The following is a 284304-nucleotide window of genomic DNA, read 5'->3' on the forward strand; positions in this document are numbered from 1 at the left end:
CCAGGCACAGGCGTGTCCTGGCAGAGGACACCCCGTTAAAGCCATTCATGGCACCCCGATATATGGGTGATCCCCAACCGCTCAGCGGCTGGTGGGGATGGCGGAGCCTGAAACCACCGAGGGGCACCCGCTGGGGGCTTAATCACTCTTCTTGCGTGGGAAAGGAAGAAGAGAAGAATAAAAAGGGGGGGGGAAAAAACCCAACCCCAACCCCAAATACGGTGTGTTTCGGCGCCTCAAGCGAAGGGAGCGAGGCGGCTCCCTCCCGCCGCCGGGATGACCCTGCCCGGGGCTGGGGGCCGGAGCCGGGCGGGCTCCTGGGGACCCCCGGGGAAGCGGCCGGGGAGGGAAAGGAAAAATAGGTATAAAAGAAGACCTTTTTTTTTAAAAAAAAAAAAAAAAAAAAAAAATCGACGCAGGCAGCGAGGCAAAGCGCTGCTCCCCCCGCCCGAGCCCGGCGGGGAGAGGGACCGGGAGGGCGCTGGGCGGCGCGGGGCCGAGCCTGGCTGAGCCCAGCCCAGCTGAGCCCAGCCCAGCCGCCCCATACCTGAGCGGGGCGCGACGGAGGCGGAACAGCGCTGCCTCCTCCTCCTCCTCCTCCTGCCCCCCCCGCCGCGCCGCTCCCTTCCCTTCCCCGCGCCCCGGCCGGCGGCGGGTGTAAAGGTCGGTCGGTCTGTCCGTCCGTCCGTCCGTCCGGCGGTCGGTCGGTCGGTCCGGCGGCGCCGCTCGCTGCCTGCCGGCCCCATGCCCCGCGCCTAGCGCCGCCCGCCCCGGCCATGTCCACCGCGCAGCTCTACACCAAGGTGAGCGGGGCGGGGGCGTGTGTGTGTGTGTCGTCCTTGTATTTTAGGGGGGGGTTGTTTCCCAGTCGTGGAGGGGACCCGCAACTTTCCCCCCTCCGGGACGGCGCCCGCAGGTGCCCGGGGAGCGGCGGGGACCCCCCTCCCCGCCCCGCCGGCGCATCGCCTCCCCCCGCGGGTACCGGTCTCTCCCACCCCCCCCCCGGGGGGTGAGCGGCACCTCCCGGGATTTCAGCCGCCCGGGCGAACGACGTGGCCGGTTTTCTGCAGGGAAGGGTGGAACTTCGCCCGTGGGTCGGGGTTGGGGCGGCCTCGTCCTTCGTGGGGTCCGTCACCGGAGCGGGCGAACAGGCGGCTAAAAGACGCTCGGCTTCCCCAAACCCTCGTAGAGTGATTTTGTTTCCTCGTGTTCCTAAAACACGAGGGTGGAGGGAGAGGGGAAAAAACCAGTCCTTTACACCTGCCGTAAGTAACCGAAATGCTCCTAAGGTGCCCAGTTTCCTTTTCGTTCTGCAACTCCCGAATATAATCCCTCGGCGGGGGTACGACCAAACGCACCCGCTTCCTCATGGCAGCCGGGGAAGGTAACATGGCTGATGGCCTCGCAGGGTGCTACGCACCGCCAGGCCGGCGCTCGGTGTGCCAGCGGGGTGGCAGCCAGCCGCCCTCCCCGTCGCTTCCCAGAGAGAAACCCAGATTTGCTCCTAAAAAGTGGCCGTTGTGACAGTGGGAAGCTCGGGTGCTGATTTTTAAGCCGAGCCTGGGATCTAGACAAGAGATCGCTTTTTTTTCCCCTTCTCTTTTTCTTTTTTTATTATTATTTTGTGGCTGTGGGATACTCGGGCAGGATGCAGGGCATCCTCGGCCAAAGCGGGCTGGGGATGCACCCCGTGTGGTTTGGGGGTTTCCGCCCCCTTCCCAGTGAGAGGTTTGTGTCCGGAGAGATCTTTGCTGATTGACTTGGCCTGATGAAAGAGCTCCTCGCACACAACGGGAGATCCGCCCGGTACGGAGCGATAACTGATGGGGAGGGAGCCCTCTCCCTGCGCTCCACATCTTCCCGAGGCTACCCGGGAGTGCTGCGGGGCAGCCAGGATCCAGGGAATATGCTTAGTGAAAGCCATCAATAACGCTAGGCAGGGGCTCATCGAGAAAAGTGCTTGGCTTCAGAACGGTTTTTGCTGAAAGACTGTAAAGTGCCAGCATCATCTACTGTAATAATGGGAATTTTAGCGTTTTAAATTCTTCCTGTGACCGTGGTCAGCGTGGAGACGTTGCCAGATTGGCACCAGCCCTCTCAAGGAACCGCTTTTTGTCTCCGTGCCAGTCTCCTGGGCTTAACTTTGCTGCAGATTTCTGCTTTTGTAACTCATTTTGCGGACAGCTTTTATGTAATATTGGGGGTTGCCACTTATTTTTTTTGGCTGTTGATATCAAATGGATGCAGGATGAAGTGTGAATCTGGCTGCTCCTCCTTTGAACCTATGTGAATTTAAGAAGCCCTGCTGGATTGAGCAGGGCTGTCTGTGAGCGGGCTGACCTCCATCCTTCTCAGGAGCGCTTCAAAAGCTAAGTCTCAGGATTGGAAAACCTTTTTCCCTTGGAAAATCTGAAGGGGAGCACAAGGAAAGCTGTGGCTGAACTGCTCCGACGTGCCGACCGCAGCATCTCGTCGGGCGAGTGCACGGATGTGATGGCAAGCATCCCCGGGGAGGAGGGAGCTGTGTTATCCGTATCTATGGGCTGGTTATAACAACCAGATTAATTGATTCTGAACTTGATGATCAGGTAATTAACCTGTGTCGTGTTTTTAAGCTAACTTGATTAAGTTTATGCTCCTGTTCGTCTGTTGAATGGGTGTAAGATGCCTGTGGGGCATTGCTTGTGATCCCGTCGCTGTCCAGGGAGTTGTCGATGAGGCACTCGGGAAGTGATGGGGATTTGGTGACAATCTGTGCGTGTCATTAATTTTTAATTTATTTTTAGTAACAACAAAGATTCTTGATGAGAGCTGGTGCTTCAGTGCTGGCCCTTCTGCTGGTGTCTGTCTGTCTTGTGGGGACGTTTTAGGGACACAGCTGGTGTGGTAGGTGCTGGGGCCACCGATGGTGCCTTGAACCCCTATGGGTCATCTGTGGGGCTGAGCGCTGGCGCTGCAGTGGAATTTAGGACTGTCCTGCTGGGTCGTCTTCTGCACGGGGCGTCTGTGCCGGCTCTGGGCTTTGAAGCAGCAGGAAAATGTTTCCCGTGACTTTGAGTATGTAAGAAAAAGAGCAAAGAAGGCTTTAAAAACCACGACGAACCCAACAGCCTTAAGACGCTGAGCCTGAGGGTGCGAGTTGCTGATGGAGGTCTCCAAGATGAAGCAGATGCGTTGGTCTCTAGCCTGCTCTTGGAAAGCATTGAGGAGGGTCCTGGTGCTCGCTTGGACATCACCTCTGTGCGGATGCGGGCATTCGGCCCCGTGGCCTGTAGCTCCGCTGGGCTCGTATACGGTAGAGGCCTCCGAGAGCGTGGTGGAGAGAAGACAACCTGCTGCGGAGGGCTGCCCTGCCCTGAGCAGTTGGGGGTTGATGCACCCTCTGTGCATGGCTGCCAGAAGATGCGTTAATGGAGGAACATGGGAGGGATCAGAGGAAACAAGGGGTAAGAGCACAGGATAGCTTCGGTGGGGTGTTAGGGTTCAGGAGATGACTTTCCAGGCACAGATGTGGGGCCTCCTGGATAACCTTGTCGGCAGGGTGGGGATGAGGCTTTTTGAGGGATGATGCGGAGGGAGGGAAGGCGGATGATCCTCCTCACTGGAATCAATACAGCTGTCTTGCTAAAAGCCTATCGATCTGATGCGCAGTGTTGCATTAGCACAGCCACAACGGTACCTCCCTCGGAGTCCTTCCTCCTCCTGATTGAACCAGGATGAGAGAAACTGCTGGGGAGCTGCTTCGGAGCAGCTGAGTGGGACTTCTCAGGTCCTCCCACCTCTCCTTCCTGCTGGGCTGTAATGGGAGCTGCTACGTGTTGTGTAGAGAGCCCTTAACTTCCACTTGATGCTTGTGGAAGATCTCCTGGGACCTTGTGGGACACACAGTATTTTCTTGGTGTTTAAGTTCATGCTTGTTAAGCCATGCTGATGAAATTTGCTGTGTTAGACTCAGTGCTGTCCTGAGGAGCACTTAAACTGGGGAGGAACCCATCCTGGAAACACCAGCAGCTGTCAGTTGATGGTGGAGGCCCTCTCCAGGTGATGTCTCACCTGTGCCCCTTTAAGAGCAGGGATGACTGGTGTTTAATAGCCCCCGTCAAACAAGATAATTAACAGCTTTGCCTAATTATGAGCATGTGAGTAGTTCCAAAACTGCATCAACCTTCAAGCACGTAGGACTCCACTTGGGTAAATAGTTATGGGGAGACCATTATAATACTCTTCTCACTCCTGATGCAGCACCTGGGGACTTTGGGATTATCTGGCTGTGGATTTTATTTTGTTGCAGAAACAAACATGAATTTAGTGCGACTTGCATCCTAGCAGAAGAGGAGCTGTGTGGTAAAGGGTGAAGACCTGGTCCTGGAGCCCCTGGCACCAGCGCGTGCAAGAGGAGCAGGGGAGGCAGGGGCATCGAGGACTCCCGCTTGCAAAAAACCTCTTCCAGGTGGAGAACTGGTGGAACTTTGCTTAACCTGCGTATCGCCCAGTTACCCTGGGCAAACACCTTTCTAAGGCTGCCTGGGGCCGGTCCTGCTCCTGCCGCGTCCCCGGGGTTCCTGCTGGAGAGTGGTAGTGGTGGGACGTCCCCAGCCGCAGCGCTGCCCAGCCCAACTGGTTGCAGCTGGGCAGGGGAGTTGCTCAAACCCTATTTAGCTGAAGCAGGAGGCAGAGGCAGCCCCCTGCAAGGCTCTTTCCTTCCTCTCCAGCCAGAGCCCTCCAAAGTAAACCTGTTGCTGATGCAGCTAAACTGCAGGTAAGGGAACCGCAGTCCGATCCCCGTAAGCCTGTGCAGATGCCAGCATTGCTCTCTAATGAGATAACAGGGACGCTCCGCTCCTCTCCTCTGAGCTGGGTGCTGTGCAGGATGGCGGGAGGGCATCGCTCCTGGAGGATGCCACCTCCAGCAACGGTTTGATTTGCAGCGTTAAACTGGAGATCGGACTTGTTTGCGTGGCTAGCCTTCGTTATTGTAAGGTGCCACTCTTCATATTACTAAAACAAATATAATTGCTTTTGCTTCTGGATGTTCTGCTCTCTTTAAGGTACTTCTTAAAATACGTTAATTGTTAATTTAAGCGTAGCCTCTAAACCTCATGCAAAATAGTGCTTCTGCCAGGCTAGGGAATAAGCTGTGCCTTTCTGCTCCTGGGGTGTTGTGCAGCTTGAGATACGCTCTTCAGAAGGTTTGCAGGCTCTGGATGAGTAAGAAACCAGGGTATTTATTTCTTTTTTTTAATTTTTTTTTTCTCCCATTGTGCAAAGTGACTGTTATTTGCCAAGTGTTTTTTAATAGACAGTAGAACTTAATGCATTAAAAAAGCCTCTTCTCATGGCCGGTGTTGGGTATAGAAAACTCTCTGGTTTTCACTTAAAGTTGTTGTATTAAATAAAGTAGCTGGAATGAATTGGTGGTTTCTGACCCTGGGGAGAGACTTTTCAAAAGCGAATAAATATCGCCAGTGTGATCACACACTGATTGAGTCAATGAATTGGCATGAACCTTCTGGCATAAAACCTTTCTGAAAATGATTTATCCTTCAAGGCTCGGGGAGGATTCACCTTTAGCGGGGGCCTGTGTGCTGGTTTGGGGTTGAGGAGCAGCTGGGAAGGAGAGAGAAGATTTTCTGTGTATCGCGTAGAAAAAAGTTCTGGGAATGAGTGTGGGGGACGGAAAGTTTGGGGTTCAGTCCCAGGACATCCACGGGACCTCTGCTGCAGAGCTCCTGAACTCCTGCCTCCGCCGTTTGCAGCTGCTGTTAGGAAAAGCAGGTTATACTTGAAGGTTTTGGATTTTTTTCTTTTCTTCTTTATTTTAGATTATGAGAACATGTCTGTGTTGTGCCACAAAGGGCAGGGACAGCTCGGAGGCCATGCTGGGATTTTTATTTAAAGCTCCGTCTTGCTGAAGGAGCCGGACCCGTTGGCATCCCCGGTCTCCTCCCGATCCTGCTTCGTTATTAGCTGCAGTCGCGGAGAGAAAATCATTGACATGTAAAATGTGATTGCTCCAGCCGGCTCTCTGCAGCTGGGGACCATGCCAAGGGCACGGCCACCTCTGCAGCAGCTCGGGGACCTCCTCGGCTTCCCTGGGACGGCTCGGAGGGGATGAAAGCAGAGCCAAACTTGGGTGTTTAAATACCATTCAGTCCACTGGTTATATGGCCGTGAGCAGGTGCAAGGAAGGTGAGAGATGGGCGCCGGTGGCTTGGCGGGCAGGAGATGGCTGGAGTTTGCCCCGCGCTCTGCCAGCGCTGTGTGGATGCACGTCCCGCCGCAGGGCATACCGTGCCGGGAGCTTTGCGCTGCAAAAATAACTGTGTTTTCTGCTCGTTGTGCATTTAACAGCACCTGTGCTGGGGTTAGACGAGAGCCACTGAGCTAAGTGATACAGAGCTCAGCGCAGGTGCTGGGGCACAGCCCTGGGAATGACTCCAGCAGGGCTTAATTTGCTTGATTCCTGCTTTATGCCCTCTTGCTGGTTGGGATTAGTCAACTCGCCTTTTTTAAAAATTATTTTTAAGAATTCCTGCCCTCGTACTGTTTTAAGGGTGTGAAATTTGGGTGTGTGGGGGGGAATCCCAATGCACACAAGCCCAGGTTGCAGCAATTTGCTGGGTTAACTAGGTGAAGGACGGAAACCTGGGGACGGCAGCAGGTCCGGAGCCCGAGGCAGCGCGTGGCTTGTGCCGGTCTTGTGGGGTGGGGTGGGATGGGATGGGATGAGTCGAGTCGGTCCTACCCTTTTCTGCCCTGAGGAAGGAGTTTAACCGAGGGTATTTGTCACAGGCAGCCTGGCTGCTGTTGAAGAATGTATTTACAAGGGAGGATTTTTTGCTTTGTTATTCTTCTCTGCTGCCAATAACCAGGTGTAGAAAATAATGACCCTGAACGTGAATGCGTGCATCCTTTCTGATGACCAAGAAAGAAGGCTATGTATGTTTGTATCTGTATTTTTATATATATATATGTATGTTTGAGGCTGATCTCCATTTGCTGTAGTGCAATGCAGTTCTAGGCACGTTGGACTTTTAATTTACATGCCGATTAGTTTGTAGCTCTGGCCAAAAAAGTAGTGTACCCTTACTGTGGTAGTTGCCTGGGAAGGAAACCACAGGAGTAGCCTAACTGTAGTGTGAAGGTGGACTTTGGACCTTCTGAGTTAGTCGGTGGTGTAATAAATAGCAGGTAGCATAGGTGAAGCCCTGAGTTGGGTTTTTTGTGGTGTTATTGTCGCTCTTTGACCCGTTCTGCAAACAGAGGCATTTCGTGGCGGTTAAAGGAATATCAGCATGAACTACAATTTGGGCCAGGAAAATGACTGCTTTTATTGCAGCAAAACCTCAAGCTTTGGCAGACACCCGAGGTGTTTGCAAAACATCTTAGTGAAGAATTTGCTATTTAGCAAAACTGAAGAAATTCCCCGTGAGCTTTCTGTGTCTTGAGTTGGTTGTGTAAAGCAATTGCCCTCGTGTGCCTCTGGCCTGCTGTAAGACACGTTTTGTGGGGTTGGGATTCGGCTTAGCCTGGTCCTCCAGAAATGAAGAGAGACCTGTCCAGAGGTGGTAGCAGGGCTGGGAAGGACCAGGGGCTGGTGGGTGATGGGTTTCACGTGGTCTTCCTCACTTGAATGCTCTTTAACTTGATGCCCAGGTCATGGTAAACTCATCAGTTTTACTAACGAGGCTATTAAGGATTTGGTATTTATGCTCTTTGCCTTTCCTGCAGTATCTAGAGGGTTTGGAGAGGAACATCCCTACAGGGAAGAGCCTGCAGCCTGGAAATGTGCCCTTTTCTCCTGCTGTGCTCTCTCCTTTTGTCCTTGATTTGTCCGTGTCCAAAGTCTTCTCCAGCCAACTGAAACCTGTGGGTCATGGGAATGGGTTAAACGTGTCAAAGGCTGGACTATAGGACTACAAGAACTGTAAGCAACATAGATCTAGAAACCCTTACTATAAGGGATATAAGCCCTTAATTGCAGGATATGGCCCCAAACCTGCAGCTTGGTGCAGGGTGGCGGGATGGTGGTGCAGCTCCTCCAGCAGCGTGTCCTCCCGACCCGCCGTGCCACCGTCCTTCACCACTTTTAACCAAATCCCATTTGATTTTTTAAAAAATTATTTATTTATTTTTCTCCTCCACAGGTAGTTTTTTTAGTACTGCCTTTTAGTTCCCTGTGCTTGTCCGTATGAAGCCGGTGGTGCTGTTAGGACATTCAGACCCTGCTCTGGCAATTACAGCAGATCTCAATGACGCCGTGTAACGCATCTTGCTGCCCTCCCCAACTCTATTTATGGTGCAGGGCAGGTTGTAGGATACGGTGGCCATCTCTTCCTTAATGCACGGCCATCGCCGCCTCCTTCAGTCTCATGTTCCCACATGGGCATTGGTGGTGGTACCGGTGGGGTGGTTTTGTGTTGTCTGGGTGCTCGGTGTTGGTGTGCTCCAGGTGTTTGGTGCTTACGTGGCTTGGCTTCTCAATAGATGTGTGCCGTGTCCACCTGTCCATGCTGCCTGTTGGGTGTTCCTGTTGGCTCTCATTCATCCTTCTGCCCGCAAATCTCTGCCGTGTGCCTCTGGCTTAGCTCTTCCCTGAGAAAAAGTATTTTCCGTGCTTAAGGTTGACCAAGCCTTTCAGCTCGTGACCGCTTCCCATCCTGCTGACCCATGGGCAGCCCCACGGGGCTGGTGGGCTCCACAGAGGGACGCGTTTCCCTCGGTGACTCCACCGAGGTGCAGAGCCAGCCCTTAAATCCAGCTAATCCATACCTTCACCCTTCCTGTGAGTCATCGCCCGAGCTGCCTTAGGATAGTCCCGCTGAGGTGCGAGGTGCTGGTAGGATGTGCTTAACCACCATTTACAGGGCTGTTGGGAGCAGGATGCGTTGTGGGTGAATCGCGGCCACTCCTTATCAAAATGACACGTTGCATCTCGGGGATGTGTCCTGGCGAGTCATCGCTCTTCAAAGGAAAAAAAGATCCTTAATGTATTTAAAGATGGCTTTTAAAAATCACGGGGGATGGTGATGGGAATGTCTGCTTTCTTCTGAAAGCCCTGAAGGGATGATTTCAGGTGGCTCAGGCAAACCTCCAGCTGCCAAATCCCCAAGCAGGCTGGAAATGAGCAGGCAGCCGGGGCCGCTGACATGTGTCTTAGCAAATGAGTGTTGAAAACTGTTTTTTAAAAAAAAAAAAAAAAATCTGATCCCTGTGCCTGCTGTGAAGCCCGTCCGTGGTGCTATGTCCCAAGCGAGCAGAAAGTCGGTGTAAGCACATCTCAAGGCAGCGAGTGGATGCAAAGATACTGAGATGATGGAAGCTATAATTTTCAGTCTAATTAAGCTGAGTAACTCCCTTGTGGATTTATCTTCTTAATTACTTTGAGCTCTGATAACATGGGTGCTGCGGGTATCGCTGTTTTTTGGGCAGTGAGTGTGATGTCCAGCTGGGGTGGAGGAGCGGTACCCACCAAATGCTGTGGGGATGGTGCGGGTCTCAGTCAAGGACGCTTGGTCTCCTAGTGGGGTGGGGATGGAGAGCTGGAGGTGGCTTTCACGTGGCAGCACTGGACTATTGTGGTCTTCGATTGGTCCCACATCTCCTGGTAGGACCATGTGTCCTGTTTTAGAGGCAAGGTGGAGGTGTAGGAGAAGGTGGTCCTGCTCCAGACCCACACAGACCTCAGCGAGAGGTAGATGTGTGAATACTGGTGCGGCTCTCGCCAGCCTTTCCCACGGTCGTGGAGTGCCTATTTCTTGCCTAGCTGATGCCCGCTTTCAACACCACGTTCAGTGGTAAGAAGTAAAATAATGAAGGCAAGGAAAGACCAAGTGCCACTCATCCAGCGCTTGGTCGGTGTCTCGTGTCACCGTGCTGTCCCCTTGCTTTCCTGTCTCCACCTGACCTTGTAAGAAATCACTTCTCTGCTGGGATAGACCGTGAACACCTGCACTGCCGTCTTGTAGTTAACGGTACCAATGAGGTGTGTTTTGGCTGAAGCAAGACCTTTAACATCGCTAAAAAGCTCTTCTGGAAGCTATGTCTGCACGGGGTGTGAACATCTCACCCGGGGGCTGGTGGAGAGCTGCCCTCGGGGGTGTCTGCAGGGGCTTCCCTACTCCGAATATTGGGTGGTTTTGTTTTTTTTTTCCCTCCAGACTCTGGTGTTGCAGAGATGCAGTTTGCTTTTCCTCTCCCGTCTGGCCGTGGCAGCTGAAGTGCAGCTGGGGACACGTTGTTCGTGGCTGGATGGCTTTCAGGGGACCGAGGTCCCTGTGTGAAGGACTCTGCTTTTGAGCTGAACCTGCCCTCGGCTCTCCCGCAGCGCGTGTTTTATGGCCCTGGGTGTTATAAAGACCCTGGCCAGAGAGATAGGAAGGTCGTGGCTAGCTTATGCAGAGCCTAGAAATACCAGGTTTGAAATCTCTTGCTCTGCATTCCTCCTCCTTGTTTTCTTTTTTCTTTTCCTTTCTAAAGCCTTTGGTTTTGTTTGGACCCTGCCCCAGCGAGGTAATAACTTGTTCTTCCCTGTGCAGAGTGGTGAGATAAATGCTGATACTTTGTCTGCCCTGCCACGGAGGATGGAGGCTGAGCTCTTAAATAAAATACTCCCTTTTTAAAAAAAAAAAAAGAGAAAAACCTAGGTGTCTTAAGCATGCAGACCTGAATTGTAGAAAAATAATGATGCTCAAGGTTAAAGGGCTGGTGCTTTGGGTGCAACTGGTGGCAGGAACGGCTGTGGATTTCAGCCTTGCGGTGCTGCTGCTGCCGCCCTGGGGGTCATTTGTGCCGCCCAGCCCCTCGCCCGCTCGCCGGGAGCTGCTTTGAAGCCTCGTGGGCTCTTGCCGTACCAAAATAAACTCGGAGTCGAGGCTGTCAGAGCTAATCTTCATCCTTTCGCGCTTTGCCCTCCCCACTGCTGTTTCGGTGAGCGATGGCTGTGCTTGCACCCGCTTATTTTAGGGAAATCCCTCCCTGGCGTGGGAGCGCGGGGCCCACCCCCGTGATGCCAGGTGGACACGAGCAGTGCTGCCCAGCTTTGAGAAACCTGAAATATCCATTTGCTTGACCATCAAGGTGGGTCTGAATCATCTTTAGGAACAAAACTTGCTTGAATTTGCCTTTCAACACCCAATGCTCCGTGCTGGAGAAGATGGGACGGCTGAGGCTGCTTCAGGCTGCGCGACCCCTTGCAGCCCCCAAAGAGCGAGCTGCGAGCGGGCTTCTCCTCCCCAAGCGCTGCTTCACTGGCGTTTGCGTCCCAAAGTCCAGCACCGAGCAGAAAAACCACCGCCCTCACCCAAATGCAGCCTCCCTGGGGCCTCTCTTTTCGTCCAAGGAACGGTGTGGTGCAGAAATCCATATTTCTTTTTTAAAAAAAGTCTACTCTCAGAAGTAGAATATTCTATTTGACAATGCCAAAAAGTCTGTAGACTCTCCAAGATTTCACTGTTTTCTTTTTTTTTAATATTGTTTTTATTTACTTTTTATTTTTTGACTGAAGAAGGTGCTGTCTCCCGGCAGTCTTTGCTCTGGTACAAAGTTTCAGCACTGGAAGGTCACGTGAAGTAAATCGGCAGAATGCAAACTCTGCTGTTACTTGCTAAACTTTGCCCAGACCTCATCTAATCACCGACCCGATAAGTACTTAGGAGTTCCAACTCCTCCTGCAAGGAGGGAGCTCAGCCCCGGCCCCAGTCCCCGGGGCAGTGCTCGTCCCAGCTGGGCATCCTCGGGGAGTCCTGGCATCCTTCTGCTCCAAAGGGTGATATTTTTGAACCCTTTGGATATAAATCATGCCTGAGCGATGACTTGCTGTTGTATCCCAACTTTAAATGGTATTTTCTTTTTTTGAGTAGCAGGTTTACTGTTTTTTTTTTTTCCTCCTTTTTCTTTTTTAGTCTCGGATGACTCTGCTTTAATATTCAGTCATTTGCGAGGTATTACCCAAATTTAGGCTGTCGCTAATCTCTGACACGATGGTTTTCGGTGTCCCCGTGCGAAGAGCAGACTGGATGTTGCGGCTGATAGAAAATCCCCAGGACTTTAGTGTGCAGAAGCATTTTTAACTATCGGACCGCGCAGTTCATAAGTGAGTGAGGTTTCATCCTTTTAGCAACTCTGAAGTCGGTTTCTTGTCTCTCCACGTTCAGTACTAAAGGCTGAATGTTTCTAAAGGAAAAACCTTCCAACAAAACAATTTCATTTTCCTCGGTGATGTTTTGGGGACAATCTGTTGGCGACTATTTTATCCGGCGTGCCATCTCTCGGCTTATAAGCCTCTTTGATGTGGCTCATTCAGGGGAAAAATGGCATTACACACTACCTCAATCACTCAGATGTCAGAGGGGATATCGCATTCGACTAATCAGGGGAAATTTGGGAAGATTGAGTAACGCCAGGAGACATGACCCACTTTCAGATAAACGCTTTTCAGACAATAAAGATTGAGCTATGTGGTGGGGGAGGGAGAAACATTCACAGGGTAGAAATAATTAATTATTATTTATAATTTTTAAATTTTATTTTATTGTGCTGACCCTTTCCCAGGTTCAGGATGGGTTTTCTTTCTTTTTCTGTGGGTGGTGTTTTGGTTTTGGTGGTGTTTTGTGTGGGTTTTTTTGTTTGGTGGTTTGGTTTTGTTTTTTTGTTTTGTTTTTTTTTTTTTAGAGTAAGAAAATGCTGGCACTAACTGGTTTTCAACAAATCTGCCTTATCCAGAGATGACCGTCCCCGGGCTGCGGATGCCCGTCACCTTTGGGATGCTCCCTTGGGCACAGGGGGTGGCTGATGGGTGTTGTGATGGAGGGTGTTGGGGAGCTGTGGTCCAGCGCGATGGGGCTCTGGTCCAGCTGCTGGCGACCAGCGTTGGCTGGTTGTGGGGGTGGGGAACCTGATGTGGGAGTTTGTCTTGAGCGTCCCAGCTCAGGAAGGCATCCACCTGATGAAATGCCTCTTAAGCGCATAAGGACAGAAGAATATTAATCGTAAAGCCGGGTTTCTGCGTTTTCTTCGTACCACAAACCTTATATGCGATTCATCCCTATTCCTGTGTTATTGGGGGCTTCTGGCCAAAACAGCAACCGAAATTGCAGAGGGGTAGCACTGTGATGTTGTAAAACTGTGAGAAAGCCAAACCTGATGCTTGAATTTGTCTTTGGAGAAAAAAATTATATACTACAACAAAAGCAAGCGTTCTTCAAGTAGTAACTACATAATTTTCAGTGCTGCAAGTTCTGTCAAGCAACTTGTTGTGGCTGTTTCTTTGTGCAAGGTTTTGTCTTTGCAGCCACGTGAGCTGAGCAAAACCAACTTAGTCTCCTTAAAACTTCTTATAACCCCTTATTAAAAATAGCTTTGTAATCCTTCCAGAGTATAGCAACAAAACTTCTCTCTTAATTTCACGTTGGAGCTAAACTCTGGCTGTATCTTGAAATTTGCCGTGCTGGTGTGAGTGTCCAACGTGATGGAGCAATGTCAGAACCCACCTGACAGCGGAAAGATGCGCTGCGCTGCACGGGCAAGCGTTTTGGGGGAAAAAACCTCCATCCTAGGGATGTGCTGGAACTGCTGCTGGTTTCTGGAAGGGGATCCAAGTTTTCAACCTTCTCTTGCTATTTTTGAAAACAACCTTTTGAATGATCATTCAGCTGTAGGTGATTTTTAATGGTCTATTTTTGCCTGCAGCCATGGACGTCGTTGCTGTGTCTTCCACAGGAAAAAAAACCAAACAACCCAACGCTCTTGTTTTCTAAGTAGTTCCCTGAATTTTGTTCTTTTAAGAGCCAAGTTATAATAGGCTTCAAGTATCTTTACCAAGCAGGTTAGCACTTTCCCCAGGTTAAAGTCTTGCTGCTTCTGCCTTTGAGCTTTGAAGCCAGTAGACTGACAATTTTTTGGGGTGCATCTCTGTTGGTAAACGCTGCTTTTACATGCTGTTACAGTGATAGCTGGGAGATACGTAGCTCTGGCGCTTGTCTAAATAAATCCATTTCCTTTGCACGTACCTCTGGGTGTTTGGTGAATTGGTCACTGGCATGTTCATGGGGGCTCTGAACTCCGGATTATGGTTGTGCCCCATGAAATAAAGTGGAATTTCTGAAGCATTAACAGCGGATGTTGAAACCCTGGTCGAAGTCATGCCTGATGCTGAGAGCTCGTGTGATCTTTGGGTGACTCAGGAGTGATGGTACCCGGTCGGGCAGGAAGGTGGTCTTGCTGCTTCTGGAAGCACTGGTGATGCTGGTGCCTGCCTGCTCGCTCTCACGTGCCTGGGAAGGAGCTGGAAAGTTGGGAAGAGCTGAAATATATCTGGGATCTGGACAAACCTGTCCCACAATCAAGCTAAATTTCAATGTAGTTAATTTGTCTGGGAGGGAAGAGGCTGTTGTGGAAGGACTTGGCTCTGCTGCTCCTGCTCACACAAAACGTATGTAATTGAGCAAGTCGGGACAGAGCAAAATGCAGTGGCCAAGGCCTGAAAGAGCTAGCCCAGCCACTGGACGTGCTGGAGATGAATGCAGGTCTGAACCATGGCTGATAATTTGAAAGCTGAATAGCTTTAGAAACACCCCGAGAGATGGAAGAGGCCCTGGCTGCATCTGCCTTACCTGTTTTAACCCCATAAATGGCGCTGACCCTTGTCTCTTACAGGTTTTGTACATAATTTATGTCTGCTTTAAAAGCTGGCTCTGCGTTAACACAGTTGTTCAGTGGCCATGATTCAGGTTTGGAGAAGTCTCTTGGGAGTCGCAGCATCCATCCAAGGGATTCATGTTAGATGGTTGAGTTGGGTTGTATTAAGGATGTTTAAGTTGTTTTATGGAAGCAGGCCAGTTAAAAATGGGGGCTTGGCTTTTTTTCATCCTTAATTTCCAGGCAGAGCTTAAGAAAAGCTGAAGCCACCAGAGAAGCATGTGTAGATCTTGTGCTCCGATAATAAACCTGCAGCGAGGGGGTGGATAGGGTCTCCTTCATCCCATAAACATTTTCTTGGTTGCACTGGATGTGGGCAGCCAAGGCCGGTGTGAAAATATGGTAGTGGCCTTTAGCCGCTAAGCCAGCCTTGAATATTTGTGGGGGTGGAGTGACAGGTGAAATCTTCCTCCGTCCCTTCAGTTACCAGATGCTGCTGGTGATGTCCTGTAGCTGCCTGCCGCAGCAGTGTCCTTCCCACCAGGCATGAGCCTCGCTGAGGGCTTCTCCCGTCCACGAGGATGCTGTGAGCCTCCCAAATTAAAGCCCTGAGCTCCCCTGGACGGGGTTAGCGGTTGCTGTCCTCTCTGCTTCTGTTTCACATTGCTTCCACATGCTCACAAAACTTCGCACTTTGGGGGATTTAAACAGTTGCTGGGGATGTTGCTTGCATTTGATTTCCGCAGATGAGCGTGTGATGCTGGGGATAAATTTACTGTAGCAATAAAGCACACATTAGGAGCGATAATAAAATTAACTGTGGTAGTCTGTCTAGTTACTGGAGCATCCCCTACCCTTTCATTTCATGACGGGGAGGAGATTTGCAATGTGTTTTCCCCAGTGTCAGTGCAAAATGAGATGTGGGCTTTCTCCCGTGCATGCAAATCCTGAAGGGAGTTCAGAAGTGTCGTTGGAGCAGGGAAATCCCAGCTCATGAGCTTTCCCAGCCGGCGTTTCTGGCTGGAAACAGGCAGCGGGGATGCTGAGGTTTGCTGGTTTCCTTTCAAACGAAGCCCAGCCTTTTGACAGTGCTTTGCTGGTAGCCGGTGGAGGGGAAACCTCCTCTGAGAGCAGGCTAAAATACCTTTTAAACAGGTTAAACTGCTTTCCTATGAAAAGAGCTGTTGTGAAAACTAGTCCCTTGGGGTTTCTCACCGGGACATCAGCACTGGCAGCCAAAACAAACTCGGTTTGTGGCCGTGCTGTGCCCATCGGTGACAGCCACGTTGTCCCCTGCTCCTGCATTGCTGTGGCCATCGGTGCTATCTTTGCAGACCTTGCCAAGACTTGCGCAGCGTTGTGTTTCGGCTGAGGTGGCTTCTCCAAAATGCATTGGGCTGGAGCTCAGATCCACGTTCCCGTGGCTGGAAATGCCAGCAACGGAGGGAGCGTGGAAATATGGGGACTTCTGCACCACCTCCGTAGGGAAATGATTGAAAGCATCAAGGAAAATCAACAGGAGGTGACCAGCAGGTCCCCTGGGCATTGGGCCAGGCTGGTTCTGCTCTGCAGGGTTGCTTGGCGTGTGGCTTTCCAGCGTGGTGCAGTTAACGCCGGCGACATCCTTTAGCTTTGCATCTGGAAGGGACCCCGTTTTGCAAATACAATACCGGGAGGACAGGGGAGAGTTGGGGAAAGCAAATATTTGCATTTCTCCTGTTGAGTCCATCTCGCTGATGCTCTGATAGGACCCGCTCATCTCTCGTTCGATTCTCTGCTCTTACTAAAGTATTTCTGAATGTACCATTTGTTTACAGAAAGTGGGTCTTATCTCCACCGTAGCTGGGAATAGGGAGGCTGCGCTTTGGCAGTAGCTTTAATAATGCTCCGATAAGAGCTTGCCGCCGTCCTTGCAGGGAGAGCCGGCTTATCGGGGAGTGGCAGGGTGAGAGGTGCCGCGGGGAGGAGGAAAACTGAAACGGCGGCAAAGACTGGTTGGTGTTTGGCATGCTGCTTGGCTGTGGGTGGAGGAGGTGAAGAGGGTGGGCATGGTCTTAAATTTGGAAAACACCTATGCACTGCTCATCTCGGGATATTGAGGAAAAGAGGCAAGGGTATGACTTTTTTTTTTGATCAAAATGGAATCTTGGTGACTATTGTATTTATCAAGTCATTGGTTTGAGGTTATGGTATTCCTTAAACATCCCATACCTAAGTTTACTATATTTTACTGTCATGAATTATATTCCAATAATTATGGTGCCTTGAGACTTGCATCTGATATGCTGAAGTTTCCAGGGAAATAGGTATCGGCGATACCTTTGTGGTTTTAGGGGAAGAGGGAGTTGGCCCAAGTGGAGAAGCTGGGGATGTGATGGAAACCTCTTTCATCTGTTCAGCTGAGCTTTGGATAACTCTGCGGTTTTCCCATGTGCTTTGGCTTCCTGGTGCTGCCTCAGTGAGGCCACTGTTCCCCGTGATTGTCCGCGAGGTCTGCTTGCCCTCCTGAGGTGGTCTGAAAAGCTGAAAGCTTAAATTATGGCTCTTCTGACCTGGTAAGCTGATGAAAAATTGACTCCAAATTCTAATTCCTACTCTTGTGGCTTCATTTTATAAATATATATCTATATATATTTAAAATAAAAATAACCTTTTTCTCAGAATTCCTACTTAAGGACTGCCCTGAGTTTTATCAGAAATTCCACGTTAAATACCTATTGCTTGAGTAAAGGCTTATAATTGTGCTCAAAGTGCAGTAATACTCGCGTTGTTTCTGATGTCACCTAGGAAAGCATGACTTCCATGTGATGCAAGCGGTAGAAAAGAAGCGACCCTTGTCTCCCCAGCCACACCCAGCCGGGTGGGGGAACCCTTTCCAGTTCCTCCAGCCAGTTTTAACATGTATGGAGAATAACTGAAGTTCAGATTGTGAATTTGGGTTTAATCCCGTGGTTGTGCTTGATCCTTGTTCGCAACGAACAGAACTTCGCTTCTCGGTAGGTCGGGTGATGGGATCACGGCACGGGATGCTTCTACAGGCAAGAGGTGCCTGTGGTTGTATGTCTGAAAAAACTGGCTTGATTTGGGTCAGTAAGTTAGAAAGCACCTTTAACTGTCCAAGTTGAAGGTTAAAGTACATGGAACCTTTGCAGTCATGGTGTGAAGCAGGGTTAAGGTTGCTCTGGGAGTTTTCACTCTGCATTTCTTAAGCTCTGGGAATTCAGCTCTGTGGGTCATGTTTGGCTTGGGGATAACAGCAGCATCATCTCTTTGAATTACTAATTGACTGTCATTATCCAGAAATCGAGTCATCATTTATGCTTGGCATACGTGGAAGAGCACCGTCTGTTGGCCCCTCTAAAAAGGACCTGTATGTCATTTATTTATGGGCACCAAAAATGTATCATGCCTTGATGGGATCTCTCCTGAGCCCAGTGCTGGCCGTGCTGCCGATGCCATGGGGCTGTGGTCCCTTGCCTGGTGCCATCGTGTGCCTGTGCCCTTGGCTTTCAAATGACACCGAGTCCCCTGCAGAGGGGAGGCCCTGCAAGGCCATCTCCTGCGCTGGCATTTGCTTAATGCTCCAGAGCTCGTGCAGCATTTAGCACCAGGTAGGTGGGGGAACAGAGCTTCAAAACTCGAGTTTTAGGCAGTTGAAGAAAACTCCTACTAAGAATATACCCAAGAGATTTCTTAGGCTGGGGAAAAAAACATTGCAGCCCACTGCATTGTGTTTCGTGCCCTGAACGTTGCTTGAGGTTTTATTTAGGTTGGTATGACTGCTTCTGACTCAATCATTGAACATCTGCATTTATGCTGAGACCTTTTATGGGACGAGGAGCCTCCGTCCAGCAAATCTTTCACTTCTGTCCAAATTTTGAACATGGCATGCTCTTGAAGATGCTGGTGGGCACCTCACCAGCCACGGCTTAACAAGAAACGCCTGCGAAGAACATAACATTGAGTGATTTCTGTAAATTTAATGTTGCTGTTGAGGAGGAGGTGGATGAGCGTGATCTCTTTTCTTGCAACCTGTTGAGTTGACAGCCATTTGGCTTGTAGCAGCTTGTTTTCCCATTAGCTGCTGGGAGGGAGCTGGTGTGGACGCACCACGCTGTGAAAGGCAATGGGATTTCAAAGACTAATTGCTATGGAACTTGAAATGAGTCCTATTAAGCAGCTATTGTCAAGGCAGGGATGCTAAAGACTTTGGAAACAGTTCCTAAAATACAAATTTGGACTCATTGCGTGCCAGCTATTAGGCAGAGGAGTCTCTGCTGATCTACACGTGAGGTTTGAGAAGGCTGGGGAGGGGGTTTGGGGGCCGTGGCGGTGAGGAGGAGCGTGCCTTGCCCCCCACAACTGCCTGACTTCCCACCGCATGTGGGCAGCCTCGACACGCCGTGCAATTTGGCATTTCCCAGGACAGACACATTGATGTGTGCTTCGCAGGTTGGGTGGCTATAAACGATGGCCAGACGCGGTGATCCAAACAGGGATTATTATTATTATTATTATTATTATTTTTAATTTCTTAAGAAAGCACCTAAAAATACTTTTTTGAAAGTTTGCAGCACAGACTGTGATTTCCCCATAGTGTGGGACAGGGGAAAAGACCTTCTAGCCCAAGGGGGAGATGAAAGGACGGGCAACTGGAAGAAAGAGCAGCTATGAAGGGACATGTGTTGCTTCAGCATCTCTCTGCTTTTTGTAGATCCTATCCCCTTCTGAGCAGGGTCCTCAATCACTGCTGCACGTGTGGATGTGCACTACAACCACTAATTCCCCCTTCGATGCCTTTGGAGGTCCCGCAGGTCAAACCCGTGATGTGAGCAATTCTGTGGGTTATCTGGGGCTTCATGTGCACCAGTTTACCCACGGTGGTGGCTGAAGGTAGCTGCACAACTTCAGGTGTCCCCATCCAGCCGCCAGCCCGTGGGTTTGCAGGAACTTGGGTCTTGGGACTGAATATTTTGTCAGAAAGGGCAGAAACTTTTGGGCTTGTACATTATGAGCTGGGAACTGGCAGCACGGTTTGCAAAAGCTTTGCTTTCACAGCAAAATAAACTGAAATGAACATAATGTTTCTTCAATTTAACTTTTTTCCCTTGTTTTATTTATCTACCTAGCAAAGCATGAAGTCATTCCCTAGAGGAGGGAAAAAAGTCGCAATGCAATGTTTGGTAGAGATGGATTTGAGTTATGGTTTTGCCCTAACTGGAGTGAGCCCCTCTCCGTCTCTCAGGGGTTGTCTTCATGCACCCTTAAACCACTATAACTTCGGGGTCTATTTTAATTTGTTTTGCTGCTTTTCTAATTAATAATCCCTTTTTTCCCCACGTTGGGTGGTAAGAGTAGGTTTAACTAGTTTTGTGTGAAACAGGTTGTAGTTCTTAAGCTGCGCTGGTGGGACCCGGTGGCTTCAAGGCAAGCGGCATCGGCTGAAGCGTGACCATAAAACGCGTGTTCTTCCCAAAGGGAAATGCATCCCTTGGATGGGAACTGAGTTTCCCGGTCTTGGAGCAAAACTCCTCGGGCCTGAGCTGGGGGATGTGTAAGTGGGATGGAAATCCTGTAGCTGGGATGTCCCTGGGATGATGCGATGCTGCTGGCGATGTTGGGAAGAGCCGGAGCTGAGCCTTGCCTTCATTGAAACTCTGCACCCGCTGCCTGTGCCCAGAGGTAGTGTGGAACCCCTTGGGAGGAATAAAGCAACGCTCCCGTAACATGGGGAGGGATGTTTAAATGAGTGAATAAATCTCCTGTTGGGGTATAGATGTTGTCCTGTGTGTCCATCCAAGAGACGCAACAGAGTGGCTTTGCTGTGGGGATGGGGAAGGAAGAAGTAGCACCTGGTGGCTGTGACAGCTTCTTTTTTAATTCATTTTTATTTTCTCCTTCTGTTTGGAGTGTTTTGCTGTGTTGGACACTTCGATGTTTCATGGGAGCTGTGTTTGATCTGCGTGGGAGCGTGTGTTTGTGTGCTGCTGGGGCCTCTGCCGTTCTGAGGGGAAGAGAGAACCCCTAACGCACGGGGGACATTGCCAAATCGGGGGAGAAATTCAAACCAGAAGGTGAAGGCTAGAAAAATGCATTTGGCGGTGTGGTTATTTTTATATTTTTATTTTATTTTAAGTGGGTGCAATTGCCCTTCTTGCAACCCTTCCTCTACTTGGGCAGTCGTCTGCACTTTGATCTCCTTCATTGAGCCCTTCCTGCAGAACACAACGCTCTTTTGCTAGCGGCATCGCCTCCCAAATCTCCTCCTGCGATTCAAAATTCAGGGGTTGATGGAGATGGTCTTTTCCTCCATCCTTCCTTGTTTAAGGTTTCGTCTCCCCTACATTTTTTAGAGGAAATTGTATATGGGATTTAGGGGATGGTTTTCCAGGGAGCTGCTGTTTGATTGAGAGAGAGAGAGAGAGAGAGAGAGATATTATATATATATATATATATATATATATTTTTTTTTTATATATATATATATATATATATATATATATATAAAAGAGGCTGCAGGATATCAGTGCTGGAAAATCTGGAAAGCCAAAATCTCAGTATTTTAGCTGGACAGCTGAAATAAGGAAAGAAGGAGGAAAATGTTAGCCTACTGCCTAGCCATACCGTACCTTCCATTTTATATATTAAAAAGGAAACCACCTTTTGTTTGAGTTTCCTTGGAGATGTGTTTTGAACCGATTTCAGCTTAGCGATTGCAAAATTTTGCTTATTGTCTTTGTCTCACTGGGGAGAAGAGACAAAATATATACATTAATATAGAGTAACGCATCATAGCAGTGCGCATCCGAGGTCTGGCACGTGGACAGTCCTGGGAGAAGTGGAGCCGGGCACAAGTCATGTTCCCAAAGACCTGGAAATTACTGCAATGAAATGAAAGTGCAAGAGCAGTCCTTCCCTCCAGGAGACCCTTTCTTTGCCCCCCCATTCCTAAGCAAATGGGGGTGTATGACTATTTGTTCACCGCTTCAAATATTCTGATTAAACTTATTTATTCCAGCTTTGCCTCTTGACCACTGGTGCCATTCTCTAGGTGTCTAATGTCTCTTTGCTAACAAACCTTACTGCTGGAATTTTAAAATTATAACCAGTAAAACTTTGCTTCTTAAATCCTTGGAAATCAATTTGTTTTCCTTCAGTTGCTTAGCAATGAAAAAGATGCAAAGGTGGCCCAGGGGCCTTTCCAGCACACCCCTCTGGTTAGAAAGGGCTGAAGAAATGCCCCATAAATATAACTATAGGTCAAAAGCCCTTTGAATTAAGCATGCGTGAAGTGATGCTCCAAGAGGGTTTTTAACGCATGAGTTCTGGAGAGGTGAGGGATAATTGTACGGGTTGATTAATCCAATTATTTCTTTGTAATAAGGTTGAAAATCCAGTCTGGTGGAGAGGTTGCTCTGCAATTAAAGGTAGATTTCGGTGGTGCTGTTTGGGCGTGGCAGTGCCCGGTGGGGAGGATGGCTGAGCGCTCGAGGGACGGGCGAGGGGCAAGCTGGCGTCTACCCTGAATTTCGGAAGATGCTTGGGACACTGAATGCCACGTGTGTTACAGCAATTACAGCCTAGAAGCGGCTGCTGCTTTTAACTTTTCCAGCTGAAATTCCTGGTGTCCCCACGGCTGTGTCCCGTGGCCAGGGCTGCCCTGCCCTGTGCTGCTGAGCCCGGCTCCTCCCAGGATCATTTTAATATAAAATCATTTAATGGAGAGCGGTCACTGCACTGGGGAAGGAATATGCTTATGAGTTTCCCCAAAGCATCACGAGGCTATGTTATAGAGGGCTGTGAAAACCTGGGATGAAAGGCCATTTTTAACTACTTAATTAAAACCCAAAGGCCATTTTTTAACTACTTTTATTAATAATCAAATGTATATGGTGTATATTGAGCATGTTTTGGATCCAGCCTACGTTCATCGAGGTGCTTACGTGGAGTTCAGATGGAAAATGGGACTGCGAAGACAAGATTACACCATAGCACTGCTCAAGGTTTTGATTAATTGAGAATTAGGTGAGAGAAGGGTAATTAATGCCAATCACAGGGATTTGCAGAAAGTAGCCTGGAAGGATTTAACTTTTGTAATATGACAGGCTGTTTCATAAAAGTCATGCTATGGAGACACTTGACCCCTGCATGGGGTTTTTAATTAAAAAAGCCAAAAACAAAGCTTATAAAACCCTAGTAACCCTTACTGGAATAAAAAAAACTGGCTGCATGGCTGAGTTAGGCCTGTGGCAGACAGGGTGTCATCCTGATTCCACTTAGACGCCGGGTCAAGGATTTTTTCCTAGATCCTGTGCAATGTGGCAATTTTTTAATCAATGACTTGGAAGAAGAGGTAACGAGCACTGGAGGAGCTGGGTCAGGTGGGTGGTGCTGGAGTGTGGCTGTGAGCATCCCATGGGTGCTGGACCCAGGGGGAGATGCCTGGGGGAGGGGGTGTTGAGCCCCCTGCTCCAAACTGCTGCTGCCCTGGTGGCTGCAGCTCTTCCAAGGAGGAGCTGCAAGTCAAGTGCATGATTGTCTGGGTTGGCTTTAGCACCAGACTTTTTGTGCTTCCCCAGGGACTCTGCAGTGATTTAAGGGGGTTTGCAGAGCACCCCTCTTTCCGGCAGCGTGGCAGAGACTGGATGGTGATGGTAAGCGTCTTGTAGAGCAAATGGTGAGCATCCTGTAGAGTTGAGCCAGGGCCGACAGAAGAGAAATTTGGTGCTTGCTGTGGCTCGTTGGGATGGTGTTCCCCTACTCCTGGTGCTTGATGGGACAGGACCTGGAGCAAGGTCTCCCACCCAGCAGACCAGTGGCTGGTGTTTCTTAGAATCATAGAATCATTAAGGTTGGAAAAGACCTCTAAGATCATCGAGTCCAACCGCCGACCCAACACCACCATGCCCACTAAACCATGTCCCTAAGTGCTGCATCTACTTGTCTTTTAAATACCTCCAGGGATGGGGACTCCACCACTTCCCTGGGCAGCCTGTGCCAATGTTTAACCACTCTTTCGGTAAAGACATTTTTGGTGCAGCTCTCTAATGCTGGTGAACATTAAGTTTTGGAGGGGCTTTGCCAGGGTTTGTAGCAGATCCTCCAGTGGAGCACGTGCTTTAAATCCAGGCTTAGGCATCCAGAGGGGCAGCCCTGCCTTGTACCCCGTGATTTCACTGGGCTCCTGGCTGCATCCTCGCAGCAGGCAGCAGCCTGCCTGTCCTGCTGCCAGCTCTCAGCCTTCGCTGGTGCTGCTTCAGAGCAACCAAAGGCAAAGGGCTCCTGTGCTCAACCTGATGCGAGGCTGGAAAGCCGCTGCGGCAGAAGGAGACGGGCAGCGAGACCCCGAGTGCTGCAGTCTCCAATTAAACAGGCACAACCCTCCTCCTGTAACATCTTGGGCTGCTGTGAGATGGTTCATTAGCGGTGATGCAGGTGATAATGCACATCCCCTGTGGGTGAAGTCTTGTTGACCCTGGCAGAGAGGTTTGGTTTTGTTGTTTCTTAAAGAGTAGAGGAGCAAAGTAAAAATACAAGGGTTGCTGCGCTGCCCAGAGCAAATCCCGGTCTCGCAGCCTACAAGGGGATTGCTCCCCAGCCCAGGAGGGACTGCTTTTCCCCCCAAATTAAGACAGAATGGTTTGTTTGCACTGTCCCAAAGCACCTGGGCCTCTACCTGGTTTTGCAGCATCTCATGGCTTACTGCAAGAGGGATTTTGCATTTCAGCCCATTGCTGTGGTGAGAGCGGGGTTGCATGTGCGCCCGAGACCTTGGCACTGAACCTGTCAGTCTTCATTAAGCCTGCAGTAACGAGCGTTGCTGAGACGCTGCGGAAGAAATGGTAGGGGAGAGGATGGAAAAACATGAGTTGGCTGTTAGTTACATGTGAGACTATTGATTAGTCCTGGAAATCATCCTGGAAATCACATTTAATTAAAGCAAACCCTTCAGGATGAAAATACTGGGGGTACACTTGGTGTCAGGGCTCGCCTGCAGCCCCGCTCTGCTCAGTGCCAGTTTTACCTGCTGTCGGTGAGATGAGGCCGGTGCAATGATGAACCGAAGCCTTTTAAACCCCCCTTCATTTGAAATGCTGCTAACGAGCCGGTGGATAAATGCTGCAGATGCTGCTTGTCCGAGCAGCTGAGTACTGCTCAGCTGCTGTGATGCTTTATGCAAAGCATCGTCTGAATTAATTTGGGCAGGGGAATAAAATTCAGCAAAGAGAAATAGAGCAGATTTAGTGCTGGTGGGAGACGTGGAGCCATCCATCAGTGTGACAGCTCTTTGGGGAGGTGGGAAGAAAATATCCCCGTACTTAGGAGGCATCAGCAAAGCACGTGCTTTGCTAGCTCAAATCCAGCGACCCCTGCAGCGCTCTGGGATGAAGAGGGATGCTCCCCAAAATTTAGGAGCCTTGCCTTGATGGGGGCATGCTCTGAGTATGCGCTTCTGCATTTTCCCTGGGTCCGTGTCTGCGCTGGTAGCACAAGGAGGATGGGGAATACAAGGCATGGTGTAGATTATGCTCATCTGCCTTGGCTCGGCTGTTTGGGTTTGCGCGTTTTTATCAGCCCTGGGAAACTCACAAATTGCTCGTTCTCATGTTGAGGAATTAGAGATGCTTCTGCAGCGTCCTGCTGTCTTTCCCTTTGCATTTAATACTCCCAGCAAGTTAACGTTTGCTTTCTGTAGCTCAAAATGATGTTTTTTGTGTTTTTTAACAAGTAAAACACAACATTTTATTTTTTTTTTTGCCCTACCCCTTGAGCATGATATTGGGGTCGTGTGTGTCCCTTGCTGTGTGTTGAAACGTTTGCCAGTCACGACCTCTCCTTTCAGCCTTTTTGGGTTTTTATGGTGAGGAAGAAGTGGGTCTTTCCCTATTAGAGGTCCTTGCTGCAGGGGGATGCTCTCGGCCCTGGCTGGGGATGCTGGGCCCTTGCGCGGTGTCACAACATTGGGTACTGGTGCTGCAGAAATCAGGCAGTGGAGAGGTGTGCAGCACCGGAGCATCCCCGCCTGCTCTGTACTGAGCGGTGAAACCCGCTGCCATCCCCTCCTGACCCTTGTGAGGGGTTTGCTGGCCGGTGGTACCCGGCAGCAAACGGAGAAGCTGGGCTGGGGTGAGATGCAGGGGTCAGCGGGTCCCAGAGTCACGGCACAGCTTGGGGAGCTCTGACCTAAATATGGGCTTTGCTTGTCTGTCAGGCAGGGGAGAAATCACTCCTGGGATGAAAAATCTCATTTGGAGGATGGGAAAGGGTGGATTACGGTTTGCCATCTGCCCTGATGTTCAATATTGTAAATAATAAAAAAGTTAATGATCCACAAATCCCTTAACAGAGACGTTTTTGCCCCGCTGCCGAAACACCTCGCCTGTGCCTTGCTGCATCACGGGCGAAGCAGATGTTTCTCCTGAGTCACTGCCAAGTGGGGGCAGCGGGGATTTTTAAGGCTGCAAGGCACGCAGGAGAGCCCTGGAGCCGGTGCCTTTCCATGCCCTCCTGCTGACAGCACCCAGCGAGCGGCTCTTCCCAGCGCCGACAAGCGCGGTGGTTGGCACAAGCACATTTAGCACAGCTAAATAACGTCATAAATAACTACCTGTTAATCATGGGGACGTGGGATCCTGCTGTGGTAGGCATAATGCCAGTGGATGGGCAAAAATACAGCGGTGACCTGAGTTCAGGCCAGGACTGCACGCCCAGTGCAAATTAATGAGGAGAAGTTCGTTTGCTTTAGTGCAGAGCTGGAAGGGGATGCTGTTAGCATCCATGCACGGTGGCTGCAAGGAGAGTCCTCTGGTTTTTTTTTTCCACTGCAAGAGCCTCTTTAAATTATCTCTGTGGAGTTATCTTTGATAGTGGCTTAAAAAAAAAAAACAAACAAAAAAAACCAAGGAAAAGAAAAATGACATCCAAACCCTGAGTTGTGCCGTCTGCTGTGACCTCTTTTAATTTAAGGTAGAGCTTGTATTTTTCTCTTTTTACTTGGGAAAAGCAAAGTTTGGGAAAACTTTAATTTTAGTAATAGGTGGCTTGTGAGAGCCGAAGAGTAGTTATTGGACTTCTGAAGTAAGCTGCTTAACCATTCACATGCTGTATATATAAATGTAAATATTCTTGGGGAGCCAGGACTGAAGCTCATGCTGTTTTTACTTTCATATGTGTTCTTGTCCTCTTCGAGAGCATCCAGTAATACTGGACCACGTTATTTCTTTGAACAACATAGAATGAGGTTGGCAATAAGCCCACTGCCAAGGGGGAAAAGTAGAAGCGTGCTTGCTTTACGAAGAAAAACGTACAGATACTTGTCCCAATCTCCACCTCGTTCTTAGCTGACATTTGTGTGTTCACCTTTGGTTTTTCCAAGGTGCACATCACTGTCTCTGGTTTCTACTGAAGTCCTTTCATAAGTTTTTTCTTAACCCATGTGGAAGGAGCTTGGTCATGAGATACTATGTCTTAATCTTCGTTACTGAATCCCTAATTGCTAGGCGGTCGATGCTATTGTATCACCGGTATTATAGGTTTTCTGCCGTGCCCTCCCTCTGGCTGCAGTGCCGTTGGAAGGATGCCCCTGGAAAAGTGCCCTTCACCCAGGAGCAATGAAAACTTCCCAGGGTCGGCTGAGAGTATTGCCATTCCTGAAATAACTCGGGGGATTAAAAACCAATAATAATAAAGATGGATTTGCTGACTTCCAGATTGCCACGAAGACTGTTGCAACCACCAAACAGCCCAGACTAATAAAAAAAAAAGCTTAAAAATTAGCCATCTCAGTTTAATTTAATGGAAAATTACACTCTTTTCTTAATTTAAAGGAAGATTATACTCTGTCCACACTGTCAGTGTAACTTCTCCTGTGCAGACCAGCGTCCCTTCCCGCTGCGCTGGAGCATCCACCGAGCACGTGGCCAGGAGTTTGAGGATGATTTGCTGGGAGTGCCTTTGGCTGGCACGGGGGGCTTTCAGACAGCAAAACAAAAACCTGCCTCTTCTAATTTAATGTTGGTTTTAATCTGCATCCGTAGCGGTAGCCTGCTAAAATCTAAATCAAATTGGGAGGTGGAGATTGAATTTATTAAGCTTCTGCTTAATCTGGGTGGAATAATGCAAGAGGCTCCGAGAGCACCGAATCACTTTGGTTTATTGGGAATCTGGTTTAAAAAAACAAAACAGATTTTTTTTTTAAAATTTTTTTCTTGAGAGGCTGAGCACGCGGAGCTATTTCCGATTAATGCTAACACCTTGCTCAAAGGCGTCCTTGAGGGTTAAAGAAACGCTTTTCTTTCTGCCCTCCTGGATGGAGACACTGGAGTGTCAGAAGGTGAAGTGATCTGCCCAGGGTGTGTCTCCTGAGCCTGAAGTCAGGCTAATCCTCCGGTCCCAGTGCTTTGAGATAGACCCGCCTGCCCTTTCCCTTCATAGCAAGCTCCTCCAGAAGATCAAGAGGTTATTGAAGCTAGCGAAGCCCGGACACGGCATATAAAGTGGAATAATTATGCTAGAGGTGAGATTATGGAAGTAGAGGTTCACAGAGATGTTCTCCTCCTGCCCAGGTGGGTACCTGCCTGGGGGGCATGGTTTTGGTGACCTGGTAGCTCTCAAAAATGTCTTTACTGAAAGAGTGGTGAAACATTGGACCAGGCTGCCCAGGGAAGTGGTTGAGTCCCCATCCCTGGAGGTATTTAAAAGACGAGTAGATGAGGCGCTTAGGGACATGGTTTAGTGGGCATGGTGGTGTTGGGTCAACAGTTGGACTTGATGATCTTGGAGGTCTTTTCCAACCTTAATGACTCTGATCTATACAAATTTAATTGGCAAACGTACGGCGTGTGAAGCCTCTTTGGAGGGAGCGGGTTGCAGAAGTTGGAGGCGAGGAAGGCAGGCGATGTGAGCATGGTGCTCCAGCGTGCCCCCACCATGGGCTGCCTCCAAGCCTCGGTGGGTTTTAATTAAAGCTCGCCTTGTAAAGATCTAAGAATGACAAAGTGCTTTTATTTCAGTGCTGTATGGTTTGACATACTTGGGATTTATGGGTGAAAGGGAAGGGTTGGATGTGGGTTTGTGTAGCAGCCTGCCCTGCCTGGAGGGCCGAGCACTTGCATCTCTGCTGGAGCGCAGCAAGGAGGGGAGGACAGTGAAAATGCACAACAAAAAAAACAGTGGTCCCCTTTTTGGACGTGTGTGTGCATACACGCACGAGAGGACAGCATTATAGATGCTTGGGGAAATGCATTCATAACAGCCTATTTTAACAGCCCGCAGCTATTTAGCAGGATGGGAAGCGCTCGGTGCGGGGAGTGCTTGCGCTGGAGCAGCAATCGCATTCGGGATCTCCCAGCCAGGGAACGAGTTACCCCCAGGGCTCCTGAGACCTTGCAAACACCCATGCCTTACTGCCTCCTGTGCTGTGGAATCCCTTGCGTACATGTGTATGCACAAGAGTCTTGGAGAATCGGGTTTATTATTAAAATTCTGTAGTTTTGTGGTTGAGATGGCTGATGGGACGTGAAATCTTTTACCACCAGGTTGTAAGTCCATCCCTGGGTGGTGGATGCTGAGAGCTGCTACCCTCCGACAGTGGTTCCCATGTCTCACCCAGGCATTGGATGGCTCCTGGCCATGGTTGGTGATGAATTGCCGAGAGGTGAAGACTTACTGCTGCTGGAGATGGACCCAAATTTCATCCACCAAAGCGTGCGCAAGCACCACCGTGGTTTTTGGCTTGCTTTGGGCTCAGCGTGCCCTTCTCTGCACCTGTCTGTCCAGGCAGGTCCATGGCTCAGCCCAGTCCCGTGTGCAGGTGGAGAATTTGCAGGACTCCAGCCAAGACCAGCAACATCTTGTTTTTGAGGCTGCCTTGAGCCGGGTACATCCTGATCCCTGGCTATTTTGGGCATTTCTACAGTGTGTTTGATCTCTCTTCTGCCAGGAGAGAGCTGGCACCAGATGAAACCGCGGCGGTGGGGATGAAAAGGCAGGCAAGGCATTTTTCAGGAGCTGCAGCAATGGTCTGTAGAGCCCTTCCTGTAGTGTTGGAGCCTGGAGAAACTGGGGCGAGGTGCAGGGGATGAGGAAAGCTGAGTGATGCATCGCCAGCTGCATCTACTCCTTGTTTCATGGTCTGACCAAAGATGGGGCTCCTGGCCGTGCTGCAGGGATGTTGCATCTCTTGCAGTGCTGCTTGCTGGAGGGGACAGGGGAAATTGGGCTGGGGGTCCCAAACTGGCCCCTTCCCCATGGCAGCCTCCCTTCCTCGTGGCAGGGAAAGCGCTGAGGGCTTGTGGGGTGCTAGAGGTGGTGTGCTGGGAAAAGTCTCCTTATTTATTTTATTTTTTTTTTCCCCTCCCTGATAAAACTGCTGTTCTGGCAATATATTTGTTTAGCTCCATTAACATCCAAGGGTTCCCGCTGCTGTAGCTATTGAGCAACTCTAAAAATAATCGTAAAAATCTATTGCTCTTCAGCTGCAGAGCAGGCTGTTAGACGGCTGCTGCTGCTTTAACTCTTGGGTCACTCCGAGCGTTGTTTGACCGTTGTGTGCCAGGGGTTTGGTTTTAAGACGAGGGACAAAGCCATCTTTGGTGCTCCAGTGCTGGTGTCGCTTGGATTTGCTGTGGTTTCCCCCAGCACCTTGTGTTTTGTGTAAGAATAAGTTTACATAGATCTTATTTCAATCAACAGGAAGAGTTGGGTCGGGGACATGCCCCCAAAAATGCCAATAAAGAAGTGATCATTGAAGGGTTCCTGTTGACTCTATGTTGGCTGGCCGAGTCCAGGATCAGGCTGGCTTTACGGGACTGTGTCTAGCAAATAAAGCCTGACTCAAGGTGACCCCTTGCAAGGATGGAGCAATTGTGGGTTCCTTGTTCTCAGGACCTTGCCCTGGCAGCCCCACGAGCAGGGAAACTGGTGCCTGCTCTGGCAAAAAGAAAGGTGGATGTGTAGAGGGTGAGGGAAATCCGTGCATGGAGGTTGCAGCGTTACTGCTGGGTCTGCAATGCGTTTGTCCCAACTCCTGAGAGCAAGTACTGGAGGTCTCAGCGCAGCAGCAGTTACTTACTCAGCACGGGGGGGGGATGCTTTTATGCAGTCTGGGCAGAGTATTTATCTCTGAATCATAAAAGCAAATTAAATCTCATTAGCAGGAGGTGGCGTGGCTCTGAGTAATGCCATAATCTCATTACACGTGAGCCGTGCTGCTCGCTCTTGGATTTTGTCCCTTCATGGACGCTTTGGCTGGGCTGTACGGGTCCACCTTTGGGATTTCCTCTCGGAGGCTTAAGGGTGGCCTGGACTTCGGAGATGCTAAAAAGGTTAAATGTTGCATCTAACCATTTTTCGGGAGCCTTGAAGCCTGTTTGCAGGTTCGCCTCCAACCGAAGAAGTTGGCTTTGGTGTCTTCTGTTGTCTGCTTAGCTCTATGGCAGTGGGTTTGGGTTCGGGCTTGCTCTGTGGGGAGGAACCTGTCGTCTTGTGCAGAAGAAATATGCTTTGGTGTACGGTCTGCTGGGGGGGAATTGCGTTATTTCATAAAAGCTTCTAGAAGGCTGGGGTTTTTTGGTGTTTTTTTTTTTTCCTAGGGAAATTAAATTTCACATTTACGTTGAGTTTGTACCCCGCTTTGTTAGACTGGTAACAAGCCAGTGTACACCTCGTCCAGGAGAAGCCTGATTGAAAGTCTGATTGAAAATCAGACTTCTGGTCTATAATTTATCTCAAAACCTAAAATTAGAATTTTTTTTTTTGACTGAAGTAAATGGTTTAGCTGCCCTGACTTTACAATGTGTGTGGGATTGTATCCATGGTGAATTAATTTATTTCTGATTTAATTTCCTGAGATTTCCTTGTGTTTAAGCTTTTTCTTTCTTCCCCCTTCCCCCCCCAGTACACTAGGGTTTGGATTCCTGACCCTGATGAAGTTTGGAGATCGGCAGAAATTATCAAGGATTACAAAGAGGGAGATAAAAGCCTTCATCTGAAACTTGAAGATGAAACTGTAAGCTTTTAAACATTGTTATTCTTTTCAGTAATTTAAAGCTTTGAATTAATGTGTGAAGAAGCCTGGGCCATCTCATATTTTTTTAGAAAGTATTTTTAAATGTGTTTTATTGCCTTAGCGCTTCCAGCTTTTCCCTGCCCGCTCCCTCCCCAGACACTCGTGTTAAAGTAGGTTGCGAGAAAAGCCCTTGACCCCTCTCGTCTCTTTTCATCCTCTGGCAAAGTTGTAATAGTCTGTGATATGAGAATGAGGGGTTTTTTTTATAGCAGCAGTATGTTAGAAGTATCAGTTTATGGTTTTTGCTGCTGAACAAATTGGAAAGAGCGCGGCTGGTGGCATCTACTCAAACTTGGGTACCGATGGAAAAATTGCATAGAGCACAGAAATGACTGCTGTGCAACAGCTTTCTCCATGCCTTAGTTTTTCTCTTTAAGTATAGTCTTATGTAAAACCCTTTTTTCTCCCTTTTTTTTTTTTTAATAAAAAAGCTCTAAAAGACAAAAATGAGAAACTCCTTTAAATGTAGGTGTTTTTTAGCAAGTGCCGCTTTCAAATGCACCAACAGTCTAGGCTCACAGCATGTGTGCAGCCGGCGAGAAATCATTCCCAAAGCAGGACGGAGGCTGGGGAAGAGCAACTGCTTTCTGTCCCGCACAAAAAGCTCATGAGGTGGGATGTCACGTAACAGCGGGGGATTGCAGATGCAGTTAACAGGGGCATTTGCATCAGCTGCAAAATTTGGGTTGTTTATGGGAAGGGAGCAGCCATGCTACCTGCCCGCCATGAGGTGCATTTCCCACACGCGGTGCCTGGTGTAGCAGGAAGAATAAATACATTTTTTTCATGAAGAATTCCACTTAAATAAGCTTTCTTCACTGAGCAGATGGGGTTTCCTTAATTGTCTAGAGGGTGATCTGCTCTGTTGCTAAAAGAGTTAATAGAGGCCACTTTATCCAAATTGAAAATGCTCCGAGAAGGGTGAGTAATTCACGTCCCCTGCCAGCCGACCATTTCCATACTGCGGGGAATATTTTCACCCTATTACTTAATGGGAAGATGGAGAAGAGGAATGAGACACGCTTGATTAGGCTGTTCATCAAAACAATTCTTCTTTCAGAGCAGCGCAAGTGCGGGCCGTTTGCAGTACGTGAATGTGCCAGGTTTGCAAAGAAAGTGATTCATGTTGAAATCCGCACCCGGTGCATGGTGCTGTTGGCTCTGCCAGGGTTGGCCCCGGCTGCGCTCGTTGTCCTCCCCGATTTGCTCTTCCAGCATAGGGCAGCTTTCTGAGGGGGGTGAAGGACAGATGATGCTACTCCTGGAGATGCTTTTTCCCTCTGTGGTGATACATCTGGATGAGGAGGTGCTCGGATGCCACCTCACTGTCCCTTGGAAGCACCAGGCATGTCCTTGTAGGACCAGGGGTCACTGCCTCTTGCTTCTTGGTGGGCTCCCTGCCCAGTAGCCCTGTGGTTGGACCTCCTGGATTCACCATCCTGTGTCTATCATTCTCTATTTCAAGTCCTATCAGTCATCCTTTGAGCATATCTTTTCTCTAATGACCTGATGCTTCATGCTCATGATGCAAGCACGATGCTCACGTTGGGTGCGTTCCTGCCATTCCATGCATCTGCTTGTCCCTGCCTCCCGGTGGTATCTGATGCCAGGCACCCGATGCCAGGTGGGAATGCCCCTTGTTGCAGGTATTGCTGAGCGCTGCAAACTCCAGGTGTCTTTTCTGGTTGAGATCTTCAGTAGTTTTAGTACTTGGAGGCGGAGGGGAAGAAATATAATTTCTTGCTCTTTAATCTGGGTATTTTCCTGGAAACCAAAGGGGTTAAGAAGTCCTGCAAGGTCTAGCCTTTTTGTACAGCTGAGTTTAGGGTCAGCAACGTTAAAGTACAAGGAGATTAAAGGATTACTAGGTGTTGTAGATGGTAGCTTAATAAGCATGTCACTGTCATGGTGAAACACAGGAACATCTCATTTTGGGGTTGTGCAAGAGCGCGCTGCTTACTGTGGGTGCTCCCACAGACCCCTGTTTGATGCTCTTCTGTATGAAACCCCGCCTGGACCCAAGTCACGTTGGGCTGAAAAGCTTTAGCGAAGGGGAACAGCACGCATCTACGTCAGATGGAGATACTGAGCATACATATCTTCAGGGGTTTTGAAGCTGTGGAAAGCCTTTTGTTCCTGACAGCTAACGTGCATTACCCAACTGTTTAGTGCTTCTCTTTTGTCCTTGTGCTTTCAGTGAATTTTCATGGATTTTTGTGGTTTCTGGCTGTACTCTGTATGCAAGGGTACTCCTTCTGAATGAAGAGCTGATTTTTAAATATCGCAAGGGATCCCTGGTGTGTTTGCCATTAAGATGTGAGACTGAGTGCAAGCTGTTGAAAATTGGCATTGGCAACGTGGAATTGGAGTATAAAACAAGCCTGAGGTTGTCGGATGTGCTGTGTGAGCCTGTCCTTGTGCACTTGGGTCAGCTTTTCTTGTGCTGTTTGCGCGGGCAGCGATCCAGTGCCGGTGCAATGGTAGTGGTGCCCTTTTGCTTGTGAACTGGGATTCCTGCCTTCTGCTGGGAGCTGAGCATCGGGACCCCTTCCTGAGACACCCTGTGGGAAGCAACATCACAGGCGATTTTTCTTCCTCCACTGTAAAGGAAAAAAAATTACACTTTTTCTGTAGTTGGTGGCTCTGCTGTTCATTTGGGGATGAGTCAAAAATAGTTAGCATATGGGCAGCCGTATGCTTCAACGGCATAACCTGGCTCTTCAGATATTGAAGCAGCAGGGACTCCGTGGTTCTCCACGTCCTTCTCTGCTTGAAGGGGTGTAAGGTTTTGAGTATAAAAGTAACTTGAATTAAAGATGAGTTGAGAAATCACTCTGATGGGAAGAACATGGTCTAGTTTGAAATAAGGCTGCTTTTCAAAGAGCATGAAGAAGCTTAGATCAGCTGAAGCTGTGGTTTTCTGTATGGTACCTGTTACTGCTCAGAGCTGGCTAAAGGCTATTTGCCCTAAGGCTGGCCTGAAAACAACTCGGGTATGCTCAGGTTGGTGCTTGTGGACCATCAGTGTCCACCAGGACCATCTGTTGGCCAGCTCAAAGCCATTTACCAAGGGGGTGACCTGTCACCTGGTAGCGTGTCATCCAGCTCCCTATAGCATTTAGCATAAAGGGGCTTTCATTTAATTTAGGGTAGGATGTGTAAGTATTTTATAGTATCAGGGTGGAGTTATGCTTGGATAAGTTACAAGACATCGAAGGAGCTGTTGGTTTTTGTGTTCTCATGTTCCTCATGTGTGTGTCTTCAGCTCTACGAATATCCTGTTGACCTCCAAGGAAATGAGCTGCCTTTCCTACGCAATCCGGATATCCTGGTGGGAGAGAATGACCTGACGGCCCTGAGCTACCTGCACGAGCCCGCGGTCCTCCACAACCTCAAAGTCAGGTTCCTCGAGTCCAACCACATCTACACATACTGTGGTGAGTGTCCAGGCCACATGTTCAGCTCCTGGAAAGCAGTGGGTTAGAGCATGTCCCCATAGAAACCCCTTGAGACCACAAGCCCAGAGGCTGTGGCATGAGGAAGGTCCAGGGGCTGTGAATTTGGGGCGGGAGGGAGACACGGGTGTGTGCCAACAAACTTTAGGTTGCAAAACCAGAGGTGGTTTTTGAGGGTTGGTGAACTTCCCGAGCTCGTGGTCTATGTGTGCAACTCTTGGTGGGAATGTCTTGTCAGATGAGTTTGAGGCCAACTTTGCGTGTGCTTGACAGTCTGTGGGGAAAAAAATAGGACCTAGCGAACCACTGGAGAACAGCAGTGCGCCAGAAAGATGCAATCCGACTGAGAAATGTCCGTAGCGGGTTTTCCTCCTGAAAGACTGCAAAAAAACCCAAACCCCTTGCTGCACTGTTTTTTTCCTTCCTTTTCTTAATGACTTTGGGGGTCATGGAACTATTAAATTCAAAGCAGAAGGGGAGGGCAGGTGTGAACTTAGGTTTGTCATTCCCGGGAAGGGTGGCCTGCCAAAACCATTCAAGACAGCAGTTACATGTGAATGGATGGCAACAAACTGCAACCTAAAAACAAAGGAAGAAGGCAGTTCAGCCATTTTTTATTAGGTTACGTTGGAGAATATTGAACGATGAACCCTTTTGCTGGCACTCAGGATGACCTTGCTAGCAGTGATGCAGAGTAACGATTTTTGAAGTGATTACAGTGAAATGCATGGGACTAGCTGTGTGGCAGGGTTAAGGCTGGTATGTCCAGCCGTGATTAAGTGTTGCAACTTTTGCTGAGGAAATCCTTGGCAGGAGCAGACTCTTCTTTAGAGTAATGCCCTTGAAATACGTTGGCCTTAGCAGCTGGTAACAGTGGTGACTTTGCTTTAAATATTTAATGATGTGTAATGTTAGACTATTGGCATAACTTGCAGCCTTTTGCAGCTGCATATGTGCTCCCTGTCAGATGCAAGCTTTCTTTCATCCAAAATCAGTGAGGTTCCATTAGTGCAGCCTCTCATGAAGGTTTATAATAAACTTGAGCACAGCATCGCGCTAATGAAGATGCATGGGTTTAGGCTTGGCTGTTTGGGCTTAGCAAGCGTAGGTCTAGCTACAAAGCGCTGTGTGGGTGCAACGTACCCTGTGCTCTAGTTACAAAGTGGTTTAGGAGGAGAGAAAAGCGCTTTTCTGGCAGCCGGTGCTGAGGCAACTACTGCCGTTCAGCTCGGTGTGCATCGTGGCTGCAGGCGTGTTTTCGGCGACTAAGGGAAAGAGATGCGTGACCCTACCAGAACCGAGATGCAAACAAATAGGAGCAGGGCACGATGAGGTGAAGCTGTTGGGTTAATATCCTGCGGAGGCAGGTAACATGACTTAGCTGACCTTTGCCTTTCGTTGTGGCTTAAGTCACCGTATCCTGGTGTTTGCTGCAGGCTGAGAGTTCCTGTGCTTTGCTGTAATTTGAGCGTGCCCGAGCCCTGAATCGGCCGGCTGGGAGCACAGCACCCACTCCCACCAACCACGTGCTCTCCGGAGCTCCTTACAATAACAATTTAAACCTGCAAAACCTGAAGGTACTTCGAAGGTGGAACTTGTGCTTCAGTTTTGCAGGGTGCAGACCAGCTCCCTCGAGCACGTGCAGGTAGCACCATGCGTGGCTTTGCCTCTCATTAATTCCTGGGCTCTCTGCCTCCTCCGGGCAGGCACGGTGTTCCTAGAGCTGGAGAGGAAAGAGACATTAAAGCTTTAATGCAGGCTCTGGCATTCCTTTCCTGTGATTTATGCATTTCATTTTGATTTGAGTACATTCTTTGTTATGAGCTTTTACTCAGAATTTAAGCCAGGGGAAAATCCGGGATATTTGTTTGGGTCTAGCAGAGCTTTGGTCGCATAGGAATTGCTTTTCTGAAGTGATGGCTCAGGCACTGTTTAGCTGCTCTTCTCACTCTTCCTGCAAAGTCTGGCTTCACACAATGAAGATTATTACATATTTGCTTTTCTCACCAGTTTGGTATGCCTCCTCTGTAGCTGTACGGGAGCTTATTGCCTTGCTATCAAAGCATAGCACTTGGAAGGAGATGCTGAGATAAGAATTCGGAGTCCTTCCCCATTCCCTTCTCCTCCTCTTTTTTTCTCCAAGCATCGTATTTAAAAAAAATTGATTGAAACAACTAGCACAAGCCCCGAAAAGCCTGAATTACTAACTCTGCTTGGTTTGTAACGTATCTGTCTATTTATCTGTTCTAAGGTATTGTACTTGTTGCCATCAATCCATATGAGCAGCTGCCAATCTACGAACAAGATGTCATCTACGCGTACAGTGGCCAAAACATGGGGGATATGGATCCTCACATCTTTGCGGTGGCAGAGGAAGCCTATAAGCAGATGGCCAGGTGAGTGGGCGCTCAGTCAACAGGGTCGGATCGAACTGTCGGATCAAAAGCGGGCAAATATCCAATTAAATATTGTAAGTATGCAATTAAAGTGAAGTCATGGAAAAGAGTGTGAAACTCCCAGATTTTCATCTCTGCTGAGAATATGGTGTCTTCTATCATGCCTTTATATCCCTGAGCTGGTATGGTATCTCCCCATCATGGTGGCCGTCTTCACCCACGAGTGCTGTAGCTCTGTCCCTCTTCTGTGAGATGCAAGACGCGGTTCCTGCGGCAGCCTCCCTTGTGTGGTGCCGAACTGCTTCACACTGAAATCTCTTTGAGGTCAGGTATTTAGGCTGCACCTCGAATACTGTGTTCAGTTTTGGGCCCCTCACTACAAGAAGGACGTCGAGGTGCTGGAGCGTGTCCAGAGAAGGGCAATGAAGCTGGTGAGGGGTCTGGAGAACAAGTCTGATGAGGAGCAACTGAGGGAAGTGGGGTTGTTTAGCCTGGAGAAAAGGAGGCTGAGGGGAGACCTCATCGCTCTCTACAACTACCTGCAAGGAGGTTGTAGCGGGGTGGGAGTCGGTCTCTTCTCCCAAGTAACAAGCGATAGGACGAGAGGAAATGGCCTCAAGTTGCACCAGGGGAGGTTTAGATTGGACATGAGAAAAATTTCTTTACTGAAAGAGTGGTGAAACATTGGAAGAGGCTGCCCAGGGAAGTGGTTGAGTCCCCATCCCTGGAGGTATTTAAAAGACTTGTAGACATGGTGCTTAGGGACATGGTTTAGTGGGCATGGTGGTGTTGGGTTGATGGTTGGACTCGATGATCTTAGAGGTCTCTTCCAACCTTAATGATTCTATGATTCTGTTTCTAATTAATTCTGCTTACCGACTTGACCCCGTTATCGGCTGCTGAGACTGCCGGGCAGGCTGGGCTAATGGGGATTTCGATGGTCCCCAGGAGCTCACGGGTTCGGTGCAACTGTGATTCAGATGGCGATCCTTTTCCTGCTGCTGCTTGGATGAGTTTCCTGGAAGAAATTCAAACCACTCTGCAAATGTCATGTTTAATAGCTTGGAGGAAACGGCATTTCAGATAATTTGGTGAGATAATCAGACTAAGCCCAGAAGCTAATGTTGGTCCTCTTCATTGAGACACTGATTTTGAGTTAGAAGTTAACTCTGGTGAATACCTGGAGGTATTTGTGGGTCCTTCAAAGCAGTGTCTTCACCAGATGAATGTGGTGTGAGTTTTACTTTATTTCTGTGTTTGCTGTGTTGCTGAGGACAGATGCAGGATTTTATTCTTACCAGGTAAGCCATGATCTAAAAGAAAATTTAAGAGGAAGCTGGAAGTTGTTGCACCGGGGATCATTTTATTATAGTTGTCTGGACCCGCACAGTGTGTTTAGATTTGTTTGTGAGTTAGCTGTGATTTTTATACAGCCCTGGCTTTTAATAACAAGAGTAAGCACTGAACCGTTTACCAAGGGTTTCGGCCTGTTTTCTGCTGTGCCTCGGCTGTAAGTGGTGAGTTAGGATGTGTTTCTGATCAAAGATGAGCCAGAGTTCAATCCGTAAACGCATCTGGAGGAGCACTGCCATGGGCGGAGATCTGATGGGTTGTACCCAAGCTGACTCCAACCTGCAGTTCAGACCTTCTGCAAGTGCTTGTGCTTTGGGCAGAACCACTTTGGGAAGAACTTAGAAATTTGGGGAGCTGTCTAGCAAAAGAGGAAGGCTTAGGACTGTGTCCTTGTTACATGAATCCAGGCTGAGCAGCAAGCTGCATGGTTCTTTGTAGAAGATGTCAGGGTTTGCTGACCCACTGGACAGGATGCATGGATTTTCCTGGGGCCGTGTCTAAAATATAAGGCAACTGCTTGCTTTTCTGCTGAAGTCTGCGCTAGGGAAGACTTGGTGGTTTCCTGCATCCCTGCGTATTTTGTAGGCAGTGGGCTAACTGATAGCTCTAGCCAGAGATGCTCAACTCTGTTCTCCTCATCATCAGAGTAAATCTACCTCTGGCAGCCACCTATAATTGATAACTGCTGTCTCTGGATGGTTAGGACTGCTCTGTTTGCAAGGGGACACGGCAATAACCACCTTCAAAGCTCTTAAGCAAGACTCTTGCTGTTCAGACAGCACCAGAGCAGCACTGTCTTGGGCTGGTATTACGGTAATTGCAGGCTTGGGTACACAGAGGGATTCAAATGGGGCTGAGAGGAGATTATAACGTGGATTATAGGAATCTGCCTGGTTATTTGAAATGTGCCTCAAAATGTAGCGCGCTATATTTTAAATCTGAAAGCTTCTGGGTGGACGTTGTGTTCTCCGCAGTTTGACCCGGGCTTTTCCCTCCGCCGTGCTGCAGGGAGAGCGGTGGAGCTGCTTGAGCACGGCACATGGATGGCGTGTCTCATGGGTGATGGATGTAGTGTTTTGGAGAGAACCTCTTTTTGATTTTTTTAAGTGAATTGCTGACTCTGAGAGATGCCTCCTGTCTGAAGCTCTGCTTTAGGCAACGGGGGTGCCACGTGAGCGTGGTGGGACACGGGTACTTGGGCAGCTCAGCCGTCAGGATGGAGGTCCGTGAGCGTGTTAAACCTAAACTGGTGCAAAACCATCGCTTGTTTTGCAGTGTCTTAGCTTGTTTAAAAACAATTGCATTATGGCTGGTGCATCCTATAGACCAGGAATAAAACTGAAACCTGCAATCTCAGAAGGTCAAACTTGCAATGTGACTGAGAGCAGGAAACCGGTCTCTGGCCAGCCGTCTGGGTTGGTTTCTTTGTTTATCTATAGAAGCGTGTGCTTGTGTATGTGTATGCATATATAGCCTTACATCTTTTTTAAAAAATGAAGTTATTAATTCTAAAACCAAATTAAATGAAAATCACATCGTCGAAAAGTGAAAATAACAATGCAGATGTGCATTTTGTTTGAATTTCTCTGGTTTTCTTTCAACGAGAGTGCCCTCAATGTGAGTAAGAAAATCAAAACGGGTAAAACAAGCTTTCTCCGTGGAAGATAGCTTGGAAACAGCTGATGTTGTTTGCAACATCACCGAGCAAAAAGGTGCTGAGTGAATAATTTGCTGGAGCCACCGAGCAGTCGTTGCTGCGTGAGCTTGTCCGGTGTTTGGTGGCGTGTCATCTCCAAGTTTTGCAGTGAGCGGCTTCTTCATTTTCATGCTTTTATATGTGTCCATGGGATAACTTTCACGCAGTTTGTGTGGCAGAGCAGAACTTGATTAGCTGACTCTCAGCAAACTGCTTCCTTGGGATCAGACACCGCACTGGGGTAGTAAACCTTTCCAAAAAAACCCCAAAAAAGCATGGCTGAAATGGCGCTTCAGATGTTTTTGGGGCCACGGGCAAATAGCGCAAACTTGGAGCGAGTGTGTGAGCGGGCCGGTGGTGCCAGCTTCTCCCTTGCTGTGGGGTTTCAAGGTGCAGTGGTCCTCTGAGGGCAAACTTTTTGTCCTTTTCATGAAGATCTGGATAAGGAAGGCTGCCAGGTGTGTTGTGCCCTGTTTCTATAGGGCAAACAGAGCAAGGACGTAATCAGGAACCATGAAGTCACCTTGAATAGCTCTTCTCCAGTGCAGAAGGCAAGGTCATATGTATATATAAAAATAAATATACACACATATCTAATATATATTATATAAAATATATAAAATGCATAATATATGTATGTAATAAGTAGATATATATGCATATTTTAGCTTTATTAGTGGCCCAGAGCACACTGGGAAGACACTGTGGAGGTGACTGAATGGGATTCATGGATGGCAAGGAAAAAGGGCACAAAATCTAAGATTTTCTGTTAAATGAGAGAAATTGGAGGCAATTAGATTTTTAATTCTCGGAGCTTCTAGTATACTATTGCTATGTAGAGACAGGGTGCTGGGGCAGAACTTAAAAGACATTTGCTGGCGTACAAGTGTTAGCGAAGTTGTCCTGTGCTTTCTTGCCTGCCTTGAGCTGGTAGTGTCCGTGAGATGGGACTGGAGGCACCTTCACAGGTAGCTGTAAAGCTCTGCTGGGTCCTGTGTCTAGTGTCGCCCTGTCATCAGGAAATGTCAATTTAAAAGGAAAAAAAAGGAGGGGGGAGGAAGGAAAAAAATGTGGGTGGGCTGGGCAAAGGGCTGCAGAGGGTATATAACAATATCTGATCCCTTTTTTTGAGACAAAATAGTTCACAAAGCATCTGAACACTTATTGTGATGAGGGCATGTGTTAAAACTCCCCTTTAAATGAAAGCTTTTCCCAAAGAGGACGCTTTGCAGAGAGTTGCTTTGCGGCACTTGCATGTAAAACAGCTTGAAAAAAGGCAAGTGATTAAAATTCATATGTGACAGCCTCTAATTTTTCCGGTGACCAGCCCTTTAGAAACTCCCTGCTTACCCAGTGTGAGACTAAGCGCACTCCGTTCATTGAAACAACATTATTTGAGGCAAAATACACAGCATGGAGTTAATTTGCTCCAAGTGCTGCTTCCGAAGGTGGTGGAGTCAAGCGTTGGGGTGGTGGAAGGGTGGGTTGTTTAGTGATTGCTAATAGCTGAGTCTGCATGGTTCAAAGCAATTTGTGCTTTGGGAACATATATTATCTGCAGGGCAATGCAACTATCTCCTCCTCTGGTCTTGCTCTCTACCGTCCTGATACTACCTAGCGAGGTGCGTTGGATGTTGGTGCCTTTTACACCTCTGGGTGCTGCAGAAGGCATTTGCGCTCCTGAAAGCGCAGTAAAAGCTTTGGGGGAACATCCAGGATCCCTCGGAGAGCCAGCACAGCTGCCAGTGCCCTGGCTGATTGCTTCTTGCTTTTCTTAGATGAACAAAAGATCCCTTGTGTGTGCCCAAATCCTGGCGGTGGCTCTGATTTCCTTGTGTGTCATCGCTTTGGGCAGAAGCCTGGAGTTCAGCAAAAATTCCCCTTGAAACTTTTTTCTGCTGAAGTCAGCCCGACCAGCAGCTTTCCACGCATGAGCAGGGGTTGTTTCTCACTACTCGCCCTGACCCACGTTCCTCTCGATGACTACGTCCCATCAGTTGTTGCCAGCTCCATGGAGGTGACCGAAGTTTGCACGATGACAGTGCAACACCAGCTTCCCATTCCCAGCCTTTGAGGGCTTTAGTTAAAGGTTAGATCTTCCCCTTCATGTCTGCAGCCCCGTTTTTCTTCTCCCCAGCTATCCTCGGCCAGCTCGGCTTGATGGTGCGGTCACTGTGTTGTCTCCAGATGCTGAGCTATTAGGAGAGTCGCTGCGGTGTGCTACGGTAGTGAATATATTTGTGTGGCTTTTCTGTCTTTGGCCCTTATCTCTTCCTTTTGTACCAGTTGGGTTGACTCTGGGCACAGGCCAGGACTTGCTAGTCCAAGTAAGGTTTCTTAATGCCTTTTTTAAAAAAATCATGCATTATACTTAATAAAATGCAAAATTGTACACTATCACTAGGTGGTAGAGGTATGTGGTGTGACTAGCGTTGCTGTGGGCGATGGGGCAGGAGAATGGGCCCCCCAAAGGCTGTCAAACGTCTTTCAAAAGTGGGGGGGCAAGTAGTGAGGTGGTCTTTGCTCGAATCGTAAATCAAACGGCGAAAGCATCGTAAACCCCTTGCTGTATATTCTGTGTGTTTTCCAGTTAGCACATCTGGATCTTGCCACGATAGCAACATTATATCACATATGTGGACCTCTTAATTAGCACGACATGTCAGCTAATAATCACAAAATAAGTGCAATGTTCAAATCTTAAGGTGGAAAAGATCTCGGGTGATAAAGGACTTGCAAGAGCCTCCCAAGAAGTGTGTGGACTGGGTGAAGTGCCGTGCTCTTTATTCACTTGTGCATCCGTTGGGCTGATGCTTTCACAGATGCATGATGTCTGCATGTGGTCAGACAAAAATATCCTGATCGGATCCATGTATAGCTCTGCTAAATTGGAAACGCAGAACACTTTAACATTCTCCTGCCAGGAGCATGAAGGGGCTCTGCAGACCTTAACTGACCCTTGCAACGTCGGTGGGAAAACAAGTGTTCTGGTGACCTGTTGGTTAGACTGGAGTTTCCTCCTTCCCAGCGCGAGGATCTCCTAGCAGTGGTGTTGATAGTTCTCGCAGAAGAAATAAAATAAGAAATGCAGGAGTGATTTGGTGAACGAGTTCAGCTTCTGCGTATCTGGGCTGCTCAAATGCAGCTCAGATGCTCTCACCTGCAGCTCAGTTGGGTACAGGATAACCCCCGGTGTCAGCAATTCAAACCAGGGTCAGCATCTACTATGTGATTCCTAAATTATAAGTTATATGGAAGTAGTGTGTCTTCATCTTCCACCCCGCTGCCAGCGTGCTGTTTCTGGCACTAAATGCTCAAACACCTGGACTGCGGACGGGTAACTCTATTTAGTAGTGGCTTTCCGTTTTTGTTGGAAGTTAATGCACCCAAGTCTTGCATCGCACTGTCAAAAGCATATGTCAAAGTGTACAAATCGCTGCCTGCCTACACCAGCAGGCAACACGGATGATCTGTGTCTTGCAGAGATACAGGTGCCGGTGGGGCTGTGCGTGGCCACGACCTCTTTCTTTTCTGCTGTGGGGTGCAATGCTGGAGCTGGAAAAGAGCAGAAATTGCAGCATTGACCCTGCCCATAACCTAATAGAGGCGGGATGGGGTACAGGCACGGTGGGGGTTGTTCTTTGATAGCACTTCAAATTTCAAGCTTTACAAGAGGATTTAAAACCATACAACGAGAGAGCGGGTAGGAGTTAAAAGAGAGATTAACCCCCGACAGAGATGCAAGAGGAATCAGACTGGCACAATAAATAAGGCTGGATGCTGCGTTAGATTAAAGGCGGGGAAGGGTTTAGGTCTCCTGGTGAATGAGGCTGGGTTTGCAGCGAGCTGCGAGGCCGATCTGTGCTGCAGCTCAGCAGGGCTTTGTGGCAGGTACCATCTCAAAACTAAAGCTCTGGTGTAAAAAAAAAAAAAGGGTCAGAAGAAAAAACACTCAATAGCTTTGAATTTAGGAAGGGGAGAAACCAAGGGGGATCTCTTCTGTTTAGAGTTAAAAATGGGATAGGGAGGAAGGGAGAAGGTTTTGGAAGAGCTATCCCATAAACATGCCGGTGCTGGTGTTAGGCCTCAGGGTTTGCAAAAGCAGCTGGATGCAACTTCTCCAGAGGTGATACAAAGAAAAGAAAAAATGGGAGAGACTCCGGGTAACGTTTCCCAAGGACTGGAGGAGAGACCCTCCAGTCTTACTTGCCCTGCTATGGGAGAGGACAGAGCTGCTCTGAGGATAAGTGGCCAACTAAATGATCTTTTTTTTTTTTTTTTTTTTTTAGTTTCTTCTTTTTTGGCAATTTGGAATGAGAATGGTGCTATTTGCTAGCAACTTTAATCATAAAAGAGACATCCCTTGTAGAAAAATCATAAATACTCGTAATAGGACAGCACTGGCATGGGAGAGCTTAATGCACAGAAAGGTCAGTGCCTGACTAAGAGTAATGATTGCGTGTGTGAAATATCACCGACTTGGAAGGAGTCGTAATGGGCTACATCAGACAGGTAATTACTGCTGCCATGCAGGAGAACTGTTTGAGCTCTGAGGTGTGAAAGCTGCAACACCAAATATCATTAAACATTCAAAACGGTGTTTACGAGCATTGTGGTTACATCGGAGCGCAAAGGCTTGCGATTGCCCTTGCCCACCTCCCAGCCACCGTTTGCTATCCCGCATCCTCACTGAAGTTCTGGAGACCTCAGGATGGAGAACTCTGAGTGCGTGCCCAAAAGTCAACGGTCCCATTGATTTCTGAAAATCTCCTTCTGGGGTTTTCCTAACGTATATCAACTGTAATTAATTAGATGGTAGCGTAGGAGTCTTACAAGCATCGGTGGCTGATGATAGTCGAGGTGATGAAGGACCTTCTTTCTAGGACTGCCATGGGGTGGAATAACAACTGGCTTGTCCTCCTGGTGCCTGCAGAGCTGAACTGCTGGGGGCATCATGCAAGCTTAGGGAGCAGAAAGCCGGCGTGATTCTTGCCCCCACGTGATCCTTTTTGGGAGGATGCACTGCGAAGCCTCCTCCATCTGCAGGGCTCCGCAGGGGCTAGCTGCTGCTTGCGGGTGGCTCGGGTCGGAGCCGGGGATGCTCTGTGGTGCGATCCCAGCGCAGAAAAGAGCATCAGGGTGCCAGAGAGCTAATAAAATTGGCCGGGTGCGTGTTTAGCTCTCGTTAGAAACAGCACACAAAAGAATCACTGACCTCGTTTTAGTGTGGCCGAGGAGCTTGTGTTCTTCCCCAATGGGGTATGCAAAGCATAAACCCTGGGAGAAAGCCATCCTTCCTGCCTGACCTCAGGAACTGGTGGAAGGATGGGAGACAGCTCAGCATTTTGCAGAAACTTTTTGAGTACGCAGGATTTTCTTTGCTATTGAGGGGGCATTTCCAGCCGGCTGCACAAGGCAGTCCAGGGAGAAAGTACCTTAATGAGCCGGGACCAGTGGGACTCCCACCGCTCTCACAGGAGGAGTAACTGGTTTGCTGGAGCATCGCATAAAAGCGCTCTGACCTCTGCAAAGACATCTTAACTTGCACTGTGGTATTTGATCTCAGCATTAGAAACATGAGATTGATATGCGAGTTAAACGGTGTTGTGCAGAGGGAAGGTAACGCTTTGCGCTGCTGGTGACTGCCGCAGAAGATAAGGTTAATTTGCACGTTGCCTGTTCTTTGGGCGTCGTGCTGCATGCTCATCCTTTCCCATTCAGGGCCAAACTGGTACTTTTAGGCTTTTTCCCAGCAACTGAGAGATTCAAGCCCATGTTTTCGCTCTGGCTTCTTGCTGAAACCCAGGTGCGTGTGAGCAAATTGGCTCCGAAGCCGCGCCGGATGGACCCCGAGGAGTACATCATGCCCGATGCATCTTCTCGAGTAAGACCCTGGATGGGTTGTGCATGATCTAACATCCCCCAGGGACACCTGCAACAGCTGAGTGACATTACACCAGGCTTGGGCGTTGCTGAAATGGGATATTGCTGTTTTCTTTCTCTGGTTTGTTGCATTAAGGTGCAACGTTACCTTTGCAGTTGCGATGGTACCAGGATGGGGAAGGGCTACAGCAGCTCTGGGGCTGTTCTGGCCAAAATGTATTTTGGAGCCATGGTGTGGCCCATGTTGGGTGTAGGTTGTTGGTGAAAAAAATTAGTTATTCTCCCCCATCAGTATAAGCCACTGTATAAAAAGAGTTATACCTCCAAAAAAAAAAAAAGAAGAAAAAAAAGAAGTTGTATAGGGTAATCCATGCTATTTATGAAAGATACAGTGTAAAAAAGACCCAGATGAATATGTAGCACTTGAAAAGCTATCCTTATGTTGCTGCTGCCTTCAGCAGCTGCAGCATAAAACATGCATTTGCGGCAGATGTTTGATAGTGCAAACAGAAAGCATGCCCTTAAACACTCTTGTTTGACCGGACGCTAAATAATATCTTCTTGGGTTTCTCTGAGGGGAAAAGTCCGAGTGCCCCAAAGTTGTGTTTTCATATTTGCGTTGACCAGGCGTTGTATTCTAAAAACCCAAATTAAAGCCAACGAGTAAAACAAGTTGCTGCTCCAAATTCCAGGTATCCCACTGAAATGGGAACGATTCCTGGCTTCGGAGGCTGTTTCAGAGGCGGCTCTTCTCTGCATTACAATGCTGCAACACTGATTTTTATCTTCACAGTGTGCAACTTCTGTTTATTCATTTGAAGGCAGTTAGACCGTCTCAGTTTTTCATCGCTGTCGTTAGCACTTGGGGGGGTGCGATCCAATGGTAATTAAATTATTGCATTTTTATATATCGCTAACAATGCAGTGCAATAGCTACGCTCATTTTTAGCCAATAGTCAATTTTAGTCAATACAGGAGTAGATTAGAGCCTGTTGTGCATCGGGGCTTTATGGGTGTTCTCGTTGTGGTCAGGCTAAATGCAAACTGCAGTACTTAAATGATTTTTAATCTTCAGATTGCTTTATGAACACTAATCCTCTGAGCATTCTGAAAGAAGTAGGTTAAATATGATTTCCACGGTGGAAATGCAGAGAGATTCATTGACTAGTTCCACGACAGAGAGAATTAGTGTCGGATCTGGGATTAGAGCTGGAGTGACCCCTGATAATTATTCACAGGGTCTGGCTCTGCCTTCGTTTGCTTCGGATATTTTTCCCTCTCGGAGGAGCTGTGTTTTTAGTGCAACTGGTTTTGCTCTCACTGCGGAGATCAAGATGAAGTTGAGCAGTTTGCTTAAGCTGCTGGTGCCAGTGAAGGTTTTCTGAAGAGATGACTATGAAAACAAGTCCTATAATTTCTAGGTCCCTTCTCACGGCTTTAGATTGCTGCTTTAAAGAAAGCTGACTTTGGAAAAATTCTGACTGTGATTTAGGTCTGGAGAACATTTGGGGCATATTTGTCTTCAAATACTCCTGCTTTCCAGCAGTGTTGGTGAAGGCTAAGGATCTTGGGTGTGCTGACATGTCCCCTATCTCTTCTTGACAGACGGGGGTGGTGGGAACCATCACTGTCCTTGGGTTCAAACCCTTTGCTATTGCCGTGGCTTGACCATCCCCTTTCCTGCAGTGAGGAGTTTCCAGGGATGTTCAGCCCTGACTTTTCCCATCAATTTACCTGGTTTTCATATGTTACAATGACGAATGACATTCCCAGGCTGAGAACTGCATACGGAAACACTGAGCAGTGTCTCACCTCTGATTGCTCCGATTCAACCAAAATGGGTGCAGCTCTTAGCACCGTGAGAGCTGTGTCCAGCTGGGCGGGCTTGAAGTTTGGACATTTCTACACACCTTTCCTAGGCTGTTTGGAGGCAGCTCCAACGGTAGCGGTATTCTCTGCATTGCTGCAGGTGAAGGACTGACTGCTTAAATAAGCTGGGAAATCGGTTTCCTCAATGCAAAGGCTGGTAATTAGTCCTAATCAGAGCAGGTATCTGTTTGAAGTTCCCTTTCTCTTCGTAGACAACTGACTTTTTTTTTTTTGCCTTGGGCAGCACCTTTAGATGTTGCCTTAATAAAAAACCTGGTATCTACTAGACTTTCAGACTAGACATAAGGAAGAAATGTTTTACGCTGAGGGTGGTGAAGCACTGGCCCAGGTTGCCCAGAGAGGTGGTGGATGCCCCATCCCTGGAAACATTCCAGGTCAGGCTGGACGGGGCTCTGAGCATCCTGGTCTAGTTGAAGATGTCCCTGCCCACGGCGGGGGGGTTGGACTAGATGGCCTTTAGAGGTCCCTTCCAACCCAAACCATTCTATGGTTCTATGATATTTTTCACATATTGTGAAAACTCCAGTGACTGCCTTATTTGTTTTGCTGGGCTGGACGCCTCGTCCATCTCTTCCTTTGTGGGTGGACAAGGGTGAGAGTCTTGATGGGTATTGCTCATAACATGACAAATCTCTGCAAAAGACGACGTGTTACTCACCTGCATAGCAGCTTATGAACAGGTATTACTGCTTGAAGAGGGGGCGTTGAAATAGCGAAGTGAAGCAAAACATTCAGATTGCACAGACAGATGGCAGTCCATGGGCTGTATCAGATGCCACCAACACTTGCAGCCCTCAACTTTGGAGGTGCTGTTGCCCCTCGCATTGAAGGAATGATCCTGGACTTTGTTCTGGTTGGACTTCTGCGCCTTGATGGTTTTGTAAGCGTCTCTGACGGATGGAGGCTGTAGCTGAGATCATGGTATTAGTTCTTCAGGCTGTGGGTCATCTTGGAAAGCTGCGTTAAGTGAAGAAACAAAAGTACTGCAGACCCATGGGGGTGAAGCTTAGGGAGTGGCATCTTTAAGTGCCTCATACCTAGTTTTGAGCTGTAGCAGTGGTACGTGGTGGGAACAGCATCTTCTGCCATCGTTGAAGCTTAATCCCCATTGCGCACCCCGCGTTGCTGGACGACCGCGAGCGTGTTGTGTGCTGGCATGTGTGCATCGCGTGAGCTGTTTGCTACGGGGAGAAGAGCACTGATGCACGTCGTAGCAGCATACCAAGCCGTGGCGGCAGCCCTGAGGTGCACAGGAGCCACGTAAGCCCCAGGAGGAGGTGTGACAGCATTGCCATGCTGCAGCAGAGCTGGTATTCACCCATAACATTTCATTTTATCCAGGCTTTATTTCCATAATAATTTTCTTCTGTGCTGATGCTGCCAAAATTGACTGTATTTCAAGCAGCCGTGTTGCATACCGCACCTGCACAATGCCCAAACATTTCAGTATTTTTTATTCCACGCTGAATACAAACAAGTCCTGCCTGGTTTTAACCATTTCTGCTCATTGAGCAGACTCTCTGCTACTAGCCGCTCTGTGGGGCTCATCTATCTTTCCCTGCTGGCACCCAGCAGTTGGTTAACTTGTACACCGAAGAAGGGAAAGTCTCTGTAGCCTTTGTTCCTGAAGGCTTTTATTCCTGAGGTTGGAAAAGAAATGTCTGAACATGCATTTTCCACCAAAAAAACCAACAAAAGAAGAGACATGTTACTGCAAACACAGGAGCTTGAGTGGCCTTGCTGTCTTGCTTGGAAGCCAGCAGCTTTCTTTTTATTTTATTAATATAATACAACTCCAGAAGTTTTCTTGTGCCACGGAGAACCCGCCTGGCCCGTTTCATGTAGCAGCACATCAGCCGTTAGGGCAAATTCTTGAGAAACTCTGGAAAAGTGTGACCTGGCAGAGCAGCTCCAAGAGCAGTAAATGGTGTTGGCTGTGGTTTTTATCGCTAGGTTCAGTGCCTTTTTGAAAATGATGGTACTTGTTAAAAAGACAAGCCAGAGGGGCAAAAAAAAACCACCTGGGATGCAACATAAAAGGCAGTTTGTGATGGGACCTGAAGCCCGTGGAGACTGTGGGTCTGGAGAGCTCCTTGGACGGGCTCCCCGGTGGGTTGGTCTCTGCCTCCTCCAGCAAGGCACACCCCAATAGCTGATATGGAGAAGTTATGAAAGAGGTCAAAATTGTTAATGAGAGATCTTAATTATGAATCTTAGATAGAAAAGAAAAAAGAGGATACAAAATATGACCTTGTGGCAGTGCTGACTGGATGCCAAGTAAGGCGTAATTCCTCTTCTTTGAGCTTTATTGGCTTCATTCAACTGAAGAGTCTCTCCCAGACTGGTGTAGTTTTCGTCTTCTGGCTTAAAGAAAAAAGAGGAGGGGAAATGTTTCCTGAAATGTGCCGTTTGGGCAGTAGCTGTTGCACTGAAAATGGTAAGAAGCAGTAATTCTCAACTTTTACGCAAGTGCAGCTCTAAGCCGAGCCACTTTTGCGTTTGCAGAGCATCTTTCGCAGGGCCAGCACTTGCTGGCAGAGATCTCGGTTGTTGCCTCTTTCTTCTGCTTCTCCCTCGCCTCTGATGAAGGATAGTCTGTTCATCCGCGCTTGCAGCCCATGTCAAAACCTCTGTCTGCCCCTTTTTTTGTAGCTGACATGACTTTTATGTGTTGCATCCTATTGACGGCCAATGTGGGACGTTCGCTGCTGGAGCTCAGCAAGCAGTTGTCCACGAAGATGACCAAAGCAGACGTGAAACTTCCAACCTACTTTAACTGGAGATAAACAGTGATAAATCACTGCCATCACCTGTCCTGAGAACTGCTGCTATGGGCTTATCCAGCATACTTTTATTTTTGGTGCTTACTCTTCCTTCCTCACTTTGGAGCTGGCATTGGGTTCATGTGTCTGGTGGCTCGTGCTACGAAAAGAGCTTTATCGCACACCCATGGAAGTCTAAAGGTGCGAGACCGGTGTGTTGGCAGCCCCGTGCCCGGATCCTGCTAGCTGACTGCCTGCGGGAGAGTCACGGTGGCTTTGCCAAGAGGTGCGGAAGGCATGCAGCCATGACTTAGCGAGTCCTCGGTGAGATGTGCAGGCTGTCCCCACCCGGCATGAGTCACCGGGAACACCGGCTCCGTGTTTTCGGTTGCCTGGGTGAGGTTGTGCTCAGTTCAGGGCTGGTTTTTCTGCATTAACTGCCTGATAGCTGGAGTGGTTGGAGGTTCCTCCTGCCGTCGTGCTGGTGGATGCCCAGGAGAGGCGGTGGAGCTGGCCAGGGGATGGATTAAGATGTACTTGATGAATTGATCCCTGAAAAATATAAACATGGCTGGAAATTAGCTCGCGAGTCCTCTCCTGCTGGAAGTGTTGGAAAGTTGTGGTTTGCACCAAAATGTTACATGTTTGACTTGACTGAGGTTTTTTCCAAACCAATTATCTTGACCCTAGAAGGAATTAAGAGGTACGTGCCTGACAGTGGAGGAAAGTAATGGCGTGGTGTTTCAGTATGTTTGTATTTTTGTTGAAAGTGTAAGAGTGGTGTATGGCAGTCATTTAGCCTCTGTTCTTCTCTCTCGCTGGTATAAACTTAAACCGAGTATCTGAAATTGAAATGTATTTTTATGGTGTTTCCTGATGTCAAGAGAACTGCAAGGTGTAAATTTATTGTTGCACTCGTCTATAGGATTTTGTGTGCCTGCATTCAGCTGTGATTCATGAAAGCTGGGCAGAGTCCAGGAAGCTGAATTTGATCTTACTTAAAAACACATTCAATTACATACTTGCAGCTTACCCCGATAGCTTTGGTATTTTGGGAGCTTATATCAAATCCTGCAGTGAAAATTCTCTCCTTCCCAAAGTCTGCGGCCAAATTGCAGGGGTGCTGGGTTCGCCGTGTGCTAATGATGCCCCGGGGAGTGGATCCCACTGCAGCAGAGGCACTTGCTCCGGTGCTGGCAGATCTTTGCCTAGAGGGATGTGGTTCTCCTGAAAATGAGCTCCTTTTCCTGCCTTGGCCCTTTCTCTGCCTTGCAGCTCAAGCACATTAAACTGATTGGGACGTATCTAGTGGGTACCATGTTGTGCACCCGTGGTGGGAAGAAATGGGTATTTTAATATAGCTGTGATGACTTGTGCAAGTTTTTTTGTGTCAATGATTAATTTTGCAAGTAGAAAAAGGCATTTGGATGAGTCTTGTGCTCCGTGCAAGGCTCAAAAGCTACATGAGGTGATGCACCCTGAACTTCCCCGTGAAAAGTCCTGTGCCCTTGGAGGTATCTGGTGGTCCGCCCTAGCTCTGATGGCATCAGCAGCCCAGAGAGGCAGAGCTGCTCCTACGACCCGGCACCAGCCCAGGAACCGGGGCAGTGGCATCTGCTCCCGTGACGGCTGGAGAAGGGTTTGCATCAGCCCCTCGGTGCCAGGATAATGCTTCCCACTCCTGCAAAGCTTTTTCATACGTGCAGGTAAAAAGGTCTGGTGTGTATTTGCTTGAATTTTGTTATCCTGGTGCTGGTACAGCTGTATCCTTTTGTAAGCAAATTTGGTGTGTGCTTGGAAGAGGGTAGGGCTGCCTGATCCTTCTGTTAATGAGCGAGACCTTCTTAAAAACGACTTTGTTTTGCAAAGCTTCAGGAGCTGAACAAACTTTACTTGGTGATGTCTACCAGGAATTGCTTTTGAACTCTTTATCCTCTTTTTCTTACCCCTTGGTCCCAGAAGTACCTCTGCGCTTTGGAGCAGTGACTTCCAATTTGGCAGGATTTGGGGATGAATAGATGGTACGAGTCCGATGTCAGAGACGTGCTTTGTATTATCGTTGTCAAAGTTTTAACCAGATGTTGGGATGTGTGTGAAAATACTGATGTTCATATAATTGCATAGCGAATCAAATGACTCCTGCTATTTCCTAACCTTAGGGTGCTTGATTTCACAACTTCGGTATTTTTAACATATTTTGAGCGTAGGGGAACCTTTCTGGGTATCTATGTTTTAATAGTTCAGCAATAGGCTGCTCGAGCAAGTTTCCTAAGTAATTGCCCATGTTTTGTTGAGCAAAATCTCAAATACTTGAGTGAAGGCGTTGGGGGGAAAAATTAAATATATGATATTAGAAGCTGATATTCAGCCAATGCCCGTTAATAGTTCTCCAGACAAATGTCAAGCAGCAGAGGTTTGTTATTGCGGCATATAAGGAATGGGCTTCCCAACGCTGGGCTACGTGCTCCGGGGGTGAAGAAAGCAGCAGCGCTTCATGTAGGGGTTCATCTCCTGCTGTCTCTGCAGGCCCTTGGAGATGTTCTGGAGATGTTCAGTGTGTCCTTTACGTTTTAGCTGAGATGTATCACAATTGTGTATTATTCACTGTTACTTTGGTAGAGTCCAGAATAAATCCAGCATCCATAGCGTAGGTGGTAGCGAGGCGAGGGAGATGGAGACATGTGAGGATGGAAGATTGTTGCGTGATGTGAACAAGCTATTAACAAGAAAATGGATTAACTTACAAAAGCTTTTCTTCTCTGCCTCAACAGGGATGAGAAGAACCAGTCCATCATCGTGAGCGGGGAGTCGGGTGCTGGAAAGACGGTCTCTGCCAAATACGCCATGAGATTCTTCGCAACCGTCGGTGGTTCTGCCAGCGAGACCAACATCGAAGCCAAAGTCCTCGCGTCGAGCCCAATTATGGAGGTAAAAGCTGCATCGTTTCCTTTGTCCTGCTTGCAATGATCACTGTGTCTCTCCAGACGTCACCAAACCAGCGAGAGCTGTCGGGGCTTGTGAGCCAGACCTGATTTGCAGCCTCACGGCAGCCCTGAGCTGGTCTGAAAATACAGAAATATGCTGATAGCCTCTATTTAGCCCACCTCAACTGCTCCTCTGTTTGATGGTCTTGAAGCTGAGCCCGTGCATCCCCGGCACGGCTCCAGGAGCTGGGCTTTGGTCGGCGCTCCGGAGCGGAGAGCCTGAGCAGTGTTGCTGGCACCATTAGTATTTTATCATCTTCCTCCTCCTCTTGCCACTGCATGGTACCTCCTAATCTTCTTTAATTGTATAGGCATGAAATAGATTAAGTAATCCCTTTCTCTTCTATCTAAGGTATTTCAGTGCAGTTTTATTTTTGTTAATTTTCTGTTGCTATCAATCATATAGGGGAATAACAAGCCCCATTATAGGGAAATCCCTGCTCTAACAGAAAAAAATTTCCTTTTACAAATGTAAAAGAAAGGGAAAGCTGCTTTGTTTCATTGCGCCATGACCAGATGGTGAAAATAAATGTCTGAGTGCCTAAATCCCATTTTCCAAACAGATTTTGGAGTCCGAGTAACTTCACTTGCAAAATATCGAAGTCAGTGTGAAGACAAGATTTGGGCTTTTCTAAAGTCAGTTAAGCGCTTCGGGCTTGTGTGACTTTTTTCTTTATAAAGGCAGGAGCTAGCAGTGCTGCTGTAGTGGAGCGTAGCCCTGTCCTGCGCTTAACCTGTCCTTTGCTTAACCTTAGGCTTGGCTTAACCTGCAGGGAGGCTTCCCACCGCAGTGCCTTATGGCCAAATTGTCTAACAGACACGGAGGTGGTGGCTGACCCCGGATGAAAACCAACCCCAGCCCAAGAGACAGCACGCACGGTCTAGCATCGTGCTGCCCGATGTGGGGTTGGAAGCTGGAATGACAAAATAAGTGACGGTGCGGATGAGCAGTAACAAAAGCTGCGCGGGCAGAGGATGCGTGGTGATCTGCCGCAGTGGGGGCTTCATGCTGGTTTACTCCTTTCCTCACCCATCTCCTGTGCCTCTCTGAAACGCAGCTGCGATACCTGGGAACACTTAAGAGCATCCAAGGAAAAATTCATAGTGCATGCTCTTCTTCTATATGACCCCACAATTTTATTGCTCTAATTTTCTTGCCTGTGTTCAGTTCTGGATGTAATTTCGAAGTGCTGGGGCCAGGGAACCTGTCTGTCTTTGTTGGAAATTGATGAGAACGTTGCCCACGCAAGCAGTAAAAGAAAACTGCCTGGTTTGCGAAAAAACCCGAAGTTAAAGTGTGAAGATGGAGTAGAGGGATGTGCGTGTCATGAAACAGTCCTTAGCGCTGAGGTGCGCCGCATTTGACGTGCGGGATGTATGTCCCTGCTGGGAGATGAGGCAGGTCTCTCTGATTTATAGACAAGGAATCGAAGCACATGAGATAAGATGGTGATGGTATTCTGGATGCTCGATTCGGCGTGCAAAATATCTAGTTGTAGTGTTTGTTGTAGCAGTTTGTGAACTCCTTATTTTCTGGGGAACGGGCACAGGGCTCTGGGCAGAAATGGGGTGTGTGCGCTCTGCCCTGCTGCTTTTATGTATGGTCTGGGGTGCGTGCTGGAGGGTTGGAGGTGGGAAGTGGGGGCTGTGGGTCTGGGAGCGCCGTCAGCGATGGAGACGGGTGAGCTGTGGTAAGGGGGTAAATAAATGGGCTTTGGGGGAAGGAGGTGCGTTAGCTAGCAGAGGGGTTGGGTTGGTGGTGAATGGATGGGGCAGGGAGCAGGCAGGGCTTGCTGAGGTGGACTGCAAGGAGAGCCTGGGAAAGGCAGCCAGCCTTCGAGAGGTGCCCGGGGGCTCTTTCCTGTACACGTCCATTCCCTTCTGGAGCTTCTCCTATTGCTTGAGGCTCATCATCTCAGGACAGGGGAATGGTGGTAGAAAATAAGGCGGGTGTAGCCATGAATGGGAATATTGACTTTCTTCAGCCTTCTTGTATCACCGCGAGTTGCTGCTTTGGTTGCTTGGTGCATTTACGTGTTTGCAGTGCTGCACCCCTGATGTTTGTACGTGGGCTGGATTCTCTCCTCTCCCTTCTGCCGCTGCCTGTGGCAGCGTTACCTGCCCGGGAGGTGACAGGTAGGTTCTGGAGGGGCACGGAGGGGCTCTGGCCATGTCACCAAATCCATGGACCGAGGCGCAAACATCTGGAGATGGATTGCAGCTCGTTCCCTCCCTCTTGCGGGGCTTCATCTCCCGTGTCCCCTCCGGGAAAGCTGCTAATGTTGACTGTTTGTGAATAAAGGTGGGGGCATCCTATAAGACAAAACAGGAGTGCTGTGGCTGTTGGGTTGTAGTAATCTAATTACTGTACAAATACTCATTTCTGTTTATATGCAGTTTTCTTCCATAAAAATTCTGGAGACGCCACCTTTTCAGCGAAGAGTCCTCCCCAGAGTCACGTTGTTGCTCTGCCTTCTGCATCTGGGAAGGGGTTTTCCTCAAAACCTCCCATGACTGTTTATGTAACGCTGATTGCAAATTTAGATGTTTAAATAATTTTAAAAATTAAATTAAAAATGAATGTTTAATTTTGTTTCGTGCAGGCGATTGGAAATGCTAAAACAACAAGGAATGACAACAGTAGTCGCTTTGGGAAATACATTCAGATCGGCTTTGATAAAAGATACCACATCATTGGTGCCAACATGAGGACGTATCTGTTGGAAAAATCGCGAGTTGTATTCCAGGTGAGGGGCTGTGCTGTTTTTTCTTCTTTTCTGTCTTTTGGGTGCTGTACACTTGCTGTAAATTTGGAATTTAATAGTCTAGGTTTTTTCTTTGGATTAAAAAGATCGCTTTAAAAGTAGCTTTTTTTGGTGGACATGACTTCCAGACATTTCTTTCAGGCTCAGTCTTTTGCAGTTGTTATTGATGATCCTGTCGTGGTTTAATCTCAATCGGCAACTAAGCACCACGCAGCCGCTCGCTCACTCCCCCCCACCCGGTGGGATGGGGGAGAGAATTGGAAGAGCACAAGTGAGAAAAAACTCATGGGTTGAGATAAAAAACAGTTTAATAATTGAAATAAAATGATAATAATAATAATATGATAATAATAATAATACACAAAGCAAGTGATACACAGTGCCATTGCTCACCACCTGCCGACCGATGCCCAGCCAGTCCCCGAGCAGCGGCCCCCCCGGCCAGCTTTCCCCAGTTTATGTACTGAGCATGACGTCCCATGGTATGGAATGTCCCTCTGGCCAGTTTGGCTGTGCCCCCTCCCAGCTTCTTGTGCACCTCCAGCCTTCTCAGTCGGTAGAGCACGGGAAGCTGAAAAGTCCTTGACTAGTGTAAGCACTGCTCAGCAACAACTAAACCATCGGTGCGTTATCAACTTTGTTCTCATCCTAAATCCAAAACACTGTACCAGCTACTAGAAAGGAAATTAACTCTATCCCTACCGAAACCAGGACAGATCCCAACTTGATGACCTCGTTCTGGAGGAATATGTACCTGGGAGACTCGTTAGTTGGCCTCTGGTTGTTCCCTCCATCTGCCCCAGGCTGGAGCCATGAGGAGGGACCGCTGTTCCCAGCCTGGCTACTGGGCAGGCATGGAAAGCCTTTCTCTGGGCAGCTGCTGAGATTTTTTTACTGAACCTCATAAAAAGCCAGGAAGAATAAATTGCAGGCAGCAGTCTTCAGTTTTGAAGATGGAGGAGAGGCAGGAGAAGAGCTGAGGAGGCTGATGTCTCTGCTGCGGCACCTCCCATGGGTTTCTTGTGCAGGGCTCAGGACAAGCTTTCTTGGTTTGTGCTTGAGATCTAGCTCAGAAGCACCTGCAAAACTTTTGTCCTTACACAAAAAAAAAAATAACCCAACTACAAAAAGCCCCAAAACAACCAACCTTGGGAAGCCACGAGCGCAGGCCACCTCTTTTTACGTTGTTGTCAGTTTGCAACGTGGTGCTTGCTAGCTAACTTAGCCCAGTTATCCCAGAGAGGGATAAGGCGTGGAAGGTAATATAAAGTTATTTATTTCCTTTGCAAGATGGGCAATGTACTTTGGTCAGAGCAAGGCTTGGCACCTCCTTTCTCCCAGGTGGCAAAAGGTCCCCGTCGTCTTGGTGGCACTGAGGGGTTCTTGACGGTGGGAAGCAAGGGATGGGGTCAGGGTGGCCCTGGGCTCAGCGGGCACCGGGCTGAGGGTGGGAGCACTGCTGTAACCTCTTTGTGCCTCTGGTAACTCGGCGTTTTCCCTGTAGGCAGAGGATGAGCGCAACTACCACATCTTCTATCAGCTTTGTGCCTCGGCGAGTCTTCCAGAATTCAAAGACCTTGGACTAAGTACGTACTTCCACCTCTCTGTGCACCAGCAGCTGCTGCCTAGGTGTGATGGCAACAGGAAAACATGGTGGGGTTAGAAATGCAGGTCATTGATGAGGTCACGTGTGCCTGTTCAGTGGGAGGAGGTAAAGGGAGATGAGCTTGAAGGGCTGCTTCTCCCCAGTGGTGCAGAGGTTTGCTCGTGCCATCTCCAGGGAATGTGGCACCTTGGATGAGACACCAGCCCTCGTCGCCTCCGCTGTGTAGCAGCTTGCCGCATAAAGCGCATGAAGTTTGTGATGCGCTGGTCGGTGCTGTCGGGCTCCTGCAAGCGCTGCTGGTGGGTCGGAGCTGTTGCTGGAAGTTAGCCATGGCGGAAGAAGCCTGTGTATGTTGTAGAAACTGCATGCAGAACCACAGTGAACCACGTGCCGTGGTAGATGCCAGCTGATGCAGGGAGGTCGTATGCGTAAAGATCTCTCTTTTGAATTAAATGTGAATGTGGGTTGATCTGGCCAGACTCTTGGCAGGAACAGATGTGTCCTTTGAATACATTTTATTTTTTCAATGGTTAACTCCTGGGATGTATCCCGAGTTGGGTTTTTTCCCAGGATTTGCAGCAAAACCTCTGTAAGATGCCTGAATAAGAGGTTTCTCACTTGCAGCAGGGGGTGCAGAGATGTGGTGTAATTCATTTTTGATCTCGAATATTTGCTGTTGCGTAAAGAGAGAAGTGAGGCTTAAAACATGCTTTTAAGGATTTAAAACGGTGAGGAAGGCAGGTTGTGATCCCAATGCAGAGCATCTTGCTGCTGCAGAGTCTCACAGAGGTTTCCATCATGGCTACAGAGGAGCGGCAGATCAAGAGAGAGGCTTTCAGTTTCTGGGTAATTCTGGGCTTGTGTTAATGACTTTTTGGGTCATTGTAGGCACGATGGCCACACTTACCGAGTGCTGGTGCTGAAATGGAAGCACTCCTGTTCTTGTCCTCTTGTCACCAGTAAACGTCGGTGCATTACCCAACTGTAGTCCATACTCTGCCCAGTGACTCCAAACCAGGCAACCACATCCATTAATTTTCTAAGGCATAAGATAACTTCTGAGACTGTCTAGGCGTAACCTTAATGTCTGTCCCAGGACACCTGGGTGGGAGGTGAAGGTTTTGCATGATTCACTGTGCACCAGCCCTAGTGTGAAACGTAGGTCAAGGCTTGTGATGGACCTGGGGCTCCTTTTGGTCTCTAAGGGTCCCAAAATAATGTCCCTCTGACAGTGGCTTCCCAGCTACCGTCAAAGAGCCTGTGTTTGGTCCTGTTGCATGCTCACATGACCCCAGAGCACATCTCTCTTGAGCACTTTCAGGAGTTTCTACCATGGGGTTACACGCTTCATTTTTGCAAAGATACCTTGAGTAATGATGTTGTCCGCTGGCATCTTAAAATTCAGAAATAAATTATTTCAACCCAGTCTGGGAGACAAGTTGATATGGGAAACCCTTCAGCTATGAAACCACCTTTCTCTTGGGAACGTGTGGATCAGAGGAAATCTCGGTCCTTTTCAACACGGCTCTCCAAAAGCATCGTCTGTATTTGTGGTGACTGGTAACACTAAAGGCTGAGAGCTCCCTGCTTCTCCGGGTGCATCGTCCAGGACGTCTTTGTGCTGTTTGTGACTGTGGCTCTCGACTTCAGTGTCTCAAGGGAGAATGCGTAATGGCAACAGCTGGCGGCATAGGAGGCGGTGGGTGCCAGGGCCGTTAGCCCCACAAGGAAGCCGCCTTGGGTCGTTTCCACTCAAAATTTTATGTTGTCAGCGCGTGTCAGTCTCCAGCTGCGCTTTTCCGTGGTGCTTGTGCGTTTGCTGTATCAGAGGGTGCGCGGGTATCCATACAGCCTGCTGCTTGTGCATTCGGGTAAAATGCGACAACGGAAAAAGAAGTGATTCTCTCCAAAATTAAAGGTGTGTGTCTTTTGGTGTTTCCTGCACTGTCACCTCGCAATAGCTTAAAAATACCTCCCTGAAATGTTTTGATAGCTGGCAGATGCGGCGCTGCTCGCGCATTCGGTGGGGATGGCTTCTGGGGGACAGGGACGTGGGTGCCGTGAGCTGCTTTTGTTGGGGTGAACCAGGCTCGGCCTTGACCTGTTGAATTGCTAGTGCTGGGCAGCTTTCTGTGAGTGCAGGTGTGCACAATTCACTTATTTTCCTTTCTTTCAAGGGATTTTTTTTCATTACCAGCTTTGCATCAGATTTACTAGCCTGTATCTCAAGATGACTAGTCAAAACTCAAACTTATTTCCTCATGTAAGCTGTACCTTACCTACCCGTCAACCTTTTCTTCCCAAGGCTTATACAAAACAAGGAGTATCTTGATGTAAAAATCCACCTTTTATTAGACAGAAAGCAGGATGTATTTTTTTCCATATCAAAAGTAGGAGCTGTTGCTTCTCCTTTGGGTCTTGCACATACAAAGAATTGTTGTTACTCTCTTTTATATCGCAAAACGCTGGAAAACAAAGAGAGTCTCTAAACTTACGCGAGCCCAGCAGAGCAAACCAGTAAGTGTTGGCTCTTCAGTCAGAGCGATCCTAAAGGCTTGATTTTAAACTAGAAAGAAAATACTTGACTTAAAATGCGGGAGTCGGTGTGCAGCGCAGTGCCTTTCGAAGCGTGGCGTCTAACTTAACGATGCCTGGGGCAATGGTGCAAAGCAGGAATGTGTTTTATTTGTTTGCAGTGGATCAAAGGGTTTCTGTGGTTACTGAAATCATTGCACCCGTATTGAAATATAAATATTGGAGTCAGTTATACCAGAGATGACTCGAGGTAGAAATGGATCCCAACGTGGATGGTTAAAATTGGAGGCTGATGGGGGATGGGGGTTTCTCCTTTGAGGTGTGTTCCGTGGCGCGTGGTGGTAGGGATGTGGTGCTGCGTCCATAGTTAGGGGTTTTCCCAGCAAGGTGGGGCAATCTGGCTGGAGACGGTGTAGCTGAGCGGTGCCCTAACTGACCGGTGCCGTAATCTGCTCTCTGCGTGGCGCAGTGGGTGCCAAACATCCCGGTCCCATCAACTACCGCCAGCCCTGGATGCATCTTGCAGGACGACATGCAGCAACATCGAGCTGTTAATGCGATATGCTCCGTCCACGGGCTGGGTGAGCTCCTGCTGTGCTGGGGGGACCGGGATGGACGTCGACTCTCTGACCCTAATCAGCATTTTCTGCCCCTTGTTCCTGATGCTCCGGCAACGAGCAGAGTTACCGAAACCTCTGGGTCCCAGGGCTTTGTATGCCAAAAAGAATTAAATGTTTTTCTTACAGCCTGAAAGTACAGCTAATGCAAAAGCCTGTGGGGGGGCTGGGAAGGGCTGAGGACCTTCTGGTGGCAATGTGAGTCAAAAAAAAGTGCAATTTGCAGTGATTTTAAAGGTTACCAGCAGGCTGGTGTGGAACGCACAGTAGGCTGTTTTTCTCATTATTTTCATGATACTTGGGAAATATGTTTGAGTTTTAAGGATCTTTCTGAGCTTTTCTCCTCCTACCCGGTTTGAAACGAGTTGAAGCTGGTGCTGAGAACCAATTCTGGGTGGGATGGGGAGGCTGTCCACCTCCTGGGTTCCCCCAGCCCTCCTCCGGGCCAAGCCTGCTCCTGCACTGCCAGGACTCAGCCTGGCAGCCTTGGGCACGTATCTTAATGGTTCTGGCCTCAAATAAGCCCTTGTTTTAAGGAAGGGTGGTTGCACGTGAAGCTTTTTAAAGTGAGTATAAATCCTGCGATCTCTTCTTGTTGTATCTGCATTTGAAATGCCTCTCGGTCTCCGTAGGATTTAGCTTTGCTTCGTCCTGAAATAACTTTGCTAAAGCGCAGATGCTTAAACGGTGTAATGCTGGCACTGCGAGCGTTTCTCCATTCCCTTTGCTCCCTGGGTTTAAGGCATTATGTGGGAAAGGTGTTAAAATGTCTGAATTGGTCATGGGTATGTAAAACAGGATTAAAAAAAATTGAAAATAGTAACCTCGGTATTTGAAGTAATATGCACCTGTGCAATAGAGCAGTTATTTGAATCCCAAATATACCAGAGCTCTGCCCCGGCTGAACTTGCTTTGCGTGGGGAAGGGGTTTCATCACTGCAAGAAGTAGTTACAGTCACTTATCAAGGTTCTACTTCATCCATTTCTAAGTAAACCATGGTTTAAAGGAGACGGGTGCCCTTCAGAGATGGGCAGGATCGGGGGACGGGGAGCATCCCAGTGCACACTCTGGAAAGCTACTGCTTGCTGATGCATTTCTTCCGTTTCTTCTCTCCTAGCATGTGCCGAAGACTTTTTCTACACTTCTCAGGGAGGTGACACGTCTATCGATGGCGTGGATGATGCTGATGACTTTGAGAAAACCAGGCACGCCTTCACCCTGCTTGGTAAGGGGTTGCTCTGCTTGGAGGCTTCCAAGCAGAAGTCTCTTGGAAATGTTTTTCAGTATTTTGCCTGAATTAAATGGCTGTCCTGTAACACTAAGAGGTATAAATCCATCTTCCTATTGACCTACTTGGCTTTACCTTGTTCTTTAGTATGAGCTGCAGAAGTGTTTCTTACAGCTATCTGCAAAGCAGCAGTGAAATGGAGGACACCGAATTTAAGAGAAACCAAAATAAACCATCCTGGAGTCAAAGCTGTGCTGCAGCTTTGACTTGCTATTTTTTTACCCTATTTACAAGCAGGAAAAGAGCTATTACTCTGCAGTTCAATCTGTATTTGGGTTGAGGGTGATGTCACTTCTCGGACCATCGCAACCACCCGTGCACGCTACGGTTACACGGTGCCATAGCCTGCCTGCAGCAGCGACTGTTTGAAAAGAAAAACAATTTTTGCAGGGGAAAACTTTCCCAGAGTTTATTAATAGTTATCTGAAACCAAGTTTTTAAATCCCGGTAAGTCTCGGTGCCTCTCCATTGCATTGCATGTGTTGGGAGAGGAGCTCGTGATGCAGTTGGCAGCCAGCTGTGAAATCCCCCCGAGCAGCTGTATCGCAGCCACCGCGCTGTGCCGGCAGCGAGCGTGGGGACTCATTTCAGGTGTTAGAACTGTAAACATTTCCCCCATATTTGTCCTCTTTGTGTTTTAGATGGGCTCGATCTCTTTTTCTTTGGGGCGACAGCGGAGTCTTGTCTTTACCCTCCTCTTGTCCGTCTTGTGTGAATTCTAACTGTTAACTGCTCAAAAAAATATGACTCCACTGGTTTCTCCAAACTTGCCCATGGGACTGTAATCCCCAGGGAACTCTCTCCCCATCCCCTCGCCGCGTGTAGTCTCTCTTTGGTCCCCTTCTCTGCCTCCCCAAGCAGACCCCCTGTCTCCTTGCTGGTCCCTGTGAAGAAGCACTGCGCGAGCTTCTTCCCCCGCTGCCAATTTGATGATGTTTTCCTGTTCTTCACATGCTTCCTCTGGCTCTGCCTTTTCTCATTTTCCTTCAGTGTTGCCCAGCTCTGTCTGCTTCTGTTCAGGGCCTGGTGAAATTGCTACTACGCTTTCTAGTCTTGCATTTTTATGTGTAACAAGAAGTCAGATTTATCTGCAAATCCCCACCCTAGCCCCGCTTAACTCTAATTAAGAGTGCCAGGTAACAGCAGAGCATTGCTCCTTTTCGTAACCTTGAAATATTTTTCACTGTGCTGATAACAGAAAAGTCCCGAGAGAGAGAAAGGGAAGCTCTTGATAATTCAAAAACCAGCAGGTGATGTCTCAGACCTTGGGTGGATAATTAGGACACCAGCACTGAACACAGAAGGGGCACAGAAAACCCAGTTGGGATGTAAAAATGCAGGAATTGGCAAGAAAGCTGTGTGCAGGCTGCTGCTGAGCAAAGCTCCTGCTGGGAATGCCTGCAAAAGCCTGCCAGAAAAATATATAAAGCAATAACATCTTACACCCCCAGCGAAGACCCACAACGTGTAGCTCCTGTTGGGACACTGGGGACCGTGAGACAGAGCTTCACGTCACCTCCCTGGTGACTTGCTGTAGCACCAGTCTGGAGGCGTTGTGCATCATGTGCACGGCTTTAATTTCCTCTTCCGTTTGTGGGACACTGGCAGTAAGTTGTAATTTCTGTGCTTCAGGTGTCAGTGAGATCTCACTGTTGGACTACGTTCGCAGAGAAGCAACTCCTTGCTCTATAAAAGCCGCAGAGCCCCTGTAGCTCTGATCCTGTTTGATCATTGTGGAGTAGCATCCTTGGTTTCGTGCACATTCACGATAGTATTGAACCCATCTGTGACGAAATTGCTTTGATGCAATCATTAGGGGTAAAGAAATAACATGAGGAGCTCCTCTCGCCGTCTCAGCTGTCATTTTTGAGCGATGACTTCACTGAGAGTTTGTGGTGAGTTTACTGGGAGAGGTCTGATAACTCTGAAAACCAACCGCCCGGGAAGGAAATCAAACACCGCAAGCGTTTTCAAATAAACTGAAAATTGCAGCTTGTCTTCTGTTGTGAAAATCAGCTATCAATTGTTCCCGTAGGAGTGAAGGAGTCTCATCAGATGACCATTTTTAGGATAATTGCTGCCATTCTGCACCTAGGGAACTTGGAAATCCAAGCGGAACGAGACGGCGATGCCTGTAGCATATCGGTAGGTCACCAGCAGGAGTGGGGCACGTGGGGAGCTTTGTATGCTCATAAATTGGGCCACGTTGGATGTGTTGAGTTTCGCAGCAGTATCCTTTGGTAGAAAGCCCTTTTCCTCCTGGTTTTCTCTGCTTTTTTTGAAAACGCATCATAATTCCCTGGTTGCTTTGTTTTTCCTGGAAGGTAGTGCATTATTTCTCCTCTCTAGCCAGCCCATAAGCAAGATGATTCGAAGGTCGCTTACCACCTTAAGCCCCAACCCATCTTTAACTCTTCCTGCTTTCTTAAAAGGCTCGGTGCGCAGAGTATTGGGGGAACGGTGACTCCCACCAGCAGAAGGTGTGATGCTCTACAACCGCTTTGCTACAGGCAAAGCCGTGAGGCTGCTGCTTGTAATGTGGCCATCCAGTATTCGAAGGAGCACTGCACAGTTAATTAGCAACAATAAATAAGACTAAAGATGCCTTAGTGGTGGTTTTTCTGCTTCTGTGTTTGTTCAGGGAAGGGAAAAAAGTGATTATATGGAAAATACTGTCCTGTCAATTATCGTTGCATCCCAGACTGGGTCGTTTGTTTCTAATTAAAGTATTAAAATGGGTTCTGCACACACTTTTAGTGGTACCCTTGAGATAACTTTGCGTGCAATTAGTTGGATGCTGGGGGTAATTTGCTTGATATTTGGCAACATGGATATGTAAAAGTGGTCTGCTCTGACAATGTTGAGTTCTGTAATGGAGTTCATGTTGTTTAATTACCTTCAGATGTAATTGCATGGTATTAAATCAACCCTGCTATGACTTTGAATCCATGGTCAAAAAGGTATCAGAGCAGAAAAGCATCCTAGAGGTCTTTTAAAATGCATTTTTCCTTCCATCCCCAAACCCAGCCAGCTTCTATACAAGCACATATCTAACTGGTAACAATTTACTACTTTTAGATATGTATTATTACACTGAGGAAAGGGAAATTGATTGCTCATTGTCAAAAAGGCAGTGCCCGCTATCTTTAGCGTAATAGACTCAGAACTGCCTTGTCTTAGTTTGAGGGGGGAAAAAATACTACGCACTAGAGAAAATGAAGTTCACGTTTCATTTTATTGATTATGCAAAACACAACCCCTTCTGGTAATGCCTGTTTTGCAACTTTGTTATTCAAAATGGGGTTAGTTTGGTGTAATGGCATACCCTAAGCTTTAACTTGAGGCTTAATCAAGGTTGCTCTGAAGGAGCGTGTAGCTGCAGCTCAAGGAGGAGTAAAGCGGAGAGTGCTCTTTCCTGTTGGCAGTCACTGTGGAAATCTGCTCTTCACGAGAATCGAGATCTGAAGGATAGCCAGAGCAAAGCCATAGGGTGTGCCACCGTTCAGAGCTCCGCGTGAGCCGTTTCATCCGTCTCCATGAAGACTAGCACAACTGGATGAGTGTTTATTGCCTTTGTTTCCTGTCAACTGCAGAGAAACGCAATATTTCCCTAGATAGTTATGAAATGCTGCTAATTTCTTGCACTGATCTGGGAACCCGGTGTTAAAACTCCAGTTTTGGAGTGTCACTAACCTGCTGACTTTGCTTCTCGTTACCCCCAGAGCGAGGATGAGCACTTGAACAACTTCTGTGGCTTGCTGGGCGTTGAGCACAGCCAGATGCAGCACTGGCTTTGCCACTGCAAGCTCGTTACCACGGCCGAGACCTACGTGAAGAACATGTCCGTGCAGCAAGTGGTGAATGCCAGGAACGCTCTGGCCAAGCACATCTACGCCCAGCTCTTCAACTGGATCGTGCAGCACATCAACAAGGCCCTGCACACCACCGTCAAGCAGCACTCCTTCATCGGCGTGCTCGATATCTACGGGTAGGCATGCTTTCTGCTTCTAAGGCTGTTAAATTAGTCCTTTCTAATTTGTCTCCCCCTTCTGGCCATGCACGCTCGACCTTGGCTTGTGGCAGGGTGTGGGAATAATAGAAAGGGATGCCAAAAAGCGCAGTCATGGTGTGTGGTTTGCAGTTTTGAGCCTCCTTTAGATTGTGCAACCCTGACCCCCAAACAGCAGATGGAGATCTGCTTGAGCGCTGGCTTTTGGGAGTTACCTTCTATGCTGTTCCCATTTGGGATTTCTGTCCTGCATGCTGTTTAAAGCATCAAGCTTAAAGATGAGCTTAGGGGTAAGAGTAGATGTGGAGACCAAAGAAGACTGCGTTGGCTCTGCCTGGGGTTGCTGCGGGGTTTGAGGTAACTACTTTGCCTCTTCAGCTGTGAAATCGCTGCTGCAGGGCCCTTGTGCAGCGAGAGCTTTCGGAGGACTTTGGGAACCTGTGGCGGGGCAGGGGGGTAAGGTGCAAAAAGCTGTGGCATAACTGAAGGTAAGGCTTGCAGCCTGCAACCTCAGGGGCAATGAGCTGCTTTAAATTTGGACTGGGTACCGGTTACTGTGTGGTCTGTCATCCTGGCACTTGAGCGCTGGTAGAAGAGGGATGAGAGAGTTGTATATGAAGAGTTCATTTTAGCTGAAGTGCTGCAAAGAAGCAGAAGATGGAGGAGAAAGGGAGGGGGTTATGTCAGTTGTGGGGTGGAAAAGGAAAGAAGTCTTCTGGGTTTGCTGTTTTCCCCTCCCCTCTTTCAACACCATCCCTTTTTGGTCTCTTTGGGGAGCAAGGACAAGGGAGAAGTGGGACAGCAGTGACCTGCTGTGCTCCCTGTAAAATATTAAGGTACTTGGTTGCTCCTGTTTCGGAGGGGAAGGTGGGATGGCCAAGTTGTAGCTGCTCCAGGAACCAGTCCCTGACCCAGTGCAGTCGCCGTGCTTGCTCAATCCCAAATCTCATGTAAGGGCAGACTCCTCGTAAGGTCTGTCAGATCTAGGTGAACCTGAAGTTCAGAATGAAATCCTGCCAAAGTGGTTCTGGGTCAGCTGCAGAAAGCTTTTATGGCTATTAAACCTACACAGTTACTGGAATTGGATCTTGTGTATAAAACCTCCTGTGGGGTTTCTACAGCTACTGATATTTGGGATGTTGATTTTAACATCCGCTGGACAGCCACGGCAGCAGAAAGGATGCCAGAAGTCAGTGCTGGAGCATCGGCGTAGCCCACTGCCTGCTCAGCTCCATCGGCGGCTGCTGCCACGTGGCAAGGTTTACAGGAACACTTGTACAAGCGTGCTAAGAGTACAGTCCTCTTTGGTTTGGGATTTTAATGGCATGGTTTGAGATGGTGAGTTTGCTGTCAGAGGTTTGCAAGTGTCTGAACTCTCCTTGGTATATAGCGCAGGACCTGGAAGATCTTAAATAACCAGATGGGATTGGCACAGTGTGGTTCGAAGACTGTATGAGATGGAAAAGCTGTTTCCCATCAGTGTCCCTACAAATAGAGATTTCTGCAGGCTGGAATACGATAAATGAAGCTTTGAGATGGAGCTTTGTGGGTGATAGTGGGTCAATGCAGAAAGCTGAACATCTGAGTTGCAAAATCAGACGTCGTCTTTCAGAAATCTGCATAAAAGGAGACTTGAGGATAATGCTCATGAAAGATTAAGATGGGCTTGAAAACCTGTTAGTGTGGAAGAAAAACCTCCCTTAGCTGTAGGTCTCCCGTGTGTCACGTCCAGCGCGTGGGCCAGCTGATGCTTTTACAGCACTGGTGTCACCGCAGAGTACAGCAGATTTTTTTTTTTTTCCCACAGGGACCTGCAGGTCCTATCAAAAGAGGCAGGTTTGCAGGGGACGAGCGTCCGCAATCCGGGCCATAAAACTTGCGTGAGTCCGGTCTCCTAAAGAGACCGTAAATCCCTTTCAGAAGGGGGTATTGCTGTCTAAACGCTGAGTAATTAACAATGCAGGGACTTCAGGTGCTCGCAACCCAATTCTCTGCAGTCCTTGAAAGTGGTTTGGTTCTCTAAACTCAGGTTATTTGGGAGTTTTAATGCATTCTGCCAAATATTGGAATTTTTTTTTTTTTCCCAAATGTCTGTTGGTTTTCCTTTTCCTCTGGGAGAGGGATTAAGCTTGAAAGGCAGGGAGCCTGCACGCAGCCTCCACCGCACGTCCCTGACATCCCGAGAGCACCTCTGTCCCGGCGCTCCTGGGGGAGAACTGTCCCCATGGGTGGGGTTTCTAGGGATGGGGTCCAAACCGAGGGTGCAGGGGCTGTGGGGTTTTGTTTCCTAATTCTCCAATGCTCGACCCCGCGTCCTTAATCCTCTGTTAGTATTGGGGTGAGAGGGTGCAGCATTAAAAACCTTTATGTATTTATTCAAAGTGCGTCATTTGCTATAGTAGCGATACCGCAGTCCATCTGAAGAGTGGATTCATGTGGCATTCCTGGACTTGGCGGGGACGGCTTGTTTTCCCTCTGTTTGCCGTGTGAAGTCTGAACACCCAGGCGGCCAGCTGTGTATGCTGGACTTCATGAACTTTAAATGTTTTAGTATAAAACCCGGTGCTGCAGCGGATTTAGGAGATACCAGTCGTGCAGCAGAACAGGGAACAGGAGAAAAGCCAAAATGCAGCGTTTGTTCCCCAATGTCCGCTCGCAAGAGCTGTCCCCAAGCCGGGATGTGCCTTCCCGGGAGCCACGGTGATGGGCCGGAGTGGTGAATGCGATTTTTTTTTTTTTTTTTTTTTTTTTTTTGCACCAGGATATAGGCACTGAAATGAATAGAAGCAAAACAGCCATTGGTTTGCTTTTCCCATTAGGGTGTCGTCTTAGTGCAGTCACTTCGTGCGGGCAGGAACTCCTGGCGAGGACTCACGTGGAGCTGGCGACCGAACTGCTCCGTCAGTTAGCAAATTGGGTCGGCAGAGTCCCTTAATTAGCGACTTTTTGAAATCTCCCTTGGAGTTGATGTTGTACAGCTGCTCTGCCCCTGGCCAGCACTCGCTGAGAGGTTCATAAATCACATCTGGTGTCTCTGAAGTGGAAAAAGAGTTTCCACTCCGATATCTTTTCCTCTTGTACCCCTGCTCTCGTTGTGTTTTTCCACCTAGCTCGCCGTGCTTCTCCGTCTCCATTTCAGTTAAATCTTTTCGTGCCCCACTGCTCTGGTCATGAACCTGCAGGAGTTGGTATTTCCAAGGAGTCCTGGGAAAGTCACGTCCCTTTTTAGTTGCAAGAGCTGACGGTGCTGATCCGCTTGGTGCAACGGCCATGCAACCAAGATCAAGCACGTCAGGAGCTTTTCAAGGACATGTTCATCGCTGAGGCTCTGGCCACGTGTTTAATACAAACATTCGTTGGTCCCAGGCACCAGATTTTGTTGCATTAAAGATTGCAAAGCTCAGTTCCTGGGATGGGGAGGGATTGAGCATCCTCTGCTCGGCATGGGCTGCACTGGCTCTGGGGCAACGCCAGCCCGGGGGGCAGGCAGGGAGAGAACTGGTCCTGGGTTTCCTCGAGGGCTGTGGGGCTGATAAAACCACAAAAGCGGCTCCTTTCTCCCATTTTCCTTTTCCATTGCCTTTTCCTGAGGGCTGAGGCATTTTCTATGGTAATTTCTATTACCACCTGGCAATACCTGGGAAATGAGTGCATCACGTGGATGACAGCCAGGTGGTCCTCAGAAAGTACTAGAAATGCTGATTTTTTTTTTTTTTTTTTTTTTCTTTTTGAGAAAAAGAAAAAGGGCTTCATTTGTTTAGTGCTTTAAGACTGTTCTACCAGCTCCTACGGCACCTATTACCCAAGTGATTATTTCACCGCGCATTTATCATTACGGCAGCTTATTCATTAAGCACAGGGAGCTTTGCCACTTCTTCCCGTAGTTTAATCCTTACAGTCATGTGTCAAAGACTTCTTTTCTCCCTCCTCCAACTGTGCCTTAAAAATAGAAATATAAATAACACAATTCCCCGTGGTAGCTGAAAAATATCCTTTTGTTTTGTTTTTAAGAGCAAGCCTGGCTCCCTCCGCCTGTCCCTGGGCGCCGTGTGCTTCAGCCCCGACCGCCCTGGGGGCTCCGCTGGCTTTCTCCTCCTTGCCTGTAGTTTGTGTTATTAAAACAGCCTATTTTTTCTTTTCTAATTGTGACTAGGAAGCCAGTTTTGAGCTCGGTTTGGAGTTGGCCAGTGGCCCGTGGAGGGGTGGGATAATGTTTCTGCCAGGGGAGCTTCTGAAGCGCTGATGAAGAGGGGGATCACCGAGACCAACACCAAACTCCCTCTAAAGAACATGTTGGAATTGGAGCTGAAACCGTTTCTCCCTCTGCCTCCAAGAACTCGCTCACGTGTATCTCATTTTTGTGCTATCAGGGATGCAATACAGAGGCTATAATTATGAATTTAATACCTTCTTTTTCCGCTCTATTGAATTGCATTAAAAATACCGTGTTGGGTCTTTTAAGGCAGCAGCTACTGTTTCTCCATCCACCTTTGCAGTGAATATACTTGGACTTAATATTTCATAATATTTTTTCCCCCGAGAGAGGCTGTTACATTTCTCGTCTCAGACAGCACTCCTGGCTGATGGGCAGGAAGCTACAGTCGTACCGAATATCTCATTCATGCGTAGTAGAAGAGACCTTCTGAATCCCTTGAGCTGTGGCAAGGAAAGATAGACTTTTCGGGGAATGAGGAATAAAGTGTAGATCTGGGATAGGGGGAATGCGAGGAGACGGTTGAATAACTGGTGTTCCCCGTCACGCAGATGACACCGTTGCAGAGAAAAGTAGATTTTTGAGACGAAGCAACGCTTAATGCTGATTTATTCATTGCTTTGCAGGTTTGAAACTTTTGAAGTGAATAGCTTTGAACAGTTTTGTATCAACTATGCCAATGAAAAGCTCCAGCAGCAGTTCAACTCGGTAAGGTCAGCTTGGAAACGTTCCATAAAACTTAGCAGAAAACGTATCAAGGCGGGATTATTGTATGTCTGGCTTCTGCTTAATGGCATTTACCTGCAGCCTGGCCAGATCGCATGGCCAGCATGAATGTAGTCCTTGGGATACCATCTCTCCCGAGCAATGGTTGTGCATTGCAGTTGCACTAATTATTCCTATCAAGTTGAAAATGTTGCGTGGTTGATTGATAAGCTTGATACTGGAAGCGGGCTTGCAGACGGTTAATGCAAAGGTTCACTGGTGGTTTTGAATAAGTAGGAAGTTTGCCGATTTTTTTTGTTTTTTGGGCGTAGTTTCAATCCTAAACCGAAACCTGGATGGTCTTGGGCCGAGTGCTGATTTCCAGTGTGAGGCAAAGCATGGGTGGAAACCTGCCCATTAAGTGTGGCTTAAACCTCTGCAACGAAAGCTCTGTATTAAATAGCAGGACTGGACACGCTCCCCATTTTTCACTTGGACGTGCCTCATAAAAATCTGAGATTCTTCTATTTTATTAGATACAAGCGCTTGCCTGCACTGGAAATGAAACCAGTAAGGGCTCGTCTTCTGCTTTTGTTGTAAGCAGGGCAAAAATTACTGAGAGTTTCAGGATACGAGGGAAAACTTGTTAAATTTGAGCAGCTGAGTACTGCGGAGTAGTTTGGCACTTTGAGACCGTATCATATGCGTGGACGTGAACAGTTGCAGCATATCTAACGTATCAGATCAGTGCTGCTAAAAATGAGAAGTAAATTATGGATTGTATTTGCACTATTCATATCTTTCTTAGTATGTCCAGCTATCACTTCTGAAGCTTATAAATTCAAACTCTGAGATGACATGTTTGAAGAGATTTTTAAAAGCTACCTTTGAAGAAAAAAGTGCATTTGAAAATCATTTTTTAATATGCTTAGAGTATCTCAGAAATAGCCAGAGAATAATTTATCTGCTTGGGCAGAGGTCTGAGATATATAAGCCATGCAAAGATTTTTTTTTTTTTTTTAAATAAAAATCTACAGTAGAAGTGTTCTTGAGTCAGTTAGATACTGCTGCTGCTATCTCTTCTAGGATGATGGGTGCTCTTTGTGAAGCTCTGCTCACAGATGGGGGCACACGTGCTCAGCCCTGGCTTGGCTCCCAGCTTGTGAACCTGCTGCAGGTCACTAGTTTAATCAGCAGAGCACTAAAGGGGAGAGGGATTTTTCTCAGCCCGAGAGATATATATGTCATTGTCATTTCAATATATGGCTTCCACCTAGATGTAGTGACAGCTTCAGTCACTTTCTAGTGAAAGTCATTTAAAGCCTTTTTTTTTTTTTTCCTGCCCCATGGTTTCCTAGTGTAAAGCTTTTATTTTCCTTGCCAGAAGTGAGATCGCGTAAATAGCAGAGCCCGTACCAAGCTGTACGTGAGGACACCTAAAACTTCTACGGCTTCTGGATGTGCTGAGGGCATACTCTATTCCAGTGGGGATGAGTGGGTGAACGGGGAAGGGGCTGGCGCTGTGCTGGCTGGGGTCACGGTCAGTAACTCTGCTGTTTTTCCACTCTCAGCACGTGTTTAAGCTGGAACAAGAAGAGTACATGAAGGAGGGAATCCCTTGGACTCTCATAGACTTCTACGATAACCAGCCCTGCATAGACCTTATAGAGGCGAAACTTGGTATCTTGGACCTACTGGATGAAGAGTGCAAGGTAAAGAGGGCCACCTACCTTCTCGCTGGCTTTTTTACTTTTATAAAAGGTTAAAGAATGGGCTTTAACCTGTGGTAGCTTGCAAGAGGGCTCCTTTCATATGCATTGCTGGGGTGCTCACGGCTAGGGTAGGCTGTTGGCATTTGCTTTGCTTTAGGACCATTCAGAACCTCCTCGGCAGATGTTTGCTACCAACTTGGGTACCTGGTCTCACCATGTATTGCCAGAGCTCATGTTTCTGGCATGGCTGTGCATAGGGATAGCCATTGCTTGCAACTTTCTTCAATGTTATCCAGAAGCTGGAGTTCCTCCCTGTCTCAAGCCTTATTTTGTCCCAAGGGAAACCTCAGTCCTCTTGCGATAGCTATTTAGGGTAAAGTCGATTGCATTTAGCGTACAGACTTCAGATGCTGGAATTTGTGCTTCGGTGGCACTTGGCATATAGAAAAAAGCGTGTCTGGGAGGGTCTCCTGTTTGGTTAACCTTGCAGCGTCAAGAGACATCAGCCACATGATGAGGATTTGCTGAAGTCGACGCCAAGCTCTGGCTGACTTCAGGCAGGCCTGGATTTCACACAAGTTTTGCAGAAGACCAAAATTGCATGTCCTTTCTGCTCCTTTGAGATGGAGAAGCAGGAGCCAGGGATGACCTGTAGAAGTGTCTTCGGTTGCGTAGGCTTCTTGTTTAGCCATTCCTTCAGCATTCTTCTGTTGAGGTTTGGAATTGTGTCTTCCCTCAGCTTTTCTGAGTTTTGGGTTTGTGGTTGGTTGGTTTGGTTTTTTATAAACCAAGCTTGTAATGTTGGGAGAGTAGTTTGCTATCTTTTATCATCTGTCTCTCATAACAGCCTAAATTAAATCTTGCTTAAAAAGTTGAGTAGAAATGCCAGAACGGCAACCCTTCATGAGAATCCATAAGAAAGGTTGGCCTCCTTGCTCACTCCCTGTTCAGTCATGAATTATCAAATATATGTAGGAACAAGAAATGTAAGATGGGAGATTTTCTTGGGAAGTTGGGGTGCCTGTTCTGAAGATCTTTGGCGTGAAGAGTAGGTGGAAAGTCCAGAGTCCTTAGGTATGGTCATCTCAACAGGAGAGCTCCGAGTGATGCTGTGATGAAAAGGGCTCCTACGCTGGGCAGAGCGGCTCGTATTCCTTCCAATTCTGGTGTCTGCACAGCAATGATGATGAGGGGAAATACTGGAGAGAGTGTGGTCAGATCAAGGCTGTAAAACATTGTGATACTGAGGATAAAGAAACTTGAGCGCTGCACATGAGTGGTTGTAAGTGACAGTCAGTGGGAGGGTTTTCAGACGCTTTGATACAAAAAAAATCCCTAGCATGCAATAGCTGGAAGTTGAAGTTAGACAGATTCAACCGTGAAATAAGCCTTTTTTAATGCTGAGAACGGCCTGGTGGAAGGGGATGGTGACTGCCTTCCTGCTGGATGTGGCTGCCTTGTGGATCCTCGGACTGGTTTTGCTGTGATGTGATCAACAAGTTGTCTTTGGGAAGAGTTTCCATGGAGACTTGGATATATTCTGTGCCAGGAAATGTCTTACTGATTCTGGAAGGGCTTTGAGGGTTTTGGAACGAGGGCAGGGAAGGGTGAGGCAAGGGGTGGTGGGACAACTGAAGCAGGGAAGGGGCCCTTCATTAGAATAGTCAAAGCGATGAGAAGGACACAATTAATTCTCGTTGGCTCTGTAGGTATGGGACAGATCCAGTGGCCCGAGGGCAGGAGTGTCACGTTGCATCAGAGGGAAAGGTTTTGGATCCGTTATTTAGACTAGTGTCCCTGTTGGGATTTAAGGAGATGTATGACTTGTCTGGAAGCGAGGTGACCTGTCAAGTGGTTGCTCTCCTCCATGTGACAGGGCTGCCTTCCCAGGCACGACGAGGCTGTCCCAACCTGCACGTCCTATGAGCTCAGCCCTCATCTGGGGTACAGACGCTCCGGCTATCTCTTTGTGATGAGCCGGAGTTGGGGCTTTGCCCTTTTCAAATCTGGTCTTGGGAAGACTCCTTAAAAATGAGAAAAAATTAAACTTAATTCGATGCCCTTAAAACAGCATTTTAGCCAGTGCTGGCTCAGAAGGAGGTCAGATTATTTGCTTGATATTCAGCACCATTTCATTTGGTCTCTGCGCTATTAAGCCTGTTAAATTCCTCAGGCTTGAACCGTCTCCTGGGTGTTGTGAAGACCGTAAGGAAAGCTTCCCTCGTGCCATATTGGCTGATAACGCCCTTTGCTCCTCTCTGAAGCGCCTGGCACTGGCTGCTGCTGGTGACATTGCATTAGATGGAGCAATTCCTATGCAACAGCAGGAATATGGCCCACTTTGCTGTAGATCTGCCTGGTACTACTTTTTCCATCCGTGCTTTTTTTGACCAAAAAAATGAAACATGAGCTCTATTCCCCCCCACAACAAATGCCAATTATCTGGGTATTTACCTGTCAGTGGGGAATGCTGTCATTAGTCACAGGCCCTTATTATGGGCCCTCTAATCGGCTCTTTTATAATAACCTGCAAGCGTTCTCCAGCTTTATGAAAATCTCAGCAAAGCCTGTCAAGTGAAAGCACCGGTTTATGGATGAAAACCTTCACCCCCGCATCACCAGCAGCAACGTTTCACCTCTCGGGGAGATCCAGCTGCAGCAGGTGTTGGGACCACAATAGGGTAATTGCAAGTCATCTCGTTAGCACGTACAACAGCGGATAAATATACTCTGGGACTTGAAATGGCATCGAGGGGGTCCTGGCAACATAATGAAACTTTAGTGCAAATGCGGAGCGTTTGTCGCTAACATTCTCGCTTTACAGTATGGATTTTTTTTTTTTTTTTTAATCTTTAATGTGAGGTTGGGGAGGGGGTGGTTGAGTACATGTTGAAGCAGTTCAGCTAACGAAGGTCGTAGACCTTTGGTGCGTAATAAGAGTCTTGTCGCCATTTAGAGAAGAAGGGGACCAGACAGGGTTGAAATGGGGAATCGGCAAGAAAGAGAGGGCTCTCGAATTGAGACTGGAGTTTTAAGGACTAAACCTGTCTCATAAAAGCAAATGATAAAACCCCTAGCCCTGAAAAAAGAGGGCTTTAGGATATGTTTGGTTTTGGGGTATTTTTAAACAGCTTTGAGGTCTTAGGAATTGGAAGCTGTTGTAGAATTATTAAGGTTGGAGGGGGCTTCTGGAGGTCATTTGGTCCAACCTCCAGTTATGTCCCTGGTCTGCCCAGGAAGCCTTATGATCTCCACAGGACTGTGACCTTATGTCCTCTGCTAAGTGACCTCGGAGTCCTCAAAGAGCCTTTTCCCCATTTCCAGCACTGGAGCATCACCTGCCTGGATCTGGAGTTTTAGGACCTCTTTATTTTGCTTTGGCCTAAAAAGATGTCAGAGGAACAGGAAGATTTTATGTCCCATGCACATAAATGGCCTTGGCCAGAAACCAAGGCCACCGCGACAGGCGCAACACTGAAGTGCTGTGGCACAAACTGATGAGCCTGATGAAGAGAAGGGAAAGGGGAGAAGGGCACCCAGGAGAACCTCCCTGCTGGTGAGCTGTGAAATGTGGAGGGAGTCACCATAAAGCCAACAGTGGTGGTGGGAAATAATCTGGGATAAGAGCAGAGCCCTTGAGGAGAGCAAGGAGACCACTGTAGAGCCCATCAGAAGAGACAGCCTTCCCTTCTTAATGCCTGTCTTCTGCAAATCCAGTTGTGGGAAGTTGGGAGGGCATGTGGAAGACTTGCTTGGATGTCTGGGATGGCTTTAGGGTGTGGCTGGCCTTGTTGTAGAGGGAATGACTTTGGCAGAGGGGACAGCAGACTTCCTAGGAAGACTTTGAAGGCTCCGTCCCTTTGTGGAGGGAACACCTGAAGAGCAACTTCAGTGCTCTGGAGAGGAGGAGCCAGTTGGGGTTGATTCTTCAAGGGACTTAAATTATCCTCAGAGGAAATTGAAATTCTCTAAGAAATGCAGTGATGTCTCTTTATCAAAGCTGGATGAGGTGTCCTAATTCTCAGGCTGAAACTGCTTGCTCTGTGTGAGTGCTGCATATCTTCCACACGCTTCCCAAGTGTCATTCAGGAGTACAGTCAAGTAGCTGTGGATATCCAGGTTTCTCCGTAAGGTGTCCTGCTGCCTGGCTGCTTTCTTCCTTTTGCCTATGCTCTTGGGATGGGAGTGGGAATGGAAAAATTAATGAAAAAAATTTTCCGTTAGCATGAAGTGCATCTGAAAGGGTTTGATCGAGAACAGGCTGGTTGGAAGGGTTGATATGTTAATCATGGCGTTGTTGTCCAAGGTTTATTATGGATCTTAGTGAAATTCTTTCTGCTGAGGAGCAATGTGACCCTGAGGCTGCCAAAGGGGGATGTGTCTAACCAAACCCAAGAGCTCCCTCATGTTCCCAAACTCTCTCGTGGATGCGTTGTGTGTCTTATGGCATGTTGCCATCGTGTTATTCTGTTAATGTGCCAAATGCATTTTCTAACGCTGTTCAAAAGATGCTCTTTAACCTTTCCTGTGTCCTTCTGTCAAGTGCCAGAAACACTGAAGTCTGCTGCTGGCAGACCAGTTTTCAATCCCGCTTGTCTCTGTGCATCTCTGTGAACTTGGGTATCTGAGCAAATGTGTTTTCCTTGTCTGGATTTGTTAGTTTTTTGAACATCAGAAATCAGCACATCGCCTTCCTGTGCCGCACGTGGTCGTGTCCGGGGGGATTTCTGCTCCACGAGCAGATACGCGGAGGTTGGACCTCTGGGCTTTCCTTTTGGGCAGACCACCTAATATGAATAATCAGAATAACCTCGCCGACGTCACACTGTCAGCTTTTATGACTTTAAAGTTGGGCACATCACTTGCAGTGGAACGTGCCTCTGGAGCACGGAGGGAAGCCCAGGTTCTTTTCAGGCTTTAATATATATTGGAGTGATGAGGAGAAAAGAAATAAAACCCTCTGTGTTTTCAGAGGGTTGACTTTTAGATCATTAGGTTTGAATGGACCTTCATTGCTTATCCAGTTAATCATCCTTCTGTTGGAGGTGATGGTGGAGGGAGTCTCACCCTTTAGTCCAAACAGCTCCAAACATCTCCTCGGCTGTCCGGTCGTTGTGGTGGGTTCTTGAGCCTGGGATGCTTCTGATACAAAAGCGGTGGACTTGAGCCTAGGGGCTGACCCTGGCTGCGCTGGATAGGTTTGATTTCGGTTGCAGTAGCTCCTGGCAGCTCCGAGGACGGTGTATGGAGATGGGAGGTGACCCTGGCTGGGATTACGCTGCCTGACCAATTTTATGCAGAGTGATGGGCGGAGGGACAGTGAGGACAGACGAGCAGAAGCAATGACCTTGTGAAATTACTGGTCTAAGGTTTTTCCGGTTTAGAGATTTCCATACATTACTTGGAAGGCAGTCGACTTTCCTCTTCCCCGTCCCCTAAAAACGTCTTGCACTGATGAGATAGTCTCTAAATAACTTTCTCACTGGCTCTAAAGGCCTTAAACTGCTAAGCCAATACGAAAAGCTGTTCTAATAGTACAGATAACGGCCCTGCTAGTTTTTATCTCCAGGAGTTGGTCCCTATCAGGTGCTTCTCAGGCAGCTAAAAATACCCAGGCTTCGCAATGATGAGCAGGGAGTGGGGCGGGCACAGCGAAACCCTCTTTCTGGGAGGCAGGAGCGATGCCTTTGAAGTTCGACTCTGAGATAAGCAGGTTTTTCAGCAAAGTGGATGGCCCGAAAGAGAGCTGGTGCAGGATAAATCTGCCCTCTGCGGCATCAGGAGGCTCAGGTGGCTGCAGTGCTTCTGCTCTGCACCCGCAGCTCGGTCCTGAACAGGAGAGACCTAATGATCGGTCCAGAGAGAATGTTTTCATCAGTTATATTTCATATTTATATGTAAAAAAGAAACCCACCTGCATTTATATAACTCCATAGTTGAAATATGCATGTCTATCTTGCATAAATAAAATATGTATATAACTGCATAAATAAATGCCTTTTAATATTTATATATAATCTGTGTTATTTCTGTGTGTATCCATAATTGGCTACGCTTACAATGGTAAAATACAAAATACTTCTGGGGTAGCACGGCTTGCGTGAGTGGCTGCTGCATTTAATTCAGCCGCTTCTTCCAGTTAACGGGGATGGGCCAGGAGCTGCTCGTCCCTGTGTCCAGAACCCTTCTGGCGTGTTTTGGCTTGCTGTTTCAAAGGCTGTTTCAGAGCAGCATAAAGAAATATTCATCATCTGTCTCAAGTTTTCCTTCTTACTGTTTGCTGCCCCTGTTTCCTCTGTCACTTTTCATAGAAAGGTCTGTGTAAAGACCTGACGGATGATCCAGAGCTTTCCCTGACGCTGCACAATTCTTTTGTGGTTTCTAGGCTTTGTCCCGTCTAACTTTAAATATCACCTAACACTTTTCTTCTGACTTTTCTCTTTTTCTAACCTAAATAATCCGGTCAGCCATTTTTTTGTTAAAAATTTATGTGTGTGTACGTATGTGCAACCATTGCCGTCCTGTTGGCAGTGATGGAGGGTCCACCAGCCCACGCCTTTCCCATCCCTGCCGGGCAGGCAGGAGGGATGGGGATGAACCCCATCAGCTGTGGTCCCCGGCCCTCGAGTGCAACAACTTCACTCCTTGTTTCCTTTGATTTTCCAGAATTTTGCTTTGTGACAAACTTGTTGCGCTGGAGAAGTATAAAATAACAAATACTTACAGCCATCCTGCTTTCCTCAAATGTCCTTATGTTTTTTGGAAAGCTTTGGGGGTTTTGGCTGGTTAGCAGAGAGGGACCTAAACATACCCTAAAAAATTGAGCCTTTATGGGAATTGTAACCATGAGGGTATCAGAAGTTACAATATATTGTCATATGCTGCTATACAGCTATATGTGCTTACAAAGGAATAAAACAAAACCAGTATTTTTTTCCCTGATCTTGGCAATATATCACATTAACTTAAGCCTACGATGATTTAGTGGGTAAAAATTGCAGGTGCTGGGTCGGAAGGTGAGCTCAACCCCTCCTTGTAACTGCTGATTTGTGAAAAGTAGCCCATTCCCTTGCTGCACAGGTAGCGCTGTGAGGTTTTTTTTCAGTCGTTGCAGTTGTTTAGGATTTCTCCATTCTCTGCCCCATCCTACCAAAGCAGTATCTTGGGCAACGCTTGATATCTTGGTGTACCATGGCCGAATCCTTTCAAGGGCAGGTCCACGTAAGACTTGCACCCTGATTTCGGTGGAAATAGGATGCAGAAGGAGGGTTCGGCATCCAGGAGATTCATGGCACCAGCGGGTTGGATGCGTGGGAGGGGGACACCGGGAATCGTTCGACTGCAGTAGGACAGGTATACGGGTCTGAAGTCTCAACCCTGTGTGCGATTGGGGTTAATGCATCCTGTGTTTGGGATCCAAGTGACCCCACCCCAAGCCTGCTGAGAGGCAGAGGTTTCTTAAGAACTATCATTCTATTGCTATTTTAATATTTTAAAATTATCATTTTATTGTCGTTATTATTTTAAATTAAATAGAACCTCTTGATTGTTGTCTCAGGTGGCGGTATGTGAAACTATTTGGTCACCAAAAACTGCATTAAAAAAGTAACGTTGGTGCCTGTGCAATTACTGTAACTTAAGTGCAAAAATACTTCTTCAATTAATTTTTTTTTTTTTCCTGCAAGTTCTGGCTGTTGGAGCAGAACAAGCGTTTGGGTGTTTTTCATTGGAAATGAAATCTTAGTGTGTTTGTCAAGAATACACTCGAAAATAAAATAGCACACGCTCCCAGAACTGGGAGTTGGACTTTTTCTCAAATATTCCTGTAGCCCATGTGGATTACAGGAAGCCCACAAGGAGGGTTCCTCCGAAACCTCCCCCAACCTCCTTTGTATGCCTGACCATGACTTTTTGGGCCGTTTTCTCCCCATCCAGGTTCCCAAAGGCACTGACCAGAACTGGGCGCAGAAGCTGTACGACCGGCACGCCAGCAGCCAGCACTTCCAGAAGCCTCGCATGTCCAACACCTCCTTCATCATCCTGCACTTCGCCGATAAGGTAACCGGGCGCCCGTTGCGTGCGCTGGGACTTGAACGCAGGAATGGGAAACGCGTGGAGGGGAAAAAAGAGCCGCATGAAGGAAAATTAGTTCATAGCGCCGGTGAGCTGCTTTTCGGTGATAGGGGTGCCTGATTGGCGGTAATCTCGGTTTGGTGCTCAAATCTAGATCAGCTGGGAGGACTTCAGCCTCCGAACTATTGCACTAAGCTTTAAATAGTTGCGCTTTCTAGAGGAGAGAAAAATTTCTCAAAGCTGTGGCAAAATGAATTTCTGTAAGGGCAGCTTGACTGAAAATGTACTGGAAAAGGGAATTATTTTTGAAGAGCAGGAGCTGCGAGCATCAGCAAGGCACAGTGGGGAGGAGTGCGTGAGAGGTGACCCTGGGCTGATCCCACCCTTCTGAGGGAGAAGATGCCAACTGTGGGACGCTAAATCCCAGTGTCTGGTGCTGTAGGGTCTTGTCCATGGGCTGCAGCTTCATTGAAACCCTGATGTGACAGGCGTCACTCACAGCAAAGAAGAATCTTAAAAGCTTGCAGTTATCCAAAACACACATTTGTTAGAAAGGAAAACGTAATGCCAACCTGGGGACGTGTCTGAGGAGCCAGGCAACGTGCAGGTGCTGTGATCCCATACAGGCGCTTCTCCTAACCAGGTTTGCCCTGGGTGCAAGCGGCACTTTTCATGCCAAAGGTTGATACTCACCTTTTCTTAGGCTCATGATTTTGCACATGTATCCCTCACAAATTATATTCCTTTGCAAGCTTTGCCTTTTGTGATCAGTTATTTCAGCCAACTTCAGATATAGAAAATAAAATTTTCATCTGTCCTCTCAAAAGCCTTCCTTTGCACCTCGACTCTCTGCCACAAGAGACCTGCAAGACAAGAGACGTAGTCAGGAGATCTTTTGAGGTTTATTGATTAGTTTACAAGGAGTTCAGGAGAGAACAAAATAGCATGTAGAGGAACTGATGATCCTTGCATTTTTTACCCCTGGTTTCCATGGAAGTGCGGTTGGGTCCCATACAGAGCAGTTCAATGACTGAGAAACACTGTAGGTTTGTGTTAAGGATTTTGCTTTCATTCAGATTCACTTTCTTTGATAAAAAGTGACCTTGAAATTTCAGTTGTTGCCCCCACTTCTCCCTCTCAGGTTTTTAAGGTGAGTTCCAACAGTTAGGGGAGCGGTGGGACGCAGCACCTTGTCCCTGTGCGGTTGGACTTTACCCTTTGGGTTTCTTCCTTTGCCTCCTGCTAGGTGGAGTACCAGAGTGAGGGATTTCTGGAGAAGAACAGGGACACCGTGTACGAGGAACAGATCAACATCCTGAAAGCCAGCAAGGTAAAAGCAGCGAGGCGGGAGATAATCAGCACCGCTGCTTTCCAAAGTGTGAGCTTCATGCTTGCGTTCCTGGTCGTGTATGCAAAAATGGTTGGAGGCACCTACATGAACAGCAGCAAAAAAGGCAAATAAATGGGGTGTGGAGGGAGGGAATAAGGGAGGGGAGAGGAGGGACGAGGCTGCTGGGGGCTATAGTTGCACCCAGGTGTGGATGTGCGTGGTCCTCTGCTGTCCTCCACCCTGGTGTCGGTGTCCTGTTGAGGTGCATCAGAAAAATCCTTTCAAACCTGCTGATCCTCTTCTTTTTTTGGTCACGAGCAAAAACTAGGAACAGCCAGTTATGGGGCAGTGTAAATCCCACTTAAACTCTTGCTCACAGCTTCCCACCCATCACCCGGCACCGAAGGTGTTGTCAAAAGCGTGTGGAGCCACAGGTGATCCTGGGATTAAAAGCCAGGTCAGCAGTGTGGTTTGTATATTGTGGGTAGCGTTGCTGACCGTACCACCCTTCTGTATGAAAATGGCTGTTCCCCTTAGCTGTAGTCCATCATACTTGGCCTTGCAACTTTTAATGACTTTAATAATTACTATGCAAAAACTAGGGTTAATATACAATGCTGGAAATCTAACGCAAACTCTGAGACATTCCAGCTGCCGTAGAGCTATTTTACACTGCTGCCAATATGTAACATTAGCAAATTAACACATGTTGATGATCACACTTGCTTTCGCTCCTGTATGACAAGGTTTTGTGCCATGTACCTTTCCTCTCCTGAGTATTGTAAGAACGACTTGTCAGCACCTCATAGCATCAGTGCCAACAGAGGCGTATTGACTGACCTCGGATACCAAGTCTCCTGGTAAAGAGCTTTTTGGCACCTGTGGTTTAAAGTCTCCGTTAGTCCTGAGGGCTGTGAACTCGGTGGGCTGTTGGAAGGAGAAAAGCAGTAGCTGTGGGGCTCTGCAGGCTTCGGCGTGGGTTGTGCCTGCGGTAAATGAGCACTTGTCAAGTGGGCTTCGAGTTGGAGACTTCCCACTTGCATGTGTGAACTGAGCTGGCTTTATACAGGCTCTTCTCCATGAGCATGCATCTGCACTTGGGTGGGTTGGGCTAAAAGTGTTAATGATGCAGACTTTTAGGGCGTTTCAAGTTCTTGTTGTTTAAAACCAGACCAAAAATTCCCCCTGCAACCTTGAGTCTTTCATTGTCAATTAATGAGCTGAGACTGAACTACCTTAACCCTTCCAGGGGCAGCTCTCTTATTAAGAAGTTAGTATGAAAATCCAGCCCTGCAAAGGGGGATTTTTTTGAAAAAAAAAAAAAAAGCTTTTTTTTGCAAAAAAATTGATGCTGTTGCATCGCCTCCTCTTCTCTCTCTCTCTCGTATATAAGGACCATAATATAACATCAGAGTGGGCTGGGCTTTGGTTTAATAGCAACTGGTTTGCTTGGCCTTAAAACATGGAGTTTCTTAAGCCATTAATGTGCGTGCCTCAGGACCAAAGATTTGGGCTTACTTGGCCTGGAAACTAAGCTAATGCTCCTTGGGATCAGGCGTTAGGACCTTGTGAACTCACGGTGGTGGCTCTGTAGGAGACACCCAAATCTGCATTTGTGATCCGGCTTAAAAATGCAACATCGAGCAGCCAAAGTTGAGACTGTATGCCTCTGGGGCACCATTGTTTCCACCAGACTTTGTGTGGTGTAGGGAAGGAATATACCTGCTCTTCTCCAAACCACTTCAAAGCCTCCTCCAGCACGGGCCAGCTTGTTAACTTGCATTTATTTTTTTGCATTACAAATTTTGAATCCCCCCTGCATATTGCAAGCAGATGTGTCGCGTATCCAGATGTCTCCTCTTTGTGCTACCCTCCCTTAGGTTTACGGCTGGGTGTGACCTTCCGAATGCCACCCTAAATAAGGAGCGTGATGAGGGGGAAGGGAGGAAGTGTTATTTTTAGGAGCCTTTTAAGCAGGAGTTGGCTCTTGCCAAAGTAAGAGAGATGAGAATGGGCAATTAATTGAGTGTTGTCAGTGGCTTGCCCTCCGTCTAAGCAATGAAATCACATGAAGATGGCAAGCTGTGCAATTTTCTCATCCGTGGGGGTAGTTGCGAGTCTAATGTGAAACTGGGCTTTAATAATGCCCAAATCAAGATCTCTGTGTGTTTGGGAAGCTCACGGCTTTTGCAGGGTAAGAACTGGGCATAATTAGAGCTTATTAGAAATGCCAGGTAACCTGCAGGAATAATTGATGCTGTACGATGAATTATTTAGCCAGTGCTGAACTTGCTGTTGGAGGTAGTGCTGCAGGACTGGCGGTGTCTGATAGGGATTTCTGTTTGACTTCTCCCCGTAGCCACTGCGGAGTAGGTGCAGAGGAGAGCATTGGGGTAGTGTGTTGTAGAGTGGGGAGGATGGTGCCACCTGCAACTCATTCCTTAAAAAAAGAAATTAAAAAAAAAAAAGTGGAAGTGGGTTTATTAACAGCATCACCTCCTCTTCTCTCTCTCTCGTATATAAGGACCGTAATATAACGTCAGAGTGGGCTGGGCTTTGGTTTAATAGCAACTGGTTTGCTTGGCCTTAAAACATGGAGTTTCTTAAGCCATTAATGTGCGTGCCTCAGGACCAAAGATTTGGGCTTACTTGGCCTGGAAACTAAGCTAACGCTCCTTGGGATCAGGCGTTAGGACCTTGTGAATTCACGGTGGTGGCTCTGTAGGAGACACCCAAATCTGCATTTGTGATCCGGCTTAAAACACTCTCAAATGCGCTTGGTTCTGAGAATCTTTGGGTGATAGCTTGATGAACTTCTGCCTTTGAGCCGTTTCTTTAACGATGTGGGAGCGGTGGCTGTCGTCAGCCCGTGCCGATGCTGTGCTGTCCCGGGAGGAAGAGCGGCGCTTCCGTTGGCAGGAACATCCTCCCCTCCTCCTGCAAAGCCTCCAAAACCTGATCTTCCGCTCTTCTTTCGCTAACCCCGTTGGCCGGCAGATTCAGTTTTCCTGATTTATTTTTTGTTTGTTTGTTTTGTTTTCCTTTCACCTGCCATGTGACCTCTACAGGTATAAACAAATAATTATTTTTTTTTTTTCTTTTGCTGTAAAAAGCAACCTGGTTTCTCTGAACTGAAAAGAGCAGCAGTGGCAATGCTGAGTCTGCCACTCAAATGTGCTAATTTGACTAAAACTTAAATTTGTGCTGCAAAAGGCTCTGCCGCGAGGACTTTGTCCTGTACTCAGGCCTGCGTACAGTATTCACTACATTCCTCTTTGTATTCCCACTAAGGCGATACACGAGGCAAGGGGGGGAGCGCTGTCAATTTAACACGGCAAGGACTTAAGCACCTCTCCGTCGGCAAGTGCATCGCTGATGAAGTGCTCCCACCAAGGCAGAATTGCCTTCTGCTAATTAGAATGCAACTACGGCCATCAACAAGATGGTGAAAGAGACTTTCTAAAGTGGCTAATTAGTTTTGTTAGCGCTGGTCAGCTAAAACAGTTGAGAGTTGATGTTCTTTGAATTAAGGAAACTGATTTGAATACCGATCGAAAGCGTACGGGCATGCTGTTAAGATATTATATTCCCGTTCTCTATAATTACAAATAATGCACCAATGGTTTTGACTCTGCCAACTGGGAAGGAGGGATCTGTCCTTCTCGCTTACCCCCCCAGCATCCGTGGAATAGGTCCTGGGCTGCTAAAGGTGATGCCTAGTTTTGCATTACGCAAGCTGAAAGCTCACCTCTGAGATTCTTGTTGAGCGTTTGTGCAGGAGCAAGTACTCCTGTTATTAATAGCAAGCGGACAGAGGGGTCGATGGCACTCCCAGCTGTGCATTGAGAAGATATTTTGAAACCTGAAATTACAGCCGGGGGTTTTACCGCATTGTCAAGCACGAGATAGTAAAGTGGAGCCTGTGTTGGATGTCTTCCAGCACCAAGCACGTGCCACCCAAACATCCCGTGTTTGCAGGAGGCAAAGTAGCCGAGACAGTGCCATGTCATCAAAGTACAACAGCTGTCAGGATGTCTTTTTTTGGGATAGAGGGTTAGGCAAAGAAAGCGCGAGCCTTTATTCTGGTAGGAGTTGAGTGAGCTGCAGAGATAAAAATAAAAGCTGTGAGTATGAAGCAGATCCTTAGCAGGTGCTGTCTTGGAGCCTGCAAGCAATTTGCTAATGCAATGCAAACAGTTTCCTTTCTGTGTTGGTATTTAGGCTGCTGTGCTAGTAAGCTGCGCGAACAGCCTGCGGGACCGGGGCTGGAAATATTCCTGTCTCAGTCCAGGGATGTGGCAGAGACCCAAGGCAGCCCTTTACGGCACGGGGCTGCCCGTTAATGTCCATTTATGAAGTTGCAAACCCCTGCACTCTTCTTGGGATCTTACTGGAAATACACCCAAGCTCAGGTTTCGGAGGAGCCTGGGGTGGAGGGAAGAGCGCTGTGCAGTGCACCGCTGCCTCGTGTCAGTGTTTTCATGTGGACATGTCGGGCACGGCGTGCCACGGACAAGGGAAGCGTGATGCTGGTGCCCTCTGCCACAGATGCTCCAGAGCGGGTGTTGCTGGTGGTCTGCGTGCTGCTGGGGTGGCATCACGGGTGCTTTGGCAGCATCACCGGGCTGGAGCCCAGCTCAGCTTGGTGATAAGTGAAATCCCGCCTGGTGACAGTGGTTTTTCTTACATTTAAGAATTTACTGTTTGAATGTAAGCACAGCTGTAGCGGAAACCGGCGTGGGTGCGTAGCTGGATTTGAGACGTGAAAATTTAACAGCTCTGCTAAACAGACCAGATTTATTGTGACTTACTTAGTATTCAAGTTCCCCAGCCTAATGCAAATTTGAAGATCCTGCCCCTTAAAAAAAAAATAGCATTAACTGCATTAGCCAGCTCACCTGTTCTCCCATTTATGAAGCGGAAACGTTGCTGCCGGCTTGTCAGAAACCCCAGACTTCAGGGATCTGAGGAGCTAAATGTGGTGCTTTCAGGGCTGCAGAATGGCGGTCCTGCTGTCGCCTTGCTCGTTCACGCTGAAATGCAGGTAATTAGTGAGGAAGTGCTGGTGTCTCTTAATTCTTCGGAAAAGCAGGGGTGCCTCTAGGGCTGTGGTGGGAGTGGGCTCATGTGGAGTCCTCACGTGGAGACGCCGTTCCTGAGGGACACGCTGTGTGGGCAGCATCCTTGCTGCCATCAGGACTGAATGAGTAGCTCGAAACGAAGCCTGGGAGCAAGAGTCACTTCACGTTCAGGAGGTTTTGTGCCTTGGACATGTCAGTGATGCAGCCTTTCAGCTAGCCATCCTCTTTTTTTCACTTGTTTAATTTAACGTGCACATTTCAAGGTTTGATGAACTACAAAACAGAATGGCCAATGGTTCTGCTGGCGTGGTTTATGTAGGCAACGCTTCTTGATTTCACTTTATTGCCCTTTTTTCCCTTCCTGCTTTAAGATGGTGTCACGGTTTAATGCTCCAGGACAGATGGGGGAAAAAAAATGACCGGAGCAATGCGACTTGGGTGGGTTCATTCAGCAAAGAGCAGGGCCAGAGGTGCTCAGATGCCATCTTTTGTTTTAGTATCAGATGGTAGCAGACTTATTCCAAGATGAGAAGGATGCTGCACCCACCACTTCCATGGGAAAGGGAACATCCAAAATCAGCGTCCGTTCTGCCAGACCGGTGATCAAAGCTGCCAATAAGGAGCACAAGAAAACGGTGGGGCACCAGGTAACGTACAATATGAGCGGGTCGGTCGACGGCAGGGCGGTGGGGCAGGTGAATCCGGATACATTTTTACGGTTCAGATCTTGTTTCTTCAGTTTGAAGCGGAGATAAATAAAAAGCTGTTGGAGGGGGAAGTGAGGAGACCTTCCCGTGACCCGTGTTGAGGATGGGAACAGTTTGGCTGTTGCATTTTGGACACCTTCTAGCAGTGTCTCTGGAAGAGCAGGCTCGAGTAGTCTTGACTGGAAGGAGTTGAGACATGGTCTAAGGAGGGTGGAGGCCACTCTGGGATTCACTGGACTGTATCCCAATGTACTATGGTGCTCTTAAATTGAAGCAACTTGAGAAAAAGAGCATTTTTTCCCTTGTGTTGGACAGTCAAGCAGTGCAACAGGGGCCCAGAGGGGTTGTGCTTTCTCCACCTCTGGAGATTTTCAAGACCCAAGTGGGTAAAGCCCTGAGCAAACACTTATTGCTGTTGTACATCATTGAGCTGGAAGCCCTCAACCCACCAGTGTCGTCTTTGAATTGCTTCTGTATGTGCGGGGCTGATGGGGAGGTTCACGCTATGTCACATCCAGAGGCTGGCACCGCAGGTGGCTTCTTGCAACGCCTGCCAACTTGCGTGCATGGTACAGCACCTTCATCCCTCCTCAAAACGAGTGGTTTTGTCTTTCAGTTCCGCAACTCGCTGCATTTGCTCATGGAGACTCTGAACGCCACCACCCCGCACTACGTGCGCTGCATCAAGCCGAACGACGAGAAGCTCCCCTTTAAGTAAGTGGGCTTTCAGATGAGCAAATGTGATCAGCATTATAGCAACAGTGTCCTCTTGCTGAAGAGATTGCCCCTCTTGACATGTTGTTCCTGTAACTGGAAGGTCCCCGTAGTTTGCTGGAGTCGCTTCTCTTGGGTTTCATTATGTGGTTTTTGTGCCCCTGAAATGAAGACTAATGCAGGTCCTAGTAATCCGTAGATATGCTCTGCTAATACTGAGCATCCTCGCTTTGCAATAATAGGGTCTTTGTACAACTTCATCTTAGAATTTCTTTGATTTAAATAGTTATAGTACTAAACAGTGAAAAGTAGCAGAGAAAGAAATGAAAAAGTGGAGATAAGTAGTGTGCTTGCAGAACGGCTTGTAAAATGAACAAAAACATCTTGGTGCTTCCAAAATAAATGTGGAAAAAGTAAAGACGTGACTTCTATCAACTTCAGGCAGGCTTCCAGGTGAGTGAACAGCTGAAGCTGTTCTTGAAGCCAGTCTTGATCTTCCTCGGTAGTTCAGAGGTGTATCGCAAGCTGTGAATGTTGCGAGCAAATAGCTGTTAGCCTTGTTTGACCTCTTAAATAAGGTATTTGTGCCCAACTTTGTTTCCTGTAACTCCAAAAAAGGTTGGCCATTAGTATACAGGGACCTCACAGGTCTTGTTGTGATGTCTTCTAAAGGCCCTGGCATAAACTGCAGGCGGTGACATTTAATAAGGCAGTGTTAGAATTGTGACCTGTAAGCGGGGAGGCATTGCCCTCCAGCTGATCCAATGTAGTCTGAGTGTTCCCGGTGAGCACGGTGCCACCTCGGAGCGCAGAGACGGCTCCAAACAGCATCCTGCAAAGGAGGACGAAGCATCCATAAACAGGCTCAGCCTTGGTTGTGATATGCTGGTGGCTATGTATGCACCAGAAGGCTTCCCCAGCTTGGCTCTTCTCCCCCTGCAAACAGCAAAGTGAACGGTATTGATGGTTAGAAGACGTTCAGGAGCTGGCTTATATTTAACTGATTCATTAGATAATTAGTTGTCAGCTCTGGAGAAGGCTATGTTGGCTGTCTGTGCTGGGACGGCAGTTTCTGTGGTCTGTTTTATCTATTTCACGTACCATTTTGTAGGTACTGGAGGTGTTCGGGGCCTCGATCTCGTTGCCTTTTGCAGAGATTGTCCATTGAAATGAATTTCAGGATTACACTTTTTGTTTGATTGCTTTCTTTAAATAAAGCACGAAAGTATTTTCTAACTTTCTGCAGTGGGAGTGTGGTAGATGCTCTGCATGGTGAAATGGCTTCACCTTTCCAAAGAGCGTTTCCAAGACTCCATGTCCCTGCTCGGCTCTACTTTCAGCTCATCCATCTTCACTTCTTTGCCTTTAACTTTGCAATTCAGTTTTTCACGTGATGCTCAGGATGCAGTTAATATCGTTTTATAATCGTGCAAGCTCCTGATTGTCAAGGTGCAGTAATTATCTAAACGAACTCAGTTGTACTTCTAAGATGTTAGGGGTAGCAAATACCAGGAGGATAATTCTGCATGTGTCTGCTCGCAGTCCGAGTGATGACTCGGTCCGATGTGATGCTCCCCATCTGGCGAATGTCAGAGTTGTCAAAGCTGGGGATCTTGGGAACAGAGGGCAAAAGAAAAATAGACACAAGAACAGTTCTGGAAGAGCAGCGTGCAGGTGTCTGCAGTCGGCAGCATTGCAGGAGTCACCATGGGCTGGAAATGACGGGAGGGTGCTTTGGGTTGGTGTGGTGGTGTTACAACCCCATCTACAAGCCAGAAAGCACTGGTTCAGGTGTCTTGTACCGGGGGTTCTTCTGCAAGAGATCATCTCCCTCCTCACCCATCATGGATTGCTTAATTGAAATTGTGATCTGGGAGTCTTGGTCAATGTTGATCTTGCTGCCACCAGCTTGAGGAATTTGTATCCGTAGCGTGGCTCAGATAAAGTCTATTTGCTTATATGTAAAACTCGGGTCTGGTGAATTGGGATGGCTGTAAAGGAGTCTGCGTTTCAGAGGCACTTGTGCTGAAAAATACACAGTGCCAGGAGGCATCAGTGAGATGAAACATCAGTGGCACTGCCCTGGGTTAGCATTGAAGTGGTATCTCGTAGCATGCAGAACACTCGGTGTTACCTTCGTTGATTGGTAAAAAAACACGGACCTTTTTCTCTTCCTAAAACGTAACATTTTTCAGCTCACAAGAACATTACGTTTTTGCTAAAATGAGATGTTTAGCCTGGAGAAGAGAAGGGACCTAATAGCAGCCTTCCAGTACTTACAGGCGTTACCAAGAGGACGAAGCCATGCTCTTCACAGCAGTGCGTGGTGGGAGGACAGGAGTCAATGGCCACAAATTGACATGAGAGGTTCAGACGGGAGATCAGGAAACATTTTTAAGGATAAGGAAACAGCCTACCAGTGGAGCAGGCTTCCTAGAGAGGTTGTGCAACCTCCATCTTTGGAGGTTTTCAGCCCTTGACTGGATAAAGCCCTGAGCTATGGGTCTGCCCCCGCAGCTGCCCCAGCTTTTGAACGTAGGAGGTTGGACTAGAGGCCTTCTAAGGTCTCTTGCAACCTGCATTATTCTCATTCATGCTTTATATCTTGGTGCAAATGTAAGGTTTGTTTCTTTGGGAGGTAAGGGGTGTCAGACTTCCAGCCTGGAGGGAGCGTTGGCGCCATGCAGTGATATTTGCTGCATCTGACTGCAGGCTGCGTTTGAGGTTGATCCCTCATGGAGAAGACTTCAAAGAGAGAGGTGTGAGGGGAATACCTGACTTCAGCTTGTACCTTTGACAATTTTCCTTCCAAATTCTGTTTCAGGCAGAATTTGTGATCTCTTACTTGAGTTTCCAGGCCAAAAGCAACCTGCTAGGTGCTTCCACCTGCCATGGCAAGTAAGAGGAGTCCGTAATAATGTGTATCGTCCCACTTTTAAACTCTTTATTTCAGCCTCAGCCCGTAGCTGGAGTTGTCGCTAGAGAGGGTCCTGGCTTTCCATGCTGATAAATCACTGCAGCCACTCTGGTTACTGCATTTCACCCCCCCCGAGCAGGGCTTGGCCGCGTTGCAGAAAGCTCCCCCCGTGTACACCATACATTGCCCTGGGATCTTCCGGGACTGAAGCTTCCCTGTCCATCTGCCGGTCCTGTTTATTATTTATTGTTATGGAAATTGTACCCTTGTGGATTCTTCCTCGAAGTGAGTGACAGCCAAGACTGACTTTCCACCCTGCATCGTGTTTGCTGTGTTGTAGTGAATAACTTGCTGTAGACTTGACAGGTCCAGGGAATTTAAAAATGCACAAAGTAGCAGGGGCTTATTTCTTATGCTGCTTTTGCACAGCGGAGGCGAAGCAGAATTATTCATGCACTCTTGACCTGCAGGTATAAATACTTTGGGCTTTCAGGAAGGTACAAGCAGGTACCTGAGAAGGTTTCGTTCCTCAGCCTTGTTCTGGAAACCTAATGCAGCTATGGACATCCACATCGTCCAAGTCCAAGCCTGATCCGGTGACCTCTGCCAGGGTCCAACGTCTTGAGCTGGGACCTCTTTGTACGTTCGGTGTCAGGGGCGGAAGGAGGGAGAAGCGGTGGGGGACGCTGGTACCTGCGCTCTGTGCAAAGATAGACCGATCTGAAAGCGGGCTCATGCCAGGAGCGAGAGAGAGCACTGCCCAAGTGTTCAGCTGGAAGGTGGCACAGAGTTTTTCAGCACAAATTGCTGATGGAAATGAGATGCCAGTGGTGAGGGGTAATGCCTGCTAGAAAGAGGAGGGCAGACAGCTGAGAGCCAGAAATACCTTGAATTTCCACGTGACACCTACCAAAGCCCTTAGTCTGTGTCCTGGTTTCAGCTGGGACAGAGTTAGTTTCCTTCCTAGTAGCTGGTACAGTGCTGTGTTTTGGATTTAGGATGAGAACAGTGTTGATAACGCACCGATGTTTTAGTTGTTGCTGAGCAGTGCTTACACTAGTCAAGGACTTTTCAGCTTCCCGTGCTCTACCGACTGAGCAGGCTGGAGGTGCACAAGAAGCTGGGAGGGGGCACAGCCAGGACAGCTGACCCCAGCTGGCCAAAGGGACATTCCATACCATGGGACGTCACGCTCAGTACATAAACTGGGGAAAGCTGGCCAGGGGGGCCGCTGCTCGGGGACTGGCTGGGCATCGGTCGGCGGGTGGTGAGCAATTGTACTGTGCATCACTTGCTTTGTGTAGTATTATTATTATTATATTATTATTACTACATTATTATTATTGTTATTATTTTATTTCAATTATTAAACTGTTTTTATCTCAACCCACGAGTTGTTCTCACTTCTACTCTTCCAATTCTCTCCCCCATCCCACTGGGGGGAGAGTGAGCGAGCGGCTGGGTGGGGCTCAGTTGCCGACCGAGGTTAAACCACGACAGTCTGGAACATGAGCACCACCGTTCTTGGTAAACTCAATGGTCTGCAAACCTGTGGGACCCGTTAATTACTCGGTTTTGGTATGGAATTTAATATATCAGATTTATTTTGCTGTTGAATTGGATTTCTTTCTGGAAAGATGTTGTTGCCCTTATAGCTGCAAAAATAATACCGTCTGGTTCAGCAGGCAGCTTGTGATGGGGTAGCCTGTTCCTTTCTTTACTGTAGTTGTGTTGCTTTACATAGCTGGGTAGGTTATGGCTGTAGGGACTAATTGCACCAGATTGTCATTGTGTCCCAAGAGTACCGCTTGGCATCGACAGTAGGGCAATAGCAAGGTCCGTTGCACTTGAAAAGCACAACGTCTTGTGACAGGGAGGGAAAACGTGTGACATCTGTGCAGCCTGTTCCCAAAGCGAGGCATGGGATTTGTGGTTATACTGAGGTTTGCAAGGGAATGGCTGTGGACAAAAGCTATCCATGGATGTACGGTTTTCTTCAGTCTCTATGCTAATGACGAGAGCAGAGCTCTTGTCCATAAATCGGAAGCTGATTCCTGTCCCCAGAAGAGTCGCTGTCGGGTGGGTTGATGATGTGGGTTCCTTCTCGCTGTGTTAATCTCTATCCTAAATGTAATTGCAGATTTGATCCGAAGAGAGCGGTGCAGCAGCTGAGAGCTTGTGGAGTGCTGGAGACCATCCGCATCAGTGCAGCTGGCTTCCCGTCCAGGTACTGTGCTGGGAATTTGCCGTGGTGGTGTGCTGCTGGCGTGCTTTACTCAGCAAGTTCGTTATCTGGGGCAAGGGAGGGAGAAGAAAACACCAGCGTTTGCAGGGCAAACAGGGTTTATTTAGGTTGGTTTATATCCAGGCTAGATTTTCCCCTTTTTATATATTTTTTTGATTTATTTTGCAAAACCCCCATGAGCTCCTGGGTTCCTCAGATCGAAGAGATTCATTATCAAGCGATGAGCTGCAAAATGAGGCTGCTGGAGGGTGTGTTGTGTCGTGTCCAGCATTTCGGCTGGTGCTTTCAGTTTGGTCCTGAGAAGTAATTTGATGTGATGAAATCTCTGAAAATGCTGGTGCGTGGCAGATAAAGGAATCCAGCTTTGATCCCATATGGAGGCGGACAGCCAGTAACAAAATAATGTCTCTATATCCTCTGCATCGAGCTTGCCTGGGAGCAAGTGTTGCCCTGCCCATCCCTGCTTGCCTGAAGCTCCCCATACAGAAGCTCCTTGCACTGTACGGTTTGCTTTCCTTTTTTTTTTTCTTTCTGGCTTCAGACACCTGCTGCAATAGTAATTTCAGCCAAAAAAATTTTGATTATACTTGCAGAGAAAGAAAATAAGGGTTGTAAATTATTATTGCAGGCTTTCACACCGCACATCCAAAGCATACTAGGCTTCAAACTCTTGCATCGTAAAAGGAAAGGTTATGGGTGGTGTGGCTCTTGCTGATTGTGATACAGAATTCAAAAGAGGTGTTTAGGGCCTAATAAATCAGAAAACATAAACTATAAATAAGCCCTGAAGATGACAAGGGCGAATAATTTTAAAAATGCATCAATTGCATTTTAGTGCCAGGCAGCTTTGTGTTAATGTCAGCATAGCCATCAGCCTTTTTATATGGAACAAAGGAGTTATAAATACGCTCAGTAAAGAGTCGGCTAAGTGTGATGTTGAACACCACGAGAAACTCCCTGTCCCGGTTTTTGGGGAGGAGCGTGCTGCCTATCAGTTACTCTCATCTCCTGCAAAGCTGCAAAGAGCCTCTGACAATTGATGGCAGCTTCCATGCGTCGACGTGAGAAGGCTCTGCTGCGCTCTGCCCGCCTAAAACCTCTGTTGGCTAGTGACCTCCATGGGCAGGCAAAAACCGGTGATGGGGATCTCCCTGGCCAGCTGAGCTCAGCTCCTTAAGAAGGGGAAAAAAGAAAAAAAAGAAAAAAAAAAAAAGAAAAAAAAAAAAAGAAAAAAAAAAAAAGAAAAAAAAAAAAGTTCATAGAAACCAATTTCTCTCTCCTCTGCCAGCGTGGAAGGGTGGCAGAGAGGCGAATGGAGATTCGGGTCCTCCTGTTGGGGGTCTGGCCCTGTTAGAAGACCCAGCACCACCTTTGGCTCCCATCTCTGAAGTCTTCAAGGCGTTTGTGGAAGTAGCTGTTAAAAAGTTGCTCCTAAATTACATGATCTCTAAGCCACAGGGGAAAATTAAAAACCAGCCCGTGAGTCGGGTCTTTTATTACCTTCTTTGTTAAAGTAGCTGCAGGGCCAAATCCGTCTGTCTGTCCTCTTGCACTGAAAGCCCTAGAGCAGTGAAACAGCTGTGGTTTCATTTGGAAGAGGCCACAGAAAGGCGGTTTTATGCTCATTAAGCAAGTGGTCATGCTCCCCAGTGTAGTGGGTGCTCCTGGCTCTGCAGCTGTGGGTCCCGGGGAGGTTTGGGGAGCTCTGACTTGAGGGCTGCCCGTGGGTTTTGCTGCTGGTCTTAGCATAGCTGCAGGGATACCCTGTTCCTCTCCATTCATAGTTTTCCTGACGTAGCATTATTCTGCGGGAATATGTAATCTTATTCTGTGGGAAATGTAATAGATGTTTTAGTTCTTCCTGAGTTTTTATATCCATGAGACCTGCCTCAGTTTTCATCCCAGCGAGCGCTGGTTATTCCTCCGTATTTCCTTACAGCATTTTTCCATCTCTGCTCACTTAACTCTGCGGTTTAGACCCTACGGCGCTAAAATCGACGTATCATTAGTAACTGGGGAGGGGGAACAGAGGGGAGAAACCGCTGCAGCACCTGGAGACCAGCCAAGATCTATTTACAGCAAATAATTGACCGGTGCGAAGACCGCTCCATCCTGAAAAACGCAAAAGCGATGCTTTCAGCTCTGCTTGCATGCTTTTGGTTATGAGGTCTTTTTTCCCAGGACACTAAGAATACAAAACTCTTCCATCACTGCAGCTTGTCAGCGTTTGTTCTTCCTCCAGGGGGAAAAAAAAAAGGGTACAAATAGCTATTTCAGCCTTTCAGAGTGACCGCCTCCAGTTCAGTGTTTGGGATGCTTCAAGGACAGATTTTTGTTTATTTTAACGTTTCTAGAAGATAATTGTATACAGGAACAACTCTGCACTAAATAAGATACCCAGTTTGGGTTTTGGTAGTTCTTCACCCTCCTTGGTCATAAAATTCCAGTTTTGAAAAGCCAGACCCAGGAGCTGTGCAACGACATTGAAAGCTTGTGAATAATCTGTATATTTGAATTGGGTTTATAAGCCAGCGTGGCAAAAGCTGCTTCTACAGGATCTTATTCTGTGGGAAATGTAATAGGCATTTTAGTTCTTTCTGAGTTTTTACATCCCTGAGACCTGTCTCAGTTTTCATCCCAGCGAGCATTGGTTATTCCTCCGTATTTCTTTGTATTTTGAGATAAGTTGGTTTATAACGGTTGATTAAGGATTGCCCAAAAAGGAGGGTCGTTGCTTTAAATTTAAACCCTGTGTGAAGGCTATAAATTTAAACCACTTAAAATAATCATGCAAAACTTGATTTCTTGTGAGTTTTGTTTCACTTGGGTGTAAGCAATTTACCTTTTAGAGCAAGAGGGAATTTTCAAAATGTTTTCTCTCGAGAGTTTTATTACAGAAACAGGAGAAAACATTTATTTTCACCCTGTAGTATTTAGATCTGAATATTTTCCAGCATACTGTCACAAGAGTAACTTCTGAGAGTGATGTGGCTTTGGGTCAGAGATTTCTGGGTAAAGCCACCTTCCGCCGTGTTATTTCACGCCTCTCCATCGCGGTTACTTTATGGGTTGAAGAATTGAATGTTTTGAGGCTTCGGTAATTTTTTTTTACCTGGTTCCTTTTAAAAAAAAAAAAAAATTAATATAGTTTTCAGTGTTCTTCAACCCATGTAAGACATGATGTATTCCCACTGAAAGACGAAGCCTCGCGCTCCCCACTTTGGGTACGCCTGGCTTTATTTTATCATTTCCATGGTACGCTGCACTCTGCCGCTCTCTCGAGTAAATTGAAAATGTATAATTTGGTTTGAAATGTTACGCAGCAGTTAAGGAATGTATTTGTTAGTATGTACGTAAATGGCTGTGATGAATGGACTGTCTTAGATGTGTAGATAGTAAATCTATCATCAACTTCCGCCGGTAAAGCATGGAAGATGTCTCTGTACGATAAAACCATTCATCTTCTTTATAGAAACTGGCTACATAAAGATTAGCCTGTAGAGAATGAATTGGTGCAGATCTCCATTAATAACAAAATACTCTTTAAAACAAGTTTTTAACTTGCATTTTGTCAAAACTCTGCATTTTTCTTCTTGCTGGTTCTGGTGGTTTCCAGTCAGTGGTACAACAGCAGCGGTCTCCCGCCGTGCAGTCGCTCCGAATAACGTTGTCGTTGCAGTCTCTCCAAAATACTCTTATTGTAGTTGTTATGTATGACGTTTTTTGTTTAAGTATTTGGGGCATTTGGCTGCTGCTTCTGGTCGCTGGAGCTGACTGTCAGATGCAGCATCTTTTGTATCAGTTCAGTGTGAAATCACAGCTGCTAAACTCTATAAACATTAAACATTCATAATTGAAACGTATCATGGGCATCCTTGGATATAAAATCGTTTTTTTTATAACGTGCCTTTAGCTGTCTTGCAGTCATTTCAAGGAAACAAAACTTATAAATGACTTTGGCTACCAGCAGTTCTGTTTGCCCGCTCCCCCCACTCCCAACAAAAGTAATATGTAAATAGAGGGCTTTTTCCTCTCTTTCTGCTCTTTGAATATATTCCAGATAATTTCAAGCCATGCCAGCCTGCATGTTTTAGAGGAAATTGAAAGGCAAATCTGTTTTGCTGCAGTAAACAAGGCAAGAGAAATTTTCTCCCTGAACCAGAGTTTCTAAAATAATTTCACGTCAAATCTTGGCTCAAATATTCAACCTGTGTGCCCCCAAACAGGCTTCGGCTCCTATAGAAAGATCAATATAGTCCAGCTCCTTACTTTTTAAAAACACTGATCCCTTCAGGGGACGGTACCACGTGGTGCTGGCAGGATTTCTTACATGAAGCCGGGTTTGCTCAGCGGACGGTCGCTGGGATGGTCTTGGGTGACGGGGGGCGATGAATTTATTTATCCTTAATGGAAAGATTTTTGCATTCAGTAATTTTAGGCCACTGAAAGAAACCATATTATGGTTAAGTCATAAAAGCTTCAAGCTCTTACTGTACTCCTCCTTTCCGCCCTTCGTTCAGTGCTGCTGAAATAGCATTGCTGTAATCACCCTAAAACAATAGGTTGGAGATATTTTGGGCAATTGCTGACTGCTTGGTTGGAGAGACGCTTTTCAGAGGCTTCCTCAGGAGTCAGAATTTCAGCCCCGGTTTCTTAGCCGAGCCCTCCCTTTAATTGCGAGGTTATAATAAATCCAGCTGGCTCTGCAGCACGAGGGCTGCTCTCGGGTTCGTAGCCCTGTGATTTCGGGCAGGAGCAGCGCCTTTGCCTTGCACCCGGTTGTAGTTTTGTGTAAAGCATCCAAATTGTGTCTTTTAAACCACAGATACAAGGCTTAATCTGTGGCGTGTGTTATGGCTTATTCCCTCTGTCTAATTCCTGTAGATGACAAAGAAATTGCTGGGTGGACCAAGTCTCCTGCTCCTGGCCAAGCCCTTGAGCATCCTCCTTGCTGCTCAAGCCCAAGGAGGGTGGTTTTATCACAGGCATAAGTTATTGTCCTGTGTCCTTCCCTTCCTTTTTATTGTCTCTTCCCTTTAGTGACCTGTGCTGACCTCAAAGCAAAATTTTGATGTTTGAGGTTGGTTGTGCTTGATCTCAGCTCCGAGATTTTTTTTTTTTTTTTTTTTTTCCTCCCCCTTGGGAAATTTTGAGTAGTATCTGGCCAGTCCTTCGTGCCTCCTCCTCCCTCTTTCTCAGTTGTGCAGGTACAAAAATCCTCCTGGTTACAGCTCTTCACCTACGCCACCTGTCTGGATCTTATAACTTGATAATTATAAGGAATTGTATTTATTTAGTGGTCCTTGGTGGTTTCCAGCTCCTAGCAATGAGGCGTGCCCATGTTGCGTGGCAGCATCCTGAAAACCCGAGGTCTGCTTTGAATTTAATACCTGCCAACAAGTTGAACTGAGGTATAATGTTCCCATAATCTGTCCTGACCTGCTAAGCTGTGGGGTAGCATGGCACGTCTTTTGTCTCGTGCTGGCAATCGCTTTGTGGTCTAGCCGGGAGGGAAATAAGTTTTGGTTTTTGTTTTTTTTTTTTTCCTTTTCTCTGCTGAAGATGCAGATGTTGAACCTAAAAAAAAGACAGACACGTATGTGCAGAAGACTGAAAAACAAACAAACAATCAAAAAAACCCACAACAACATGTATGAACCAAAGCATTGAGCTTCAGTATTTCTGCACCAGAGAGATCTCGCTTGTAGGGATGGGGCATCATGTTTGTTTCTCTCGAAGCGCGTAGTTGTAAGGTAATTTTATACCGCTTTGAACCTGAAGTGGTTTAACCAGGCATGTTACATTAAACCTGAGTGCTTTAATCGTTCCTTTCTCTTGGGGGGATCCTGTAACAGCACCTATGAACCCCTGCAGCTTCCTTTTGTTTGTGAACTGGGACTGCAAATATTCCAGTGAAACTCCTGATGGACCAGCTGAGCCCCGGCATGGCAGAGCTTTTGTCTTGATATTCTGTGGACAATAATACAAGCAGTGTGGTCTCAGGACTGTCATCTCCTGCTAAATCAGCGAGGATGGTGAGAGTGGCCTTGCTGCAGCAAGGGTTGAAGCGGTGTTGTGCCGTGGAGGCGCGGCGTTTGGCTGTGAACCTCCGGGACATGTGGGTAGAGGACTCGGTTGCCACCAGCCCAGCAAAACACCCCGACAGCAATCAGTGAGCGTATTCCCTGCCACTTCCAATGTCTCATGTGAGACTTAATCCTAGAAAGTGAGTTATCGATGTTAAAGATGGACTCAAACGGAAGCAAGTGGAAATCAGTTTTTTACCACCACGCAAAACTAGAGCGACAGGCTCTGAAGAAGGACCCTCTGTGTAGTGACTTATGATCTATTTTTAAGGAATTTCTGCAGGTGTCTGACTCTCTTGTTTGAAAGCAGCTGTGGGATCTCTGTCTTGGTGCGGGAAGATGATGGATTTTGCTGCTGTCTGCCCAGCTTGGACCCGTGCCCTCAGTTACGCGTGTTGCCTCTTCGCCATCTGCTCTTTGCCGGAGGAGCCCGGGTGGCACCTGCAGGATGACTTCTTCCTCCGAATAGCAGCAGTTAATAATATCAGCCCCTAAACTGACTCTGGCAGGTTAATGGGAATACTCTGTCCTGCTCTTTTCTCCCCGCCCCCCCCCAAGCTCTCCCTGGCTTGAGTAATACCTGAGCCAGGCAGGAGGTCTCCAACGTCGCGTGCTTGGCTGCATGCCTCGGGGGCACTGCGTGCTCTGCTTCTCCTATCGGGTTTGATTTGGAGCTGCGTAAAGCCTCAGACGTGCTTAAAATGAAACCGGGTTTTATTTGCACAAAGCAAAAGGATTAAGGTGCAGGTACAAAATGGGAAATGTAATTATAAAATGAAGGCGTTTAGAAAGCAAAGATGAAGCACGTTTAAGCTTAAACTGTACATGACACGAGCTCGTAGTCTTGCATAATCTTTGTGTTCAATTTTGCTGTGCCTCGCCCCAGAGAGAGCTCCCCATAGCAGGTATCTTATTTTTTTCTTTTTAGTGATAATCCAGTACTTTTGGTCATTTGAGGGTGGGCGGCCTTGGCTGTCCAGCCCCAGGACTAGCCCATGTGGATAAGGATGAAACGTTCACTAAATCTGGCTACTCCAGAGATACTCTGAGCTTCTGAGCATGGGAAATCCTGTTGTCACAATTTCCTTCTTGCTCCTGTCTTCAGGAGCCCTCCGTCTTACCTTTTGCTTCGGGAACAACGTTAAGGACTCTCTCTAGTTGTTGCCATTCCCATAGCCTTTGCAAAAGGTGTCCAGGGTGCAATGTGTCCACGCGGGAATTGCGTGGCAATTCGCAGTCCTTAGCAGTCCATTTTGTTTATTTGTTTGTTTGCTCCCTTCCGTTCTCATTGTAAACGTTTTCTTCTACTGTGTTCTTTTAATTAGAGTATTGCTTTTAATCAGTCTGGCTTTCCTCCCCTGCTGCATTTTCTGAACTGATGTGAAACTGTGTTGGTCGTGTATTTTGAAATAAGGGTTATGTTTCTGGTATGCCTATCTTGCTAAATATCCTGGCTTCCAGCCTTCAAGAAGTTTCATTAGAGATGAAGTATTTCATAGAGACGGCAGCCTTGAGCGTGGGAGGTGCGGTGTGATGTCTCACCCAGCCCCACCGCTGCGAACGGGCCAAGTGTAAGGGACCCGTCACAAGCATCGCTCTGGCCCTCTGCAATTTATTTTGCCTTTCTTCCCCCCTCTCTTAATCTCTGGAAGTGGAAAAATAGGAAGAGTTGGGTGTAACAACACAAAAATAAAGGCATGCGTGGGGCTGCGGGGCTGAGGAGAAGAGGTTTCTGTATGGCTGCTATTCATACAGTGCGTGTGTCCTCATTTTGGTGCTCCTGTGCTCTGCCAGAACATCCGTGCGGGTGAGGGTCAGGCTCGCAGATGGTTTCATTGGGTGAGGGCAGAAATCATAAACCTCTGCAATTCTCTCCCATCTTCCTTTGATGGTTGTTACGCGTATTTTTTTTGAAATAACGATGGCCGTACTTGACAGTGCTGGAAATGCCTAGTGCTTTAATTAAAAACTCGGGTTTTGAGGGGTCCATAACTCACTCTGTTAATTTGGAGAAGGCTGAAACTTGGCAGATGCTGAACCAATTCCAGGATCCAGTCTGGAGGCTCTACATCTAACAGCGGCGGCAGGAGATGATATTTCCTAGCAGTAAGATACAGTGCTTTAATTCCTTCTGCGTGTTTGGAAACTTCACTGCTGGTGACAGTGAGGCATCTTCCAAGTGGCTGCTTAGTCAAGAGTCCAAAGATTTTGTGTTTGTTTTAAGGGTCTCGGCCACAGACCTCAACATGGAGCGATTATTGAATTAATCGATTCAAATTAATACTCAACAGAGTTTGGAAAAGGAAAATAAGGAAGAGTTTCTATTTGAGTCATTCTTTATCATCTCATCAAGATTGCTTTTTAAATTTTTTTTGGCCAAATCAGGAGATCCATGATCTCTTCAAAATTAGCGTATCCTTTCTGAAGGGAACAGCATTGTTGCATTTGCCTGGTAAAATGCAGCAGCTTGGGAAAAGCACATCAGGAGGAGTGAAAACAAAGTGATCCATGGCCTTTCTTTTCCAGGCTAGAAGTGCACTGATAAGGTCATTCGGTGGTAGGGGAGGGCTGAGACTGGGTGTCAGGTTTGGGGTGACCTAGCTCCTTTCAGGTGGCTTCAAAACGTGCTGAGGGTGGCGGTGAGAGATCCCTCGGTAGATTTCGTATTTTGACTCATCTGTGACTCCAAATGCTTTATTTTAAGGAAATAATGCCCAGCATGCAGACTGATCCTGTGTATGCTTTGCTTTCAGATGGTCCTACCACGACTTTTTCAATAGGTATCGTGTTCTTATGAAAAAGAGAGACCTCTCTAAGAATGACAAGAAGCAGATCTGTCAGACCCTGTTGGAAGACCTCATTAAGGTGAGCTGGGACCAAATCTTTGGCAATGATTTTTACAGCACGGAAGCTCGTGGCTTTGATATGATCTGAACTGCTCTTCCCGCTCCTACGTCACCTGCTGCTCGTGCAGGCGCTTATTCAGCCTAGGCAGCCAAAATGAGATAGTCTCGCAAGGAGGTAGCGAGAGCAAGCGTGACATGGGATCTCTTGATTGCAGTCAAGCTGAACATACCATTTCAGTGCTGGTGAAGTCCAGAGTTTCTTATCGCCGACCGTACATGAACAACTGGCCATCTCCAGAAAGCTCCATCCCTCCAAGCCCTCCTGCATTTTGGCTAGCCATAGCTGGAGCACGTTTTAGAGGTCCAGCTTTGGATACTGTGTGTACAACATCATGAACCTTAGCCAAAGTCGGTTCCGACACCCCATCGTTAAATTTCTCTTTGCACAAATGAGTAAGAGAAAAATGCAGTAATTGCCCTATCTTGGTGTGTGGGAGACTTTTAATGGCCACTAATACGTAGAAAAAGCATCCTATAGATTGGGACTTTTTCCCCTTATACGTATAAGCAAATAAGAAGTCTTTGCCACCCCCCCCTCACCAAAACCTTACTACTCGCTCATGTGCTTTATTTTTAAATTGCAAGTGTGCACGCAAAGGCTTCTTCCTGTTGTCTTGCTGTTGAGGAGCCCAGAAGGTGCACAGCATCTTAGCCAGGTTTTAATTTTTGATCCTTGTTTTCCTTGCGGGATTTTGAGGAATTTACTCAATTGGGTTCCTCTCTGCAAAAGCTGTTCTCCTTATGCACCAAGCGTTTGTCTTAGCTGCAGAGCCATTTGCGGTGCATGTATGACTTTGCAGATGTATGTATGACTTTGCAGATGTAAGCCTCAATCTTTTTGAGAAAGAAATCTTTTCTTGAAGTCCTCTGGTGTTGCATTGCTCTACTGAACTTGAAAAAACCCAACAAAAAACCCAAAACAACCAAAAAAACCCAACCAACCAAAAAACATTCAAAATTTTTATAAATATATGCAACTTAAGACTGAATCCTAGTGCTGCATTCCTCAATGGGTATATAGAAGCTCAGGTAGTTTGGAGTCTAATAATATCTTCATCACCCAGTTAAGAAGAGATGTGGGCTGAGCTGATAAATTTGATTCAAAGTGGGTTTTTTTAATCTGTATCTACTGAGCAACATAGACTAAAAAAAAAAAAAATGTTTGCCTTAATTAAATTTAGTTTCCTTTATGCTTTTGAAAAGGATCCAGACAAGTTCCAGTTTGGACGTACCAAGATCTTTTTCCGTGCAGGCCAGGTGGCATATCTGGAGAAACTGCGAGCAGATAAGTTCAGAGCTGCCACAATCATGATTCAGAAGACGGTGCGGGGCTGGCTGCAGAGGGTCAAGTACAAAAGGCTGAGACAAGCTGCAATCGTCATCCAGCGCTACACGCGTGGGCGCCTGGCGCGGAGGTGGGTCCTAGGAAGCCCTCTGAGGAAGGGCTAGCTGGGAGGTCAAGTGGAAAACCACTTCTGGGCATCTGTATTCTCAATCCGTTCCATCTTGTAGACCTTATGCTTGAGGGTTTCACAGGAGAAACGTGGAAAATGCTCTGCATGGGGATGTTACCTTTGAGCCCTGTGAAAACAAGACCCGTTTTGTGCACATCGGTACCGCTATGGTGCAAGTTTCTGTGCTAAAGTCAGGACTTATTCCTGGCCCCTCTCCAGCTTTATTCGGGGGCAAGAGATCAAAATTTTTGTCTCAATTTGATTTCACAGCTGTATTGATTTAATTTCTAGGTGCCGGGCCAGGGTTAGAGCATAGGCAGCTAGGCTGTAATGAGATGACTAAAGTACTCTCAGATATTTAGGTGAAAGTGTTTCGCAGAACTAATATTTTTCTGGGACTACCTCTGGCAAAGGGCGTTTGGATCAGCCAGTGAGCACTTTGCTAGTTGGTATGCGCTCCTCTTCTGCAGAGACCAGATTTGTGCCTCCCTGGTATCCAAGGGGAGTTCTCAGAATTGATTTGCTGTATCCTTTGTAATGAGAAAAATCACTCCAAATCACTGGCAATGGGGCTATTTACAGTACAGAAGAAAAGAGCTCAATGTTTAACTCTCTGCGTGCAGGAACCTCAAGCTTCCTCGTGTCGATGGCTCGCTGTGGGATTTCTGTAGATAACGCTGCACTGGAGAGTAGGCTGCTGGTAGCAGATGTGGGGTGGGTGTGAGGGAGCAGTAGAGCAACGTAGTAGCATCCCAACACACGGGTTGCCTTGCTTCTTGTGCCCCGTATTCACATCAAACGCTGCCGTTCTGCATCTGGCCAAGCTGGCTTCAGGCACTTTGCAGATAGGAACAAGGAGTAGATTTGGGTCCTTTCAGCCTTGTTTCCCTTCTTGTTTTCTGCTTAGAGAAGCTGTGGTGCGTTAGCTATGTTGTTTGGTTTTGAGCAGCAATGTTCTCCCTGGCCCCCAGTTAACATCTGCCCGTCAGAAGTGCTGCTACCTAATCTGCAGCCCAATTAACTCTGCACGTGGGCAAACATGAGATGCTGCCTGTCTGCTACAAGGCTCCTGCACAGTTACTTCACTCCTGATTGCTGGATGAATGTCGATTTTCTGTCAATTATTGAAGCAACCAAAGGCGAAGAGCTTCCATGTTCCTTCCAAGGATTTCCTCTAAATCGTACTGTATTTTGGAAGAACGTTAGAGATGCTAACTGAATTTGTGGTATTATTTGCTCTTGTGGGAAGGGATTGGCCTCTTGGAGAATCCAGGGATGAGAGGTCTCAAATGAGCAAAGCTGGGCAGTTTGGTGACTCTTATTTAAAACTGAGCACAGATTTTTCTTGTCCCCAGAGGTGCATGTACTTCTCTAGGCTCGTGGCTGCAGGCCCCTCTCAGCGGTCTTACAGCTCACTTGAAGACAAGGCAAATGAGACCTAAGCAATAAGAGGAAGGTTAAGAAAAAGGGGGAGTTGGTGATTAACTTTATCCTCTCCGGTGGGCTCTCCATGCACACCTATGGCCTTGGACTCTATATCTGCCTTTGCATCAGCCAACCATCCCCTTAAGGAGGAGAGGAGGAATCCCTGGTGATGTCAGAGTGACGGGGTATGAGCTAAAAGAGAGGCTGGAAGCAGACGCTGCAGTGTTTCTTCAGCATGATTTTTCAGTTTACCTCTTTGTGCTGATTTCATAGGGATGGATGTCATCTGAATAACTGCTTTCTCCTCTTTTTGGAAACGGACCATCCCTTGTCCTTTTTAATAAGCTCTGGTTCAAGGGGTCCTAATGAGAAACCGTTGGCCTTGATAAAGAGAATATATGAGTCAATCCAATATGGCCCTTTTAGTTTTGACATGCTTTTCACAAAATAAAGTGGATTAACTATCTATATAATGCTTCATGCTGAGAGCAATAAACGAATCATAAATTCAGCAAAACAAGCTAATTATCAAATTAAATGGAGGTTTTATGGGCATTTATTAACCTGCATAACAGCAAATTCAATGTGAATTCAGTTGGGGAATGGGAGCAACATGGTATGGAGTTGACCACATCCCTCATTATTTACTCTGTGAATTGCTTGGGGCTCTGCTCATGAATGTTGCCAAACCAGTGCACACCAGTTTAAATGTCAAATCAATTTGCAGCCGTTTTCACTGAGTCGGTAGATACCCCGCGCGACGCTTGCTTTTCACAGTTAGGGAAGTGATGGAGCCAACCTGGGCGTTGATTGGCTCAAGTACGTAAGGCAGAGAGTTCAAACCGAGGGAAAAGCTGGAAAATACTTGTTTTTACTGCTGTTTAGGAATAATGAGGTGTGTTGATCCCTGGTTCCAGTGCTCCTGGGTGCCATGAACGCTGTCTGATTGCCTACGTGTTCCCGTTATTCTAAATGAGATATGCTATCAGCTGCTCTTTTCTTAGCCCTACTGCTGGGATGGTCTTTCTTGAATACCGTCAACCTACTTTTGGATGAAAGGTTTTTCTCTCTGCCCAGTTTAAAACTTATTATGACAACAAAAATGGGGGGAGTTCAGTTTTACTGCTAACCTTTTTCCTGTGCTTTTCAGGCTTGCCGAGCACCTGAGGAGGACGAGAGCTGCCATCATCTTCCAGAAGCAGTACCGAATGCTGAGGATCTTCCGAGCTTTCCAGAGAGTCCGCAGTGCGACCATCACCATTCAGGCTTTTGCTCGGGGCATGTTTGTCAGGAGGATTTATCACAAGGTACAACTCCACAGAGTGTCTTTGTATTAGAAAAGAGTAGGAAGAGCCTTTATATTTACCTCCGCTGGCATAGCACAACGATGTATTTATTGTGGCCATTTTGATGTTTTATGAAGCCGACTGCCTCTGGTGTTTCTGGAGAGCGCACGGTGACGGCGAGCATTGCCATTTTAAGCTGTGCAAGCAAAAATGATTTTGGCAGCAGCACCTCAGCAGAGCCGCTAAATGAAGTTAGTCGTTCGGATGCCAGAAGGCATTGTGGAAATCTGGAAATGTCATTTGATCTAACCCATACTCTGCAAAAACCTCCCCGGCAAACTGAATTTGTGTCTGAGCCGTGCTGCAGGTGCCATTTCCAGTATGGTAGGAAGACCGGTAGGGTCTGTTATGGAAGGCATCAAGTCATTTATTGATATAAATCCCTCTAATTAGTTCTCTCCATTAGCTTTCTGTGTTAAACCGGGAGCTGAAAGCAAGGAAGTAAAGGTTTGATAACAGCAAGTGATACAGTGAGAAATTGTCTGTCAGGAAACTGAGAACAGCTTTGGGGAATCTTCTGTCCACTCTTCAGATCCAGCCTTACTTTGGTAGTCACCTAAACTTATGCCTAACGGGTGGTCATGGGGGTACTCTAAGAAGTCAGAGGCTCGATGAGCCAGGAAGGGGAGAGCCTGCTCCTGGAGATGACAGAGGTTACCTGGACACCTGGTGACCCACCAGAGAGATCAGGGATGTCCTCCGAAACAGAGCAGCTGGATGCTGGTGATCAGGAATTTGTGCTGCCACTGCTTTTTCAGCATCTATTTTTTAAATCGGAAGCCTCTGCAGGGGGAGGCAGCTGGTCCAGCATTTAAACTCTCTGAGATTCAAGACAACCCAAATCTTAACAAGGTGTAGAAGTTGGCTGAAGGTAAGGCCTCTCAAATCTGAACATTCTTAATCTCTGGAACACCTGGATATAGGTGTTGGTTCAAGTGCATGCTCAGCAACAGATGCAGGGCTGCAGGTGATGCTCCATGGGGTCAGGGCATGCCCAGTGCCCACCAAGACTTTGCTGTAAGGCTGGAATAGGTCCCTAAGGTAATGTAGTAGGGTTTCTTCTAGCTCTTTGGGCACCCCCAGCTTTCTCCATCAGTAAGAGTGCCAAGGCTGGAGACGTACAAAGCTCATTTTAGCATAACTCCTACTGCATCCTAAGTTCACACAATCCCTTTATTCCGAATGAAAATTTGCAAGTCCAAAGGAAGCCTTAGGGTGAAACAGAAGATTTGTGAGAAGCTGAATATGGTACTGTGTCTGATACAACTTATCCCAAACTGATAACAGCAAAGTGTCTTGTAATCTTTAAATTCTCCTGGTATTTCTTTCCTCATAATACTGCAGCATAGATCAACATAAGAAAGTTATTAACGACATGCTGGTTGTATGTATAATATGTTGGCCTTCAGTTTTAGAGGAAGGAATTGAACTGCCACGTACTGAAAAGATTGCTGTAAATTTTGGGGGAGAAATCCAATGCAAAAGTGCCAAAAGTTTCATAAAACCAGATATAGGTTTGTAAAAATTGAATCCTACAAGAGAACTGGCTGCAGACTGTAGTGAGAGGACTCCAGGGTTTTATTTGAAGGATATCTATAGGATAAGAAATCCCACCAGGACAGCATTTATCTGCAGTATAAATTATCATAATGCAGGGGTGGAACACACAAAAAAAAAAAAATCTAAAAACCTGTTCTGGTGTGAGTTATATCTGATGTTGAAGGGACAGTAAGTTTATTGCTAAGTGTTAGTGTGTCTGTTAATGGCTATTTATTCTGCTAGCTATGGATCTTGTGGATGTGAGTACTGTCCCGAGGTGGAATGTATGTTCTATTCCATGAAGTATGTCAGCCCAGATGTCTCCTGTCCCCATTGAGTCTCCTAGTCACCAACTCAGGACCATAGCCCCTCTTGCTTCACTGGCCATGGCAGGGGGGTTGGACTAGACGACCTTTAGAGGTCCCTTCCAACCCAAACCATTCTGTGATTCTATGTTGCCTCTTTTAGAGAGCAGCACGGTTCCTAAGAGAGGACTGGATGTGCCCTGCCTGCATCAGTTGAGTTGCAGTGACCAGAGAAACACCCCAGGAGGAGGGGGTTGAAGTACCCCATCCCGTCTATAAAAGAGGATGCAAAATAACAGCCTCTCTCTCCAGCCGTGTCACCCCCTGTACCTACCAGGACACTCCTGCTTGGAGGAGAAGCCCTTTCGAAGGCAGATTGGGAAGTGTTGAGTGCCATGCTGCAGCCAAACCAAGGCTGCTGCTACCTTTTGTGGGTGACTTCTCCCTTGATTGTCTTGTTTCTGCCCATGTTTTGTAGATCCTTGCGGAGCACAAAGCCACCATCCTCCAGAAGTTTGCCCGTGGCTGGCTGGCCCGCACTCGCTTCCGCCGGGTCAGGGGTGCCACCATCGTCCTGCAGTGCTACTACCGGCGCATGAAGGCCAGGCAGGAGCTGAAGGCGCTGAAGATCGAGGCCCGCTCAGCACAGCACCTGAAGAAGCTCAACATTGGCATGGAGAACAAGGTGGTCCAGCTTCAAAGGAAGATCGATGAGCAGGTACGTCCTGAGCAGTGCTGGGACAAGTGTGGTCCTGTTTCTGCTTTGCCTCTCATGCTGTCCTTTCTGGGAAGGTTTTTATCTTTCCATGACATCTGGAAAGGATGTCATGGTGGTAGCAGCCTTCTGCTACTGCTGGCCAGACACTTGTAAGGGTGGGACACCACCATGGAAGTGCAGATGCACTTGGATCTTGGGTCTCCACCTTGCTGTCTCAAGAGCTTGCTCAGTAAGCTGCAAAAGCTGTGCCATAATTGTTGTGAGAACTGCCCAGATGGACTTGGAGGAGGAAGATAAAATGACAATTCTGAAAGCTGTTGCTTGAAAACCCAAGCCCGCTCCACGTGAGATCCCTACATCAAACAGCCTTTGGCCATTGCACTTTCTGCTTCACAAGCACTAAGGATGCAGAGCCTCTGCCACAGTCTGCTATACTGAACCGTATGACTTGTGAGTCACGTTACCTGGAGGGTAATAGGTAAATTGGGTAAATACTCGCTTTGCAAAGTAGTTTTGGGCATGTTTGTGTTGCTGGATGTAACAACTGTTCGGAAGTAAGAGCCATGGTGAGAGGTGAGATGGCGCGATGTAAGTGACAGATGCCTGTGTGGATGGCTTGATGGTCTTACTTGTGACTACTTGATCACAGAGAGGTCTTCATCAAATGCCACGTGTCATTAATGAGCTGCAAAATAGTTGTTTGATGACACAGGTAGAAGGAGGGTTTTCCCACCTACTAACGTGAGTGTGCAAGTTACTCTGATAAATACTATCTCTGTTGCTTCCAATGCTCTATGAGGACTTCAGGGAGGAGTATAAGAAATACTGAGTTAGACCCAGTTGTGTCCACTAATTTCAATGGGGAAATTTGTATCCACCTGTATCCTTAAGCTGTCCTTTTACAGGCAGGAGAAACACTCTCTTTAAGTCAGGATACTTACTTATTTGTAGTACCAGTTGTTAGTAATTGCAGTTTATCATTCTGTTTGGGATGTTGTCAGGAACCTTTATACATCACACACAGCTTCCTCGCAGCCTTAAATCTCTCCCGTCCCTGCATGACACGAGAGGCCCTGCCATGAAGAAGATGAGAAATGACTCTGCGTTGGCTCAGATACTGCAGAGTCAAGACGCCCGGGGATTTGCATTACTGCTGGCCGCTTCCATCGCTGTATTTATTGGCTGCAAAGCGTGCACCGCAGTACAGTCTGACTCTTAAACCGTGGTGTTTAATTTTAAAATGCCTTCTTGCATACTTAGATTTTGCAGACAAACCATAGCTTAGGAACGGAAAACCTTAGGCATAAGGTTTTCTATATATCTATATATCAGAAACCTGTTTGATATGGCCCTTCCTCTGGAGGGTATTTGGTGGAATTAATGAGGACGAGTCATTTCAGGTCCATGTATTTGGGCTGAACTCATGCAGTGAGCATGAACGTCTGCATTAGGTCTGCTGAGCCGCTGGACTTGGCGGTGGAACAGCAGTATTAACTTTTTATTTTTTTTTTTTAAATTCCTCGCCATTTACTGCTAGGAGAAGTGTGGGGGTGGAACAATAAAAAAAAAACCAATCTTTGGTTAATGTTGGCTTTCCTGTTGTGGATTATGAAAGCAGCAGAAAGGTCTACTTTAGGGAAGGAGACATGGAAATCCTTTAAGTAAGCAGAAATAATGGTCTGGAGCTCGTCTTGATCTCCCACGGGCTCTGTGCAGACCGTTTTGAAAGAGTTACTTCGCTTTCTGTGTAACTTTTGTAGGAAAGAATTGCTGCTCTGTATTACTTGTGGTAGTCTGTCCAGTGAGCTAATTTTAACCATCATTTCAGGACTGACAGGTTTCCCTGGGACGCTTTGGATGTGCTAATGAGCACCATTCCAGTGGACTTTCTTTTTAGCGCACTGGATTTTTTCTGGCAGCAGTGAGTTTGTTGCATCGTATTTTCCCTGAAGTATCTTGATTTCAGTCCTTGCCGACCTCTAAATATGACCTTTTAAAATGCCAATTAACTTAAAAAAAAAAAATAATTGCAGGTAACCTAGAGAGCTGCAGTTGTATAGTTTTCTGACTAGCCGTGGAAGAAAATGTTTCTATTTCTGCTACTTTAGCTCATGCATGAAGAGATGCAATACTCTGTGTGCCCCTGAGGAAGAGAAGATCTTTCTTTGAAAACATTAAAACCTATTATTTTATGTCAGCTTCAGCTCACACGCTCTAGCATTCATAACTGGGCCTATTTAATTCAGTTTCTAAATCAGGTGAGGGATTTTTTGCACACAGAAGAGTTTTAAGTCCGTTTTGCTGTGCAATATCCGCGCTGGACCATTTTTTTCTATCCACATTGAACCACTTTCTTCTTTTTTTTTTTTTTTTTTGGTTCTTTTCAGTGAGTTCTTTTTTTAAATGCGTATGTTGTAGCTGCCTGAGACACTTTTAGGGCTGTTACCTAATTTAGAGTTATGCGTTCATGCAGCCAGTATTTAGACTCGTAGTGAGCTCCCTGCACTGTCTCTGCAAGCGGCAGCATCTCTGTGGGCATTTACTGTGAATAAAACTGGTTTGGGTAACAGTAGCGATGAAGTTGTCGTCTCTGCCATTGGTAGGAAAATAAACTCTGGATTGGTTCACAGAGCCTGGGCTGAAACCGGGACTGTCAGAGCTCTGCTGGGCTGGATAATGGTTTAAAATAAAGCAAGTTCAAGTTTAACGGGGTCTGTTGAGCAATCTCCGATTGCAGTGGGGACCAGCCTTTCGCTATGGGACGGTAAATATTCTTTCATGTCTCTAGTAGCTAACAACAAGAGAAAGCATTCCTGGGCATTTATTTTCTGTCTGGCTTGAAGTCTCAGCTGGCTGGTCTGTAAAATTGTATACATACACCTGGGGACACAAAGCCATAAAAGGTTGTGTGTCGGAGAATGAGCAGAGGCTGGGAGAGCCTTTACAGGTGGGGGAAGCAGCAGCGATTTGTGAACCGGAGTGATTATTGCCGTTCTCCGTAGGCAAAGCTTTTCTCTCCCCAGGTATCTCTTTGGGAATGGCTTCGGTCATGCAGAAATGTTAATTCCTTAATACTACGCGAACGCTGAATTTTGATGTTCACTAATAATTCGTCACAAGAGGGCAAAGGAAAAGATGTCCATGTCCCTTGTTTTTCCATTTGAGACGTGTGTTAATCTTGCTTCGGAGGGCTGAGACTGCAGCGAGAGAAGGGTGCTTTGGGAGGTCACCTAGAGAGGGGCCAAAAGGATGATCAGAGCGATGGTAAAAGAAACGATCCTACGAGCCACGTTGGGAATCTGAAAGAGACTAATCCGAAGTATGGGTGGGGATTTCAGTATCCACCAGCTCACCATGCATTTGTACAGAGGTCTGTCGGGTCTAGAAGAACCTGTGTAGACCTAGAAGATAAAATTCTCTACTTTCATGTTTGTTTTTTTTTTTTCTTTTCCAGGCTGTAAGGTTTTTTGAAAGCTCTGTTGTACAGGAGCTAATGGGAGCCTTTGACCCTATTACAGACATTGATCATACTTCTTTGCGTTGAGGGTTTTTTTTCTTTCTTGCTTACTTGACTCTGGTGAACATCTTAGAGGAAGGAATTGCATCTCAGGATCTGTGACTTTGTACCTTTACTGCTTATCCTGACCAGTCAAAAATTGTATATCAGGACTTCCCTAGTCCATTGACTTTTTTAAATGATACATTTGTGTCTTTTTAAGATTTTTGTCTTCTGGCTTGTTCACATCAAGCTTTCCTTAGCCTCTATGTGAACAAAAAAACTTCTGGATGGAAGGGGCAGTTTCTTATGAGCTGATGTGACTCTGTTGGTGACCAAAGCTCTGAGAAACAGCAAAAGGCTAAGTTGCCAAGATTACCAGGACACTCATCTGGTCTGGACAGCAATCTCTTGCCAAATATTTCCCAGCAAGACCAGGAAAGACCAAAACTGATATTTCTGATACTCAAGTGAAATATCCACCTAAGTCCCATTTAAGAAAGGAAAGCTTTCTGGATCTTTTGTACAGTGAGTGATATGAACCCAGATCTTGAAAGCTGTATTGAAAGCTTTCAAAAAGGAAACTTTAAAGACCGGATACATTTTAAATTTCAAAATGGTTCTTTTGCTTTCATGATTATCTACCTAACGTTAGCAAAGCTACGTGGTAGGCTCTTTACTGAAGCTCTTGGTCTGTTGTGAATTCATTGTCGTTTCTGGGGCTGGCTAATAATGATGTTTTATCAGTCACAATGTAGTTCCCATTGACTTTGATTTGAACCACAGAAATCAAAGCTGCTGAATTTTCAGGTCTCAAAACATGGGAGCAAATCATTGCTAAGTGCTTTAAAAGAGAAAATCTGAGCAAATAAAAAGGCGATTGAGCTGGCACGTGACTTAAAGCTGGGGTTTAAGGAGCTCTTTGTGCTCAAGGCTGCAATTATGCTACAGTGCATTTTCACCCCAGGCTCCTGCAGGCATAGGAGTCAGGAATAGGAGGATAAACCGCAAACCCAATATTGCAAACCAAAAAAATTGCAAGCCGATTGCATTAAGCAGTGTCGTTTGGAAGCTGTAATAAAAGTGTAGGTTTTTTGGTTTGGTTGCCAGTGCTATCGCATGTTGTTTGCCATTGCCGTTCAACTGTAACATCAATTTAACAAATGCTTGTATAATCGTTACCAAAATATTATTGAGCTCTTTGTCACAGTTTTGAAATTGTTTTTAGCTTTACGAGCTTTATTAGCATATGCATGGGAATGTTTGTTACTGGAAGTTTGTTACCCACCATGCTCAAGGATTTTTGACGGTTACTTTTGTAGTGCATCAGTGCATGCACTGATCTTGCTTATGGTCTTATTTTCTTCTTTTGGGGATGTTGGCTGCAGAACAAGGAATACAAACTTCTGAACGAGCAGCTCTCTACGCTCACATCTGCCCACTCCTCCGAGGTGGAAAAGCTGAAGAAGGAACTGGTGCAATATCAGCAGAGCCATCAGGGTGATGGCAACCAGCTTGTCAGCTTGCAAGAAGAGATGGAGCACCTCCGGCTGGAGCTTGAAAAAGCTCATGGTGAGAGGAAGGTCGTGGAAGACAGCTACGTTAAGGAGAAAGACCTACTGAGAAAGGTACGTGTATTTGTCATGTCTGTTGTGTAGGTGGTCATGCTGGTGAAAGCTCACACTTCACAAGTCTGAAGGGGAAAGACTTAATTTCTATTCTTTAATTCTAATTTTTTTTCTTTTTGTCATTGAATGCCCCTAGAATTTGCCTTTTAACCAGGTCATGGGGCAGCAAGGGTAGGGGGACATCCCTGCAGGAGCAGCGACTGCCTCATGTCAGGAGGGTGCCTGTTGCACTGCCAACCACGAAGAAACTCCCCAAACCCAGACCCGTCTGAAATAAGGGCACTTAACCGCGGATATGCCAGAGCTTCGTGTATATACAGTGATTCCTCATGGCGCGCAGTGCAAAATATTGAAGAAGGCTGTCGTAGATGCTGTAACTGTTAGGAAGATGTCCTTACTCAGCCCAGCTGGGTGTGGGACGTGAGGGCTGGGTTTCTGCCATGCACTCCGTGGCCCTTGCAGCTGGTCGTAGTGGCTGGTGGTGTACCTACGTGCAGAGTATGACCTGTGTGAGGACCAACTCGTCCCGCCCACGCAGAGGCACTGCTCCAAACCAGCTAGGCTGGTTGTTACAAGCCTCTATAGGGTTTGGAGCTGTGATGTGGATTAAACTTTTTTATTTTCTTCCCCTCCTTCATGCAAACTGCTAAGCTTTCTGGATCTCTTGAGGTGAAGGTGGCCCAACGCTGCCACCATTGTACAAGAAAGCGCTCTAGTGGGAGAAAGAGACTTCAGGATGTAGAGGGTTTTTTTGCAAATAGTAAAAATGGACATTTTACACTGAATTTCTTTGGTCAGGTTCATTCTGAATAACCTTCACACTCATAACCTAAGGCACTAAGGTACGGGTTCAGTTTCCTGCTGCGAATGCTCAGGTTAAATCCTTGATCTATCTTTCTTCTGCACTGGTGGTTGAAGTGGTTTCTTTGATCCCACTATTGGAAAGATCACAGGGCTTTTCTACTCAATGCGCTGCGTAGAGAAAGCTATTTTGCGGCTGTTCCTCTAGAATAGCGCTTTTTGTGTGACAACCTGAAGATGAGTCGCTTTTGGAGATAAAAAAGAGGTCTGGGATTAGCTGCGTTTTAATTATGGTGAAAGAGTGCCCAGATGGGGGGCTCTTCTAGGGCACTTCACTCAGCAGCATCTGCCCTGGCCACCCTCCCCCTGTGGGTAGGCCCTCAGACGGTGGGTTTGGGTGAGAAGCTGTGGGGACTGTGTGGTCAGGATAACTTAATCTGAACAACTAGCAGAGCTGAAATGCATTTTCGGGTGTGCTTCTCAAAGGGGCATTCAGCCTGTATGTGTGTTTGTCTCTTGGCTGGACCAAGAGCTGTCAGAAAAGCAGTCACTCCGCTCTCTGCACATGTACTGCACCCCCACAGGAACGTACGGAGTCAGTGATTTCCTCTTCTCCAGCACCAAATTAGAAGATCCTTTTTGGCACAGGGCTCAGTTCATTAGCTGGCTGCAGTACAGGCTTTTGGAGCCTGAAAGGATGCTTTATTTCGAAGGCGATGCAGCTGCGGAAAAACTGCTTCTCTTTGTTCTTGATTGCAAATCCCCTTTGAGCACTCAGAAGAAAGGTTGATTTAATGACCAAAGAAATGCTTTCAAAAAGCATGAAAACAAAGCAAAAGCTTTCCCTTGTTGTAGAATTGCCTGCAGCAGAGCAAATACTATGTACTTTACCATGATAATAAATGGTTTAATTATAAACCAGAGCATTTCTGTGGAGCAGTGCAGGCTCCCGTTTCTGACATTAGCTTTCAATTGCTCCCTTCGGTTCCTCATCAGTGGGAAGACGGAGAAGACCCGTTTCCTGCCTGGAAATGTTAATTTAGCCAAAACGCTTCCTGAGAAAAATTCTGATAGAGATTTTTGAGTAGTTCTAATAACTACCAAAAGCGTGGGGAGTGTTGTGAAATGGAATTCAGGTGTGAGAAGCACTTTTCGCCTTCAATAGCAAGACCGTGGTGGTGGTGGGATGCATTCGCTCTGGAGATGATACCCAAAGTCATCAGACACTTCTGAGTGAGACTGAGGCGACAGCCTTAATTTTATCAACTTGAGCTGGGGCTGCAGCTTCTGCAAATCCATATTAGTTATGATTTTGTTACTGAAAAAAGGTCCTTTAATCTCTTCCTTGTAGCTTTTCTCTCCAGCTCCTTAATTTTAGAATAGCTCTTCTTATTCCATTTTGTGATAAAGTTTAAAACATCAGATCTGGGTGAGTATCAACAGCTCTTCCTAGGGCTTTTGGTAGCACCTAATCTTCTCACTTGGTGAGCTAGGATGATTCAAAGCCTGGACAGGGCTTTTATTAGGAAAATCCTAAATGCCGTCATCCTTTCCTCACAAGATTAGGGGAGGACCGGAGCCGGATCTCATGAGCAGGGGGTTCCAGTGTAACACTTAAATAAGGGCCGAAGCCATCACGAATGCTCGCTGCTCAACGTCTTCCATAGAAATCCTTCAAAGCGGGCGCTCTTGCATTTGAAGCACCTTCAAAGATGTTTCCTATAGAAAGACGAGCACGAGGTACAAAAGGTACCAGCGTGGGTACCAGAGATGGAGCTTGTGCTGCTTGGCCGTTGTGTGACCTGCTCTGCTTGCCTCTACCTGTGTTTAATGGACTGGTTGGGTTTCTGTAATCGCAAATGTTGAATTCCAGCTTGTTTCTATTTCGTATGGAAACAGGAATGCGATAAACAAGCTCAATCGCTTAAGATGTATCTTAAAAATACCTATATCCAATCTGGATTGGAAATTTTTCAACCTGGGAATAATTGTTGCGGATTCTACCAAGTCTTTCAGTTCTAAAATATCCCCCCAGCGCAGTTGAAAATACTCCAAATTTTTGTCTAGTTTTGTTTTCCAACCTTCATAGCTTTGTTTTCTTGGCAGAAGAGTTCATTATCAGCACCCATTAAAGAGCACTAGTGAAATAATCCCGTCACCCCTAATCTTTTCCCTGATGGGATAAACGAGTCGAGTTCCTTGCTCTCATTGCAGCGCAGGTTTTCCTTCCCTTCTATCACTCTTGTGGCTCTTCTCCAATTTTTTTAAGAATTCTTCCGAACTTGAAGACGCTAGTGCTGATCTAATGGCTGCACGTCTGCTATGATATTTGTTTGAAGTGATGTACGAATGAAGGAATGTAGTTGGTTTTGGTACAGAATATTAAAATCATGGCCCAGTTCAGACCATTTAAAACACCAGTAGCTCTGCATACCTTAAATTGTGTTTTCTTCACTTTCTAGTTGGATTTCCAGTGTCCAACTTTCCTACTATATATAGAGATGCAGGAGATCATAGTCTCATGCAGACAACTGGAGTAAATGAACGGACTGGAGAGCGAGGGGGTAGTGGGATCTTCCAGTTTTTGTGCACGGGACATGACTGCTTCAGTCGTGACTTACAGTAAAATATTCGTCGTGCTTTTACCCTCGCCATTAGGATGTGTCTGGCATACGCAGTATTTGATAAAATACCGTTGATTTGAGGATGCTTGTGTGGAAGACTGAAGTCTGTGCTAGGAATGCATGCCAGCTGGGCTGCCTGTAAATTTTATCGAGTGGTGACAGCAAAACTATTATTCCTGGGCACTGAAAACTTTTATTATGGTGTGTACAGTGGTGTTTATCTTTGGCATCTTGAGATCCTTCTGCTGCGTGCAGCTGTCTTCTAAGCTACAGGGATGCGATGGAGCAGGCATAGAGAATGACATTACGCTGGGATGACGTGTCAGTTTGTTCTCCTACCTGACAGCAGGAGAATCGTCCTGCTTAACCATAGCAGCATATTTCATTTGATAATGTGACGGGTTTGTGTTTTGAGATAACGCTGTTGAATGCATCAAAATTCCTGAGGATGAACAAAATTACAGGATAGGTTGCCGTCAGTGTCAGTCCAGCCTTACTGTTGTGACAAGTGGCCTTGCCTCCCTTCATTTTTAATAACGAGGTAGTTAAAAAAAAAAAAAACAAACCACTGTTTTGCAGGATTTAGTTTCTGTTTTCATTGACTTTTGCTAGGCAATTCTTGGTGTTAATTGCTATATATGCTCCTGTTGTATTACCCAAGGCCCTGGTACACACTGTGCATCACTGTACTAGCGGTTCCGCAGTAGCGTGAAGCATTGAAGTGACTATAATCTTATTACATGAAGCGGGTACAAGACACATGAAGTTAAAAAAGCCTGAACTATTTAGTATTAGTCTTCCACGGTGCTCGCATTAACTGTGTCCATCTTAACTACTTCAGTGCCACATTGCCCGAAACAATCAGCAGATTTTTTTGCCCCCAACAGCAGTCAGTGCTATGACTTGGAGGTAGCAGTGAAGCCCGTTGAGATGTGGAAATAAACCTCTGATTTGATGACCTGATCACTTGTAGGAGTTTCACTCCTGCAGATTGTGGCCGCCAAGTCCAGCTGCTCAGTATTTTGTAAGATTCTGCTAAAAACATTAATTTGAGGGAGGAATGCACTCGGGAAAAGAAAAGTTAGTCTCTGCTGTTGCAGTGCGGTTCTCCTACGCTTCAACTCCCGATGTGCAAAGGATAACTGGCAAAGCGCAAGGGGGATAGGTCTTTTAAACAGCAAAGAAAGCCCGAACAAAGCTCCCTGTCTCCAGCCAGGTGAAATGTAATCCCTCTGCAGAGGCTCTGACCTGCAGCAAGCAGTAATTCTCTGCCTTGTTTCGTAGCGCATATCCGACTTGGAAGAAGAAAATGCTCTCCTGAAGCAGGAAAAAGAGGAGCTTAACAGCAGGATCCTGTGTCAATCTAAAGGTAAGAAAAAAAATGCTTATATCGTCGTAATGCCTTCACTAAACGAGGAGCTTAACTGTTCTCCCCTCAAACTTGTTTTTCCTGCGTGCTTTTCCTACCTTGAAAAGTGCAAATCTTCCTGCACCCCTTTCCTGGATGTTTTTGTTGTTGTTTTTGCTGTGCAGATAGGTTTGTTCATGCTGTCCTGCTGGTGGATGGCAAGATAGAGGCTGGTTTATTTGGTGCAATATAGAATAAAGGACCCAAAAGGGCTTTTTAAGTTCAGTTACATTGCAGCGCTTACTCCAGGCGAGGCTCCTGGGGTGGAGGATAGAGAATAACGACGTCCCAGAAGTGATGAATATAAAGGATCCAGGGAACAGCAGAGTTAACAACATTGAGCTGTGACAAAGGAGTTCTCTAATGTGACACGAGTCTGTGTTTTTTAAAGCAGAGACATAGATGGTGAGACGTACCTAGAGGAAAGCGATCTGGGAAAATCCCAAGCCACGAAAGAAACTCTCATGCGTGTATTGAGCTTTTTTATTTTTTATCATCCTTTTCAGCTTTGATTTTGTGGCAGGATTTACAAAGAGCATCATGTATCATTCTGTGGATTATCTATCAATGCTTCCTGGTACTCATGAAGTACCTCTTGCTCTCAGCCTGATACAAACTACAGGAATGAAAATAACACGTTAAAAAGAAACTTGCTGCAAATATTTCTTCATCTGTTACGGAATGCTCTCGGAGCATCGAAGCTTGGGGAAAGCAAGTGGAGGGGGTTTGTTTGGCGTTCACCCATTTTGAAACACCCCCCCATTTTAAAATACCCCCATTTTAATCCCTGCTCGTTGCAGGGGGGTTGGATTAGATGACCTTTAAAGGTCCCTTCCAACCCAAACCATTCTGTGATTCTAAAAGGACACGTGGACTATATTTGCCTGGTTTCTCAAAAAGGGGAGGGACCAGTTTTGCTTCCAAAAGGGAGTTTTTAACAAAATAAAAAAAGAATTTATTTGCATATAAAATACTTTCAACCTCCGCAGTCTTACCATGGTAAATGGTTGATGGTGACATGAGAAAGAGATGCTGCTGTTGATTTGCTCCTATGCCCAGTCTGGTGGTGGGAAGCAGGCGGGAGAAGTCTTTAAATGCAGCGAGTACCATGTTCACTTCTTAAATATGAATGTATTTCCATACTGTGCTGGTCTTTTCTTAAGTGGGTTTCTGGCTGGCCCATGGGAGCTGGAGCTGGCACAGCTGAGTTAAGCATAATAGATCTGATGGTTTGTAGGTGCTGGAGATTTTTCTTTAACTCAGATGGCAGAGGATTCTGCTGTCCAAGCAGAAAAACTCAAGCTGTTCCAAATGGCAAGGAGACATAGATTATAACAGTCTCCAAATATTAGAGAATGCTTATATGTATTTTAAAGGTTCTTGGCAGAGAGCATTTTGTTAATTAGTCATTGTTATTGCACATATTTACAAGAAGTTCACTTCAGAGATGAAGATCATAATTTCTTTTTTTTTTTTTCTTCCTTATTTTAAAGATGAATTTGCACAAAACACAGTTGAGGAAAATATTCAGATGAAGAAAGAGCTGGAAGAAGAGAGGTCTCGTTATCAGAACCTGGTAAAAGAGTTTTCGAGGCTGGAGCAGAGATATGACAACTTGCGGGATGAAATGGCTATTATAAAGGTAATGAAAGTTAAATTATCCCCATTCTGTTGTATCCTGGACATGATGTTGGTGGCTGGATAACGTGGCTCACTCATCCCCAAAATTCGTAATAGAACTGTTATTATCATGCAGTTTGTGCTTGATGTTTCTCAGACTGAACTTCTACACTGAAGCCATGTGCCTTGGAAAAGGAGCCGGATCTTTCACGCTTCTCTGCATAGAGATAATCTGTGAATCTCAGCAAAAGCTGGTTCATGCTTCTTGTTTTGCTTTTTGTTTCCGTGATGTTCATGTGTAGGTGTTGGATTAAAAAACAAAACCCAAAAAAACCTCAACAACACGGCTTCGGAATTTCAAAAGCCAAGGTTTTTAGCTTCACCTTTGCTAAAGTCTTAGGAGAACTGTTGAAAATTAGATAATAATTAGAGTCCTGCTGGATTAGGTGGAAGGTCAAGCGTTTAAAGGGAGCCCCAGAGGGTGCTGTGAACAGCATAATCTTGAGCTCAGATTTGCATGTTTGTACTTAACAGGCATCTGGTGTCACGAACAGCCTTTAATTCATGCAGACTTTTTCAACCGAGCTTCTGTATCAGTTCACATTTTAAAGTATTCCCTTGGGTTAATACGAATATTATGGTAGGGCATAAGAACTAGAAAATGGAATTCACTATAAGGTGACGGTCAAGCCTTTTGTAAAGGTAACCTTAATATATAGACAGTTATTTGCTCTAAGAAACAATGCTTCGTGAGGAATCCTTCCTTAAACACTGAACGTATTATGTATCTGCACCTCTCCTTGGCAGCAAGCACCGGGGCACAGAAGAAACCCATCCAACCAGAGCAGTTTGGAGTCTGATTCCAATTATCCATCCATATCAACCTCTGAGATAGGAGACACCGAGGATGTAATACAGCAAGTGGAGGTACAGTAAACCGGGCGGGCTCGGGGGGAGGAGGAGAGCCCTGCTCTGCAGGGATGATTGACGTCGGTCTTGGAGCACACAGGAGGAATGCAGGTTGGACTGTAAGGTGTGATGGATGAAATTGATTTCGCGCTACAGAAATACATCGTTAATTTGGTGAGAGGGATTGCAGGGTTGCGGTGCTACGGCAAATGCTTACTTCTTTGTGGCATCAGGCTTAAATAGGGCTCTAAAAATAATAAACTCTTGTCTTTTGGCCATACCAGCTTAAAGACTGATGAAAATTCATCAAAGCGGTCAGCGTTGTTATATGTAGTTATTCCTAGCACCGATGGCAATGACTCTATAGCGATCCTTCTCCGCAAGGATACCAGAGTTCATTACCCCCTTGCCCCGAGTGTTTTCATTCCAATGCATCTTCACGGATGCTTTGCTGGCCAGCACAGCCCCTGTAATCAACGGTCTCTTAATGCAGAAAAGAACAGCATAAATTATTCCCTGGCTATCAAGAATTGCATGGAAAAGGGAAATGTGTTTTGCTTACATTTGCTAGAACAGGCTGCTTTTCAAACTCCACTTTCATGACTCAAGAGCATGTGTGGATGATGAATGTTCCTAGGATCTGCCACCCCACTGGCAGGCCCATGTTTTGTGTCCCACGTAGCACGCCTGCAGAAACCCCCACTTCCCTTTGCCAGCTGCTGCGTTACATTGCTTTAATATTTTGGAACTGCTCTGAGAGCACTTGCTGAAGTCAAAGTGATCAGTATTGGTCATGCTCTAATACAAAATATTCCAGGTGAAGCCAGTTAAAAAACAACTAATAAATAGTTGGCTAGAAGGGACTCAGTAGGGCGTTTTTAATGTTCTTAGCTGTGGCCCCAATCAGCCTGCTTCTCTGTTGGGCTGTTAAACGTTCAACGACTTATTAAAATGAGCCAACTCTTTATTGACATTAAAAATAGGTGCTTAAAATGGGGGTTTGGTCTTTGAAAGTATGTGCCTTTCTTGGGATGCTCCTGTTATCAGCCGTGGCTGGGCTCGGTGCTGATGTACAGTCAGGGCATATCTGGCACAGCGTGTGGTTATAAAACTTGACTGAGGTCTTCTCCTTTTTCTACTCCCCTGTTCTTCTCCAGGAGGTCGGGACGGAGAAAGCCGCCATGGACATGACCCTCTTCCTAAAGCTACAGAAGCGAGTGAGGGAGCTCGAGCAGGAGAGGAAGAAGCTGCAAACCCAGCTGGAGAAAAAGGAGCAAGAGAGCAAGAAATCCCAGGTAAGAGATGGCTTTTCATTGATACTGATATTTCATGTTGGTAACTGGCTTTCCTTGGTTACCTGAGGACGTGCGATATAGGAATTGAGGTTTGAGAGCGACAAGCTCAAACTAAGAGGCAGCAAATCCAGCTGGGAAATGGAGAGAAACCTTTTTTGGCAGCTAAGGATAATTGGACAGAACTGATTTTTTTTTTTTTTTGTAATAAACTGGTTATAACAGATTTAGGACAGTATCTTAAGTATCTTGAAAGCAATGAAATGTAGAATCAATTTTAGTGATTTATTTATTATTCTGCCTGCACTGATCCTGTTTCCTTCTCTTTTGAGAAATTTGAAGTGTGGACTGAGTTTTGTTAGCGAAGGTCAGAATGAGGAAGGGGAACGTGAGGGTAGGAAGGCTCTGCAGAGGGACCTGGACAGGCTGGATCGATGGGCCCAGGCCAACTGTATGAGGTTCAACAAGGACAAGTGCCGGGTCCTGCACTTCGGCCACAACAACCCCATGCAGCGCTACAGGCTTGGGGAAGAGTGGCTGGAAAGCTGCCTGTTGGAAAAGGCCCTGGGGGTGCTGGTCGACAGCCGGCTGAACATGAGCCGGCAGTGTGCCCAGGCGGCCAAGAAGGCCAATGGCATCCTGGCCTGTATCAGAAATAGTGTGGCCAGCAGGAGTAGGGAAGTGATCGTGCCCCTGTACTCGGCCCTGGTGAGGCCGCACCTCGAATACTGTGTTCAGTTTTGGGCCCCTCACTACAAGAAGGACGTCGAGGTGCTGGAGCGTGTCCAGAGAAGGGCAACGAGGCTGGTGAGGGGTCTGGAGAACAAGTCTGATGAGGAGCGGCTGAGGGAACTGGGGTTGTTTAGCCTGGAGAAGAGGAGGCTGAGGGGAGACCTCATTGCTCTCTACAACTACCTGAAAGGAGGTTGTAGCGAGGTGGGGTCGGTCTCTTCTCCCAAGTAACAAGCGATAGGACGAGAGGAAATGGCCTCAAGTTGCGCCAGGGGAGGGTTAGATTGGACGTGAGGAAAAATGTCTTTACTGAAAGAGTGGTGAAACATTGGACCAGGCTGCCCAGGGAAGTGGCGGAGTCCCCATCCCTGGAGGTGTTTAAAAGACGTGTAGATGTGGTGCTCAGGGACATGGTTTAGTGGTGGACTTGGCAGTGCTGGGTTAACGGTTGGACTCGGTGATCTTAAAGGTCTTTTCCAACCTTAGTGATTCTATTTGGAGGATTGCAGATAGATGTGATGCTGCAGCCTTACGGACACAGATACCACCTTTTGGCTGGATCAAACCTAGAGGCATGTCAGTGCTCGGGAGCCGTGAAGAGAAAGGCCCTGGTATACCCCACATCTCCACATGTCTTTCGGTTGATTTGGGTTATTCAAGTGCTTCTTTGCAGTCCTGGCTTCCCCCCATCCAGCGGTGTGTGGTGTGCACTTCACAGATGTGTCAGTCAGGCTTGTGTCCTCAGTTTGGTATTGTTATAATCTGTATGGTTTGGGTTCCACACCCCACACCCCCCCCCAGTAATGGTCATATAGGAATGTAGCTTAAAAAATGGTATAGCAGATAGCTATAGCTATCAGAAATAGCAAGATAGCTGTTAGAAGAAGGGGTTCTTCCTTTCTGTTGCAAGGCAGGGATATTCCTTTGATATATTCTTTCTTCCTTGTGCAAAAAACATCTTCCTACACTCTGGGTTGTTTGCTTGGAATTTAAAAAAAAAAAAAAAAAAAAAAAAAATCAAGATTACTGACAGCATAGTGGCAACTTAAGGAACAGGAGTCCATCCAGACTTGCAACTGGAATCTGAAAATACAGCTCTCTAGTTGCCAATGAGCTGATGTTTAGCACGAGGGGCTTTTAATAGCAGATGCCTTGTATACATTTTACCCTGCCATCTGTAACTGAGGCTTTGTGGCTTGTTCAGAGGCCAGAGCGTGGGAGACGATGCATGCCATGAAACAGCAGCGCTGCGTGTATGGTGTCGTGAAGCACCAAAGATGCTCATATATATAATGCTAAGCAAATGCCGTCACTCTTGTCCTGGTTTCGGCAGGGATAGAGTTAATTTCCTTTCTAGTTGCCGACTGAGGTTAAACCACAACAACTCTTGATTTCATAATTGAAATTTCTGGGGCTGTTGTTACTTTGTTTGGGAATTATTTTGTTTATTTCTCTCTGGCGAGATCTATGTGTCTGTTGACAAATGCAATAAGAGACTCAACAAAATCATCAACAGTAATTATTTACTTGCTTCACCAGATATTCTTACTGATCACCTCTAGCAATTTGCAGGAAACACACGAAATAGAAAACTTCCCCAGCCTCTCATCCTTGCTGCAGAGGCAGATTAAAAGCCTGCTTCCCAACCCCTGTGTTGAAGATTGTTCCCCTAATGACTGTCATTGTTCAAAAGCTGCAGTGAGCCGCAGTTGTCAAGATATTAATGAGAGATTAAACCCTTTTCTCCTGAAGCGGCCCCTGCCCCACTACATGCTGCTGGGACTCCATCTAATGGCAATTAATAACATTATTATGGTTGAGCTGCGGCAGGGCTGGCTGTTGATGGAGGCGTGCCTAACCATCCTGTGCCATGTGCCAGTTCCTCTCCTGCTTTTAAATATTAATTTATCTCTTTAATCCACGCAGGTAATTGAAACGAAGACTGAAGTGACTTTGGACCATGAAGATTTTGCATACAACAGTCTGAAGGTGAGTGATGAGCTCCTACTTAGTGCTGTAACCTATTGCATGGCTCCAACAGCCCAAACAAATTGTCTGAACGAGGTAATAACCCAAAATCTCCTGTAAATCGGTTCTGACTATTGGAGATAGCAGTTTGGAAGCTGTAGCTCTCCATCAGCTCCTGGGCCTGGGGTGGGCTCACAGATATTTCTCTCTGAGGCAACATCTGTTCTGCTCTGATCTACCTGTTTGAGTCATCCATGGCGGTTACAAGCCCATTTACAGTGAAGGGTGCTTTTTCCCACATATTCCCGCTGGGACTTTCTTGGGTTTCCTTTGACCTGACAGCGCAGGTCTCAGCAGTTTGCCCTGCAGTAGGTGTGAATTCTTACGGCTGAAGCCCAACGTGTTTCTTGTTCCAGGCTCCAAGTCTGCTACTTGTCATCTTTCCTTGTGTTCCCAAGGTGCCAGTCAAGTCAACCAAATAAATCTGCTGCATGGATTCTAGTAATAGCCTCCATCTCCCAGCAGCAGTGCTGGTTGACCATAGTCGTCGTGTGTCTTCCCAGCTATTGCCCTACCCTGCAATTCGTCCTGTCCCTAAGCTCTAAATCCTTTCAGTTCCACTTCCATCATTTTCTCCCTATGACATACAGAGTGACTGAAACTTGCTAGGCTCCTATTGCGGCTTGTGTGGGTTGTGTCCTCCTGCTCTAACTGTACCCAAATACTTCTGGTCTTGACTGTTAGGCCAATTCTTCTGTCCTGCTCATCCTCAGAAAACCAGTTTCTGGGAGGAGCTTTGTAAGGGGTGGGGTTTTGCTTGTTTTGTTTTTTGGTAGTGCAGACCTACATTTCAGATGCTCCTTCTCCCTGTCCCCTTAACAAATATTGCAATACAACTGAGAAATCCAGAGGAACATATGTTACCCAGGGTAACATCATACTAAACCATCTGACGGTAGGCATACTTATTTTTGCTGTCTGCATCATCTCCTCAGAAGGATGCAAAAAAGCAGAAATTAGAGGTGGAAAGGATGTGTGGTCAACCCTCACTAAGAGCATACCTCTAGCAGTAGCTTTTTCTGGCACTTAGTCCATCCAATTTTTCGTCTCCAAGCGCGATATTCTTGTTGCACTTGCTAGACAAGCTGTTTGTGATTGAGAATCATAGAATCATAGAATCATTGAGGTTGGAAAAGACCTCTAAGATCATTGAGTCCAACCGTCAACCCAACACCACCATGCCCACTAAACCATGTCCCTAAGTGCCTCATCTACACGTCTTTTAAATACCTCCAGGGATGGGGACTCCACCACTTCCCTGGGCAGCCTGTTCCAATAATAATCAGAGAAAAACCCTGCTGATGAGTTTCATTAGTACCTCTGCACAGCCCGTTGGAGTAGAAGCGTGGCAGGAGCTTTAACCAACTGGAAGACACTTGGGCAATGATCTCAAACGTGGCTATGGAAGTTTTAAGTTTCTTGACCTTGTAAAGCAAAGTGAAGTTGCCGTTTGGAAGGGGAAAACCCAGCAGATAAGAACCGTCACCTTCTTAAATGGCTTCTGCAGTTCTGACTTCTGTGTGAATTCACACATTGTGTTTTCTTCAAGTTTTAACCCAGGAAGTTCAGAATGGAAATATTAATTTTGGATTTTCCTACTTTCTACGTTCCTAACATACTCACGTAGGACTATGTATGTATCTAACAAACCTTAATAACTCTCTATTAATACCATTTCATAGGAATAGGTAGCACATGTTACAAAAAAGCAGGGTTCTTTCACCTTTAGCCTAAAACAGGTGGAAAATGAACTTGCAAGGAAACACATCTCAGGCTTAGATCTTAGTGGCGTTGCACTGCAAGAGGTTCTCTTTAAGGATCTCCAGCACAAGGTTCTTGCTGGAGTTGCAGGAAAATGAGCTGAGGGTTGCAACAAGGGACAACCAGGTCTACGAGCTTGCTTTTAACGCAGTCCAGACCTGCACAGACCAGCTGTAGCACAAGATATTTTGGGTACTGGCATGTTGGGTGACTGTCAGTCTAGGAAGAGCTGAGGTCCCTGTGAAAAGCAAGGAGGAATTGCTTCAAATGCCATAGCGAGAGGCAACCCCCAGTCCTAAAGGAAAGGATTTTGCGTTCCCTATAGGTGGGTTGGCCTGAGAGGAACCACTGAAAAAGAGAGACAAATACAGCTCGCTGGTGTTTTCCCCACCTCTGAATGTAGGACACTGCCTGAAGTCTCCATCTGCAATGAAAGAGTGACTTACTACTGATTTTGAGTGCTGCTTTTCCCTCCTTCCCCGATGACAGCTGCTTCTGTGACTATAACAAAGCTCTTCCTCTCTTCTCTCTATTTCTCCTGCTAATTTGTATCTCAAATATTTATGCTATCTCTGGCTCCTTCAAGAGTCATGTGTAATTAGATTTTTTTTTTAATTTTTTTTTTCCTTTTTGCCAGCTTAAAAAGTCTTTCTCTTGGGCAACGAGGCTGAGGTGTCTAAAAGCTTACACGTAGCAAACTCTTCCTGCGGATGCTCTTGCACGGTCCATGAGATACCAGCTTATGGAGGAGGAAGGGATCTCGTCTTTGATGCACCACTGATGCACTATCTTTTGGGAACTGAGACTCCTTAGCCAGTTTAGAAAGGTTTCAGAAGGTTTTAGAAGGGTGGCTGCAGTGTCTTTTCAGAAACCAGTATATTTCCCTGAAATGAATATGAATTTTGACCTAGGTGAGGTGTGAAGACTGTGACTGATGTAGCTGAACAGCTCATCGTGGTGTAGGGGTGTTGCGCTGGATGGGGGAAGAGATGCTTGGATAAGGTCATGAATGACCCAGGGTATGGTTTGGATAAATATGAGTATAAATATATAAATACAATAAACAGTAAAAATGTAAATATAGTTGTAAGTATATGCATTATTTTAAAATAATGCATACAAATATCAGTTTGGGTAAATGTAATAAATAGTTATTGCTGAAGAGCAGGTTTTGTTGGGGGTTAAGGATGTTTCTGGGTCTTGTTCAGTACTTTGTGACCTAAGTCTTCACTTTTAGGTCCCATTCAAGATGTTTTTGACATGCACAGCCCCTCGAGTGGGAGAATACAAGGCGTGAGTGTTAGTGGGTGGCTGGGCAGGCTTGGGTTTTGTAGCCAGCGCATGGTCTGCCACTTCATACGTGTCTGCTGTCAGCCAGCTTCGTGTCTCAGTGGGGTTGTCCTGTACTGTCACGGCACCTACGATGGCAGGGGTTTGCCTTTGGGATTAGCTTTTGGTGGGGAGCCTGTTCTTGGTGCAGATTTTGATGGAGGGCAGCGAGTGAGGCACAGTCCTTTCTTCGAGAGGCTCATTTGGATAAGGGTTGGCTGTTTCTTTTTGTAATGCTGCAAAGAAATGTGAGAAACCTGAGCTAACACTGATCTGTTTACAGCAGGCATAAATTATGTGTCCTTTGTAACGGATAAATAGAGTTTTCAGTAGATGCTGTCCCAAAATATGCCCAGCAAGGTGTTTGGTTAGCCGTGATGCAGGGCTGGAGGGATGTGTAACATCTCCCTGGTGGGAGATATGTCCCTGAGTCACGCCTGTATGACAAAAAGTTCCCCAGTGAAAAATGTATTTTCCGGCTTGTTTTTTCACGCTGGGAAAGTGGGAGCGGGAATGAAAGCACCAAGGAGTCCTTGCCCTGACTTTGTGTTCCTAGCAGGAGCACAATGCATAATTGGATTTCTTGCTCTTCACATAGCTGGCACGTTGGTTTCATTCCTTAGACTTGGAAGCTCATCACAAAATGAGCTTCTAGAGGATTTTATTTTCTTTTCCTCTCGAGTACCAGAAATAGAAGAAAGCGCAAAATCCCGGCATGGCAATGCTAACCTCTGATTTACACAGGCTCATACTCCACCCAGCACTGCTATATAAGCCCCTTCCTAAAGAGCAAGGCTATTTCCGTCACCGTTAGTGCTTGGGTACCCCTTTCACACCTCCATAGTGCTGTACACGTGGGACAAGTGTGAGTTCAAGTCCGGGATGTTCTGACTGTAGAACTTGTCAAATAAATTAGCACTGTTGGACTATGCAGAAGAAAGGGCATTTCTCACAGCGCAAGTAGAAATCTCTCTTTCCACATTCAGAGCATTTTATTTTAGCTTCTGTTCTGCCATCACTGGTGCTGGTGGAAAAAGGGTGTACGGGCCGGGGATGATAGGTGTCTCACCCATGTCTATAGATATTTTAACATGGCTCCATGCCTGAAATCTACCAAGAAGGGAGTAGGGAATTAATTTAATTGTAAACTCTGAAAGGAGTCCAGGGCACGGGCTCTTGGAGCAGCGTTGTTGGTTATCACGTTCTTTCCTGATCCTTCCTGGCTTCGTTTCTAACCAGAGCACAGCTTGGTACAACCAGTCCCTGGAGTTACTAGTGTGGCTGTGACCCGTTTTTTTTAAAAAAAAAAAAAGAGGAGGAGGAGGAAGGAAAGGAGGGGGTCTTATCCAGCAAATAACAAAAATCACAGAACAGCCATTTGCGTAGAAAAGCAATTAATCACTTTCTTTTTACCCTTCTGCCTCTGAGCATGATCAGAAAAGAGTGGAGAGCGAGTCGATGCTTTAGCCACGCGGCAAGAAGAGTTAAACCCAGTTTGGTACAGATTCCCCACCACACGCGTGCTTTTCAAACTCTTGTTTTAACAAACAGTTATGGAAAAGCCAGTGGCTCATACGCTCCCTCTGCTGAGCTGTGGCTAATGTGGATGTGGAGGAATTGCTGGATCCAAATGCATTTCTTACCCTCTTTTTTTTTTTAATGACAGATGGTTTAAAGTACCTGACTATGCTCCGTTACTGATGGTGTTTGTTCAGCTAGGAGTATGTCTAGATGCCAGATCAACTATTCTGTTCACACCTCTGCTGTGATAATGCGTGCTTTTTATAATTTGTAAGGATTTATAATTATAACGCCCCTATAGAAACGAGGTTTACACAGCTGTGCTAGCTACACGCTGTATAAACTGTATAAATTGCCCTCATCCGTCCAGGCATTTTCGGATTCATTAGCTCGCCTCAGCCGAAGCTGATAATGAAGCAGATATCCCATAGATAAGAGGAATCGTGCAAGAAAGCTGTGGGAAGGGTCAAAGGGCAGTGGGGGGAGAGAAGCACCTGGATCTCAGTGGGTCAAGAGCTTGTGCTATTGTAGACGCTAGAGAATCTACATGGTTGGGGGTCGGTCCCTAGGAAAGAGCTGACCCCACATCAGTCAGACACCAGGCTTTGTCAGCTCACTTGCAGATGTCTCGGTTTTTGCCACGCGGTAGTTGGGTGCGGATCCTGTTGGGTTTTGGCGTTGTCCGAGAGGCCTGGGTGCATGGGGACAGGAGGGGAGCGGTCCTGGGTGCCACCATGCAGCAACTGGTGATGGAGGATCCGGTGCAAAGAGAAGGCGGGTTGCTGGGATTCGGGCTGTGAGCAGGACCCCAGGAGTCTGGCTCCCTCCCCATCTGTGACCTATAGCGAGGACTGCACCATCCGCAGGAGCAAAGCTGCTCTTGACCCAGCTGGGATGCTCCAGGTGGGTTTTGGGTGCTGGCAAAGAGCTGCCAGATGTGGTGTTACCACCTGCAAACAAAGCTTCGCGGTGAAATAACTGAAATAAAGGCTGTCTTAGCTGCCGGAGTTTTATTCTTCTGTCTTCTACTGTCATGCAAAAGCAAATAAGCCCTTCAGTTGTCTCGGCAAAGACGGTGATTGATGCTCATGCATCGTTATTCAGGAGAAGCAGTTGGCATCAAACCTGTACAGTATTGCCCCTGCCTGTCAAATGCCAGCAGCTGACGAGATGTCAGGGCAAGAAAATCCTCCAACTGCAAACGTTGCACCGCAGTAGGGGAACTGCAAAATGTATGAGAAAAGAAGCTGTAGTGGGAATTCACGCAGCCGTAGCTCACCTAACGGGATGTCTGCCATGATGAAGGGGTCATGTAAATTGGCATCTTCCAATGATCATCATCTAATGAATATGAAAAATGAGCTAAACATTGTGGGGTTTGTGGTGATTTCTTGATTGAGAAGGAAAAGGGGTGGAGAAGAAACAAATGTGTTTGGCTTCTCTAAAGGCTTGCTCTTGTGTCTAAAAATAGTGTCAACAAATAAAAAAAATCTCCCGTGTCACCCTGTAGTGTTGTTATTAAATGGTAACAGGCTACTGATTACAACAAAAATCTTTTCTAAGCCACACATGGCTGGACGGGCAGCAACATCCAGATCCTGGCATGAATTGATCGTTTGGCCGCGATCATCGGTAATTAAGTTACCTTAGAGGTGTCTCAGAAAAGGGTGAGGCACTGCAAGACAGTTTATCTAAACTGGTTAATGGCTTGGTATTTTCCAGAGGCAAGAGCTAGAGTCGGAGAACAAGAAGCTGAAAAATGAACTTAATGAGCTGAGGAAGGCTATCGCAGACCGAGCAACCCAGAACAACTCGTCCAACGATATTCAGGACAGTTATAACCTCTTACTGAATCAGCTGAAATCGGCCAACGAGGAGTTGGAAGTGCGGAAGGAAGAGGTGCTCATTCTGAGGACGCAGATTATGAAGGCAGCCCAGCAAAAAGAGACAGGCAAAAACATGGTAATTGAGACGGTAATGGATTTTCTTTCCCTTTTCCCGTTCTGTTCCTGAAAATCCACTGCCTGCTTGAGCGATGCCATTTTTGCTTTGGTACACCTCTGGGTGGCAGAATGGAGCGGGGAGGTTATAGGAGGTTCTGCAGGGTTATAGGAGGTTCTGCCTCTGGCTAAGATATAGTCCATGACACCGTTTCAGACAGCCCAGGACTATATGTCCCGTGGTGGTCTGTACTGCTGTAAGGTGCTTGACCCCAGACCTGATGAGGTCTAGCCAGCCCACACCAAGGAACAACTTCTCCAGCCCTGCACCAAGGTGTGGTGGTCTGAGATGGTTCCCGGGGGTGTTTTGTGACAACTGGCTTATTCTGCGAGGAAACGGGGTGGGGGAAAAGAGCTTCTGGACCAGCTTCTGCTCACTTGATGCTGGTGCAGCTGTAATGTGTTTCTACTGGTGCGTAGGCAAGAAGAGAGCCTGTCCCGTCACAGTTGTTTGAGGGCTTTTTGTTTAGACCCTGTTCTGATGGAAGAGTATGTTTTCTGAAAACTCTCACTTGGGCTTTTTAATTCACTGCCTTATCATTCCTCGAGGTTTGGGGTACGTTTTGTATTTCAGACCACACACCCCCCTTATCTCCCTCCCAGGTTCATGCATCCTCTTTCTGTCTCCTAATCTCTGCTGCTGTCTGTTTGCACGCGTATGAATTCATAGAAACTCTCTAGTCTGATGGATGCCCCGAGGAAGCTCTGTTAAGGATGGTTGGGAGTTGTTTGGTATTGGGAACTTTGAAAGACAGGAGGAGATGTGCAGGATGTCATGCTGCTGTGTTTTGCATGGTTGAATTTAGGAAAGCATCACCACCAACGCCAGCTGGCCGAACAGTGACAAGCACATTGATCAGGAGGACGCGATTGAAGCCTATCAGGGGATGTGTGAGACGAACCGGTAAGTGTGGCCCAAATTTTTCCAGCAGCAGGAGGGGCTGACCGAAATGTGAAAGATGGGATCCAGACCAAAATTAACAACATGGTTTAGAGAGTTACCAGCTTCTGGATTGTGTTCTGGACCTTGGGTCAAGGATGGACCATAAAGATGGGACCAAAGGTGCAGGTCTTGTAATGGGTGAGGAGCCCTCATCTTTGGGGCAGTGTGTCCCCAAGGGAGGGGAGATACTGGGCAGGTAGAAAAGCCAACGTGGAGAAGTGAGCAAAACTGGATTTTTACTTTGCTTCCAGTACATAAACAGTAGCAAGACTAGGATTTGGGATATATTTGAGAGTTACTTATTTCAAGTAAGTCCTCGTGCTATGCTGGGAAGACGGCACCGTTCCCCTCTCGTTTTCCCAGAGGCAAAAGCCCGTGATGGTGAACTGAGCTAACAAACACACGCTGTGTTCTCTGGCAACACCCACATTATTGGTTTTCTTGCATCTAAACTGAGAGTCAGGAACATTCGTTTGATTACAGGTTTCCCATAGCAAGGGTTAATATCGTGAACGCGTCTGTCCTTATAGTAACAATGGGCTTATATTGCGAGGCATTAAATCAGTCCTTGCAGCTATCCAGGAGGACATCAAATAAAAAAGGAGTATCTTGCAAGGAGACAAAATTGCATGGATTAAACAGCAAGATAATATGTAAAGTAAATATTTATTTTATTGCAAGGAAATTGAACGTTCATCTTTTTCTCTTGACAAATGGAGATGTTTGAGGCTTTTTTCCTAAATAATTTGTATTCAGCAAGGTAGTCAGAAGACCTAACCATTGTGGATTAATGGCTTTTAATAAGATAGCATACTTTGGCACTTTGTAAACTGGTTGCAGAAGGTTGTTAGCAGTCCAGGCTGAGAAAGACCGTGACTTAATTAGGATTTTATTCATACCTGTATGAATATGAGCAAACCCACACCGTCTTTGAATGCAGTATGAAAAATTGTGAAGAGTTGCTTAACGCTTTCAGAACTGGATGGCCAAAAAGGTGCAAAGGGAAATCCATGTGCCTGGATTGATGTGCATAAATTCAATGTATATATAGTTGTGCGGTCAGCTTTGGTCATCATGACTGTGCTGTATGCTTCCCAAATTCCTGCCATAGTATGGGCTGGATTTTCTGACTTTGCGTCTATTTTACTTATTGGAAAAGCCCTAGGAGAACCTGTGGAGATCTCTCCAGTTACCCTGTGTGAGTACAAAGATGGGCTTGCTGGAAGGGCTGGGTTCCACATGCATTGCATTTAAACATAGCTTCAAACCCTGATGGCTAGACTGAGGCTCTGCCCACACTAGTGCTGCCAGCTTTCACTTCGGCCCAGGGACCTGGAGGAGTGGGGATTGTTGGGGTCCAGGACTCTCATGATACTGGTTTCTCCCCTGGGCATCGCATCTGGCTGGATCAGGACCAGCGTTTGGTTTTCAATTTGTTGCCATTGAATATTTGCTTTCCTGAAGTGAACTTGCTGATGAAATTTCTGCCCCTCCTGCAGTAGAGGTGATGAGATTGATTTAAACATCACCTTTTTGTCAATAAATCAGTGGAGCTCAGTGTGCTGCCTACTGCAAGGTGTGTTTTTTTGGTCACTTAATGAATTATGTGGATTTTCTCTTACTTCCTTCCAACTTTCTCCTGGAGTTGTGGACGCTAGTATGGGATGCAAAATCCCATTGTCAGGCACAGAGTTAATTACTCCCTAACCTGCGTTTTCCCGTGTGCGTGTGTAGGGATGGGTAGTTTGTGTTCAGGTGTTGGTGAAGGAATTGGAGTCAAAACAAGAGTTGGTGCTTTCATAGGGCACGCGTCTGACCAGGTTGTATCATGGGTCCCCAATAGTAATCGATATCTGGCCATCCTGGAGTGCGCGTTGTCCACTTTCACTCAGCCTGTCGGGAGACTCCAGTCCTCCTTCAGCCGTTGTGGTTTCCAGACTTAATAACTTCTGCAGTGAGGATGGAATCACACACAAAAATCATCAAAAATGCTGCAATGATCTAATTTTCTACGAGAATACAAATCTCTTTCCTTGCCATTGCACATTGAAGAAGTTAAGTTGCAATTTAAGAAGTTCGTGCGATCAGGCCTTGGTGGTTTTTGGCCTCTTGAGATTTGGGAGGGGAAATCTGCAGTCTCCAGGCTCGGTTTCCTCTCTTGGCGACCTCTCATATGAAGCTTGGCTGGAGCTTGGCTCTTGTACTACAGTAGCAGCAGCTCTACGTACTATCACCCTGATTTTCTGCGGTGATTTATCCAATGGCTCGTTAATCACCACCAGCTTCCCCACTACATGGTTCCCTATGCATTTGTTCGTATATTGGGTTGGTTTATAAACTGTAGGCTGGAGTCGATGGCAATAAAACAGATGAAAACAAACGCTCGGGGAGCATGAATTATTGTATTTGTAGATATAAATTAACATTCCCTCTCCCCAGCTCAAATTTGCATTCATACTTCAGCAGCTCTATACCCAAGTGAGTCAGCATGAGAAATAAAACTGCTTTCCCTTTCTAATTTTGATCAATAAATATTTTAATGGAAAGCTTTTCCGGTGGGATTGCAATTCTGAAGTGGGATTAATAAGCAAGAGCCACTTTTTCTCCCACCTGCGCCGCAGGGAGGGACTCCCATTTCTCTTTACCCTGATACCTCTCATTCTGTTGGCTGTTTCTAACCGAGGCGGATGCTCTTCCATCGGTCCAGTCTGACCGATGTGGTAAAGCCGTGGTCCACCCTTGGATCACTATTAGCTTGAAGTCATCATGTCTTAGCTATTTAGGCTGAGGATGGAGCATGGCTTTATTTTGGTGGGAGGCAGACATTTTATTCGCTCTATGTCTGTGTGATCCAGGACTTTTAAATACAGCAGGAGGAAAACAGGAAAATCTTCCAGGTGCTGCTAACCCTGCCCACATAGCGATTCTCTTTCTCCACGCTGCTCTCGAGGGAAAGCCCTTTGATGCCAGGTCAAGGGGAAGTTTGAATTAAAAGCAGCCCCTTATAAATGCAGTGAACTCAGCTTTTTTTTTTTTTTTTTCCCCTTCTCTTGCTGACTTTGCTAAAGGGAAAAGCATCAAGTTAGTTTCCAGCTAATTTTCTGCTTCAATAACTGAATGTAAAGCTAAGTGGGCTCTGTGTTCCCTGCTTCAGTTCTTGGGATCTTTCTTTCAAGCCTGTTTGATCTTGGTAGAAGCGTAGAGCCAACAAAAGACCGGGTGATGATGTTAGAGATTAATAACCTGGCAGCTCAAAGCAGATCGGGCTTAGTCTTTGAAATTAACTTCTGTGATAACTTCCAAGTGATTTCTGTAGAGTACGTGGCTTTTTTTGTTGTTGTTGGTGGTTTTTTTTCTGCTGGGTAAGTCCCACCTGCAGCTGCAGTGCAAAGTGAAGGGCTGACGCTGGTTTCATGTGGAGGATGCTGTTGCGGCTGGAAAAGGCCATCACATGGAAAGCGTTCATATCTCTGCTTACCACTCTCCAATGTGTCTCTTCTTATCACTGCTTCCCACTCTGTCATATATCTAATCTGTGATGTGCATTAGTTTTCCATTTAATTAAAAAAAAAAAAAGGCATATCTGTCTTTGAAAATGAAATGCCTCTTCTTTATTACGAGATGATAATTATCTGAAGATGCTAAAATTAACATCTCTGGGGTTTGGTACACGTGCACCTCCTTTAAGCTACTTGGAGGCGGGGAGGGAGGTGTTTGGGCAGGAGTTTCTCTCCCTTTCATGAAGGCAGTTTGCCAGCTGCAGGTCGCCAGCTGCTCCCCTAGACCCGTGCCTCAAAGATAAGGATAAAGGAGAAATGAGGTTTTGTGAATCATGTCCTTTCAACTCATTTCAGGCTTGCTTGAGAGAAGGCTTTACCCTGCATTTTAGGAAATTATTTTGGCACATACTAATTAATCTAATTAGCTAGAAAGGACCCCTATTGACTTTTAATGTCTTGGTCAATGTGAACTTCTGGGAGAAAGGAGGCTCAGTGATTTCTGAGTCAGTGCCGTGCTGATGAACATGGGCTGAATGCTTATTTCCCAGGGCAGTTTTATCTTAGTATGACGGCACCCCCTTGAGCTGCTTTCCTCGTTTACCACAATGCATATGATGAAAAAAGGAAGGAAAGCTATTTTTCAAAGGACGTTATCCAGGCAAATGCATCTCTTAAAAATGCTGCTCATCGTGCGAGATTTCCCAGGTTACTGATGTGTAATAAATAGTGAGGATCCTTCTTGTTTGGTTTTTTTTTTCTTGGATTTCAGTGCCTAAGTACGTGTTCTGTTAAGATTATCTGAATGAAAGAAAAAAAGACCTTACTAACAAATTGACCCAAATCAGACCGATAAACCTCCCTGTATCTACCACCCTACAGACCCTTTTGGAAGCCTGCTATATATGTGTAAAAACAAGGTTTTAATCTAAACTCATATATACAGCTTTAACAGATGAATTTTCCAAACGTTAATGCCAGAAATGTTTGCTACTTTTGAGAAATGCCATGCTCGTACGCCAGGATGGAAGGGATGTCCAAGCTGTCTGCAGCGGTGAGACACCTCTTGAGTCCTTTCGTGGTAGTGCTGCAAGGGCACAGTCCGCGCTGCTTTCCTCGCGTGAAAATTTGCTACAGAAAGCTTGTGCTTTTCCACTTAAACATGCAGAGCTTTCCTTGCCAGGGAATGGCATCTGCTACACCTCTTTTCAAAACAGGAGTTGCATATTGGCTTGGTTCTTTTTTTCTCTGAAAGTTTAATGATATATTAGGTGATTTTTTTGTTGTTGTTGTTTCTTTCTTTATTATTATTCATTTTTATTATTATTTATTATTTTATTTTTATTTTATTTTATTATTATTATTTCCAAAAAGAAAACCTGTTTTCTGACTCACGTTGAAGCCAAGTAAAATCTTGCTGTAGCAAATGTTCCTGGTCAGGTTGACCAGCTTACATCACTCATTTGTAATGTGTTCAACACCTCATTAAAAAAGATAAATTAGTTTCCTGCCTTTTATAACTTAAAAAAAAAAAAAAACAAAACCAACCAAAACCTGTTAAAAGGAAACTTTTAGCGTTAAAGTGAGATGAGGCTTTTCTGGGCATTTTTCTGCCTGGATGGATACAGAGGAGACTTGATCTCATATGGATGTAAGGAAACAAACATCTAAGGGGTGTTTGGACCGAAGGTTGCTCTGAGGAAAGGCTGATGTGTTTGACTTGATGATTGAGGAGACCCTCGGCTGAAGTAGAAGGAAGAGAATTTATTTTAGACCAGTGGAAGTTGCTGCAGAAGGAAGGAAATGGAGAAACTTGTCTTAAAAATGTCGTCTTAGTGAGATGTGCCAGAGGGCAGAAGGTCTGGAAGAGGAGTGAGCTGTTTCAAGCTATCAGTATGCAATAGTGGGGTCGGGTTGTGTTTCCACTGTGGGTTGGAAGTGCATGCGGGCTGTTCCAGCTCAAAAAGAGTTAATTTTTTTTGGGGGGGAAGCAAGGAAGCCCGTTGGGAGCTGCTAAGGATTACTCTGTGCTTTTTGTTTTACCCCGTGTTTGGACAGCTCTTCCTTACCCCTCGTGCCGACTTCTGCTCTCCCATTTATCCCTCATGGTCCTTGTTTCTCTTCCCTGGTTTTTAAGCATAAGGTTTTAAGGAGGATTTGAGCTAGCGGGTGTGGCGTGGGCTTGCCAGCTTTTCCTTGCAACCGTATGGGAAACAGTTTAGCCATACAGAAACAAAAACTCAGGCTCCGACCTCCAGGAGTTGGGCTTTTTGGTAAAAACAGTAACATCTCAGGAATGACGATAACCTGCCAGGAGGTTGGACTGGGTGATCTGCGACGATCCCTTCTGACCTGAATGATTTTTGGGTTCCTGTGTTGGCTGTGGTGGGTCGGGGAGGAAAGGGCTTCATGAGGATGCGTTTCGCAGCTGGGGAGGGAGGAGAAGCTCCACTAGCCAGGGGTGTTGCACGGGGCATGACCAGGGCATGGTTCTCCTTCACCATGGTGGAAAAGGAAATACAATGTAATGAAAGTGTGCTTTAAAAAATAAAATAAAATTAAATTAATAAGGGTTCTGCACCTTTTCCCCTTCTATTGCAATTGACCTTTTGTCTTTCTCTGTCCTCTTGTTTCCTTTTTCTGTCCTTTGTTTCTAGCAAGACTGAGGACTGGGGGTATCTCAATGAAGATGGAGAGCTCGGCTTGGCTTATCAAGGTTTAAAGCAAGTTGCCAGGTCAAACGCTTTCTGTTTTCCCCACTGCTGCTTCTCCCCTCTCTCCCTTTTGCTTGCCGTTTTGTTTCTTTCTCTTCCTCTGCTGTTGTCCTGTTGTCTTCTATGGGACCTGTGGTCCTCTCTGGGAGGAGCCGGAGGTAGGATGTCCAAACTGAAGGAATTGAGACCCTCCTCTAATTTTCAGAGGAGCCGTTGCGATTTTAATTGGGCATTGCTGATGGCGGCTGTTGTCACTAATGCCTGAGCTGTGATTCAGTAAGAATTATGTTACGTTAATGGGAAATTGTGTGATAAAGGCGTTGGGAAGCTGTAATCTCCAGGAAGCAAAAAAAAAAAACCAAAAAAAAACCAAAACCCCAACATTTTAGATGGGTTTTCTCCAAATTGCACTAAGATATAGCACCTCCCTAAAGCATTTTCTCCCGACCCTTGACATGTCAGCAGTGGAGTCCCTGTGCTTGTACTGCAATGCCGTCTGCTTTGCATGCTCCCGGAGACTGTGCGCTCCCATCCATGCGTTGCCTATAGGTATAAGGAGGAAGGTGCGTGGTGGACACAGTGCCATCCTTCCACAGCTCTCCCCATGTCCTGGTCTGGTGGGCAAATATCCCAGCGGGACACATCAGGGGAGTACCTGTAACCTCCGTATCTCCTGGGGATGCCGGTGATTCTGTAACGACCTCTCATCTCCAAGCTAATGAACATTTAGAAACACAAATGGAGATTAAAGCAAGGCAGAAGGACTCCTGGAGTCTTCTGGTTCAACCTGGTGCTTGGAAGAGCTGATAATTAAATGTTAATCAGCCTGTGCTCTCCTTGCAGGGTGGTTATGAGGCTCCAATACATATGATTTTTATAAAAGATGTGGAATGAGCTGATTAAGGACACTATAGAGAGGAAAAGTTAAAACAACCTTTTGTTATAAAGTAGTCTACAGCAGTCACATCTAGAGAGATCAGAGTAAAACCAGACAGTAACAGGAAAAATACCGGGGATGATTCATTTGTTTTTCAAAGCAATGTAGGAACCCAAGTTCGTAGAAGGATCATGTTTTTCTGAGGGCGGCTCACGGTTAATCCGAACCCACGTGAAGAAATAAAATGAAAATTAAGTACTTAATACTTATTTCATGGTGGGCCTGTATTTTCCAAGCCTATTAAGAACATAACTCCTGACAACATGATTACAAGGCTGCGTGCGTTATTGCCCGTGTTTCTATAGTTGGAAAATATCCTTTTCTATCTTTTGCTGGAAAATGGGAGTAGAGATTGGGTTGTTTAGATCTTCTAAAAACAACAACAAAAAAAACCCCACACTGGAGAATAATTAATGCTTTTCATCCAGAAATCTTCCATAGAAAGCATATGTTCTTTTATACAATCCTTACAAAAAAAAAGCCCCAACAACAACAAAAAAAACCCCCATGCTTAATTGTTCCTGCAGGGAAACCATTCACAGATGTCAATCTCCATTAATTTCCCAGTGGACCCGAATGAGTTGTAGCTTTTTCCCCACTGGCACAGCTCCTTGTCTGTGCATGTCCTGGGCAAATGCTAAGCTATCGACACCAGAGTCTTCCTCAACTTTGAGGACTGCCGTTTGCATCCGATGCCAGGGGAGCCAAAGCCCCTGAGCCAGGTGTGTGGCTGTCCATAGCTCTGCCCAGGAGAGCACATCCATGAGCTACAGCAAGGGCACGGGCTTGGTTATCCCCATGGGTTGTTCCTCTTCTTTGCCACCATCACCCTGTGTAGTCTGGGACTAATACTTTGTGGTTTCTGGCTTGATGCCCCTTCCTCAGAGTCCTCGTACCTTCTGGAGTCACTTATTTCGGTCTTCTTGAAAGGAAGGGACTAACTCAAGGACTAACGAGGAGATTTCCATTTAGCAGAGGGTAGGCAATGCCCTTAAAAATCAATTATTGTGTCACTTGCCAGGTTTGTCAGCATCCCCATCAGCAAGGGTGCGTACAGGAGGGCAGTTAACATCTCAGTGGTGACTCACTCTTCCACTGGATTAACGAAGGCGTTCTGGTTTAGCAAATGGCTGGATAATGCATTAACTAAATGCCTTACTAGCCCTTTAGCTCAGCATTTCCCTCCCTGAAGTTGTCCTTGTGCACAGGCTCAGGGCAGGGCTGGAAGGAGATCTGGTGTAGGGGGAAAGCGGGGTAGGAGAGGGTGGCAGGAAAAAGTTGGGTACCCACCTAAAAGTGGGAGAAGGGCTGGTTTTGGTGACTTCTGTTGGCTGTGTATCATGGCGTTAGTATTTGTATGTCGTGGAGTACAAGGAAACGAGTCTCTCCCCCCGCTGAAGAGTCCTGGTGAAGTCAGCAGCAATGGTGAAAGCAGGAACTGATCAAGATGACAGAAAATTGCCTTGTGCGTAGTTTTCTGCAGGTAGTTTATGAAAGAAAATGGAGATATAAATGAATATTCTTCTTTTTAAGCAAAGGTAAATAGCAGCTCTACAAACAACCAGGAGCGAAGGGTTTCAGCTTCTGCCTTTCTTGAAACTCCCAGCAATAGCAAGCGAAGCCTGTGGCGGTCCGACTGAACGGAGCCATTTGCAAGACATACAGTTTGGTTTTCAAGAGTAAGATCTGATGTTTGAAAAGGGGTGAGCAGAAGAACAAATGCCCTTCAGGCTGAGCGTTTGAAAAACCCGCAGGTGTTGATCTTGCACCGCTTTCTTGCCGTGCATTTGCTTTTTGCTAATGGGAAGAGTGAAGGAACCCAAATTTGTGATACAGCTGCAGAAACAAGAGAGCTCTTGGATTTTTATTTTTTTCCCTCTTCCCTTTTATTTAAAAAAAAAACAACCCAAACTTTTGTTCTCATGTCTCTAATATCAAAAGTATTTAACCTGCAGTATAACAAATGACAGACTAATGTGGCAATAATAGCTGTAGCAGCCCTTTGTGTGTGTCAGTTTTATAGAGAGGTTGACCGGGAACATCTCCCAAGTTGGCTGACTTTGAAGGATCTAAACTCAAACAGTGGTTACTGCCACGATGCCAAGATCCCCAGGCTGATCGGTGGGGTCCTTTTCTCAGGTTACTGGAAGCACAGCTCCAAGATCAGAGAAGAGAGCATGAGGAGGAGGTAGAAGCTCTGAAAAACCAGGTGGATGCAATGAAAGAAGAGATGGAGAAACAGCAGCAGGCTTTCTTGCAGACCCTGCAACTGTCTCCGGAGGCCCAGGTGGAGTTTGGACTTCAGCAAGAAATTACACGTCTCACCAATGAAAATCTGGTAAGAGGCCGTACTGAAAACACAGCCTAAGGAAGAGGGGGGAAAAAAAAAACCAAAACAAAACAGGTTGAGAGAAAGGAGATGGGAAGTGTTGAAGGAGAGGAGAAGGCACTGGGGCGTCTCTTCCGCCCCTTCTAAACTCTCTGCAAGATCCTTCAGCATCTCCCACTAGTGCATTTGGGAGCACTGGTACTTGGCCTTGAACTGTCGTTCAGTGGCTGTACGACTCTTGTGACTCCCTAGGTACTTTATTTTTTAATTTTTTTTTTTTTTTTTTTAAGCCTGCCTACCTAGTGGCACTGCCTGCCAAATGAGATCGCTGAAGTCGCTGGGGACCCCTATACTCTGTAATTACACACAAAGATAACACAGTCCTTTCTTTTTACCTGCATTTATTGGGAGTGTGGGGGGCAGTTGCCGCTCTGAAAAGCTGGCCTGGCTGATTGTAAATTTTCCCCTTCTCACCTCCTGTATCTGTGTTGCGAGGTCTGGAGTGAACGCTGGCCCCTCCTAAGTTCAGGTGAGGGCTCCTTGCCTTTCTCAACAGCTCCTCGTATCTAAGCAGTGTTGGAACTGTTTAAATGTGATTAACAGCCAGGAGTAAAAATGCTTTGGGTGGTGTGTTGTGAGTTTTGCCTGCTGCAGGCTACTTCTAGAAAAAGCAGGCGCGCAGCATCCACAGTCTTTGCGGTGTAGATAAGGGTCTCTCTGAGCAATCCAGAAATAACACAGCTGCTCTTGTACCAAGGTGCTCACACCGTGCAGTAGTGGTACGTAGACCAGGTTGACGAGTGACTCCAGCCTCAAACTCACCCCAGATGAGTTGTTCTTGGGTTTAATTTTTTTTTTTTTTAACTCAATGCATCTTCTGTTTTTCAGGATCTTAAAGAATTGCTAGAGAAGTTGGAAAAGAATGAAAAGAAGCTGAAGAAGCAGCTGAAGATTTACATGAAGAAGGTCCAAGATTTTGAAGGTGACTTGGCTGTTGGTAGATGTTGGGGTGGGGGAACAGCGCTCTGGTTTCACTCCTTTAGCTAGCCTTGGAGAGCTGCAGGCTTTTCTCTTTTTCTTTCTGTTAAAGTAAGACTTGGCTCATTCTGGCACACTGGAATAGCACTGAGCTCATCGTTGGCGTGACAGCAGGGAACCGAAAGTCCAAATGAAGCTCCTGGGTCATGCTTAGGCTGCCTTTTGAGCAAGTACAGCCGCGCTGCTGTAGCTTTAGCTTGTTAACGTGGCTGAACGTGGTAAACTTGGAAGAGGGTCCATGAAGTGATGGAGGGCGAGTGCTTGCTGGAGGTGTTGGTCTGACGCGTGGTGTACCAGGGTTCGGAGGGTATTTAAGAAACGTTTTTGCTTTCGTTGCTGTCAATGCTGTGACCCAAGCAGAGATATGGAGAGACCAGTGGCTAGCAGGCAACTGCTCTCTTCTGGCAATTTCAAGGGGGATTAAAACACATATGTGCATTCTGCTTTATCAGAAAACACTTCAATTGTGACATCTGCGTTGTATAGAAGGAGCTTCCCGTTCTCTGGAGATGCCGTGATTAATCACGTAACCTTGTTCTCTCTAACCTAATTTCTGAAAACTAGGCATTAAGTGAAATTAAGCTGAATAACTGGAGGGTTTCCATGGCTAGCACAGCTGGTCTCTCTGTCAGTGTGATCTGCATGCAGCAGGCTGCTGTTTACTGCAGTACTTGCACGCTGGTCTCTTCTGTTTTATCAAACTTCTATGGAAGCACGATGCTCAGTGGTGTGCCACCGCGGTTCTTCAGCTTTACAGCCAGCCAGAAGATGTGACGCTTAGGTATTTTTTCATTGCCTGGCTATTTTTTTCCCCCTCTGTGAAAATGATACGCTAAAAAGCTTCCCGTAGGGTGACTACCCGTCTAGCCTGTGGTTCCTTGGAAAATAAAAAATGACTTAATCTTTTCCTCTTTAGGTCTAACTTTTGCACTCTCTTTCATTCAGAGTCAGAACTACTGCTGCCCGGTAATTCAAGACCTGGTTCTTTATATTTTTATAAGTCTGTCGAAGTTGATGACATTATTGGAAACTTAATATAAAACGCTTTGACCTGGTGTCTGCTCTAAGGCCAATGGAGGACGTGAACAGTTCTCGATCACCAGACACCACCTCTCATGCTCTTTTCTCTTCACAGCATCCCAAGCCACGGTACCGGCGGAGAGGAGGCGGCATGAGCGTAACATGCAAGTTGCTGTCCAGAGAAAGGAGAAAGATTTTCAGGGCATGTTGGAATATTATAAAGAAGATGAGCCACTCCTCATCCGAAACCTCATTACAGGTGAGGAGCTTGCTCTGCTCTTGTGCCTGGCTCCTTCTTCTCTTGCCTGGGAGAGTTTGTAAACTTGAGATCTCGAGATAGACACATAGATCTTCTCAAATTAATTCCTCCTGGGGCTGCACGTTTATGATGAACGGCAGTTTTGGTAGGTAAAGCAGCGCAGCACTAAGCAGATAGACCAGCATGGATATAACTCCTTAGAGCGAGGAAAAAATGGAAAATGCAAAAAGGAGGCTGCAGTTTTTAGAGCAGGCGGTAACTTGCTGAGCTCGATACGATGTGGTAATAGATGGGGAGGGGATAGCAAGGGATAGACCCCGGGGATTTTGCACAGCAATGGAACAAAGGTAGTTTGATTTATGGGATAATAACAGATAATAAACTTGTGAGCTTTCTTACGCTGGAAGGTCTGATCAGAATTGCCGCCAGCATCCCCTTATTCAATGCTGTTAGAGAAGTCATGCTTCCCTGGCTAAGTGTTAGTATTTACCACCACCCTCTAACCCCAGCAGAGTCTAGCGAGGATCTAAAAAGAGCAGTGCTAGCCCATTGCTGTGGTCACTGAAGTTCCCCTAATCAGACACGCTCTTTCTTTAGAGGCTGCAAATTCCCGCAGCTACTATTAGGATTCAGTATCTCGAGGGAAAGAGTGATTCACTGAGTCGTGAATTCAGAGGAGGGGGTTATAACCTGTGGGAGGTATTCCTGAAAGCTTCAGGGAGCTTTTCTAAGGTTAGTTGTGTGCTGCTTGAGTAGGCTTTTACATGGCAAAGAAGATCTAGTGCCACCTGTGCGCATCTGTGCATCCCTAAATTGTAATGGCATAGTGTCACAAACTTCAGCGCAGACTCTGCTACCCTCCCAAGCCCTGGTGCCGTGGCTTTTTGGCTTTGGCTGGCTCCAGCAGGTCCGTCTGTCCTGCAGTTGGACCTCTGGTTGTGTGTCCATGCTGCAGAGAGGGATGCAAGTTGCCAAAATCTCAGCTTTCCCTGGGCTGGGGGGAGAGGGGTTTGCCTGGGTATGTCTCCAGCTCTGGTATTCCCTGTTTCACCTGGCACTTGGTGAATTTTGAGAGGATTTTTAAAAAAAAAAACAAAAACAAAACCAAACAACAAACCTTCTAGATCTCAAGCCCCAGGCAGTGTCTGCTACTGTTCCCTGCCTTCCCGCCTACATCCTCTACATGTGCATCAGACACGCGGATTACATCAACGATGACCAGAAAGTGCACTCCTTGCTTACGTCCACCATCAACGGCATTAAGAAAGTGCTGAAAGTAGGTGTCTGTTTTCTCTTGTCGTGGGATTGAGATGGTGTAAGATGGTTATAACCATGTCAAAGCTTGTGATATTCAGCACTCCTAGTGATTTTCAAACCCAATCGCTCTTTATAGCTTCCCCTTTTTAGAAGAACGAAGAGAATTATGATCTTAGCAATAAATTTGTTTGCATTTACAGATTTAAAAAAAAAAAAATGTTTGCAGGGAACAAATGGCTAATACTGCCCATCTGCAGAGAGCGAGCTTCCCGATCTAGGTGGGGAAAGTCGAAATCACTTTGTCGTGCTATGCCAGCTTCCCCCACCAAAGGAGGGGTCTCACATGTTCTAATTTTGCTCCTCCAGAAACACAACGATGACTTTCAGATGACATCGTTTTGGCTGGCGAATACGTGTCGCCTCCTGCACTGTTTAAAGCAGTACAGCGGAGACGCGGTAAGAAACTCGTTGCTGATCTTGACTATGTTGGCATTCCTCCAGGAAGGGTCTTCAGGTCTCCTGGGTCTGGTGGCTTCCCTCTGGCTACGACACGGGGTCGTCTCTGACTTTCCTCCTTTGTTTATTTGGATAGAAGACAGCTCCTAATAGAGGTTCATGGGGCATTGCACTGAGACAAGACATTTGAGAGCTGAAACCAGGACCCCTACAACATAACATGCAACGTTATCTGACTAATACCCGGAATATTTTGAATTTCGTAGCCAACCATGCACTTTGATTTGTCTGAACAGGGGGTTTCCTTCTGGTAGGCTGTTTTGAAGGTTGTTTCCCTGGTTTTAGTAGGTCCCGCGGCTTTTCATTAACCAAGATTTTTAGACAGGGGAAAACTGTTCCAAATCTTGCAATTTTATTCTGAATGTTTCTACTGATTTTTTTTTTTCCTGTTCAACTAGTTCAAAATAACCGCACTTTGAGAGAGCAAATACGCGTAATCATAATGTAAGATTTTGGAAGGAAATCCTCTCATTTCTTGCCACCTCAGTAATATTTCATAAGTTGAAATAAGTTTTATTATAGCCGATCCCTTCCGACAAAATCAGATCATCACAGTCCTCTTAGTACATTACACGCTGCCATCCTTATAGCCTTATGTTCTGGGTATTAAAATAGTCAACAGAGCCAAATTATGTCATTTCTCATTTAGTCTTGATTTGCATTAGATATATTGAGCAATCAAGCTTTAAGAATAAATAAGAAAAATTTCATGGAATCAGATTAACTATTCAGGTCATTCGCAAGATAATGACTGGTGTGTAAAACCTCAGTGTTGGACTTCCAAGACTTAAATTAAAAGGAAAAATCGTTTAGATAATACTAATAATTATGCTCCTGTTTGCCCTCTTCTGCCTGGATAACAACATTACATTTAGAGAAAATCTTCTCTAGAAAACCAGCAGGGTAAGAAAAAAAAACCCAACCGAAACTTAAATTTCACATTCTTTGCCATGATTTACTGTGTTAAATGAACCAGCTATTTACTAATTCAGTTGATAATTCGGTGCAAAAAACAGAGGGGAAAAACCATTCTGAGCAGTTTCCAAAATACTGTTATCTCTAGTTTGAAATCCAGCCTATTTTTAAGAAAGCAAGTTTAAAAGAAAAAACCCAACCTAACAGCAACCTTGCAGTGCAAAGAGCATGACACGTTCTCATTAGTCAAGAAAAATGAGAAATTCTGAAGTCAACTCACATTGTACATGTTGTATTTTTGCATTTTGCTAGTCAGCACGCAACAAAAAGAGTTACATAGTTCTCATTTTGACACCAGATTGGTAGGACCATATGAACAGGCAATTAAAGCATCTGTGTTAATTACAAAATTAAGGGCACCTTTGCTTCTGCCAGCAAAACTGGCATTAATGTCTGAGCCCAGAACTCAGGGCTACAGCGTCCACTTACAGGATCAGAGGCCAGCTGCTGCTTCAGCAAAAGGCAGGGAATAAATTCAGTTACTTGGAGAGATTTCTGAACTTCGGATCAGTTTAAAACGCCGTCCGAGCATATAGCGTGTGGTTATCATAACTTTTTTTTTTCCATTTTCTAGTAGCTTAATCTCAAAATATTTGGTTTCCCATAAAGAATTGCAACTCACAGGGATAAACGAATAGCTAAAAGAAGTTTTTCAGGGGCCGAAATGTCATTTTCTAGTTCATATATATATTGCAGTTAATACAAATGTTGCTCCTTGCTAAAGCTAAAATGAAAAACTTACTGCTTAGTGATGCTGTTCTGCAAAAAGCAGCCCTCCAGTAGTAATTTATGAGCAAATGCCTGAGTAAATCAACAGTGATTTATGAGTCTTGATCTTTTCTATAATAGACTAAAAACATACTTGGTAACGTATCTGGATATACTGTACTCAAAGGTTGTTTGTTGGTTTTTTTTTTAATACAATGATTTTACTGGACTATAAATAGGTGGAATAATGAAACCAGGTGTTTTGATCTCCTTCTGTTCAGGGTTTCATGACACAAAACACGCCTAAGCAGAACGAGCACTGTCTGAAGAACTTCGACCTGACCGAGTACCGCCAGGTGCTGAGCCACCTCTCCATCCAGATCTACCAGCAGCTCATTAAGATAGCAGAGGGCATACTCCAACCCATGATCGGTAAGTTCACAGCACATCAGCTTTGAGGAGGGTTTGGTTTTGGGGTTTTTTTTTCTGTAATTATGTACTCTGAGTGTTTTTCAGACCTTTGTACGGTGCTAGCATGACTTCTCCCCAAAGGAAAAGCCCGCGGTTGGTAGAGAGGCACATGTTGCAAAAAAAGGCTTGGTTTGGAGCAGGTCCTCGTGTTAACAGTGACCTGGAGTTAGGGAGGCAGACCTAGATGGGTTTTTCTTTTCCCCCATGATAGAAACTAATAGGGATGAGGGTTTTTTTTCCCCCCGTGATAGAAGATCTCTCCTTCCTTTCTGTTGGGGAGGTACTGACAGAGGTGAGGTGGTGCTGGTGGGTCCGTAGGAACAGCGTTGCCCTCCAGACCAGGTTCATGGTTAAGCTTTTTGTGGGTGGAAATGCACATTATGAGGGAGGGGAGAATTGGGAAGAGGAACAAGAGACTAGTAAAGACCTTGTTTTGCAAGGGTGAGTCAGTATGAGAAGACTTACCTCCTCAGCTAAAGCTGTCCTCTTTGCTAAGCTAATTGAGGGGCTGTTCTCAGTGCTTTATATTTTTTGGCTGCTGGTGTTTTCCTTGAGCTCCCAGCCTGGGCTCCTCTGTATCTGGGACTTTCCCTTTACCCTTCAAATGTCACTGCACAAATTCTGGCTGTATCCGACGGCACCACCTCCTACCATCGCTGCACGTACCTCCTGCTCCTTGCAGAAAGTTGTCCTGTTCCTCTATCAGTTAGTCAGGCTGTAAGAATTTTCTTTCTTTTAATCTATCTTCATTTCTCCCAATCCTTTGAGCCAATTAATCACTTTAACTGCAGAATTTAAGGCTCTGTGATGGGTATAGAGGGAGAATTGATTACAGCTCAAAGGAGAGGTGTTCCCAGTTTCTGCAGCATGGTAAGTGATTTCTGTGTAGTAACACCGAGTGGGAAAAGAAGCGTGATCTTATAGATATTCTATATGCATCAACTATTTCATATTCTCAGAATAGACTAGCAATTCATGGATCTGTCCTACTTTTCAGACCTCCCAGCATCCATCGCGTTGCATCACTTTGACACTGCTGCATGTTTATGGCCACCCATGAAGGAGCATTTCTTACCTCCAGTGACTAATAGGTGGATGCGGGCTTTTTTTAGCTGATTTTTTCCCCCTTTTTCAGTGTCTGCAGTGCTGGAAAATGAGAGCATCCAGGGGCTTTCTGGTGTCAAACCGATGGGCTACAGGAACCGCTCCTCCAGCATGGCTGATGGGGACAGCTCCTACAGCTTAGACGCAATCATTCGCCAGCTGAACACATTCTACAGCATCATGTATGACCAGGGTCTGGACCCAGAGATCGTGCAGCAGGTCTTCAAGCAGCTCTTCTACATGATCAACGCCGTCGCCCTGAACAACCTCCTGCTGAGGAAGGATGTCTGCTCGTGGAGCACGGGCATGCAGCTAAGGTGGGACACAGGCTTGGGGCGGGGATGTACCTGCTTAAGGCATTTTTGTTAATTTTATAAGGTGGTGGAAAATAGGAAAATAAAATGCAGTGGTGTAAGGGAGGGGAGACACTGTTTGGATTCAGCAGGAGACCGATGCAGTGGCAGTTCAAACTAACCCCCATTGAGTAATGCCCGTGCAATGCAGTTTGCTGTGCCGCTTGTGAATTAAATGCGTGTTACGGTAATTATCTCTGGGGTGGGCTTTCCCCAGCCTTGCCTCACCCAGCCTGAGCAGGGAAGGCTGCACAGCCCAAAGACTACACCAGGCGATGTAGGATGGATTTACATACTGGGATGGAGAAGTCTCCGTGGTTCCCTCCCGCTGCCGTGTCTGCTGGTTTTAACGTTAACAAGTGTTGCAGCGTCAAAGGCGCCGATTCTGCAGGTGGATCTTAAAGCTGTTGCTGTGTGAAGTGCCTCTGGCCTCCCGCGAGCTGCAGGCAAGCGGCAGCACGGACATCTGCTGGGCTGGGATCAGGGGCCTGCGTGCCCCATCGCTGTCATAGCATAGTGTTGTAATAAGGATTGAAATTTGAAAGGACAGCTAGTGCAAACTTGCCAGAAAGGGGTCATGAATATTCATCAGCTCTGGCATAAATCTATCGGCTTACTTCTCCGTGTAAATGGTTTAAACCTCCCTTTTGCTACTCTCTCCCCTTCCCATGGTGGATCCTTTGCATGTTCCCCGTGAGCCTGGGAGCGGGCACAGGCAAAGGCATTTTTTGCGTAGGTATTTTCAAAGGTACTTGGGTACCTTGCAGGATTTTGTTAGCATTTAAAAGCTTGCCTAAAAGCCTAATTTTAACTGACTTTTAAAACTCGAACTTATCTGCTGTGGAAAAGCACATTCCTTGTGCTGTTCAGCTGTTACACGGCTCATCTATTTCTAAGGTACATAGAGTATAAATTTTGCTTTGAGTTGTTGAGTATCAAGCTTTGGTCCGGTTGTCTCTTGCCATGTGTATCACAAATATGCATCACAAAAAGCCACATCTACCAGCACTGCAACATACCTTGAGTCTCGTAGAGGATTTTTGAGATGCTACGTCTTATCTCTCGGCTCACGTCTCGTCTTGGCTGCTTACCCAGGTTTAACATAAGCCAGCTGGAGGAATGGCTGCGTGGGAAGAACCTGCAGCAGAGTGGAGCGGCACAAACTTTGGAGCCCTTGATTCAGGCGGCACAGCTGCTGCAGCTGAAAAAGAAAACCTCGGAAGATGCCGAGGCCATCTGCTCCTTGTGCACATCGCTCACGACACAGCAGGTAGGGAGCAGGGCAGAGATTTGCACCAGAGGGTGCTGATAATTAAAGGAGTGGGAAAGGGTGGTCTCCCGGTGCCAGCTCTTCACTGCCCAGACTCAGCGTGCCATTCCCACGGTGGGGACAACTTGTCCTTTTCAGGACTGACGTTTGGCATTGACCCCTGTCAGAGGTGGTCATCGCGGCAGCTCCTCTCTTACGGTGCTGCTGGTGGCGCTGGAGCTCCAGCAGAAATGTTCACAGATGAAACCCAGCCCTGAGGAGTTGGTGGTATAAGTCAGACACTTGGGATTTTAAACCCACCTGTTGTCTTTTGCCAGGGTCTAACCTGGCTAGGTCTGCAGGATGCCCAGCAAGGACTCATATTTGGGGCAGGAGGTTGAGAACTGCCCACCTAGGCTGGCTGGATCCGACCTGAAACTTTGAGACTCCACTCCAGGAGGATGTAAACTCATGTTCTTTGCTGCTGGATTGCCTGGCCTTAATTTGATAATGTCGTAGCAAGGGAGAAGCGAGAGGTGTGAGCTGATCTCCAGTGATTCTTGGGGATCCTTTCTCCTGTATCTCCATCTCCCCTTCTATAACGTGTTCTTGAGGGGTGGTAGGGGAGGAGCAGGAGTTGAGGTAGCATGAGGAGAAGCGTTGTAGAGGCGACATCAGAAGTAGTGGGAAGCGGTCACCCGTGTCACCATGTGCCAACCGAGTGGAGTCCCTGTATAAATCTGATGTTCAAGTCTATTCCCAATTTACAAATGTTGCCGTAAGTGACTTTGACAGGTCCGCAGATGCTTACCATACCTTACAGCAGGCAAAGGAACAGCAGGATGATACTTGCGCTACTTCTGCTTCTCAGTAGCGTCATAGGAGACTTGTAATGGCCATATCAAGACAAAATGTTAGTGGTGCTTTGCATTCTGGAAAAATTTGGCTTCTCATGACCGTCTGTAATCCTATTTTGTTTTCGACAGATTGTAAAGATACTTAATCTCTACACTCCTGTGAATGAGTTTGAAGAACGTGTGACAGTAGCTTTCATACGAGACATACAGGTAAATTAAAGGGCTGTAAAGTGGAGGGGATAGTCATGACTTAATACAGATGTCATTAGTACTAACTCGGGCATTTTGTAATAGGCATGCTGCTGCATGTCGTCCTGAACTTAGCGCTCTGCGTGTGCACACGCTTACTTGCAACGTACAGCTGCAGGGATAACCAGGCCGTTAATCACAAAGAGCAGTAAGCACCTAAGCTCCCAGCTCAGCTAACGCAACGCTCTTTAGTAGCAACGCGACTCAGAAGCAAGGTTGCAGGAGTCAGCGAAGCATCGGTGAAACGGAGTTACTTCTGAGATACAAGGCAGAAGTTGGCAACTAAAGGAAAAATAAATAAATGAAAACCAAACTTCTTTTAACGCTCGCAAGGAGGAGGCAGGAAATGGAAACAGAAACGTGTTCAACTACTCCTAGAATATGCCTCCATCACCGAGCGGCTGAATCGAAAGTGGTGTGCTGGTATCCTGCAGTGCTGCTTTTGCTGTGCAAGGGGGTCGTGTTGTTTCCAAGTCCTGTGTCTTGCTTCGTGGTCATGTAGAAAATGTAGCCAGGTTCTTCTGAAGCGGTGTTTTCTATAGTCTGTGTAGATGTTCCTGTAAATATTTGCTCAGAGGAAGGCTGCTGCAATAGAGAACAAAATAGTTCTCACTGTTTTTTGCAATATCTCTAAAATTGTGTACATTCTCAAGCCGTTGATGATGACAAACATGACAAATGCAAAGAAAAGGCAACAACTGATACTAAATTTGTTTTCTTCTCCCACACCTCATAGACGCACTTGCAAGAGCGAAATGACCCTCCGCAGCTGCTGTTAGACTTCAAGCACATGTTCCCAGTTTTGTTTCCGTTCAACCCATCCTCCATAACCATGGACTCGATTCATCTCCCTGCTTCTCTCAACTTGGGATTTCTCAATAAAGTCTGAAGAAAATATAATTAAGCCCACCTCTCCTACCCAGAGACCTCCACCGAAGAAAGAAAAGTCACGAAAGGAATTTAAGGAGCTCTTTAAATATGGACCAAACAGGTTCCTGGAAGAACCAATACACAGTAATAAATTGATGCTAAATTATACAGTAAAAAAGAGACTGATCTGTATGTGATTTTTTTTTTGGGGGGTAATTTGCAGCTCAGAATAAGGATACTTGAAATGTAGATTTATTTTTTACTGCTTGATTTTATGTTGACATAGTTCAAAGCCCATAATCGTCTCCAAAAGCCACTAACAAAAAAGAGTGGTGAGTGGGAGACAGCTTACTTTGATCTTCATAGGTGTCTATGAAGAAATGACGGTTAAATCAAAAACAAAATCTGAGACAGTTACGCTGCCTTGAAGGACATGTAATCTGTCGAACAGCTAGGTGGGTTTGTATGTGTTAATAACGGGACATGCAGTTCTGCCTCTTGTTCTTGCTAGTAACTGTCACGATAGTGAGTTCAGAAAGTAAATTGCAGAAGGTGCAATGTGTGTTTATCACACCGGTTAAGGTAACGGGCTTGGACGCCGCTTGTTTCCACCAACGTGCAATTTGTCACAAATTCTATGTTTGAGAAAAGCTGTTGCTCCTCCCAACGACATCCAGTGCATCTGCTTCATGGGAATTCAAATACGTTGGCAGTTTGGATTTTCTTCCATTACGAAATTTACATCGGTGGCTTGCAAAGGATTCGTCCTAGTGAAATAATCTCGAGACAAGGGACTGCCTTAGGCCTCCTGCTTCTAGTGTGGACGAGCGTCATCCCGATCCCTGCTCTTGGCTTTCCCTGTGCTCTTAAAAGCCAAAAACTTTCATGCAGTGGCTGTCGAGGTTCTCGGACCTCTTACACGGCCCGTATCAGAATCTCATGCATGGATAAGGCATGCTAAGGCAACCCAGTTTAATATTTGGGTCCGCAGTCCTACTTACGTTCAGTGGGTTAGTCCTAGCCATAGCGGTCCGTGGACAAATTCTGTTCACTTCAATAGCCATCCGAAATTTTACCAGTCGTGCAAATACAGGGCTTAGATAAATGAAGAATACTTTAAAAAAGAAAAAAAAAAGTTTTAAAACAAAAGGGAATTGGATGATAAGCAATGGAATGTTTTAACATAAAAAAAAATTGTAAGATAGCGTGTTAGTAATGTAAGCCATTTCTTTAAGAGTGAACGCAAACTCTTTGTCTACAACAACCTTAAACGAGTAATTGCAATCGGTTCAAATTCTGTATGGATTTTTTTTTTTTTTACCTGACTTACAAATTAAAACAAACCAACCCTCTGACCTCACCAGGTAGATGTTGAAAGGGGCCAGCTGCTTACAAAAGCAGTCATTGATTTTTCTCAGCCACTCTCCTTGCTGCGGAAGGGAAAAGGTGGGTTCCCGAGGCTGAGTGATGCTGTACAGCGATGCTGACGGTGACCGGTCTGCAAACTGTTCAGTGGCGATGCTTCTGCCGTAGCTCGGCGTGCCAAAACGCAGCGAGGATGAGGATGTTTGGCAGCAGCGAAAGCCCCGCTCATCCTAGCGCTGTGAGCATTTTGGCCTTTCCACTTCCACGATGGTCTTGTCCAAGCAGATCTGAACTTACCCGCTTTTGCGGTTGCGGTTCCTGAAGTCTCAGCAATTCTACGATGATTAAGAGCTTTCAAAAAAACCCCTCTCTGCGTCTGGCTACTTTTAGTTGGCGTAAATCATACCCAAACAGCAAATTAATGATCAGGTACCCTGTCTGCTCAGAGGATTAAAATAGAATGTGAAGTCTCTTAAAGATACACTAAATCCCGCCATGCTGCGGTCACCTTTTTAGATAAGGAGTGTGTTTTGATTTAAACATCATGTATATAATCTATGTATATACAAACTGTAAGAGTCCTGTATGTACTATATATGTATATTACTATCCAAAAGCACATTTTTAAAGAAGTCGTCGAGTGCTGTGAAGAATTATGTTGGTCTATGCCGGTGGGTGAATACCTTGTTTCAAATGGACTACGGTTTAGTACGGCTGTCACCAGTGAAGGACAGACTGAAGGCCATTCCCTAGGGAGAAGTTACCTTTTCCTCTAACCATCACCCAACTAATTACAGAAGAAAATTTATTGCTTGTACAGTACCAGCACTACCTCCAAGCTACGGTCCTTGAGCATCTGCATCTACTGCGTATATTCAGTAGTGCCTTCATCTCCCCTTCGTATACAATAAGGATACCACCACCATTTTGCTGTCTGTGCCCAGCAAGCCCGTGCTCTTCTGTCGCTCATCTGCAATATTTTTATTTATTGTACCTACCTCTTTTCACCTTTTGCAAATGAATGTTTTTGCAGTGCTCTGAATTTAATTTTTTAATTGCCTCTCATTCCTTTTTTCCACACTATAGTAGTCATCGCAGTTTAAAAATAAAAAACATAATTCGAAGCAGAATTCAGTCCTTCTCTAAGGCGGTTTTAACACAGAGCTACTTCTCAGAATTCACCTTAGGCCAGCAGTTTCCTCTCAGGCTCTTCAGGTCTCTACCTCTCTCTGATGGAAATTATTCGGAGTACAATTCCCGACAGATTGATTAAACCAATGCTTATCGTTCAGACTAAATGACAGGTTGCTGCAGAATCCTCTTCCGCAACGATTTTGTTGCTGATCAGAGTTATAAAATGTGGTTAATGGTCTTCTAGGGGATAATGGTCTTTCACTGGCATTTTCAGGATCGTGATTTATATGTACAACACAGAGACTTTCTTAAAAACTCTTGGTACGTATAGATGGGAACTGGGATTTAATGTCTCGATCTGTGATAATGTAGTTTATCCATTAAAATCCATCTGGAAGAGGACTCTGTATGAAATATCTTTAATATATGTTATCTTTTCTGTTAGTAATTTTTTAAATTTGTTTTTAAATGTTCATTTTGTTAAATTGCTATGCTCGAGCACACCTGTCTTTCCTCAGATTGGCACTTCTTTATTTAAAAAGCAAATTTAACACAAAGCATGGCTTTGAGAAAGCTGGCTGTTTTCCAGATCTGTCTTTATTTTTAAATATTGATTATTAAGTTGAGCGTTTTCCCACTGTGTGCCTTTAGCTGTTACTAAGGTAACTGACTTCTCAACCGCTGTTTCTCTGAAACAAGCGTTAAAACGTGGGAATATTTTTATTGTTCTGTCATAAAAGGTTGTCTGTGGATTTATAAGTCTGCTTAGAAAATCTCACTCTGAGGAGGTCTGCAAAAATGCTTTTGAAGTTCCTAGGAGCAAAACCAATCCTGACCCACACTGATTTTTGCACGTATAATGTATCTCAGAAAAGCGCTATTGGGAATCAAAAAAAAAAAACCAAACAAAACCCAAAAATGAAACCCCCAAAAAACCAAACCACACCAACCACCACCACTGTGAAACCAACGCTTCAAACGCGAGTTCAGGCGTGTGCTGTCTGACCTACGAAAAGCATCCAGAACTACGTACATGCTTCATTTTCACCAAAAACTTGCTTTGATTTTTTTTTTTTTCTCCTTTTTTGGCATTTTGTAGCTGAGGTTGCTTATCTTTCGGCTGGTAAAGCTGTTGTAGTAGTTGACTGTAGAAAAGAATATTAGACTTCAAGACTGAGTTTATGCAATCCTACATCATAAACGCTTTTTTGCTCATACAACTTATTCCGCTGTATCTAAAAGGACTTCTTGTATGAGTGAAACAGCGACAAAACGTTGGCGTGTTGCAGAGTTTAAGCACACGCCGTGGCTGCCTCTCCTGATCCTGCAACTTAAACGCTGAAATCACAACGCTACCTAGAGTCTCTGCAAGATAAGACCCTCCATTTGTGTGATTTGCAAAAGATACAAGTGACAAAGATGCACTTGAAACAGGTCGTTTTCCTCAATTTTCAAGGGTAAATGAACAAAACTGTGCAAACTTGTTCTTTCAGACCATATTTAACTGAAAAATTAGCATTTTGCCACTGCATATAAATATAACCTAATTGAAATGAATTGCATGAACTGCCATGAACCTTTTTCCTCCAACTTTATTGAGTCACATATATTGCACTCATAAATTGATATTTTTTTTTCCCCTGAAAAGTTCTAACAATGTAGATGTTGAGTAAAACAATCCAGAGGACATATTCCCCAGTGAGTATACAACTTACTTCAAAATGTAAATGCCAGTGGACAAAAATTTTCAAATTAAGTTGAAATTAGAAAAAAAACCAAACAAATTATCAAAAAATGTGCTACTACAGTGCAATGTCTAGTTTGTTTGGGGGTTTTGGGGGGGGTGAAGTCTCATTACCTTAACAAGCAGAAGGTATAGCTGCTCTCAAAGAAGTTGAATGATATACAGGAGTGAATACTGTCGATGAAATACTACTGCTTATAAAATATTTTTCCATTTTGAACAACTCTGTAAACTACATCTTTGTTTATAGGAAAATGCTTGTAATAGTCACTGTAATATTCTGCTGTGGATAAAAAAAATTGTGAAATAAACACTTTTGAAGAAATCGTGACTTTTGGTCAAAAATGGGAATGTAAAAAATACACCTTTCAATATTTACTTCTATATATTGGAAACACTTCTATTTTAAAATTACAAAGTACTTTACAAACACAAATGAACAGTCTCAAAGCTTTTACTTAAGACTTTGAAAGGTTTAGAAGTTATAACTTAATTTCAGAGGTGCTTAAATATTGTGAGCTGATTAGAAAGAGTTGGGGTTGTCCAGCCTGGAGAAGAGGTGGCTTGGGGGAGACCTTATTGTGGCCTTTCAGTACTTACAGGGGGCTTATAAGAAAGATGGGGACAGACTTTTTAGCCGGGCCTGTTGCGACAGGACAAGGGGGAATGGCTTTAAACTAAAAGAGGGGAGATTCAGACTAGATAGAAGGAAGAAACGTTTTACGCTGAGGGTGGTGAAGCACTGGCCCAGGTTGCCCAGAGAGGGGGTGGATGCCCCATCCCTGGAAACATTCCAGGTCAGGTTGGACGGGGCTCTGAGCAACCTGATCTAGTTGAAGATGTCCCTGCTCGTTGCAAGGAGTTGGACTAGATGGCCTTTAGAGGTCCCTTCCAAGCCAAACCATTCTGTGATTCTATGATCTTACGGCCTTGCAGGCCATCGCAAATGAACAGAGAAGAGGAGACGCAGTGCCAGCCCCTGTGCACGTGCTTAAATGAGATAAGTCAAGTCAATGGCAGGGAGAGAAAATATAGTAAAACCCTCTGCTTTTTTTAAAGACAAAGTTGCATGTCATTGTACATTCACTCATCTCTAGATTCAGGAAATCATTGGAGTTACGTAGGGAAAGCAGTTGAAAGATTTTTTTTTTTTTAATCAAAAATGGGATTGTTCACAGGAAAACATTTTTTCTTCTAGAAAATTCATAAAACTTAAATTGCGTCAATGAAGACATACGACAATTTGTATTTGTACACGAAATATTTTTACTGATCCTCCCATCTTCTGCCTGACAGCCTGAACGGTTCCACTAAAGTTTTTTTACGCACGTAAACCATACCTCGACATGAATTTTCAACCACCAGAACTTTGACAGGTCTTTTTTGTGGATCCCCAACCCACAGCCGGGAGGTTGCAACGGACAGGGGACGCGGAGAAGACCAGGAGGCAAGTCCTACTCTTCTCCCTGCAGGTCCAGAAAGGATAAAGCTTGGAAATAGGGGCAGCGCTGGGCCAGCTACGGACTGCGAAGCGGCTCAGGGCTGCGAACCTCCACTGAGGCGCTCAGAGGGGCGACTTCGCCCCGTGAGGGAGGGGAGCCGCCCTCAGGGCTCCCCGGGGCCGGCCCTGTCCGCCGCCCGCGGGTCTCAGGTGCCTTCCCCAGCACAAGCTTCCTCACCGGTCCCGCGGAACTCGGCTTGCGCAGTGGCTACTCATCACGGACCGCGGTGGGGCGGCGCCGGGCCGGGCCGGGCCGGGCCGCGCCGGGCCGGGGCGGAGGAGGCTCGGTTCGCCCGCCGCCGCTCGGGGCCTACCTCCGCCGCGGCCGCCGTTGCCGGGGCAACGCCGCGGGGTCCGCGGGGTCCGCGCCGCCCGCTCGCCGTTTCCTCCTCCGTCGCCGATTCGCCAAAGCCCGCGCCGCCCTTTCCAGGCGCGGGACGGGACGGGGGGGACGGCGAGGAGGGAGAAATCAAATCAAGTAGAAGTGAAATAAAAAAAAAGAAATTTTAAATAAATTAAAAAGTGCCTCCTGCGCGTGCCTGCGCCCTCCGCCCCCAGCGTGGCGAATGTGCGGGGGGTCAGGCGCAGGCGAGGGGGCGGGCCGGGCCGGGCCGGGCGCGGCAGACGGCGGAGGGGTGCGGAGCGGCGCGGCGCGGCTATGGCGCTCCTGCGGGGTGAGGCTCCTGTCAGCCCGCGGCGGGGCGGGCGGCTCCCTGCCACCGTGTGCGGGATAGGGGGTCCCTGACTCTTCGGCGGGAGTGGCGCGGCCGCCGGTCCCTGAGGGGGAGCGGGGCCCGGCCTGGCTCCGTGAAGGCGGGCCGGTCTGGCGGGGAGGCTGGGCCGGGTCTGAGGCGAAGGCGACCGGCCGTGCCGCGGCTGTCCGGGCTGTCCTGCCTGGGGTGGCGGGATCGGGCCTCGCCGGGGCAGGCCCAGCCCTGGCCGGAAGGGCGGCCCGGTTGTAGGGGCCCGTAACGCGGGCGGCAGCTCGCGTTGTTCGTCAGAAAATCCAAAATGGAGCCTCTGAAGCCGTTCCTGTCCCTCGGGGGGGGGGGAAGGTTCCTCCCCGCTGTCTCGTCCATGCTGTGTCAGCATCCGTGCGAGACACAGCTGGAAATAAATGCGACCTTTCAAAAAACACTGAACCGTGTTAGGCGCAGAGGGCGGAGAAGGGGTGCGCGGCGTCGGTCGCAAGCCTCTGTTTTGAGCAAACCTGCAAACCCTTTGCACAACAGAATATCCTGCGTTTGACTTTCTGCAGTGCTTAGGCCAGTTATGGTACAAACCAACCTATAGCAAAGGGTGCGTCTGTATGCCCAATAACTGGCCACGTCTGTGTGCGGTGACTAGAAGTGACGCTCGAAGTGTCAGTGACTGAAAGTTGATTTTGTCACATCCAGCCCCTGCCTGTGTTAGCATAACAGGGCGGGATAAACTCTGTAAGTGCCAACAGTTCCTCAAAGTGTTTTGCGTAAAGAAGTACTTTATGCTCAGCCTGGTTTAAATTTTGTGTTTCTTAAAATGAGATAAATATGCCCTTTAATACCTGATCTTGTTTGAAAACAAAATTGAGATTTATTGAAATAGGGCTTTTTATCTATTTGACAGTGCTTTGCTACTTGACAGACTGTACCTAAATAATAACGTATGTATAAGTCATGGTTTGAGGTTTCAGTGCTGAAAGCCTGTCTAGTCAGTGTTGCAGTAATTCTGTATTGCTCTGCTGAAATGGGTAATACAGAGAGAAGCTTTGCCCATACTTGTTTGGTGTTAGTTTTCTATGCCTGTTTCAGAATCTTCTCTAATCTCTTGCAACAATATTTTTCATACACTGTTCTTGCTCCTTATTTTTTTTGGAGGTTAATGATTGGTTTTTAGGCCTTCAAAATATGATCTGACAAATATTTTCATACCAAGTGCATTTGAGAAATGTTGGAGGGTTAGAGAATGTTTCAGGCCTATAATAGCAGAACCCCATTTAGCAGCAAGTGGTTAACAAAAACAGATTAAAAGATGTTTTGAATTGAGTATTTGATAAGGATTCTTTGCTTTCTAGCCCCAAAAGTTTCCAGATCCCTATGCATTAGGTAGTATTCTGCTCTCATTCAGTGTTTATCACCTTGGAAAATTGCAGAGACTCTGGAAGTCTTGTCATGGTAATGTAGAACATTAACGGGGACTTAGGAAGAGCTGACAAAGGCCGCAGAGTCCTTTCTCACTCAGGACTTCAGCCACCCCTTGTCACCCCTCCTGAAGTTTTGTGGAGGGAGTAGCGTTTGTAGATGTCTCTCCAATCAAGCAAAATTAGGCAGGCTCTGGAGTAATATACCCTTAGGGGTATGGCTCTGTGGTCAGTTTAATTCAGCATAACTCAATGCAGGTTGTGCTGCTGCTGCTTCTTCCCTTACTGGTTCAATCCAACCTTCTCTCTTAGTCTGGAATTACTGTTCTGTTGAGCAGCCAGAAGGTGAACTGTGTCACAGAACTGATCCAAATGAAAATTAGCCCCTCATTTTCTGCCGACTCTGGGTTAGTCTTCAGCTACTGCAGTTGTGTGATCTGGTCTCGTTTACGCTTTGGCCCCAGGCAGCAGTGAGCAGCCTCTGTGAAAGAGAGAGATGTTGTTATTATTGTGAAAGGAAGGTTTAAGGGCAAAGTTCCATCCTCGCCCCTGGACTGTTTATTTGTAAGGCAACAGAGTCTATGTGATTCAGCAAATAATGTGGATAACCAACAACCTGGCCAAAAGGGAGGAGAGCTAGTTCTTTTAAGCAGGTCCCTGAGCTGGTCTGCAGCAAAGCCTTGCAACCAGCTGTGCTGGCACGATTTTGGAGGAGACAGAGGGACAGGAATCAGTGGGCAGGAGGAGTGCTGGCAAGATGAGTGTCAAGGCCTGCTTTGCAGCCGGGAAGATAAGCTTAGGAACATGAGATCATCCTTAAAAGAGCTAAGGGTCTTTTTTTTTACAAGCGTTGTTAGCATTTAATGAAGACTCAAACTTAACATTCAATAAATTATTGTTAATACAATACATTTTGGATAGTTAAATGAAAACTGCTGGTGTAAATTTAAATCTGTCACCTGAATACTTAGAAAGTCCAGGAACTACTCCTGGAGTGACTGTGTTGAACACACCCATTTTCCATAAACATAAATCAGTTAAAGCATCCTCACCTTTGTTAAAAAAATTGTAGGGGTTCACATGTTGTGTCTGTTAGTAGTTTTCAGCTTTTTTCGAAAAAATATGTACAACCAGAGTAAAAACTTTTCAGTCAATGGATTAAGAATTGTTTTGGATTAAATTGAATTACTTGCTGGTATCAGCTGAATGATGATTAAATGAAGAGTGAAAAACAATGACGAATATAGCATATACTACGTGTATACAAGGGGTTAGTTCCAAGCATTTGGCGGAACTTTGGTACTTTTCAGCCTCTGAATATACAGAGACCTCGAGAGAGAGATATTTTTAGTGGCTGTGGTGTTCCCTCTACACTTAAAAACCTCAAGAGTGGGCTTTTTGGATGTATAATAGTTAGCAGCTATTTATTCCTTTGAGGAAATAAATTCTGCTTCTCAGTTTTTGAAGAGTTACTGTGTCAGCACTACATTTTAAGGGAGCAGCAGTAGTGTGCTTAGCAAAGACTTCTTTCTAAGGTCTTCTGGGTACCCCAGAAAGAAGCCCAGGGGCAGCATCAGGGTGTGAGGGTGTTACTCTGTTCTGCTGTCTTCATGGTTTTGAAAGCCACGTTGGTTTTAGCATTCCTCCCTGTCCTTGAAGCTGCAATTCATGCTTAGTCTACTTGGTATTTCCCAGATGATCTTCTGAGCATATGCATTGCCTGTTTCAGATCCCAACATTGCATTCAAGTCCTTGTCAGTGGAGCAAGCTTGACCTTCACCAGTTTGGAAAGCCCTTTTCTGTAAATCACCTGGTCTGGGATCCAAGTACATGAGAGACAGAGGAGCACCCTCCCTCTGACAAACCAGCCAAAGAGTATGGATCGCACGGCCTTTAACAGAAGGCTTGAAAACAGTGTTCATGAGCAGCTTAATGAACAGGCATTTTCATTTGCCTTCATTCTTACATCTGAATATATCCTTCTAGTGTTCCTTAAAATAACTGTGGAGGCTTCATGGCAGCTGTAGAAAAGGGGTGTGTGAGCTCTGTTGTTCAACTGGGGGAAAGTTCACAGGCTGCCTCCTGCGTGTTTCTCACGCAGAAGCAGAGCGCCGCTGTGACGAGCAGTCAGTAGATGTTCGGTTCGGTTCAGAGACAGCTTCTCCCAAGCTGAAATTCATATAGACTACTTCTGGCCAATGCACTTGTACGCATGCGCTTGCACACGCTCTCTGTTGAAAACTGGATTTTCTTCTCAGAAACTGGAAGACCGATGCTAGTGCAGTTTAGATGGCCTGTGTAATTCTGGAAATACCGTGAAGTTTTTGATTAGGGAATGTTTTTCCTCTTAAGTTAAAGGAATCAAAGATAAAATGCATATAAAAAGGTTTTTTGGTTTGCTTTATTGTTTTGGTTTTTTTTAATTCTTTGTGAAAACTGTTTCAGAGTATAAGCCACAAATCTGCTGATTTTTCTAGGATGAGGGAATGGCCTCTTTGTTTCTTAAAAGAACTGTTCCTCATCTGATTATTTCACAGGTGTCCACTGTGGGATTTCATGAATGTTACTTTCACGCTTTTAGTACACTAGCACTGATGTCTGATGTGGTGTGGCAGCCTCCTTTGTCTGCCCAGTATCCAAATTATCTGTTTTTTTTCAAGCCTCTTTGTGGAAAAGAGGTATTTCTGGAATCTTCCCAGCTTTTCTTTCTGATCATTAATTCTGCATACCTTCCCAGTCTAAAGTATTGCTGTATCGTATGGCTTATTTATCTTGAACTGCGTGGCTTCACATTGTCTATATTTATTTACAAAGCCTCTTGTGAATTTAGGGTGTTATTCAGTTGAGGCTGACTTGGTGATTTTCTGTTTGTTAGACTCTGCACATCTGGATAATTCTTGCTTCTGTTGCAGGTGTATTCATTGTTGCGGCGAAGCGAACTCCTTTCGGGACCTATGGAGGTTTGCTGAAGGACTTCACAGCCACCGATCTGACAGAACACGCTGCTCGAGCTGCACTGGCTGCTGGCAAGGTCTCTCCTGAGATCATTGACAGTGTCATTGTCGGCAGTGTCATGCAGGTTGGTAGCATGGAAGATTTGCTGGTCAGTGATTATTTCAGTCGTCTCCTTCAGTGTGGTCCTATAGATAGCTACCTCTGCTTTGCAGCCAAGAATAAACCAAAGGGGTGGAAATGGAATGGGTAAGTAGCGATTATAGTGTAGTGTTTCCTGTTCACGTTTAAGGGATGTACCCTGCATGATTTGTGATATTATTGGGAGCAAGGCTTAGCTTTCTTTTTTTGGTACCAAAGGTAGTTTAAAGTAGGACAAGCTGATTTAAAAATGCGGATTCATTGAGCGGTTAGTTGGTAATCCCTGGCACATTTTTCCTATTTTAATGACTTGAGCTGTGGAACTCAAATGATCAGTGAGTTTTCACTGAAATAGATAAATCCCTTTCTTTTTGGAGACTGTAACTGATTTGAGCCCACTTCCCTTGAGTTTTCTAAATAGAATTTTTTTGAGTGAACATGAGTTTACTTTGAGCTGAAGGGATACATGCCGTGGATTTGGACAATCATAGCTTTTCCAAAGAGCTTGTGGTGTAGATCCTATTGTATGCAGGGCACCAGCATTGCAAAACTGCAATTATCCACGTATCTAGATTAGGGTCTTTGTTTTAGGCAAGACAGCAAAGAGCATTTCTGGTTGGTTTTGGTTTGTATTCTGACTTCACCATTATTAAGGTTAAGCAGCCTTATTTTGCATTGAGTGTTTCAAGGGTGCAGAAGAAAAATACCTGAGAACTTTCATAAGTGAACAAACGTGCAGTATTCTTTCTTAAGGATTTTCAGCCAAAAGAGTAGCTTTTGGTTATTCAGTCCCCTACAGCTACCATCTCAGCTTCTTTTATTCAACTTTTTAGGTTTTGTAAGAACTGTTTGTGGCCTAAGAAAAAAAATTGCAGCATCCAAATCTCCTGTAATGCTTTCACAGAAAAATAGCTTTCTCCTAATAAAAAAAAGGTCTTTTCATGTTGAAATTACATTTCTTTTCCTTTGCATCATATTTCCCCATCCCAATAGATTTTCTTTTTTTAGTTCTGGATTCCTTTTAAATATTATATGATTAAGTTTAAATAACTATGAATGTATGACCATTTTAAACTCCCCTTCTTCAGCAGAAGTGGCTTGACTAATTTTTTTTTTTCCCCTGAACTTGCATTGGCAGGTAGCATTGTGCACAGAGCTTTGTCTTTATAATACATATTAGCTTAGGGCATGATCCCCAAGAGCATGAGTGTTCTCTCTGTTTGGAAAAGGTCCATTACAAACCTATAGCAGTGCTGTTACAATTTTTTATTCTGTACCTGCACTCGCCATCATCTGCTGACTCAGTAGTTGAAATGCAAAAGCCTCATTATTTTTGTTTCATCTCATGTTGGAGCCTGGTTTATGGAAGGAGTGGGTTCTGAAGCAGGCTGCTCTGTGTGCACTACTTTGCTTTTCAAGTATAAGTCTGATATAACCATCTTTGAAAAGTTTTGGAGGAATGAGATTTCAATGTTAGAACAGGCCAGTGTCCAATTAGAACATCACAGTTACAAAATTTCACAAAGTGGATATGAAGCAGCAATGGCATCTCCGCATTTTCCACACTGTCTGTTTTTTGGGGGCCTCCCCCTGTTAGTCTGAGCAATTTTAGTTTACCTTGAAACAAGTGCTGCTTGCCAGTCAGAATCTGGTCTTATGTCAGTCTGTTGTGTGTATGCTGCTTTGAAAATAAGGGAAAACATAAGACTATTAAGTTGCTGACTTCAGTCTTAACATCTGTAGTCCCGTTTTTGGCCTGATGTCTAGCCTTTACGACACGGAGTTTCTTTAAAACGCGTATTAAGACATTGGTCCTTTTTGATCATATAGGATGGTGTGGTTTTGAAGTGAAGCAAAGTTATGACTTCAGATTTCTGTTGAACACACGCATATCAGTGATGCAATTACACCATTCTGACTTCCCATCAAGTCTTTTACTTTCCAAAGAAACTAGAGTGTAACAAAACCCCCTGTTTGTTCTGTCTGCAGAGCTCCGCAGATGCGATTTATATTGCAAGACATGTTGGTTTACGTGTGGGAATTCCTGTCCCAGTTCCAGCCCTCACTGTCAACAGACTTTGTGGCTCTGGTTTCCAATCCATTGCCAGTGGATGTCAGGTACAAAGCTCTTTCTTTCTGTATTAGTTGTAACCTTCATCAGACTGTTAACATGAGAGAAGAGACGGGTGTAGAAATGTGTACTTCGTGTTTGGGATGAGTCTTATCATGGATTTTTAGCCACCGCTGGTAGGGACTTCCTATTGCCCTGCATGGTTTTGTGCAAGAGTTCAGCCTCCACAGTGCCATATTTTGTGGTTGGTTTTAAAAATCATCATTGTAGCTATTTTGAGTTTCATCTAAGGAATGCAGCAAGTGTTAGCCGGTGAAATAGAGCTCAGCTGTGCAATAGTTGCATTCTGTGATCCTGTTTGTATGAATTGGAATTACTGGGCATCAGAACCACAACAGGACGCTTTCATCTTTTGATCATTGTTTATATTCTCACCTAGCTAGCTAGCTAAGCAGCAACTTGTGCTTTTTAAGTGTCTTTTTTTTCAAAGATCTGAACCCTCTCATGGGTTAGATCATTTATAGCGTCATTTCTTCTAAAATAGAATAAAATCACCTTCTCTTTGAGTGGTTGGCCAAAACCACTGAGTAAGATGGTACAGTGATATTTATTTCATTTGTTCATAGAGATCAGTGGTCTACGACTAGCAGTGGTCTAGACTTTACAAAATTAAAGGGTATTTTATGAATATTTGAGCAAGCACATAGTTGTGGTTTTTTTTTTTTTTAAAGAAGTTCCCATTGGCTAGAGAATTATTTTAGGTCTGATCCTCTAGAGGAAAAATTGTGGAAGACAATGTCGAGTTAAGGTTACATGTTTACAATAATATCCATGTAACTGTTTTTTCTAGTGCTTTCTGCAAAGGCTATACACACGTTAGCCTACACTGAAAAAATCTGGTGGAGAATTTGACCACTTACATTGAAAGTATGGTTGCGAGGTCTTTTCCAAAGATGGCATTTCATCAATGCAGCTAACGTTTCTGTATTTCCCTGGCACACAACAAAGCTGTGGATTCTATTCTGAGCTTCTTAAATGTGCACAAAGTTTTTGGTAACCATAGGGTGCATCTCAGCACATATTACTGCAAATCAGTCGTAGTAATTATTGACTAGTCATCTGAAATGCATATCAAGATAATTTCATCTGCTTCCATTCCAGTACACAAATAACCTTAACTGTCCGAGTGAATCATTTTAAGGAAGCAGAATTTTTGAGTGGTCTGATGGTGCGTTTAGGAATTGGGACTTTTAGGTTCTGTGCGATTTGTCAGTGATGAATTAGTGCGTTTTGGGGGTTTCTTTTGGCAGCCTACCTGGCTAATGTTTTCTAAAATGATGTCCCCTTTTTTTTAGAATCGTAAGGTCTAGTTTCAGGCTTTGAGGTTTAATTTGTGTTCCTTTTGAGAAGATTAGGAGCTCCAAAAAAAAAAAAGTTCAACCATCTGTGAACCTAACCACACAAGCATGCAGATGCGTAATGGCTTTGTCCATCAGTCCTGTCACATGCGTGCACCCATATTCTCTTCCTCCCTCATTGATATAATCATTCCTTGCTGAAAGGAAGAAGAAGGAACACGTAATGAAAGAGGCAGACCCCAATCTTAATAGAAGGGTAAACCCTTCATAAATATACACATGGCTAAGCATGAATTCATTCTCTGTGTGTGGCTTTGTAGGTGACGGGGTCTTTTTCTAAAACAGTTGTTATTGTCTTACAAAACCAGCAAACTAAATCCTAGATCTGTTTTGTTTTTCTGTTAACAGGAAATTTGCCTTAATGACTCAGAAGTTGTTCTGTGTGGCGGAGCTGAAAATATGAGTCAGGCTCCTTATGCAGTTCGAAACATTCGATTTGGAACCAGATTAGGAGCAGAACTCAAGGTCTAGTACTTTTTTTTTACTTTTTCTGTTTCCCTGTGAATAAAGTCATGTTTACACAGCAACGTAAAGTATTGGGCCTGTAGACGCTATATCCTTGCTAATGAAATTACTGGAGATTAGATCCTGATTTAGTTGTCCAAAGCATTTATTCAGTCATTATGAAAACAGTAGGTTCAGGCAATTTTGTTAAGCATGCCAGTTTTCTAACTTTTCCAAAACTATCTTTGAACTCCTGTTCCATGTTAAACATATCAATAAACTCTTAGACACAAAACTTAGTTCACTTGGTACCTCCCATCAAAGTACTGTATATAATATAAAAAATTTTCTGATGTCAGAGGCAGTGAAATAGAGGCATACACAGTTTAGGTGAAGCTAGTAAGGCTAGCAATGGGTAGATAGACTGGTAAAAGACATGTATACCTCCAAGTTGTAAGCATTTTAAAAATGGTAAATTGAAAATAAATCCATTGACAGAGAAATTATTTTTACATTATCTCCTGAAGATATATCCTTAGTGAATACTGTAGGAAATTTGGAGCAGGATCCAGTTCTGCTCTGATGATTACCATTTATTCAGTGGGTCATAACCAACATCAAAATGCTAAATTGGGGTATTTCAGTGTTTCAGCCCTTTGGTTTTTTCTACGCTGTTTTTCCATTATGACGATGGTGAACATGAGGTATGCTTGACTCTGTTCTGTGAATCTGGTGCGGCACTGTTGACTGAGCCTCAGTACCTACGGGGAACACCTTCACAGGGTTGCTGATGACACTGAGTCTCCGTAGGTGCCACTGGGTTCTTACCATGAAGATAGTTGAATTGTACAGTTGCAGGTGAATGAGTGATTTATCTTGCGGAACTTTACTGGTGACAGAGAGGTGACAAAACCCATCTGGACTGCCTTTATCAGGTTAAGTGAAGTTAGACTTGCGTATTTTCTCACCTGAGATGTTTTACCCACAGAAACCTTTGACTCAAGTAAGGTTATTTTACTTGGCAGTAGAGAGAGAGCCGAAGAATCAGTAGGCTGCTATGCCTTTTCAGTTCCTCACCTGTCCTTCTTGGTAACCAGAAAGACAGGTGTGTTTTCTCACAGGTCTCTAATAAATAATTCATGAAGCAGTGAAATATGTTGAAATGCTAAGAACCATAGGCTTTTCCCAAACCTCTCAGGGCCACATATGAGCGGAAAGAACCACACTAGAGCACAACGTAGATTAACTAAAATAACACACAAGAACTTGCATACTGTTTTGCAGTGTGTTTGTTCTAATTTAAATAAAGTATCTGTAGGTAACCTGAGTTAATTTTACAAAGAGACGTTAGTTTCCAAGTGGCTGCTGAATAATTAGAAACTGTCAATAATAAATGTTAATATTGCAGTGCTTTATAATTTTCTTTTCATAATGTTCCATGCAGTTGGAAGACACACTGTGGGAAGGTCTAACAGATACGCATGTTAAAATACCTATGGCAGTTACAGCTGAAAATCTGGCTGCAAAATACAACATCACGCGAGAGGACTGTGACCGATACGCATTCAAAACGCAACAGAGATGCAAAGCTGGTTAGTAAATTTAGGAATGGAAGCGTTTATATGATACCAGTTTCAAATCTAGTCAGTTTTTAGCATCGATTCAAAGTATTTTTAAGTTTTGTGTAGCTCATGCATCTTGGTGTAATTTGTCTTTTGATTTGCAGATACTGTAATTCATGCTTTTGTTTGCCCTGTGATACAAGTAGCCCACTCCCTAGGGGGTTTGACTTTGAATATACCGAGTCAGGTGTTGTGCCTATCAGCAGGTTAAGTAAGGAGCCCCTTTCCACTGGCTTGCTGCGTCTTCCTAGTGGACATTCAGTAGCCATTCAGGCCTGTCACGTGTCACCTCCTGCCTGAACAGGATCCATGTTCATGAATGTAGCTTGCTGGCGCGCCTTTTGGTGGGGTGCCTTGCCTTTGTCTTCCCTGCAGCAGAGCAGCGTTGCCCCAGGCATGCCTGACTCCTCTCCTTTCTTTCCGCTTCACTGCAGAGCAGTCCTCTCCCACAGCGACCCACATCCTTCTTGCATGCCAGCATGTGCTATAACTGATCTAAATCCTTTTTCTTCCTTTTGCAAATCATATGCTAGTCTACAACCCTTGGACAGTTAGAGAAGATGGAATCTGAAGAGGGGATATTTGTTCAGGACCTGCATTTAAACTGTTCTCTGGCTGGTTTACATGCCAAAGCCATAATTCAGAGGCATTGGGTTACTGTGAAATTGATTGATAATGTCAACAGGATGGTAGGCCAAAAGCCAGTAGAATGTGTAGTGGTCGTCCTGGGGCTTCAACATACATTGCAATCCAAAAGTGAACATAAGAAGCAAAGATCTCAGCATACTTTTAGATTCTAATGATGGTGCTTTTTAACAGCTGCTGCTCTCGAAGGAAGATTTTGTGTTTTTTTTTCAGTGGGTGTAGCAGTGCTTTTTGTAACTTTTCTCGGTTGTGTGTTACCTTCCCTGCTGATCTTGTTAGCTAACTCCTGTCATTCCTGGAGCCTTTTTTAGAAACTGCACCCCTGAAGAGGCTTTTGCTTCTTTCTTGTTTTCTAGGATTTTGCTTTGCTGTTTTTATTTCTGCTTGTTATGACCAGCTCATCTTACTCCACACTAAAGAGAGAGTCCTGGGGCTAATCAGGAAAGAAAAAGATGTTGTAGAATTTACTGAGAAAGTTCAGAGGTAGCTAAAAAACATCAGCTCTGGCAATTTCAGTGTCTTAGTTTTAAATCCCTTAGGGTTGCATTTGTGGAATGATTTGAAGTGGCTGGGAGTCTTGGTTCAGTTTTGGGAGATGGGAGTTGTTTTGTTTTTAAATCAAATATGTTCAGATCAACGTTGTGGACACAAAAGGTAGCATTTAGTTGTCTGAATATTGGCGTCTAATGTCATCTTAGGTGGTGTGGCCAGATGCTCTTACAGGCATCTTAGATACCTACAATGCCTTGAATTGTCTCAGGTTGTTTAGGCAGCTGAATCGCGTTCTAAGATTGTGACTTGACTGTGAGATGCTGTGGAGGAGCAGCTCGAACAGGATTGTAATTGTTAAACAATAGCTCATGTTGGTTATCAACAGAGAAAATGTGGCTCAGGATTTTTTTCACATTCCTCTCTGAGTGAGATTTACAGCTTCTTGGCCCTCTGATAAGTGACAGAGCTGTAGAATAAAGCAACAATACAGGGGGATGTGTACCAAAAGTAAATCTAGTGGTTAAAAAAAAAAGAGTTCAGTTATTTAAAGCTGAAATAACACTTTAATATTTGAGACTTTCTTTGGAGAAGTTTGAGAACGTACTTGTAGAGTTTTTGCCCAGTTTCTAAAAAAACAAACAATAAAACACCAACCAGCCTATGTAAACAAAAAAAAAGCGTAAACAGTACTGTCCCTGAGCTCTTCGTTAAAATAGAGCAAAAGTTGTGTGCACATGAAAATAGGATTATTGGTCATGCTGCGCAATCATCTTGATATTTTTATCAGAGTCCTTTTATTTTCCTTTTTGTGGTTGCAGCTCATGATGCTGGTTACTTTAATGCTGAGATGGCACCAATTGAAGTGAAAACAAAAAAGGGGAAAGAAAGTATGCAAAAGGACGAGCACCCAAAACCCCAGACCACTCTGGAACAATTGGCAAAACTCCCGTCTATCTTTAAAAAGGATGGAACGGTGACTGCTGGGAATGCTTCAGTGAGTACGTCAAAGCCTTGGGTTGTGAAAGTGTCACCTCTAAGGTTCTCCAGCTTTATTGTCACTGTATTTATGTCTCACTGAGCCACCTTTGGCTGTCAGCGGTGTCTCCTGACGAAAATGATTTCTAATTCTGTAATTGAATGCCCCTGGTTGACTGTTCCAGCCCCAAGATGGCAGGGGATCCTTCAGTCTGCTCCTATGTCCTAAAAATTTGGTTCTGTGGCTTGTCACTGTTCTTTTAGTGAGGCATTGACTCGCTCATCAGCCTTGGATTATGCAGTTGATAACCTGCAGCGGCTGTGTAGAATTAGCCATTCTCCTTTCTTTTGGGGGCAATGATTACTGAACATTTGCTTTACAAATCATGTATTGTATTAGTGGGCATGCTGCTGCTGCTCATCTTTGTACCACAATTAGTATCCTCTCTAGTCCAAACCACATTTTACTCTTACCCAGAGTAGACTGGGTGCTTAGCAGCATGTCATTACGGACTGTTCCTCTTACAGTCATTATCTTAATCAATTGATTAATGTTCTTTGGGCCAGAAGGACCACTGTGATCATAAAATCTGAATTCCTGCCTAAAATAGATCATAGCCACAGTAAGTATGGGTGTCTGTAAAGTATCTTTTATAATTAATAGTACATACATTATCCAATATTAATAGTGTTCTTGCAAGTCTACAGAATGATGTTTCCAGTGTAAGGGAGACTTTAAGTGGCAAAAGTGTATTTTACTTTTCTAAAACATTGAAATTAATTTAACATCTATATTTAACTTTCTTTCACAGGCCACAGAACAGTGAAAGATTGTGGTTTGTTGTTTTGAATGAACACTAATACAATTGTCTGTTAAGTGTTAATAATAGTGTCTTGGACTCAAGCTTTTTTTGAGGGGCATATTTAGTTTAAAGTGTGGGGTTGTTTTGTTTGTATTTTCTCCACTAAGAATGCTTTTCTCTCTTACTGCAAGGGGGTGTGTGATGGAGCTGGTGCAGTTATCGTTGCCAGTGAATCAGCACTTAAAAAGCACAGTCTTACTCCTCTGGCAAGAGTAGTAGCCTATCACTCAGCTGGCTGTGACCCTTCCATAATGGGCATTGGTAAGTTGCAATAAAGCGCATTATTTTACAGCATCAAGCAGCATTAAAATATTCTTGCGTTGGGCATTCTAAAGGAAAGAAAGGGAGGCTGCAGTGGTGAGTCTGCTGGCTCTGAAGACATTTGTGTGGCTTACTGCAGCGAGACTGTCCGTTCCACTGCTTCAGTCCATCCCTCTCATGCAGAGAGACTGACTTACCCCTCAGTTTGGCTGAAGGGGGATGTCTGGTGCCTGACCTATAGCATTAGCACTGAACTATAGTCCCCCAGACACCTTTTTTCTTTTTTTTTTTCATTTTTACTCTCTCTGTTAGTAAGTCAAGAAAATAGGCACTCTCTCAATTTTTTTAAAGCCAGTTTTCTCCTGAAATTCATTTTAGTTTCCTGTAAGCTTTAAATCCCATTATTAAATGTGTAAGTGTGAGTTGTCTTCCTCACCTCTTGCTGACGGAGTATTGGCTATGTGTACCCCTTTCAGCAGTTACTCAGTTGCTCAAGCTAAGATCGGATTCCAGGATACACATCCGTTCAGGTGTTATTTTGGCAAACCAACTACTTCTCTTTTTTGTTAGTCCCGTATTTTATGCTTCCTAATCAAGTAGCTGTTAACGCAAACAAACCCTCAAAGCCAATCCAGACATCCCAGGATTTTTCCCTTCTGTTTAGTTTGTAGACAGCATTGTATCCCAGCATCGCTTTTCCTTTCTGCCATTCTGTTCAGAGAGGTCATTATTGACTGCTTCCATGTGTCAGTAGAAATGCAAATGAATCATTGTCGGATTTCTTTTCTTGATCGGACTATCTGACTAACGCAGCCTTCAAAGCAAATGTAGAGGGAGGGTTTCTTTCGCTAGACTTCATGCTGTCATTGTGCTTTCTAAATTAGCCCTTTCTTTCTAGGTCAGGCAACTCTTTTAGCTTGTTTAAAAACTTCATAAATCATACGGAGAAACAGTTAGTATCCCAACTCCTTAACACCACAGCTTGTCCCCAGCAACTCAAAAAGACCAGATGAGATTCATCGACATGACAGCAACAGGTCTGAGAACAGGAGCTCAGACTGAGCAACTGCCCTTTCACATACTGGTAGTGATAGGGAGTCCTGCCTCACAATGTCTAGTGAGAAAATTCATTATTTAAAAAAAAAAGAGAGAGAGAGGGGGAAAAAGTCTCCTTGGCTGTCATTAATGGTCTTTGCATTGTCCACATGAGACCCTCCCATTACTCTCACACGTAACGGGCATACTAAAATCCGTCCGTAATGAGATGCATTTAGAGTCTAGTATTAAGCCGCCTGAGGCTTTCTAATAATCCATTGAACTTTGAACTGGGCCCTTCTTTTAATTTTTCTGTCTCTTCAGTCATTTACTTATTTTTATGTTTTTTATTCTTTGAGCTACGAGTTTTCAGCACCATTTTTTGGTAGTGAGATAGCGTTTAGGATTGTTAACATTTTAGGATTGGGTTTTTTTGTCTAATGATCAGCTGCCATCTAACATCTCAGTATCTTTGTCCTACAAGCACGTACCTAATTAGCCCTTTCAAATTCTCTTTGAGTGTCTCTTTCCTTAGGTAGCTGTGCTTTGAGATTAATCTCCGCTAGTGGATTATACTAGATCGCAGATGTCAGCTTTCTTCCAGAGAACAGATTTATTGCCAAACTCTGTAATATTCTCAAAAACAATCTTACTGTCTTCAATTGGCTGGGACCTGGGTCCAAGGGTACATTTTATTCTTAGGTTTTTTGACTAGAAGATTCTCAGGTAAATTAGTTATAAGTACTGTTGTTTTAATATAAACACGTGACCAGCAAACTCTAGAACAGCCTGCCTTTTTCTTTTTTGTATACCTGGAGGCTGCAAGTTGTGAGGAAAGAATAAGCTGAACTAAGAGTACTGGGAAGGAGAATGCCTCAAAACTGTCGTGAAGTTGTTTTATTTGGCTGGGGACTGTCAGTTCTCTTGACTTGAAAGCTACGCGTGTGTTTACCAACATAGCTGTGCACTGTGTGACACTCCTAACTTCCCCTGGCAGTGTGTTGAGAAGGCTGCCAAACAGTTTTGAGATTTAGGAGTTCTCTTACCACCTAATAAAGCAGGTGAGTGGCATATCAGAATTCATTGGCTGCACAGAGGCTCATGGGAGGGGAGCTGATGAGGCTTTACGAAGCTATCCTATGTATAACATGTTTATAAGCCTTTATTTATTTATTTATTTATTTAACTAACTGTGCATACAATTTCCAAATAGGCCCTGTACCTGCAATTACCGAGGTTCTGAAGAAAGCAGGATTGACCCTGAAAGACATGGATTTGGTAGAGGTAAGGAGTTTTAACATGAACAGTGAGGTTACTCCTGATCTTTTTAGCAGAAACATTCCACTCGTGTAGCCCGTCATCACAAGGTAGGTGTTTCCGCATGCCTGGAGCCCACCTGACTCACCTCGCCTGCCTGACCTCTATCCATCTAGTTTCTACCACACAGTTGCACAGTCATTACAAAAATCTCAGGCACGTGGAAATTGAAAACGGTGTGATAGCATTCCATGGAAAAAAATATCCTCATGTGACATGAGGTTTTACTCTGTTGGCTGGACTGTTAATGTTTTAAGTTAGTCACGCTTCTCCATTTGTGAAGAAGGCCATTTTTTGTCAGAGCAATAGGCTCTTCATGAACACATTGCATCAGAATATACCACGCCTTTTTTTTATAAAATATACTACATACTTGCTTTGTATCACATGTGCCAGAAGGATTAGAATTTCCATTGGGTTGGCCTGACAATTTGTATGTTGTCTGAGTACGCTTTTAGAAACACAATGTTTTTCTCAATCAAAATGACCTGGAGAAGAAGCACACCTCATTTAATCTTGTGTGCAGACATTCTGCTGAAAGCTTGTGTGGAAAGTCGGACACGAACAGTTGTATTGTTTCTCTGATGTTTTAGGTGAATGAGGCATTTGCACCTCAGTATCTAGCTGTCGAAAAAGTTTTGGGCCTTGACCCTGAAAAAACCAATGTCAACGGAGGTGCCATCGCTATAGGTCATCCTTTGGGTGCTTCAGGATCACGGATCACAGCTCATCTGGTTCATGAATTAAGGTATGTACGTAGCCGATAGCTGCTGGTAGTGAATGCAATGCTTGATGTATTTACACCTGCAAAAGATTTTTAGTATGGATACTGTGTGATTAAAATCTTTCAGTCTGCTGACTTAAAACTCTCCACACTGAAGCGTGCCGCTTTCCGTACAAATTTGTTACCTTTGTGCTGTAGTCCAGGTCCTGCAGCTTACCTCTTATTCCATTCTGTTGTCATTACAGGATTTTTTGCTTCCTCTAGATCTGATCCAAGCCCGCAGTAGTCAGTGGGAAGGTTTCCTTTATTGAAATGGCCTTTGAGCAAAGTCTGTTCTTTTCTTAACAGCGTCCATTTAAAAGGCTTTGTCATCACCACCTTTCTCCTTTGGTCCATTTTCAGAAATTTTGACTCTTTTGGCTTGCTTGATATGCTTAGCACCATTTTAATCTGAATTTTCTTTTTTCTTCTCCCTCCCCTCAGGGCAGAGATCACTGTATCTTTTTGCTTGTACTTGCAACACTATATTAGTGTTCAGCCATAAAGCCTCAGTTAATTTGCACCTTGCAGAAAACTTTTTCTTGGAGTGTGGCGGTAGAAAACTCAGCTTTTACAAACTACCTTGGCAATAAAATTCTATTTTACTTATGCCATTTTTATTATGCGTTGAAACCACAAGTGTCCCGTAATGTCGTTCCTTACCATTTTGTATTCCTAAAAACAATATAACGTACCGTCTTTTACATGGTAAAAGACTCAGACCTGCAACTCCTTGGTTTTCTACAGAAATATTTCAACATCAGTTGAGGCTTCATGATATATTTCTAGGAAAAGAAGAACATACACATTCTAAAACGTCATCTTTAGTAGTACCTAGTTGATAGCTAGTTTCCTTTCATAAAATCAGGACAACAGCTACTATGGTTTCATAAAAGTAAATAATTTGCACTGTAATTTTTTCTGTACAGGCGTCGTGGCGGGAAATATGCAGTTGGGTCAGCTTGCATTGGCGGTGGACAAGGTATTGCTCTCGTCATTGAGAACACAGCCTGAGAGATTATGGAGACTGCAGTGTTGCCCGAATTACTAATTCCCTGAGAAACTTCTGCCTTTTGTGACAATAAAGCATCACTACCTGCCTTCGTTTTGTGCCATTCCTGCAAGGTAAAGGAATAGCTGAGAAGTCTGAATTCTGAACAAAAAGATTCATTAATGTCTTTCTAACTAAAGGAAGTGTAACATCAATATAATTTCACACTGATGAAGTATTTTCTGAAAGCCTCTTTTCAGTCAAAGTTAATGTATTTCTGTAGGCAAAATTCTTTTCATTTCCTGAGGAAATTGCTTGTCAAACTTTCACCAAACCTGCCTTAAAATAGCAGTCAGTGCAGCTTTTTAAGCAAGTATTGCTTAAACTATTCTTATTTCAGCTACTGCTGCTGTCTGGCACATGTGCCTTTTTTTATCATCAGGAAATGTGAAAATTTAATTGGAAACCTTCTGAAGTGTATACTGTTTGCAGATTGATGGCTGTAACCTGTACCCTGCTGTTTTGCAAGGGAAAAGAAAATGAGCGAAAGCTGAAATTCCCATTGTGCCTCCCAAAAGAACAATAAATATGACAGAAAAAAGGGCATGGTGTTCATTTGTTTGTTTATTTTAAAAGTCAATCACTGTGAGAATTGTTACTTTTGGTAAGTCAGTGTTTGTTTTCGGAGAGACTGTTTTTCCTGACCGAGAAATAACTGGTGTTTACAAGGTAGTTTCTAGGGAACTCTAGCAAATCTGCCAGCCTTCCAAGAAGCGGGGTAGTTGCATCTAACTGTGTTGCTGCATGGTAACTACATAGATACAGCAACTCATTTCTTAGCTTCCTCTGATAGTATCACCTGTATCTCTTGGATCACTTAATGCGGGGCTGTTCTTAGCGAATTTGAGAGGTGCACATCTGAGCAAGTTGTCTTGCCTCTCACAGGCAGTGGAGTTGAAGTTATGAATCATTTGACATAATGTACATGACGTTTGGATGAAACGAGATCTCCATTGACTATACTCACTGAAGTCCTCTAGGCTTGCTGTACTGTCAAGAGCAACTTGCAGCTTGCTCTGATGTAGATGCCTACAGTAGATACTCAGTTAGTTGAATGGATCCATGTCAGAGACGGCACGCACTTCTCCATAGCCTGTACTGTGCTACATAGACTAAAATAGTAGCAGACTTCAGCCTTTACCCTTTCTCATCCTCTGTCCACTATCAAAATACTGCTTATCTACAACTTCTTGTCCCTCCACTGCCGTGAGCTGTGATGATTGTGAAAGATGGAACGTTATTCAAAACCTGGCTGCCTAGCCTAGCAAGAAATGCAGGTCAAGGCAAGTATTGTTACAACTGGTGGATAACAGTTGAAGTATGCTGATCACCGTTCGTGGGGTTTTTATGGATGCAGTGTCTTTAATGACTGTAGAAATATTTAGCGCTGTTTATATGGATTCAAAAAAACCCAGCTGCCGTGAGGCAGCAAACCAGATGTTCATCTAACGCAGTATCTGTTTTCCTCTTTCTACTGTATCTTAGTAAGTTAGGGTTACTGGGGTTTCTCTGTTCAAGATACAGTTGCCACGTGGATTTTATAAAGCAGGATGTTTTCTATTCTTAGTTCCTTCCATAATAACCAATAACTAATTCCCTCTTCCTTCATGACTGTGGATAATCACTGAACTCTTCTTTTCAGAGAACTGGCCGCAATTTTTCCAAGATTTCATCCCTGTGTAGTAACAGTTCTTTCAGAGCTCATCACTGTGTAGGTACAGTAAAGAATAATCCCCTTCGTGCACTTTATTTTGCACATAATGTTTCATTTCCCCCTTTTATCACTCAGTTTTTTGAGATCCACGTGTAATTGTAGCTGTGTTTTGAATTTGGTCATCCTGAATAATTGTGTCTTTTTTCTGCAAAATGCATCGTGATGTCCACCTCATTTTCCAGATAACTTATGAGCATGTTATCAGCACGGATGATTGTACATCCTGCTAGTAACCTTTCTTTGCTGTGTGAGCTAACTGCTTATTCCCATACCATTCCACTTTTATCCTGTTCACGTCCTGTCAGAGCCTCTGATGAAGGGCTTTGTCACACTGAAGTGGAACAGTGAAATCCTGTCCCATAAAGTTACTGGGACTTAATGTATTGCACTTCTAATACATGCAACTTCTTCCACAACTTCCAGGCCTTAAAGTTCAGTGTCTGCTTTCGGGGGCAGTAAGGGAAAATGCTCTTGTTTTGGGAGTAAATTTAATTACTTTTTGCCTGTCTGTGGTCTCAGGTTGCAGTGTCTGGTGGTATAAACATTCCCTCTAAAGGATGACAAGTTCAGTTTGGTCAGGGAGAATGCAATCACTTCTTTAGGTTTAAAACCAACCTAGATGTTCTGGTTAGGGTGAGTTATGTGTGGATTGTCCAAACGTGCTTCTGCTCTCTGTTGCCCATTTGAAGTGTGGCTGCTTTGTTAGGCTGCTGCCAAAAGGGGTCCTTTGTGTCAATTAAACCGTTAAATACACAGAGCATTGGCAATCGCTCTGTGTAGACTACCAGTCGTCAAGTGAGTTGCCAGTGACTTTGTCTCCAGGGGGAAGCCCTTCTTCTGAAAGGTGCATGGATGCTCTGGGTTTTGGGGGAGTACACTGCATTCCTCTTCTGTAGTTCCCGATTTCACTTTTAAGCCTAGAGCGTGGTATTCCCAGAAGTGCAAAACCAGGTCCTGTGCTCCAGTCTGCTGTGCTTCAACATACTGTTTTTTTCTTACCAAGTTATTATTAAAGATGAGCACAAGCATTGCTACTTGATTCCTGAGCCAATCTTCCACAATACATAGGGGTGCCTAGCCTTGAGGATTTGGCCTGAGCCTGTCTTTACTAGCAAGTCCAATCATTTATTACAGAATAACAGCAGTAGTATCTGATCCTTGTACATCATTCCAAAGTATGTTCTCCAGTTCCCCAGATATAACAATGGTGGAACTGTGTTTCTGCCTTTGGGAAATGAAGACATCTTACTGAGAGCAATCTAGATTAGGGGAATTTAATAGTGTCCTGGAAGGAGCAGAGGATACAGAAGAAATGTGTTAGATTTTAGAGGGATAATTACATACATTGATCGTACCAAGTGCATACTTTTTTTTTCTTTTTAGGCTCAGGTGTATTCTTTATTTTTGTAGATAATAGAGTAGACTCTATTGTAATGAAAATGTTGATTTTGTCTTTCTTGAAATGCATGAGAAAAGAGCGCTTGTGGAAAGTATTCATCGCCCGCGTAAAGCTGTGCGGTATTGACTCATAAATGTAGATGTAGCTTTCTACCGCTGGGTGGTGCGTTTTAAACGCCCTGCAGATCTCGCTGTATTACAAAGGCGTTTGTCCTCCGTGTAGTAGCACAGCTTTTCTCCTAAGTGCATGCTAGGTTGACCTTGAAACTGAATCACCCACAATTTCAGGTCCCATTTCTCCTTTTGTGGTTTTTAAACAGGCAGGTGCCGTGATACCAGCACATCTTTGCTGCTGTGCACCCCAGAGTCTTTGGTGCCTCTTGATTTCAAGTGGATTAGAAAGCATTTGATGTTTTACAGAGTGGGTTCCAACGGCAATTTGAAAGGACTTGTTCAAGATGATGACTGAAGTACTATATCTGACAGAAGACAAAGAAGAGAATAGATTATGATTCCTTGGTCCAGAAAAAAGCTATTAAACCTTAATCCTAAGTAAGTGTGTGTGAGGGAGAGAGGGGGAAGGTGCAGAGACCTGATAGACATAGACTTACCTGTTGCACTCCTTTCTGCATTATATATAAGCAGTTCTGTTATGCTTCTAGTGGAGCTCCAGTAATTAAGACGGGATGTTGTGTAGCATTCTATAAAAAAAAAAAAAAATTAAATCTCGAAGCTGCTAAAGTGCACAATTTCAGGCAAGTCCCACCTCATTGTGAGAGTATTTCTACTAAGCTCTTCCTCAATCTGTAAATCCAGACGTTTTCCATCTGTGTGATGCTGTTAAGCTGGGCAGGGCTCTGTCTTGCCTCTCCACGCAGCAGAGTCCATGTCTGACTGGGTCAGCTGGATGCTGCACAGGGATGCTGAGGGGGATTAGAGGGGAAATGAATCCTTCCGAGAGTTCACAAGCTAAGGGTTTAGTAACGGGGGGGCAGTTTCCCTCTTCTGAAAACAGCTACCAGGAACTAGTGCTAGTGATGTCTTTGCTGACTTAGGTACACTTACACGAAAAATTAAATTGAAATGAACAGGTAGATTGGAGCATGATTGTTAATTTTAGTTTTATAATGGATAAGTATTTCTCGTGGAAGGTGAGTTAAGATAAAAAGGTAACATTTTTGAGCTTAGTTAAGGCTGCTGTTTGATAACAAATCCAGCTGTAGGGCTAGTAATGCCAGGTCAAAATGCCATAGCCATAGGAATTGCAGGGCAGATCAGGTGTAAGCTCAGGCCGCTAATCCACAGCTATTTGAAATTGTCAGCATGATAAATTCATCCTGGCAGGTATTAACCCAGAGCAGCTATTGTTTTTCCTTTGGTGGTCATGCTCTTACTCTGATTCAGCAGGAGCAGGGCTGTATGTTCACACCCTACCTGGGCTGAATCTATTTTCTGAGAGATCAGGAATTGCCCGAATGTGGCATTAATGATTGTGAAACCACAGCTTTAATCCCTTTGAAAATCAGCGAGACAGTGAGCTGTTGCACAGAAGCTTAAGACAGCAAGCTCAGGGACAGTTAACGTGCCAGTCCGTGGAGAGATTGTGGTACCTGACCTAGACACCAACAGCAGGCAGACCGAATTCCTGCCCGTGGTGGTGGTGGTGGAGGGGGGCAGAGCCTGGCCGTGCTGCGCTGCCATCAGGCTGGGTGGTTCATTGCTGTCCCAAACACAGGTGTCACAGCAGGTCCTCTGCATTAGCCCCAGGCCACTTAGATACTTCTGATTTTAATTTTTTTTTTGCTTCTATGAGCCAAACCCTCTGAACTATGGGGGAGGAAGAAGCAGGAAGGGTTTTGGGGCTTTTATTTTTGTGTTGCTGCCTGGTAACCTATGTGAAATGTTTATCCTTCCTGTTACTAACTAATCAGTTAATGGAGCTTGGAAACACCATCTGACTACATCTCAAAGGAAAACTCACCCGAGAAGTTTTACTTTGAGAGATCTTAACATTGGCAGCAAGCTGGAGCTCAGAATTTTTATGGTGTTAGGTTCTTCTGCAAGTTCCTTGCAGTACTGTATCCAAACGCATTTCTTCAGCGTTGAGCGAATGTCTTCTGTTTTCACACATTTCTCTAGCAGTGTATTTATTATAGCTGTTGCCAGGGAGGGGAAAAAAAAAAAAATCTTAATCCCTCTTTATAAACATTTAGCTCTGGTATAAGATACACATGATAAAATTATTGGGCTTTTTGGTTTGCTTGTAAGAATATTTTACACTTACAATGTTTTTCCCCTCTGCTGTGGTTATTTATAAATAGAGATTTTTCAGGACTTGAAAAGGGATTTGTAAAATCTAGAAAGAATGTGAAGCAGAAGACAGTGTAATTTAAACACAGAAGGGAGAACTTAAGAGATGGCAAGGCATTGAGAAGTTGTATTTACTGGACCTCTCGTCATTGAATTGACCATCAAACAACTCATTTTCAGGAGTTTTTTTCTCAAACTCAACAAGGCTAAAGTTTCTCACCTAGGCAAAACTAAAGTTATGCTCTTTTTAAGAAAAAGCGTGCTCACCAGACTCCAGAAACTTCTAAATCATGTTTTAAGAGTAATAATAAAACTATGAGATTCAGGAAATCTACAGTTGGTAGAATGGTAACAATTTGACTAATTTGGAGAAAAGCATGTAAGGTTGTGGTGAACAAAAAGCAGAACTCGGCATTTATGACTACTACTCCAACAGTGGCAAGTGTCAGTCTTCAAATACTGAAGATGCAGGGAAAGGTAGTAAGGAAGTAGAGAATGGAATAGATTGAGTATGAAGTAGAGTATGGAGTAGATTGAGGTTGAGGGAAAGGGCGAGTGTGGATATGAACCAAAAACTCACCATGGCAGGTGTTGAACACGGAAGGAAACTACCCTACACAAACTCCGGTATTTATGCATTACTCCTATTTCTAAAAAAAAAAAAAAAAAAAAAAAAGGTGAGATTCAGGTGCTGTACACAAGGACCAGGGATGTCCTGTCTCTGTACCTATAGCATTACATCCGAGCGATTGGGAACCCCAGGTCCTGGTGCTCTGTGCAGAAGTGTGTGCATTAGGCTCTTTGCTTCAGGGGAAAGCTGTGATCAGCTATGTACCCGAGCATAAGCCTGGTGTCAGTGTGTGATTAGTCTCACTGAATCTAGTAGAATAGAATAGACTAGACTATTTCAGCTGGAAGGGACCTGCAACCATCACCTAGTCCAACTGCCTGACCACTTCAGGGCTGACCAAACGTTAAAGCATGTTGTTAAGGGCATTGTCCAAATGCCTCTTAAACACTGACAGGCTCGGGGCACCGACCACCTCTCCAGGAAGCCCGTCCCAGGGTTTGACCACCCTCTCGGTAAAGAAATGCTTCCTCACGTCCAGTCTAAACCTCCCCTGGCGCAGCTTTGAACCGTTCCCACGCGTCCTGTCCCTGGATCCCCGGGGAAGTGAGCAGCGCCTCCCTCTCCTTTTCTCCAAACTAGACAAGCCCAGAGTCCTCAGCCGCTCCTCACGGGACGTGCCTTCCAGCCCTTTCACCAGCTTTGTTGCCCTCCTCTGGACACATTCAGGGACCTGAGTGTCCTTCTTACATGGTGGGGCCCAGAACTGCACGCAGTGCTCGAGGTGAGGCCGCACCAAGGCTGAACACAGCGGGATAATCCCCTCTTTTGATCGGCTGGTCGTGCTGTGCTTGATGCCCCCCAGAATGCGGTTTGCCCTCTCGGCTGCCAGGGCACACTGCTTTTGAGCCTGCTGTCGACCAGCGCCCCCAGATCCCTTTCCGCAGGGCTGCTCTCCAGCCATTCCTCTCCCAGTTTATACTTGTGCCTGGTATGACTGCGTCCTAGGTGCAGAATCCAGCATTTGGACTTGTTCAATTTCATCCTGTTAATCACAGCCCAATGCTCCAATCTATCTAGATCCCTCTGCAAGGCAACTTGTCCCTCAAGAGAGTCAACAGCACCTCCCAGTTTGGTATCATCAGCAAACTTGCTAATGGGGCATTCAACTCCTGCATCCAGATCGTTGATCAAAATACTGAACAGAAGTGGCCCTAGAATTGAACCCTGTACAATTGCTTGCCTAGTTAGACGTGACTTTAGAAGATCAGTGAATGCAGGTCGATGTGACTGCGGAATGAACGGCGGCCCTTGTCCTTCACTGCAGTATGTCTTTCAGCCTCCCCTAGGTGCCTTCTCCCTTACCAGCACAGAGAGCGTGAGTTCCTCTAGGAACTTCTTCCTAAGGTTGCAGTAACGTGGTGACCATGCACTAAAGCTATCAGGAGTCGGGTCCTCAACAACTTCATATTGCTCAACGCTTTGTGTTGCATGAGCTGATGCTCTCTTAAAATGGCTTCCAGATATCTCAGTGGTGGACCTACGGCTCTGGTACTTCAAAGCAGGTCTGCTCCTTCCTCAAGTCTGTCTGTTTCCCGTGCTGGAGGGTTGGTCTCTGTCTTTAGCCAACAGTGGCTGCCTTTTCTTGTTCTGCCCAGTACTGGGGTGGGAGGCAGGGTGATTGAGTGCCATGGAAAAATGCAATTGCAGGCCTAAAAATAGATGCCCTGAGAATCATTTTAGAGGCAATCAAAGCCAAAGAATTTGCAGTATGTTGCTACCACCTGTGTAATTCCAGTCTAAATTCCTGGCTTCTGAGATGGGAAGGGTTTCACCGTGACTCTCCTGGGAAGGAAGGGGGAGTGTCAGTGATTCCCATCAGTGCACATGTGATGGAGAAGTAGCTTGGGGCTCTTACCATGTAGGGATGTTCTCTTTTTCCTTTCTTTCTTCCTTCCCTGTTCTCCCCTTGTTCACAGTACCTGTTGCTTAGACGTTTGTGCAATTAGGTGGTACAACTTCTGGAGATAGCTAGGTAGCTAGAGCAAAGCTAGATGTGCCACTGCTGGAATGGGCCTCTCCATGAGATTGCTACAAGCGTGGTGAACTTACTCTCATACCTCAGCCTACTTCTCAAGGACTGCCAGCAGAAGGAAGATTTTTTGTGTGTCAGGAGATTCTCTGATTCAGTTTGATGTTGCAGGTGGGCTCCTCTCACTCCTTCCTGTCTCCCATCCGTGGACCTGAAGAACGTACTGCATAAGAAAAATAAGTACAGGGGACATTGGGAAGCAAGATGCAAAACTGCAGAGCACGGCACAGGCACCCGAAGGCTGGATTCCCAAGCTCCCACCCTTCTCGCTCCTTCTCCTTCCCACCACTTTCCTCACTGTCTTCCCTTGTGCAAACCTTGAGCTCAAGTCAGTAGGTTGCAGGCTTTGGGTCCAGCCCTGGATAGAATTCAGGAGCAGAGCTATTAGGTCAACTCTTGGCTAAAAGTGGAAGAGTAGAAAATTATTTTTCTGTGAAATAAAGTACATTCAACTTCTGAAATGACTCACTGTGTGAGATAGCTTGTTAAACTATTTTATACCACTGGCAGTGCCAGGATAGATGCCTGGTACGATACTGTAGCCCATTGCATAAAATGTATGTCAGAATCCAGCATATTTTAAATAATTAGTCAAAACTTGACGTTCAAATTCATGGCCCCGCTCTCATTTTCCATTCCAACCCTTAAGCTTATCCTGGCACCAGGCTTGCGAGATGGCTGTTTCCCAATGCGGACCTGAGCAACTGAGGTCTGCTGTTGACATTGGCCAATAACAGGTTGCAGGTGGGGAGCTCCGTGGTGTGTTTCAACACCTGACGTTCAAATCAGCCACATGCGGCATCCCCAGCTGAAGCCGCTCCTGATCTGCTTGTGGTAAAGGGTCCCAGGCCACCAAAGGAGGTATTTAATGCCCAGGATCCTCAGCTCCCAAAAATGGGGATGTGACTATTGCAGTGCAGATTTAAGAGCATGTGTAGGTCCTTACCGTTTTGTGCAACTGCTTGATTCATCCTGACCTGGCACTGGAGCTACCATGCTGCTTCGCATAGCGCAACTGCTCTGTGAGCACATAGTCTGAATCCCAGATGAGGTAAGATAAGGTTATGTTGGTGTGTGCCGCATTCACAAAGTCTGATTAAGAAATGAGTGTTCTCAGCAGTTGCTGAACAAATGCATTTGCACAGTCTGTTGTTTGTCCTAGGGGAAGTTTTATTTCTTACGTAAATTTATGATTTGTGAGCCCTGTTGAGGCTAGTACAGGGGTCAGTCTGGCATGTTTTGAAGTGACAATCAGCTGTTTAAAGCATGTATTTGATATAAATAAAATCCTGTAGGTCAACAACCACCATAAATATGATGAAGCTTATCAAAGTAGTTGCTAAACTGCTAGAAAACTTGCAACTGGAGCTCCCCCTGCCCCTTTCCAACCATGAGAGTTTGTGGTTGAAAAACAAAGGGAGGACTTTTCCCAGGGAAAACAATGTTCTAGTGATGGCGACTATATTTCTAAAAACGTATTACGTGATTTACAGAGCTGCTTGTTGCATGTGTGTATACAGTGCTGGTAGTTTGACCACGCAGCCCGTGAGCTGAGGCATCACTGGCTTTTGCAGGCCTCTTGGTAGTGTTCTCCAAGCTTTCCTTGTGCTGAGAAGGAGCAAGGGAGATCCTTCTCCTCCCATTTCAGGTCTCAACACCTGGATGATAGAAGCACAATTACGCACACGTAGGAATGTAGTTGCTAAACACGGTGGGACTCATCCAGTCTCAACCCTAAGGTGACGTGGTAGCAGTGCAGTTTCGTGCTAGAATAAGGAAAACTATGTATGATTTTAAAGGGCAGTTGGTCAACAACTGAGCAACCTGTCTTCTTCCTTGCCCCCCAGCGATGGTGATTGTACTACTTGCAGTGTGCCTTAGGATGCAAACCCTTCCAGCCCGCTGTCTCCCTATGGGCTAGGGATAAACCTGCTCATCTTCCTGTGGGACAGCCAAGAAACCACAAGTACTAAAGCTTGTACCCTCCCTGAGGAATGGGGAAAGGCAGGCTTACTTCTCTCTTTCTTGTGAGACACAGAATTATGCCACTGTCAGTACTCAGAGCTGGATTTGTGGTAGTCCCCTCTCACCTGTGTACGAATACTAAAGACAATCGGAGCAAATATGCAGGACTCGGGATCAGTCTGCGGTAGAAGGCATGGCTCTTCTCCTGGGTTTGATCTCTTTATTCCATTTTGTAGATGTGCTTAAAACTCGTGAGCGTGCACCCTTCAAAATGGCAGAGGTGCCTGTCAGGACGGTGTTACTCTGCTGTAATGCACTTGAGGTTTCAACAGCGTGACCTGGACAAACTGTTCCTCAGAGAGGTGGATTGTCCCGTTGTTTATTTTGGACCGTATTTGGACTTGGTCTTTGGTCTTACTGAGCGGCAAGCTCTCAGGCAGGCGGCGCGCGCTGGTTATACCTGCTCCATCACCACCTACAGCTCCTTTACTTGTCAGCTGGCGTGGGGGTCTTCTGCAGGCTGAATGGCTGTGGGATGTTCATCGGACTGAATGCTCTGGGGCTGTTGCCTTCAGCCAAGCAGAGCATCAGGGGAGGTCAGGATGTGCTATAGTATTTTCACAGCCAGCAGAGGTTCTTTGGCGTGGTCTAGGACAGGCGAGACCTCAGTTTTATCCCTCAAGGTGCCCTGAATTGCCACTCTAGCTGCTCTTACAGGGCTGTTCATGTGGGCCGCTGAGGCTAGACTGTTCATAGCCATCATTTGTCCACATTAGCACTCTCAAAGCTGCCTCTAAAAAGGCCCAGCTGGTATTTGCAGAGGAGATGAGTATCTCAGATGTACTTTGTGCTCAGGAACGTGCCATATCTTGCATGACTGGACTGTGATAATGTGCAGCACCCATGAAACCCATGTGTCCCTTGCAGTCACATCACATGGCTGATCGCAGGCAGACACGATGGCGAGACCCCGCTTAGGAGGGCTCCAGTATCGCTTCCTACAAAGAAATGGTATTGGTGGTGGGCTGAGCTTTGCCCAAGGTCGTGCTGATGCCTGCCGCTGGGCTGGCAGAGAGCAGCGGGGCTCTGCTTTGGGACAGCCAGGTGCCGTGCAGAAAACCGGCCTTGGATGAGGCGCTCCACCACCTGAAGGCGAGGGATGGGGATACCTGGCAAATACAGTTTACGAACTGTGGGTTTGCAGTGTTCAACAGCGCTTGCGATCTGGAGTTAACGGGGGTTCTTTCCACTCATTTCAATGGGATGAGCTTTTTGGATGAGCGGATGCCTGTTGGGACTTCAGGGTTCATAAAAGCTTATCATCCAAGAGATGTGTTTACGTTCGTGCTCAACTTAGTTTGCACAAGTTACGCAACCGATTCTGCGAATTTCATTTCCAGTCATCGGGGTCTCAAGAAGTAGAAGTGAGGGTGACAAGCAGGTCTTGAGGGACAGCGCTGTTAGGAGCCGGGACGCTGCATGGCAATGTTGCAAGCAACAGTCATGAGGGGTCTGGTGCAAAATAAGGTGATAAAGGATTTTTACTCGTTGAAAAACCGTGCTGTACAAATCTGTTTTAAATTTTGTCGAGGAGGATTTTAGTACTCAAATCGGGAACAGGTAATACTTTTAACAACGCTTATAATGGCACTTATTTTAGTATTCCTGTTTTTTATCCTGCAATTTCCCTGTGTTAGTCCTTGCTTACAGTTAATACAAAATCTCAGGGTGGGGAGGAGGAGGAAACATGCGGGTGCGGCAAAGATAGAGAAATGTAAAGCTTGAAGGATTTTATAGATCTTCTCAGCACCACAAAGTTTCTCTACTAAATCGTACTTAAATCTTTAGGCATCAAAGGAGAACACGCTCCAGCCAGCCTCTTCCAGCTGGCTCGCTGTGCTTGAGCAGCGACACATCCACCCAGAGTGGGATTCTCTTGCGGGTTACACCTCTGAGAAGACTCGTCTGTGGTATTGGTGTCTGGCTCGGATTTTCTCCATCTAGGGAAGACATGTCTGAGTTGTGGATTCAGCTGGCTTGCAACGTGCAGCCAGCTCTCAGCAAGCCTGTCACTTTTGGTATGATTTCAATTTAACCGGGTTTCTTCTGAAACACTGGCTTACAGAAAGGATTTCCCTTTATGCTGCTGGTGATATTGCACCAAGCTCAACCTGGGTTGGGAAATTCAATGCAGATCTTGTAAAACAGCTTCCACTTGCCTCCGATTACAACAGAAGATAAACCACGTGGCAACAGGAAACACAAAACTCTCGTAACTGCGGGAAGAAAAGCAAAACCAAGTACAAGCCACCAAGAAATGTGAAAAGAGAGAGGAATTTGCAGCTGAACACCATCCCCAGAAGCTGCAGGAGGACCTGGCAGTGGTGCCACGCATCTGGTGCAGCTGAGGTCAGGCTCGCTGGAGCTGCTCTTACGCAGTCCTCCGGCAGCGTGCTCTGTCATTTGGGATGTGTGCATACCTCGCCTCGCCTCCCTCCGGCATCATCTGCAGCCTCCGACTGAGATTGGCTGCTGCGAAGTCAGCCCATATCTTACTAGAGGGAAACTTGAGACCCACCAAGCCCAAATGTCAAATGCTGCTTAGTCAGATGAATAGCAGCAGTCACCAGCAGCCAGCCCGGGCTCTTTCCACATTTCATCAGGGGCAGCGTTTTGCATCTAAGCTTTGTTTCTCAATGTAATGTGTTTAAAAAAAAAAAAGTTTGTGCGGAGCTGGCAGCGTGCATGGAAAACCAGCATCTGCCGTGTGAAGGGGGGGAAAAAAAAAAATAAAATGTGGATGAGCTTCTTCCCCTCCCTGCTCCGCTCCCTGCGCACCTTCCCCTGACAGCTGGATGCTAAATATGTGACCGATGAAGGGCGAAGCGCTTAGTTGCGCGCGTTATACTGGGTTTTGCAGTGCAAGGCTCCAGCAATAAAAATGGGGGCTCCTTTCCAGGACTTCTCCTTCCCAGGTGTTAACCCTGCAGCCCCCCCTTAGATCTCTAAATGTCGCGCTCGCTCCTCCAGGAAGGCTTTTCTGACAGCTGGGGGCTTGTATTGCTGCTCGCGCGCTCCCCGGAGCACCCTGCACATGCCTACGCTACCACGCCGTACCTTTGGGGTGATGTTGGTGGGACACCCTTTGCCTCAGGCACCCAACTAAAAGTGTGGGGGACGTGCAGGGTGCTGCTGTCAGGAGGAGAAGCTGGTTCGGTCAGAGTCTGTTCTCTTCTGGTTTCGTGCATGCGCGCACACATTTGCTTGCTTGCATGCATGGTTGCTACAGTGCAGAAGCCTCAAAAGGCAAAACACTCTCAGGCTGGAGGATCCTGTGAAGTCACAGACAAATTTAAACTTGTTTTTTCTTTTTTCTTTTCTTTTTTTTTCCTCTCCCCGTTGGACCTTCTTCTGGATTTGACTATAGCCTCTGCATTTGAACTTCAGAGCTGCTCGTTCAAATGCGTTCAGAGCGTGCCTTTGCATAGCAGCGCTGCCCTGGTAGGGGGTCAGCAGTATCCGTAAAAATATCCCAAGCAATTAATCTCAGCAGAGCGGTTGAGAGTGCTAACACCTTGCTGCTTCCATGTTTGCCTTTCCTTTTGAACCAAAGCAAATGGACACGCTGGCGTGCTCTCCCGGAGGATGCTGGATGCTGGGGGTGCTGCCAGCCAGCATGGCAGGTTCCTCCGGTCGGCTGCCGTAGCACCTCCAAGTCGTCGTGACCTCCCCAAACCTCTGGGCAGCAGCGGCAGAGGACTCAAAGACCCTTCCAGAATGACAGCTGTGATTTTTCCAGGGACTCCAGCGCGCTTTGGATTCGGGCCACGCGCTCAGGAGTTGTGCTGAGGGTGGGATACCTCTGATTTAATTTTAGCCCCCTATTTAAGATTGGCGCTCGAGTGCTCTCTGCAACCTCTGGGGAGAGAGCGAGGGAGACCTGCACAGAGCAGCTATTTTAATCTGTGTTAAAAAAGAAGCCAAGATGACTATCAGCCATTTAATTTTTAGACGGCTTATGTTAGGGGAAATTAATCCCTTCCTTTGCATCTGCCACTTGCAGAATATAGATGCTGATGTCTGCTAAATACCTTCAGCTTCTCCTCTCCCCTTTGCAGGGGTGGGAACGCGGGGTGAGCTGCGCGTTTTGGAAATGTTAAATTCTAGAGTTAAAAATGAGCTTTCTGGAGGTTTTTCTGGTATCGTGTCTTACTTCTGCAGAGTTGTATGTTCCAGGATTTTTTTTTTTTCCTTTTTCTTCATATTATTCCAATGGGGTTAGTTTACCGCAAGCTCTTGTTTTGTTTCTAAAACCTTGTAAATGTGGAATATCAACTCTTAATTCTGCAATCACGTGGCGTCTCCCATTTAGTAATGTCTGGCTTGCTTAAAGAAAAATGAGCGTGGATGTTGGCAGACCCCAGTAAGTGTTTCCAGTGATAAGGTCTCCCTGTAACTAGTGTCGCTCTTCCGTGGCCTCCCATTAGAAAGCAGTTGGGAAGGGTTTTGAGCAGAGCTGATACCCGCCCTAATGAGAGCAGCGACAGACACCGAGGTTGGTGCGTTTGAGTAGGAGCAGATGGCAATATGTGATCTGTGTATTTTGGTATTTGAGCACCGGCGCCGTTCGATCATTACAACTTACCTTCCCTACTATTCCTTAGCGTTTGGCCGATCCTCCTATCCACCCATCTCCTTGGAGAATCCCAAAACACTTTCACAGGGCAGAAAAACATCAGCGAGCGATGCATTTTCTACAAATTGAGGGCTAATCAACACGTTCCCCTGGAAAATATTGTATTAAAAGACAGAGATATTTTGTGCATCAACCCTGTCACCGGGAAGCTGAAATTTTGGGGCTGCACCAATAAATCCCAGCAAGTTTATCGACTTAAGCCAGCAGTGAACGTGGTATCTGTATTTAGCCTCCAGCTCGAAGAGCAGCTGGGATATTTTTCTGCCCTGCAGTGTTCTTCTTGCCTTCAGCGACTGTTTATTCAAAAAAAAAAAAAAAAAAAAAAAAAGCAAGGATTGGTGAAATGTAAGGGAGCTTTTACACAGAAAAAAGTGTTGCAACTGGCAATGTAAATAACATGCTGTGTTTCTGGAAATTCAAGTACAAACTGCCTGCACAGAGCTGCCAAATGATGCATGAAGTCTCCTTGTTTCAAGAAATCAAGAGGAAATGAAAATCTCTCTGGCTCGTTGGAAGAAAAAATCATTAAGATGCGATAGAAAGAGGCTGCAAAAAATATCCAGCTCTATCGTCTTTAAAAATGAGGCATTTTATATGTGTTAAGTATATACATGAAGTTGCATTCGCAACTTTTTTTAGTATAGAAATACCTTCTTCATCTCTTCATGGAAGTGACAGATCTGTTGGCACAAACCTTATGGGCAGGTTCAGAAATGTGGACCAAGCTTTCCAAAATGGATTACACCTTCCCCCAAAAAGCTTTTAAGTTCTTAAATAAGTAACGAGATCTTTTTTTTTTTTTTTAAAGCACTCAGTAGCTCTAATAAATGCTACATTTAATACTGCGAGGTCGATTTTAGAAATGATTTATTTACAAGTACTTACGGATGTGTGTGGCCTCTGATAACTGGTAGATGTGACTTCTTGAGTGTACTGGGATTCATTTACTCAGCGCAAGGTTTTTCAAATAGTTTCTGAAATCTGTTTATTTCTGTTGATAGTAAAATAAGTGGTCTTCAAGAAATTCTGCAATAATTCAAAGAATTTTTTTTTTTAATTGTTAAAATATTGTTCTTGAACTCGCTTCTTGGGGGATGGGGAGAATTATTTTGATTCAGATAATGCAAATACAACCTATTTGCTGCTGTGATCCCAGGAAACATCCAGGGGCAACTACCCTGACGGCATATGACTGTCTTGTCTTTTGAATGAGGGTTTTGCATACGGCAAATGTAGCTTCTGCCGAGACAGGAACCACTGGGGAGTGTTCAGCATGAATAAATGGGAACACACGAAGGAAAAATAAGTCGTTCCTTTTCCGTAGGTGCTCCAACAGGAAATCTGCAAGTTTCTTGGCATCGCTGCCATCCAGCGCTTGTCCCTGTGGTTTGGCTTCCTCTGATGTCTCCGCTACCGGGAGGTGCTGATGGGAAAGGGAGAAACTTGTGTGGCTTTGAATGGTGCTAGTGGGGGAAGAGTGATAAAGTCTGAGACAGTACTAAGCAATTAGATTTTAAATTGGGAGGGAGGATAGAGGAAAATTGAGCTCTGATTACCAACACCCAAGGCCGGTTGAGTTGCACCTAAGAGCAAGAAGCCAAGTAACCAGGCTTGTGGCATTCTTGAGTATGAGCACCTGGAGATGAAAGAGGCAGTGTTGAATAAAGAGGAGGGAAGGAAAATGTCTCAAATGGTCAGAAGCGACGTGGAGAAGCGGTGTCTGCATTTCAGTATTGAGTCCCCTTGCTATGAGCATCACAACTGTTAGTCTGCAAAGGAAAAATCTTCAGCGGTCCGGTGACTGAGGGGGCTTGGAGCTGGGAGATGCTGAATGCAAAAATGGGGTGGGTAACTGTCGTGGTTTAATCTCAGTCGGCAACTAAGCACCACACAGCTGCTCGCTCACTCCCCCCCACCCGGTGGGATGGGGGAGAGAATTGGAAGAGCACAAGTGAGAAAAAACTCATGGGTTGAGATAAAAACAGTTTAATAATTGAAATAAAATGATAATAATAATATGATAATAATACACAAAGCAAGTGATGCATGATGCAATTGCTCACCACCCGCCGACCGATGCCCAGCCAGTCCCCGAGCAGCGGCCCCCCCGGCCAGCTTTCCCCAGTTTATGTACTGAGCATGACGTCCCATGGTATGGAATGTCCCTCTGGCCAGTTTGGCTGTGCCCCCTCCCAGCTTCTTGTGCACCTCCAGCCTTCTCAGTCGGCAGAGCATGGGAAGCTGAAAAGTCCTTGGCTAGTGTAAGCACTGCTCAGCAACAACTAAACCATCGGTGTGTTATCAACATTGTTCTCATCTTAAATCCAAAACACTGTACCAGCTACTAGAAAGGAAATCAACTCTATCCCTGCCGAAACCAGGACAGTAACCTTTCGTTTATGTATGGTACATGAGGAAAAAAAAGCTTGAGTCAGCAACTTTATCACAGATACTTTCATAACACTGGTCTGAAGAAGAGTCTTTGAATGGAGTCTAGAATAAGGACAAGAAAGCCGAGCTGATCCCAGATGCCTTGTGCTTAGGTTTGTGTCACCAGAGCCGTATTTTTGTGTGAAGGAAAGGATTAGAGAGACAGCCGGAGGGAAATTGTATGAAGACCCGTAGCAGCGTTGTGCTCGTTACCCTGCCCCGGTCTTAGCGGGATGCGCGTGTGCTCTAACAGTAACGACTAAGGGACTGTCAGCTGAGATAAAAGCTGAGCCTAAGCAAGATTTCCCAACTAAAATTCAAATCGCAGGTAAATAGGTAGTTATTTTGAGTGCCAATCCCTGAAACTCAGTCTGGAAACCGAGAGTCATTCTGGACTCTTTCCCGTCCGCTCATTAACAAGAATAATCCCACGTATGGGTCTTCATCACTGCCTCTGGCGAGGTATGAACCGCAGAGGAAAACGAGCCCATGAATAATACAGGAATGAAAATTAGCACTAATTCCTCCCCGTCGGTACAGTTACGCATTGCAGTTGTATCTTTGAAGTAAGAAGTTACTGCTTGTACCGAGACACCTTCTTTTTCTAATCATTTCCAAATTTTTAGCACGTGGGCTTGCTCTAACACGGGGGCAGAGCTGAACCTCCTTAGTAGCAGAAAGTGCTTTGAGACAGCCAAAACCAGGGCTGCAATAACGGCGTGGTCACGACTTTCTTCATTTTGGATCAGGATCTAAACTCTTTAATTCCTGCTGTGTCTAATCCACCGCATAAGATGTGCATCAGGTTCTTGGAAACGGGCTCTATTCATGTGGGAAAGTAGGGAATAAAATGTATATACAATGTAGAAAATATTATGTAAAAATACCTGAACTGGGAGAACCTCGTAGCTGAGACCAGCCCCCATCTGTGATGGGCTGTAATCTCACACAGCTGCATTTATGGACCTCTCCAGCTGCTTGCTAGCAGTAGTTATGGGCTAACTCCTTTTGGATCTACTAACCACTCTCAAGAGGCGTTTCGTCTTGCCAAAGTCTTTTTAGGGCTTGATCGTATCGCAGGATGGCAGGGTATGTGAAGTAAGCCTCGGCATGGGCTACGACTTGTACCCATCATACCTTACACCAGTTGAACCTGCTTGTGCACCCCTCCTCCCCGGGGCCGGTCGGGGACCGGCGGAGGCATATTCCCACATAAGGCAACGTGGATCGCTGGAGCGTTGTTGTTGCGATGGAGGAGCTCCAGGCTACGTCAGGAATCCTCCTCTTCGGAGGCTGAAAATACCGAGGTTACTTTCGTGATGACAGCTGATTTCCTAGTTTAAATTTAGGGATTGAGATCACTGTGGGCAATGGGTGGATTTTTATTTTTTTTTTTTTTTAACGCAGCTGCAGGGAAAAAGGCTGTGTTCTGCACTTTCCCTAGAGAACTTTACTTTGCAGAGATGTTTTTAAATAATGTGGGTTTTATTCTGGACTCCACCAAAACTATTAGTCCTTCTGGTGTTAATAAGTGTTGATAAGATGAGGAACCCCAAGAGAGAGATCAGTCGGCGCTCTCTGACTATGAGATTTCTGTGATTCACTTGCCATCAATCAATACCTTCCCGTTTATGAGCATTGCAACTTACGGATCTGAGGGAGAACCTCTGCCCGGAGGGGTTGTACAGCCTCCATCCTTGGAGACTTTTATGACTCAGCTGGACAAAGCCCTGAGCAACCTGGTGTGACTTCATAGCTGACCTCGCTTTGAGCAGGGATTAGGGCTGGAGACCTCCTGAGGCCCATTCCAGCCAGAATCATCCTATGATCCTAATGTTGAGGTTGCTAGACAAGCTTGGTAATTAGCTCTGAGTCTTTCCCTAGTGAACAGTTGCTCATTTCAAATTTGTATGGTTTGGAAACTAGCTTTCTATTTCTTGTATGTTGTCCAAAAGAGAGGAAAAACCCCCGTTCCTATAAGCATTGCAACTAGGAAGCCTGAGTTCCTATGGTTTTGTGTCTTGAGGTTGATTGACTTTGGCGTTTAAGAAAGCTTGAACTCCGAAAGCTTTCTGGTGGACAAGACTCTCTGGTGTGTGTGTCTCCAATATTTAATAGGATATGGACTCATCGATTGATTCTCACTCTGAGCGGACACACTTACAGGGTCTCTCTTTCTCTCTCTGTTCTCCCCAACACCAACTTTCAGAAACCTTGTAGAAAAACTAATTCTTTGTGATCACTCCTTCTTTGTCCAATTTGCTTTAAAACTTGCCAACATGAGGCATGGTGGAGGGAGAGGGATCTTAAACTGCTCGTCTACATTCACACGGAAAGCAGAGCTGTAGACGAACCCCAGATCTTTTGGGCCCTCTTATGTCCTGGGTTTTCGATATAATAGACACCGACCTCTTTGAAAATGTGACCCTTATTCAGGTTTGTATGTGAGAGCTGGTATCTGCGAATATCTGGTGTTGTATTTCTTTCAGTCAAGAAAACAAGTCATAGTATGGCCTGTGACTGTACAAAAGTGGGATGGACCTTCTCGATCAAGGACAAGATCAAAAAGAAAGCAAAGTGCTTTGTACGAGACTCTGGGTCCCCTTTAGCCTCTGATCCTCCTCCCCCTCTCTCCTCTTCCTTTTTTCTTTCCTTTGCTTTCTTCTTTGTTGCCTTTTAGCCCTAGTATTTGCTACTACAAGGAAAAAATAGTGATGTGCAGTGCAACAGGGGCCGCAAAGAACAAAATCCCACCCTGCTTTTCCTTTTGGTGGCTCCACTCAACTGCTTTCTGCCATGGGATAGTCTTGCAATAGACTCTTAGTCGCTAAAACACCGTGGCATGAAAGCCTGTGGTCTATCTTGGAGCTCCCTTCCTGCATGTACGAAAGATTTCCATGTCCCTCAGTCAAACCTTGATTTTTGTGTTTATTGACTAGGTTGACCAAAACATGGGACGAGTCCTGGGCTTCAAGTGACAGGGTTCTGTGAATGTGGGTCTGAATGCCCTGCTCCTGGGTCCGTGAAGCCCCAGCATGAACCTGATAGTAGCAGTCAGCGTCTGAAAAAAGTGTTTTACCGTTGACAGGAAAGATAAGGTGAATGAGGCTTCTCTGACCCTTTTCTCCCATCCGAGACACCAGGAGGTATCTAAACATCAGCTCAGTGCCCCAAAGCATGATGAGATAATGAAGTCCCGTGAGTAGCGCTACCTTCTTGTGAAGGTTTCCAGCCCATTGACAACTAGTGTCACCACACTGCGTAAAGGTAAAGGACACAGGAACGTCAGGAAAACAGGACAAGGAGCAACAAGAGTTGTTAGGGTCTGGAGGTACTGCCATCTTGCACTGTGGGGTGTTGTGCCGTGTTCGGGATCCCGAAGTGTCACTCACTACTGAGTGACAGTAATGTGGCGGCAAGGAGAGACGGCATGGAAACCCTGTGCCTCCTGGGAAGGATAAAGGGTGTTCTTGCCCTGCAAAATGTCACATGTTTGATTGTTTTATTTTAGGCAGGCAGGTTTCTGCCACTCAAGGAAGGTCCGTACCTGCTGATGGGTATGAGAGTTTGAACAGTAACCTGCCCCATTCACATCTATTAAAATAAGTATTTTAACAAAGAACACTGTGTTCTGGCTAACTCTCCATTCAGTGCCCTGGTCAGCTCTGAAATGCCATCAAGGAGAAGATTGGCCTCGCTGGGGGGAGGTCACGACTACAAAAAGGCAGAGGCAAGGGAGAAGGAGCAAGCACAACAGGATTTTTTCTGAGTGCTGTAGATCAATGGGTTGGTCCCTCCACGCTTCCCACGCTCTTTGTTGCATTCCGGAAGGAAATACGGTGCAGGAGGGTGGTGTGAGTCGAACAACATGGCCTGAAACAGCAGTGGTGTGAGCAGGACTTCTGTGGTTATGCTCCGCCTCCTGCAAACTAGCACAGAAAGCTCTCAGTGAAGAAGAAAAAGCCACGTTTAATAAAGGAAATTTATTATATAAATTATAATATAACATTATAATGTTATAATTACATTGCAGCGATACCTGGGTCTCACAAGTGGCATTAGTTTCACCGAGAGACTTCAAAGCACTGCTGCTGGGCTCCTATAGCAGATAGGGAAACTGAGGCACGCAGCTTTGGTCCTCGCTCAAGGTGAGGAAATGACTCTGTGCTAGAGATGGAGACACATTTTGCTGCTGTCATGCTGGTCAGCCCTAGAGAGCAACCCAGGCACTGAGAGAGCCAAAGCAGTCGTCCCGCGCCGGAGTATGACCCACCACAAAGCTCAGGTGCCTAAGATGGGATTTAGGTGGAGTTCAGATTTGAACTTCAAAATTTTAAACACACCACACACACACACCCCCCGCAACCTGCTGCCTAGCGCTGTCTTCTGGGTCCTTGCCATCCATCCCACCTTGCTCCAGGCAGGGTCGCTGCTCATGGGCGTGGGGATTCCTGGAGCCCTTTCAGAGGTATTTCAAATCCAGGCCATGACAAAGCTCTGTCTCCAGACTGGGTTTGCAGGAAGCTTTTTGAGCCTGGCAGCAAGCCCAGGCTAAGATCTGAGTGCCTCCGAGCTAAACCCGGCGTAACTCTTGCTTCTCCCTGGGCTGAACTTGCACTCGAGATGGATTTTTCCCTTGGTTTTATGGGCTTGCTCAAATTTTATTGGGAACATAATGACTGGAAAAGGGCAGTCACAAAGGTCTCTTGGAGCAGGTGGTGGCTCTCCAAAGAGGCCAGGAATCGGCCACACCTGCAAAGCAAATAAACATACGGGTCGCAGAACAAGGATGCAGGTGATGGGAGAGATAAAAGGGCCCATCCAGCATCTCCTACCGGGGTGGGTTTGGCTCTTCCAACCTGAATCCCATCAAAGTTTGCTAAGGTTTTTCCTAGGAAAATGGATTACCAGTCTGAGTCGACAGGGAGACCTGAGGCCAGACGGCATGGGTCCTAAGCCTCTGAGCTGGAAGATCTGTACCCGCTGCTGTCCTGACAAAGAAACCATCTGTACGTCTCGTTGCTAGCTTGATCGCTGCTTCTAAATTTGATCCTGGCGCATGGAAAAACTTGTCATCTAATAAAGCAGCCGGCTGGAGAAGCTAGTTGGCAGGCTGCGGCGGGGAGCGGTGTCCAGCGTGCACCATGTTTTGGCATGTCCATCTCTGTTTCTAGCCACCTTGGAAGATTTCCCAAGATATTAGCTCTTTATGGAAAAGAAAAACCAACCAAACAAACAAAAACCCAGACAAAACCGAAAACAAAAACCCCAGTGCCTCTATTGCAGCACATCGCTCCACGACCAGCTCCCTGCAGTTAACTGGAGCGGGGGGCTGGAGCTGGCAAACAGCTGTACCTCGTGGTAACGCAGCACACTCGCTCTGGATTTCGTCCAGCCTGCGCTTTCCCGCTCGGCGATGATTATCCCTCTCTGTCTTCCATGAACACCCTTAAATAGGGATGCTCTGACAACCAAATTACTGGAGCAGGCTTCTAGGAAATTCTGCCACGCACGCTGCCTTGGGGAGCCCCATAGGCTTACGGGGCAGGCATCCTTGAGCGCCGGAAAGCCTGACCTCAACCGAGATATCGATGTGCTTCAGGTTTTCTAAAAAACATACAGTGATGTATTTTTCTACCTCATAGCTGATGCAGCTCACTGAACAATTTATCTTACAGGTGAATTACAGCAAAGCCATGACATGGATTCAGTGAATCCAGATGTTAGCACTGGCAATCGCTGATTAGGTTTGGGGGTTTTTTTGAGGCTTGTATGGCAGCTGGAGGCTGGGCATTTATTTTGTTGCCAGGCTGGTTTTGCACCTCTTTTTCTCTTGTATCAGCTCCTAAGAAAGCAGTTAGACAGCGAGTTTCAGGAGCTGCCCTGCTGCATCTCCTGCTCAGCGCGGGATGATGGCAATGGGGGGATGTTGGCTGGGGTTCAAGGCTCTGAAATGCGTGATGGATGCGGTGTCTCCCAGCATTGCCCAACTGCTAACCACACACAGATGACTGCAATCACAACAATTTGTAGGCACGTTTGACTTCTGTAAGGTTGGATGACAAAGGGCTTGACAAGAGGACGGGACTGACCTTAGAGTCACCATGACCAAATAAGTATGTTTGTTTCTATTTAAGGCTGTGGGTTTTTTTTTTAGTCTTTTAACAGATGAGCTCTGCTAATCTGTGGTAATTAAGGATTTTCTCCAGTTCATGAGTATGTTGGAAAAATATCCATGTGCGTATTATTTAGCTCCACTGACATCTCAAATAATTTAATGTGTTTTTTAATGCCGTTTGTTGAATGAAGCGGGTGTTTGCAAAACATGTCAGCATTGGATTGGAGTTTGCCAGCATTGACGCGGTCACAGCTCACTGGGAAGCCAAATATGTTGTGCAAATACAGAATGGAAAAAATGGTGATGTGAGTGACCTTTCCTACGCGATAGGAAGTCTATAGTATTGCGAGTGGACTATCGTGTCCAACGCGGATAGCTAGAGAAGAGCCATCCTTTCATTCTCCGTCCGTCCTTGGGATTTCCCACTCCTCTTTGACCCCTAGTACCAGCTTCCTTGCAGAGAAGGGAGGAAGAATACTCAGTAGAGATGTTTGCTCCGGGGGAAAAAAAAAGTATTGACGGTTGGACTCGATGATCTTAGAGGTCTTTTCCAACCTTAATGATTCTATGATTCTATTGGTAACTTGAGTAATCAGCACGATACGCCAGGATGCTGAAGGCTGTTGAGAAGCATGCAAAACAAAAGTTACGTTTTTAACGTAAGATTTTAGCGTGCTTCAGGGTTCAACAGTGCTTTTAATTCAGCCTTCCAGCATGGTTGGAATAAACTGGCGGGGGGGGGAATAAGTGCCTGTCAAAAAAAGGAGGGTTACTTAGTATAATCTAACATAGCCTTATTTAGGGAACACCCCGGGGATGTGTAATTGGAAGGTAAAATAACCACGTATATAATGTTATGGTAGGCTGTCAGCAAGTGGCTATGTTCCACACAGACATCCAAGACGTTTTCTTTAATGTGCGAGCCAGTGCTCAGCTTGGGAAGGACGAGCCATGGTGATGTTAGCTTTTTATTATGTCCTGTTCCGCAGAGAAGCACCGTGCCTTGGAGAAGCAATTTATGAACGCCTTTACTTCTCGCGCGTCTGCTTTGCTCTGAATTTTTTAATAAGGCAGTTTAACTGGTGTAAATGTGTTAACTGAAACGAGCCGGTCCAGATTTTGGGGCTGATTTCTGCTCCACTGGAATGGTAACCTGGGAGGTTACCTGCAGAGCAGCCCCGGTCCCAGTGGGAGATACTCCATATAGTGCTACAAATGCAGATGTATAAATAAACACGTACAAAGGAGACACCCCTCCAGGCTCATGTGCGTGGTGAACTTGAAAAACAGATGCTTGTTAAGGAGGTCAAACCTATATGTCTCTATATGCCTCCCCTGTGAATAGTTTCCTCTTCAGCAGCTGAGCCCATCACCTGTGTTCAGGGTTCGAATTTGACACCTCCGCCAAGTTTGACATTTCCTGGCTCTTTTTAACCAGGAAATTTCTCCTTTCTGTTTTCCTGGGCTCAGGAGAGGTATGTGATGATATTCATGAGCCTCTAATCCGCTCCGTGCCTTATGTGTGCAAAACGCTGCCCATGAGCCTGATCTGGGATCCTCCGTCCATCTGCAGCTCTGGGAGAGGCAGAAGAGGAGGAACTTCAGAGAACTTTGTACAATGCAGCAATTCAATAAGTTTTAATGTTGCAGGAACCCCAGCTCACCTTAAATTGCCGGTGCTGAACTGTACAGCATCCATATGTATCAGCTTTCTTCTTTATGAATCGCTTGCAAAGCCCATATTTGGCTCTAGAAATGTTTCTAAAATTTCATTCATCTCTAGCTGTACTGCATTTATCTCCGGGTCAGACACCACCTCCTAAGTGGGATCTGATACTGACTCAAAACAGATTGAGGCTTTTCATCAAAATCCTTTTCTTTAAGTGCACCGTGGCAAATCTGGATTTTTAATACGTTTGAGGAGAAAAATAACTTATTTTTAGTCTTGCAGATAGTCTTACTCTAAAACGTGTCGGCTGCAAAAGTAGGAAGTGTGCCTGCACAAAGGGGAATTTCTGCGAGGGTTTCTGCTGAAGAGGTCAGTTATTGTCAGGCTGCTCAAGGATGAATGAACGAGTCTAAAATCACGTGACAGCAGTATCTGGTGTTGCTTCAAGTCAGTGAACTTCAATTGCAGCATAGGTAACACCTCAGGCCCTCTCTTCCAATAGGAAAAGGACTTTTACGGGACGAAATCAGGAGAGTTTGTCGACCAATGAACACTTGCTCTGGGAGTGAGTCACATTCATAAAGAGTTTCAAGTTTGTGGTCTGGCAGATCCTGAGAGATGATTAAACCCACATAAAAGACCATTATTAATACAGTTTCTATAGTTCTGCACCTGCATTAGTTCATGCAGATGGGGCAGGGGAAGAAGTATGGGGGGGGGGGGGGGGGGAATTACTTAACCAAGTATGAGTCACTGCTATCTCGGGTGAAATACAATCCTGTAAATGCTCTGTGGGCTCCGCATACCTGCTGGCACTCTTATCGCAAAATTCCTATCTGGGACAAAGACGGAAACTTTGGGAGTTGCAGAGCAATTGGCCCAGAGGATTTTTAGCTGTGGCGTTTATCCGAGGCTGCTTTGAAGCAGGTTTCCACCTCCTGCTTGGGGCTGCTCCCCGGCGTCCTGCCCCGCTGCCCCCAAGCAGTGCTGCCTGGCCGGGATGGTGACCCTGGGACCCCGTCGCTATTCGGCACTGGGGTAAAACAGAGGGACTAGTTAGCCCCCAACAGCTTAGCCAGGGTTTTCCTGGAGCGGTACCCATTTCTGCGGGGCCTCCCAGCAAGATGCTTGTTGTTTCTCCCCTTCTACCGCCGGGACCAACTCACAGATTTATATAATCCTTGTCTTGGGCTGGAATAATTTGTCTTGATTTTTAACGTTAAGACGATTTCTTAATGTTTCTATCCCTGGAAGCCTTCTGTTAGAGAAAATGTTTCTCATTATCGGCTATGAGGTTGCCGGGTCTGGGAAATATTTCTGGTTTATATTACTCTCTATGTCCCTCCTGGTGTGCATGAGACATCCCAGAACCAAAGATGATGAGATCCCTATTTCATCCGTAGGAAAAAGATGTCACAGGGTACAGGGGGCTGCAGCCCCATCTGTGGTACCCCCACCAAAATGCCGTGGTCCTGGCTCTGCCATCAGACCTTCATCCCCCTTGGACAGCAAGCACGGGGATGCCTGAGGACATCTGTCCCTGCAGCCCGTGCTCTGCCACCCTCCTGACCTACGGACCTCATTGCAGGAGGGAAACGGGTGCAATTCTGACACACCTTTGCTACCACAGCAGCAGCTGCCAGGGGAAGTGCAAGAGTAATGATGGGAAGAGGGGCAAATTACGTAGCGGCAACCTCCCGACGTCGGATCAGAAGTGGCTTAATGGGAAAGAAAAGGAAAGAGAGACCCATATGGTGTTTGGCTGAAGCAGGTGACTGCTGGGGGTGGGAGCTGCCCCCCTCGTCTTGGGAAAACTGCTTGAGACAATTTCCCAACAGAATTTGATCAAAACTTTGTCAGGGGGTGAAAGCATTCAGTAAGACTCGGCCCGGCCCCTCTGTGTGTTTAGGGGGCAGCAACACAGATCTGATCAACATAGGTCTTCAGATGGACTCTTCTCCACCTAATGCAGATGATACCCAAAAGACCGGAGATGCCCAAGGTCCTAATATGCTCCTGTTAAAGAGCTGTGAGTAGGACGGTGATTTTTCTCTTCCATAGCCTTTGACCTTCTAACAACCTTGCCTTTGCTTGAAATATGTGGTTTTCCCCTAATCCCCCATGACTCTACCATCCATCCCACCGTAGGCTGAGTAGCACAGGGGGATGCTGCAGGACACCGGGCCCCCATGTGCATGGGGAAAGTGTGAGCAAAACTACCTTCATCTTCATCTTCTCACCCTGCTCGGGGGCTCCACAAGGAGATGCGATAGCTTTCACGTTGCATCCTCCTCCAGGGCAGGAGGGAAAAGGACTTCTCTATCATCTGGCCCCACGGGCTGCTCCGCCAGGCCAGTTGTTTGACAGGTGACCGGATCAGTTCCCGGCTGAGGTCATGCTATTCCTACCTGATTACACCCTGCGATTTTCTGCCTAGGTAAATAATCCCACACCGGCTTCAGGAAGGGCAGTCCCAGACTGAACTAAATATTTCTACAAGCAAATACTGTTCTAGTATTTTTGGAATGAGGCTTAAAAAAAAAAAAAAAAAAAAAAAATTTGCTGTTCCTCAGGACCCTGTCCACCTCTCTTCTGCTACTGTGCCGGGCTGGATGTTATCCTGAGCTTTACCAACACCGAACTAAGTCATTTCCCATCAAATATATGTGTCAGGAAGGCTGTTCTCATCCCTTTGGCTTCCTGCTGAAGAAACTAAGTGTGGCTGGTCTCAGCCATACCGACTGGTTCATTCATGTTTTTAGGGCTTTTCGTATGGAAAGGAGCTAGAAAAGCATTTTCTCAGATCTGCCTTGAAGGGAGAGCTGGTAGCAACGACTGCTCATGGCTCCGCTCCAAAGAATGGTACAATCCTGCTCGTCCCACTTCCAAGGGGAGCTCTGAGCTGGCACCCTTCAAGGTACATGATCTCCTCCCCGGGTTGGGGGTCTCCTGGACAAATAGCTCCTTGGATAGGGCCAAATTGGTTGATGTAGCTCAGCATCAAAGCCAATGATGCAGCCAGCTCCGCTGCATACCGCACAGGTGGAGAAAGCCCTCTCTAATTACGATTTGTGAATAATAAGAGCAAGATTTGGGCCAACCGTGTTCTGCTCTGAAGGTATCGCTGCGGCCGGGGCAGCTTTGGCTCGTGTGCCAAGGAGAGCTTCCCTGATGGCTGGGGGAGCTGGGAGCATTTATCTGGGCATGGTTGAGCCAGCAGATTTAGCTAATCTCCCCGTTGTTACCTCTTCCCGTTATTTATCACTCTCTAGCCGTTGCATGTGTTTCACATTAGCTGGTAAAGGCTTGGGGCAGGGACTCAAAGTACCTGGCTTTTACTTGCAAAGCCTCAGTTAGAAATGACAACCAGGCACGTCACTGTCAGGATCTCTCTGATGAAAGCCTCGTCCTATGGTCCACGGACAAATAACTCCCCATGGCCAAAAATCGCCAGGTACGTGTGCTGCCCGTCTTCAAGTGAAGAAACAGGTTGCCCAGAGAGGTGGTGGATGCCCCATCCCTGGAAACATTCCAGGTCAGGTTGGACGGGGCTCTGAGCGACCTGATCTAGTTGCAGATGTCCCTGCTCGTTGCAGGGGGGTTGGACTAGATGGCCTTTAGAGGTCCCTTCCGACCCAAACCATTCTGTGATTCTATAAACAAGAATGACTGTTGAGGGACCCCACCATGCCCTGCTGGGTGGGAAGGGTCCCAGTGAGACCAGGAACCAAACGTGCCTCTTGAGAGCCAGGAACTGCCCGGCCTCGAGCTGGGCTGAGCGGTGTTTTACCCGATGGGTTGTTGCTGTTTGCATAAGATGGGTGTTACGGGAATGCACCAGCCTGTAAAAGCACCAGGTGCCGTTAAACCATCCCGTCCTGCAAGCCGGGAAGGGTTGGTGGGGTCTCCGCTCCCTCTCCAGATCTTTGACAGGAGAAGAGAAAGCCTATCATCGCACAAGTATTTAAAAGAAAATGCAACTACGAAGGCTTTCCCTAAGTAAATTCTGCAAAGCTATCTTTTTTTTTTCCCCCCCAGCAAATTTACACTTCCGACAGACAGACAGAAATTTCTTGCTACAGAGAAATATGTGGGGTTTCATCTTCTGAGAAAGTTTCAGAGCACTTACTCGAGAGGGGGATTTTTGCAGAATTAATTCAGTGGATATGCTCATGCTACGCAGTGACAGAAGAAGCTTTCAACACGGGCTGAGACGCTTCTCATTTCCTTGAAATGTTAGCTGGGGAATTTGGTTTGCTGCCATCAGCTGCTGCTGTTCAAAGAAAATCCCCAGTGCAATCTCATATCAGTAAAACATAAAAAAAACCCCAAAAACCAACAAAAAACAAACCAACAAACCTCTGCTGAGCCCTGGTCCCATGCCTGGATCGCTTGCTGTAAGCCTGGGAGGTGTGACTTTGGGGAGAATCAAATATATCAGTCCTGCATGTAAGCGTTCATAAACCACATTTTTAAAAGCCCATTAACGAACGTCAGTCAATTTTGCTGACGGAAGCTTATTAATACCCGGCTTTAGTTTTGCTGTTCTGAAGAAACCCACATCCTCGGTCATGAGTTTTCCCCCCTTTTTTTTTTTTTTATCTCTTTCCCCTCAAACCAATCTCTATAGATGGACCGCGTTCCCAGGTAGATGCTTTTCGCTTTTCACCTGTAGCTGGTGTTCATGAGGTAAATGCTATAATCTGACAACAACACGACTGTCCCTTCTAACGATCTACCTTGAAGTTATTCCATTGCCTGATTAGCATCTCAGTAGCCTAATCTTCAAATAACACAGCATCAGGAGCTAATATTTTTGCTGAAATAGACACTTTGCAACTTTTTTTTTTTCCCAAAAAATTTGGAAGATGGATTTATTTTAATACTTTATAGAGGCAGAACCATTCCTGGGTGCTGGTGCTATTAGTTCCTCATTTTTGTAGTTATCAGGATTTAGAATTAAAAAAAAAAAAAAAAAAATCCCTGAAAAAAACGTTCTGTTGACTCCCATTTGTTGGCTGGTTATTTCCTGGGGAAGTAACTGTTGCATGGTAGAGTTCAAAAAAGAAACTGCAAATTTTGCTTCCCAACCAGAAGGATGGTTTTATATGATTGCATTATGGGAAAATACAGTAGAATGGTGCTTAGAGATCTTGAACTCGACCAGGAGCTCATTTCCAGAAATGAAGGTGTCTCCCGAAACAGTCCCTCCTCACCTCTGTCTTATAGAGGCGTTTGAATTCAGTGTCAGCTTTAGCCCTGGCTCTCTCGTTCACGTTAATTAAAAGTTAATCAATTCCCTATCTCTTCTTCCCAACACAGAAAAATGCTTGAAATCACAGCGGCTTGTTTGAAAACATGTGTTCAGCGAGGTTTGTTTACCTTTTCATTTTTGAGCTTTTTGATCATTGTTTTTCCAGCATCCACAAGAAACAGCTTTTGATTTTATGTTGGAGACAGCTACATTTTTTTCCTGTAAGCACAGAAGCCCAGGAGCTAAGATTTTAAAGAAACCACTAAACACCATGAACCTCAGGGGGTGGGAAGAGTGAAGAAGAGTGAGGCAGCTCTGATTTAATTTATTATCCCATCGTGAAAGGTACCGGTCTGCTTTGGACACGCAAGGCTCAGCTTGTGTGTAATCCCACCACTTGGCTGTGCTTTTAGTTTATAAAGGTGAAGTACGGTGGAAACAGAGATGTCTTCTTCTGCTGTTTGATGCCTGCTAAATGATTGCGAAGGTTCCTTGGGCATGTTTCCAACTCTGCGAAGGGATACGATGGTGCTGATGATTTTTGGTACATAAAGTTATAACGTGTGGTTTCCACGTGGAACTGAAAGCTTGTGCTAACATCCTCCCCAGGAGGGGGAAACGTCAGCCCCATGCAGAGTAGCTATTCAGTAGTTTTGTACCACCTTTGTTGAACAAATGTGGAAGCGTTTTGGTTTTCAGTACATTTTATTCATTTCTAAAGTGCCCCAGACTATTATTTAGCTACAATTTGACTTCCAGAGAATATTGAAAAGGTTAACAAGTAAAATCACTTTTTACCCAGTCAAGACTCAAGGAATAATTTTATTCTCTTACAACTCATTCATGCAGCCTCAACCCAACTGTTGAAAAAGGAGATAGCAAGGGATAAAGATATCTGACAGGAGGTGGCTTATTGTTTATGAAGCTCTGCAGAACATGGAGCAATTCGGAAGTGGACTATTGACATCTCAGTATGCTCGACCCCATTTTGTGCTCTTGAGCCCAACTGGTAAACAGAAGTTTTGAGGGGTAGGTTGCTGCCCTGAGCTGTAGTCGTTGAAGGCTAGGGGGTGTCTGTGGGCAGGAAATAAGGAATAGACCCGTTAGGCGACTTCCTAAGAGCATGCCGCCTCACAAAGTTGCATTTGAAAATGCAATGGTTTTTGACTGTATGATACGGGGTTTTATGCGCAAAGTTGTCCGTTGTGGCTTGGTGGAGCTGAATGAAAGGCCTTTTGTGTGGTAGATGGTTCACGTCGAGACAGATGGCAGTGGGGGAGCTAAAACAAAAATAGCATTTAAAAGCTGAAGGACACTTCTGAACAGCATCAGCTGGTGCCACACAACGTAGGCTGTTACTTGACTTAGACACAACCATTTCAATGAGGTACTTGGCTCAAGCAGCATGTCAAGGCATAGGTGAGCGATGATGATGTTCCTGCTGACTAATATGCAGATATTAAGTGGAAAGCACTGCACATGTCTTGGGGACCATGAGTTCACACACGCGTTCAACTATCTCGCTACAGGTCAGAGACCTTTCTTGAGTTTTTTGGTCACCGGAGACACCTTTTTCCCTCCCACACCTCACCATCAGCAGCTCACGACCCACATAGTGTCTGACCTGAAGCAAACCTCAGTGCCCATCGGAGGAGTCCTTTGGGGAGCTAGCACTGGGGGATCGTGTCCCTCTGTCCCAGTTTGAAGAGTCGCCAACTCCAGGGGAGGAGAATACCTTGTCGTGTCTCAGCCCACGCTCACCCAGCTGTGCCACTAGACAAGACAGACAGATGAAAGAGCACATGAGGCTAAAAACATAGATTTGGAGTAAAGGAACAAAGATAAAAAGATAAAACAAGAAAATACCTTCTTAAGGTTATGCTTAATTACAGAGATGGTGCTTAGCTGGCTCAGCACTTTGACTGGCACATGTTGCTCTTTTCTCCTGGAAGGCAGCTGGAATCACCCTCTTTCCTCCAGTAACTGAGACAGATCCTGCATCTTTTGTTTCTTCTCCTCTGGAAGAGGAAAAGGTCCAGAGGAAAATCTGGGACCCTTCCAGTTAACAAGCCCAAGCTCAAGTACCCCTAATTGTGTGTGTCTGTTCAAGAAAGCTCCACACCTTGTTCTCTGTGACTGGGCGGTGGGACGGTGCATGGACTTGGGAGAGGTGAAGTCCTGTCCTCCTGAAGCCTTCTGTGAACTTTTGCATCTTAGTTAGTGCTTCACGGGCCTCTGGCTGCTTTCTCCCTATTCAGCTGTCTAAAGAGGTATCAGTAAAACTCTTTATAACTTGGGAATATCCTGACTTCTCTAGCTGAGTTTATAACTTTTTTTGACTAGAAGCACTGTATGACAAAGTCCATGGGTACTTTGTTGGGGATCTGTGCAAGGTTGCCAAGGAAAGGAAACAGGCTGCCAATAGGTGTTCCCATACACGAGGCCAAACCTTCCGTGGGAAAAAGTCAGAGGCCCAGGAAATAATAAGAGTTGAAAATGCTGGCCGTAGGGTTCAGACCCATTACGTTTAAAATTAACAGAGATGTGTGAAAAACCTCAACCCACATCTGTGGTTCATAAGTGAAGGTTTACAGTTGAACAAATTACTGCTGAAGTCTATTGACTCGTTGAATTCGCTGGACTTCTGGTAGGTCTTTTAAAGGCTGCGCTTTGCTTTTCAGCACTTCTCCACATTATGCGAGACAAGTAATGTCAGCGTTCTGTGGAAATCCAGTCTTGTCCTCTCTTGACATCTTCATGGCTTACAAAATATACGGTGCAGCCAGCCAGATAGCTAAGGCATGCACTGTGAGCGTAAACTCCTTTTATTAAAGAGTAATGAGGTTTAAGATGGAAAACAAGTGCTGGTTATGAGGGTTAATACCAGCGCCGAAATAAAAGTGCCTAGGATAGTCTCCTGATAATTACTGTGTGCATCTGCTTCTGTTTACTTTGCATCCAAAAGCAAGCGAGCACTTTGTGACTGCATGCTAAACGCCGTGTATTCCCAGGAGATGGCTGCTCAGCTGTCAGGTAGAGATGCTGTGAAAAAATATGAGCTTGTTTATAAGGCCTCATTTGAAGCTTTGCCAGCAGAGTAAATGAAGACAGGATGTCCTCAGAAGTCTTGACCCAGCCATCTCCAAGGGCTGTGCCTTTGGGATGGCTGAACCAAAGGCCCCAGTGCTAAAAGAGGCAGCGATGGGGCTGATTTGGGGAGGACCGTGGCACTAGAACTGATTTTTTTTTCCAGATGAGGGGGAGCGTTTCACCCTTCCAACTTCTCCATCGTTAATCTCAAGAGGAACTTTTTTTGTACCACCTGGATTTCTAGGGAAGTCCCAAAAGCATTTCAGTTTGCTGGAATCTGCTCAGCACCCAGAGCCGTTCCCATGTCGTGCTAGCTTCATTCTTTCCTCCTGCCATCCATTATCCCGTACGTGCCTAGCTGCCTTCGTGCTTTGCCTCCCAACATCATTTACATAAGAGTAAAATTAGCAGCTTGAGCAATTACGAATAAGTCACATTAGACAAAGAGGCCTTTCGGCTGAATGTAGGAAGCTGAAACGTCTGGCATCGCAAACCTTCAACGCACCGGACGGCAGGGAAAGGATCCTTTTTCTCTCTTTTGGAGTTTCCCAGAAATGCCAAGGGGTTTAGGCACCTGAATCCCATTGATGCTCAGCGGGAGGCTGGTGCGGACACGGGGGATGCTCAGTGTGCAAATGTTGAAGGTGCCCAAGCTGTGGTCTTCAGTCTGGCTCAGCTCTGTAGACCTCTTCTCTGTAGGATGGCCATGTCCAGTGCCCAGCCATGAGCACCGCTACCCATCTGCATCCCCCCAGATTACTCTGCTGCCGACGCGATGCCATGGTGCCGAACATCACCGAGCTGTTTCTGAGAGCAGGGGGCCGGACTCGGGCCCCGCTCATCCCTGGTCGAGGGCTGGGCAGGCAAAGCTGCACCTGATTAAAAAGAAAAAAAGATCGGAGTTTGGGTTGGTGTTTTCCAGATTGAAGGGCTTACCAGCCACATCTGATGAGGAGAACGGGCGCTGCTGAGCCGAGTCCAGGACAACAGCTGTTGCTAGTAAAAATAATGATTGTTTTTACTAGGAAAAAACTACTCACTGACAGCAGAAAAAGAGTTTTACTTGAGTAGAAACTGCAGGGCCTGTCTCCTCATAGCCATATATAAAAAAAAATCTTAAAAGGACAGCCTGTGAAGAGCTAGTGTTGTTGTCTCCAAGGCCTGATGAGAATAAAGGAATCTATTTCAATTTTTGCATATATTTGCACACTTACTTGCATAAAAAGCAGCTTGCTTTTGTTTAAAAATATTAAAATACATGTAAAAAAACATTAGGCTTATGGACAATTTTCCAAAGGGTGCCACCACAGTCCCCCCGGGAGTGACCATACCTGTGCTGTGGCAAACTTCTGTGCTGAAAATCCCCAAGTAACGGAGCTAATCTGGTTTTTTTAGGTGTTGAGTTAAGCACTGGAGGTTCACTTCTGAAATGCAAAACCCAGAGATCGCATCAGGACATGCACGCTGGCCTGTACAGAATCATTGTCAGGGGTCCCAGCAGAGCCAGATGGATACGAGCATGCATCTGACCATCAGGTTTTAATTGCAGCCAAAGATAGTCTCATTTTGGGGTTTGGGTTGGTTTGGGGTTTTTTTTGTTCCATGCCATAAAAAGAATGAAGTGCTTCTCCCATCATTTATGTATGGAAAAGGTCTGGTTCTGAAATTGCGCGCTTCCCCCTTGGAAACAGATGACTGTTTTACAGCTTGCTGGTTTTCAGTATTACTCCCCCAAAATGTGTCATGAGATGATACATTTCAAGAGCATGATTTTTTTCCTGCTCCGCAAGACCTATTTGCATTTCACTTTTTGATTCTGGCCTCTGATCATTTCCCGGTCCCTCAAAGCTTTTTTTTTTCCTGTTACCGTTTTGTATCATTTTGATATAGTTGCTCTGCCAGGATTTCTATTTCATTCCAGCTGTCATATTTCTGTGGGATTTTGGTCAGCCTGACCAGCTACAACATGTAGAGGACAGAATAAAAGCTTTGTTTGGCAGAGGTGTTGAATAGCTTCTCGGGAGCACAGTTTACTGTACACAAAGACATCGGGGAGGAGAAATTTCCTTCTGTCCTTCTCTTGTTTCTAATTCAGCCTCTTCTTCCTTTAGATCCGGTATCCCAGTGCTGCTGCTTGATGTGAATTTGCTTAAAGATTCATTTTACCATCTCTAATCCGCTGGTTCTTCCAACCTTTCCCGGGCTTGCTTCCTAACAAAAGAGGTTTTGAAACTTTTTTCTCAGTTTTTTTTAATTGTTGCTAAGAAATGAAGGGGGTCACAGTCTTTCATCCCCATTGCTTCATTTTTAACGGCTGATTTGAGACGATATCACAGGGCAGGGAGTTCCCCAGGTATGCTTCACGTTGCATGAAATCGCCGCTGAACCCTTTGACTCGCTTTTATTTTGCTCTTCAATACTCCCACTTGATCGCTGTGAATTTTGCTCACCTCAGTACCAGCTTCATAAAGACACCAAAAAATCTCTTCTTATAATATTTTGGCTTCTTAACAAGTAGTTGTTTGTCTGCTATAAATCCTTTGGTATATTTTACATTGTTTTCCCTGCAAAGATAATTTTAAGAAAAGTAGCAGTATTGCAGATACCGAAAGGTCATGGGAACCTCTTGCTAAGATTAGCCCAACTTCTTCCTATCAATAGCTGTAAGTGGCGTTAGCATTTTAAAAGGAGTACTGTGCGGGCATTAAAAGACATTTTTTTTCCCAAGTACACATTGAAAAGCACTTTTATCCCATGTCTAGGGCTGGGCGCTAACTGGAGCTCTATCACTATGGGCTGATGTTTTCTATTCAGGGGCTCACAGAGAACGCATTGTTCGAAGGAGAGCGGGGCTGCAGAGGTTGGAACAATTTCATAAGCATAAAATTATTGCAAGGTGTCTATGAGGGGCCTTCAGACGGAAGGGAAACCCTACGATGCAGGCTGTTCGGCAAATGAGCTTTACACTGTACAACTCTAAGAATGGAAAAAAATAAATAAAAAAACCAAACCCACCCCAAAGTTGGCACTTCGCTTCACTTTGCCCAGTTTATCATTACCAGGAGCCGGACAGAAAACGTCATGTTGTACATAGAGCAAATAGATTGTCCTGAATTTCTCCAAGGATTTACTAACAAGCAAACACCTTCCAGCATGGAGCATCCCTCTCCGGTGTGGTGGCTGTTAGCAGCTGGCCACGGCGGTGACACTGTGAGGACATGGACACGTTTTTCTCTAAACCCCGAGAGATATGACTCTAATTTGAGCCCCCTACCCAAATGGATTTAATTTCTCAAATGGCTGCTTCTCTTTTTTCATTGCAGCATCTGGGGTCTTTACGGAGGGAGGATTGTAGGCTGGGAGCCCTCATCTCCATGGGTTGCACCCTTTGTTTTGAGGAGTGTCTGGAGGCCACCTTTTTAGAGATGCCATGGGTTGTCCTTGGCACAGAGACTCCCTGCTGATCAACCTGAGCCCTGCCGAGCACCCCCGGCAGATTATTCCAGTTAAGTGCATTTCTACTGATTTTGAGGGCTAAACGTGTTATTCGGTGGCTTTTCTGCTCCCCCTAAGGCTGCTCTCACGCTTGCTCAGCCCTTAGCAAGAGGAGGAGAAATCAGCTTGGAAGGACACTGACTTCTGCAGGGGAAGGATTAAAACATAAGGCAACTACTGAAAACTCTCCTGTGCGGTGACGACAAATATCCTGACACAACTGGAGAAAGACAAAGCCGTCCCCTGAGTAAGATCAGGGTGGGCTAGCACAGCAGGAAGAACAAGATGTGATTTTGGAGGCTTTCTCTCTCTGAAAAGGAGAGACCATGCTTCAGAGAATCCTTCTTGTATTGCTTACGAAGTGACGTGTCCCTTAGTGGAAGGGACTGATGCGCGGTGCCAAAGGCTTCTTCAGCAAAGGAAAATTATCCAGTTCCCCCCTTGAATTCCCCCCATTATTCACAATAACTTGTGTTTGGCTCAAGCACGCTATTGAGAAAGGCGCTGTCTGGAGCTGAAGATGTCAAGCAAATGCAGATCTATCATCTCCCATGACAGTTGTCCCATGTGGTTAATCAAACACTCTGCAAAAAGGCACTTTAATCTGCAGTTGTCTGGCTTCAGCTGCTGGGGGTCCATTAGCACCCATTTATTTTTTTTCCCAGTCCAGGCTCTCGTATGCAGTGATCGAGACACCCTTCAACCCTCCTTTAGCTAAACCAGAGAGGAGGTGCCTTTGGAGCCCAAGATGGATGGAGTCTGCTGTGAGACCTTCCAGTGGGCAAGGGCCTGCAAATGCCCATAGCTCAGTGCAATATCCAAAAAATCTAATGAGCTCAGGTATCGATTTAATAACCCCTTTCCTTAGCTAGCTGGTTAGCCTAGAGCAAACCTGTTAGCTTAGAGGGCGCTCACAGCTCTCCTGCTTCAACTCTGAGCGGTCCTGGCTGCAGGCAGCTCAGGAGAGACCTTCATCCCGCTCTCCCCAAATGACAGGTCTGGGGTGGGAGCTGTAGGGGCAGTTTGGGTCTGGCTGCGCCTGTGTGTTGCATGCACAGGCCATTTGGGCGAGGAGTCCCCCGTGCTTCAGAGCCCGCAGCTCACCCTGCCGTGCTCAGGAGCCAGGTATGTCCCAACCCCTCTGCTGTGGGGACGCCGCAGCCCCAGCCGGAGCTGCGAACCCCCCACCGAGGTGGATGAATATGCAGCTGCATTTGCTTTTTGTCCTTCCTTTTGGTGCAGAGACCTGAAAATATTTCTACCTTCAAATAATTTGTCTAATCCCTTTTTTTCCCATCGCTACCAGCTTTTTCGATATCATTGCAGTTGCATCCGCAATACATCATCAATGCGATATCATTGCATCTGCATCTTTTCCAGCTGAAACCTTCCAGGACGCATTTTCCCACCGCGTAGATAACAACTACAACTGCAACTTTCCGTAGAGCTCAGTGAAAACGGGATTTGTCTGAATAGGTTTGGCTGGCTGAGGGATCCCCGTCATCCTGTGTGCAGCTGCCCTGCCCTCAATGATAGCTGCCGTCCTGCCAATGCTAATATTACCCGCAGATTTTATCAGCAGTGTCGTGTAGGCGTATTTCAGGATCATTGATTAAAAAGGTCAATTAGCATTGCAGTATTTCCCACCTAAAAAAAAAAAAAAAAATCAGAGTTGATTCCAAATTCTTGAGTTCTAAAGCCGTGAGAGTCTTTGTTTAAAAGGAGTGGAGAGATGATGCTGCATGAAGGAAATTGCCTGTTGGGTTGGAAATTTTTACCATTTCTGCCCACCCTGATATCTGCAGGTATATTCTGTCCCATCACAGTACCTGTGGGGTAGACGTAGCTGGGGATGAGGATGTTTCGGTTGTGGTGTGGAATTTTTATTTTTTATTTTTTTCTGGGAAAAACCTGCCAGCTTCTGTAAGTGCTCCTCAGTGGGAGTTCAACAGCCTTGTTGGCTCTGAGAGCGTGTCAAAGGGCAAGAACAGAACAACTCACGCCATAACACAAATACAAAAACTCTGGGAAACTCAAGGGCGGGTAGATCTGAGGTTCTGCCCCAGGTCCATTCCTAAATTGAAACACTCCATCCAACGGCACTGCCACCGCTTCTTTGGAAACTTTTCTGCTCCGTCACCCCAAAGTGTGCGTGCGAGGCTTGGGTGCTCTCACAGGGGTTGTGCTGTCAGTAGCAATATTTTCCAGCCCGGGAGTCCAGTGTTGACAATGGGATATCTTTTGGCCAAGGCCGATATGAAGTAACAAGCCAGAGCAAACGTTTTATTTATATTTCATATACACCCTCAGTGAAACTGTTGTGGGGCATGTGACTGCTTAAAACGTACAGCCTGAATTTCACCCTTAATTTCATGCAAAGAGATTAGGAAAGCCTTTGCAATATGATGTGTGCGGCAAAAACACGGCCCACAACAGAGTGGATATAGAATAGTATTCTGCAATGCTCAATTTTTTTTTTCCCTTCACTTTAGACAGTGGTCTGTACACAGTTTTGTCTGTCTCATCAGGAACCACTGATGAAACACCACTGGAACTGATCTGGAGCATTTCTCCCAAGTATTTCTTAAATGGGTACCAACAGGTTAAATAAACTCACTTGTAGTTATCAATAAAACAACTTATACGGTGGAAGCAATGAGCAATCTGATTTTGTCTTAAGCTTTTATGCAGTTCCTTTTTGAGACCGGTGAGAGGACAAGGTCATTCCTATGGGAAACACAGTGGATGGGATGGGATGAACCGGAACTCTCTGTATACGAAGGGTAGGATACAGAAATTATTTCATTGCTTTTTCGAAGGCGAGATTTTGCTGATGTTCTGCTTGGTTTTCTTTGCTCGTCTAGAGTAGATGAGGGAACTATGGTAAAATTAAGATCTTTTTCTGGGCATGGTGGCAAATTGACAGTTCTTGATCAAGAGGCTGATATTATAAATCAAAGGTCATACTTAACCCGTTAAACTTATCATAGGATCCTAGGACAATCTTACCTGAGCATCTTCTCACTGCCTTAGAGAAACGTATAGAGAGGAAGGTAGGAGAAGGCCAGCTCCAAGACACAAGTGTGGCCCAGCTTATGGAAACAGCAGCCCGCAGGGTAGCCCCTGGTCTTTGCTGGCAGCTCGGGTGGTTCGGGAGCTACAAATCCCAACAAACCCTGCAACAGTGCTGCAAATTCTGGTTTGGTTGAGGGGCACCTGAACTGTTGCATTCCCAGTGTGGCTGTGGCCCTTTGGTTTAACAATGCAACCTTTTGTTTCAGCCTGGCTTTTGAAGTCTAAAGGCAGCATTCCCCAGATACTAAAGCTACATTTGCTTTTAATGAGGCTTAAAGGAGCAAACCGGGTCCTTGCAGCTCCCACGTGGCTGTGCAACGTCGTTCCTGAATGCTCTGTGCTGAACCCAGGGCTTCATTTCAGTCCCGGGGAGTCTAGCAAACGCCAAGCGGCCGTCAACGTTTAAGGCTTTGCCAGAGCCAAGGGGTGAGAAATACTTTGGTCCTCACCAAAGAAAAAAGTCAACTAGCAGAGAGTTTGGCTCTTAACTTCTCCCCAATACATCCTGTTGTTTCATTGCCGTGCAGCTCTTTCAATCCAAATAGTACATGGTTGAATACTTTGAGGACTCCCAGGATGCAGAGGCTGGGTCCATGTTTGCAAGGTCAGCGCGCTTCCTCGATGCACCTCCCAGCTGGGTTTGAGCTGGATGGCATTAGGTTTGTGCACCCAGAGCCTGATCCCTTCTGGGAACCAAACCACGGGGGTGGGGACCTTTCAGAGATTGACCCCAAAAACACGCTCCTGAGTCAAAATGAAGCTCTGATGTGGACCAAGGGCCGAGCTCTGGTTTATGGACGCAGATCAAACGTGGGTGCTCTGGTTGCCCCCAGGTACTCGCCCTCCCCCCTCGCCCGGGATCCCCATCTCTGCTGCACGGGTGGTTAAGCTCCCGCGCAGCAGCTGCTCAACAGCTGCAGGTTACACTTCACATATGAAAGAAACCCCAAATCTGTGTGAAATTTCCAGTGGTTTAACAGCTGTTGCTTGAGCCAGGCTGTCTGTGTCACGTATACGGGGACACTGGAGGGGAGAGAGGCAGGACAGACAGCTGGGAGCAGTAATTTCTCCAGCCGCTTAGTTTTAATCTGCTTTTGCTCATGTCAGAGCCTTTTGCATGAAAATTTGAGAATGGAGAAGCCTTTCGATTTATCTTCCTCCTTTTTCTCACCCCCTACCCCATGATTGCAGTGGGACTAGTGTGAGCCAAACTCTGTCATTAAGGCATTTATTTCTAGGGAGACTTTTTGGTGGGATTCATTGCAACTTATTTTAAATGTCTGAGCAGGTCAAATGCTCGTTCTTGTGAACGGAGAGGAGTAGCATCCAGGAACGGTCAGTTCCGATGAATTAGCTATTGGTTTTAGAAAAAGACAATTTGCCTTCTGAAGACAGGAGTCTTCTCTGACTCTAAAGTTACCTTTTTAGGCTGCAGAACTGGTGATAAATCCCAGTATGTGCTGGATCTTCTGGGAAGGGAAAGGTGTTCTGGAGAGACGAGAAACTTTTGAAGGAGAAGTGCCACTAAAAATCAGGAAATTAGTTGTGTACTTTGAAAAAACCACGCAGAGCAATTTGCCAAATGATCTGGAGGGTGTTTAAAATATCTACATATTAATAGCCTGTGGTGTGACCAACAGGCTAACCCTGTTTGCCTGTGGAGAGGGAGAGTTTTATGCCCACGACATAGCAGGGAGAAGTCTGGGTCACCAGAAGGGCTTCGTTTACCTCAGTCAACAATAAAGTGCAGGATAAAATCTGTGGTATTGCTGGGCTTTATTCTAGAAATGCCTGGTACAAACACTTGTTTTTATTTCCCGACGTTTTGCATTCTCTCTGCATTTATAAAAATAAAACGACCCATTAATTCTTAATCAAAACCACTTCTTAATTCTATTTTGTACTGAAATTGTATTTATGCCAGGAATCCCTTATTTGCTCTTAAATATGAGTTCAGGTTAACCAAAAATTGGCATGATTTTTAGCTGTGGGTAGTACCGCTGTCGGCAGAGGTGATGCTGCGAAGTTAAAGCCTGCGTAGCACACGCTGAGGAGGTCGTGTCTTCCCAACACCGCTCGGCTGTATTTTGGCAGGTATTTCCCTGCTTCGTTGCTTGCCAGATGGGTCTCCTGTGACCTAACATCAGCCTCTGTTCAGATAATACCCGCACCAAGGAATCACGTCAAGGATTCAGAAGAGGGTCTCCTACAACGAGACAGGGGACAGGTCATTTCTCTCTTGCTCTTGGTTGCTCTGGTTGAAATTGTAACTTGAGACACGGTTTGAGTGCAAGATCAGAACGACTTGGGTCTCAGCGTCCCAAAAAACCTTGTCCGTGCAGGGTGCTGTTCCTGTACCCCAAATCTCCCTGTAGGTCTAATGGCTCCACAGGGATGGGACATCAGGAAGGGAGTGAGATGGAGAGGCAGATGGGAGACCTTGGGCTAAATATGTTATGCTGAGAGGGAGGCCCTGCATCTCCTGTGGCTTCCCCAGCAGCTTGAACACAGCTTTAGTAACCCCCAAATGCTCCATGAGCAGCAGAAACTGGAGTTTTCCGTTTGTGGCTCTGGGCTGCGAGCTTGCGGGGCTCGTGCCCAAGGATGGCTGGAGGGAGCTGGGACAGCTGGAGGCCCCCAAACTGGTGGGAGCTGGGCTGGTCCCCAGCAGCTGTTGGGATGAGACCATGGACACGGTCCCCATGGAAGGGAGAGCAGAAAACAGGGCTGGTCCTGCCAGGTTGGGGGCAGAGCTGGGAGGGCGCCTGTTTTTCCCTTCCCCAGCCCCTGCAAGGGCTCCGGCACACCAAAAACCTCTCCTTGGTGCAACGGTATAGGAAAGAAGTGCCTCATGTTGTCCCCTCCAAGCACCGAGGGGACAGGATATCCCACCAGATGGGTCCCGTTGAGGGACACGGGGTGTGATGCCACCAGGGATGGCAGGGGACAAGGCGAGGTGACAGCGCAGCATGTTTACCCCTTCCCTTCCCCGTCACCGGGTTATCCCCGCTCTGGTGCAGAAGCTGGACGCCGCCAGAAAATTCAAAGCAGAAAATGCCCAGGCTGGATGGGCGATGGTTTGGTTTTGTTGTCGTGTTTTAAACAGCCCCTGTGAACAACTGTTGTGCGCGAGGGGCGGGAAGGGGGGGTTGCCATGGCAAAATGGGATTTGCTGGGAATGAATAGCTTTCTTTTTCTCCCCTGAAATGAATGGGTTGCTAAGACCTCCCTGCATATGAAGATTGTAGGTGCTACACTCGGTGGAAGAGACGGCGAACAATATCCCCCCCAGCTTTATGTTATCCACAGGCCTCTTAATACAACTCAATCTTATTACACAAAAAAAATGTGATCTCAAGTGTAGATTGAGAGAGACAAAATGTTCCCAGTGGGATCTATCCGTGTCTCTTCCCCAGTCCCCTCCAACAACAGGGATTAGCGGCAATGTTTGCACTGACTGTAACTAGGACATAAAGACCATGGTTCATTTCTTCCCATTCAGCTAATTCTTTACATTGCAGACACTACAGGATCCATTTATGGGGTTTTTTTTTCTTTTGTGAAAGTAGGTTGGGGTGGGAGGGGGTGAGGGGGAGAAATCTGCTGAGGAAACTGTTGGCATCTCCAAGGAAAAGTATCTTTTCAAACCTTAGCCTGCAGCCCACAGCCCTCCTCGGCCGGGGGTGAAAGAAGCCGCGGTCCACATCTGATGCAACGGCATTCGCAGGCAACGTCGCTTTTAGATGAAGGCCGTGATACATTCGCCAAGAATGGCAACTTTTAAGAAATAAAGTGGTTTAAGCTGGCAGATTTGACTTCCCATATCAAGCTCTGGGGCTTTTTTTTCAACAAATGGGAGCGCTCGCTCTCAACCAGCTCTCATTCCTGACACGTATCCACCTCTAAAGCAAACTACAGCACTGACTTAGGTATGTTTTTTTCTGGGAGAGCTTTGGGAGGCAGGACGTGACCATGTGGGAAGGGTTTGGCCAGGATCCCAGGGTCAATATTTTTGCCAGCCGTGCGATCCCTAATACGCGCCGATTGACAGTATTCATGTTTTCCTCCCATTTGGAAGAAAACTTCTCCAGCAGCTGAAAACACGGTTGTGGGACACGGGATTTGTGCATAAGGGGCTGGAAGATACCCTTGGTTTTGAGCAGCACAGTCATGCCGCGACCTCAGCCTGTCTGGGGGGGGTCAGCAAGGCAATGGCATCTGGAGCATCTTCTTGCGGGTCCTGAACTCACTCCATCCCTCTTCTGGGGCATGGGGATGAGAGAAGAGATGGTTAATAATGCCGAAACGCCTTCTGGCTGACCCAGGAACATGTTTTATCTGCTCCAAAGCCATGCATCAATCTTGCCTTAACAGACAAGTCCTGCTGACTCACAGCAGGTTCAGGGGAGGTTACAGGGCAAAAATGAAGGATTACGAGATGAAGGAGGAACTCATAAATCTTTCCAAGGTGGAGGGCAGGCAGGGCTGTGTGTCACAGGCAGTACTAGGACATGGTGGCCCATCTCTGCCTCGTGGTCTCTCATTCCTCACTGCTGAAGGCAAATACTGTAGAAACAAGAGCCACAGAGCAGAGTTCGGAGCTTCAAAATGTTGACTGTGGTGGTTTATTTCCTTATTTAATTGCAAACTTCCAACCTCAGAGAGGAAAAGTGCACAGTGTGGACACACCTCTTGTCTGAAATTTGGTCATCACAGTGACAGGCCATAATCCACGCGAGGATTAACCCGGATTTGTGCACAGACAAGAGAGAGGAAAAATGACCTAAAATTGCACCGTGCATCTCGGGTGACCCTAGCTAATGTGCCCCAAATATGTCTGATGATGTATCTACTACCTCTCACCTCCGTTCTCGGCACTGGGAGAGAGAGAAGATGAATCCGTGCTGTCCTTTGGGGGAGCACAGGCTTGCCAAGGACTTCAACACACGCTTTGGAGAACGGTATTGCATGTGCTTGAGGTGGAGGATGGTACCTGCGAACCTTTTTCTGCAGCGCTAAGAAATATCCTAGAAATGGGCAAGTGCTGATACGCATTACGTATCCCTGGGCTCCTTCCAGCAAAGGGGAGGCATGAATGGTACCTTGGAGAAAGTCACCCTTCTGCCATCTCAGCTCTTCTCACAAAGGACGTGTTTTGGTCCAGACCTCCCAGGCTGTCGGTGTTGAGGCCCACAGACAACATGAGTTCCCTGTTGGTTTGTAGAGAAAAAAAATAATAGGACTTTCCCAGGATCCTACCTGAAAACAGCTCTTCACCTTCAAGTGTGCCAAACTGAATCAGGAGAGGGTACCAATGGAAAGCAGAAAATAGCTGAGGATAAGATTAGAGACGTTTGGGGGAGTCTGAGAAGGCAGGATTTCCGCTGGTGGACCTGATCCAGCATCCTGGTGAGGATTTCTGTCCCGGGAAGTTACTAAGAAGGACACAGTGGGTGGGATTCAGGTCCAGATTGTCAGTGTCCAAATGTAGATGTGTACCAGTGTCTCCATGTGAGGTCGGTGTCTGAATTCCCATCAGCTGGCAGAGATCTAATCCATGTGGTCAAGCAGCCAGAGGATGACCCGTGGCTGCTTTAGGGTGAGCAAAGTGCTCTCCAGCTTTCATCACCTGCATCAATGAGATCTCAGATGACTCTGGTGGGAGCTCAGACATGTAGCACACACACAGATGCCTCAGTTCAGGTGTTTCTCATCTTGGGCTGAATCTTGTTGCTACTCACGCTGACACCTTTTGTTCTGCTGACCGTTATTCGCCAAAAATACACAGGACGCTTGATCTGCTCATCCCAGGAACAGTTGTGGGGACTGCTCACCAAAGCACATGACGTTAATACAGTGGCTGTCCCGAGGAATTTTCCTACCAGGGAGGGATGTGGTTTTGGTAGGTCAATGGATGCTATTTTTCAAAATAAAGGTATATTGGAGATTTTGAAGAACACGTGCTTATACTGACATATTCATCTGACGTTAATTAATAAGGACAGGGGAAATGCGTTGTCAGATTCAGAGCTGTGTGTTAGCTCACCCCTCGCAGTCCTGTGCTGGATGAATGATTGATATCTTTAAACCGAAAGAATTTGGAAACAACACTGCATTTTCTTCCCATGGGATTGCTGACTCCACTTGTTCTAGCTTTTTTAAAGTCTGAAACAAAGATGGGTTTAGTTCATTACTGTCAAATGTGAATGATGCTCTGATTTTGCAAAAACGCAACATACTTCTAAAATTAGTGTCATCCTGTTTCACCTTCTTCCCGGTCACTCCGTGCAAGCAAGGAGATCAAACCGTTGTGCTTCTCCGCAACAGAAATCGTTCATATTTGAACGAATTTAAAGTGAGGTCAGTGTGTATCCACACTCACACAGTAAGCGTGGACTGATTTGTGTTTAAAAACCAGGTGGGAAGAAGAGCATGCTTTGATATCAGGAAATGTTCTGAACTTCCAAGTGCTCTTCACAGATGCATCGGAGATCGAGAACCTCTTAGATTTTCTGTTGCAAAAGCAGTGAACATCATATCATGTTGCATAAGGGAAAAAGTTAAATATGCGGGACACAAGGTAACCTTTTTACTCATTTCAGTCATCCTGAGACTTTTTTTGGGGCAGAGCTGAAGCACAGCTTTACGTACTACCTGTTCTGGTTTTGGCCGGAGGGATGGACTTAAAAAATCTGTCCTACCCTATTTTCGATTTTTTATGGAGCTCTCTTTACTTTTTTGATGAAAAATCACCTAATAACCATAGGAAGCCAGCTATGAGTTAGTTCCAGGTGGATTACTTCAGTTATAAATTAACTCGGAGGAGTCAGAGTTTTCACTTCCACCTAGAAGCTAAATTTCCTCATCATCCAATTTATGCAATGACGAAGCTGTTGCGGGTGCATGCAAGAACTTGGCTATAGGAGAAAATATGCAGGTAATTAATTGCTCCAACACCAATTGCTGGAACTCTCTTAACTAACACAAATCTGGACAGTCTCTGCAGCCCATAAATCACTGCTGGTTGAGAGCTACACAGCCATGAAATTCAGTCTTATCTCGGTATAAAGTAGCTCCCCTCTCCCTTCAGTGCAGTCTGTCTGCAGGTGTCCTTTGTCACTGAGAACATCTTCAGAATTAGCACCAGAAGATGCAACTCACCTGTAAGGATAAATGCTGGTGGGTTGTTTATGAGCACCTCTGCAATTAATTACCAAAAGTCTGCCAAGCGAGGAGCGTCTCTCTCTGTCAGCAGGGGATGTGTAGCTTTGTTTCAGAAATCCAAAAGCAATCAAAAAACCTCCAAAAAAAGCCTTGATGACGATGTGGCAAGTCCACCCCATCACACACCCCTGCAGACAGGAACATCACTGAGCTCACCAAGCTCAGAGCAACATGTTCAGATGCAGTTTCATCCCGAGTTCAGGTACATGGGTGGAAAATGGGAGGTGAAGATAACCCTGTAGCAAAACCACTGCCCAAAGTCAACAAATTTGCATTGGTTTCTGCACAGATGGTTTCTCAGGAGGCCTTGGCCACAAGGACACGTGCTCTCTGCTGCTGGCAGAGAGTGCAATCACCCCTGCTGCTAATTACCCCATCAGCTGGGAGGGGTAATAAGTTAGGTTGGCCTCCCCCCTGCTAACTTTGCATGGAGCTGGGCAGTGAGGCTGGAGCAGCACTGGGATGTCAGGAGAAGGACGGGTGGTGGAGCGGTAGTGTCTTCAAACCACGCAATGGCTTAGAGGATGGTCTGTCGGCTTTATTTCCAGCTGAGGCATTCACTTCAAAGAGAGATAAGCGTTTTATTTCCATTGATTTTCTTCATGAGGGCTTGCTGTGGCTGATGGGGGTTGCTGTTTTGGAGGGGGAGGACATGCTGGTGTGGGTGGACGTGCCAGCGGCCGTGTGGATGTTTGCTCGTTTAGCTGCGGAGGGGTGCTCTTCCATTTCCTTTGCACGGGCATGCTGTTGAGTCTTAGCTTCATGTAGCAATTAGGGTCTCTTGCATTTCATCTGTTTTTGACAAACTGCGGCTGCAAACTAGAGAACAAAGATATTGCTGTATTTTATTTTTTTTCCCCACTTTTTAGGGACTTTGGGGTGTTTTACATTGATCAATGAACTAGGGGAGACTCTTTTTGGAGACGTTCTTCTACTCTGTTACTAGACTCGTTTGAGAAATGTTTCCTGGCTAAAGGTCTAAAATAACTGTTGGAAGGGCAATGGAGTTGGAAAGTATGATGTTTGGAAAACAAGCTATCATGAATTATTCATATTCTGGCTTTCTTATTTTTATTGCTTACCTATTCTATTAGAATAGCATTTCTATGTATCTACGTGGTGTTATTCTCAGAGAATACGGTATGGTTGTTTTTCTTATATGGAAATCTGGAAGAACTACTTGGAAAAATAAGGGACAGTTCTTAACTTTAAATAAATTTTTAGGAAAAAATAATTTTCATTAATATAGCATGAACGCTTCTAATCTTCAAGCATATGGTTAATTTGTCAAAATTTCCCTTTATTGTTTAAAATGATACTTACTGTCAGTTTAAATATATTCAGAATACATAATGAATATACATCTTCAATTTTAAAATCAGTTCTTGAAGTTATGTACACATACCGTTAAAGTTAACATCCATTTGAAGCTCAGATTTAATAGCATTATAACTTGATGGATTTCTCTATCTAAATATATTTACAAAAGCAGAATTCTCCCCTCACTAGGGTAGGGAATGAAGACAACAAATTCCAGAAGTTTTACAGAGCTGAAGAGCTGGGATTTTTGAAGATAAGAAGATGAGGTCATTTCCTCATTCAGGGTCCCAGAACCCCTGCACGTTGCTGAATCTCTCGGCGTGCAGCGCCCTGCGTGCAAATAACCCATCCCTGGGTATTTGGGGAGTTAAGGCACACCCTAGCATGAAATCCTTTGCATGTTTTTCCTGTTTCGCCGCGTTGTGTTATTAGATACAAATTCTATTTACAATAAAATAATCTTTGATCTATTCTCTGTTGGGAAGGTGAGCTGTGGCTCGCTGTCTCACTTGGCTGCTGAAGGAGGAAAGTTAGACGCCCCACCTCTCTCCATAGCTGCTGGAGGGAGACAGCTTCAGGAAGCAATTGGCCCATGTGTGATGGGGTTTTTCTGTTGTTTGTTTGGGGTTTTTTTTTATGCTGGGACAAATCTTCTCAAAGCCATTTGCCCGCGTATCTTCTTACATCCTGCTTTTTACGTTGGGATGATCCTTCTTCTGGAAATGCTCCTCTGCTTCTACTGGCTGTAGGTGAGATGCTTGCGATGGCTGGAGTGAGATGAAACGCCACTTTCCATTAGTGTCCTCTCCAGACCGCGGTGTTGACGCCAGAAGCTCCACGCATGGAGCTGATGCAGTTTCTTTGGTTTGGATGTCCCGGTCCTGTGTTTTCCCGGAGGAAGGCAGGGTGAGAAGAGGTGGTGATGAGGGAGAGGGCAGCGTGTCTGGGGAGAACAGCAGTGCGGTAATGAAACCAAGCAGCAAGCGGAGGACCAGGAGGGGCTGTCAAGGGATGATCTCCTCATCCTGCCTTCTCCGCACTTGGACTGGTGCTTTCTTGTTATTATATTTTAACCTAGTTGTGTCTTCTATGCACAAACCTGAGTTGAGGCTGGGCAGCGTTGTTTGGCTAAACAGTTGCTGGCTGGGGAGCTGGACGTGGGTCGGGTGCCCTCCAGCACGTTTGCCTGATCACGCAGAGATTTCCATGGGGAGAGAGAGGGTTGTGGGACCTGTGATATGAGTGAGATGGGGGAAAGCAAGCAGGATGGTTACCTTCCACCCCCCACCCTGAAGCCCCATGATTTTCTCTATTAGGTTGTATCTGAAGAAGTGTGTCCTGCCTCAGCTTCCGCTTCCATTTTTGGGCAGAAGCAGGAATTCACTACTTCTGGCTGCTCCTTTTGGCATTCGGAAAGTCCCCCTTTAGGGACTTTCTGGGCTGGGGAGGGGAGGCTAGCTTATTAGTTGGTCTTAAATCCCCAATGTGAAATCAAACTTTTTTGCACAAGAATGTCTTCCCTTACCATCTTCCTCCATGGGCACATGGCGGGTAGACCAAGGGGAGGAATGACGGACAGACATGGAGTAGCAGGGATGGGTTGGGAGCAGGGCACGGGAGCAATGTGGTCTCTTCGCCGGTGGATAGGCATTGACTTCTTAGGGGCACCAGGGAGACTTCAGAGCTCCCAGGCCTCCTCCTGGGGTGATTAATCCAAATTCCCTTGGGATGAAGGTCCCTGAGAAGTTCCTCCTCTCCTGTCTATTAGCAAGACTGCTTGGAGAGAGGTTTGGCTGCAGGGCAGGGTTGCCAACAACAGCAAAACAAGAAGAATTCTTCGCCGTGAGCAAAATTACTGACTGGGTACTGAGAGGGTGATGCTCTGAAAAGCAGGGTGATATCTTGGGGCATCGTGGGAGACAGAAAACAGCCAAGAATGAGCTGGTGTCAGGACAGCCTGTCTCATAAAATGCAGCTCAGTATGTTTTGGGGTTTTGTTTTGCTTCTTTTTTTTTTTTTTTTTGAACAGCTTAACTTACTATGGGTGAAACCACGTGTGGTTTCCTGTTTTCATTATTTGGCTTTTTTATTGTTTGGCAAGAACGTTTTTTTGGAAGCAGAGTCAGGTCTCCAGGCCCACTTTAGCAGGTTTGGCACTACCACGCAGGTAGTGCAGGCACCCGGGGGCTCCGTTGAAGGGGTTTGCACCCCATTAAAAAGAGAGCAGCTCCGTATGGCAAAGGAGGGGCAAAGAAAACCGGTGTAAGGCTTGTCTTGTCACAAAGTCAAGTAAAATCTGTCTGCATGTCTACTTTTGTTGTTGATACCCCGAGCTCCCTAGCTGGAGACCATCGGTGATTTATAATGCTGCATAAAGCCCTGAGAACTGGAGTAGACAAAACAGGAAGCAAAAGAGCTTTACAAATACACCAAGTATTAAGAAATTGCTAAGTGCTGGCGAGTCTTACAGAATGATGGTGCTTTCCCCGTGGCGGGGGGGGGAAGGAATAAAAAAAAAGGAGGACCGTGCACTGGGCCACCTCTCTGGCTGCTTTTCCCAAAGGTGACTCTGCAGGGAGAAATCAATCCCATGTTTTTCCTCCAATCCCAAGTTATATCCGGTATTGATACAACCATGCAAAATGTGATGGGTATTTGCATCTCCTCTCGCTTGTGTTTCAGACTGCTGAAATTTCCTAGAATTAGTGGTTATCTGCCAGCCAGAGTGCATGAGGGAGAGGGCGTTGCTCTTCACAGACCATCTGTACAAACTTTGAAGGAGCCGAGAGGAGAAGCACAATGTTGTGGTGCGTTCTTGGCTCCAGGGTTGGCTTAGCAGCAGCATTATCTGTGTCCAGGATTTAAGAGAAATGTGATGATGGGAAAACATAGGCAAAAAGTGTTGCGGCACTTGGAGAAGAGCCTCTGCTCCTGCAGCCAGTGCTGCAGAGCTGAAAATATGGGTGGTTAATGAAGTCTTATGAACAGAGGAATATCTCTCCCTGCCCCGTTGGGTTCAGTAGGAGTTTCACCGCTGTTTCAGGCTGATGCTGGATCCTTAGAGCCTGTAAAGGCTGGGAAGGACAGGAGTGTGTTGGTCTCCTGCTCGCTTCCCCCCCATCATCTGTCAAACTCTTCCCAAAACACCTTCTCACGTTGCAGTGACGTCATGATGTGCCGTAAGTGACCTTCTTCCCTAAATATTTAGAGATAAATGTAGCTTTTTAGTTTAGAAGGAAAACTTCTTTTTATGAGCTTTGCGACTGAATCCTGGAGGTCAGTACCGATGAGTGGATTTTTGTCATGTTTCCTGCGAAGTTTGTTAATTTATAGCACGAGATTTTTTTTTTCAGGAAAGACAAAAGTGTTCCCATTGTATAAACCTTTGGGAAGCACTCATTGCTGTAAGTGCTGATAGAGCCACGTTACACCAGTTTACATTCTGCAGATGGCTCATTTATGGTGGTGGCAAGTTGATGGGGCTTTTTCCCCTTCTAGATGCAAGATAATTTCCCGAGCGAGTCTGAGGTTGAGTATCTGTCACGTGTATCCTGCAAGAAGTAATTTTATTTAAAGATATCTCCAAAATGAGAGAATTGAATGCCCTACCGGTACACAATTGGTACAAAGTCATGTTTGCAGTGAGCAGAAACTCCCCAGGCTGTGGACGAGATGAAGATGCCGGGGAGACAGGGTGGCTCCCTCCCAGTCCCTGCTGAGCAAAGGACCAGTATCATAGAAATACTTCACCAAAAAAATGATGGACTTAATAATTAAGGGCCTTAAACAATTATTTTGCTCCTAATAAAAAGCTGCTCCTGTGGAAATAGAGGTGTGCAAGCAGCATTGGATGAGAAAAGCCACTGATATTTGGTCTGTAAAGGTTTTATGAACAACCAGTGCAGTTCCCCGTAGCAGTACGCAGCTGAATGCACTTGAGAATACTTTTATTTATCTATTCTACTGCTCAGCAACAGTAAACACTGTGTCTTCACTAAAAATGGCTCATCCGTGTTTATATCCATAATAACATATCCATTTCTGGCACAAATGTTTCTTGGAAATGTCATCCGCGTGAACTGCCACAACAGGATGAAAAGGATTTGGGGATACATCTGAAGGTTGAGCTGTCCTTCCTTCAGAACATCAAACCTCTCTGGGTGAAGCAATGAGGGGTGTCTGTGGGTCTGCATGGTGGGAGCTGCAGGTGTCCCATTTGTTGGGGTTACCCTTGTCAGTTTGCAAGTGGCCTCCAAGTTTTGATGCCACCCCCCCAAAAAAAACCCCCAAACCCAACCTAAAAAAAAAACAAACAAAAAACAATAGAAACAGCTCATCTTTCCCTGTAGGGGATCGCTAAGCAGAGCTTTTCAGTGCTATCCTGTTCTGTGGTTTCTTTTTCTGCTTCTGCCTCTCCCCGCTCTATGTACATCACCAGGTGGATTAGCTGGATTTAAACGTCCACCTGGCCAACATGCTTAATAATTGGTCGGTGGCACTTTTTGGCTGTGCACAGGCCCCTGCATGTGGCTGCACGTCTCTAAGCGGAAGCTCTATAGGTATCTACAGCTTTTCCAAGAAACTGAAATGTAAAAGGCTCTTTGACACTGTCAGCAAATGACAACAGGAACACCTAAGAGGTAGGAAGGAGAAAGACGCTGTGGTTTTCTTTCACAGAAAGACAGATTCGGGGAAATAGAAGACCAACAACAGCAAACTTGACTGCAAATTAAAAACTCCCAATAACTCCCCAGAACAGGCTCCTCTAAGGTTCTGCCTCGCCATGCAAAATGTAGTTTTAAACAAAAAAAAAAAACACCTACACAACTCCACTCGCGGCAGGGGGAGTATTCCTGGCCAGTTCTGCCCGCCAGCTTCCCTGTAATATGCGTTGTTTTGGTTTCCCATAGGTACGAGCTGCACCATGCAGATTACAGGGACAACTACTGCCTGCAAACAGTTGACACTGGGACTAAAGCTGGCAAAAATTGGAAGCGTGCCTCGTCTGCAGCTTCAGAGCTGTAGTACTGCAGATAGGCCCTGCTGGAAAACGCCGGAAAAATCCCGATTTCATGGCCAAAAAAATTCCATGTTTTTTTTTTAAAAAAAAAAAAAAAAACAAACAAAAAAAACCCCGACCCAAACCATCAACAACAAAAGCCTTCCCTGTGTGCAGCTGATGATGCTTCACTTGTCGTTTAACTCGTGGTTGCGTGCTGCTCAAAGGCATGCTAGTGATGTGACCAGTACAAGAACTGCGCTGAAAACTGTTTCAGGAACATCCTGAAAATGAAATGTTCTGAAAAGACTGAATTCTTCCAACGCCGCTGACGTTGAGTGGGGAAACAAAGGAGGCTATGAAAACTGCAAACATTAATGTAGATAAAAGTGATTCCTTGGAGAAGACGCGTCTGGAAATAGAGTAGCTTCACGGTGGACTCCCCTCACGTGGTCATGGAGAACCTCTCTGCAGGCAGCAGAGCCAGAGGGGCTCTTCAGGAGTGTCCATCCATCCCTCCCTAAGAAAAAGGATAAACATGAGATAAATCATCTTCTAAAGTGCCCGTTATCCCCACTGACTGTAAGAAACCTCTTGCCGAGACCTGAATGTCAAACTTTTAGCGGTCTAAAATTAAGTAGGTGACTCTGACTCGGTGACCTGTGAAATATTTATTTTGGCTCTTTTGTGGTGGACCACAGTGGTGTCTCCATCCTGGTGTGTCAGCCCTTGTCCTGCCGAGGAGGCTCGGACCCCTGTCACAGCAGCATCGCCACCCAGCCCGGTGGCGTGGTGGCTTTCGTGACATCCCAGGAGTTTCTCTCCCAAGGGTCCCACGGGCTGGATTTCAGGAAGGGTGTTGAGATTCCCGGTTTTAGTTTAAAATGATCTCTGCTCCTTCCCCATGGCAGGGGATTTCTGCATGAAGCAACCGTGCCCTGGCTGTTTGAACGTCACAATGGAAGCGTTTCTGTTCTCTATTTTATGATGTTTTAGAGGGCCTGTGACTCATCCTTTTTGAATGCTTGAGATTAGCAAGTCCCTTCTCTGTTCAGTTAGGGGTGGGGGGTTTTTTCCCTTCATTTATTCAATTTTGAATGTTGGCACAGCGTACGTAACGGCACAGAAACAACATCTAGACAGTCAAGGACATTCAGAGCCGCTTCTTAAATTCTGTCCTTCGCAGGAGCCTTGTGCGCCTGGGCTGGCTGCTCCATCTGTCCCTTCTCTCTCTGCTCTTCTAGGTCTACAGAGATGTCTTTGTTCTTCTTGCTTTCATTGCACCTGAGAAAGCTGGGCAAATGCAGATCCTTCTCCTTTAACAGCCTCTGCCCAGGGAGTGTTTGCCACAGTCGCTGCCTGGATACTTTTATGGCTCAGATTTCAAGCCTTTTGTCTGCTCCGAATCCTGTTGTTCTCTTATTCATGCGCTCTTGCTCATCAGAGGCATCCTCATCGGGTTTTGGCAACGCATCTTGTGGGCGCTATGACTCGCTTGATGTTTTCTGTGTTGTTTTAACTCCTGCGTCACAGAGGCTGGAAGAGTTTGGCCAGTTGGAGCGGGGTGGCGTGGGCTCCGCATGCTTCATGGATGATCCTGCAAGTGATGTATGGTGTCAGACCTATAGGTTAAGAGTAATCGGAGTCCACAAATTGCTGTTGTGTTGGGAAGACAGGAAGGGGGGAGGTCAGTTTAGCTTTACTCTGCGAATGTGAGTTATTTTGTAATCTTCCTGCCACAACTAGGAACTGAATCTGGATAAAGGCGATTAATTCAGAATTTGCAAGCGTGGGAAGAACAGGTCCCTGAATGCCTTCCAGCCATTTATCCTGAGCAAATAATTTCATTTACAGCCGGCTGAACATGAGCCGGCAGTGTGCCCAGGCGGCCAAGAAGGCCAATGGCATCCTGGCCTGTATCGGAACTAGTGTGGCCAGCAGGAGTAGGGAAGTGATCGTGCCCCTGTACTCGGCACTGGCGAGGCCGCACCTCGAATACTGTGTTCAGTTTTGGGCCCCTCACTACAAGAAGGACGTTGAGGTGCTGGAATGTGTCCAGAGAAGGGCAACGAGGCTGGTGAGGGGTCTGGAGCACAAGTCTGCTGAGGAGCGGCTGAGGGAACTGGGGTTGTTTAGCCTGGAGAAAAGGAGGCTGAGGGGAGACCTCATCGCTCTCTACAACTCCCTGAAAGGAGGTTGTAGTGAGGTGGGGGTCGGTCTCTTCTCCCAAGTAACAAGCGATAGGACGAGAGGAAATGGCCTCAAGTTGCGCCAGGGGAGGTTTAGATTGGATGTGAGGAAAAATGTCTTTACTGAAAGAGTGGTGAAACATTGGAAGAGGCTGCCCAGGGAAGTGGTGGAGTCCCCATCCCTGGAGGTATTTAAAAGATGAGTAGATGAGGCGCTTAGGGACATGGTTTAGTGGGCATGGTGGTGTTGGGTCAATGGTTGGACTCGATGACCTTAGAGGTCTTTTCCAACCTCAATGATTCTATGAATCTATGGTTTATCCTGAGTAGTCTCCAGCTCCTCTTCTCTCTGAAGGCGTCTCTGTGGTGGTGTACAGGAGAATCTGAGCAGCATCTCCTGCTTCACGCTGAGATGTGCTCAAAGGTCTCCTCCACAAGCAGGAACCTTGACTTGCTTAGTCACACGGCCCATCTTTGTATCATCTTTTTCTCTTCCAAAAACCATAATTACGTTAATAACTGGTCGGTCTGTAGCCGTGCCAGCTGAACGCTGGTCCCCTGTAGTCACAGCAAAAGATGGTGGTGCCGGTTGTGTGCTTGGGGTGGGAGCAGAGGACACTTCTCTCTGACTCAGCCCTGGTCAGGAAGTCGCTGGGACACTTTCATGGTGGAACAATTTTTGTCGAAGCATGACAGTAACCCGTAATCTAGCTTACGTGGCCAAGTGAGTAATTCGGTTAAATAGTCCAGAAGTTGCTCCTGCTGTTTTGGCTGGAATATGGGATTTTCCTGCCCAGGCCCCCTGTTAAACAGGTGCTTTGTATCATCTGGAAATAGCTGCGTTTCAGCACGGGGATCAAGTGGATTTCATGGAGAGCCTGAGAATTGCTTTCAAGCTTGGCTCATGTGACGTGAAAAGCCGGCCCCACATGTAATAAGCACTAATATTATTAAAGCACATGTCAGGGTGGGCGCTCTGACAAAAAAAATACCGCTTTATCACAAATGCAAAAAAGAAGGGTAGGGATTTTTCAGTTTTGGGGGGATTTTTTAAGTCTTTTGTTATTGTTCCAAACCATGGTGCATGTGGCCTAACCCATAATAATAAAAAAATAGATTATCTCATGGATGGAGCAGGCCGGTAAGCTCATAACCGCTCTTTGCTGATAACAGAGAACAAACACCCTTTGCACCTCGGTGCGTCGGAGGAACGGGCTGCGCTCCCTCCCTCGCTCCAGATCAAGTCAAAGCAGGAATCTTGGCTGTGCATGTGAAAACGGGATGCCAAGAGATTGTTGTTGTGGTGGTGGTGGTTTTTTTGGTTGATTTATGACTTCACCTGCAAAATATTCCCAAACTGACATCTATTTTTCTCCAGCGTTGTCCCGATACAGTGAAATAGGATCGTGATTCCCAAAAAAGCGGGAGGTGCGGCTCGCTCACCCAGGCATACTCCCACTCTTTCTCTCTCTCTTCCCCCCATTTTGTGAAAAACAGGGGGGGGCGGAAATAGAAGCCTATTCAGGATAAAGACAGTTTCTTATGGCATGAGTGTTCTCCGTGGTGCCAGGAAAAAGGATCTTAAATTACAAGACACTTAATTCCTCCATTTAGCCCTTATTATTTTCTTTCCTTTGCATCGGCTGGGCTGCGGCGGCATCCCTTGAAGCCTCGAGGAGCGCGTTGGGTGAATGCACAATGAGGGGAGCGCATTGCTCCCAGCGTTACGTGGGTTCGTGGCACATCTCTCTTGACATCGTGCAATAACAGCAACAAATCCTTCATCTCCTGTGTATCACACCAACGTGTTCAAAGGCTTTCGTTAACTGTGAGGGTAGCAAATTTTTAACAGAAATCAGTTTGAAGACATTTTGAGGTACTTTTGTCTGGTGCTGCAGTTTCCCAAACGTACCTTCCCACACTTTGTAATCACGGTCTTTGAAAGTTCCCCAGAGACTAAAGAAACTGGGCACATGCACAAAACAAATGGAAGCGGGGAATTCTCTCCTCCTCTCTCAGCTGCTGAGATTTTTCCTTTCTCCCAGCTGTGTTACTTTCTAGAAAACTAAAACTCTTCTTGAAGCTGATGTCAGTTGCACTCTATTTTGTGCAACGATCCAAAAATTACTAGAAAAGGCTGCTGATATCGCGGGGATGCAGTAGTACATTTTCAAATGCAAGTAACTTGGTTGCCCAAAGTCTAATATGTTCAACACACATTTATTAACCAAACAAGAGCAAAGTTGTTTTTTTTTTTAATAAGTAAACCTCTACATATCCCTGTGCTTTCTGTTATTTTGACCACTCTAGATTCTCGTGACTCAAGCAATAGACTTAAACTAATTTGCTCTGAAGATATCTTCTGCTGTAAGAGATGCTGTTGCTACGATATCTGTAGTGATGAAATGAGTATGCAAACAGGTAGCACGCTGTGTAACGGAGGCATCCGTGCGTGGAGGCTTGCTAGGGCAATCCACTATAAATAAGGGGCCAAATGCATTGAAGGACTTGGGGAAAGGAGGACCAGGGAGCCACCTCCCTTCTGTTCCACACATGGGGAGGGTTGGACTCCCAGGAGAGTGCCCAGGGGATGGGGGAGCTGCTGGAGCATCCTTCCAAGCACGGCAGAGCTGGAGTTTGGCCTTTCTGAGATAAATAAGTGTTCCTCTTCATTTTTGGGAGGCAGAACTAAGGCAGGGTGCTGAGGGGGATTTTTTTTTTTTACAGAAACTGAGCAAAGCAGGGACTGTCTCAGATTTAGTAGTCCAATGGAGAGACCGCTCACCTGAGATATCGAAGAGCATTGAGCTGCAATCTCTTCAAGCTATACACAATTATTTATACAAATGAGAGCTGCTTCAACAGGAGATACTGGCTGAGGGCAAAGGACCCAAGCTCAAACCTAGGCAAGGAGGGTTTGAACCTGGTGCTCCCTCATGCCACTTCAGATGTTCTAGTCTCCGAATCAAAAGGGGGATATCCCTTCCCTGGCTGGGTTGGGGTGTGCTTTGGGAGCTCGGAGGCACGTTCTGCAGCAGCTTGGCTGGGGCTTTGGGAGTTTCCGCAATAGTGTCCTGAGGGGATACGTGTGTCTGTGGGTGCAAACCGTGGTGGTAGCCCAGCCGGGCTCAGTCTTATTCATGCTGCCCTTGGGAACGTGGTGTGAACTATCCTCCTTATGATGCCCACATCATGTTTGGGGTCATGTTAGCTCGGGGGAAAAAAAAGTGCTAGTAAATATGCAGACAATTCAGTAGTACAGATGCAGTTGTTTCAGTACTTGAACTTACTCCCTGGCTGTTTTATTTAAGAGTATATAGATGCAGCTTTTGTGGCTCTTGTTTCACAGTGCCCGGGTAAGAGGGCACCATTCTATTTACCAGGACACAGGGGACCATAGAGCCGGGAGTCCTAAATGCAGAGACCACGTGTTCCATCACCTCTCTAGTAGGTACAGGCAGACAAAGTGTCCCTTTTGGGGGTGGGGGTGGGACACGGGTGCCCTGCAGATCTCAAAGGCCCTTTCTTCATCCTCCCTTGAGTTCTTTAAGCCCAGCAAGTGTATTTTCCTGCAAAGGCTCTATTCTTTAAAATGAATGTTTACTTCCATTAAAATCCCTTCCAGACTGCAAATGCCAATATTTCTCTACTTGTGATGCTGCACTCGGTGTCAAAACAGATGAAAAGTCAGTCCTCCCAAATTCTGGGGGAAGGAAGGGTTTTCTCGCAGTTAAGCTAATCGCCGTCTCGGTCATCGTGTACAACAGGAGTGCTGCAGAATTGTCCTTGTGCATGAAATCCCAGTGAAAATAACTTGAAGCAGGCAAGGTTGTTTTCATTTCCCAAAACAAAGAGAGTTTGGACTTAGACAAAACAACCTGATGCGAGATATTAGCTCGGCAGTTTAGATTCCCCAGGCTGCTTGGAGGGATGGCAGCTATGGTAACAGACCCGAGGCCAGTTTAAATTACGTACTGAATATTGAGATAGTCGTAATGAAAAAGCAGTTGCTACCACTGATTTTTTGGAGTTGAAGGGAGCGGTGGCACTGAGATAAAGCTCACCAAAATGTCGCTTGCCCCTTGGGGCCCGGCTCCGCTCGCTGGTAGGCAAAAGAGCGATTAACATATTGTATTGTTTCTATTTCCCTGCTTTGCGTTGGTCTTCCCAGCCCACATCAGGGAGAGAGTGCTAGAAAGGAGACGTGTTCCCGCTGAAAAGGCCTTTTTAAGTTTCCGATCTGGCACCTTTACGTAGGATTTCCACCCATGTAAACAGCGAGGCAGCAGCTGTTAACAGCGGGGGAGGCGGCTGGAAAAGCAGGGTGTGCAGCAAACAGCTGGTATTTATGTTGTCTCCCTCCAGTTTGCAACCGCTGCATTTAATAAGCTGCGCGGTGGCGTTATCAGCGCAAATGGATGCGCTCAGACAGCAGATGCCTCAGAAGTATTAAAAAAGGACAAGGCCATAGCAGTATTTCTGCAGCTATGCCCTGCTGCAGACTGCACCGTTGGGACTTCTTGAGCCAGCGATGGTATCTGCAGCTTGGATGGACTTTGCTGCCTTAAAAGTGTCTAATCCAACCCAAGCAGTCCAATCTGCTTCCAACACATTGCCACTGAGACCGATGTCATTATGTCCGTGGTTTTTCCCAGTTTCATTAGGCACTGGATGAAAAAGGACCTTCCTGATGTGTGGGTTATTGGTTGGTTGGGGTTTTTTTTGAAGCTTCTACCTGGTAATTTAATTTATTGCCCTCCTGCGCTTGGGTTGCAAGAGTGTGGATGCAAAATAGGCGGCTTGGGCATCAAAACGGGATCTGCAATAATCTTTTTAATACTGCACAAAAACGTGCAGTTGCACCTGAGTTTTTGCAGATGCACCTTCTAATTACATATAGATACTAACTAAAACTTTTACTCCTGGGCGTAGTTACACCACCTTTCTTTCTTTTAAGGCAGTTTCCCTGTTTCCCTTAGGCTGCCAGCAGCTACAAAACCCAGCGTGCAGCCAGACATTTGCAATGGTCCTCTAAAGCTGGTGTCCGCGTTGGAGGCACGTCTTTCCATGCCAAGCTTTGCCATCTCCATTTTGAGTGTCCAAATGGAGTTAAGAGTGTCAAGCAGGCACAAAGCTTTCTTGCATGCCAAGACACACAGCAGCCATGGAAAGTTAAGACTGCAGATTTGAGGTAGGACCATAGGGATCGTGGTTGGGAAAATTCAAACCCAGCGTGAGCAGGTGCTACATGGCCGACTTCAGAAGATCTGTAGCTGTTTATATCAGTGGTGAGGTTTGGCAAAAGCCATGAGATGTTAAGAGGCAGAATGGGTTCCGTTTAGCTGATTCACGCGAAGCTTAATGGGAATTGAAGTCGCAAGTACCAACAAGAACCTTCTCAAAGCTGTGTTTGCTGCTTGTTGACTCACACTGCTTTGGATAAGCAAGGCACAGTCAGGATTTTGGGCTAATCTGCTCCTGGGTTTTGTCACTTCTTTTCTAGGAGACAAATACCTGATATGAAAAATCAATTTTGTAGAGGAAAAGGGTCAAGATGATTACTAAATAGCTGTGTGGCGCACGTGGAAGACCAGCTTCACGGCACACCTCATACAGTACATCTTACTATTCCCTTCATATGCCAGAATAAAGGCTATTAAAGACTTGATGAGAAAGTATAAAAATGGAGGAGGGGGAGCACGTGAAGAATGAGGGGGCAGAAGGTCCCTCAACGCTGAGGCTATGGCACGCTCATCAGGAGGAGTGGTGAGGAGTTGGACAGTTTTCCAAGTTTATTCCCTCTCTGGAAGAGGTCTCAGCCCAAAGTAATGGCCAAACCAGTGGGAAATGCAAATTGTGGTGGCTTGTTGGGTGGTTTGGGGTGTTTGCTTGTTGTGTAGTGGTTGGGTTTTTTTCCCCAAAGATACTCTTTTTTAATCTGTATTTTCCCACGGGCTTTTTGTTTCATAGACATTCATACCAAAGACAACTAAAAATAGAAAGATACTTGGTTTCTCTAAAGCATAGTAAGAAGGAAAGAAATTCTTCCGTTTTCTGTAACGTTCCACGCAACAACAAAAAGTGGTCAAGAATCCCAAAGTTTTCTATGAACAGGTTTTTCAAATACTAAACCATTATAATTATGAGACCAAATGGATATGGAGACTTTTTGTCTTTGAACTCAAAAAATGTTTGGGCTAGCCTGGCTTTTACTTTAGCTAACCTGAATAATCTGGAGTCTCAGTCTCCCAGAACTTCTTGAGCGTCACACCCTGAAGCTCTTTAAGGCTCTGAATGTGCCACACAACCCTCGGCTCTGCAGAAGGAAAAGTGATGTTTCTAGAAGATAACTAATAATATTGCAAAGGGCATGGTTCGGTAAATCTCGAGCCATTTATATTTTCAATTTAAGTAAGCCTGTATGCCAGTTAAATGCAGGGAAAACACCTAACTTTGGGAATCACTTGGCCGTGAAGAACTCTGTTGCTAAGTCAGTGCTAAGCTACTGCATTTAATTCCTCTGGATTTTTATGGGGTGAGGGTGAAAGCCAAAAAGGATGGTATTTAGGAGTTTTGCTGCTCAACTGGTTGGCTTTGTGCTGCGTTTGAAGTTGGTTCTCCAGCACAGTATTTCTTAGCACATGCGTTTTCTGAAGCCCCGATTCCTTAAATCCAAAAATTCCTGTATATAATTGTAGTGTTGCCAGGTCATGGGTTTCTTTCATAAGTCTTGCAATTTGCTGTGATTCTTTTCTAAAGCCCGATTTCTTGTGTTTGTGAGAAACTCAGCTTTCATTAAATAAACAAACAAACCTCCTGGCCATCTTGACTGTAAGGGGGGGGGGGAGGAGGAAAGAAAAACATGACCGGAGCATAACCCAGTGGTGTGGGTGGATCTTCTGCCCCAGGAAGGAAATGGCATCCCCAGGTTTGCAGAGATGTTGTGCGTTACTGCAAGGGGGAGCTTGAACCCGTTGTTCAGCGGTTGGGGATTGTTCTCTGCAAATAATGAATTGGGTTTTCTGGATCGCCTTGAAGTGCAGCAGCTCCCGGAGGAGAGGTGGCTCCTCGGGTCCCCTCCAAAGAGGGCTCTTCTATAGCCTCCCTGGAAAAGCTATCCATAGGGATTGAGGGAGGTATGGCTCAGCTGTGAGCCAGGGTAATGTGCAGAATGTACCTAGGCGAGAGCTACTGGGTTGGTAATCTCCTTTCTAGTGTCTGTCTGGCAGGAGACATTCAATGCATTGAAACATTGACACCTTAGAGCCGAACCTGCCTTTTTCTACCTCCGTTGGTAGCTGCAAAGATGTAGTGGAGATGTAGGAAGGGCAAAGATCTTTGCAGTCTCCTAACCTCCCTGGTCCTCGCATCCAGGTGCTCTCGCCGAAGCAAGACATCAAGACTTATGCGTTGTTTCATCACAACGGCTGTGCTTTAGGGAAAACTCATTTCATGTGAAGACTGGTAACTCCTTAGCAATTGAGAGGGGCTTGGAGCTGTTCCTTAGCCAATCTTTTTGCCTGCAAGTATCGGTATCATTAATTCACAAAACACATGGGAAATCTGCTGTTACTCATAGCTAGAGCATGATGGATTGGGGAGTCCTGCCAAACGTAGGTGTGTGCAGTCTGGCAACGAATCTCTGTGGTGCAAAAAGGAATGTGCAAGATTTTCCAGGTAACGCTTGGGGAGCAATCAGGCAGGAGGTTTGACAGAGGCTGCGGACACCTGAGGTCCTGTTGTGTCTGCTCGGAGTGAGTTACTCCAGCCTCATGGACTCTGAGAAGTATTTCACCAAATTCCTTCTTCAGCTGAACTCACCCCCTACAGTGAGCCTTTTATCCTGGATAAATGGGAAGCGAATCTCCATATTATGTCTGAATTTTGAAATTGGGGGGAAAAAAAAAAGTACCAACTTGTTTCTTGTCCAACTACCTTGGCACTTCTGCTCTAAAATATTTCTGGACTTTTTGATTAATTCTTGTCTTGTATTGAATAAAAAAACCTACAGTACTTTAACATTATGAATACTTATTTTTGTTATTGTTTGTCTGGAGGCCCTGTCAGAATTGGAAACTTATTGCACTCGATGCTGTGCAAACACATGGGAAGCGTTGTCCTTCTCTTTGAAGAACTGATTTAGAGATCCAGATTTGGCACAAATAGCATCCCAGAGGTGACTAAAATGGCCTGATTATACTTGGGGAAATGCCTATGTGCGGAAAATGGACAGACACATCCATCACACACCGACTGACTTGGTGTTCCACTTGGTCAAATGACCATCTGCTGCAGCAGAAATGTGACCCTCTGGCTTCACGTGGGCCATCATGTCCTCCTGCAGGACACCTGCCAAATGCACATATACCCATTCTGGCTGATTTAGAGGCTGAAGCTTGAAGAAGTGTTTTTAAGAAAAAGTTTTAGACCTTGAAGTGATTAAAAACAACAAATAATCGCTATGTTTCTGTTGGCATGAAACTGGTACTGTGTTGGGGATGAGGAGGATTAGCAGTCCAGCAGTGATTCTCCGTTTCTTCTGTTCTTTGATCCCAGCCTTAATGCATTTCTGAGGGTTTTGCTTTGGGCAAATGTAAGGTCTTGGCCCCGATACAAGGGTGACTCGATGGATGGAGCCTTCCAGAGCAGCCTCCAAACTGTGTGCAGTTCAGCCTCGTGTTTGGATGTGATCCATTGTAGAAGTAAGAGCCACCCATGGAGATCTGATCTAATTTTAAACTTTCCAGGAGCATTCAGAGGATTTGACAGAGGTTCGCAGTTGGGGGTCGAAGTAGAGGGGTAGAATATGTACATGAGCTCCATGGCCGGATAAATAGGATCCTAGCAGGGAAGGCCCATCGTGACATAAACACATATGCTCCTTCACAATTAGATGTTCACTGGGGCTATTTGTGTCTGTCCGGTCATTTGTGCAAGCCCTAAAACACTCTGAAAAAGCAAAGGCTGTGAAGCAGGGTAAAGCAGAGATGCCTGATTAACCTGGCTCAAAATTACCTGCAGCTGTCCCAGAAAGCCGAGGAGAAGTTGGTGAGTGCCCATTGGAACGAGGCCTTCGGGAGGACCACGTGATGGAGGCTGGATGGAGAAAGATCTGTTGCTATCGTTCTGATGCAGGGAGTTTCTGTAGGTTTCCCATAAACAGAAGCTAATGATCCTGTTTATGCACGTACTTCATGTGTATGCTTTAAATCCATAACTCATCACAAGTTAAACTTTTGGCAGGAAAGAATGAGTGTCTTGACTGTTTCTAGAATGTCAAAACTCGGTTCCTCAGGGTTGAGCTGTCTTTGTTGTTGTTATTGCCTGTGGAAGACTCGATGCTCAGCGTCCTGTCGGGCCAAGTCCCCCATACGCCAAAAAGAAAGTCTCTGTCCCAAATGACTTGCAGTCTGAATACAAGAAAAAGAAAACAGACAGATTTGGGAGTGCCAAAAAAGTGAAGATACACCTCTAGGCACAGCCATAGCGAGCAACGCGCATCTGCCAACTGCTAAATTCCCCTTAGCAAAGGTTTCAGCTCAGCAGCTGTATCTGAAACATTTTTATCAATCCAAATTATTCTTCCCCCTTCCTCTTACACAATCATTATGATTTTACCTTTTTTTGCCCCTCAATTCTGCTGAATTTTGTCTCCTGCTGTTTCGATGTTTGGTATTTTGATTGTTCCCCTTTATCTTCCCAGCCCATATTATTATATCTTTTTTTTTCCCCCAAGACTTTCTGAGGACCCAGATTCCAGCTGCTTAAACTACAGAGGTGGCCAGATGAAAAGGCCAGCTCCCACCAGTAATTCCCCAGAGTCTGGTGTAGCCTGAGTCCCCAGCGCAAATTCTGGATAACAAACTCTTTGGGGTGGTGCTGTCGGACTCACGCGGAGGCCGGTTCAGCGTACCGAGCCCTTTAGCTGACCTATAAGTAACGGCAGCGCACACACTGGATAATTAATAGATGGTGATGTGAATATCCCAGCTAGTATTTACTAAACCCCTGAAACTGCACTGAGACTATATTTTGCAGTATGGGCCCATTCCAAGCAAAATCGGAGAACACCAGTAATACAGACGGTGACTCTTGCCCAGTTTTGGAGGTTCACGACATTTGGAGCACTCGGGCTCTCAGATGCCGATCCAAGCCTTACAACGCAGTCACTCTGGGGTGCATTTCCAAGCATTCAGGCAACATTTTTCAGAGGGTCGGGATATATAATGAGGGCCAGACCTAGAAAAAGCTCATATTGCATTTAGGCAGTGGGATAAATCTAAGCAGCTCCTTTTAGAATGTACCAGTTGCGGAATTTGGGTGCTCCACTGTATGAGAAGAGTATTGCTTTTGCCAGGGTTTGAGCTACTGCAGGGCTATGGCTCCCAATATATCGTCCCAACCAGTGCAGTGCTGACCTGAGAAAAGCAGCTAGATATGGGAAATCTGTGTCTCTAGGCCAGAAGGAACGGATGGATATTAAACAACCAGACTCCCCCAAACATGTGTAACTGATAATATTCCAAATTAACGTTCCAGGTAAAAAGTCCACAAGCAGACAGAGTTGGGTTTGGGTTTTTTTTTGTGGGTTTTTTTTGGTTGTTTTTTGTTTTGGGGTTTTTTTTAAGCTCAGGAGAGTGGTCTCTGTGCATCATTGTGCTGCTAGCCAGGCTCCGGGACTGGATGTGTCAGGTTTCTGCCTGTGTATTTGCACATGGTTTTAGATTTGGGAGGAAAAGCCCTTCCGCCTGTGACACAGCCACAGCCTGTGCTGGATTTTCAGCTGCCCGAATACTACAAGTCAGAATGGATTTTAGAAAGTGTAGGTCCTGTTTAGACTGATAAGGAAAGGAAACTTCGGTTTTAATTTTTGCAGCCAGTTTTTATGTGTTCTTTGGTATTTTTGTATTCCCTTCAAGATCCGGGGCCTTACTTTGATGTCTAAATAACTTTCTTTGCAGCTGAATTTGATATCAGTGGTCACTTGTCCATGCGCCTGGGCATCTGATGAATCAATGACTCTTCTTCCCCGATATCTATCTCTCATTTCAGTCACTTGTCATCCAAAACAACTGCTTTATATTTCCACGTATTGAGTGTTCACCCTGTTGAACTGACCTTCTCAGCTGTTTGACTGCGCTTGACTTGTTTCCATCATGCGGGAGACTGGTGTGAGGACAGATCTGAGTCAGCATAAATAAATTTAGGAAGCCGATAAAGCTTTATTTTGAAAGCCTCTCACTTGCTCCCTTGTTACATTCCCTGTTATTCTTGAGGTTTTTCGTGTGTGTCAACCACATCCAGCTTCTGCCCTTGTCCTCGATCAACCTCTCGTTTCTGGTAACCTCTGGGCCGTGTCTCCCTGGGACTGTTTGATTGCCCTATTTCATCATTTTCTCTCTGTTCGGCTCCCACCGGCTGAGGCTGGTGGTATTTCTGAACCGAGACTCAAAACACCCTGGTTCCTACCACGTGCTTGCTTCCTTCTGCGTTTATTTTTTTGACATTTACATCTGTCCTAGCCTTTCTTGGTTATCTTTTTGGCAGGGGGTTTAGCCCTCTTTTTTTTCTTTTTTTGGAGTCTGTCACTCTGCCCCTTCTGCTCCACCTCGGCTTCTCCAAGCTTTGCTCTTTCTTATCTTCACCAAGTGAACGAGGCCACCAGTCCCAGCTAAACAAGCTGCTTGGGTTCAAATTAAGTTGTTTTTTTTTCCTCCTTTTTGGCTGATGCCTAGCATGTTTTAGTGCTGTGTGTTTGCCACAAAGAGTATGACCTTCAAAAAATTAAGTAAACATCCCTGGAGGTATGTAGACGTGGCACTTAGGGACATGGTGTAGTGGTGGACTTGGTAGTCTTAAGTCAATGGTTGGACTTGATGATCTTAAGGGTCTTTTCCAACCTAAATGATTCTATTAATAAAGGAGCTTAGACCATTTCTGTAGGCGCCTTCTGGACGGGGAACCAAAATCTCAATCCCTACCCAGGCAATGCCAGCCGAGTAGTCGTGCATTGGCAGGAGGTGGTGTTCAAAAACTGAACTGCCACGTCCCTGGGAGGGGAAGATGTTTAACCACCATCTTCTCTGTAAGTGCAAAATGTTTCTTTTCAGTAGGAAACCTGCAGTTTGTAAACGCAGAAATTGGAAGCCTAAAATCTCTCATTCTCAGCTGCCTCTCAGTTGCTGTTCTCACTTTTCCACTGAACCCTGACGGTTTCTTTATCGGATCTCTGAAACTGAATTGTTAGTGACTGGTTCCTCTACTACTGCTGGTGGTTGTTTTGTCGTTTGTTTGGGTTGTTTCGTTTTTTTTAAAGATAAGGGAATTTGTAAAAACCTTTCAGGAAGATGGCTGGTGACCTGGACAATACCCTGTAGATCTGGAACTGGTTTTGTGACGATCCCTCACACACACACGTTCTTGGTAAACTCTTTGTCGTATCTTTACAGGCTTTTGGTGCCTTGTGTGGACAAAGATGCTGACTAGGAATTTGGGCATGCAAGTTGCTGAGATACTGAAGCCGATATTCCTCTACCCACAAAAACTATGCAGCCTTGAGTATAGTTAAAATCTCTTTAGAGAGGACATCTTATACTGCATGTGTGCTGTACCAGCAGAACAAGAATATCGTGGGGGCCACCTATCACGTAGATTGCATCTGAGATTGCAAACCTAAGGAGAGTGATCTGCCCAACACCTGTTCCAGCTTTCAAAACTGGCTAACGTAAAAAGGATTTTACAGTTGTTCCTGGAGTAGGAGCTCTGTGGTGCAGGCCCTTGACTTTTTAGCTTTGTAAAAGCACTTACTACCTAATAGGTGAAGAGTAAGTGAGTACAAGTCCCACCTAGGTTGTTATTTGGTCAATGTGACCTTTTTGTCGAATAAGTGTAAGAAATTATTTATTTTTGCACGCATGCCTCACACTTTTTGTCTTAATTGTGCTTGGGGCAGCCACACAGAAATTGAGAGGCTGAGACCGTGTTTTGGACGACATGGCTTTAGCTAATGCTAAAAGATCAAGGTCAGACCTGAGAACTTAGTGCTGACTGAGAAGCAACTGATCCTCCAGTGACGTGTAGCACAACCTTCTTCCAGGAGCACAGAAGCCAGAGGGGTTCACACCCAGCTGCCCATACTTAGAGATGAGCAAGTTCCTACATAAATAGTATATTTACTTTTGACAGAGTGGTATCTTAAAAAAATTATTAAGAACCACAACATCACTTCTACGCAGAAAGTCTTCAGCTCTTCAGAGCATTGGTTATAGAGGAGATGACCAGGCTCAGGAGGTGGGAGGTCCTAAGGAGCCGACGCTCCTGTGCAAGCCTGCAGCCACCGTCTTTCTATGTGGTCTCTGAAAATGAGAGGCAGTTCGTGGGGCTGATGTCCTCAGAGCCGCTGGTGAATACGGAGCCGCCAGCGTGTGCCAAATCCGGCGGTAAATAAAACCGAACTGCCCCTCTGCTAAGCCATGCATCAAGTAAACCTCCTGGGAATGGGATCAGTGACTTGCTTCAAATGCAAATCACTGTTCGTCCGCGGCGGAGGTGCCGATTCACGTGCACACAACCACCATTCTTCCAGCCCTGAAAGCCAGACAAGACTTAAACGAGTAATAAAGTACCTAACTGGACTTTGACCTCCGGCTGCGATGGGCCCGTGTGTGAGTGTGGATGTGTACGTGTGTGTGTGTGCGCACGCGCGTGTGTTTTGCCCTCCTTGGCCGGATTTTTCCCTTGGGTATCTGCTGCTGTCTAAATGGTGCGGGTCTGTCCGTCACGGTCTGCTGCCTCTTGGCCGGGTTCCACCTGGCAGCCTTTCAGCTAAGCCCTTCAAACAAAATAGTTCCTCTGCAGGGTCTTTCTTGCTTTCTCCGGGGCTGGGAGCAGCCAGAGAGGACCCCGGGATCACAGTGCTACGGCAGCAGTGAGAGCAGGAGAGGTTTGCACCGTCGCCCACCGTGTCCCACGAGTGCGGGTCTATCTCATTCCAGTTCTCTGCCCCCAACGCAGTCCCTGTCATGAGAAAAAGGCGTTTGAAGCTTTAGTGAATCCCACAGTGGAGGTTTTGGAGAAGAAATTCCTTGATTTGTCTAGGCAGCGAAAGAAGTTGGATTAGAGAAGGTGCTGGCATGTTGGGTTTTTTTTTTTTAAGGACAGAATCCCTGAGCATGCCCAACTTCTGCGTTTTGTCTAAAACTCATGGAGATCTGGGGAAAACTCCTGGCGAAGGAGGTCCTGGCGGCACCCCTCAGTGAACGCACTGGGGAGATCTCTCAAAGAGCAATGGCACCATCTCTGCCCCTCCAGGTGAAAGCCTTAGCAGACATTCAACCTCTGCAGACCCACCAAACCAACCTGGTTGTCGGCAGGGCAGCGTGAAGAAGCACGTGCTTCGCGCGCAGGGTTTATCACTCCGGTTCCGCAGCAAACGCAGCAGGCCTTGCGTGCCATCGGGGCGCTGAGCCTTCGGCTGACCCGGTGCTTCAAACTAGAAGGTTTCCTAATAATTTCGAAATGACTTTGGTGTTTCAGGAACATTGCGTGCTATGTTAGTGTTATATGGGATCTTCATTCTCTTAAGGCACTGCGGGTGGACAGACCTCAAGCTCTTGAGACTGCCTGGAGGGTGTGGGAAGGGAGGCTGTGCTTCCCCGGGGAGATAATTTAACCTGTGCTTGTGTGCATAGGTATTTAGTAGGTACCGCAGGGGACTGGGAGCTATTGATGGGGTTTGTGACCTGGCTGATTCACCTCGCTTTTTCTATACCTTAATTTCCCTTCCCGCACTTCATATTGCTGCTTTATGCGATGTGATCCCTGGGGAAGTGGCTCTTTATTTGTGGGTGCCTGTATGGCACCTGGAAAAATGGGATTTCGATCTATTTTGAGGCCTCCAAGATCTACTATCTTTCCCGTACCTATTAAATCCCCTGGAAGAAATTCTGCTCTATTATGCAAGGTGATCTACGGCCTTCTCTTTATCTTCTCTTTATGCTGAGCAGCAGGAATAGCCAGGAATAAAGAAAAACAGAGAGAAAACAAATAGGTCCTGCCAGAACCAAATGGGCTTCATATGGAGTTAATTCTTGTTTCGCTGTTGCACACACTGCAGTGACTTTTGTTCTCCCTTAACTCGTCCCTCTCCCAACTAGCACGGGCTTGCACAGATGCAGCTGAAAGTGGAACGAGGCCCATGGTCCATAAATGCAGAGAGTGGTGTTGTAAGGTGTTTCCAGATGAGAGAAAAATAGATTATCCTTCAGCTCGGTCAAGAAAAATATCATACAGCAGAACCAGACTCTGGAAACCTGGTTTGAAACAAAACAAAACTGGGTTATGAGACAAAGAAAAATATATGTTATCTTGTTCTCCTTGGTAGCAAATAGGGTTCAGATGCTACAGTGTTTAATACAACTTCTTCAAGATTTCTTCTCATTTTTTTTACTGCACAGCAGTGATGATTTTACTAGCTAATTCCTTGTTTGCTCTTCCCCTGTTTTAAATATGGAAAACCAGCAGTTTTGCTCCCGCTCCCAGTCTTCTGCTAATGCAGAGCAGTTCACTGGCTTAGCGAAGAGCTGATCGTACCTGCAGGTGACAAATAACCAGCAAACAGCAGTGGGCAAACTGGCTAAGTAAAGAGAAAAGTGTTTCCTTGTGATGCCGAAGCAGGCTCGGTCACGATCGAGCCGTTGGGAAAGTTTCTTGTGTGTTAAAAATGCCGAGCGAGGATTTGGCACTGTTAATGCTGGGCTCCCCGCCGCCGTATGGCAGATTTTTGGTCAAAACAACCCTATTCGTTCCTTTTAAGGAGATTATGGTTTTGGTAGAGAGAGGCAATATATCGATGCAAGATGCTGACTCCGGAAAGGTCCCTTTGTACTACGTGGAAATTGATAAAGCTTTCAGTGCTGTTCCCGGCATCCATAAAGAAGACTAAGTGGGCTGTAATTTGGGTGAGATGGAGGAGCCTGGATTAAACTCCAAAAAGTCAGATATTACATCCTTATCCTAGGCATTTAAGTTGGATCTAAAATTTCGTCTTAGGTATTCAGGTTGAATCTAAAATTTTCCTGTCGTAAGAGCTGAAGAGTTGACCGTGTGGTTTTTTTTTTGTTTGGTCTGGGTTTTTTGTTTGGTTGGGGTTTTTTTTTAAGGAAAAAGGGATAAAGACCTCAATATAGAAACTGCAGAGGAGTTATCAGGGATAACTGGGGGTTTTTATCATTGTGTATATCGATAGCTAGATGGATATTTCGGCTCCACAGGATGTTGATAATTTAGACAAGGTGCATGCATGCGCCTTCCCCCTTCTACTGTGCTGGGGGCTGAGCACACGTGGCCCATGCAGCCACATGCTCCAAAACTCATCCCAAAGTGTGCTCCTGTTTCTTTTGTATTCTTCCAGCCTGATTTCCATACCTGTCCGTGAGGTCTAAGGGCAAAAAAAGCGAGAATGTGTGCTTCTTGCAGTAGTCGTCGGTTGTTTGGGGAGCTCCCTCAGGTTTTTATACTGTGTCCCATACGCAGAGAGCCCCGGCCAAGAGCAGGACCTTTTTGTGGTGGGAGGACGACAAGCACGTGGTAGGAGGTACTCCCCACCTCAGGAGAGGCTCTTGGAACTCAAAGCACCTTTTTAATAACCTGAACTCGCTGATTTTCACACCAAAGGCAGGGCTTACAGCAGTTTGAGATCTGCTCCAGTGTCCTCTCACTTTACTTGAGCCAGTTTTTCCAGGAGGCACCAGAAAGAGGTCATGGGAGGGTTGACATAAAGTCTGGGTCCTGTGCAACAGGTGAGTGCAGACTTGAAAAGAGGATTTATCTACAGATCTAGAAATCTGGGGTGCTCCAAGACCAAAATTCCTGTGTATGTAGAAACTCCTGTGCAAAACCTGTGTTTCTGGTCTCTTGATAAGTGAAAGCATCAACCACAAAGTCCATAAAACACCGAGTTCTGGCAGGAGCACTTGCAAGCATGCTGGAGAACTGGTCTGGGGCCTCAGGTGTAGGTATGGTATGGTCTCCTCTGCCGTAGGAAAGGGCTTTTTTGCAGGGAGTGTTACAGTCTTAGACTTGGTTTCTGGGTGTTTTGAAGAATAAGGGACATGATGACAGCAGATGATGAATACAAAGGGGAGGTCATCAAGGGACAAGGTGGGGGGGGGCACATCCTCCGCATGGCTGGGTGCATCCTTTGAAGATAGCCCTTCAGGAGAGTCCGCTCTGTTCCCACCTGCTTCCTTTGGCACCTGAACGCCTTAAAAATACTCAGCTGGGTTATTTTAGGACCCTGAACTGGACCGTAAAGGGCAATATAGATAAGACCAGATGTGTTGTCATGGGCAGAGAAAAATGCTTTATCTGTGGTCTTACTACACAAATTCTTCTTTCAGACTCTTGTGTCTTTGTCCTCTCTGGACTTTCTGTGTGATTAGAAAGTGGTTGAGCAGGATAAAGGATGAAATCCGTTCTCCTAACTCTTCCTCACTTATTTTGCAATGCCAGCTATACTGAGCAGTTCAGGAATGCCCAATGGTCTGTAGAAAGTTACTCCTTTCCCAGTCGCAGTCTGTCACCTCTTTGGCTTTGGCTTGCAGTCTGACAGCAAATGGCCCCTCCGATTTGACGCACCCCAGCCTGAACGCCCCCCCAAACTGGAGGTGCTTGGGGAATGGATCCCTCTGCTGTTACCCAAGAGGTCTGGTCACGGATGAGTGGAGCAAGTTGGTTTTACTCCAGTAACTGGTGGGAGGTTGCCCTGCAGCTTTACAGGATTAATAAGGGACCTCAGCAGCAATGTTGTCTTTCTGGTGTGCTCCCTTGAGGGGTGCAAGTAACATGCTGGGGACCAGATTGGACCCAGAACCTGGGAATTCAAAGCTACCACTTGATGACCCAACATCAGGGACTCTCTCTTCTGCAGGCTTCAGTGGGGTAGGTGCTCTGATAACATTCTCCTACTGTGGAAGAAGGCTGCAGTTGCCAAATTAAGCGTGCCTTTTTTTCCACCCTTGGTCAACGCTGGTGCTTGACATCACGCGTGGGGTTGAGAGGGACTGTGTCTTTCTGCTTATTCTAACCTGTGCTTGCACACAGCTGGGTACAGGATTGCCACATGGATAGCTGGGGGTCACACTTGGCATGTCGTAAGACGTCCCTTGGTAGCCTTCATACACTCTGCAACATCGTCCTGCGTTTGCTGCGGATCTGCAATATAATTGTCTTAAGCTATCAGACTTTCAGCTCAAAGAAAGAAACCACAAGCTCAAGATGGGGCCAGCATAAATGTTTGTCTTTAAATAGATTTCACCCTTGAAACTCACCTTCAACCAGGCTGACTTGCTGGTTACATCCTTTCCCACCTCCCAAGCCTCAACAAGCAGCTCGTGTCCGGACCTGAAGCAGTTTCACCTGTAATTGTGGATAGTAGGTGCAGCGAGTTATGGACATGCTGTTGAGGGATTTCTGGGCTCAAGACCTGAATACCTGGGTAGGCTTCAAGCATCCTGCAGGAGCAGAGGCCAGCAACCTCAGAGTCTGGTTTTGGCAGTTTGCCGAGGGTTTTACAGCATATTTGGTATGTCTGGGCTAGTCTGTGACCTTAAGGTTGTCCTTAAGTATCAGTGTTGACGACCAACCTTGGATCTACTTTGTTGCTCTGTGCTATAACCAGAGACCCTTTTTGTGGTCAGCCAGCCAGTCAAAATATTATATCTGTGATTGCTTCAGCGTCATCTCCAGAGACTCTGGATAGTCAACAGGAGTCCACTAGCCAGGAGGGAGATTCTTGGTGTGTATTTTGCAATAGGTCAGCTCTAATTGCTATGGCTACAGAGACCATCTGCAGTTTAACAAGCACTGTGAGTTTTTTCTTGGCTCCTGTGACCTTCCCTGGACCTTTCTGCCATGGCGTGGTGGATCCATTCAGAGCAAAATTCAAGTTAACAGCTCCCAAAAATCTGCAACCCACTGGGCCCCCACTGTTCCATGTTTAACAATTTTTTTTTTTTTTCCCCCCAAAAGCAGAATGAAAAAGCTACATCAGTATGTGCCCAAGCCCAGACTCAGCCCTTATCCTTTGTTTCTTGAGCTCAGTCACGTTAAAGCTATGGGATGGGATGTTATGGGCAGAGCAGTCCGGATAAGCCGGCACAAACAGCCTCCTGGCTTGTTGGAGCAACAAAATGCTGTTGAAGCCGCATAAGGAGGTAACTCAGTGGGATTAGAAAAACAGATTTTGCCTCTTTCTTAAATGAAAAGTTTTTTAATGGAAGTTAAAACCTGATTCAGCGAAACTGGGAGAAAACAACACAGCAGGAATTTAAAAAACAGTTTCTGTTTGTCAGCCACAGAGTAGAACAATGTGCATCTTTGTTCAAAGCACAGATTATGCAGGAATAAAATAATAAATAAAAGGGCTGCTGAATGGGGCTGACATAGCGTGCCTTCTGAAGGATACTGAATTAACAAGTGGAATAAACCATCCTTGGTTTACAAACACTTGCTCGTGTGCCCGTTTCCCAAGGTGTAAATCAGCCCCTGCTTGCCCCTGACAGTGAGCAGCTGTTTAAATTCTCCGGGCCAGGTCTGGAGCTGGTATAAAGCAGGTGTTGCAGATGGCTTTATCCTGCTTGGAAAAAAAAAAATCAGGTTGATCGAGTGAGCAGAGAGCAAAGCTCTGCTGTTGTACAACCACCGCGGATCCCCCCTGAGCATGGCAAAGAGCCTGGCTGGGGAAGGACCCCGTCCTTCACCTCGAACTCCCAAACTGGCTGCAAGTCTAGGTAAGGGCTGGATACGATCACCAGCAAGATGATAGCTTAGAAGCACAGGGGAGGAGAGGTCTCATCATATATATCCTTCCCAAGTTGCTGACACGATAGCAGAGCACAGGAGCCAGCACTACAACACCAGCTTATCGCGGGGACTTCCCAGGAAAGGTTGCTTCTGCTGTGAGCAGTAGCTGTTTCTTCCAGATGCTCAAGCCAGGATCCATAAAGATACCGAGGAGGGAGCCCTGCAAATGCCTTTGACATTCAGGACGTGCTGTTTGGCTCCTACAGCATCTTCCAGCAAGGCGTGGGGGCTGATACTTGGCAAACGGGCTTGACCTTTGGTGGCTTTCACCGTGGCTGGGTGCACCATGCCTGCTGCTGTTATCACAGCTCCTGGTGGGTACTTCCATGCCGCCTGTAAGGTCTTTGTTGCGTTGGCTTTACAAGGTGGCTGACATGGCCAGCAGCAGCACGACCCAGCCGAGAGGGACAGGGCCCAGCAATGCACGTGTGCCTTCCACCCATCTGTGCCTGCTACCTCTCTGTGGAAGTTTAGCAGAGGTTTGCCTTTATAAGATGCAGGTGAGGAGGGGCTCCTAGCTGTGCTTCTCCTGAGAAGTCCTAGGAGAAGGATGCAGATTGAGAAGACCGAGCTCCAAGTGCCTCTGCACGAGCAGAGCTCAGGGCTGCATCTCCTCCAGCCTCGCCAGCACCCAAAGGGTTATGGCAGGGAGCAGATGGTGGCCTGGCTGGAGCAAGCTCTCCTCCATCACCGTTTGTGGACAAACCTTATAAAATCACATCCCCGATCTCAGCTGCTTTGGTGCGTGGCTCTGGAGGTGCAGGGACATGGGAACCCATGTACACGCTGTCCGCTCGCTAAGGCGATGTCATTGCCCATCTCATCCCAGGCATTACTGGGGCCGTGAGCGGGGTTTCTGCTCCAGGGTGGGAGCAACTCATCCTCAGGTACTTGAAAGCTGGCCTTGGACGCTCTTCTATACCTGGCTATTCCTCAGCTAAGGAGGGGGAGAGGGCTCAAAGTCTTCCAGGAGTTACACCTGGGGGGCTGAGCACATGGGAAGATGATGATGAGGAGGAGCTCAGGATACCAGCTGAACTCTGGAGAGAGTTGAAATGTAGGTTGTCCTTGGCTGAGCTCTGTGCTGTGAGGTTGCTTCTCAACAACGGTGCTGGGAAGAACCTCCTGGGTAATGGCATGTCGGTGGATGTGTTGGGGGTGGTTAGGCTGAGCCAGATGGATGGAGCATAACTTCATGGTGGAGAGGAGTTAAAAGTGGGTGAGTAACAGGAAAAGAGAAGGTGGAAGGAAAAGGCTGAGAAAGAGGTGGGCTTGGGCCCTGCAGTGGGATGAGGGGACGGAGGGGGAGCTGTCCCCAGGGGTGACCCCAGCCATGGCACTGCTGGTGGGATTGCACCGGCAGCCACTGGGGCTTTTAATTCTCCAGCTAACATTTGGGCGTAATATTGAGCCTTTGGAGGACAAAACACGGGCTCACCTCTTCTCCAGATGTAGGCAGGGGTGGAAGGGGCTGATTCTTCTAAAGCTTGGCAGAAAAAGCAATGAGGAACATCGATATGGATCTACTGGGGAGAGGCAGCGGCTTGTGGGTGGGAGCCAACCCCAGGATGCGGCTGCAGAAACACGGGTGCAGGTTGACTTTTGCAAGCTGCAAGGTGAGAGGAGTTGTGGTTACGCAGAATCAACTAAAAAAGTTGTCTTCTGTATGGTTTCTAGAAACTAATGATGAACAGCAGCGCTTGGCTTTGGCTCCAGTGGCCTGTACAGGATGTGATTTGAATTAACACGGTCTTCATCAAAACGTTGTTTGGTTGGTTTTTTTTTTTTAACATACAATTTTGGTATAAGTGGAAGAGTGGAAAACTTTTCTGGGTACTTTCTCCTGTCACAGCTATTTCGAGTATCAGTGATTATTATCTGAAGGAAATAGTATCTATCTAAATACCATAAGCCTATTTGATTTTTGTCCTCACCTCCCCCCACTACTTAATAACTGGTAATAGGACTAGAAGAAAAGGAAACAGTGATGGGTGGTTGGTTTGTTTGTTTGTTTGTTTTACTCTTTCTTTTTTTTTCCCCTTTTTTTTTCCTTGATCATTTGACAGCATTTCATTTATACAGTCAGGTTCACTGCTTCTCCCACGTAGTTGGCAGGTTTTCTCCACTTATTTCTCATGATCTTCCAGTTGGGAAGGGGAAACAACTTTAAAGAACGCTGAAATCCTATTACAGAGCAGCAAAAGTTAATTGAGGATCTTTGGATCAAACTGAAAAACCGGAGCTTCTTTTGGCTCAGCTTTGTAAAGATGCACTAGATATAAAGTTCATCATGTCCTGTTAAGTAGCTGTTGGCCAGAATGCAGAATCGGTCTAGGTCAGGGCTTTGATGTTGTTACTGGAGCTGGCTTGGAGGCAGCATGTGGCTTGGACTTCAGACAGGAATTTAGGCCAGTAACTGAGGATGATGGGAAGAAGAAACAGGAAAAAAATGTGTATGAAGTTCAATTTTTCAACATTTACGCCTTTTGCAACCAGCCTTGCAAAGTGCAGAGGGTGCTCCTCACCTAGGCATTTCAGCAACAGGTCAGCTTCTGTCACCTTCCTGGACCGGCACCTCTCAGTGGGTTAAGAGACACCAAAATTCTGCTGAAGTCCAAGGAAAAACTCCTGCGGATTTCAAAGGGAACCCAGCTGGAAGACTTGTGCACGTGCTTAGATGTGCTCGGTGTGCGTGTCCTACGGAGCAGCGCCCTGGCGGGTGAACCTGAACTTGTGCAAAAACCAGTCAGAGCGCTTGAGACGAGGACTCTGGAGCGACCACCTTCTCGGCCGGGAGGAAGCTTTGCAGACACAACTCGCAGAAAAGCTAACGTGTCCCTGCTTTTGCAGCTTTGCTTACGGAAATCATTAAGGCAAATATGTACAATGTGTAAATATGCCGTTTCTTTCCTGAAAATAGATGTTCTACCATGACAGCCATTGGGAGTGTCCTTCTCTCCCTTTCAATTTTCGGTTTCTTTTAACTTCTGGCCCATTAAATGGGTGTTGGGGGTGTAGACCATATTAGACCAGGCTGAACAAGTACAGGAAAGCTTCAGTAAGCAAAAGAAGCTCTTCAACTCTTTTTCTGTGGATGAAAACTGCTCGGAAGAGAAGACCATGCACTCCTTTGGTGTGCGTGACGAGCAGTTATCCGAGGTCAAGGCAGCTGGGGTTTGTCACTGACTTGTGGAGCGCTCTTAAGGCAAAGCTACTAATCTTCTTGCGCCATCGGTTGATTTTGTTGTGTTTATCTTTTAGTTATTTGCATGTTAACACGTCGAGGATTGCAGCCTTGCCTGAGCGTGGAAAGGAGAGTTGTGCCGCTCTCGCTCCCAGGCTTCCTTGGTTCATGCTCTGATGTTATTCGCAGCGGTGCAGGTTAGTGATGACTGTCACGTGGATTCGTGTTCCTCAACAATAAGGTCAACGCTAATAAACTCTTTGTAGAGCGAGCAGTAAGCTTTCTAAGTCATCCGAATGCAAAGTAAGCATTTCTTAGTCATAGCCAGATCCACCGTTCTGAAATTTAGAGAGAAATTTCAAGCTTTATTATCCCACTGATATTTTGAGATCTGCCATTGGGAGTTCCCTCCATTGCAATGCATGAATAACATATAATCCAGCTTTTCCATGGGTGTTTCTTTAATGGGTTATTCAAAGAACCGACAGATTTGGCTGTTTCGCAGAGGTCTGCAGAGCAAGGATCATCTTCTCATTAACATCTGCAGATTTTATGGCATGGGAGTAGGATTGTTTCAGTATACTTGCTTAGCTCCAGCTAAGCTGAATGTGGCCTTTCTCTTCATAATTTGGTAGGATACATCTGTTTTCAGCCAAAAACAGGATATGGAAAGCCATATGGAAAGGAGGAAAAAAAAAAAACCAACCAGATTTGCCTTAAGGTTTGGTCCAAGTCTTGTGTCATTTCTTACTTTGTCTGAGCTGGTTTGCCTGTTTACAATAATTAGGACAGCTGGCTAGGAGAGGTGGAACAGCACGGCCTGGAAAGCCTTACTTTTATTGGTCCCTTTTCCTCATTTTTCAATCTTTTTACAAGTCATGTCAGAAGAAAAGGATTCCGAACGTTTGCACTTTGTGTCTTCTTTATACGGTTTGCCATAAATGTCCTAAAGCTTTGTGAAACAGCTGCAAAACAACTGAGAACAGAAAGGAGAGAGAGAGGAAAAAACCAATAACTGAGCAATAAAAAGTGATCTGATTTTTGTTTTAAATTTGGGTCAGCTCTGGGTCAAGCTGCTTTACCCATCCCTCTGGGCAGCCTGAGGTCTCCTGATACTTTTGCATGGATTTGCAAAAGTTGCCAGGTTCTTTGTGTTTGCTGCCGGACTGGACGGGATCGCCGGGAAGGCAATGAGCTGTATAATTTATGTTGGAATGTCAGCATCTGAACAGGCATAAAATTACAACTCGTTATCGCAGTCCGAGGAGCAGGATCTTGGGTTTCTTGGACAGTCGCGGTCATCTTGCTGTGAGGCTGCTTTCGGGGACCGCCGAAAAGCTTTACCTGGTGGAACGGGGCTGCCTCGTTATTTCAGCACGGGAAGCCGGCAAAGAATGTGCTGTCCTTATTCCTGAAAGGACTGGCTGGTCTTTCTCTTCCCGAACACAGCTGTCGTGCTGAATTTATTCTGCCCAGATTTTTGTAGCTTGGAAACTGTCTACGTGAGACAGCCGCTGCCTCCCGTGTCAGGGACTTCTGCTGACCAAGCCACGATCTTGCAGCACCGGCCGGAGGGAAGAGTGGTGTTACACTGGGAAATGGGGGAGAAGCAAACTCCAGACAGACTTTGCATTCAACTTACCTTCAAAAGCAGGGACGCCGGGGTGTACCTGGTGAACCTGCCCCGTTGCTGGTGCTTGCGCTCAGCTGCCGGAGCTGGGGCAGCCCCGGCTGGGGGTGAGGAGGGTTGTAAAACATTCCCCGTGCGGGGCGTATTGTTCCTCCGGAGACACAGCCTGACCTTTGGTGGGACCCGACTCGCGGGGCTGAATGGAGTAGCTGTGGAAAAAGCAAGCCCGAATAAATCTGGGGGGGGGGGAGGGATGCCAGGAGGCTGAGAGCACAGTGGTCAGCCCCACGGCGGGTCCAGCCTGTAGCCTCAGCCCTGCCTGGCACAGATTTTGGGGATGCCCGCTGTGCCAGCCCTAAATTCATTAGAGACTTCAGAAAAATGGCCCCTTCTCTTTGTTCGTTTTCTTTTTCCACTTGTCTAATGTACGATCAACTGTGGGGAGCTGTGGAGGGATGTGTGTTGATGTGCCAGGAGGTGTGATGTTAGCCTCAAAGTGTGCAGCAGCAGGAGCGATGCATTTGGGAGCCCACATTTGCTGTGTGAAGGGCCAGATGCCTGGAGGGGATGCCCGTGGATGTGAAAGAGCTGTTCCTCCTCTCTTGTGAGCTTATATTCTTCACCTTTTTCCTTATAGAGAGCAGCTGGATGTGAAAGGGGCCAGCACCTGCTTGTCCTTGTGGGAGAATCACCCTGCAAGAGGTGCCAGCCCTTGCGCTGCAGCTGTATCTAAGGGGTAGCATGCAAAAAACGAGTCCCAAATGGCTGGACGCGTTGCTTCTGTGATTTAACCGGGAATGCATCACTTGCAGGAGTGCTGCAGCTGTAGCGCTGTAGTCCTGCAGCCCATCACTGCTACAGGAAGGGATCTCGAACCAAAATAAGCAGCCATCCGTGTAAATGACTTCGGGTATCGGCGTCCTCCCCACCCTTGCACAGGGCGGAAGGTAGCCCCACAGGAACACATCAGAAAAAAAACCTCCAGCTCTGGGCTGCAGAATAATTAGGGGCCCTACAAGCATCAAACAGCCTCCCCCTCGCTCTGCCAAACCTACAAAGGTAGTTTTCCTTGCAGTCAACCGTTGCTGGGCTCTTCATAGGAAAAGGTTAACTAAGTAATTTCATGTAAATCTTCCACAGCTTGGAGGTATTTACTTTGTTTGCGGAGTCCTTCTGTTGCTGCTGGATTTGTGCCACCAATTTGTGTCAGAGATAGGCAAAGCACACAGAGGTTTCTTTAAACTTGATGGTGTGGCTGCTGGGAAAACTCAGTTAGCGGTCAGATTTGGGTAAGTTTGCTTAAAAGCATTCACCAGTTGGCTAACTATTGAAGTCAGGCAAAGGTGAAGCATTTCAGGGGGAAGAAAAAAAATGACATTCAATGGAGGAAAAGAGCGATAAGGCAGGAAGTCAACAGAGAAGAGGGCGTTTGTCCTAACTTGTCCTAGCTAGCCTGGCACAGCAGCAATGGTCTTTCTGGAGTCCACTGTGTTCACCGCAGTAGCCACAGAGAGCAAGTAACACAAAATTTTGCTTTTCCCCCAGCCAAAAGCAGTAGTGGAACTGCTATGGCTGAAAGAAAACAGGCCGGGAAGGAAAGGTTAATGGTTTTGGTAGTGTCCCCTGCTTGAGTATGTCTTATAGGCAGTGCGGGGAAGGGGGCAGACAGAAAACCCCTCTACTGCTACCCAGGCAGGGGTTTTTATTTTGTAATATTCACTCTGCCAAAAAGAGGTGGTCCCCTGGGCACTGTTAGAATCATGTTCTCGCTACTAGGCCAAAGCGAGGAGTGAACCTGTAGTGTTGTACGATGGGCGTCTCGGGAGGTACAACACAGGAGTAGACATAGAGTGACTTTGCTCCGTGCCTGAAGGCACTCGGTGGTGCGTGGTTGAAGGGAACAAGCCTACCTTGGCAACACAGCCTGGAGAGGATGGGGAAGGAGGGTGCTGGATAAGGGCACCTATGTGCCAGCACCTACCTGGCTGCTCCTCTGCCTTCACGTCCTCTTTCTGCTGGTCTCAGTGGAGATGGCCATGCACCGTTGCTCTGGCAAGGCATGTCAAAGCTTGTGGTAGATCAAGAGCAAGACTTCACTGATTTTTACAAAGCCCTTTATTTTTTTTTGTCTTAAGGCTTATAAAAACCGTTACTCAAAACCAAAATGTTTAAAACTTTACATATGTACAATATGAGAAATAAATTATGTTTTAAGTCATACAAAAACCACAATATACAAATAGGGCTTTGAAACCACTCTAAGTATGGCACGGTGACAAGTCACAGATACCAAAGGCTTCAGTTGTTGAAGCCTTTGCATAAAACCATGGAGAAAAAGAAAAAAAGATCTCCAAATGTGCTTGCTTTGGTTGGATTGAAGCTCTACAAGAACTCGGAGAATTGCAGGCCTCAGAAGGACTTGCTAAGTCTTCAGAACTCAGTGCACCATCTGGCAACACCATTTTTTGAGATTGCCTTTCTGCATGCTGAAAGTTCAAGAGTTGTTATACCAAGTCCCCTTCCAAAAAGATCCACTCTGCTGTAGCAAACAGGACAGCTGTAGGGAGTCTGTCAAACTCAGAGCTAAAGCCGAGTTCATCTGGAACCCAACCGGGACGTTGTGGCAATGAGGGTAGGATGTCATCTGTTTGGCTCAGTTAAATACTTTGCACAAAAATAAGGTCTTAATTATGCGCTGGTACTACAACAGCATCTGAACAGAGGCAAGCACATTCTCAGTAGTTAAAAGGACTGGTGCACAGCTCTCCTGAAGCAGTAGGGCTCATTACCTTCCTCCTCCCCTACAGTCAGTAGGTGGGCAGCTGCCATTTGCCTCTTACAAAGAGATCGACACATGGGACCGGACAGTCTCGCTGCCGACACCGACTGGGGAGCAAGGAGCAGCTGCCAACACCATCACCTGCCATCTGCACCGTGTTCTGCCCTAGGTACAGGGAGGACGGAGTACCTCCTTCTTTGTAAGGTCATATGCAGAGATTTCAGGATCAGCCAGACACAGGACGGATTATTTTTAAGGCAAGCAAAGGACAACTTGAAGTTAAGTGGCATAGTGCTTATTCCCACCCCTCCCCTGAACAACCCCACGCACTTGACCTGTGCTGGTCTCGTCTTCCCACAGCCCATAGTGCTATCGGACCCACGGTAACTCCTACGCTAGATGCTAACTTGTTCTTGGCAGCTCTGTCACCAACAGTCTGACGGGCAGTTAGCACGGTTATCTTCTCAACTCCACTGGCAGGCAGACCAGAAGATCATTGCTGAGGTCCAGATCTGTGAAGATCTCATCTGTAGTCCTGGTTAATGGGAGCAGGCAGGAAATGCAGCGTGTAACAGGCCAAGGTAAGGTTAAATGCACAAACCAGGCTCCTTGGGGAAAGGAGGACGTAGTTTTAGTTATTCTAGGTCTAGGACCACAGTCCATCAAATTGCTCCTCGGTTTCTTGCATCTGATCCAAGATGGTTTGTCCTGAAGAGCTAGTTGCTTTAAGTGCTACCAAGCCAGATTTTTGCCAGAGCATTTTTCCACCTGCGTGGTCTTCGTGCATCTAGGTTGCTCCGCTGTGAGTCTTTAGAGAAGTCTTCAGAGCAAATTTGAGACAGATCTGGGAAAAGCAGAGAGGGAAAAAAAAAAAAAAATCTAGTTAAATGTAGAAGTTAAGAGGAGTAATAAATAATTCCTAAGAAACACCGGGCCGCTAAGAACAGGTTTAGACAGCAAGGTTGGTATTTTATTCTGTCAAAGCAGCACTTTGCCCAGTAGCTCCTCAATGTGAGCCTGAAGCAGACATTATGCACCCAAGCAGACTGCAAACAGAAATTACAGGTCTTGACGCTGGGCTCTGGCTGTTCAGATCCGTTCAGGGCGGACAGATGTTTGCAGACTCAATCTCCACGTAGGGAACTATAATCTTCCAGTGACTTGGCAGGAATGGAGAGCCGAACAGCAAGTAATTGCTCACGATCTCTGGGAGGAAGGATCATTTCCTGGAAACCATACTGCTTTGGAGCTCCGATCGGCTCCTCTGCCTCGCGCAGAAGCTATACTCCACGAGTAAAGCAGGAAGGGCACATCTACCAGCAATTCTGTTTTATGGGGGTTACAGAGTAGCATTATCAAAACAGCCTTTTATTGTACCTGCAGGAATATTTGCTTGATCTTTCAAGACTTGTGGCAGAGCAACAAGTTTTTGCACAGGGGTTTCATTCACGGAATTGTTTGCTACTGTATGTAGCGCAGCTTTGCTGGTTTCCGCCAAACCTGGAACAGGACCAGCTCTCATTTCTGAGCTGAGCTCTGCTGCCCAAGAGGGTTGTGCAAAGCACGACTTCCACAGGGCTTTGCTAGCCCTAACAAGCACTTTGTCTCCGGATTAGAAGCGACAAAGCTCTAAGTTTACAAATTGAAATTTAAGAGAGGCCAAAAGGCTGGCCTTCATCTGAAGGAGACAATCGTTCAGTCAAATGAACAGGGATTCATTCAAAACATGACTAGAGGCAGTCCGAAGCGATCAAGCCGGGACCAGACTTACTGGAAGTCATGCTCTGAGGACTGATCCTAGGTGTCTGGGAAGTCCCCAGAGGTTAAGCAAGGCTGAGATGCTCTGGCAACAGCTGAGTTTGCACTCTGCTGAACCAGAAGAGATTAGCAGAGCCGGAGATGAAGCAGTAGGACTCGGTACTGTAACACCGTGGCAAGTCCTCAGCTCCGTCTTGCTCATGTAGTTGAGCCCAAACTTGATCAAGAGATTTCTTGGCATCTTAAGATCTTCTACCAGGCTGAAACGATCTCTGAGGCAATCCCCTGCACTCCCAGCTTTCCTCTGTTTCACAGGGCAGTTAATAGATGCCTCTAATTAGCTCTCCACTATTGCAAGGATCTTGGGTATTGGTAGCACCTCATTTCTAGCATCTACCACGACAGCAAGCAGACAGGTTCTTTAGGCCCAGGGGTCACGTTATACCAATCTGGTAGTAAGCACGTAAAGGTACGAGATGACGAACCACGATCAGAAGTGAGGATAATATCACCTAGTTGGTGATAGTCAAGGCGTACAGGAAAATTAAGTCTAATAGCTGGGAATCTTGAGCTAGAATTTATTAACTTTTTTGAAAGAAAAAGAGGTTCCGGGAGTCTGAACAAAAAAAAAACCTGGCTCCGCTCATCCCAGCACAGCCACATGCATCAGACAGGATTTCTCTTGGCTGATTTTCCCTACCTTTTTTGCCATTCCTCTGTGCACTTCACAAACCAGAGCTCTTTACCAGGAGATATACTGGTCAGCTGGGAATCCTCCACGCAGAAAGCAAACCTAGGAGGAGGAATCAGAAGTCAAGAGAAGGTACCTGTTGTCTCCATGATTAACAAGTAACGTGTAATACGGATTGCAGCTAATTCTAGGACAAATTGTTTGATCTGACATCCTTCCTGTGGAGCATCTTGATACACCGTTAGCCCGTTGAATGGCTGTTTTGTTTCCTACTTTAATATTTTATTCGGGGAATCTTTGCTTCTACTCCCCCTGTTTCATAGATTGTAGAAACTAGGATGCAGAATACCTTATGGATGATAGGAGATGCTTATTTAAAGCTCTGAAAAACGTGGGAAGATTGTCAATATCAACTGCTGTTCTTTGACAGAGCTGGGTTACCTTCAGAACAACATTAACACGAGATTTGGGAGGACAGTGCTACATGCTTGGCAGCTTTACTTCTTGTTGGTTGCCCGGGTAGCTTTCCAACTACAGAGATGGTGGAAGGAGCAATATAGTGCTTGAGGGAGCTGGTGTTTCCATGTTACCGGTTGCAGTTTTACGTCTAGCTTGTTGTGCCAAATCAGCACGTTATGTGTGTAAATAATAGCCATGTCCACCTATGTCTCAGTATTTTTGGTGCTGTCAGTACTTTCACCCTTCAGGTATGATCTAAACCATCCTGAAGCGGGCTAATTTAGTCCCCAAGGGCGGGCAAGACAGCGTCACAGTATCTAAATAAAGCAAAAGAATATCTCGGATCTGATCTGCAGTGACTAGTTTTGCTTAAAGCCTAGTTTGCAACCTCATGCTGGCACGTAACCCACTCTCCTGCACCATGAGGGAGCATTACCTGGTGCTAAAAGATCATCACTAAAGATGAAAGACAGTTCAGGATACCAGCTAAGTTCAAACCCCCAACTTTTCTTGCTAGATTCTGAATATTTCTCCTTTTGATTGAAGTTTCAAGTCAGCTCATGTGCAGTCTAACACAACTATTACCTCTGTTGCGTTTCCCCAGATTTCACACGTATACGTCTGATATGCAGTTCCTGGGAAGACTTTGCAGGCCGATACCAGTAGCTCTTCAGCTCTTTCCACAGATCGTACCATGACTGAGATGTTCCCTCCCAGGTGAGCTTTATTTTTAAAAGTTCACCCATGTCTTCTTCAGTATAGACCAGGAAAGTGTTAGTAGCATTTAGGCCAATTTGATCAAGCCTGAAAGACAAGCAGAGACTCAACATCTCTTCCTTATGGAAGCATGCCAGATGCTCGTTCATTCCATGCAAGAAGTTAAACAGAGCCCTTTGCAGCTTATCAAGTGCTCCACGTTCAACTGTCACCAGCTAATTACTGATTACACTACAGAAAGTGAGCTTGGATAGCTGGTTCGATACGACCCATCGTGTATTCGGCTCAGCCATCCTTCCATAGCTTAAAGGTGAACTTCATGCCTTGTGTTTCTTCTGGGAGAGGCTAAAGGAGGTCAACAATGCCTCCAGAGATATGGGTGCTTTCAGACTATATCCAAATGGTAGAGGGGAAAAGCAAAACAAAGGACTTCAACAATGAGCCATGAAGGCTAATATATAGAGGACTGGGCATATCAAATTGCTTTCTCAGCAATAAATTACAATTAAGTTACCGGATGAAAAGTTTGTTGAATGGTGATGAAGTGAGGCTGCTAGGCTCAGGTGCAATGCTAGTGTTACCAGAGGAAAAAGAGTAACGCCACCTTGTCTAGTCCCAGCGGCCTTCTTACCCAAGCAAGCTCAACAGGCCAGCTTACTTACATTTCTAAAGAGAGGGGTTCAGAGTCTCCATTGGTGCCATGAAGGGTGACGGAGAAAGTGGGATCAGCCTCTCCCAAGCTTTTGTAGCTGAAGACATGCATTTTCATCTGATAATGGTAGACTGGAGAGAAACAAGGAGAGCATAGATGGAACCAAGTTTGTTGAGAGGCAACGTTGCTCAGCATCGCTCTTTGTGTGTTGGCTGGCAAAGGCTAGACCCTATATTTATTGAGACATCATTGATCGCTTTTTCCTGCCCTTACTCGCTACAAAGTTGGTATTTACACAACAGCAGGTCCACCCTGGGGAGGGCTCCCCAAACCTTACACTGCTCTAAGGCTGGGGTGGTCTTGCAAGTATGACGTGTAAGCTGTAGTCCTGCTCAAAAGGCAGCGTCCTTCTGGCCAGAGCCTTGTTGATTTTACATGGAGGAAGGAAGGAAGGAAGGAGCACAGTAATGCCACAGAACAGCAATGCAGCCAGGTAACAGCGAAAGACTGATGCCTGGTGCTGCGCTGCTTTGAGGTGATGCTACTCTTCCACCTTTACACCTTTCAACATTGACTTTGGGAGTCTGCTCTTAAAGATGAGATTATGCTCTTTTTAAGAGGGAAAACGTACCTTTGAACGGCATGTCAGCTCTTGTTTTTAAGTACATCTTGCTGTTTCTTTTGTTCTGTGTTTTCCTGGCGTTGTAGCCGATGCCGTTGCAGCGGTTCTTCCGGCAGCTCAGGCAGATGCCCTTCTTGAAGCGACTGGAATCGGTACATTGAAACGCGAAGCTTTGTTTATCTTGGTTCACAAGGGAGTCCACGAAGAGGTGCACAGACCGCTCGTGTTCGCATTTAACAACTTCGCCAATTGCTAGAGAAGCAGAGTTGCAAGGGATACATTTTGTTTAAGCATTTGTCACTCCAGCAGCTGATAAGATAGAGCGAGCTATACTTTTTTGTAGCCCAACGTGAGTTGAGCATGGCCGAACTTGAGCATTTTTCAAACACTAGCAATTCAGGAGGTTACTGCAAGACACTTGAAGAGGAGTTGTCATTTAGCGTCTACCATGAAAAGAGATTTAGAGAGGATTCTAGACCTAGCATAAGAAGGCCATAGTTTATGATCAGGTGTTAGTGAGACCATGCTACTTCAGAATTAAAAGCAGGACTAGTTTCTAGCAACTATCTCGAGCGGTACAGCCAGTTTAGAAGGAAAAAAAATAGTTTTCTCTGCTCTTGTAAATCAGATCATCCCCCAGCATCAACCCACGTCTATTTGTGAGGAGTCTACGCTGACCAGAGGCAAAATAAGTAATGAGAACTTACTCCCATAAGCAATTGCTCCCAAGACATCACTTAATCCACAGCCAGGCTGGAAGTCTCCCCCATTGGGGTAGATGTCAACGTGGCCTACAGGCATCTGGATCCCAATGCTAACGCCTAGTGTTTCCCTTGTGTAGGTGTGAAGGACATCCACAAAGTTAGCATCATCGGGGGAGAGGCGCTTGCTAGGGTCCACCCCTTCAAACATAGGGCCAGCCGGATCCAAGCCTGGTGTTAGAGACAGTACGCAAGATGCCAGGTAAGAAACTGGGTTATTTCATACAGAATATAGCCAGGAGCCTGCTGCTAGCAGCCCTCCTAACCAGGTGCTACGCAGACAGTCCCTGCCTCATTGCAGATACTGTCCCCCAAGATCTCTTCACCGTGGGCTCGCTGAGGGAACAAATGAAGATGTCCCATACCACTTTTGGTGCAATACAACCCAGTAGTGGCACCAGTCTCCTCTATTTACAGCGATGGCTTCATATTGCCTGTTGGAAGCAGCAGAGTCTTTGCTAGGTCGCAGCGAAGAGATGCTTCAAGAGGCAGCAGATGAGCAAACACCAGAAGAGGTCTAGCACCCCACAGAGACTGTTGGTAGCCAAAGCTGCCTTGGCTACACTTAGTCTATTTTCAGACTGGATGTATGGAGGAACTAATACAAGTTTAAGCAGCAGCCAGGTAATTCCTGCATCGGAGATCCCATGATGGGTTTGGGACTTTCTGTTAACCTCTGAGCCTCACCCACAACCTGAAGCTATGCTCCTGAGCCATTCCCCAACTTGACTGTTAGGTGATTTTCCTGCTTAACTAAATACAGATACTTATTGCCAGGCTCTGAGGAATTCTCACTGCCAGTGTCACATTTAAACACTTAACGCAACCCCTTGTACCATGCCTTAAGTTCTCACGTGTTGAAGTCAGTTTTCCTCTGGAGTCAGAAGCGCTCTCTTCAAGATACTTTCGGAATGAGGGGTTGGGGTTATTTTGGGGGGGGTTTTTTGTTTGTTTGGGGGTTTTTTGACCAAACATCCCATGGGACAAACTGCACCCAATAGCTCTCACTTCCATTAGTTTATGAGCTATAATTACAAAAACAGTATCACTCAGAGGCTTAGGGTTTGGATAGCAAGAGCTTGAGCTGGACTTGTTTTGAACCCACATTTAACTTCAAATATACTCAAGATCAGGTTGTCCTCTGAAAGGTTTTTCATTGACGACCCCCCCCCCCCTACATTTGGGGTTCAAAATTAAGATACTTTCTCATGTCAAGAGACCCACACTCCCCACTGCCGCCACAGGTAGGAAACTTGCCATTTCTGACTAAGCAAGCCCAAAACAACATCACAGCAACACAGGAAATGAGCCTCTTCGGGGAAACTCGCTGCTGCTAAGGAAAGGTAAGAGACTGCTTAAGAAGCCACTTGCCTGTAATTCTGCCTATTGTCCCATGGACGTGGTTACCAGCAAAGCCGGCAACGTGGGCGCCCAGGCTGTACCCGATCAGGTGGACATTCTCGAGCTGGAAGAGCGGGTTCTCCTGCAAGGAAAAAAAGATATGATAATTTGCCCCCCCTGTCTTTCAGGGCATCTGGCACCGCGTCTATCTGCAGGACTCTAAAGTCCAATTCTAAGAATATATTGGAAGGAGGGGCAGATAAACATGCTTTGTTCTTTATTTCATCAAGACACCTAGAAGTTGAATGGTTTGGATGGCGCTTGTGGTGTGCCCCCAACCACAGTACCCAGCTTCCAGCCCCAATTCTGATATTCCTTGTTTAAGCAGCATCTGGAGCAGCCTTTCCCCAGGGAGCTGCCAGCAGACCTCGGTACTGGCCATGGACTCAAGTGCCAGGTGTAGCACCGTGGGCCTTCTCCTTCTCCTTTTCCACTCTCTCGCCGAGCCAACGCCGACTTTGAATGCCCAACTCCCGAGTTCACGTCGCTCAGACAGGACTCCTAAACTTGAAGTCTACTTCAACATCGCTGATCCGAGCACGCTGCAAAGCAGCATCTCCCAGGAAAGCACGGTAGCACTTGCTCGCGCAAGGGCTGAGCACAGCACCTTAGCTATGAGCCATCGCCCCACCGAGCCCTGGGGTTTGGATTACACCAGAGCCTTCTCCACTCATGAGCACTGGAACTGGTGTATACTCTGTTCCCTTGTGCAACAGTCCCTCACGGAGCGTTACAACAGAGACCGTTCTTAACTCGCGTTACCTGTAACCAGTCAAGCAGCCTCGCTATGCTTTTTCCAACAATCTGCGTGTTGTTCACAGCATCGGTATAGAGCTGGTGGGCAAGCGAAAGCCAGTTCACCACGACCACGTTGGCATCCTTCTCCCTCTCCCGAAGAGCGGATACCAAGCTGCCCAGCCAGGTTTCGAACATGCCGCTCATCTAGAAAGAGATTCAGGTGGTAGTTTCCAGCTCACAGGACCCAGATTATATATTCGCAGTTAAGTTACTTGTATATCATTTACATACTCTGCTCCAGCTGTATGCTCCTCTGCAAGCCCCACTACGTCTCCGCACTGCGCTAGTGGCGTGAGAAAAACAGGTTTTGAGAGACTCTGGATGCAATTAGCCACCTTGCCTGTTAAGGCAGGAGGGAGAGGCGTTTGTTACATGCCACCTCGCTGCTCTTTTTCTCAAGAGTTTCAGAAATTCTGCCGGATTGCAAAATTATTTTCCAGTCCTGGCACCGCTGTTTGCATAAGCCCTGGTAGAGCTGATAAGTCCCCCGGTGCCACGCACTCAGCCACATCAAATGCAGAAGAAAGCTTGATAAAGTCTATCTGCCCTCTCTTTCCTTACCAAGGAGGGCGCGCAGCAGATGTCGAGACTGTGGACGCGCAGCTAAGATTACAGAAGTCCTACACGTGCATCAAGCCGAGTGCCACCTTCATAGCGGTCAGTTGGTCGGATTTTAGGGAAAATCTCAAGGCCGCTTTGCCACATTCACGTTACACAGACACGAGGCGATCTTGGGCAGTCGTGAATGAGCTGGGCGATTTCACCGAGTTCGTAAGTATGACCCGCATCACTTTGCTCCGGAGACCTCGGCTGCAGCTACTGAGAGGCCACAGCGCTCAAAACGGGAAAAGTTGTCCCAAATCCCACGTATTCTAGGGACTGTCACGCGCAGACCGTTTACAGGGCAGTTTGCTCTCCCTCAGCGGGCAGACTGAACGCTAAGCATCGCCCAGAGCCGCGCGGGGACCCTCCGTACTTACCGTCCAGCCGTGAATGATGAAGAAGGTTTTGGCTGTCGCGTTGAACTCGCAGTCCTCCAAGCGCTTGTGCTGGCCGACGGCGAGCGCGCAACCGTCCTCTTCGGCGTCCGGCGAGGACCGGAGGTTGAACTTCACCTGCGGCTTCGGTGCCGGCGCAGGCTCCCGCCTGTCCTCCGGCGGCTCGGCGACGGCGGCATCTGCGAAGGCGGGGACCGGGGAGGAGGAAGGGTCAGCGAAGCGGCTCTGAGCCCGCCGCTGGGCTTCAGCCTCACCTGGCGGAGGTGAACCTGCTCCGTGCGCCCCGCAGGGAGGAGCGGAGCAGCCGGGCGCTGCCCCGCCGCGGCTCCCCCTCCACCCGCCCCGTCCCGTCCCGCGTGGGGCCGCGCTCACCCACCTCCTGCCGGCAGCGCAGCCTCCGCCACCCGCGGAGCGCCTCCCGCCGCGATGCAACAGGTCACGCCGGTGCACAGCAGGAGGACGAGCCTCCTCATGGCTCGGAAGGAAGGAGAGAGGGAGGGAGGGACGGACGGACAGAAGGGCGGACGGACGGCGGGGCTCCGCGGGCGCGGGCGGCGGGGCGCTTTAAGGGGCCGCGCGGGGCGGCGCTCGTGGCCCGATGGGGCCGGCCCTGGCGGCGCCGGCCCGCAGCGCCGCTCCCATTGGTCACGCCCTCCCTGACGTCGCGGAGGGCTTGAATGGAAGGGCCACGCGCCGGCGGGGGCGGGGCGCGGAGCTCACGCGTGGGGGTGCTGGGGCGGGGGGGGGGGGGGGGGCGCGCCCCACGGGAGCGCTCCGCGCGGGGAGCCCCGCGGTGGGCTGCGGGGGTGTCGGGGCGGGCGAGCCCGCCGGGGTGACCCGCGGGTGGGTCCCCCAGCGCTACGTGCCCGAGGGGGCAGCGGGGACGGGCGGGCCCCGCGGAGGCGCGTTCCCCGGGTGGGCAAAGCGGCGGGTGGGCTGGCAGGGCTCCCCCGCCGACCCGGGCACCGGCGCGGGTCTGCGGTTTTCAGCCCCAGCTCCGCGCCCGCTCGGGATGCGCTGGACCTCGTGGGCACAAGGCACTCCCCGAAGGGCATCGCCGGGCTCCTGCAGCCACGCCGGCGGTATCGTGGGGAGTTTTGAACCCTCCGTTGTGAAAAGCTGACCGTTTATGCCTACTTTTTATCGCCTGTATTTTTACCAGTTACTGGTCCGTAAGGGGATATTTCGTTTTGTTCTGCCGCTGTCTCGCCGCGGGCGGTGTAAGGAGAAGAGGCGATGCTCTGGGACACGTGGCTTTCCTGGTCTCTTTTTCTTCCCTTTCCTCGGCCCCGTGGCTCCTTCCCTTCCCCTCCAAACTCGCAGCAGAAAGCAAGGAGGAGGCACCAGGGTCTGCGGTGCGGGGGAGAAGGCAGCAGGAAGGTGCAGGCAAATGATGGGCAGAGATGAGGAGGGAAAGATGGAGGCCTAAAACCAGTCAACAGTGAGGGAAATAATGGAAAACCAGGCACGGGCTTTGCTTTAGCCCTCACTAGAATCATAGAACCATTGAGGTTGGAAAAGACCTCTAAGATCATCGAGTCCAACCGTCGACCCAACACCACCACCCACTAAACCATGTCCCTAAGTGCCTCATCTACTCGTCTTTTAAATACCTCCAGGGATGGGGACTCCACCACTTCCCTGGGCAGCCTGTTCCAATGTTCAACCACTCTTTCAGTAAAGACATTTTTCCTCAGTGTCCACTATGTCCACTAGTAGATATCGATGGAGAGAATTAATCTGACTTTCCAGCAGTGCTTTCCCGGAGTGCCGAGTTCGTACCCCGCGCCCCCACGAGCCTTGCTCAGCCCAGCCACCTCCTGCCTCCGTGTGGGTTGGCAGTTGGACTAGATGATCGTCGTAGGTCCCTTCCAACTGAACGATTCTATTCTTTCTAAAAGGTTTTCTCACAGCTCTCGCACGTGCAGCAGGTTGTGCCTGGGGACTGCTGCTCTCCTCTTGGGGATCGTTCCCCGAACCTCTTCATTTCTCACCCTGCAGAATGAATACACATTCTGGGATCTATTCAAGCACCTCCTGTTTCAGGAGGCTGGAGGTGATGCTAACTGCTTCTCCCCAGGGAGCGTGGGTTTGAGCGGAGTGTCCTGGGGACGCAGCCTCTCCCACAGCTGCGTGGTCCCTCTCGAGGAGCAGCATCCTGACAGCAGTGGCCTAAAAAAGAGAGGACAGAGGTTTCTCAGCTGCTGGCCCACGACTGGACTTACTCCTGCAGGAAATGAATCAGCTCAGCCTCATCACCAAACGCTTCATCATTTAAAAAAGATTCCTGGTGCCAACAAAACCCTGCCAGACCGTCGGCCACTGCAACATCTTCTCATTCTTCCTCCCATGCCTTTGCATTCAGCTGTTGCCTCTTGCCATTGTAAAGCTGCGACGGGTGGGGACGTGTCGTCCTTTTGTCTGTGCAACGCCAGGCTCCGGGGGGGGGGGGGGGGGGGGGGGGGGGGGGTGTCCTGCTCTTCGCCTCTGGCTTCCAAGAGTGACAGTAGCAGTGAGAAGAGCTTAGCAACAGCAAGGAAGAAGTGCATCAAAATAATTCCTGGCTGCTTCGGCCAAAAGGTGACGATCGTCCGGGGAGATGCTCAGGAACTGTTGTGATGGGCATCGTATCAATGCGGAGAGCGGGGCTCTGCGCTGACCTCTCTGTAACCCTAATGGCCTGGCGGGAAGAAGGCTCCCACCCAGAGCTGCTTGGAAAATAACAGTTTGTTAAGCCCGATGATTTTAAGGAGACGTTCCTAGTTTTGATTAGTTTTTCACTGGGAAAGGTTTCATGGCTCCCAGACGGAATTTCTGGATATTGTGATAAGTAATAAATAATAAACCAGGGTAAATAATCCACCTTAAAAAAGCTGGAAGCTCAGTATATACAGCACTTCTAGGCTGTTGGAGGCTTTGTCCCAGCAGCTGGTGTGAGCGGGACAATGCCCGGGGAGATAGTGGCTGTTCTTGGACGCGTCTTTCTGGCTCTCTTATTCTCTCCATCCCCACTGTGATTTCCTAAAGACCTCCATTCGGTCCAAAAGCAGAACAGGAACGTTTTAGAAATCGTGAGTATTTTTACAGGGAGTACAAAAATGCCCCGCTCAGCTGTAGTCACAAGCTCTTTGCAGGTGGGTGCTGGGTGGCTGAGGCCAAGGCTGGTTTCTTCTTCAGCACCAAACGTGGTGAGTCAGAGCAGAGCCATGAGACGTGGGGGTAGAAGGGACATGTGAGGAGTTAAGCTTCTTTCTTGGTAGCAAACAGCTAAAATCGGTACGATATGTAAATTAATATGCCAAAATATTTAAAGGTCTGGAGTCTGCTGGTGATCTCGGGGAAGGATTAGACAGGTTTTTCAGCAGCAGCATTTAATTTGAGAGGTTTCCATGTCCATGCATCCAGCAATGAGACCCTTTCAATGCCGTTTCCATATGAGCAGCACATCTCAGACCTGGGTTATGGTCAGCGTCTTCTGCAGGAGCTCGGCATCTCTGACAGAAACAGGCTGTCGCCGTCCTGCGCGAGGAAACTGAAGTCAGGAGCCTTTTGCAAAATAATTGTCTTTAATGCTTCTATTTCCCTGTCTTTAAAATTAGCATACCGACACCTCCTTTCCCTGCAGAAATCGCAGCAAGAAGTACGAATGAACCGCACCATCGAAGAGCTGAGCATTAAGGGAAACGGGAAAATCCTTCAGCATCGCACGACCTCTTAAAAGACCTGCAGAGGTAGAGCAACTCTAGTGCGAGCGGCTCTGGAGATCACAAGGAAAATAGACAGCAGCCTCACGCATGAACAGCGCTGCCAACATTGCATCCCACATTCTCCCAGGGATGACCCGCCACGGAAATAGCAGCAGAGAGAGTGTTTTGCTGCCCAGGACGGGGTACCACCGCCTCGGTGAGTGGCTGCAGGAGGGATTTGGCACAGTACTCCCGGGGCTAAGATTGCATCCCGTCGCATTCACATCGCTAGGAAAGCGTAAGCGGAGCACTTGGCTCGAGTGAGCCCTCCTGATGGGGAAAAATTGTGGCTCTTGGGTTCGTGGGGTGCTTGTTGCCGAAAGCAATGGCACAACAAGAGTCAAAGATGCTCCTATTAAGGATTGCTCATTTGCATGGGCCAAAGATTGATTTCGTTGCTTTAGGTCAGATATTCAGGGTCGGGGAGTGATTATCGCTATTCTGCAGATTTTAAATTCCGCATTTAGAAACCTGAGAGTGTTTTACACGCCCTCCATTCTTCCTGCTTGGTTTTTCTCTCTTTTCATTCCTTTTCTCCAATGAAAGAAGGAGGAGGATTTGCAGGATAGGAGGAGGAGGAGGGGAGAGAGAGGAATTGTTATCTTTTTTTAAGTTATAAAACAGTTTTTCTTTTCAATTATAGAACACAGCCCAGGCAGTAGAATTTAATGGGATTGGTATTAGTTTCCCTCTTGGCTCCTTCTGCCTAATTTGTTTCTGAGATGATGGGGGAGGCGGGGTAGAGACGGGGCTGGAGAACAAACTGAGAGAGGGAAGGGCTGCTTCCCTCAGGGTGCACCGAGCTGGGGCGAAGGCCCTGGGAGGACCCACATATTGGATGGGCGTGCAGAGCTGACTGCACCCCAAAGGGTCTGCAGTCCTGGAGAGGCAGCTCTGCGGTGAAATAACATCCCGGGTTAATCCTTGCATCACCCCGTGCCTGCTCAGCCCAGGACCTCTTGGTTTGTCATCATCCCATCACGCCACCAATTATTTTATACTTAGCGCTTACTGCAGAGGGGGGAGATATTACTTCTGTGGCACAGTTTCTGCTCTGGATGTTTTTGTTCTGTGAGCATCAAACCGGGGTGAAAACAGGCCATGGTGTCTTTGTTTCGCAGCCAATCCTTACCCCACAAAGTCTCTCCTTCCCTCCTCAGCCTTTCAAATACAGCCCCTCTATGAACATGCTTTATAGGACCAATACTTCATAGCCCTCGATAGGTTTGCTTGCTTACAGAAGAGGCTAATCTCCATGAGGTTATGAAATCAGCTCACATGCTTCAGTGGCATTACCCACTATTGATATCCCCTTCGATCCCCGTTGAGCTCTCTTTGTTGGAGGTAACCCCCTCTCCTACTTCTTCTAAGCTGATTTCTTAGGCCACATCATTCAAGTCCCACATCCCCATGGTATTTAGATGTAGTAAAAATGACTGGGGGGGAAATAAATGGCAGCCAGCAAGCCAACTAAACTGTCTTGACTATTAATGGTCCTGTTAGTTGCAAATTTACTTTACCACAAAGCCCCCAGCATGTAATCCTTAGATGAATGCCTTTGATTGTGAGGGAATATTTACAGCTGACCCTGCCAGCAGCCTGCAGACCTGCAATGGGCCTCCTGTCCCACATTAAATCCGCTGGCATCTGTTCCTAGGTTCTTATCAAGCACATGCTCTGTTGGTGCAGTGTTTGGGCTGTAGCGCTCGTGGATACGGTGGGCCTTGAAGAATAAATCCCCGCATTCCTGCAAAATGCTAATTCTTGTGAACGTTGTCACACAGGGAGGAACGTTACAGTGTGTACCTGCCTCCGGGCATCGCCATCCGCAGGGAGGTTTCCAGAAGCCTTTGATCCCTGCCGGCCGCCCCCTCCCCATGGCAGGTCCCCGGTCCTGCTGCTGGACCACCCTTCACCAAGGACAAGCAGCTTCTTGGCCACTCTTTGTTGTGCCATTTTCCCAGATGTGCCTGAGTGACATGAAGTGATTTTTATGATGGTTTTTATCTCTTTTCACCCCTGCCCATGCCTTGCATTAGTCCCCAGGTTGCTCTGACTGAGCGTGGTGTTCTTGCAGAGACCCTCAGGTGATCTTACCCCATCTCCAGCCACAGCAGAGCTGTGCAGGAGCACAGGCTGAAAGCTGGCGAGAGCTCAGTGTGTCCTGAGGCATATTCCCTGTGTCCAAGCGGACAAGTGTAGTTCAGCGGCTTGTCATTCCCAGCACGTCCCGTGGTACGTGAGACGGATCCATGAGACGCCTGGCTGCTTTGTGTCGGACAGAAGACCCAGTGGTGGGCGGCGGGCCTGCTCCATCCACTCTGCAGACAAGGATGTCTTTAGGCCTGTGCCGAGGAATGACGTGTATTTTCTCTCTTCTTATGCCTTTACCCAAAGCCCACGCTTTTCCATCCAAGCTGTATGAATGCTGAGCATGTTTGGGCTTGAACATGGACTTGGATCCGAGCCCATTGGCGGTGCAGAGGTGTCGTGGCTGGCCAGGGGGATGTTTGCTTCTGCTCCTTTCTGCGGTCCTATTTGGGTGAGGGATTGGAGAAACGTCTCAGAAGTTCGTGATCACTTGACCCTTCAGATGGTGGATGGTGAGCCCCCAGCGGCGCTTTCTGCCTTAGCTCTCCTGCATCCAGCAAAGGGAAAAGATTAAACATAATAAATTACTAACACTGCTTCCCTGCCTTTTTTGTAAGTGGAGCCTGGAGCTGCTAGAGAGTCCAGAGAGGAGTTTGGGGGACGGTTGTTTGGTTTAGGGATTCCTTCAGAGTGGATATCCTTATCCACGTGCTTTTTCTTCAAACCTGCAGGAATATTTGGCCCAAGTCTGGAGTGGATGTGGTAGCACCATCAGTGAGAGGTACTCGGCACTCAGCTGGACTGCAGCTCGAGAGGAGACCGTAAGAACTGGCAGAGCAGGCACTGGCTCTCCTGCCTGCTTAGAGGGGTCTGTCCGACCGGGGCACAGCTCTGTCTTTGGGCTCATTTCTGGTAATTAGCAGCTAAATGATCTCGCAAGTTGGCATTTTGGCAGAATAATTAGAAAGCTGATAGCTCCTCCTTCTCCAAAAACTTCCCAGACTAAACCCCAAACTAGCCGTCTAGAGCTTCGTTTTCAGCACTCCTAAATCCACTTTAAATTTATCTCAGTGGCACTGAGGCTTTCGAAGCTGATCCTGTAAATGTGGATGGACACCAAAATGAGGAAGCTCTGAGCATGCCACTCAACTTCCCAGTGCCTACAGGAAAGAAAATGAGTTATCTGTTAAAACCAATTAATTTGTTACTTAGTTTAGCAAAGCCCTATAAAAACACATAATGTTAGTTCTCATCATTATTGCTAATTTGCACCCGAGCTTTACGGTTGCAAATCCCAGATAATTCTTTCTTCCTGGGCCGTGTTGGGTCAGACGGCTCATGCACGTTCATCCTCTCTTTGTGGTCCCGATTGCTGACTTGGCTGGTGTTTAGGAGGTCCTTCGGCAGTATTTTACTGTGATTCACATTAAAGAGGAATGGTATTTTGAACCACAAACATAGACTTTATGCACTATCTTCTGTTTTTCAGAAAAAGTGTGACAAACAGTTTGGGGCACAGAAATGAGCAGCACAAGGTGGTGCTGTGTATCAGCGAGGCCGGTATCATTTGTTCTCCAGCGCCCCGTTTTTCATTTACCCTCTCCTTTGAACCCTTTGCCTTCTCAAATCTGAGCAGGGCGTAGCGCTGGGATCTGCCTGAGACAGGGGAAAGCCTCGAGCTATCCTTGGAGATACGTGAAGTCTCCTGCTGTCCTCAGATGTTGGTTTTACTTATACTGACAATATTATTCATTTCATTTTTCACCAGCTTGCACATTTTACTTTGAGAACCCATCAGTTATCCCATCCCTGAATCCAGTCTCGTTCCTCAGTGTCTCAGTGAAAAGGACATCTATCACATGTGGTTACAGCGTGTGCAATATGAGATGGGAAAGAATGAGATGTCCCCGAGGATGCTGGTCCCCCACCGGGCTCTGCTTCACCCTCTGGCCATTTATTCCTAATTGCCTAACTTCTCCCATTTATTGTGTTTGTTGAGTGTGTGGATCTTATTAGGAAGAGTCAGTGGCTCTGTAATTAATTAAGAAAAGCTTGGGGCATTTCTTGGTACTTTGTAGTCGTGTTCCTGCTTGTGATGTACAGGCATTGCTGATGCTCATCCCAGGAACTCCCAGTCCAAGGACAGACAGGCAGAGAGACAAAGGTCAGGGCACAGGAAAAACAAGAGGGCTTTTCTGTACAGGTCAGTTATATCCTGGGCTGCATCCAAAGCAGCGTGGCCAGCAGGGCGAGGGAGGGGATTCTGCCCCTCTGCTCTGCTCTGGTGAGACCCCCCCTGGAGCACTGCGTCCAGCTCTGGGGACCTCAGCATAAGAAAGACACGGACCTGTTGGAGCAGGTCCAGAGGAGGGTCACGAAAATGATCAGGGGGATGGAACACCTCTCCTATGAGGACAGGCTGGGAGAGTTGGGGTTGTCCAGCCTGGAGAAGAGAAGGCTCCGGGGAGACCTTATTGCGGCCTGTCAGTACTTCAAGGGGGCTTATAAGAAAGATGGGGACAGACTTTTTAGCAGGGCCTGTTGCAATAGGACAAGGGGAAATGGTTTTAAACGAAAAGAGGGGAGATTCAGACTAGATAGAAGGAAGAATTTTTTTACGCTGAGGGTGGTGAAACACTGGCCCAGGTTGCCCAGAGAGGGGGTGGATGCCCCATCCCTGGAAACATTCCAGGTCAGGTTGGACGGGGCTCTGAGCGACCTGATCTAGTTGAAGATGTCCCTGCCCACAGTGGGGGGGTTGGACTAGATGGCCTTTAGAGGTCCCTTCCAACCCAAACCATTCTGTGACTCTATTCTATGATTCTACAATTCTATGATATGCTTCGCAGAGCAAGGGTGATATTTTCTAAGCAGAGCACGACGTAGGAGGTGTGAGCAGAGACCTGACGGGCAGGCAGGAGAGGGGAGCAGTGGCAGCAGACCTGCCTGGTCTGGGATATGGGTGCAGGATCCCACTAACCACCTCCCCGCGCGTAACACTCCCTCCTTCCATTTGCAATGCAACTCCACGGCCTCTGCCTCCCGTCCCGTGACCAGGCAGTCGGCGTCGCGTCCCCCGCACGCTGCAGGTCCAGCACCTGACTGAGTCACGGGGTGGCCGATGGCCGCCGGGACGGGGTGGGAGCTGGAGGTGTGCTACCTAGCGGGGCCCCGCGTTCAGCCGATGCCTGCCGCAGCCTTGCCCGGCGGTCCCTGCCCATCAGATGACCTTCCCGAGCACCGGCATGTGACTGGGCCATGCACGCTGGAAAAGACCATGCGGAGCGGAGAGGTTGGAGAGGGGGAGGGCGGCTCAGCTAGAGAGGATTAGTAAGCGTGAACAGATAGGGAAAGCTTTGAAAGAGGGGGCTTGTGTCAGAGTTGTTGCAATAGCGAAGGGGGAGGTAGGTGGGTGATTGGAAGAGGGAGGGAAGGAGCGAGCCAGGAGGGAGGGATGACCTCAGAGGTGACATTTGGGATCAAAGTGGGGAAGTCTGCGTCTTGTGGAGAGGAAGATGCTTGCAATCGTCAGAGCAGGAGGGAGCTCTGTAAGAATAGGAAGGAACGAACACAGAAACCACGCGCTGGGATGTTAAACGAAGATGCTGGAAGGGTTGCTACAGACATTAAGTTTGGACAAGAGTAGCTGTTCAGGGCTGTAGCTTCTTGCCGTGCCATGAACAGAACCCTGTCTGCCGGCTGAAACTTCTGCACAGGTTGTCTCAACAGGCATCATCCAACCTTGCTTCTCAGGCTCTGAGCAGATCTCTGCCTTGGTTGAGAACAGAGAGGGCTGCAGGGGTGACAAACACCGGTCCTGCCTGCAAGGACCATTCCTGCCCCAGGTCCCTCCGTGCTGTGTCTGCCAGCAGGGAGGTGGAGATGCAGAAGCCCCTGGGAGAGAAGAACAGGTTTGATTGTGGTTTATCAGCCGATCCAGAGGTGCTCTTGAACAAGGCAGCCAGAGAAAGACAGAGCAGATAATAACAGAGGAGACGAGGGGACTTCTTTGGTCCATTTCGGTTAGGAGATGTAATGCGACAAATGGATGGAGTCTGAGGCTGTGTTTTGTAGTACAGGGCACACTCAGCTTTAGAAATGTTGGAAGGATTCACAGATCAAGAAGAGTTGAGGTTAGAAGGGGCCAGTGGAGATCGTCTAGAGCAGCCCCCCTGCAGCTCAAAGCAGAGTCAGCTGGAGCTGGTCGCCCAGGATATTGTCCAGATGGTTTTTTTAATACTTCCAAGGATGGAGACTCCGCAACCTCTCTGGGCCACCTGTTCCAGGGTTCAACCATCCTGACAGTAAAAAAAGTTCGATGTTTAAACTGAATTTCCCATATTTTAATTTGTGCCTAAATTGTGGGTGAAAATTGTGGGCAATATCCCTGATTCCAGGGATATTTTTGGTTTCATGAACCAAAAACACATTTAAAGCAGTACTTCTCGGTTATGAGCCAGACAGCTTAGAGCAAATGTAAGCCCAGGATTTAATTTATCCCAAATAGTGTTTATGATCAGGCACTTACATGATGTCTTTATTTACTGCCTTACTCGTCAAGGCGATTGGCTGGTCCATTTCTGGCAATTAAAGCCACGAACAAGCAGTCATAGACCTGCACAACCTGCGTAAATGGTTTGCTGGCAAGAAATACACTGAATAAACACAAACTTCAGCTACAAGGTTATTTAATCACAAACATCGGAAACTTATTTTACCGGTGACTTCCTGCTAGCTGGGTGTGCAGGGGGTGGACGAACCCGTTGCTCTAGGACAACGCGCCAAAAATGTTGAGTATTAAGACAGTATCACCGATTGCTGTGGTTTTTTTGTTTAGACCACGCTCCCGGCTGGCTGGTCACCAGCAGCGCGGGGAAGGCGCTGTACCTGCTGTGTCACGCTTCAGCAGTGGTGACGGTAAGGACAGATACTCAGCTGTCATGACGCCGAGCTCCCTTGGCCGTTTCCTCACCCCTGGATTGGGTACAGCACATACATGACAGAAATAAATAGACTGCGTAGCTAACCTCTTCTTGTAAAGAATTGCCTGTGTTTTAGAAGGATTCACAGGGAATCAAAAGCATTCCAGTTGTTCACGGGTTTTAGGTGTTACACTTACGATGTGATGATTTATGTACGTACACATACATACCTACATATACACATACATATATTTAAAAAAATACCTATTTTTATACATATATCTCTGCTTAAGTAAGGAACTTTTGCCCCCCTATGGAAGCATCTCTTCTTAAAAATCACAGGGAGGAATATATAACATAATCGAGCTCTTCAAGTGACCAAGACAGAATTACTGATGCAGAGCAAAACTCCTATAGTGTCTTGTCCTGCTGACGATGGTCAGTCCATCATCTGGAGATGCCTTTCCTCCTTTCCCAGGCCCGCAGATCTTGCTCCTGGGACTCACTGCCTGGGTCAGTAGATTTTAGGATGCGGTTGTGGAGAGCGGCTTAGCTGGAGAACTCACCTACGACGTGTCCAAATGCCGCTGTTTTGCTGACCGTGGGAGGAAAAGGCAAACAATGGGAGCGAGCTGTGCCTCTGGAGGAGCCACACGGCTGGGAGGAGGAGTGCAGGAGTCCATAGGCTGGTGCAGAAGGTGCAGGCAGCTGCCTGAAGGCTGGAAAGCTTCAGCGTTTCCAGCATTCAAGCTGGTTTCAATTTAAAATGTCTTTGTCTTCAAGATTTTCTGCTTAACCGTTAGGACAAGCAACCCATTTGTATGTAATTTTGTGAATGACAGCTAATATCCCCACATAACCCTTGGGCTGCAAAAACTGGGTCTGTAAGATAAACGCCAAGAAATCTCCAAAAAAGTTTGAGGAATTGGATTCCATTCCTGTGCAACGAACAGGTCAAAACCCCCTCCTACAGCACGGCGGACACGCAGTGTGTTTTAGCGAGCCAGGGTTAAGCTTGGCCAATCAATCAGCCCCAATGGATCTCTCTGTCACGAGGATTTCAGCACCGACCCTCCCGTCGCTCCACCTGCCCCTCTGTTAGAAATTACTGCCTTCAGGAAGGGTGGCAGAGGCAGATGTGTGCCTGAGCCGACAGCCAGGCACTCGAGCTGCGACAGAGTAGGAGCTGAAAGTAATGCCTTGGCCTCTGAACCGGCTGGCTGAGGGCAGGTACAGGTTTGCTTCTGTCACTCCTGCTGTGGCAGTGGTTGAACTCCAGCAGAGCTGCTGGAAGGTGAGCAGGGGGGAGTCCTACGGCTGGAAGCGAGCTCTCTTTTTGGCACTGAGCAGCCATGCCTTTAGCTCCAGTCCTGCCGTGAAACCATAGCCCCGGCCAGTCTCGGAGCTCACCTCTCCCTCTGGCCAGGAAGGACGGTGGCTATCGAGGGCGTTGACTGATTGGCACTTAGGATGACATTCGGCTTGGCAATTCCAGTAGGACTGATAAGGCCGCTTGTTTATTCACAGCTAAATCCACAAAAGGACTTACGTGAATCAACATTCCTGCGCCAGTACGCTCTTCCACGGCATGTTAACGGGTGCAGCCCCCTTCCAGCCTCAGGAGCAGGTTCAGAGGAGAGGCGTGAAGCCAACGCATTGCAGGCTGCTCAGCAGAAAACCTGCAGCAGGAAGGGTGGGAACATCTTTGCCACAGAATAGCCTCTGGCCTCCTGGTTAGGACGCGGCTTTGATACCTCTCAAGGGAAGGAAATTGAAAGTGCGTCTCCCACATCCTGGGAGTGTGCTGTGGCCACCACGCTGCTGGGTTAAGATGGGCACTACCGCTTTCTGGAGGTTTCTGCCTCAGGAGATGGTAGAAACCTTTGCTGCCCTTGCGATGAGCCCTTCGCGGGAGGATGCTACCAGCAGGAGCTTCCAGAGCACAAAGTAGAGGAACAGTTCAGGTCTGAACACAGTTGGATCTTTGCTTTCAATGCCTGATGAGAGAGGGGGGTCTTCCTGGGCACGCACAACACAATCACCAGGGCTGGGTGGTATGAACCGGGGAGCTAAGAGGGAGCGTCAGGTAAAAATCCTATGAATTGAGATTCCAGTAGGATTAGGAGGCAGCTGCCTCCTGCGCAGGAGTTTTCAGGAACATGATTTTGGACTTACGTGCCTAAATTTTCTGCTTAGGATGCAAAAGCTCTTTTCGAGTCAGCTCACACAAGCTAAATATCCAAGGCAGCTGGTGCACTGGGGGAAATAATCTGGGTAAATCTCAACAAGGGCACATGCTCAGCTGCCTCAGCCCTGATCTCAGCACCAGATACGTGCTAGGCTGCCTCTGAGAGCAGTTGTTAACCTCCCAATAAAGATGAAAACATGCACCTCGTTTCCTGACGCCATCCGCAGAAGCTCCTACTTCTACACTTCCACCACTGCAAGCCCTCAGCAGCTGATCATAAACAGTTCCACGTGTCGGTGAAACAGAAAACGTAAGTAACAGAAAACGCGCCCTGTTTGTTTTGGAGTTGACTGATGAACACAATGACCATGTGATAATTCCCACCATGTGTCAACTACTTAAGTTTCACCTCTCTCTCCCAGCATTCTCTGAATGTCTTCTTGCTTCTGTGCTCTGCTGCTAAGAAGCAGCAGCGTGTAAAGCTGCTTCCCATGGAAATGCCGGTTTCCTCCGCCAGCACTGGTTTCCTACATGCAGGCAGGTGCGGAGGGGAGGGCAGAAACGATGAAGGAGGAGGGAGGGCTGTGAGAGGAGATTCCCACAATACGG

At 46.5% G+C, this 284304-nt stretch overlaps 3 protein-coding genes across 4 annotated transcripts; 2 read left to right on the forward strand and 1 right to left on the reverse strand.

Moving 5' to 3' along the window:
* The first annotated feature begins 672 nt into the window (after window positions 1-672).
* Window positions 673-155082, forward strand: LOC143172270 (unconventional myosin-Vb-like). The gene is made up of 40 exons (XM_076361491.1): window positions 673-803; window positions 31535-31645; window positions 34971-35142; window positions 37412-37556; window positions 53912-54068; window positions 56728-56871; window positions 58394-58475; window positions 62766-62873; window positions 64972-65081; window positions 66659-66924; window positions 71785-71866; window positions 73435-73575; window positions 81511-81633; window positions 82895-82978; window positions 88557-88706; window positions 89383-89480; window positions 94538-94624; window positions 103482-103593; window positions 104838-105049; window positions 107664-107820; window positions 110182-110421; window positions 115306-115545; window positions 120255-120339; window positions 121872-122020; window positions 122806-122925; window positions 124065-124202; window positions 126858-126920; window positions 133293-133532; window positions 134377-134474; window positions 140668-140745; window positions 143801-143999; window positions 144879-144972; window positions 146164-146307; window positions 147432-147583; window positions 147931-148020; window positions 150045-150195; window positions 151370-151655; window positions 152787-152961; window positions 153927-154007; window positions 154783-155082. Exons 1-40 carry the CDS (start codon window positions 777-779, stop codon window positions 154933-154935), a joined length of 5544 nt encoding a protein of 1847 aa, XP_076217606.1. The 5' UTR covers window positions 673-776; the 3' UTR covers window positions 154936-155082.
* A 6178-nt stretch (window positions 155083-161260) lies between these two features.
* On the forward strand, window positions 161261-179373 carry LOC143171896 (3-ketoacyl-CoA thiolase, mitochondrial-like). The gene is made up of 10 exons (XM_076361063.1): window positions 161261-161334; window positions 165692-165858; window positions 167862-167990; window positions 169710-169826; window positions 171250-171397; window positions 173383-173558; window positions 174534-174663; window positions 176912-176982; window positions 177609-177763; window positions 178708-179373. Exons 1-10 carry the CDS (start codon window positions 161319-161321, stop codon window positions 178790-178792), a joined length of 1194 nt encoding a protein of 397 aa, XP_076217178.1. The 5' UTR covers window positions 161261-161318; the 3' UTR covers window positions 178793-179373.
* Window positions 179374-261212: 81839 nt separating this feature from the next.
* Window positions 261213-271245, reverse strand: LOC143172052 (endothelial lipase-like). Of its 2 annotated transcripts, XM_076361274.1 has the most exons (10): window positions 271125-271245; window positions 270731-270927; window positions 269715-269894; window positions 268923-269034; window positions 267498-267722; window positions 266800-267042; window positions 266179-266299; window positions 265385-265603; window positions 264350-264442; window positions 261213-262735 (listed from the first exon to the last, which is right to left on the reverse strand). In XM_076361274.1, exons 1-10 carry the CDS (start codon window positions 271219-271221, stop codon window positions 262714-262716), a joined length of 1509 nt encoding a protein of 502 aa, XP_076217389.1. In that variant the 5' UTR covers window positions 271222-271245; the 3' UTR covers window positions 261213-262713. The 2 variants fall into 2 exon arrangements, with proteins under 2 accessions (XP_076217389.1, XP_076217390.1); XM_076361275.1 differs by lacking the exon at window positions 267498-267722.
* Window positions 271246-284304: the final 13059 nt, after the last annotated feature.

Source organism: Aptenodytes patagonicus, chromosome W, assembly GCF_965638725.1.
Source record: "Aptenodytes patagonicus chromosome W, bAptPat1.pri.cur, whole genome shotgun sequence".
Classification (NCBI taxonomy): domain Eukaryota; kingdom Metazoa; phylum Chordata; class Aves; order Sphenisciformes; family Spheniscidae; genus Aptenodytes; species Aptenodytes patagonicus.

Excerpts from the sequence above, each read along its gene's own strand:
- LOC143172270 (XM_076361491.1), top strand. The coding sequence starts at position 777 with ATGTCCACCGCGCAGCTCTACACCAAG. Across the intron at positions 134,475-140,667 it reads GGGATGTGTGAGACGAACCG|CAAGACTGAGGACTGGGGGT; the intron begins GTAAGTGTGGCC and ends CTTTGTTTCTAG. Across the intron at positions 150,196-151,369 it reads CATACTCCAACCCATGATCG|TGTCTGCAGTGCTGGAAAAT; the intron begins GTAAGTTCACAG and ends CCCCTTTTTCAG.
- LOC143172052 (XM_076361274.1), bottom strand. The coding sequence starts at position 271,221 with ATGAGGAGGCTCGTCCTCCTGCTGTGCACCGGCGTGACCTGTTGCATC. Across the intron at positions 270,928-271,124 it reads GGCTGCGCTGCCGGCAGGAG|ATGCCGCCGTCGCCGAGCCG; the intron begins GTGGGTGAGCGC and ends CCGCCTTCGCAG. Across the intron at positions 266,300-266,799 it reads AGCTGACATGCCGTTCAAAG|TCTACCATTATCAGATGAAA; the intron begins GTACGTTTTCCC and ends GTTTCTCTCCAG.
- LOC143171896 (XM_076361063.1), top strand. Across the intron at positions 165,859-167,861 it reads TTGTCGGCAGTGTCATGCAG|AGCTCCGCAGATGCGATTTA; the intron begins GTTGGTAGCATG and ends TTCTGTCTGCAG. Across the intron at positions 176,983-177,608 it reads AAGACATGGATTTGGTAGAG|GTGAATGAGGCATTTGCACC; the intron begins GTAAGGAGTTTT and ends CTGATGTTTTAG.